Source organism: Sus scrofa, chromosome 15, assembly GCF_000003025.6.
Source record: "Sus scrofa isolate TJ Tabasco breed Duroc chromosome 15, Sscrofa11.1, whole genome shotgun sequence".
NCBI lineage: Eukaryota > Metazoa > Chordata > Mammalia > Artiodactyla > Suidae > Sus > Sus scrofa.
Window position 1 is genome coordinate 77,146,026 of NC_010457.5, and position 288,358 is coordinate 77,434,383.

The following is a 288,358-nucleotide window of genomic DNA, read 5'->3' on the forward strand; positions in this document are numbered from 1 at the left end:
TCTACACCTCAGCTCATGGCAACACCAGATCCTTAACCCACTGAGTGAGGCCAGGGATCAAACCAGCGTCCTCATGATACTAGTCAGGTCATTACTGCTGAGACATGACAGGAACTCCTGGATTTATCCTTTGACCATTATATAATGACCTCTTTGTCTCATAACATTCTTTATTTTAAGGTCTGTTTTGTCTGACATGAGTATTGCTACTCCAGCATTCTTTTGATTTCCATTTGCATGGAATATTTTCTTTCATCTTCTCACTTTCAGTTTGTATGTGTCCTTAGGACTGAAGTGGGTCTCTTGTTACCAGCATATATACCAGTCTTCTTTTTGTATCCATTCAGTCAGTCTATGTCTTTTGGTTGGAACATTTAGTCCATTTACATTAAAGGTTATTATTTATATATAAATTCTTATAGCCATTTTGTAATTGTTTGGGATTTTCTTGTTGGTGGTGGTCTTTTTTCTCCCCTTCTTGTTCTCTTCTCTTGTGGTTTGATGACTATCTCAAGAGTTGTGTTTGGATTGCTCTTTCTTATTTGTGTGTATCTATCACAGGCTTTTGGTTTGCAGTTACCATGAGGTTTTGATATAGGAGTCTATATACATATATACAATATTGTTTTAAGTTACTGGTCTCTTAATTGCAAATGCATCTCTAGTACCATCCGTTTGTACCCTCCTCTTCTCATGATTGCTGGTTTTGATATATTTGTGTGTGGATGATTTCCTACCTTTGCTACATGTTTGCCTTTACTAGTGAACCTTCTCAGTTGTAATTTTCTCACTTCTGGTTGTGGCCTTTTCTTTTCCATCTAGAGAAGTTCCTTTAGTATTAGTTGTAAAGCTAGTTGAGTGGTGCTGGATTCTTATCTGTAAAGCTTTTTTTTAATGCTTTTTTAGGGCCACATCTGGGGCATGTGGAAGTTCCCAGGTTAGGGGTCGGCTTGGTGCCAGAACTGATGGCCTGTGCCACAGCAAAGCAGGATCTAAGCTGAGTCTGCAATCTCCACCACAGCTCATGGCAACACCAGATCACTGACCCACTGAGCAAGGCCAGGGATCAAGCCTATATCCTCAGGGATACTAGTCGTTTTTGTTTCTGCTGTACCAACCAGGAATTCCTAATATGTAAAGCTTTTGATTTCTCCTTCAGATCTGGATGAGAGCCTTGCTGGGTAGAGTATTTTTGGTTGGAGGTTTTTTGCTTTCATCACTTTAAGTATATCATGCCACGCCCTCTGGCCTGCAGGGTTTCTGCTGAAAAATCAGCTGACAACCTTATTTGGAATTCCTTGTATGTTATTTGTTGCTTTTCCCTAGCTCTTTCAGTATTTTCTCTTTGTCTTTAATTTTGGTTAGTTTGATTGATATGTTTCTCAGGGTGTTCCTTCTTGGGTTTATTTTATATGGTATTCTTTGTGCTTCCTAGAGTTGAGTGAGTGATTTTTTTCCCATGTTTTCAGCTCTTATCTCTTCAAATATTTCCTCTGGCCCTTCCTCTCTATCCTCTCCTTCTGGCACTTCTATGGTGCGGATGTTGGTGCATTTAAAATCATCCCATAGTTCTCTTAGACTCTCATTTCTTTTCATTCTTTTTTCTTTATTCTTTTCCACATCAGTGATTTCCATCAGTGTGTCTTCCTCCTTGCTTATTTGTTCTGCCCCCCATAATCTTCTATTGGTTCCTTCTAGTGAATTTTTTATTTTGGTTATTGAATTTTGGATATCTGCTTGGTTAATCTTTAAATCTTCCATTTCTTCAAGCTTTCTTCTGATTCGTCACTCCTTGCCTCTAGTTTTTTTCTCAAGATACTGGATTATCTTTACTATCATTATTCTGAAGTCTTTTTCATAGAGGCTGCTTATCTCCAGTTCACTTAGCTATTTTTCTGGGGTTTTGTCTAGTTCCCTTATCTGGCTTGTATTCCTCTGCCTTTTCATTTTGTGTAGCTCTTCATCTCTTCTCCTTTTCACAGGCTAGAGGGTTGTAGCCTCTCTTGCTTCTGGTGTTTTCCCCTTGTTGAGGACATTGATACAGGGCCTTGTTATAGGCTTCCTACCCACAGATCGGTGAAGTGGAGTCTTGTCTCTCTGGTGGGTGGGGCTTTGTCTCTGAGTGTGATTAGGGGCAGCTTTGTAGCTAGGATGACTTTAGGCAGTCTGTTAGCTGATTGGGAGTGTTGTGTTCTCACCGTTTGTTGTTTGGCCTGGGACTTCTCAGCCCTGATATGAGGTGCTATGTTTTTCTAAATTGGCAGCCTCTAGGGGAACTTGCACCTATGAATATTCCTGGCACCTCTGCCTCAAATACCCTGCCCCCACAGTGAGTCACAGCCATCTGCTTTGTTTCCCTGGGTACCCTCCAAGACCCACAGGTAGATATAACCCAGATTCTTACAGAGTTCCTGCTTCCTCCTGGGACCCAGTGCACATGGAATCTTATGTGTGCTCTTTTTTTTTTCCAGACTTTAAAAAAAATTTTTTATTACTCAAATGAATTTATCACATCTGTAGTTGTCCAATGATCATAACAATCTGATTTCACAGGATTTCCATCCCACAGCCCAGGCACATCCCCCCACCCCCCAAACTGTCTGCTCTGGAGACCATAAGTTTTTCAATGTCTGTGAGTCAGCATCTGTTCTGCAAAGAAGTTCAGCCCATCCTTTTTTCAGATTCCACATGTTAGTGAAAGCATTGGATGTTTGTGTCTCATTGTACGGCTGACTTCACTTAGCATGATAGTTTCTAGGTCCATCCATGTTGCAAAAAATGCCAGTATTTTGTTCATTTTAATGGCTGAGTAATATTCCATTGTGTATATGTACCACATCTTCTTGATTCACTCCTCTGTTGATGGACATTTAGGTTGTTTCCATGTCTTGGCTATTGAAAATAGTGCTGCAATGAACATTGGAGTACATGTGTCTTTGCGAGTTGTGGTTTTCTCTGGATAGATGCCCAGGAATGGGATTACTGGATCAAATGGTAGTTCTATTTTTAGTTTTCTGAGGAATCTCCATACTGCTTTCCACAGTGGTTGCACCAATTTACAATCCCACCAACAGTGTACTAGGCTTCCTTTTTCTCCACACCCTCTCCAGCACTTATTGTTTGTAGACTTTTGGATGATGGCCATTCTGGCTGGTGTAAGGTGGTACCTCAGAGTGGTTTTGATTTGCATGACTCTAATAATGAGTGATGTTGAACATCTTTTCATGTATTTCTTGGCCATCTGTATGTCTTCTTTGGAGAACTGTCTGTTTAGATCTTCTGCCCATTTTTTGATAGGCTTGTTTGTTTTTTTGGTATGGAGGTGTTTGTATATTTTGGAGATTAATCCCTTGTCAGTTGATTCATTTGCAAAGATTTTCTCCCATTCTGTGTGTTGTCTTTTTGAGTTGTTTAGGGTTTCCTTTGCTGTGCAGAAACTTTTAAGTTTGAGTAGGTCCCATTTGTTTATTTTTGCTTTTGTTGTCAATACTCTGATAGGTGGATCTGAGATGTTGCTGTCGTTTATGTCAGAGTGTTTGGCCTATGTTTTCCTCTAGGAGTTTTAAAGTGTCTGGTCTTATATCTAGGTCTTTAATCCATTTGGAGTTTATTTTTGTGTATGGAGTTAGGGAGTGTTCTAATTTCATTCTTGTCCATGTGGCTGTCCAGTTTTCCCAGCACCACTTATTGAACAAGCTGTCCTTTCTCCATTGTATAGTCTTGCTTCCTTTGTCATAGATGGCTGTAAGTGCATGGGTTTAATTCTGGGCTTTCTATCCTGTTCCACTGATCTATATTTCTGTCTTTGTGCCAGTACCATGTGGATTTGATGACTGTTGCTTTGTAGTATAGTCTGAAGTCCGGGAGCCTGATTCCTCCAGCTCCATTTTTCTTTTTCAGGATGTCTTTGGCTATTCTGGTTCTTTTGTGCTTCCAAACAAACTTTAAAATATTTTGTTCGAGTTCTGTGAAAAAAGTCCTTGGTAATTTGATAGGGATTGCCTTAGGTAGTATAGTCATTTTGATAATATTAACTCTTCCAATCCACGAGCATGGTATATCTTTCCATCTATTTGTGTCATCTTTGATTTCTTTCATCAGCATCTTACAGTTTTCAGAGTACAGGTCTTTTATTTCTTTAGGTAGGTTTACTCCTAGGTATTTTATTCTTTTGGATGTGATGGTAAATGGGATTCCTTCCCTAATTTCCTTTGCTGCTCTTTCATTGTTAGTATATAGAAATGACATTGATTTCTGTGTATTGATTTTGTATCCTGAGACTTTGCCAAATTCGTGGATGAGCTGTAACAGTTTATTGGTGAGTCTTTAGGATTCTCTAGGTATAGTATCATGTCATCTGCAAATAGGGATAGTTTTACTTCTTCCTTTCCAATTTGGATTCTTTTATTTCTTTAACTTCTCTGATTGCTGTGGCTAGGACTCCCAAAACGATGTTGAAGAGTAGTGGCGAGAGTGGACATCCTTGTCTTGTTCCTGATCTCAGTGGGAATTCTTTCAGCTTTTCACCATTGAGAATGATGTTAGCTGTGGGTTTTTCGTATATGGCGTTTATCATGTTTGAGGTAGGTTCCCTCTACGCCCACTTTCTGAAGGGTTTTTTATCAGAAATGGGTGTTGGATTTTGTCAAAGGCTTTTTCCGTGTCTATTGAGAGGATCATATGGTTTTTATTCTTCAGTTTGTTAATGTGGTGTATCACACTGATAGATTTGCGGATATTGAAGAACCCTTGCATCCCTGGGATAAATCCCACTTGATCATGATGTACAATCCTTTTAATGTATTGTTGGATGCGGTTTGCTAGTATTTTGTTGAGGATTTTTGCCTCAATGTTCATCAGTGAAATTGGCCTGTAGTTTTGTTTTTTTGTGGTATCTTTGCCTGGTTTTGGTATCAGGGTGATGGCGGCCTCATAGAATGAGATTGGAGTGTCCCTTCCTCTGCAATTTTTTGAAATAGTTTCAGAAGGATAGGTGTTAGCTCTTCTCTAAATGTTTGATAGAATTTGCCTGTGAAACCATCTGGTCCTGGACTTTTGTTTGTTGGAAGTTTTTTAATTAGTTTCAATTTCAGTTCTTGTGATGGGTCCATTCATCTTTTCTATTTCATCTTGGTTTAGTCTAGGAAGATTGTACTTTTTTAAGAATTTGTCCATTTCTTCTAGGTTTTCCATTTTATTGGCATGTAGTTGCATGTAGTAGTCTCTTATGAGCCTTTGTAATTCTGTGATGTCCATTGTTACTTCTCCTTTTTCATTTCTAATTTTATTGATTTCAGTCCTCTCTCTTTTTTGTTTGATAAGTCTGGCTAAGGGTTTATCAATTTTGTTGATCTTTTCAAAGAACCAGCTTTTCCTTTCATTGATCTTTTCTATGGTTTTCTTTGTTTCTATTTCATTGATTTCTGCTCGGATCTTCATGATTTCTTTCCTTCTACTAACTTTAGATCTTGTCTTTTCTTCTCTCTCAAGCTGCTTTAGATGTAAAGTTAGCTTGTTTATTTGAGCTTTTTCTTGTTTCCTGAGGTGGGCTTGTATTGCTATAAACTTTCCTCTTAGAAAGGCTTTTGCTGCATCCCATAGGTTTTGGAGTGTTGTATCTTTGTTGTCATTTGCTTCTAGGTCTTTTTTAATTTCCTCTTTGATTTCTTCAGTGATCCATTTGTTGTTTAGTAGCATGTTGTTTAGTCGCCATGTGTTTGAGGTTTTTTGCAGTTTTTTTCTTGTTGTTGATTTCCAGTCATATAGCGTTGTGGTCGGAAAAGATGCTTGGTATGACTTCAATTTTCTTAAAGCTACTGAGGTTGAATTTGTAGCCCAGGATATGATCAATCTTAGAGAATGTTCCATGTGCACCTGAGAAGAATGTGTATTCTGTTGCTTTTGGATGGAATGTCCTATAAATATCTATTAAGTCCACCTGGTTTAATGCTTCATTCAGGGCCTGTGTTTCCTTATTAATTTTCTTATTGGTTGATCTGTCCATTGCTGTAAGTGGGGTGTTAAAGTTCCCCACTATGATTGTGTTATTGTTGATTTCTCCTTTTAAGGTTGTTAACAGTTGCCTTATGTATTGTGGTGAACCTGTGTTGGGTGCGTGGATATTTAAAATTGTTATATCATCTTCTTGGATTGATCCTTTGATCATTATGTAATGTCCTTCTTTGTCCCTTAAAATATTCTTCATTTTAAAGTCTATTTTGTCTGATATGAGTATTGCTCCTCCAGCTTTCTTTTGATCCCCGTTTGCATGAAATATTTTCTTCCATCCTCTCACTTTCAATTTATATGTGTCCCTAGAAGTGAAGTGGGTCTCTTGAAGACAGCATATATATGGGTCTTGTTTTTGTATCCATTCAGCAAGTCTATGTCTTTTGGTTGGGGCGTTTCGTCCATTAACATTTAAGGTAATTATTGATATGTATGTTCTTATTGCCATTTTATTAATTAGTATGGATTTGCTTTTGCTGCTCTTTTTTCTTTCCTTCTTCCCTTGTTCTTTTCTGCCTATGGAAGTTCTTTAGTATTTGTTGTAAGGCTGGTTTAGTGTTGCTGAATTCTCTCAGCTTTTGCTTATCTGTGAAGGTTTTGATTTCTCCTTCAAATCTGAATGAGACCCTTGCTGGGTAGCGTAATCTTGGTTGGAGGTTTTTTCCTTTCATCAGATTAAGTATATCATGCCACTCCCTTCTGGCCTGCAGAGTTTCTGCTGAAAAATCTGCTGATAACCTTATCGGGATTCCCTTGTTTGTCATTTGTTTCTTTTCCCTAGCTGCTTTCAGTATTTTCTCTTTGTCTTTAATTTGGGTCAGTTTGATTAGTATGTGTCTCGGGGTGTTCCTCCTTGGGTTTATTTTATATGGTACTCGTGCTTCCTGGATTTGAGTGAGTGATTCCTTCCCCATGTTAGGGAAGTTTTTGGCTATTATCTCTTGGAATATTTTTTCTGTCTCCTTCTCTCTCCCTTCTCCTTCTGGCACCCCTATAATACGGATGTTGGTGCTTTTAACGTTGTCCCAGAGTTCTCTGAGACTCTCTTCATTTGTTTTCAATCTTTTTTCTCTTTTCTGTTCTGCATCCGTAATTTCCACTAATGTGTCCTCCACCTTGCTTATTCGTTCTCCTGCCTCCTGTATTCTGCTGTTAGCTGCTTCTAGTGAATTTTTTATTTCCGTTATTGTATTTGCATCTCTTCTTGTTTAAGTTTTATATCTTGTATTTTGTTGCTCAGTGTTTCCTGTAAGGTATCCATCTTTGCCTCCAGTTTATTTCCAATGTCTTGCATCATCTTCAGCATCAACAGTCTAAAACCTTTTTCCTGGAGGCTAAGAATCTCCTCCTCACTTACCTGTTTTTCTGGGGTTTTTCCTTTCTCCCTCATCTGAGCTATAGTCCTCTGTCTTTTCATTTTTATAGGTTTTTGGTGTGGTGACCTTCTTACAGATAATACAGTTGTAGCCTCTCTTACTTCTGATGTCTGCCCCCCTGTGGCTGAAGTTGGTATGGAGGCTTGCTGTAGGCTTCCTGATGGGAAGGGCTGATGCCTGCCCCCTGGTGGGTGGAGCCAATTCTAATCCCTCTGGTGGGTGGCTTAGTCTCTGGATGGGATTAGAGGAAGCTGTGTGCCTGAGGGGTCTTTAGGTAGCCTGTTTACTGAGGGGTGGGGCTGTGATCCCACCTGGGTTGTTGTTTGCCCTGGGGCTTCTCAGCAGCTGACTGATGGGTGGGGCCAGATTTTCCCAAAATAGCCACCTCCAGAGAAAGGCACTGCTGCTGAATATTCCCGAGAGCTTTGCTTTCAATGTCCTTCCCTCACAACAAGCCACGTTCACCCCTATTTTCCCAGGATGTCCTCCAAGAACTGCAGTCAGGTTTGACCCAGATTCCCTTGGAGACTTTGCTTTGCCCTGGGACTCAGTGCAAGTGAAAGTCTGTGTGTGCCTTTTACGAATGGGGCCTCCGTTTTCCCCAGTCCTGTGGAGCTCCTGCACACAAGCCCCACTGGCCTTCAATGCCAGATGCTCCGGGGCTCTTTCTCCCTGTGCCAGATCTCCACACGTGAGAGTTTGATGTGAGGCTCAGAACTCTCACTCCTGTAGGTGAGTCTCTGTGAACCAGTTTCCAGTCTGTGGAGCTTCCCACACAGGAGGTATGGGGTTGTTTATATCAAGAGATTGCCCCTCCTCCCTCTTGATGTGGCCTCCTCTTTTTCTTCTGGAGTAGGGTATCTTTTTTAAGGTTTCCAGTAGATTTGGGTGAAGAGTGCTCAGTCTTTAGTTATGAATTTTGTTGTTTTTAGGAGAGCAGTTGAGCTCCAGTCCTTCTATTCTGCCATCTTAATGCCGTCTCCTCTCTTATGTGTGCTCTTTAAGAGTGGAGTCTCTGTTTCCACCAGTCCTCTAGAGCTCCTGCACATATGCCCTGCTTGCCTTCAATGCCACATGTTCTGGGAGCTCCTCCTCCTTATGCCAGACCCTCAGGCTGGGTAACCTGACATGGCATTCAGAATTCTCATTCCTGTGAGAGAGCCTCTGTGATACAGTTATTTTCCAGGCTGCAGGTTGCCCATCTGGTGGATATTGGATTGCTTATATCACAAAAACACCCCTCTTACAGTCTGGATGTGGCTTCTTTGTCTTTGGGTGTAGGATATGTGTTTTGGTAGTTTCCAGTATTTTATTGATGGCAATTCAGCTGTTAGTTGTAATTTTGGTGTTTTCATGAGCAAGGTGAACTTAAGTCCTTCTACTACACCATCTTGTCATAATCTCTAGTGTTCTTCTTTAGGGGCATTGTTTTAAAATCTATTTTGTCTGACACGAGTATTGCCAACTCCTGCTTTCTTCTCATTTCCATTTGTGTGAAATATCTCTTTCCATCCCCTCACTTTCAATCTATGTGTACCATTTGCTCTAAAGTAGGTCTCTTATAGGCAACATGTTGTAGGCTCATGTTTTTTTATCCAATTGGCCACTCTATGTCTTTTGATTAGAGCATTCAGTCCACTGACATTTAAGGTAATTATTGATACATATATGTTTTTTGCCATTTTAAACCTTGTTTTCCAGTTCATTCTATGTTTCTTCTTTGTTCCTTTTTTCTTTTTGTGGTTTGATGATTTCCTTTTATTTTATACTTGTGTTCTCTTGCTTTGGATTTTTGTGAATCTATTGTATGTTTTTGGTTTGTGGTAGTAGCCCCTTTTAATATCTGCTTTCTTTAGACTGATAGTCATATATCCTTAAACACATTCTAAAAAAGAGTATATTTTCTCACTCACCTTGAATACATTTTATGATTTTTTTTTTTCTGCTTTTTAGGGTGGCACCTGTGGCATATGGAGCTTCCAAGCTAGGGGTCTAATTGGAGCTGTAGCTGCTGGCCTACACCACAGCTACAGCAACACGGGATCTGAGCTGCATCTGTGACCTACACCACAGCTCCCAGCAATGCTGGATCCTTAACCCACTGAGCAAGGTCAGGGATTGAACCTGCAACCTCACAGTTACTAGTTGGGCTCGTTAACCACTGAACCACAATGGGAACTTCTTTTTTTTTTTTCACTTTATGATTTTGATGTCCTTTTTTACACTTTCATGTTTATCCTTTTGCTGTTCCTTGTGTTTATCATTGCTTTCACAAATAGTTTTTTCCCCTTTTTGATCTATATACTGGCTTAAGTGATTACTTTCCATTGTGATTTCTTCTTTCCTATGTCTTCTTGCTTCTTTTTAGAGAGATTTTAATATTTCTTTTAGGTTAGGTTTAGTATTATTGTATCCTTTTAGTTTTTTGCTTGTCTGAGAAATTCTTTATTTCTCTGCCTGTTCTAAATGATAATCTTAATGTGTAGAGTATTTGCAGTTGTAGATTTTTCCCTTTCAGAACTTTGAATATATCTTACCACTCCCTTCTGGCCTGCAGTGTGGAGAAATAATTTTAGATGAACATTTCCAAAACATAATTATTCCTATAGAATTACCAAAAAGCTCTTATCTCAGTTACATTTACTTAAAAGTTTAATCATATCAGGTTATTTTCCTTGTTGACAAATTTTCTAACAAATAATATGCACTTATTGACTTTCAGTAACCATAGGTACACTAAAAGTATTACATTTAATGTTGATGACTTTAAAGATAGGTCCATATTAATTAAACCCACAAGTTAAGCTAGCTTTAACAGCAGATATTAATTCAATACTGAGTATTTCCCAGATCACATGAACCTTAAATGTATTCCTGCAAGTTTCTTTTATATTTCTGAGAATGTATATAAGCATTCAATTTCCTTTAAGCCAGTTAAATATGGCTCATTCTTATGTAAGCACAGATAAAACCAAGATCTCATAGTTTTCGTGCCTGAGTTTCAAAAGTTCTCCCTTTTTTTTCTCTTCAGTCTGGGGCACTACAGGTGGATCATAGTTCCTGAGGGCCCAAGCAGAATAGTTTCATTTTAAAGGCAGGGGAGAGAAATAAAATGTCCTGTTTTTGTTTCCTTCTGTTATTTAAAGTCCTGGAGTTTGCATTTTAGGCTTAAGCAATCCAAGTCTGGAGCAATCCAAGCCAGGAGTTTGCATTTTAGGCTTAAGTGCTCCACTATGCCCACAATGTTGGCAGAGATTTGCAGAAGGGGTTGGACAGAGAAAACTATATAAGATGAAGATCATTTTAAATTCACTAAGACTTGACATATACCAATGACAAAAATTTAAAGACGCAAACAAGTTTTCAGGATAAAGGGCCCAGGAGTGTAGGTATAAGGATAAAGGGAGAGGTAAAGAGAGAGGGGACAAAAAAGACTGAAAAAGACAAAAAGACAGCAAGGTAATAAAGGTGAGCATACTGAACAACTAGGCTTCTAGTCACTACACAATATGAGGTTTGAATCTCTATCACTCTAATAAATCTCCCATCAGGGAGAGCTTGCTGAACAAGATCTGCATGCTGTGAGACAAGCCTCTCCCACCTCTGCTTGTCACCCATCAGGGTGAGCCATTGCCCGCCGTAGAGAGTGTGGTCTCATGAGCTGAGGCGTTTGATGCTATAATTGCCCAGTGTCCATTCTGTCAGAAGGATAGGACAGAGAAGAAGGAGACGATAGAGAAAAGAGAAGTAGAGATATTCAGAGGTGGGGAAAAAGGACAAAGGGGAGGGGGAAATCATCTCCTGAATGAGAGTACTGAAGCTCTCAGGGGCCTTAGGTTTCAGGGGGCCACTTGTCACCCACAGGGAAGCTGCATTCAGTGGTCCAGAGGTGCCCAAATCCTCTCCCTGGAAGGGCACAACAACCCCACACTGGGTGCCACAAAGTCTGCTACCAACCAGGGTTTGTGGCCTTCTTAATCAATAGAAATTGATAAAAGGCAGACAAGAAATTCAGGCAATGCTTTATTGGGGTTCCTACCACAGCAGGAGGGAGCAAAAACAAGCAATAGGTTCCCTTCCTCACTTGCTCACTTACTGAGGGGGATGAGCTGGTTCCCTGTGTAGGGTGACGTTAGGGGTGGATCAGGCTGGAGGAATGGCTCGGGTGGTTTGCCCACCCCTTTGTTGGTATTGTGTGCAGGGAGTGTGTATAGTACCTTGTTATTGTTACAAGCTTCTCAGAGGTGGCATTTGGGTTTTTGGTCTTTTTTGTATCTTGTTGTCCATAATTTGCCCCAACTGTGCATGCACACAGCTATTTTTAGTCCCTTCCAGTTTCTTTGTATTTTATTGCTGGAGGAGATGTTTGTCCAAATGCAAGCACTGCAGCAAATGGCCCCAGGTCCAATCCTGTCTCAGGTGGGGTAGCTCACAGCCTTGTGGAAGACATGCAGATACTGAGGCAGCTGGAGCAATGAGGTAGATAAGTGGGAGTCCTGTGCCTGCTCCTAGGGGGATGCTCTTGGTGTAAACCAGAGCTAACAGTACCCTCATTTTTATCAGAATTTAAAATACCAGTGATTTTGTCAATAGTATAGTCATCAGGACTCTTAATTGTGCCAAGACCCCAACTTGAAGCCTAATCAAACAGCACCATTTAACAGTGGCTCCTACGGGAGCTTCTGCAGATGGAGGAGAGCCTGGACTATTGCTCTCTCTGGGCACTGGCGTCTTTCTGCTTCTGCAGACTGGTGGACAAGGGCATGTGGAGTGGGATAACTTAGCTGAAAAGTAATACAATGTGACATCTGAAGAGGGGACACTGCCCCTTGGGTTACACCCATCTGTTGTCACACTTTGGTGGCAGGGAACGTGTCTGGTTTAACCATCTCTGTAGCACCTAGCACATCCTTGGCTCACAGCAGGCACCTGACATCTGCTGAATGAGCGACCATCAGCGTCTGTCCTCATCTAGCTTGGAGTCTAGCAGAGGGACCCAGGTGAACATGAGTCCATGTATTGCGGGTCACAGCAGGACAGGCAGCAGAGGGCTCCCATCCCATCTGTCCCTCTCCAGGCCAGGGACCCTTAACAAGGATAAAAAGGGGATGGGGGCATGCCTTCCTGGAATTCTGACCCCTTCAGAATGGGGTCTGGGTGGGGAGACCACAATCCTCCCTCCCCCAGGTGGTGAGAGCTGTCAGTGGGTACAAGAGCAGGGTCTGGTGGAGGTGTGCTATGCATATGACATAGGGTGGCAGTCGGGTGAGGGCAGGTCATAGCTGCTCTTCTTCCAACACCCAGGTCATAGGCTCCGTGATCTCTCACCTTCCATCTAATTGGGGGATGGTTAGGGAGTTAAAAAACAATGCAGCTGTTTTGTTTTGTGTTAGGATTAGAGGGTTTAGCTCTTTGCTCAAAAGTAAATAAGTTATGGGTAGGAACTAAATCTAAAGAGTCTGATGAGATTCTAACTTTCAAAAGATGCTGTCAGAAATTTACTCTTTTATAACAGATGAGAATTCATAAAAGTTCTCAACACAGGAAAAATAAAATACTTGAAATATCTTGGGAGAATGGAGTGGTGTCTGGAGAGAACTGCATTTGATAAAATATGGCAAAAGTATCAATAACATAATCATGGGGGAATTTACTTTCCTAACTGTCATAAAAACGACTCAAAGTATTTGAGAACCTTGTTGGAGAATTACCAAGGAAAGATTTTTAGCTTAAGTGATTTCCAGATTTTCAGGGCTAACATTTGTCTAAAAGTTTCTCTTTTGAAGAATCAAGAAAAATGGACTGGATTAAAGTATGTCTTCTACAGATTAGACTTCTCTAAATACCCAAAGTACTGCCAGCTATTGTTGCCAGTATTCTCATCACAGCCTAGGGTATATACTCTGGCACTTCTCATGGTTTGGGAGTTGTGCCTATGTCATATTACTTCATCTCCAAAGTTAGAAGGTTTTTTTTTTGGCCTTTTTAGGGCTGCACCCATGGCATATGGATGTTCCCAGGCTAGGGGTCTAATCAGAGCTGTAGCTGCCGGCCTACACCAGAGCCTAGGAAATGCCAAATCTGAGCCATGTCTGCAACTTACACCACAGCTCATGGCAACACCAGATCCTTAACCCACTGAGTGAGGCCAGGGATCGAACCTGCAACCTCATGGTTCCTAGTCAGATTCGTTTCCGCTGCACCACAATGGGAACTCCAAAGTTAGAAGTTTTTACTGTGACATAATCTTAGTTATTTTATGCCAAAATAGAATAGACCATTGGCTTTTTATTTATTTATTTATCTCTTTTTATTTTTTTCAGTAGCACTTATCATATTATTGTTTAACTGCAACGTAATTTCACTTTTTTGTATGTGTTTCTCTAATTGATGTCTGTCCCCCCTCTTGGATTCCATACTCCAGAATGACACTTTTTGCTCCATTCTCTCTTGTCAGAGCCCAGTGTGTGACATAGAATATATGTTCTTTAAATTCTTATTGGATGAATTGGAAGAATTCCAATTTTAAACCTTGAGGAATTATTAGACTAGGCTAGATAAGAACTCATTTTACAATATCCATGAGTGCATTTTTTCTAAATGCTCACAAAGCATTTGTAAAGGATGGAATTCTCGTTTAGCAGCCTATAGCTTTTAATTATACCTTTTCCCATTTTAGAAATCCTTCTTTGATTTACTTGAATTTATTCATAACTAAAACCACTTATGGAGGTCCCGTCATGGCGCAGCAGAAATGAATCTGACTAGGAACTATGAGGTTGCAGGTTCAATCCCTGGCCTCACTCAGTGGGTTAAGAATCCAGCGTTGCTGTGAGCTGTGGTGTAGCTTGCAGATATGGCTTGGATCCTGCATTGCTGTGGCTCTGGTGTAGGCCAGCAGTTACAGCTCCAATTAGACCCCTAGCCTGGGAACTTCCATATGCCGTGAGTGCGCCACCCCACCCAAACAAACAAACAAACAAAAAACTAAAATCACTTAGATATGTTGACTTCTGACTTTCCAAGCAGTATTTTTATCCTTGAAGAACATGATCTAAGACACTTTTGTCTTTGAAGATGAAGAAATTAGCATAAGGTAATATTCTTTGAGATGTAATTGACATATAACATTAATACAGGTATACAAAATAATGATTCCATATTTGTACCTTGCAAGGTGATCACCACAGTGCCTAGTTAACATCCAACACTGTACATAGAAATTTTTTCCTGTGATGAGAATTTTTAAGATCTACTCTCTCAGCAACTTTCAAATATACAGTCGTACTATTAACTATAGTCATCATGCTGTATATTACATCCCTTTGACTTACTCATTTTATAACTGGAATTGGTATCTTTTGACCTCCTTCACCCATTTCATTCACCCCTTACCCACCTGCTTTGGCAACCACTAGTCCTCTACCCATGAACATGGCTTGTTAGTTTGTTTAGATTCCACACATAAATCGATTCCTCACAAACAGTGAGTCATACAACATTTGCCTTCCTCTGTCTGACTTATTTCATGTCCCATAATCCTTCAAGGTCCATCCCCATTATCTTGAACAGCAAGATGATCTTATTTTTTATAAGTGTTATGGTCAAGACTGTCATCCATTTTGAGTTTAAAATGTTTGTGTGTGATGTAAGAGAGTAGTCTATAGTTTCATTTTTGTGTATGTAGCTGGCCAGTTTTCCCAGTACCATTTATTAAAGAGACCATCCTTCTTCCCCCATTGTATATTCTTGGCTTCTATGTCATAAATTAATTGACCATATATACATGGGTTTGTTTCTGGACTCTAGTCCATTCCATTGATGTGTGTGTGTTTATGCCAATACTGTACTCTTTTGATTACTAAAGCTTTGAAATACAGCTTGAAATCATGGAGCATGAGCCTTCAGCTCTGTCCTTCTCTTTCAAGATGGCTTTGGCTCTTTGGGTCATTTGCGTTTTCATGTGAATTTTAACATTGCTCTATTCCTGTGAAAAATGCCTTTGGAATTTTGCTGGGGATTGCATTGAATTTGTATGACTATTTTAGTAATATTTATTCTTCCAATCAATAAACTTGGAATATCTTTCCATTTATTTGTGTATTCTTCGATTTCTTTCCTCAATGTCGCATAGGTTTCAGTGCATGTCTTTCAGCTCTTTGGTTAAATTTATTCCTAGATATTTTATTCTGTAAATGGGATTGTTTTCTTGATTTCTCTTTCGATAGTTTATTTCCAAATAGAAACTCAACAGATTTGTGTGTATTGTTTTGGTCTCCTGCAAGTTTACTAAATTTGTGATTAGTTCTAACAGATTTTGGGGAATTCTTTAGGTTTTTTTTCCTTTTCTTTTTTGGCTATACCTGTGGCATATGGAAGTTCCCCGGGCCCAGGATTGAACCCAAACCACAGTTGCAGCAACGCCTCGTCCTTAACCCACTGTGGTGGGCTGGGGAATCAAACCTGCACCTCTGTGGGAATGCCTTTAGGGTTTTTTGTACATCATGTCATTTGCAAATAGTGGTATTTTTTTCTTCTTCCTTTCTGATTTAGATGGTTTTATTTCCTTTTTCTTTTTCTTTTCTTTTTGCCTAAATACCCTGGCCAGGCCTTCTAATATTATATTGAATAAAAGTGGTATTAGTGGACATTCTTGTCTTGTTCCTGCCTGATTTTTGTAGGAAAAGCTTTCAGGTTTTCACTGTTGAGTATGATGTTAGCTGTGGGCTTGTATATGGCCTTTATTATATTGAGATATGTTTCTTATATGCCCACTTCATTGAGTTTTTTTTTTTTTTTTAAATCATAAATGGAAGTTGGATTTTTTTTTTTCTTTTTGCCATTTCTTGGGCCACTCCTGTGGCATATGGAGGTCCCCAGGCTAGGGGTCCAATTGAAGCGGTAGTCACCGGCCTACGCCAGAGCCACAGCAATGCCAGATCTGAGCCGTGTCTGTGACCTATACCACAGCTCACGGCAATGACGGATCCTTAACCCATTGAGCAAGGCCAGGGATTGAACCCGCAACCTCATGGTTCCTAGTTGGATTCATTAACCACTGAGCCACGACGGGAACTCCGGAAGTTGGATTTTGTCAAATGATTTTTCTGTATCTATTGAGATGATCATAGGTTTTTATTTTTCATTTTGTTAATGCCATATATTATATTGATTTGTGGATTATTTACTCCATGCATTCCTAGAATAAATCCCACTTAGGGTGTAATAGTGTTTTTGTTGTTTGTTTGTTTGTTTTTTTGACTGTACCCATGGCATACAGACATTCCTGGGCCAGGAATCAAACCTGTGCCACAGCAGTGACCTGAGCCCTAGCTGTAACAATACCTAATCTTTAACCTGCTAGGCCACAAGGGAACTCCCAGTCATGGTGTGTGACTTTTTTAATGCACTGTTGAATTACATTTTGTTGAGGATTTTGCATTTATATACGTCAGGAGTATTTGCTTGTAATTATCTTTTCTTATGCTGTCCTTGTCTGGTTTGGTATCAGGGTAATGTTAGTCTTGTAAAATGAGTTTGGAAGTTTTCTCTCCTTTTTAATATTTTGGAAGAGTCTGAGAAGGATTGGTGTTTTAAATATTTGGTAGAATTGATCAGTGAAGCCATCTTTTCCTGGACTTGGTTTGTTGAGAGGTTTTAGATTACTGATTCAATCACTTTACCTAGTAATTGGTCTGTTCAGATTTTTTCTTCATGATTCAGGCTTTGCAGGTTGTATGTTTCTAGGAATTTATCCCTTTCTCTAGGCTGTCAAATTCGTTAGTGTATAATTGTTATTGTTCATAGACTCTCTTATGATCCTTTCTATATCTCTGGTATCAGTTGTAGTATCTCCTTTCATTTCTTTTCTTTTCTTTCTTTTTTTTTTTTTTTGTCTTTTTAGGGCCACACCTGTGGCACATGGATGTTCCTGGACTAGGGGTCAAATTGGAGCTGCAGATGCTGGCCTACAGCACAGCCATAGCAATGCCATATCTGAGGTGCATCTGCAACCTAAACCACAGCCCATGGCAATGCCAGATTCTCAACTCACTGAATGAGGCCAGGGATCAAACTGGCATCCCCATGAATACCAGTCAGATTCGTTTCCACTGTGCCATGACAGGAACTCTATCCTTCTTTCATTTCTGATTTTATTTATGAGTCCTCTTTTTTCTTGATTAGTCTAGCTAACAGTTTGTCAATTTTGTTTATCTTTTCAAAGAACCAGATCTTTGTTTCATATTTTCTATTTTTTTAATATCTCTATCTTATTTCTACTGATTTTGTAATTTTCTTTCTTCTACTAACTTTGGGCTTTTTTGTTTTTTTTCTAGGTCCTTGAGGTGTATAGTTAGGTTGTGATTTGGAATTTTTCTTGTTTTTTGATATAGGCATTTATCACTATGAACACCTTTTGATCCCATAGGTTTTGCCATGTTGTAGTCCCACTTTTATTTGTCTCAAGGTTTTTTTAGTTTTTGTTTTTGTTTTTACTTATCTTGTGTTATTCTTTGACTCATTGGTTGTCTGTTAGTGTGTTGTTTAATCTCTACTTATTTGGGAATTTTCCAACTTTCTTCTTGTAATTGATTTCTAGTTTCTAGCCATTGTAGTTGGAAAATATGCTTGCTAATTTTAATCTTACATTATTAAGACTATCTTTATGGCCTAATATATGATCCATCCTGGAGAATGGTGCACATGCAACTTGAAAATACATAGTTTGTGCTTTGGGATGGAATATTGTATATACAGTTGACTCTTTTTTTTTTTTTTTTTTTTTTTTTTTGTCTTTTTGCTATTTCTTGGGCCGCTCCCACAGCATATGGAGGTTCCCAGGCTAGGGGTCTAATTGGAGCTGTAGCCACAGGCCTACGCCAGAGCCACAGCAACGCGGGATCCGAGCCGTGTCTGCAACCTACACCACAGCTCACGGCAACGCCGGATCGTTAACCCACTGAGCAAGGGCAGGGACCGAACCCGCAACCTCATGGTTCCTAGTCGGATTTGTTAACCACTGCGCCCCCACGGGAACTCCTTTTTTTTTTTTTTTTTTTTTTTTGTTACAGTTGACTCTTGAACAACACGGGTTTGAGTTGTGTGGGGCCACTTATACACAGATTTTTTTCAATAAATATTCAAAACATTATGTGCAAGTCTTGTATTGAAATGGATAGCCTATTCTTACATAGACATAAGGTGAGATATTTAATATAAAACTAATAAAACAATAACTTGGCTTTCAAAGAATTGCATTACCATACAATATGCCTCTCTCTCTTGTAATTGGAGAAACTGAGAATCAACCTATCATCACAGGTATATAGTTTTTAAAAAATGTGACAATGTTTCCAGTGCTGTATTATGAATGTATTAATGTTTTGTGCCATAAAAATTTCACATTGTTTCAGTAGAGTATAGGCTAGGCTACTGTGAAGCATTCCTATTGATTATGTGAGGCTACCATCAAGCAATCATATTATTGCTTCTTCATTATCAATGCATGAGTTATTATACATAAATACAAATTTCTCACATTTTTCATTTTTGATGTCTAGTATTAATATATATAACATCTACAGTGTTTTGTATAAGACAATATTGATGTAGGTATTGATAGATGATTGAATCTTATAAACAATGTAAACTTAGATACAGGATTGTAAATGTATTTTCTCTTCCTTATTTTCTTAACATTATTTTTCCTCTAGCTTACTTTATTGTAGGAATATAGTATATAACACATATAACATATAAGACATTTTTTAATACATATAACATACTATAATCAATTAACACATTTTGTATTAGTAAGGTTTCTTGTCAATAGTAAGCTATTAGTAGTTTGGGGGAGTTAAAAGTTATATGTAAATTTGCATGGGAGGTCACTGCCCCAGGCCTTGTGCTATTGAAGGATCGACTGTATGACTGTTAAGTCTATCAGATCTAATGTGACACTAAAGCTAGTGTTCCCTTATTTTCTCCTGGATAATCTATCCATTGATGAAGGCAGGTATTAAAGTCCCCTACTGTTGTTTATTATATCACTGTTTCTCCCTTTACATCTATTAATAGTTGCTCTTTTTACTTAGGTGCTTCTGTGTTGGGTGTATATAAATACATCCTTATATAAATACATCCTTTGTTGGATCGATCCCTTTATCATTATGTAATGCCATCTATTTTTTTAAAATGTGTATTATCTATTTTATATTCACATCGATTGATATTTTGTTTTTAGAAGCACAGATTTTTTAAAAATTTTTATTATAGTTGATTTACAATGTTCTGACAATTTCTGCTGTACAGCAAAGTGACCCAGTCTTACATATATATATATATATATAGATACACACATTCTTTTTCTCATATTCTATCATGTTCTGTCACAAGTGATTAGATATAGTTCCCTGTGCTATAGAGCAGGATCTTATTGCTCATCCATTGGAAATGTAATAGTTTGCATCTGCTAGCCCCAAACTCCCCATCCATCCCACTCTCTCCCCCTTACCCTTGGCAACCACTAGTCTGTTCTCCATGTCTATGAGTCTGTGTTCTGTAGACAGGTTCATGTGTGCCATATTTTAGATTCCACATATAAGTGATATGTGGTATTTGGCTTTTTCTGACTTAGTATGAGAAGCTCTAATTCCATCCATGTTGCTGCAAATGGCATTATTTTGTTATATTTTATGGCTGAGTAGTATTCCATTGTATATATATATGTAGTATGTGTGTGTAATACACACACACACACACACATATATATATTCCTTTTTTTTTTCCTCTTTTTGTATTTTTAGGGCTGCACCCATGGCGCATGGAGCTTCCCAGACTAGGGGTCTAATCAGAGCTACACCTGCCGGCCTACACCACAGCCACAGCCATGCCAGATCTGAGCCTCATCTGCTACCTACACCACAGCTCATGGCAATGCCAGAGCCTTAACCCACTGAGCGAGGCCAGGGATCACCTGCAACCTCATGGTTCGCAGTCAGATTCATTTCCACAGAGCCACGATGGGAACTCTGATATATTCCATATCTTTTTGATCCATTCATTTGTTGATGGACATTTAGGTTGTTTCCATGTCTTGGTTATTATGAATAGCACTGCAGTGAACATAGAGGTGCAATTATCTTTTCAAATTTTGTTATTTTTCTGGATGCCCAGGAGTGGGATTGCTGGATCATATAGTAGTTGTATATTTAGTTTACTGAGCAGCCTCCATACTGTTTCCTATAGTGGCTGTACCAATGTACATTCCTACCAACAGTGTAGGAGGGTTCCCTTTTCTCCCCACTCTCTCTAGCAGTTATTTGTAGATTTACTAATGATAGCCATTCTGACTGGTGTGAGGTGGTACCTTACTGTAGTTTTGATTTGCATTTTTCCAATAATTAGTGGTGTTGAGCACTTTTTCATGTGCCTGTTGGCCATCTGTATAACTTCTTTTGGAGAAATGTCTATTTAGGTCTTATGCCCATTTTTCAATTGGGTTGTTTGGTTTTTTGTTGTTGAGATAGCATGGTGAGAACTCTGCTCCAAGACTCCAAAAGCCATGCTTTAGTTCTGCTGTCATTTACTTTTCACGTGGCCTTACCAAGTGACTTCTTTTCTCTAAATTTGTTCCCTGCCTCTGTAAATCTGGGAATGACACCATCTATTCTACCTCAAATGGTGGTTACTAATCAAGGAAAACCCTGGGAAGTATGGTAGAAATGCCTTTGATGAAAGAGCATAAATGGTTAGTTAGGTTGTGATCCTTTTGGCCAGTACCATTTAGACACATTTACTTTTGTTGCTACCCTCCACCACCTTCCTATTTCAGGTAATCACCACCTGAAATTTGTGTTAAGTATTGCAAAACTGTTCCTCAAAAGAAAATAATTTATCACAGGATGCAAAGCAGACTGCATCTTATATATAGTATAAAAGCAACAGAATAATCTTTTGAGTCTTAATAATAGCAGCTTTACATGGTTTTATGACATGCTGGACATGGTTCTAAGTGCTTTATACATGTGAGCTCATTTATTCCTTGCAACCACTCTGTACACTAGGTAATATCCTCCTTTTCAGATAAGAAACCTGAAACACAGGTAGCAAACTGTCATCAGCAAGGAGTCTGGTTCTAAAATGTGTTTTTTTTTTTGGTCTTTTTGCTATTTCTTTGGGCCGCTCCCGCGGCATATGGAAGTTCCCAGGCTAGGGGTCTAATCGGAGCTGTAGCCACTGGCCTACGCCAGAGCCACAGCAACGCAGGATCCGAGCCGCATCTGCAACCTACACCACAGCTCACGGCAACGCCGGATCGTTAACCCACTGAGCAAGGGCAGGGACCGAACCCGCAACCCACTGAGCAAGGGCAGGGACCGAACCCGCAACCCACTGAGCAAGGCCAGGGACCGAACCCGCAACCTCATGGTTCCTAGTCGGATTCGTTAACCACTGCGCCACGACGGGAACTCCTAAAATGTGAGTTCTTAACCGGTATCATTGTTACTGCTTTTCTTAAAACAGTCGTATGTATGTAGGTAATCTACAACCGTAGTAGTTTAAATGAGTGAGGATTTCTAGGTGCATGCATTTTGATCCTAATGAAAAATAATTCTTCTAAATTCTTCTCTGGCTCTATGCAATTTTTTTTGAAGTTGGTTTATGCACATTTACTCAAACCCTTCCAATTCAAAAATCTTAAGAATTCCCAGGGAGAAAAATCCTCAAGCAAAGAAAAGGGGGAGAGAATTAAAGCAATAGAAGGTAAATGGAGATGTGTATATTCTAATTGAAATCAACAGACAAGTTATATAAATTCTAAAGCTGTTATAGAATGCCTGAGATCCAGGAAATAGAATTCTAATAAAGAACTAGCTGCTGAAAAACTTTTTGAAATAGATTAAGCCTTCAGAACCTTGCCATATAGTATATTTGGAGGAAAAATTATCACATAACATGTCAAAATATAAATGGTATTAGAACAAGATGGGCCAATGTGATTTTAAGGATAGAAGAGTAAGGCTCTCTTTCCCACACACAAATCAAATAAATTCTAGAGTTACTTCACCATCTTAAAGGACTGCACAGTCTGCATTACCCCTGCAAACATAGCTAATAACATCTGATGGCAATCGGCATTACGGCATTTAGTAATGATCAACAGCAAAGCACAAAATACTTTTTAAATTTGTTTCACTGCAACTCTACCATTTTGGTTTCATGTAATGAGTTATTTGTAGAAGTATTTGTTAATTTTCTTTTTTTTTAAATACCATTTAAATTGAAAGTTATTTTTTCAGAGAAGGGGATGGTGGCCAATAAGTAAAAAATAGACCTGACAATTTATTTTTGAAAAACCACCAATTTATCTACTCAGCTCCAGACCTACTAGGATGGTTTCTACTCTTGCTTCTTCTCAACATGCACACACTACCACTGATTCGTATCGGAAAAAGATTTAGGAGTTCCTGTTGTGGCACAGTGGGTTAAGAAAATGACATAGTGTCCATGAGGATGAACGTTCGATCTCTGGCCTCACTCAGTGGGTTAAGGATTTGGCATTGCTGCAAGCTGCAGTGTAGGTCGCAGATGTGGCTTGGATCCCACATTGGTGTGGCTGTGGTGAGGGCCAGCAGCTGTAGCTCTGATTCGATCCCTAGCCTAGGAGTTTCCATGTGCAGCAGGTTCGGCCCTGGAAAAAAGATCTAAATGATATGCAAAAACCGTACATTTACCTTGCATCAGTGCTCCTTAAAGGGAGAAGACCTTGACTACTGTCTTAGGGATATAAGAAATCCTTTAATTTGAAAAACAGAATTCAGGAGCCCCCCATCCCCAGCAATTTAAGCTCCAAAAGATAATAGAGCCAAAGATTGCCAAAGCAACTGAAATTACTCAAGTGACAGATACCAATTTCCCAGGTGAAGGTAACATTACTCACTTTGGCTCAAATAAGCTCTCTTGTACCTGCTGAGTTATTACTACCCAAATCTGTATCCTTTCTTTGGGAAATTTTAGGAGGAACTTATGGCCTATACATTTTGGATTCTAAATAGATAATTACCTAAACCCAGACCAGGGAAGCACTTCAATTTTATGGCTTCTTTTCCTCCTTTTCTGCATTTTGACAGTAGTGGTCACTTTCATTCACTTGAAAATAGTTATCGTTAAAGACCAGTGATCGAGGTTTATACACTTCTTCAATCTCACGTTATATGTACACATCCACTTAAATATCTCACCAAAAATTAAACAAAACTGGATATTTTCTTTTAATTCAGGACTTCAAATAAGTTATTAAATGAACACAGTACTTTATGATTCAGAAAGATAAAACTCAAACAACAAGACTGAAAAATTTGTGGCTAAAACCTAAAGCACTCAATTGATGCTAACATTCCATTACCATGTCAGTATTTTTTTAATAGGATTTTTATCATAATCCACAGAGGAACAGGTATTGCCCTAAACCATTCCTGATAGGGCTAAGTGTTACTTACCCAGGATTAGCCTTGATAATGGTTATTAGGTATATACTTTAACAGCTTGAAACACTTCATACTTATCTTGAAGTATAGTTAAAAGAATTTATTCAACTGATTCTTAAGGAGCCAAATCAGTCAATGCCCTAAATCTTGAGAGCTCCCTTCAAATGTAATTTCATAGTCTTTAAATTTTAACTGTCATTGTTTATTACTGTTTTGGCTACATTCTCTACAATTTCAGCAGCATCTTAAAGAGACAATGTGTTTATGTACAATGAAAGAACAAAATGGCTTGCAACATCAGAAATAAGAGCCACAGTTTAACTGTACAATATTAAGGAGAGTCTGTGGTAAGTATAGCCTCCTTTTTGAGCAATATGGACAACTTAACATGTAAGTATCAGCATTATGAATGTGATGGTAAAGAAATATTTCTTAAAGGAGTGAAATACAGCATCCTGAAAAGTAATGGTTCTACCATACAAGGCAGTTAGAAATGTTCACATTTTAACAAATCAATACAAACCACAAGAAATTTGTTTATGGGACCACCATCCCAACTTGCTGTTAAGAACCTTCTAGAAATGTAGAATTACCATGAACAATGTATATAAATCTAGTATGTATGTGCTCCACAGCCCTAGAAACCAAGAAACTGATTTGGAGAACTCTTTATGTCCAACATAGATCATTTTTACATGCCTTGATTGTTAATGAATGCCTGCTTTTAATATCTATGATGTACAGTCAACTTGCACCTTTTAAGGAGGTCATTCAATTTTTAGCAAAGAAGCAACATCATTTAGCAGCAATAAAGCGCCTTCAAGAAGACTTAAAAAAAATACAATATCCAATTAGAAAAGCCATATTTTTAAACATTTGTACAAGAATAAGCTGCTGAAACTTGGTAATTGAAATACGACATCTGTACAACAATATACAATAGAGCTAGAAGGGAATTTATCATTATCCTGCATAGAACTGGTCTGCATTTGGTTACATACTGTCACTTGTTTTAACGAACAAGGCCTGGTAACAAAAATATCTGTTAACAATTCTAACGTGTTGAAAACACCAGAGAGATATTATAATTTAGCGAATTAAACTGATCTCAAAACAAGCAGCTCACTTTGTCAAAGGGGTAAAATATCCAGGAATAACAGCTCTCCCTTTAACATAACCAGTGAAAAAAAACGGACATGTGATTTCGAGGTACAACTTGGTAAAAGCCAGAAGAGGCAAATGACAAAGTCTAACTTTGTCCAAAGATTCTAACTCTCACATTCTATTACTATAAAACACAACTGTCACTGTCATTCAGTTCTTACTTTGGTTTCAGCAGATGAACTGCTGAATGCTGAAGAATGTATCCAGGCACTGTATATAGTTCTTGTGTTAGAAATATGTCTCACATTTTTTCTATGTGTTTTTAAATAATGAAAAACTACCCTTCATATTAGAACTCTCTAGTAACAACCAAATGAATTTAAGCATTATAAACGTTATTTACAGTGTTCCCCAAACAAACAACCATTTTTTCCCTATCTTAACATGGTATTCCTGTTTCTGTGCAACAGGCAGTCACCTGTCACTGCTCAAGGCTACAGTCAGAAGTTTACATTTATTCACTGTCCATGATCCACTCTACAAACGATGCTATGAAGAACTTCAGTTCACAAACAGTTCTCAACCATATCCTCTGTAAAAAAGAAAACAAAAACACTCAAATGCTCTCAAAGTCAAGTGTGCATCTGGAAGCAATTCAAAGACATCATGCCGATTTTTGGAGAAGAGTCAGTAAGTAATTATGCTTGAAGAAGGGGGTGTAGGGGATGCCGTCAGCCCAGCCATGTGTAAGTTTCCTGAAGAATTGGATCTTCTCATGTGAGGGAGAAGGTAGGGGTCATTTGCCAGTTGGTGCACGTCAAATCTATCTTCTTTTCGGTATGCCAAACAGCGTCTTATAAAGGCCTTCAAAAAAAACATCAGCAATTAAAAAATCTTTTCTTTTTCTAAATATCAATCAACCAAAAACTAGATAATGGACACTTCTAAGACAATAAATTTCATTTCACTGGGGATTCAAATTAAAAAAAAAATTTGTAGCAATAAAATTACTGCTCCGAATTCAACTCTCAACTCAGAGCCCCTAGTAGTTCATTTTGTATAGTCTAAATGTAATTGCTACTATTTGAACTTACTGCTAGAAAGCTGTATATTTTTTGAAAAAATTTACATTGTGATTAAAGTGTACACAATGTGAAAATGCTAATTTTTGATCCTTTTGCATATACAATTCAATAACATTAAATATGTTCCCACTGTGGTGCAACATTCAAACCACTGCCCATCTGTAGAACTTTTTCATCATCTGAAATTCTGTACCCACTAGACAATGCTCCCCAGTCCTTGGTAACCACTATGTTCTTTTATGACATGGCTATCCTAGGTACGTTATATGCGTGGAATCATACAATATTTATCTGTTCTTTTTGTGTCTTTCATTTAGTATAATGTTTAAGAGTCATCCATGCTGTAGCATGCATCAGAATTTCATTTTTTTAAGGCTGAAAAATGTTCTATTGCATGTATACACCACATTTAGTTTATCCATTTATCTCTTGGTTGACATTTGGGTTGTTTCTATCTTTTAGCCATTGTGAATAATGCTACTATGAATGCTGGTATATAAATATCTGAGTCTTTGCTTCTACTTTTTTGATATCTACCTAGAAGTAGAAATGCTGGCCCATATGGTAGTTAAAAAAAAAAAAAAAAAGATATAATTGACAGATATTAGTTTCAGGTATACAACATAAGGACTCAATATTTGTATTGTAAAATAATGCTCATAATTGTTCAGTTAACAGCTGTCACTTTATGTAGTGATAAAACTTTTTTTATTGTGATGAGAATTTTTAAGACCTATTCTTGGCAGCTTTCAAATATGCAATACAAAATTATTAGCTATAGTTATATATATTAGCTACATGCTGAATAGTACATCCTCATCTTTTATAACTGGAATTTTTGTTCCTTTGGTGCCCCTTCATCTATTTTGCACACCCTTCACCTACCCACCTCTCTGGCAACCACTAAATCTCTTCTCTGTACCTGCGAGCTTGGGTTTTTTCCTGTTGGCTTTTAAGATTCCACATATAATGGCAAGATTCCCTTTTTTTAATTTTTAATTTTTATTTATTTATTTATTTTTTGTCTTTTTTTGCTATTTCTTGGGCCGCTCCCGCGGCATATGGAGGTTCCCAGGCTAGGTGTTGAATCAGAGCTGCAGCCACCGGCCTACACCAGAGCCATAGCAACGCTGGATCCGAGCCACGTCTGCAACCTACACCACAGCTCACGGCAACGCCAGATCGTTAACTCACTGAGCAAGGGCAGGGACCGAACCCACAACCTCATGGTTCCTAGTCAGATTCATTAACCATTGTGCCACGACGGGAACTCCTCCTCTTTTTTTTAAAATGGCTGAGCAGTATTCCATTTTATGTATATATGTACACATATGCATACACAAACCACATCATCCATTTACCCCATCAATGGACACTTAGGTTGCTTCCATGTCTCAAGCATTATTTATAATGCTGCAGTGAACATGGGGATGCAGTAATATTTTTGTTTTCTTCAAATATTCAAAAGTAGAATTGCTAGGTCATATGGTAGTTCTATTTTTAATTTTTTGAAGGAAAAGCCACACTAATGGTTGCACCAATTTATAATCCCACCAACAGTGCACAAGGGTGTCCTTGTTTCCACATCACCAACGCTTGCTATTTCTTGTCTTTTTGATAATAGTGATTCTATAGGTGTGACGTGATATCTCATTGTGGTTTTGATTTGCTTTTTCCCTGATGTTGAGCACCTTTTCATGCACCACTTGGACCATATGTACATTCTCCTCAGAAAAAAGCCTATTCAGGTTCTCTGCCTGTTTTAATCGGATTGATTTTTTAATATATTTTGGATAGTAAACACTTATCAGATATGATTTCCAACTATTTTTCCCATTTGATAGGTTGCCTTTTCATTTTGTTAATGGTTTCCTTTGCTATGTAGAATCATTTTCATCTGATGTAGTCCCACTTATTTTTACTTTTGTGGCCTTCGCTTTTGGTATTGAACCTAAAAAATCCTCATCAAGACCTACGTTATATATATATTTTTTCTGGTCTTTTTAGGGTCGCACCTGCAGCATAGCTAGGGGTTAAACTGGAGCTGCAGCCACCCTATGCCACAGCCACACCAGATCTGAGCCCCGTCTGTGACCTACACCACAGCTCATGGCAATGCTGGATCCTTAACCCAGTAAGTGAGGCTAGGGATCAAACCTGCATCCTCATGGATCCTAGTCAGATTCATTTCTACTGAGAAAAGACAGGAACTCCCCTATGTCAATTTTCTTGTAGGAGTTCTATGGTTTTAGGTCTTACAGTCATAAATAAATTGACCATGTATATGTAGGTTTATTTCAGGACTCTCTATTCTGTTCCATTAACCTACATGTGTGTTTTTACACCAGTATCATACTGTCTTGATTACTATAGCTTTGAAATAAATAGTCTGAGATCATGAAAAGTGAGGTCTTCACCTTTGTTCTTTTTCAAGAGGGCTTTGGCTATCTGGGCCTTTGGCGTTTCTGTACAAAATGCCCGTGCTGCCACTGAGTTTTGATAGGGATTGCACTGAGTCTGTAGATTGCTTTAAACAGTATGGACATTTTAACAACATTAATTCTTCCAATCCATGAACTTGGAATGGTTTTCCATTTATTCTTCAATTTCTTTGCTCAGTGTCTCATAGTTTTTCACGTACATGTCTTTCATCTCTTTGGTTAAATTTATTCCTAGGTATTTTATTCTTTCTGATGCAACTGAAAATGGCACTGTTTTCATAATTTCTCCCTCTGATAGTTTGTTATTAAGTATATAGAAATACACAGATATTTGTGGCATTGACTTTATATCCCATAACTTTACTGAATTTGTTGATCAGTTATAACTTTTTTGTGGCATCTTAAACATCATTTTATATATAAAAATCCTCATCTGCAAATAGTGACAGTTTCACTTCTTCCTCTCTGATTTGGATGCCTTTTATTTCTTTTTCTTGCCTAACTGTTCTGGCTAGGAATTCCAATATAGCACACCTTGTTTTATTGTGCTTTGTCTTACTACACAGATAGTGCATTTTTTTGCTCACTTTGTCGTCGTCATCAGTGATCTTTACTATTGTAATTGTTTTGAGGATGCCATGAACTGCACACCCATGTAAAACTGCAAACTTAATTGCTAAAATGACAAACTTACTTTATGCACGGTCTGAGGTGACTCCAACTTTGAAAGAAGTTCTATTGCAGGTAATTTGCTATTAAATAGCATTGCATGCTACAACAACCTTGTTCATGAAAGGAAGAGTCTATAGATGTGGCAGACTTCACCGTCTAAATTTTAAGAAATTGCCTCAATCCTGCTTTGTAGCACTGGGACTTATGTCTGGTCACTTATCATGGAGCATAATAATGAGAAAAAAGAATCTATACATGTATGTGTAGCTGGGTTCACCATGCTGTACAGTAGAAAAATGACACAACACTGTACACCAGCTATAATGGAAAAAAATAAAAATCATTATAAAAAAAAGAAAATTGCCTTAGCAACCACCACCACCCTGATGAGTCAGCAGTGATCAACAGCAAGGCAAGACCTTCTGTGAGCAAAAAGTCTACTATTGGCTGAAGGCCCAAGTATTTTTAAATTAAGGTATTTTTATTATAATTAAATTATTATAATTATTATGTTTTTTTTAGACATAATGCTATTGGACATTATAGTGTAAATATAATTTTTATATGCACCAGGAAACCTATTCATGTGACTTGCTTTACTGCAAAATTTGTAGAACCAAACTTGTAGTATCACTGGGCTGTGCTGAATGTTGTATGCTGCATTTCTCCCTACAATATTCTGGAATTTTTCTTCTGTGAAACACTCCTCTCACCGTCATTCTGCTTTACTGTCAATTTAGTTAGGCCAAAGAGTATGATGCCATTTTTTACCATAATATTTTCTTCCTATTGAGCATACAATGTACAGCACAAAGTGCATATATCCATGAAGCCAACTACATCAAGAAAAAGGACTTTGTCAGAACCTCATAAGACTCTTTGTGCCCTCTTCAGGCACTGGCTCTGCCTCCCCAGTTTACCGGGGTAACGGCTATCCTGACTTCTAGAACACCATGGTTGAGTTTTGCTTGTTTTGAACTTTATGTAAATTTTATGTAAATATAATTATAGTCTCCTTTGCCTGGTTTTTAAAAGACTCACAGACCATATTTGGGTCCTTAAAAACTATCACAACCGTGGAGTTCTCGTCATGGCTCAGAGGAAACGAATCTGACTGGCATACATGAGGATGCAGATTTGATCCCTGGCCTTGCTCAGTGGGTTAAGGATCTGGCATTGCCATGAGCTGTGATCTAGGTCACAGACGTGCCTCAGATCCCACATTGCTGTGGCCGGCAGCTACAGCTCCAATTCCACCCCTAGCCTGGGAACTTCCATCCATATGCAGTGGGTGCAGCCCTAAAAAGACCAAAAAAAAAAAGAAACCTATCACAACCAAAGGCCCAGGCAACTCTTCTCCAGAGCAAAACACCAGCCCCTCCTGGGCAGATTTTCCTGTGGATGTAATCCCTTTTACTTTACTTACTGATAAGTATACTTGGTTTTAAGCACAATTTATGAAATCAAATTTATTTCTTGAAACTTATTTATATAAATTTATTACCTTTGCTTCACTGCTTACAACCGGTTTCACAGGGAACTGGACATCCGTGGCTTTTAATATTGTATTTTCTTGGAGAATGTCTTGTTGAGATTGATTGTGACCAAATGGCTTTAAAAAAAAAAATGAACAAAATGTTGAGAAATTTTATGTCGCAAAATATTTAAACAGATATTATCAGTGAATCCTTAAGATACAAATGATTTGTGTTCTAAAAATTCTTGTCTTCAGCTATTTGGAAGTTGGGATGCATTCTCACAGAGTAGAGGTTATGACTGACAGCAGGCTGAGAAAGCCCATCTAATCAATTCTCAATATAGCCAAAACATTGTGAAAAAGCAATAGAAAAAAAAGATAAAAACGAAAAGAAATTTAAAATGTTATTCTGAATGTTTAAAAATAAAAAAACTTAAGTTTGATTAGAGAAGAGATGAAGTAGTGACAATTTCTGTGAAAAATCCAAAAAGTGAAATACCTTGAGCATGACATGCTAACTTAAATGAAAACAGCTTTGGGCTGTTTCACACAAAGTGATTTCTCTTTTCTCACTGATAAAGGGACCAAATGGGATAAGGATTAGATATTCATGGTAGCTTATAGTTCTGATTTCAATATAGAGATTGGAGAAATACTAGGACCAAGTTTGATGGAATTTCCCTGAGGAAGCACAGAGGGAGAATTTGCTCAGGCCAAACTGTGTGTGAGGGGTAGAGACAGGTAGAGGGTGAGGGGCAGAGTTGGGTAAAGGACAATGAAGAGTGTTTTGACTCCATTATTCCTAGTAATAGAAAAAAATTACCACTATTATTCCTAATAATAGGAAAAATTACCACCGTTAACAGGTTACTTCTTTCCCATAAATTAGAGAAAAAAAAAGGTAAAAAGGAAGCCAAAGAGGCCACTGTGACATTAAAATAATTTTGATCCCTGGAAATTTTAGGAAGTGATGATATATTTAAGATTATTTGAAAAATCAAAACAGAGTAACTGGGTGACTGACCATTGTGGATGTTGTTTCAGATTCATTCCTGCATCACAGAAAACGTGAACTTTCTGAATTGTATTAAACCAAAGGACATCAAAGATTTTGCTGTTTGCAAAACCATATATGCTAGCAGTCTCCAGCTGCAATGTTAAGAGTTTCAAAGTTCTCCCCCTTTGCAACTATGCGATCATTTCAAACCCCAACCAATCCTTGCTAACAAGCACCCTTACTTCTTGCCAGCTCCAATCCTAATTCTTGACGATTTACGTAACCTTACTTTCTTGCCTTTGTATAAGCCTCCCCCATTTTGTAGTCCCGTGGAACACAGTTCAAGTGCTTTCTTGGATTTCTGCTTACCGGGCTACTCCTAACACCAAATATATGGTTGTTTGGTTTTTGTTTTTTTTTTCTTTTTTTTAGGGGGGTGGGGTTGCCTCATCCAGGTCTCTATTCCTGGAATTCTTGGGTAACAAAAGAAATAGAGAAAAAGGCTGGCACCCCTTGGAAGGATCTAAATTGACTTCAAGTTAATGAAATTTTAAGAGGGGAAAACTGAACTTATCTCTATATAGTTGAACCTGGTGTACTTTAACTTACCTTTCTACCATAAAGACACTGAAAGAAGATGACTCCTACTGACCACACATCAACCTTGTTGGAAATCTTTGGTGGTTCTTTTCCAACTACAAAACACTCAGGAGGTAAATACCTAGTTTTTGGGGGAGAAAAAAAGGAAAGGACTCTATTACCAATTTATAAGTTAAAACCATCTTAGCACACTCATTTTATCCTTAGGTGATCTTCACTGATGAAAATCCTAGTTTTTAAAGCATTTATATTTCTGCATTATTTGACTCTAGCTCCAAAGCATACAACTTTATGATAAGGTGTGTAATATACAGTTGACCCTTCCTCTTACATGTGGATTCTCTCAAGAGTAAATAGTATGCAATACACAATCTGTAGTTGGTTGAACTGCAGATGTGGAGGAACCATGCATACAAAGGACAACCCTAAGCTATCTCCAGATTTTGACTGTGCAGAGGGGTGGTACCCTTAACCCCTGCATTATTGAAGGGTCCACTATATATGTATACTATCTACAGAAATGACAAATTATCATTAGAAATTACAATGTTCTAATTTGAGTAAGTATCTACTAATAGAAGAAGTCCTTGCCCGTCTCCCTTCACCAATGTTCAAATTGTAGGCAGTAAGTAGTTCTCTTCCTAAAACACGTATCTGATCAGCCAGTTCTTTTGTTTAAAGAACATCAGCAGCACTAACTGCCAAGGAAAGACCTCATTATCTCTTGCTTGTTAACATAAGACCTGTCCTAATCTAGCAGCAACTTAATTTCCAAAATCTTCTGACTCCACCTCTCAACTGGCTAGGCAAAGCCAATTCACTTGTTCCTACCACTGCACTTTCCCCCCATGCTTTTGAATACGACCATCTCTTTATGCCTTCCTTAACCACTCCAGTTCACTGGATGTCCACCCTTTCTTCTTCAAGACCCACCCAATTTAAGCCTTGTTTGCTTCCCTCTAGGCAGATATTCTAGTACCTCTATTATGGCATACATTCATTGTGCAGTTTCTAACTGTAGCACCATTAGAAATACTATTTTTTTCTTTCTTTTCAGCCACATCCGTGGCACATAGAAGTTCCCAAGCCAGGGATCAAATCTGAGCCCCAGCTGCAGCAATGCCAGATCCTTAATCCACTGTGCTGGGCCAGGGACTGAACCCACACTGCTACAGAAACAACGCTGGAGACTTAACCCACGGCACCACAGTGGGAACTCCCCCAAATACCATTTTTTATTTGTAAGTTCATATTTTAGATAAAGGAAAGGTAAAAATAAATTGTCACCTTAGGTTATTAAGTAAAAATCTCCATCAGGATGCAAGCATCTCTCATATCTCAAAATTTTTAAACTAAAAAAATCCTGAAAAGGGATAATACAGCTAAATGAAAATCTACTCTTTTTATATACAGATGGCCAACAAACACGTGAAAAAATGCTCAACATCGCTGGTTATAAGAGAAATGCAAATCAAAACTACCATGAGATATCATCTCACACCAGTCAGAATGGCCATCATTAATAAATCCACAAATAACAAGTGCTGGAGGGGCTGTGGAGAAAAGGGAACCCTCCTGCACTGCTGGTGGGAATGTAAACTGGTACAGCCACTATGGAGAACAGTTTGGAGATACCTTAGAAATCTATACATAGAACTTCCATATGACCCCGCAATCCCACTCTTGGGCATCTATCCGGACAAAACTCTACTTAAAAGAGACACGTGCACCCGCATGTTCATTGCAGCACTATTCACAATAGCCAGGACATGGAAACAACCCAAATGTCCATCGACAGATGATTGGATTCGGAAGAAGTGGTATATATACACAATGGAATACTACTCAGCCATACAAAAGAATGACATCATGCCATTTGCAGCAACATGGATGGAACTAGAGAATCTCATCCTGAGTGAAATGAGCCAGAAAGACAAAGACAAATACCATATGATATCACTTATAACTGGAATCTAATATCCAGCACAAATGAACATCTCCTTAGAAAAGAAAATCATGGACTTGGAGAAGAGACTTGTGGCTGCCTGATGGGAGGGGGAGGGAATGGGAGGGATTGGGAGCTTGGGCTTATCAGACACAACTTAGAATAGATTTACAAGGAGATCCTGCTGAATAGCATTGAGAACTTTGTCTAGATACTCATATTGCAACAGAAGAAAGGGTGGGGGAAAAAATGTAATTGTATACATGTAAGGATAACCTGAGCCCCTTGCTGTACAGTGGGAAAATTAAAAAAAAAAAAAACAAAAAAACAAAAAAAACCTCTTTTTTTGTATGCTAAAATAATTTTTAAGTTTCAACTTTGACAGATCACCAATAACTTGTGATGTAAATCCTTCCCTACCCGCCAAGTAAAAAGCCAGATTTATTTTATGAATTAAAGTGTATACTTTATGTAGGTTTATGTATGTGTAACCCAGACAAGAAGGGCTCTTTAAACACTATGCTATGCCATCCTCAAAGTAAAGGGTGTAAGCAGGGAAAGAAAGTATAGGAATAGATACTAGGAGTTCTCGTCATGGCTCAGTGGTTAACGAACCTGACTAGCATCCATGAGGACATGGGTTCGATCCCTGGCCTTGCTCAGCGGGTTAAGGATCCGGCGTTGCCGTGAGCTGTGGTGTAGGTCGCAGATTCAGCTCGGATCCCGCGTCGCTGTGGTTCTGGTATAGGCCAGCAGCTCCAGCTCCGATTAGACCCCTAGCCTGGGAACCTCCATAGGCCCCAGGAGTGACCCTAGAAAAGGCAAAAAGACAAAAAAAAAAAAAAAAAAAGGAATAGATACTAAAGCTATTCAAGGAAAAGGACCACCAGGACTTAGTGGATGATTGCATTTGAGACCCAAGAGGGAGGGAAAAACTCACTTTCCTCTAAGTGATACTGACAAACAATTTAAGCTTCCAGGGATGAAAGGCAATTTGTAAAAGCATTATACATGTATATTCTAAAAGTTTGTATAGGACATCCAGTTCACCAAATACACAGCTAAAAAAAACACGAGTATGACTAGAAAACAAATCATTCTTTTTTTTTTTCCTCCCTCTTGTCTTTTTTTGTCTTTTTGCCTTTTCTGGGGCCGCTCCCGCGGCATGTGGAGATTCCCAGGCTAGGGGTCTAATCAGAGCTGTAGCCACCGGCCTACGCCACAGCCATAATAACGAGGGATCCGAGCTGCATCTGCAACCTACACCGCACCTCATAGCAACGCTGGATCCTTAACCCACTGAGCAAGGCCAGGGATCGAACCCCCAACCTCATGGTTCCTAGTTGGATCTGTTAACCACTGCGCCACAATGGGAACTCTGAAAACGAATCATTCTTAGGAACACTATTTCTACAAGAAATATAATTCTAGCTTCCTAACATGGAAATGCCACAACTCTATCTTCTTCCTATATAGCCCCTTCAACATAAGCTTCCCTGGCTGATGCTCACTTGTCAGAGGGTCCAGAGTGCAAGGGTAACAGCATGCGGGAGTCTACAGAATAAGGATGATCTATTATTACTTAGAACATGGTTTCAAGCTTCCAAAGAATACAGGGTTCTACCAAGAAGCCTTACGTTTGTTGGTTTTATTTATTAGGGTTCTAAGATTTTGTTGTGAAAAAAGAAGCTTCGTTGCTGAAAGAAAAAAGTCTAAAGACTATTGATTGAGGGTACTGACTTTTATGGAGTTGCTAGTTTGAATGATTTATTTTTTATATTTAATTATCCATAACATTTTCTTATATTTCTAAAAAATGCCACAAGCAGAACTTGAAACTCCAGAATGGCTTTAAAAAAATACACAGACATGACCAATCCCTGATTGGAAAAGTAAAGCCCATACAGACCTATTGCATTTTATAGAACTGGTTGTACTGCTCAGGATAACTGTGTGAAGACTGTTATAGAAACCCTAACGTCACATTTATGTCTGTAGTCACTACCCTGAGCAATGAAGCTGAGTACAATTATCTTTCTGATTAAGGATTTCACTCCTTTTGCTAAAACTAATTGATTCTGAAAACTAAATTTGTTTTGAAATGTTATAGTCTATGCTGTCCACTCCGGCAAATTTGATAGCAAGTTTGAAAATTCACACTGAAGTAATTTTTTTCAACATCAAGATAACTCTGAAGGGAATGACATTCATTTGGACTCCATAAATCTAGACAGAATAATAGATTCACTGATATATCTATAGTATAGTCATTACATGATTTTTAAGCATTAAGTCTGAAGACTAAGATTGTACCAAAATTCTCTTTTTTCCATGTTCAACAAAATATCCACCACAAACAAAAACTGTAACCACAAAACCTTTTCAGAGAGGGCTTAATGCTTATTAGTTATTGCTTTAAATAGCTAAGATGTTATAATATTAAGTATCTTAATTCATGACAAACATCACTCTAACATTAGAGCCAGATTCACGAATTCTTCATGTTAGAAGTTTCTGGCTGGCAGTCACTTGCTGATGTCAAATTTTTCTTCCTTCAGTTTGCTGACATTTACAGTTAAGACCAGATGAGAAAAGGATTAAGGACAGTAGTCTCTCCCTCAACTCAAAAGACGTGTATCAGTACCCCCATCACACCACAGTGATCTCAAAGGTACATGAAAATAAATCCTCGTTAAAAAGAAAACTGGACATGAATCTAGATAATTTCAGTGTTTTAAATAATACATTACCAGTAAGTGCCTGCCCCTTGGGAGGTTAGATCCATTCCATCTACACCATAGCTATCATCATCCATAATCTTGGACAGACCAAAATCAGTGATTTTGATTTCCCCACATGCTGTTCCATCTACCAGAAGGATGTTTCCTAAGAATAAAGTATAAAGTTCTTTCGATGATACAGAAATGAAAAGCATTATCTTTACTACTAAAGCAGACTTTTGGGAGATAAATAATACATTTTAAATATATATGTAAAATTTAACATAAAATATATATTTAAAATATAATTTTAAAATGTAGTGATACAATACAAACACTTCAAAGTCTGCTGGTTTTCCCACTGACTTTTAAAAGCAAAACCAAAAAGCAAGTTTTCAGATAATTCAATATGACTTTTAAAAATTACATTATTTAAAAGCTTAAAGAATTATTTAGACACATTTTATTAATTACCTGGTTTAAGATCATAATGTATAATAGGGGGTTTGATTTCATTAAGATATCTTAGTGCATTTACAATTTGCATTACAATAGACCTAGCTTCTTTCTCTGACATTAACTTATGTTGCTTCAGATAGAAATCCAAGTCATTGCCTTCACAGTATTCCAACACTGTACAAAACCTACAATTGGAGAAGGGGAAAAAATTACACATAAAGTATTATTCAATAATTCAGAATCACAATGGACAAATGAAGAGTATTTATATTATCACTACAAAACAGGGAAAGCAAAAGCCAACATGTCTTTTCTTAAAAACGAAATCCTTTTATATTTACTTACGTATCTGTATCCAAGGAGAAATAATCATAGAGTTTAACTATTCTGGGGTGATCCAGTTCCTTGTGTATTCTATATTCTCTACAGGCATGTCTACAAGAAAGAGTATATGAATTCTCAATGACCATTAAATATTTTCAAAACTGATAAAAATCATAAAGAAATTAGTATTTACTTGTGGTAGTTTTCCTTCTTCTCATCCCTCCAGCTTTTATTAAGCTGATGGATCTTCACAGCAGCATATCGTTGTTCATAAAGGTCAAAAGCCTAGGATTCAAGGAATAGAAGGGTTAAGATCACATATCTAACTGATACTCCATGGTGCTAAATCAGAGAAAATTTTAATATGAATTTCCACATTCAAGTTTTATAAATGCCAGTATACTAAATCAAGATAAAACAAAACAGCTTTTTTCTTATTTTTATTTTTTGGCTGTACCCACAACCTATGAAAGTTCCTGGGCCAGGGATCAAATTTGAGGCGCAGCTACGCCAAAGCTACGGCAATACCAGATTCTTAATCCACTGCACCAGGTCCACTGCACCAAGTTGTAACTCCGAAAGCTATTTGTTTTTGTGCTTTTTTCTTTAGGATTAAATTGGCAGATAAAGGTTCCCACGCTAGCTGCCAGCCTGACCAGAACCACAGCAACATGGGATCCGAGCTGTGTCTGTGACCTACACCACAGCTCACAGCAATGCTGGATCCTTAACTCACTGAGCAAGGCCAGAGACTGAATCCAAATCCTCACAGATCCTAGTTGGGTTCATTACTGCTGAGTCACAATAGGAACTCCCTCTTTGTTTTAAATATGGACCTGCTCCTCTATACTGACAGCAGCAGTAAGCAGCCAAGTGTAATGCTTTTTTGGTGGGTTGGATAAAGAAAAATCTTTTCCTCTTATCTTTTCCAGCAACTCCACTCCCCACCCTGACTTGTTTGAAAATTAACAAGTTCCTAACAATTCTGCAACTGTTTTCAAAAATTCTAAACTTTTATTATAAAATTGTTCAAACATAACCATAACTATTAACCATATATAATTATCATACCTAACTACATCAGTAGTAATTCCTTAATCTTGTCTCAAAAAAAGGTTTTACACTGGTTTGTTTAAATTAGAAGCCTATTTCTTAAATAAAAGAAATCTTTAGAGGTGACTTATAAATGTCTTAAAAAAAACAAACTCTGAATATCATCAGAGAGAGATGTAATAATTTAGGTTCCACCATGACAAATACAAAGGTGCTCCTTTAAGAAAACACTTGAAAGCTTATATATTTACTAGGAAGAAGGTTCCTAGACCCCACTCCCCATATCAATTTAACCTTGAAATAAACAATAGGGTAAACTGCTTGTCACAAAATTATAAAAATAACATAAGATGCAGTAATTAAGAATATTCACTCTGGAGTCTATTAGCTGCATGACTTTGTGCTAATAACCTCTCTCAGCATCAGTCTCATGAAGTTTGCGTTGTTGAGAATGAAATGGGATGAAACATGTAAAGTGTTTAAAATAATATATGACTCATAGTAAATAACCAATAAACATGAGCTAATTACATTATTGAAAGCTGAGTTTTAAGAAAGAAAAAATCAAAAAAAGAAGCTCATGTGAGAGAAAGCAAAAAGCCTTTTATGAAACTCAAAGGCATTCATAAATTCTTAGTACTGGAGTTCCCTTCCTGGCTCAGTGGTTAACGCCTCCGACTAGGAACCATGAGGTTGCGGGTTTGATCCCTGGCCTCACTCAGAGGGTTAAGGATCCGGCATTGCCATGAGCTGTGGTTGTAGGTTGCAGATGCGGCTCGGATCCCACGTTGCTGTGGCTTTGGTATAGGCTGGCGGCTACAGCTCCGATTTGACCCCTAGCCTGGGAACTGCCATATGCCGCAGAGCTGCCCTAAAAAGCAAAAATAAGTAAATAAATCCTTAGTACTAATAAAATTATCATCAGTGCATATTGATTATAATAATTGTATGACACACTTTTCTCCTAAGATTAGGAGAATAAAGTATATCCTCCCATAAAGCTAAGATGGTAATCACTGAACAACTAATTCAACACTTTCCAACTTGGATTGATTTAAAACTGCCGGTTTCCCTCTGGACCTGCCAACCATGAAAGGGCTCTGAAGGGGTTGGAGGGAGCTGTCATTAGTAAATTTAAGTCAGTTCTGAGGGCTTAAATCAGTAGCCTCCCCCACAACCTGCATTTTCTTATTTCTATAAAAGCTTTTTCTTCAAAACAGTGGACATACTATCAGGCGGTGGCAGAAGGCTATCACGAAAGCTATTAGTAAGCTCAGAAGCTAGGCACCTTTTAGGCTGAGCTAGTGCTAGCTAGCTGTACTTTTGGTGATAAACTATTGTGATCTTCTTTTCTACCTTGTGGCCTGGGTAAGACAACTTAAGTGCTTGATGATGAACTCTAATTAGAGTCAAGAAAAAAAGGAACTAGAAGAGAGCTCACAGGTCGCTCTTGATTGGGTGATGCTTAATGCTTGTCCAAGTAAAACCAAAACCAAAACCAAAACCAAACCAAACATAGTTTATGGTTGAGCCAAGATCAGAAGTGAAGTTCTCTGAATCCAAATAACTTAATTTCCTCCAGAGTCAGAATGAGATACAGGTTGTCTCCTTCTAATAATAATCTGGTGAGCTTAACATTTACTCAACACCGATGTTCTATGTGATTTACCTGTGATAGTTTGTTTATCATTACAGTGATCTTATGATGTGGATACTGTTATTACTCCCAGATGAAGACAGGGAGGTAGGTAAAGGACAGTAAGCAATAAGCCCACATTCACATAGGTAATAAATAGTAGAATTAGCCAGGATCCAAACCTAGCCTGCCTGGGTTCAAATCCCAAGGTTTTTTCCTTTTTTGCTATCTATTCATTTATTTCTCAATGAATTTTATTACATTTATAGTTGTACAACAATCATCACAACAAAATTTTATAGCATTTCCATCCCAAACCCTCAGTGCATCCCCCCAACCTGTCTCATTTGGAAACCATAGTTTTTCAGTCTGTGAGTCAGTATCGGTTCTGCAAAGAAGTTTACTGCGTCCTTTTTTTAGATTCCACATGTAAGTGCTAGCTAGCATTTGATGTTGGTACCCAAGGTCTTTTTTCTCTTTTTCTTTTTTTAAAGGCCTCACCATTGGCATATGGAAGTTCCCAGGCCAGGGGACCTGCTGAGACACAACAGGAACTCCGAGAACCCAAGGTCTTAACCACTGACTATACCAATACATAATGAAGCACAAAGTTTACAAGAAGCTTATAAAAGCCAGCTAACAGGGAAGCCCTCTATAGGAATTGGAGTTTAAGGTGAGACTATGACCTTCATTATGACTTCATCCTAACTAAGAGCAAATGGGAAGTTACTGGGGCTTATAAGCAGGGGAGTGAGATGATCAGACTGCATTTTTTAACAAGGCCACTCTAACTGCAGCATGCACAAATGAACTGGAGAAACTCAATGCCCAGAAAGGTGATCAGCTAAGAGTCAGGCAGCAATGCAAACAAGAGACAATGAGGTCATCGACTAAGAGAGAGGAGAAGAGTCATTGCTAGCTTTAGGAGAGCTTAATGTGACATTATGACAGCAGGCATCAGGAACTGGTTAGATGCTGGAAGGGAGTTAAAGGAAAGGTGAAAAGAAGGACGGATGGCTTTTATGCTTTTCAGTTGAGGAAATGGGCAGATAAATGGCAGTGCTGTATATTAAAGTAGGGAGCAGTGTTTGGAGAAAAAGAGGTTTGGAGAAGAAGAAGATAACTTCTATTTCAGACATGGGTTTGCAGTGCTTGTGAAGCGTCCACGTGAGGTGAACAGACTAAATTATGTAAACCAAAGGTATGGGGCTCAGAAGGAAAGTGTGGGGTAGATATCTATGTATCTATATCTGAAATCAAATAGACAATAACTTAGTGAATGGGAGGGGAATACATTTGAAAAGGAGAATACAAATGACAAGAGACCTGGAGGAACTACAACATTTAAAGGTTGGGCAGAAAGATAATATAAAGTAAAAAAAAAAGTATAAAGTATTATACATATGAGTAAAAATTTCTACATCTATACATTTGAGAAACACCAGCCTTAAAATAGGTAGTAATCTGGATAAATTCAGGACATATAAGACTTGTGACTCGTGTTTAAATTAAGAGGTACAACCTTTCCATAAATTTACTAAATTGAATGGCCACCTGCCTAGCTTGAATCTAATGGCTGTTATTATTTGCATCAGACTGGCTAGTGGTAACCAGGTACCAAATATTGGAGGGAGTGCAAAGGAAGATGTAAGGATAGTTCTTAGACTCCTGATAAGACAACATAGGCCACCACAGACTCTTTTTTGTAATGAGAGGACACAAAACCAGTCAAAAAAATCATAAAATCAATAAAAGACATGTACTTCCTAACTACCTACTCCTATATCCTTGCTATATTAATATGAAAAACAGAAAAAAAAATGTACATTACCTTATACACTTCACTAAAGCCACCTCTACCAAGCAGATGAAGTAATAAATATCTTTCATTTAATGTTGGATGATCCTTGAACCTTAAAGGTGGGAAAAAAACACTCAGGCACATGAAAACACACATAAAAAGGTTCCTTCCACAATAAAGTTACACTCTTATTCTATGCCTATTTCTTTTTCAGCTACTCTGCTAATTTTGAATCCCATTCCATACTTCTTTTCTTTCTCTACCTGCATGACTATCACCCATCCTGATGCTTTGGTGTTCAAAGAGCTTAACATTTCTATCTGAATATTCAGATTCAATGTCCAATTATAACACTGTGATAACAACCTGCCAACTACTACATTACTAAGAGTTTTATGAAATCCTGTATCTATTCAACAGGAATTACTTCCCTTGGAAAAATAAACTTTTATTTAGGAAGTTATGGTTAATGAAATTTTACAGCACTGACACATGATTAAAAATATTTATAAACTGGCTTTCATCCACGGTTAAATTAAATTCTACAGTCTGATGTCTATAAATAAAATTTTAATTCTCAACCAAAAAAGAAACACTTTAGGAGTTCCCGTTGTGGCACAGAGGAAATGAATCGGACTAGGAACCATGAGGTTGCAGGTTCAATCCCTGGCCTCGCTCAGTGGGTTAAGGATCCAGTGTTGCCATGAGCTGCAGTGTAGGTCACAGACACAGCTTGAATCCTGCATTGATGTGGCTGTGGCGTAGGCTGGCAGCTGTAGCTCTGATAAGACCCTAACCTGGGAACCTCCACATACCACTAATGCAGCCCTAAAAAGCAAAAAAAAAAAAAAAAAAAAAGACAACAAATTTTTTCTTTTTAGGACTGCACCCATGGCACACAGAAATTCCTGGGGAGTTTCCATCGTGGCTCAGCATTAACAAACCCCACTAGTATACATGAGGATGCAGGTTTGATCCCTGGCCTTGCTCAGTGGGTTAAAGGATCCAGTGTGGCCATGAGCTGTGTGTAGGTTGCAGACATGGCCCAGATCCCATTGTTGCTGTGGCTGTTGTGCAGACCAGGAGCTGCAGCTCCAATTCAACCCCTAGCCTGGTACCCTCCATATACCGCAGAAGCAGCCCTAAAAAAAAAAAAAAAAAAAAAAGTTCCCAGGCTAGGGGTCCAATCAGAGCTGAAGCTGCTGGCCACAGCCACACCCAGAGCAACACCAGATCTGAGCCACATCTGCGACCTACACTAGAGCTCACAAAACACCAGATCCTTAACCCACTGAGCAAGGCCAGGGAATCAAACCTGAATCCTAGTGGATGCTACTCAGGTTCATTACTACTGAGCCACCATGGGAACTCCAGGGAAAGCTTTTAAAAAAATTTTATAAAACAAACATCACAGACAAACATTACTTTAAATAACTATTTAAAGTTTATTGCACCTGCTATACATTAAGCACTCACTACTCTTTGAAGTAGGCCCTGCTACTATTTCTATTTTACAGACTAGGGCACTACTGTACTATTGTCCAAGGTCAATAGCTAATACATGGCAGGGCTTAGCAGAAAAATGTTCCAAAATCTGCACTCTTGAAATTTAAGGCAAACAAACAAACAAACAAAAAAAAGATGATTGTTTTATAACTCCAGATGCAAATATACTTTACTCAAAATAAGAAGACCTTTAATAATTTAAGGCTTTTCTTGAGAATTTGTAAGTAAAAGAGATTTCTGCTTAGTTTTAAAGCAAAATGTAAAGCTGTAACAATTCATTTAATTTTCATCAAGTGGACTAAGTCATATCCACAAACAAGTTTGGATATAACTTTCAAAATAGCCAACTGTAAATTAGTTTTGTCTTATCTGCTTTATTAGAATTGTCATCTGATACAATTAAGAATATTCCATAACTATTATTTTCATTCACATTAGAAGGACTGTGTTCATACAATCATCAGATGACTGTTAATAGGCCTTTTTTTAAGCAAGATATTTATATTTCACAGTAGAAATAGGCCATTTCCAATTCTGATACTCATATTATCAGGTCATGAAGATTTCAATTCCCTAAGTCTTAAAGATAAACAGACATTCTTTCTCCCCTCTACACTGACTTAATTAAGTCCAAGTAGTAGTGCCTTGCTTAATTTCCATCTTCTTCATAAAGCTCCCACCAGTCCACAGCTAATTTCTCTTCTCTTTTTTATTAATGGCTGCACCTGTGGCATATGGACGTTCCCAGGCCAGGGAATGAATCTGACCTGCAGCTCCATCAGCACAGGATCCTTTAACTCACTGCCCTGGGCCAGGGATTGAACCTGTACCCCTACAGTGACCTGAGCTGCTGCAGTCGGATTCTTAACACACTACGCCGTGGTGGAAACTATTTTCTCTTCTTTGAATTCCCTTAGTGTTTATTATCATTTTGATAATTAGGAATCAAGGACAGAGAGTATAACTTAAAACTATTTCTCAATTTTGTCTCCAGTTTTCATGTAATGCTGGAAACACGGCTTACTGAAATCCCTTTAGTTGAAATAATTCCTCCTTCACTACTATAATATTAACTTTTGTGTTTGATCAACAAATATTTATTCTATGCCTATCACGTGCCAGACACTTGTCCAGGTTCTAGGGATATAGCTAGCAACAACAAAACTAAATCCCTGCTCTCAAGTAGCTTACCTTCCAGTGAAAGGAAACATAAAATAACTGAAAAAATATATATAATCCCAGATAGTGATAAATGCTATGAAAAACTAAAGCAGTGTAAGGATACTGAGAGAAGGGATGCAGTAAGGCAAGTACTGCTATTTTAGACAGGGAGGCCTAGGGACAGCCTCTCTAATGACCACCTGGAGTGAAATAAAAAGTAAGCCACTCAGCTACTTTGAGGAACATTTCAGGCAGAGGAAATGGCAAGCACAAAAGCCGTGAGATGGGAACGTGCTGGACATGCTGAAGGGGGGCCAGTGTCTCTAAGACATGTAAGTGAGGGAAAGATGAGAGAGATGGGGTGGTGAGGTGGCCAGAGACCAGATCATGCAAGGCCTTCTGAGCCATGGGAAGGACTTCAGGTCTACAATGAGAATGCCCCTTACCCTCAGCAAGGAAATACAGTGCTTAAGCTTTCCAAGGGGAGAAAAAACTTATGTAAAACTGTGAAATACAAATAACTTACTGTGAATTATCTTCATTATTTATTCTTTTGAGCTCTCGGATGTGAAGATTTCTAACTCTTTCCAAACGTTCAAGTTCTGCCTGGATTTCTGCCTCTTCCTGAAAATGAAGAGAGGGGACTATAACAAGCTCAATTTATTTGCGATATAAAAAGATATTTTTACTCATGTACCAATTTTTTTACAGTGATGGGAAGAATAGTATATTATAAAGTACCACTGAGTTAAAAAGACCAAAAAAGTGCTCTTTTCAATGCCTGAAAAGATGGAAAAAAGGTAAGGCAAAAAGCCTATTTTAAGAAACCATCCTCCACATCAAAATCTATACCTAATGAGATGCTGAGTTTTATTCTGTACAAGAGATCTATTTTTATAATGTCTAAACTGAAAATGACTGCAAAGCAGTCTGAACCTGACCTACACAAAATGAGCTGAAAGTTTTATTTCTGGTACATCCAAATTTTAATTTAAGAGGGAATAATTTACTACTACAAAACAAATGAAATGAAGGTTATTTCACGACAGTTAAAAGAGAAAGAAAGGTAGAAGACAGATCCACTGATTATTCTGAGACCTTACAACATTTGGAATATACAAACACACACACACACCCCCCAATGTGACCACTCGCTTTGGATAAATCCCACTACAATCTTTTTTTTTTTTTTTTTGGTCTTTTTTGTCTTTTTAGGGCCACACCCATGGCACATGGAGGTTCCCAGGCTAGGGGTCCATTCGGAGCTGTAGCTGCCAGCCTTTGCCAGAGCCACAGCAATGCCAGATCCAAGCCGCATCTGCGACCTACACCACAGCTCACGGCAACGCCGGATCCTTAACCCACTGAGCGAGGCCAAGGATCGAACCCAAAACCTCATGGTTCCTAGTCAGATTCGTTTCAGCTGCGCCACGACAGGAACTCCCCACTACGATCTTAGAGAGACGCTAAAACAAAAATTTTAAGAATAGCTATGGCAGATCCTAAACAAATTACTTTAATATCCATTTAATGTGAACATTTTGACAAATATTTTTCATGTCTCAAAATATACAAATTTTAGAACATTAAAAAAATTGGACACCAAAACAAAATTACCTATCACACACACCTCTTTGTTAATAATTTAAATACTACTCAAAAGACAAGAATATACCAAATTTCAGTGGAAAGTTCTAGAAATGCTCAATTTTATATTGTTGAATAAATATTTATTATGTGTGAGCTGAAAGTTTTATTTCTGGTATATCCAGAAATAATTTAAATTGCCTTGGTCTAAATATGTACCACTACCGTTATAAATCTATACCACACAGAATAGAGGGTATTTCTGAATACTGTACTTAAGTATTTCTGGTTTTCATTAACACCATCTCTTAATGATTTATCTTCTGATATTTAAAAAATCCTTTCTCTCAAAAAAATTGATCCTGAAATTTACCTTGAAAATATAATGGCTTAAACTTAGTATCATAATGTATATCATAAGCTAAGTATCATAAAAAAACAAATGTTCACAGATTTAAAAACTAGATCTAAATATGTTGTTTGTATTCCACTTGACACTTAAGATTTTTCAATTATTTTATCTGATTTATTTATTTTTGGCTGCGCTATAGCAGTGACCCAAGCTGCTTACAGTAACAACGCAAGATTCTTAACCTGCTGCACCAAAAGAGAACTCCTTATTTCAATCATTTAAAAATAAAACCCAACCACTACTTGTTGCAGAGATATTTAATATAAATTAGACATCGGATGATACATAGAAACCTTCAAAATAAATTTAAGATAAACCTTTCTAAAAATTTTTGAAGTTTTCTAAAACAGATAAATTCTCTGAAATTTCCTCATTTAATGTATCTTCAGTTACAAATATTCCCAATTTTAATAAAAAAAGAAAAAAGATAAAATAATGCTCCAGGAGACCAAAGAGTTGAAGATTAATTATATGGACAAGAAATAGATTAAGAATTTTGGAATAATAAAGTCAAACCACAGCTTAGTTGTCTCAATTTAATTATACAGAATAGAGTAAGAACCTGGCCATACAAGTGTGCCAGTATGAAAAAATTTATTTACATCACCAATATGAAAAAATTTATACCACAGAATACAGAAAGAGGTACCTTTCTGTCATCAGATTACTAACTTTGCTGCCTTAAAACTTGTCGTTAATTTCTTACGTATGTAGGAAGCTACTAAACACTCAGTAAGCTAGTATAACTTTAAATAACCTGACAAATTGTAAAATGCCTATTAGAATACCAGCTGAAATACTTGTTTCAACTTTTCTTTGAAACTGTGGTATGAAGATCCTACTTGAAAAGTGAATTTAGAGAAATGAAATTAACTCATAAATATATAATTATGATTCAACTAGATTGGTAATCTTCAGATGTTTATACAATGACAGTAATCAATATCACTAAATACCCACTAAAGAAATAAATGTCTGTCAGTTAAGCAAGTTTTTATCCTCTATAAAACATGACAAGTATGTCCCATAAGATCTTACAGTACAAAAGCACAGGCAAACTTCAATCATTTTGAATTGTAAAGTTTACAGGAAAAAACCAAAATGCCAGGAGCACAAAAAAAAAAAAAAAAGCTGGATCCTAGAATACCTGTGAAGTGAAGGAACTATTCAAGTCATATATAAATAGACATAAATCCTCCATAGCCATCAGTGAAATATATTTACATTGTCCATACTATAACATAATATTTATACCACAGTATCTTGGACCTTAAAACAAAAGAGAAACACTTCTAGGGAAAGGATGATTCAGCAGTTCTAAGTAACTTCTCTTAAATCCCACTGAGAAAAAGAATACACACTTTTATGATTGAAGGTTTGTGTTCCTTCCAAATTTTTTGTGTCTAAGTCCTAAACCCCAATGTGATGGTATTTGGAGAAGGGGACTTTATAAGATAATCGTTAGATTAGGTCATGAGAATGGAGCCCTAAAGATGGGATTAGTGGCTTTATGAGGAGGAGGAGAAAGAGACCTCCCAACCCTGCCACCTCTTTGTGGGAGTGCAAGGGAAAAAAACCACGGCAGAACTTGAGAAAGCGGGTGTCTACAAACCAGGAAGAGAGCCTCACCAGAAACTAAACTCTACTCGAACTTGATCTTGGACTTGCAGCCTCTAGAACTACAAGAAATAAATTTGCTTTTTTAAGCCACCTAGTTTATGGTATTTTGTTATGGCAGACTAAGCAGATTAATACACATACTTTTAGGCAAACACTAGGGCAATACTGCCTAGTATCCTCTTCTTAGAGAAAGGGGCAGTTTTGGTCTGGCCCCAGCTTACGACAGTCTAGAATATGGTAGTCTCAGCAACTAATTTATCTTTAGAGCGGATCATTTCCAAAGATCTATATACTGTAGGCCATACTGTCTTTTCCTGAAATTGACATTAACCACAGAATACAGAATACAGAAAGAGGTACCTTTCTGTCATCAGACTACTAACTTAATTAATTATTTTCAGAGGGTTGAAGAGAAGCAAGCTTGACCTGGGCTCACAATTGATCTGGATTATTATGGAATGAAGTCCTCAAATGCAAGGCAAATGCAGGCCAAATTACTACAATAAAAGGCAATCCAGACAGCTAGATGATGTTTATTTAGCAAGAACACTAAGCTTCAATCCTTGAGTCATCCTGGAGCAGAGCAGTTAAAACAGAGAAGGTCTAGAAGAAACAAAGAGCATCTCCAGAAAGGAACTGGTCTCTGTAGGCAATTATGGTGTTGAAGGGACATGAGTAAGAAAAGAATCTATTAACTAGAGAGGTAGGTTTGATAATCACATACAATAAAAGGACATGGCTCTTTTCTGATTAAGCCAAAAAAATACAGCAATGGACCTTAACAGTACACATTACAGCTATTTTAGCAGTAATTTGAAATAAGATCTCATATTCTGAATTACATAAATATACACACATAAAATCCAGGTCATAAATATACAACAGATCTCAATACTGCATCATTTAAGTAACCCGCAAAACACACTACCTTCCAAAATTTTTAACTTTAAAAAATTTATATGGAAGGTAAAACCAGTTTGTCCCTCACCAGGTATTTAGCATAGAAATGCTTTCGATTTAAAATCAATCCTTCAGGCAACTTAATATCCATTTAGCTCAACATTCTAGGCCAAGAGTATGTTACAGCAGGTAGAATCTCTGTAAAATAATGGCAGGTTAAAACTACTAGGCAAATTTGGGGTATTTTTGAGCATTTCTCTTAACGACAGCTTTTTCTTTCTTTTTTTCCCTGTTTTTAGGGCCGTGCCTGGGGCATATGGAAAGTGCCAGGCTGGGGGTTGAATTGGAGCTGCAGTTGCTGACCTAAGTGCGGGATCTGAGCCGCACCTGCGACTACGCCACAGCTTGGGGCAACATGGGATCCTTAACCCACTGAGCAAGGCCAGGGATGGAACACACATCCTCATGGATACCAGCGAGGTTTGTAACCCAATGAGCCACAATGGGAACTCCTAAAAGGGCAATTATTAAAGGAAAAAAAAAAAAAGGTGGGGTGTATAGGCATTAAACTATAAAGCTTAGAATTATAAAATGCATTTTCGCATGTAAAACTGATGTGTTTCCTGAAAAAATTAAACATACTAGTTTAAACTTCTTCAGCAAATCTTTAGTGTATGTTACATGTTAGCCCCACCAAAACCCCCTCTATTTGCAAGTGTTGTCTTTCTATAAAGCCAAGACAAGACAGAAAGTATTTTTCTGATGTATCATTCTCAGCTTGCCTATAATCCCTGAGGGTTGGTGAAAGAAAAGAATTCTGTGTAGTATATTATGAAGATGGTAGAAGCAGAGAAAAGCTTATCATTTTCAACTATCCATTCAATAGCACCATAACAACATTAGCTGGTCTGGGAAAACTAGTTCAGAGTAAGGTTTAACACCAAATTCATTTCCATAGTATCAACAATATGATTTCCTCAAGAGTATCTAAAGGTCCACAAATTAAGTTTTAATTTCGTAAACTGTAAATAACATCATTCTAAAAGTTTATTACCAGGAAAATGAAGGGTTAAATTAACAAAAGACGCTATTAAAAGCCAATAGAAAGGGCAATGAAAAAAAAAGAATTAAGGAGAAAATCATTACCAATTTACTTCAAATTTATCCTTATTATATGTCTCCAGGTTTTTCTCTATTACATTCTTTCATCTGTCTTAAATATAAATGAGTCATGAACCATTGGAAATATGAACCAACAAACAAAAAACCACCTAGACAAAGATTTGACTGTAAAGAGATCAGTTTTGAAACTACTGCCCATTATCCTATTTTTGCTTGAGTATGATTATTTAGATTGAGGAGTAGGGCAGGATAAAGAGAAGGGACAAAAATTAAGAAATTAACAAGGTTTTTTTTCCTTTCCTAACTATATATATGCTCCCTAGACTCCCAGCCTCAATCACTGAGCTGGATGTCACTAATGGGAGCATACTCTATCTCCCTCAGGTGTGTTAAACGGGCTCAGATAATTATCTCAGAACCTTAATGCTTTCTCCCCTCTCTGTACTTCATTTCCTTCTGTGGGGCGGAAGGTGGGGTGGTTGTTAGTTTCTCATCACATGCATAAATATATATATCGAAACCCCTAAATGGGAATAACTGTTAAAATGGACAGGTTTTGATTCTGTCAGTTCCCCGATCCTAAAACAAACCAAATCTGACCTTCCCAGAAGCAAATAAATATAACTGACTGACGAATTTTAAATATTTAGTATACTGCCTGAAAAAGAAATCATAGCTGTTGTACTAGGGGCATGAAATTCCTCGATGTTTCAACACTAACCAAGGTGCTGATGCCAAGCCCTCGTACATACAGGTACAGTGCTTTACTACACTCCCAGTTTTCTACCTCCTTTTGGCCTTTACCAGGACTTTGGTGGACTCATTTTTTTTAAATGTATAAAAATATTTAACTTTTTACATAAAAATGAGAAGTGCCTAATCTTCCAGATTCTCTGTGTGCACATGCATATTAATGGCCTGGAATTATAGTTCTCATGATCAGTGGCAAAGCAATTGTTTTCTCCCTTTTGTGAAATAGTTATTTCCAGACTGAACTTACAAACCTGAATTAATTAAACCCTGCTCTCTAAGATTGTTTCCAAAATTTAAAAAGTTCCATTGCTTGTATACAACTGGATTAATATCAAACCCTACAGAAGTAAAACACAGTTATCTTTAAATTTTTATTTTTGTAAGTGAACATCATCTACCACCAAGTTAAGACGTATAATTATAAATAGGGAAAAAAGAGCCAGGAATATGTTTGTATGTTCACAATGAGAGTAGGAAGTAGAACATAAGCACTGGGAGCTTTCCTATCTAAAACTAGGTACATGTTCTCTCAGCACAGGCAGCTTTCATAGAATGTAGTCACTTCTAAACGGAAGCAGAATTAAGCACAGAATGTCAAGTTTAGAATTCCAACACTCTTCTTGGCACTTTTCTTGCCTACACATGCCAAGAAGTCAGGAACCTCAAAATATTCCTCATGGGCTTAGTGGTGCCTTTTTCTAGTATAATGCATTTTCACTAGACTTTCACTTGAAACTATTCCCTACACAAGGAGCATCTTGTGTTATGTTCTAAAGAAAATATAACATACCATGTGGTTGGCTTTGATTGAGAGAAAAAATTCTGACTCTGTCCAGACATGGCCATGAATATAAAGGCGAACACAGTTTTAGAGATTAAGAAGCCTTCTAGCATTACTTATTTTCATATTTTCATTCAAACCTGAAGTGACAAGAGATGTCACCTATGCAAACTTATTGTGATCACACTAAGGATTTGATGAATCAGATGACAATGGTATTCTAGAAAGAAAGACCAAAGGAGATTGAAACTTCAAGAATATTTGGGGGTTAAATCACCTAAAACCAATTCCCTGTATTCTCCACTGTTCAAAAGGCTTGCAGATAATCCATTGTCTTCCATTTCAACTAGTTGCATGGTCCACTGTGAAGGAATGAGAAAAGAGCTGTGTGCTTGTTCTTGACCTGTAAAGATTTCATCATGGAAGATTAATACTGATGCTGCTGCTGCCTGTTACTGGTTGTTTCTCTTTGCAGGTGCCAATATCGGTCAGAGAACAGGATTTCAGTGGCAGAGTTGTTGCTATACTGTTATCTCTTCAGAACGGAGGCACAAGGAGAGATGAATGCCACATCGCAAGGAGCAAAGGAGAGAGAGAGAAAGAAATGGTGTCAGGTGGCATGTTGGATGCGATTTTTGTTTTAGTAGAGATTGAGATGACTGTAATTGCTTAGCTGATTCCTTCGGTCTGCAAAGTTACATTTGTGTTGGTGCTGATGGTTCTTGACTAATCCTGTTTCAATTACAAGTTGGTTATGTTTTTCCAATAAAAACTTCTGGCACTTATATTCAGGGCTTACAAATCCCTCTCTCTCTCTCTCACACACACACACCCACACCCAAACACAAACTTTAAAGCCAACCCCTACTACACTAACATTCCACACTGAGATGTCACATCTTCTACATGCATTCTCTCCTACTAATCAAATATTTAAAATGTAGAAGACAACGAAACTCAAAGACTAGAAAATAAGGAGCAACATATCCACAGACTGTTTACATCACCAACTTGAGGAAAACCAATGGCAGGACATAGTTCCTGGTCCTAATAACTTTCAAAACTCTTTATTTCCTCTTTATTTTGGAGTATCAATGATTGGTATCTTGTATCTTTTAAATAACATGATTACAGCTATAATCTACTACAAGGAAGACGGTGTTTCAGTGATTAAAAAGTTGTCTTAGTTTAATAGCAATCCTTGGAAAAAGCACATCCATGTAGTTATCTTCAATTCCAGAGTAAAGATGAGAACTACAAATAACAACCTAGCAGAACTCTCCAAATCACAAAGATAAATGACTTTCCCATTAGTAGAATGTATCAAAGACTGGTATGCAAATAGGATCAATCATAAAAGGTAATTGGTATACGGTTTATTAGTTTTCTTAAATCCACAGATCCCCCAGGTGGCATAGGTACATAAAATGGGACTCTATGTATTTTAGTGGCTCTGCCCCAAAGGAACAATTTTTTAAAGATAGTAAATTATTCCCAATGCAACTACAAGCTTTTAATAAGTGATAAGTGAGGAAGTTTGTGCATAATTACTAGTAGCAAAAAAGGTTATTTTTAAATAAATTTTAGGAATAATTTGTATAGTATCCATATATTTTACGATGTATTTCTTTTTTATTCTATTAAATCCTCAGATATATAAAAGGTAAAATTAGGCACATTTTACCCCCCCAAAATGTGCTTTTTCTGTTGACCTTTAAAAATAAATTTAGAGGAGTTCCCATTGTGGCACAGCAGAAACAAATCTGACTAGTATCCTTGAGGATGCAGGTTCAATCCCCGGCCTCGATCAGTGGGTTGTAGATCTGGTATTTCCGTGAGCTGTGGTATATAGGTCATGAACACAGCTCAGATCCCATGTTGCTGGGGCGTTTGCCAGCAGCCATAGCTCCATTTCAACCCCTAGCCTGGGAACTTCCATATGCCGAGGGTGCAGTCCTAAAATAAATAAATAAATTTAGAGTGAAGAACAATGAACCAGATATTAAAAAATATTCTAGTTGACAGAACAGTCACTAACAGACTACCCAAGAAAAGTAATATATGAGAGAGAAGTACATGTGTAAGAAAAACTTAACTACTCTCCTTTACCTGCAATGAAAATGATATAGCATGTTTCTAGAAAAACAAAAAGCTAACATTCCCCACTACTTTGAGATGCAAAGAAAGCTACAAGTAAATTAATTCTTCTAAATACAAAGAATCAATTTGTTTCCATCTGTTAATGGAGAAATGTATAAATAAAAAGTAAATAGGAGTAAGAAAAGGCTCAAATTTGGCTTTACCAGTAATTATTACCATAATAATTTAGATAAGGCAAACAGGGAAGATCTTGGCATTCAAAGTTAGCAATAATGATCACTCTAGAATGGTTAAATTTCAAAGTCTACAAAATGTAATATTATGCAATTCTCCTGCAATGGAAATTTGAATCATGCCTGATTCAGGGAGTGTGGAAATAAATCACTTATAGAATGAGTATGCAATGATTTCATAAACTGATAAATGATAACTAAAACAATAAATATTAAATAATTCTTGATATATTTTTTAAAAAGTGATGCTGCACAAAAATTTTCCTAATCTCAGAAGACAATAAGCCCTTAAGTAAGCTTACATTTACTAACTGGTGGTAACGAGAAATAAGTATTTATTTTAGCCATGGATTTAATGCTTAACTCTCATTTGTTGCTCTATCACACTAACACATTTACAAGATTTGGATTTATTATGTTTCTGACTCTATAGAATAGTACAGAACACCAACTTTACGATTTATTCAATGGCAAATATATATACTCTTTCACATTTCAGCTTACCTATCAATTATTAATAATGATTATCTTTATGAAATACAGTGCACATCATAAACTATTCATCTCAAGAAAAAAATAAATATGCCCTCTAGTCTCTTATGTCCAAATGGCACGGGCTTCATCAATGATGGAAGTTTTTTTCCGTTAGTGCCAACAAATTTAAACTAATAATTCCACTTACCTTCAAGAGTTTTTATTAAAGAAAGAGTGAGAGTCACTTTTGCCAACATAGTAGTATGCCAGGCTCCAAGTCTAAGCCCTAAACTGATGTAGGTTAGTTACATGGTTAATTCCTGTGTAGGTTACAGGGATATCAAATACAGATCAGATCCAGCCTAGAGTAGAAGTTACATAGTTATAGGGTGGGGTATATTTCCTGTTAGCTTAATAACCACAGGAGCACAGGGAGCTAATAACACCTCTTCCCTCAACTGAAGCTTGTTTTCTTTGTGTTACAAGTGTCCAATCTACTTCTGCTTTAGAAAACAGAATGACCTATTTTTAATGACCTACTTTTCAACTGTGCTTTAAAACACCAAATATCTTATTTTTAACGTGTAACTCAATGCTTAGTATTTTTAAATTGTACAACTCAAAAAGTAATACCCCAGTGGTAAGCAGATAACTGCTAGTTCTAAAGTGATACTACTTATTCATTTCTGTTGCCTGTGTGTACTACTAGCAACTTTCTTCATAATGCATTCATTCTTCTCACCCAAAATAGTCTCTCAGAAGAAAATGTGAGATTTCAAGGAATGAAAGTATATTTCAGCATTAATTCACCCAACTCTCCCAAAATATTCCCTGATGGAAGTCAAAGAAAAGTAATGTTGTAAACTGGTTAAGAAGAACATAAAGTCAGAAATTTAAAACTGCTCAGTAAATTTGATAAAAGCTGAAAAAAAGATAAAACAGGAAAAAGATTTTGGAGGGGACAATTATTAGAATGAGTAAATACAAAAAATGGTGAAGTCAAACACCGGGAAAGAAGATAATATGGAGACGAGAAGAGAAGGTATAATAATCTAGACAGCTTATTAACTGTTTTTAATAGTATCAAGACATTCAAGTACATGTACTTCACTTTATGAAATGTGTTTCAAAAAATCAAATATTTTCAATGTACCAGAAAAGCTTTAAAATCAACCAAACACCAACCAATCAAAAAAAAAAAAAAAACCCTCTGAAAGACTTTAAGTATTTTTGTAATACAAATAGCTGATTCTTAATTTAACTGCTTTATAATTGCAGATTTTATATATCATGTTTTCATAAAATAAGACAAAATCTCATTAAAAAGAATAACTTGAAATTCACTATGGTATGGGAAAATAATAGCCCTCCAGTTAAATATATACTTAGTGTCTCACCATCATGAAAATCTGGTTAAAAAATAACTGATAAATCTTTATATGGGACACCAAACATAAGTTTCTATAATTTACAACATAGCTTAGATGGCCAAACAAATACTTGTACTAATTCTAAACTACAAAGTCCCCTCTTCCCTTTTATAGTCCCATTACAACTGCATTGGTTACAAAACAGAATGAAGTTATTTATTTAATCTCAAAGAGCAAGAGAAATAGTCAATAATTAGAACAGAATACAAAAATAAAACAAAACAAAAGAGACCAAAGAAACAATTTTAGAATTTACTGTTGAAATAGTTTTAGGTTGAAACTTTTCTGAGCAGGGGCATAAACATATATGGCATAGTAAAGAACATCAACACAAAATTACACATATATGCGTATAGACACACATATGTATAATTTTTTTTCCTGTTCCCTGTAATTAAATGGCAGGGATTTGAAACATGTTAACAGTACTCCAAAAACAAAAACATCTATAGTCAGGTGGTAGCTGCAACAAGAATGAGGTTCTCTGACCTACCTTACCCTCCCCCAGGGAGATGATTTCATAGATTCTATCTTCTATTAGTTCACTAACTCAAGTTTTAGCTATTATTCAGACTATTTTTAAAAATGTAAGTAATCTGATAAGCAGAAAGCAGAATAAAAAACTGGATCAAAGAAAAAGAATTTTCATCTCTCAGTGACTTCATTTTGAGGGGGAAAATCTATTATTTCTTTGAAATGATTTGAACTAAAAATATGAACTGTAAAAACAATGAATTGATTATAATTTCAGAGTTTACAAACAAGTACAAAGCTATATACATTATAAAAAATTACTAATAACATATAGCAAAGTTTTTCTAAATTATCACTTCATAGGATTACTGATGAGCAAGCTCTGCTAAATTTGCCAGTGTATATATTATAATTGAAACATTTAATCAAGCATTCAATAGCTTTCAAGTTAAGCCAAAGAAACATGCTTGTTACTAATTCATAATTATTTCAACTTATTATGAAATGGACACAAACGATCTGAAATCTTACATTTCATCTTAAAAATAAAGCATTTTCTCACAAAAACATAGTATTTCAACAGAGTAATCTTAAGACCCTGGAGTTCTGGTCAGGAATCATTCCTCCACTACAGGGACATTATCAGCATCTCAAATGTTTGTAAGCTGCCTCGAGATAAAGGAATTTTTTTTTTTTAATTTTACTGAACAGAAAAATGCAACTTCAATGCCCCCCGCCTTCTGCCTAAAGTTTTAAATTTGGGTGCTTTCTCTTTTAAGTTTTGACTTATTCAATACATTTATAACAACTTTTCACAACCTCTGGTAACAAACTAAAAATCCAGCATATACTTCACATACCTTTTTGAGATGTCCTAGTCTAAGTTTGAAAATTTCCTCCTGTTCATGATATTCTGCCAGAGTCAACCTGTCAAAATGAAATTGTAACTCTAGATATTAAGATTAATACTTATTATTTCCTATTAACCAGCACAATAAGAAAAAATCAATCAAATGGAAATACTAAAATGTTGACAACTTCAGCCTAAAATAAATAAGACAAAGTGCTTCCAAGTATTCTTCAGAATACACCTAATTCTTATAGATGGAACAATCGACTGCTTCATAAAATCAACGATTTTTTTAACAAGTACCATGAATCAAGTGATGTTCTATAATTTAGATTCTAAGGATACAATGAAAAAGTTAGTTTTTCTCCTTACAATTTGGTTTGAACTTACACTCTATAGTGGGTGTAAGGAGGCAGAAGAGAAATAACTTAGCAAAGAAATAATCTCAAATTAGGTAAGTATTATGAAGGAAATTAGAAAGGTTGTTGTGATGACTGACTGACTGACTGTATTACACTAATTTACACTGAGTTTCAGGGAGGTGATCCTGATCTAAACATCAAAAAACAACCACAAGAGAACCTAAGGGTGTATGTTCTAGACATGGGTTACAGCAAGTACAAAGATGTTAAGATGGAAACAGGTTGACATGTAAGAAGAGGAAGAAAATGCAAATATCAGGACATAGTCAAAGAGGCTGTCAGCAGGAGAGGTAAACAGGGGAGCAACTAACATGAACTTTTAGACCAAGGAACAAATTTTATTTTACTGTGAATGTACTGGGAAATCACCGCAAATGGAATCAGTCCAATTTGGGCACTGATTTAAAAAAGAAAGAAACTAAGACATTTTTCCCTTCTCTGCTTCCATATGCCAGTGAATAAATTAAGATATAGGGATGCCAAAATATAGTCAAAGCAGCAAATTATTAATAAATGTAAATAGACATAAGACTTGAAAGTACTTTATCATTATTTTATTATCCATTTCAAATATAAATTTGAAAAATAATTACAGTTGACCCTTGAACAACAAGGGTTTGAACTGCACAGGCCCACTTTTTAAAATAAATACATACTATAATACCACATGACCTGCAGTTGGTTGAATCTGTTGGTTGAACCTCAGATACAGGAGGCCAGCTGTGAAGTTACACAGCTGGATTTTCAACTGTGGAAAGGGTTGGAGTCCCAACTCTCATGTTGTTCACAGTTCAAGTGTAGTTTAATGTATGTAGAATCATAACAAGATACATACATACCATAACATTTCCTAAGAAAAAATGATTCTGTATCATTAAAGTGAAAGAAAGAGGAAAAAACCCCACTCAACAACAAAACAACTTCCATTTGATACAAAAATACTAAAAGAATTGCTTTAAGCCCTTGTTTGTTTACTCATGTTTTCTGGGGATATGTGGTTAAGGTCCTAAACCCAAGAATGATTTATTTACATTGGTTCAGGTCCCTCAGCAACACTTACTATAAATGCCACTTACCTTTAGCTAGATGCTAATTAAATTTACTAAATCTGAATAAAGGGTTTCAATGAACCAAAAAAAACCTCCAAGAAATTGTTAGTATTCCATTAGAAATATCTTAAGAGCGAAAAAATAAACATTTAAAATTAAATCTCTCTACCCAGTCTTAGGTTAACACAAGCACTGGATTTTATTATACTGAATAGAGCAACAGTGGATAGCTGCAGCAGTTACTTAAATTTAGAGAGCTAAATGTTGCAGTGTAAATGTGAAACATTCGTGCAGATTGGATGAAAGGAGAAAGGCTATTCTTTTTAAAATGCAGTTTGGGAACTGAAATCAATAATATCTCAATTAGGAGTTCTCATTGTGGCACAGCGCAAACAAATCCGACTAGTAACCATAAGGTTGCAGGTCTCTGGCCTCACTCAGTGGGTTAAGGATCTGGCGTTGCTGTGAACTATGGTGTAGGCTGCAAGCATGGCTTGGATCCTGCATTGCTGTGGCTGTGGTGTAGGCCGGCAGCTGTAGTTCCCATTCGACCCCTAGCCTGAGAACCTCCATATGCCGTGGGTGCAGCCCTAAAAAGAAAAGACTGCTGCTGCTGCTGCTGCTACTACTACTACTACCTCAATTAGCCAAGTAAAGCAAAGCCACGGGAATTTTGGCAAATAGCTTTTGGACAGGCATATATGCCATCAATGGAAATTTAATTACCTATATATAACAATATCATAATTTTTTTATGGTCGTACTCACGGCATATGGAAGTTCTGGGGCCAGGGGATGAATCCAAGCTGCAGCTGCAACCTATGCCACAGCTACAGCAACACCAGATCCTTTAACCCACTGCATCAAGCTGAGGATCAAACCCATGCCTCTACAGTGACCGAAGCTGCTGCAGTCAGATTCTTAACTCACTGTGCCACTGAAGAAACTCCTTATGATTTCTTATTCTTGAAGTATGGTTTTAAGTCCAATGGCAAACCATAGCAGGGGTTCAGAATTAATTTTTTAAAAATATGTAAATATTTTGCTTCTATAAAGGAATAAAATGTAATTCTATACTTTGGTTTTTACGGAGTTACAAAATATAGCTAAAAGTATTCATAAACTAAAATTAGTATGACTAATTTAATTTCCTAAAAAATTTTTTTGTCTTTTTAGGGCTGCCCCTGTGGCATACCGGAGGTTCCCAGGCTAGGGGTTGAATCAGAGCTGCAGTGCCAGCCTATGCCACAGCCACAGCAACAAAGGATCCAAGCCATGTCTTTGACCTACACTACAGCTCAAGGCAATGCTGGATCCTTAACCCACTGAGCAAGGCCAGGGATTGAACCTGTGTCCTCATGTATACTAGGAGGGTTCAATACTGCTGAGCCACAACCAGAACTCCCAATTTCCTAAAATTTTGATACCATTTTCTACTAAGAAGTCTAATAGGCAAAACTGGACACCTACTACACACTGGGAATTTCTGAAATTTGGAGAGAAGATATTTTATTGTCTTGATTTGGTAGTAGTTTTCAATAGTTACTATTCTTGTGAGTTAATAATCAATGTTAATTAGCTCCATGATGACTTAGTTTGCTGAATACTGTTTGGATAATCTTATAGTATAATGGTAACGCACATTTTCTTTTTTTGCCTTTTCTAGGGCCGTTCCTGCGGCCTATGGAGGTTCCCAGGCTAGGTTCTAATTGGAGCTGTAGCCACCAGCCTACGCTAGAGCCACAGCAACGGGGGATCCGAGCTGCGTCTGCGACCTACACCACAGCTCACGGCAACGCCGGATCCTTAACCCACTGAGCAAGGCCAGGGATCAAACCTGCAACCTCATGGTTCCTAGTCAGATTAGTTAACCACTGTGCCACAATGGGAACTCCTGTAATGCATATTTTCTATTTACTAGCATTTAGTTCCAATTGCTACGTTTGTGTTGTGCTTCAAAATATAAATCATCCATATCCCTATAGCTAAAGCAAATGCACACAAATACTCTCTTCCCTAAATTTACTTAGTATTGTGATACTTCACTAACTTCAAAAGCTTTGACCTCAGAGTATTATTTTACAGGTGTAATTCTAATATGAAACAATTCTCACTAAAGATTATTGGTAACTGTCATCAACAGAACACTGCTAATTACTTAATGCTTCTGATTACTACTATAAAGCTTCAAATAAATACCTACACACGCATATACACACACATCTCTCTACGCTTGGTTTTGAAGCATTAATAAAAGCAAATTTTACAGACAGTGCTTCTTACTGGACTACTGATTTTTTGGGGCAGTAATTTTTACTATTTTACAATCATGGATATCTAAAAATAATCTAAATGTATTTGCAAACAACCTCTAGAAAATTTCACACACACATAATTTTGGAGCTCAAAGATGTCAATTTAAGAATTCCTATTCCTGTCTCACCAAATAGAATGCAAATCCCCAAACAGCAAAAGACATTTCTTACATTTCTTTGTGCTGCTCTATCATAAAGTACCTGACATATACTTGCATTTTAGATACCTCTGTTGTCTATTTCCATTAACAAAACTTTTAGATAAAATGTAAACATATTTCAATAAAATTAACTAGGAACAATCTTTTATAAAGAAATAGGATTTTTTAAACATATATGAAAAGACTAAGTTAGGATAATATTAATTTTAATTGCCACATAAATTATTTTTATACCTTTTTTTTGCTTTTTAGTGCCATATCCATGGCATATGGAGGTTCCCAGGCCAGGAGTCGAATCGGAGCTACAGCTGCTGGCCTACGCCACAGCCACAGCTACATGGGATCTAAGCAGCATTTGTGACGGATACCTCAGCTCATGGCAATGCTGGATCCTTAACTCACTGAGCGAGGCCAGGGATCAAACCCACCACCCCATGGTTCCTAGTCAGATTCGTTTCCGCTGCACCACGATGGGAACTCCTACAACGTTTTTAAAGATGCTTAAAAAACATCCACCCTCTTGAGCAAGTCAGTTGGTTAAATTACTTAGCAAATCTTTTGTTCAGAGAGTGCAAAGATAAAGTCCAATCCCTCCCTATAAGAACCATACCTAATATGGCAGACTAAATATTAATATTTTATTACACATATACGTAAATTTATTTAGGAGCATGCTATAACTCTTAAATCTATTCAGGTAACGTAATGTAAAATTATTTAAAAAGCAAGAAATTTAAACCTCAAACTTAACTGCTGATAATCTTCCATAGAGAGTATGAATGACTGAGAATTTAACTTTTAATTTAAAAACTGTTAAACAATAATTTAATAGAAATGTAGGATGTCTGCAATAGAAATAACAGAAAACAGGAAATACACATTTAAAAGAAATTTTTTGTTTTTGGTCTTTTTAGGGCCGAACCTGCAACATATGGAGGTTCCCAGGCTAGGGGTCAAGTCAGAGCTGCAGCTACAGACCTACATCACAACCACACTGGATTCGAGCTGGGTCTGCAACCTACACTGCAGCTCAAGTAACTCTGGATCCATGACCCAATGAGTGGGGCCAGGGATCAAACTTGCGTCATCGATACTAGTCAGGTTTGCTACTGCTGAGCCACAATGGGAACTCCTCAAATAAATTTGATATTCAATTCTTTAAAGATCTTATTAAACAGGAAATAACCTGAAGTCTCAGAGTTAAGGAGAATATAACCTCTGGTAAAGAGACTGTTAGGGGCACCTGCCACACATTAAGGACTAGACTTTTTTTTTTTTAAATGAGGGAGGGGGGAGATGAGACTACTCTGCCTTTGAAGAGCTCTTAAAAAAACTAGGATAGAAGAAAATGTCAACATGATAAAGAGAATTTATTAAAAAAAAAAAAAAGTTTTCCCCACTGCTGTGCAATATTGTACTGGTAGTACTATCAAAGGAGCTAAGTAAGAAAAAGAAATAAAATGCACTGAAATTGGAAAGGAAGTAAAACTATTTCTATTCGCAGATGACCCAACTCTATATGTAGAAAATCTCAAAAGAATGAATGAGAGCTAATAATTTCAGCAAAGTTGCAGTGCAAGAGATCAATACACAAAGATCAGTTGTTTTTATACACCAGCAATGAGCAATCTAAAAAAGATACTAAAAATACAATTCAATGTATAATAGAATCTAAAATAATAAAATACCTAGGAATAAATTTAACTCAGAAAGTAACTTGCACCCTTAAAACTGTAAAACATTGCTAAAGATAAGAAAAAATACTAATTAAAGGACTTCTGTGTTCATAAATTAGTAGACTCACTATTGTTAAGAGGGCAAACCTCCCCAAAGTGATCTTCAGACTCAGTGGAATCCTGATCAAAATATACATCACACGTTCTGCTAAACAGAAAAAGCCGATTCTTTTTTATTTTTTTTTTTGCTTTTCAGAGCTGCACCTGCAGCATATGGAGGCTAGGTGTTGAATCAGAGCTACAGCTGCTGGCCTATGCCACAGCCATAGCCACGTGGAATCCAAGCTGCATTTGTGACCTACACCACAGCTCAGGGCAAAGCTGGATCCTTAACCCACCGAGTGAGGCCAGGGATCGAACCCACAATCTGATAGTTCCTAGTCAGATTAGTTTCCGCTGCGCCATGACTGGAACTCCCAGAAAAAGCTGATTCTTAAATTCGTATGGAACTTCAAGGGTCCTCAAAAAGACAAAACAATACTGAAAAGAAAAAGAGGACTCAAGTTTCTATTTCAAAAACAAACACAAAGTTATGGTCATCAAAACCTGTGTGGTACTACCATAAGCATAGATACACGGCATGAGTCTCTTTTATGAATGCTCCAGAAGAGGCAAACACATATAGGAAGCAGATGATTTGGTACCACAAGGATGTAGAAAGGGAGGAATGGGGACTGACTAATGAAGATTAGGTGTTCTGGGTGAATAAAATGTTTGATACTACAGGGAGGTGATAGTTGTATAACACCATGAAAGCACTAAACACCACTGAACCATATGCTTTTAAATGGCTAATTGCATGTTATGCAAATTTCACCTCAATATTTTAAAAAGTATCACTGGGAAAAAGCAATGGGGGTGTGTAGAAAGGACAAAACTGGTCTGCCTCTGAAGTGCCTAAGGTTCACAATACAATAAAAAAAAAAATTTGAACTGGGAACTAGTGCTACTATGGTGTGCAGAATAATGCCCCCACAAAGATGTCCACAGCCTAATCTTTGGACATATGAATACAGTAAGTTACATAGCAGAAGAGAATTAAAGCAGCTCACTTTAAAACAGGGATTTTTTTCTGCATTACCCTTTGTGGGCTCAATGTAATAAGAAGAGGCCTTAAATGTAGAAGAGAAAGACAGACATGTTGGAATCACAGTGATGTGACCCAAGCAATCACAGTGACGTGACACTGGCTTGCAGATGGAAGGTAATTATGAACCAAGGAATGTGGGCAGTCTCTAGAAGCTGGAAAAGGCAAGGAAATGGATTCTCTTCTAGAGCCACCAGGAGTAACACAAGCCCCATGACATACTGATTTTAGGCCAATAAAACCCATTTCAGATTTGTGATCTCTAAAACTATAAGATAATAAATTTTTGTTGTTTTAACTCACTGAATTTGTGGTAATTTGCTACAGCAGCAATAGAAAACTAAGGCTCTTGGTACCTGGAAGTGGGATGTTCCTTTAACAAACACCTAAAAATGTGTTAGTGACTTTGTAACTGGGCAGTGGGCAAGAGGCTAGGAGAATTTTAAGGAGTGGGCTTTTTAAAAGACCTTAGACTGCCATGAACAGACTCTTAGCAGAAGTACAAATGTTAACAACTCTGCTAGTGAGGATGCAAAAAATTCCACAAGTACAGTACAGAAAACATATATTACCTTAGAGAACACCCAAACTACTATAAAGGACCACTGGGTAGAGAGCAGAGGTGCTGCTGGTGAGAACTCAAAAAGATATGAGGAACATGTTACGGAAAACTGGAAGAATCCTTCTGAAAGAAAGCATAGCAAAACCACAGCATATAGTTATGCAGAAAGCCAAATGTAAGAGATGAACTTAGATGTCCAAATAGAGTGCTGAAGGTGTGGACTGGTTCCTTTCTACTGTTTATATTAAAATGTTAGAAGAGAGTGATACATCAAAGAGAAGAAATGATCAACAACCCCCCCACCCCCAGGATTTAATGGCTTAAGAAACACTCACCAGAGTTCCCTGGTGGCTCAGTGAGTTAAGGATCTGGTGTTGTCACTGCTATGGCAGAGATTAGATCCCTGGCCTGGGAGCGTCTGCTTACCACAGGTGCAGAAAAAAAAAAAAAAAAAAAAAAAAAAGAAAGAAAGAAAAGAAGAAAGTCTCATCTTATTCAGAGTACAAAATACACTAAAATTAAGATTCATGGTCAAAGCTGCTCTTAAAAGAAGGGTGTAGCTGAACAACCTTTTGCTAATATTCCAGAGAAGTCAGAGTACTGAGTCACATAAATGATCTTTAAAAAGATGACATGTGTGACTCACAGATTCCCTCAGCCTTCTCAGCAGAAGCCAAAAATAACAACGAAATTATCCAGAGAAGAATTATGTAGGATCCTCTTGTCTAATGGAGTGAATCCTTGTGTCACATATGAGAGAGCCACAAGATTCTTGATAACTTTTTAACAGCAGAAACACTGCCAGTTTGGATTTTAAGGGACAGAGAGAGTACAAAATGAAACGCTGTCAGACACTCAAAACTCTACAAACACGAAACTGGCTGATAAGGCTACTCACCAACAAACACGATAACCTTCATGAAAAAGAAAGCTGCATGAAAAATAAGCAGAGGACAGAAGCTTGCAGAGCTACAAGCTAAAGAAAAATTATTACCAGACCTTGAAACTGGAGTATGCCTGCATGGATTTCAAAACTGCTTGGGATCAGTGACAACTTCACTATTTTATTGTCTGAACAGAAATGTCTATTACTATCATCACATGTCTATCCTCATCACTGGATTTTAGGAGTGGTAACTTGTTTCCTGAGGTTCAAAGATTAAGAAGAACTGTGTCTCAGGGTGGATTATAGAGTGTCATTCATAACTGATTAGATAATGCTTCAGAAGGCCTGAGTTATGAGATTCTGGATGTGGAGTTACGACTGTAATGAGGCTGAAACTCTGGGGATAGGATGAATGAATTTTGCACATGGGAAAGATGTGAATCTTGGGTCAGAGGGCAGACTGCATAGATAGAATAATGACTTTCCAAAGATGGCACATTCTAATTGGGAGATCTGTGAATATGCTAACATAATTATATACATCTTCTATTACTAAGCAATGTGTATGTTAAAATCTCCCATTATGATTTATGGATCTGTCCACTTTTCCTTAAAGTACTGTCAATTTTTTACTTATCATCAGGGTCATGTTATTATACATACACATTTAGAATTATTTTATGTCCCTGGTGATTTCAAACTTTCATAGCTACAAAATAATCACTTTATTTTTTATAATATTTTTGTTTTAAATTTCACAATATCTGATATAATACAGCTTTCTTTCCTTTGGTATTTGCCAAGAATATTTTTTTTCTTAACTTTCATTTCTAATATATATATATTTTTCCACTTTGGCTACTTTTGAGAATTTTTTTCTCTTTGCCTCAATTTCCTGAAATTTCATTATGATGTGTCTGAGTATTTCTTTTTATTCATCCCACTTGGAATTCTCTGGCCTTCATGAATCATAGCCTGATCTGACTCATTTGTTTTAAAATATTCTCAGTTATCTAGTCTTCAGATCTTGCTTCTGGTCTACTCAAGATTATCTGTCTACTTTCTACAGACTGTCAGCTGACTTGTCAATAGTAATAACTTAAGTCAGAAGACAATAAATAATATCTTAAAATAACTACCACGTAAAATTCTAAACAATATAAATAATTCAAGAATGAAAGGAAAATAGTTATTTTCAAACAAACAAAAACTGAAAGACATCACTACCAAAAGACTCACACTAAAAGGAAATTTCTAAAGGAATGTATTCTCAGGCACGAGATCTTACTAGAGGTAAAGTTACAGATGTAGAATAAATAAAGAGAAAAACAATGATAAATACATGTAGGCCAAGTTTAGATGAACAATGACTACTCAAAACAATGTCTTTAGATAGATGTATTAATATGTGTGTGTGTGTGTATACATCTATAGATATAAACACAAACATACTTCTGATAGATAAAAAGGATCCAACAAACAAAAACTAAGCAATTCAAGAAAAGGTTAAAAAAAAAAAAAGAAAAGAAAAAAAGGACAGAGACTAGGCAGGATAGACAGAAAGCACAAAGAAACATGAGATTTAAACCTAAATAAATAAGTAAATACATGAAATTAAAATGTATTAAAAGTGCCAATGAAAGACATTTTCAGACAGGATTTTAAAAAAAAAATCCACTATACATTTTTCGAAACCCACAGAAAATACAATAGCAAAAGTGAACCTTAATGTAAAATACATGCTGGGTGTTGTGTTATGTCAGTGTAGTTCACTGATGGTAACAAATGTTCCCAGTGGTGCAGGATGTTGATAGTGGGACCGGCTGTGCTTGTGGGGACAGCAGATATATGGGAACTCTCTATACTTTCTGCTCAATTTTGCTGTAAACTAAAACTGCTCTAACAACAAACTTTATTAATTAAAAAGTCAGTTATGTTAATTACCAGAGACAAGTAATCCACCAAATAATAACTTTATGCTATATAAAATATAATCGTGAGTGGAGGATTCCCGTCATGGCTCAGCGGTTAACAAATCTGATTAGCAACCATGAGGACACAGGTTTGATCCCTGGCCTTGCTCAGTGGGTTAAGGATCCAGCAATGCTGTGAGCTGTGGTGTAGTTGCAGACATGTCTCAGATCCCACGCTAATGTGCTGTGGTGTAGCCCATCAGCTACAGCTCTGATTCAAGCCCTAGCCTGGGAACCTCCATGTGCTGCAGGTACAGCCCTAAAAAGCAAAAAAAAAAAAAAAAAAAAAAAAATATATATAAAATCCTAAGTTAAAAATCAAAGCTTTAAATGAGAAAACAGTGACCTCTAAAACTTCATTAATATAAAACATAAGGTAAAATACAGTTTATTTTGCCATTATCCTCTCTGAAGCAAAAAAATATGTAGATAAAAACCAAATAATTCAAAATATATTTAACATGAAATCAAAATCTTGATTAACATGTATTAATAATGTATAATTAAAGCAAGGATCATTTAGACATTATTCATAGATGAATATTATCATTATTCATAGTTATGCAAACTACTTGCTCTGAGTAAGTCTTTGTGACTAAAATGAGAGATCACTACCTAAAAAACTTGACTGAATCTTGCTGGTAGTTAAAAATTACTTAAAACGAGTTTCTGTTGTGGCTCAGCAGGTTAAAAATCCAACCTGTACCCAAGAGGATATGGGTTTGACACCTGGCCTCACTCAGGGTTAAGGATTCAGTGTTGCTGCAGGCTGCAGCGTAGGCTGCAGGTGTGGCTCAGATCTGGCGTTGCTGTGGCTGTGGCGCAGGCCAGCAGTTGAAGCTCTGATTCGACCCCTAGCCTGGAAACTTTCATATGCCATAGGTGCAGCCCTAAAAAGAAGAAAAAAAGAAATTAAAGAGCCAGGAACCATGTAAGTACTTCACAAGAATCACATCATGTCATCCTTTCAACATTATGATGAATACTCTAAGAAATAAAAACAGCTTACCAAAAAAAACCACCCGGAAGAGTTAAGGTTGGATTCCACATCTATCCAACTACAGAGCTTTTAATCCTAACCACCACACAGAAGTCACTTTATTTTCTCAGTTAATTTCTTCTTTCTTCTTGGCCATACCCACACCACAGGGGCAACTAGAGCCACAGTAGCAGAAATGCCATATCCTTAACCCACTGAGACACCAGAGAATTCCTATGTTAATTGCTTGACAGAAAAATAAAAATTCATGACCTCTAATCATCTCATCATTCTACATATTCTGTATACAAAGCAAAGCTTAATTTTCACTAAACAGTGATTCAAAAGCATAAGACAGCTGCAGAGTAAAATCAAAATAATATATATCAATCAAAGTGTTACTGTGGCTTCTTTCCCTATTTAAATCTGCACTGTACAGGGATGTAGTCCAACTGCTATATAGTTATCTCTTCATTTGTGACTCCAAAAACACATAGCAGTGTAAATTCAGGGTTAGTAAGAAGTCAAAAAATGCAATAAAATGAGATAGGAATGAGACAATCTTAGATTAATAAACTACAGTTAGGGCTGTTAGCATCTTGGAAGACAAGTGGGAAGCACAATAACCGTGACAAATTAGAAAAATAGTCTACAGAGGAGAAAATGAAATTCAATCAAATGCTTATGTACTATAATTTAGTATTTATTGACCACTTTCCATATGCCAGGAACTGTACTAGATATTGAGAGTATAGAGATAAAATGGTAAGATAAATGCTATAATATTGATAGACATGTATAAATGGCTATGGGCACCTAACTTGAGGGGAAAGCAGAACAACTGGAAAGAAAAAAGGACAAAGAGGATTTCCTATTGAAATTGGCATTTGAAGCAAACCTTAGAGGAGGAGAAGGAAATGAGAGAGGTAAAGAAAGGCAAGGAACATGATGTACAAAGGCACAGAAACAAAACGGCACAATCCATTTAGAGAACTGAAAGAGTTTAACATAGGATAATAGGGCAGACATTGGAGAGTGAGAGAAATAAGAAGGCTATACAGCATCTTCACGAGAGAGAATTTTACCTTCAGGCCGGTGAATGAGGTTAAACATGAAAGTGACATGATGAGACACGTAAGTAACAGTAATCTAAGTTAAGGGGGGGGTGCAGTCCTACAGCAAGACAGTGGCAATGAAGATGGACAGATACAAAACTGTTGGGAATAGACACAGAGAACACGGAAAAGACAAACATCTAGGACGTTTCTAGCATGATTAACTGAATGAATGATGATGGTGTGACAGAAGACAAAGAAGGCACTATGGCAATACCTCCAAGTGAAAACTAATTCTTATCCTTTGAGGGTCAAAGAAAAACTTTCATGAGGAGGAAATACCTAGTATGGGATTTAAAAGGTGAACAGAAATTAAGACAACGGGTTGGAGTTTAAAAGTTGGTGGCGAGTAGGAGGCACTCACCAGTGCCTTTTATCAGCAATAAAAGATGAGGCTAGAGAGGTCAGAAGCTACCAGATCAAAAATGCTTTATAAGCTTTTTAAGACTTTTGGATTATGTCCTTCAAACGATGGAGAGCTGTGTTACGTTTAAAAGGAAGAAAAATAAAATCACATTTTTATTTGGGAAAAAAGACTCTGCAAGATGAAAATGGATTGGAGGACTAGAATAAAGCTGAAAAATGAGGGGGGTGGTGGGGGTGAGAAGAGATAACCCAAATGAGAGATAACAGTGGACACATTTGAGCTCCTGAAGATTGGGTGTCTGGGGATGGAGTTGAAGCTAACATACAATTTCTTCTATATAACAGCTCATCTATCCATCCAACTTTTTTTTTTTCCTTTTTTACAGCTCAGTTCCTTTTTTTACGGCTGCAGTTGCTGGCCTACCGCAAAGCTTGTAGAAAAGCCGAATCCTTAACCTACTGAGTGAGGCCAGGGATTGAACCCACATCCTCATAGACACTGTGTTGGGCTCTTAACCTGCTGAGCCACAATGGGAACTCCCTCCATCCACCTTTTTAAAGCAATAAATTTACTGATTTATGAAAAGTAACTCATTAAGTTTTTTTAAATCAATAGTGAAATGATTTAATTCTAACTTAAAATAGTCCCCCCTCCCCCCAAAAAAATTTAGGAAAGGCATGAAGAAGTATATTAGTAGATTTTAGTCTTTTCCCCCTTTTTGGTTGTACCAACAGCATGCGGAAGGTCCTAGACCGAGGACTGAAACTAGACTTTAAAATATAAGATTATTACCACCTATTAGTGAAAAAAAAAATGAAAATAGAGTAAGAAAAATAAATGGAATCTGGATCTAAAAAGCTAAGGGTGACAACCAGAATTCTGGCATGAGGAACCGAAAAAATGATAGTACCATTTATTAACAAAGAAAACACAGGAGAAGGCAATGTGGGGGAGGGTATGGAGAGAGACTTAAATAGTTAATAAGTATAGTTTAATTTTCTGTGTTTAGTAAATACACTTTTGAATAGGCTATATTAGAGGCCCTGTGAGGCACTTAAATACCAATATCAACTAAGCAATGAGATGACATTAAAGACTAAAATACAAACAGTTGATACTCAAGAGAGAAAAGAAGGCTGGAAACAGAAATTTGGAGGCAACAGCATAAACAAGGTAACTGAAACCCTAGGAGTAGCTAATACTCAAGGAGAATACATAGAGTAAGAGGTAAGATGGCCTAGGACAAAGTCTTAAAAGCTCTACATTTTACAAACTGCTACAGTAAATGATGTCTATAGAAGAGAATGAAAGGACCGCGCCAGATAAGTTAAAATGAAAATTAGGAAAACAAGCTTATTTCAAAAACTAGGTCTAAAGAGTCTTTTGAGGGAAAAAAAAAGTAAACAATATCCAATGCTGCTAAGGTAAAAACTGGTTATAGTATTTAGATCAAGGATACAATCTTTAAAAGAACAATTTCAGTTAAGAAAAGAGAATGGCAAGTGAAGCAGAAAAGACTGGAAGCACAAGCAAATCTCTCAGGAAATCTAGTTATAAAGATGACAGAATATGGAGACTAGAGAGATTTAAAATTATGTAAGAGATGTTTTGTTTTGTTTCCTAAAAGGAAGGAACAAGTAGAGATCAAAGGGTTCAAGATGTAAGATAAAGGAAGTATCAACAGGAGATCCCTGATGTAGCAGGTGATGGGATTCAAATCATAGATAAAACATTCTCTCTCGACAAAAGAGAAACATGTAAAATACAAGCAGAAGGTGTGGGTATGTATTTTCTATTCATAAACTTACACAAAGTCTTACAGAATGGAAAAATTATATATTTTAGGTTGCATCTGTACAATGAAATTTTTGTTTGTTTGTTTGCTTTTTAGGGCTGCACTTGCGGCACATGGAGGTTCCTGGGCTGGGGTCAAAGTGGAGCTACAGCAGCCGGCCTACACCACAGCCACAGCAATGCTGGATCCAAGCCTCTTCTGCAACCTACACTACAACTCATGGCAACACCGGATCCTTAACCCACTGAGCAAGGCTAGGGATTGAACCCACAACCTCATGGTTTCTGGTTGGATTCGTTTCTGCTGCGCCACAATGGGAACTCCAAAAAATTTTGTTTAGCCATGCTGGTAGCATGCAAAAGTTTCCAAGTCAGGGATCAAACCCGCACCACAGCAGTGACAAAGCTGGATTCTTAACCCATTGAGCCACCAAGGAACTCCTGTACACTTAAATTTTAACAATAGTATTCTCTGTGGGATTGGGTCATAGTCTACACTGTTTTATCATGCTCTTTCATATTTTCCAAACTTTCTACAGTAAGCATATATACTTTTTAAAAATGGCATTGTCTTTTGAATTATAAAGAGTGATTCATTATTAAATCAGATAACCTAGAGAACAAAGGAAAGCAGAAAAGGGAAAAAAGTAATACCTACAACCTCCAAATGTGCTGCTTTCATAGGTTGAGAAAATATGTCAGTTACATTACTCAACATTCTCTTAGAAAAAGGAACATTAATAGGAACACTGAATTGGAATAATCAAAATGGATAACTAGCTCTATCATTCCGACCTGGAATAAAGAGTGGGTTCCAGCCTCCTCTTAGCTACCTAAGATTCCATTTTAAAAGCGGATTAGTAAATTTCCACTTACTAAGGTAGAACACAGGTATTTAGGGCTTATCAGTAATCTAGAGGTAGATCTTTTCAATACTGCCTTCCTTCTTAGCCATAAAATTACTATCCATTACTAACATTCATGCTCACTGGCAATGATTTAAAAAAAAAGAAAATTAAAAAGGCAGGCTTACAATTGTGGTAAATTTGGTCTAACAAAAGGATCATTTTCTGCTCCATTGACTGCTTTATTTTTCCTTTGTTTTGGTTCAGAATTGGTAGAGGGTGCCTGAGAATTATTAGCTGTGGGAGGTTTGCGTTTGGCTAGAAGTTTCCTTTGCCTTTCAATATCTTCCCTTTGCTGATTCACCCATTCTTGTTGCCTGCATAAAAAAATAAATGTAATAACAATATTAACCTTCCATTACTTTTAAAACATGAAAACACATTAGTAAACCTTAAAAATGATATAATACAAATTTGTAACCTTATGGTCTACCTGGTGAACCAACTTGTTCTCATTGTCCAGGTCTCATTTGAAACATTCATTTCTAAATGAGGTCTTCCCTAAACCCCCTGGACTAGGGAAAGATGTGTGGCCATATATAATGTCACGGTACCTTGCAGCTTACCACTATTCTTTTCAGCAAGTATTCCTAGAGACACTTGATCAGAATGTGTCTGGTTAGGCTACACCAATCCATAAAAATAGAGATCACAACTATTTTATACTCATTGTATCCCAAGTGCCCAGCACAGTGACTGGTGCATGCTAGGCATTCAATAAATACTTGCTTTTTGTTTGTTTGCCTTTTTAAGGCCACACCCGTGGCATATGGAAGTTCCCAGGTTAGGGGTCAAATAGGAGCTGTAGGTGCCAGCCAGTCACAGCCAAAGCCAAGCCAGGTCTTCACAGCAATGCCAGATCCTTAAACCACTGAGAGAGGCCAAGGATAGAACCCGTGTCCTCATGGGTACTAGCTGGGTTCTTAACCCACTGAACCACAATGGGAATTCCCAATTTTATTCTTTTTTTTTTGACAGCTTAATGGAGAAATTCTAACTAGCAGAGTTTATACTTAAGATTTATATTTAGAGTTATATTATGTAGTTTTCTCTTTTAAACATTACCAGGACAACTGTAGGTCTGGGTTTTGCAGCTCATAAAACACTCAAAATTTTTAAGTTCCGTCTCAACTGTATCTCCTACTCTCTACTTTTACTATTAATAGTTTAGCTCAAGCCTAACCATCTTTCATTCGGATGCTTCTCCATCTGAACTGTCAACAATTTATTACATTATCCTCACATTACCATCTTTTTAAAGTTATATTTTAAAAAACTCAATTCTGACCTCATTCATTATATACAAAACTTTAACAGTTCCCCATTATCCACATAATTAAAATCCAAAAATTTCTGGAGTTCCTGTTATGGCACAGCAGTAAATGAATCCAGCTAGGAACCATGAGGTTGCAGGTTCAATCCCTGGCCTCGCTTAGTGGGTTAAGGATCTGGCGTTGCCGTGAGCTGTGGTGTAGGCTGAAGATGCAGCTCAGATCCTGTGTTGCTGTGGCTGTGGCGTAGGCTGGCACCTGTGGCTAGATTCGACCCCTACTATGGGAACCTCCATATAATCCAGGTGTGGCCCTAAAGGGCAAAAAAAAAATCCCATTTCCTACCATCACAAAGACACTGTGCTTCATTATAGTATACCCAGTACAGTGTGTGGAACAAAAGCTGAATAAATCAATGGAGATAGAAGGCCATTCTGTGTTAAGGACTGGAGCCCAGGGTTTGAGACAGCAATTTTTTTGTGATACTGTATGAAATAAGCTTTGCCTCCATTTTCCATTTAACTGGACTGACTCTGATAAGGCTGATTTAAATGTTGGTACTACTCTTGCTTTTCAGGTTTCTAAAAGTTTTCCAGCAAAAAAAAAGGGAAGAGCATAGATCCCAGCTCCTTAACACATAAGCAGTCACCCAATTCTTACCTGCCACCATGTATACTCAAGAAAACATGCTAATGATTTCTCCATTTTAAAGTTCACCTCAGAATTTCAAAAGCCGCATGTACATCATACTATACGGTTGAATATGTTACTATATGGATGAATGTTAACCAATCGAAAAGTCTGCTAAAGCTAAAATTATAACATTTCTGTTTTAAGGCACTAAATTCTATGATTTCCAAGAGTAGTTAAGAAGCAGGACATAATTCCAAACCTATAATCTTTAAAAGTAATGAAAACCCAAAGGAATGCTAAATTTTTTGAAATATTTAAGAATGACTAACTTTACGAGATTCTGAAATGCAAAACCATCTGTCCATTGTTCAGTAAATGAAGCACCATGTCTAACTGTTGTAAAATGCCCAAGGCGTAATCGGTCTTGCATACTCTTCTCTCGGCTTGACAATTTTTCTTGTGTACTCTGAAAAAAGGGGGGAAAATCATCATTCAATTTTATTAATTTAAATTTTAAAAGCATACACGGTGAAAGGGACTGGTGAAAGGAAACAGAAATTTTATTAAGCTTTTAACTTACCTTTTCAATAAGCAGTTTCTTGCTCATTGATATACATTTATTTAATCGTTCTTTGTATTTTTCAAGTAATTTTTGTTGTTCATCTATCTGCCGTCTGAGATCACAGTTAGCCTACAAGCAGACAATGAGAAAAGGGCTAGAATTTTTGTATATGAGACACTTATGAATATTTGTACATTTTCAACAAATTACATAAAGAGAAGGATTAATAAGATTAAGTACTTGAGTATGAAACTAAAACAATCTGTTAAAACATCTACTTACCATGGGATAAGACTGTCATATGCTGCTTAATTGTGTAGTGGAAAGTACATGGAATTTGTACCCATACTCCATGGGTTCAAATCCACTCTCCAGTATACAATCTTGGCTGAGTTAAGTAAGTCATCTGAACCTTAGTTTAGTTTTCTTATTTCTAAAAGAGAGCAATACCATCTATCTCAATTAGTTAAAAATAACTAACACATATTAAAAGTGTTCAACACTTAAAAATGAGTTCTCTTCCATCATTTGTAACTAATAAAACTTTTTTCTCCGTTAAACTTGTGGATGACACTGCAGATGCCTATTCAATAGCTAACTATTCTCGTCATCTTTCTCAGCCATATGAATACCGACTTTGTTGGCTTTGTAGGCAGCCATATGCTCAGGGAAGGGGTTTCTCTCTTAGCTCAGAAGTTTGATTAGTCTAGTACAGTTCAGTCCAGAAAATAACCTAGAGAACTAGTTGAAACACAGCTTGCTTGGACCCATTTCCAGAGTCTGAGTTAGGAGGCCTGGAGGAGGGTCTGAAGTTTATTTCTAAAAAGCTGTCCAGTAATGCCGATGCTTCTGATCTGGGGGTCATTCTTTGAAAACCATAGGTCTAGCCCAATCATGCTGGAAGCAAAAAGACAGTGGTATAATAAGCTGAAAATGCTGGGACAAAATACAGCTGCCAACCGAAAAGCATATATTTAATAAAACTTTTTCACAGAAAGGGTAAAATAAAGATGCTTTCAGAGGAACAAAAATGGAATTCAGGAGTTCCCGTCGTGGCGCAGTGGTTAACGAATCCGACTAGGAACCATGAGGTTGCGGGTTCGGTCCCTGCCCCTGCTCAGTGGGTTAACGATCCGGCGTTGCCCTGAGCTGTGGTGTAGGTTGCAGACGCGGCTCGGATCCCGCGTTGCTGTGGCTCTGGCGTAGGCTGGTGGCTACAGCTCCGATTCAACCCCTAGCCTGGGAACCTCCATATGCCGCGGGAGCGGCCCAAGAAATAGCAACAACAACAACAAAAGACAAAAGACAAAAAAAAAAAAAAAAAAAAATGGAATTCAGCAACAGACCCTCATCATTATGTGCAATTCAAACAAAACTCCAACTGTGTTTGTCTGTACACATCCATGACTTGAAAAATGACTTGAACATTTCTCCAAGACTTGTGCAAAGGGCCAAAAATACCCAAAAAGAAGAAGATACTTGTTCAACCACACACCAATATTTAAAAGAAACCTATAGTAATTACAATCACTGAAGTATATTCTCTCTTTCTTCTTTAATAATGGAAAACAATGAGTTCCTTGGTGGCCTAGTGTGTTAAGGATCTGGCATTGTCACTGCTGTGGCATGGATTCAATCTCTGGCCCAGAAACTTCCATATGTTGTGGGTGCAACCAAAAAAGAAAAAAAGGAAAATTTTATATTTTATTCTGGATTAATATGTAAATAACTAAAAGACTGTTTCCCAGGATCCCTTGCAGCTAACACTGGTCAGTGAAATGTAGGCAGAAATTGTTCAATGGAATACCTAAGAAGACTGTACACAGAATTGTTGCACTTGTTATTTCCTTCCTCTTTTTGTTTTCTGCTTATGAACACAGATACCATAATTGTGACTATAATAAATATTTTACCTTGAAATGACCTTCAAGATGAATACCATGTGCTAAGGATGAGGGAGCTGAAAAACTGAAGGAGCCAAGATCCAATGACACTGTGGAGCCAGCACACCTTTCTATTCTTCCCTCAAAAAATAATATTTTATCTCATTTAAAGTACTGTTGTTTATGTTCTCTGTTACTAATAGCCAAAGACAACTGCTAAATGATAAAATGATGCTGTGGTACTAGTATTGGAATACACAAACAGAACATGGAACTTAGCACAGAACACAGAAATAGATCCACTTGTATAAAGAAAATGAGATTATATGATGGAGCAGGTGGTAAAGAGTAGACTGGTAATTACATAGTCTGGGCGACTGGTTATCTCTATAGAAAGAAATTAAAATGAAACTACTTCACAACACACTCAAAAATGAATTCCAGTGAGATTAACAATTCATATTGAAAAATCAGACTATAAAACTATTAAAACATGGAACATCTTTTATGATCTTCAGGAATAAAACATTTAATTCTTTTGGTATACCTTTGATCTGTGGCAAGGATAATGAGCAATAAGATTATTTCTTGCCCATTGCTGGTAGAGTGTAAAATGATCCAACCACCTTGGGAAAAAATTTGCCATTATAAAGTAGAGCTGAGGCAGCAGAAATAAATCTGACTAGCGTCCATGAGGACGCAGGTTCGATACCTGGCCTCGCTCAGTGGGTTAAGGACCTGGTATCACCATGAGCTGTGGTGGAGGTCACACATGCACATGCGGCTCGGATCCTGTGCTGCTGTGGCTGTGATGTAGGCCAGCGGCTACAGCTCCGATTCGACCACTAGCCTGGGAACTTCCATATGCTATGGGTGAGGCCCTAAAAAGACAAAAATAAAATAGATGGAGTTCCCGTCGTGGCGCAGTGGTTAACGAATCCGACTAGGAACATGAGGTTGCAGGTTCGGTCCCTGCCCTTGCTCAGTGGGTTAACGATCCGGCATTGCCGTGAGCTGTGAGCTGTGGTGTAGGTTGCAGACGCGGCTCGGATCCTGCGTTGCTGTGGCTCTGGCGTAGGCCGGTGGCTACAGCTCCGATTAGACCCCTAGGCTGGGAACCTCCATATGCCGCGGAAGCGGCCCAAAGAAATAGCAAAAAGACAAAAAAAATAAAAATAAATAAATAAATAAATAAATAAATAAAATAAAATAAAATAGAGCTGAGGATATGCATGCCTTGTACTCTGGCCACATCTCTCCTAAGCATAGACCGTAGAGAATTTTTTCCACGTCTGCTATAGAAGGCATGTACAAAAATGTTCCTAGCAGAATTGTTCATATTAGCAAAAAGTAGAAATAAAATGTCCACCAAGAGCAGAAAAGATAAATTACAGTACACTCATATAATGTCTTACTATATAGTAGTGAAATGAATACATGACAATTCCACATAGAATGTTTAGTGAAAACAAACAGGGAAAAGAGTACATAGAGTGTTATATAAACTTCAGGGGGATGCGCTGGGGTTGTGGAATGGAAATCCTATAAAACTGGATTGTGATGATCATTGCGTGACCATAAATACAGTAAATTCATTGAGTAATAAAAAAATTTTTTTTTAATTTATATAAAGTTCAAAACCAAAGTGAAATAATGTCATTAAGAATGTATAAGATATATGTAATGTAACTATAAAGAAACACAAAGGCTAAGAAATAAATACAAAACTCAGAAAAGTGGTTAATGGTAAAGGGATGTGAGAGTGTCCTGGGATGGGCTAAGGAAACGCACACTGGATGCTTCAAAGGTACTGTAAGATCACAGATGATGGTTTCACTGAGTTTCTATACCAATGGTTCTCAGTGCTGCCTTAAATTAGAATGATGTGGAGGAGCTTTAAAAACTACCAGTGCCCAAGCCCTGTATCGCATCAATTTAATCAGAATCCTTCTGGGTGGAGTTTAGGCATCAGTACTTGTATGAAGTGCCTCCCACCCTTTCCATCTGATGATTCTAATCAGCAGCAAGGGGTGAGTACTACTGCTTCACCTTTTACTCACATATTAAGTACACCTTTTGCTGTTTCTTTTTATAAAGTTTACATTAAAAAAAATTCACAAGATTGCTGTAGTTACTTCATCTGGTATAATACCAAATGGCAGTCACATTTTATTTACTTATTTTTTGCCTTTTTTTTTTTAGAGCCTCACCTGCGGCATATGGACGTTCCCAGGCTAGGGGTCAAATCTGAGCTACAGATGCCACAACCACAGCAATACAGAACCTGAGCCGCGTCTGCGACCTACACCACAGCTCATGGCAACACCGGATCCTTAACCCACTGAGCTAGGCCAGGGATTGAACCCACAACCTCATGGTTCCTAGTTGGATTCTTTTCCACTGTGCCACAATGGGAACTCCGGCAGTTACATTTTATAACAAAATCGATTAACTTTAAAACTAACATGAAATGGGTATCTGTCTTAGGATAATCAATCAAGTAAAAATAAATTTTACAAATTTCCCTCTATGTCTCCAACTACTTCTCAATTCACATTTAAAGAGCTAATAAGTTTTTCTTTAAAAAGTTCATTATTTTCTTTCTTTCTTTTTTTTTAGGGCCATGTCTATGGCATATGGAAGTTCTCAGGCTAGGGACTGAATTGGAGCTGCAGCTACCAGCCTATACCACAGCCATAAGCAATGTGGAATCCAAGCCGCATCTGCAACCTACACCACAGTTCATGGCAATCCTTAACCCACTGAGCGAGGCCAGGGATCGAACCCACATAATCATGGATACTAGCTGGGTTTGCTATTGCTGAGCCATAATGGGAACCCCAAAAGTTGATCATTTTCAATTACATGTACTTATATTACCAGAAAATGGTTATTTTTTCCCAGCAATTTTTTTTTAACAATGCTAAGTATTTTCTCAGTAATTTTATTACTGCCAAATAACTTACTCAATTTTCTTCCCTCCATGACTTATTACTTACCCTGAGCAAGTCATCTATACGACCTTCCTTCTTTTCCAGGTCCTGGTTTTTATTACTTTCTAATGCTGCTAATTTCAGCATTGTAAGATCAGTCTAAATGAAAGAAAGTATTGTATTATCTCCATTATATATACTGAATACAAACAGAAATTAGATTTTCCTCTGATCCTAAAAAGCAAAGAAAGTACTGGAGTCTGTACACATAAAAGTGTATACCAAAAAGTCTTGGTGCAGTTTTAATATCTTTAGAAATATAAATGCTACAAACTTAAAAAGAAACATTTACAAGGTTAATTACTTAAATTTTTAGAATATTCATATGTTCTTCATTAAAACTCAATAAACCACTATTTTGTACTATCAACTCTAGCTGATTTTTGAATATGACATAAACCTTCACGAGCTGTTCTCTGAATGAGAGCAATGTACTTATAAATCCTGTCTTAAAGGTCATCCAAAGAAAGAATATTTGATGCATGCACAACAGTTTGAATAGAAAAAGTCTAATGGCAATAAATTGTACAACTAAAGAAGCAAGCAAGAAGATACACTTTTTCGATCCCTGGTCAACCAAAAACTATCACATGGATAACGTGAAAATGAGAAACTGTACCTAAAATTCATAAAACTAAGTAACTGTAAAAGACATCTGATTAGGAGTTCCCACTGTGGCGCAATGTGATCATCGGCATCTCTGTAGCACCTGGATGCAGGTTTGATCCAGTTCCAGAACAATGGGTTAAAAGGACCCAGAGTTACTGGCTGCAGCAAAGGTCACAACTGTGGCTTGGATCGAACCCCTAGCCTAGGAACTCCATATGACTCGGTGGCCAAAAAAAGAGATATCTGATTAATTTTCATATGATTTTTAAGTGTGTAGAATATATGAATATAAAAAAGTACAGACACTTAAAACGAATTGCTTTTGGGAGCTGCCTTATGGCTCAGTGGATTAAGGATCAAGTTGCTGCTGTAGTGCAGAGTGAATCCATGGCCTGGGAACTTCACACCAAGGGCAAAGTTAAAAAGAAAATAATAAAAAATAAAATTAAAATAAATAAATAAATAAAAATAAAAAAGTAGTTCCTATCGTGGTGCATCGGAAACAAATCTGACTAGGAATCATGAGGTTGCAGGTTCGATCCCTGACCTTGCTCAGTGGGTTAAGGATCTGGCATTGCTGTGAGCTGTAGTGTACCTTGCAGACACCAACTCAGATGTGATGTTGCTGTGGCTGTGGTGTAGGCCAGCAGCTGTAGCTCCGATTGGACCCCTAGCCTGGGAGCCTCCATATGCCGTGGGAGCGGCCCTAAAAAAGCAAATAAATAAATAAATAAATAAAAACAAAAAGAATCAGTAAACAGAATTGACATGTATAGGTTGTTTTCTGTGTATTTAATTTGCTTAAAACACATATCCATTTAATAGGTGTGTAACAAAGGATAAGCTGATGGTAAACTGGGTGTTTCAATTTCTCACCCCTACAAAATATTTTTTGTTGCTCTTGTTTACTAATTAGCTTTCTTTATATAGAATTTTACTTTCTGACCATATTTAAAACAAAGACATCTTATTTGTGTGTACAGTAAGTTGGTCCCTCGTCTCTTAGAAATGATACAAAGAAATTTTAATGACTATTTACCTGAGTTATTTTAAAGGATAACTGCTTTGGTTGTACAATAGGGTGGTCCCCAAAAGCTAACGCAGTAGGAGAAGGGCTATTCGGTCGAACCTTAATAAAATAGTAAAATTTTTACATTAGCAAGAGAAAAATAGGCTTCTGTTAGCAACAACTAAACATTTAAATTTCTAAAAGGATAATAACTGAATTAAAATATAACTGAGTTTTAAAAACTTTTAATCACCATTTATTCAATAAGAACTCACTGAGTATCCTCTACATACAAGAGCCCAGGGAAAGAGACAACAGCAATATATATATATATATATATATATCTCCTAACCTCAAGGAGCTTACATTCTGGTATCATAAAAGAAAATTTAATGCTTTCAATTTGTTAAAAAGGCCAAAACATTATTTTAAAACAAAAATATTAAAAACAGATTATGATGGTTTAAAAAGTAAAACTGAAAAGTCCTTAACATGGAACTCTTTTAGTACTAGGGACAACAATGCATGCCCATATGTATAGTATAATATCAATTTACTGATGAGTTTAATGGTTTATCTACTCACTAGTTTTTAATACATTCACTGAAAGCAGTAGGTCCACATTATGAATCAATGCTACCACTACAACTCAAAGTTACTGTTGAGTCTTATGCTTCACTCAGTAAATGGCAATACGATGCGCCCCCAAGGCACAAAATGAGTAAGACATAAAACAGCATATATCTACAGACAGGATTAGAGAGGGGAGGGACACCGGAAGTAAAAACAGGATCCTTGAATAATTAAGAGATACTCTGACTTTTAAAAATATTTAATTCATCTTTAAATTACTCAAAAGCAACATTCTGGATAGACAATGAACTTTCACATAATTAAAGTAAAAACAAGTAAAATGATATCCAAAATCCAATATATAAAACAATGCATACAAAGAATTAGGTCTTAAAACATTAAAAACAAACCAAAAAGTTTAAGAAAATTTTTAGATCCAAGATCACTTCTCCTATGGCTTGGATAAACTAAATTATCCAAGGCTCATGGCTGCCTCCTTTCCATAAGGATTCTCAGAAAGGAATTATGCTATCATTTTAGTGGGCAGGAAATTTAATTGATAAGAATGTTAGAAATTTGAAATCGGTAACTGAATATGAATTGATACACAGTATTCATTTTAGTCCCACAGGCTCAAAAGCATTCTTTTATAGAAACATTACTTAAAGACAACAAACATAACAGTATACATAACCTCTGAGACATAAGACTACAGATGTAAAAACTTACAGATGAGGAAGGAGTGGAATGTGAATGTGAACTCTGAGGAGAACGGATTGCAGGAGGTATGCCTCTTACTGGACTTGAGCCATTCCCACCTTGGTACTGAAGGGAAAAGGAAACGGCACTATCAACACAGGTTTAGACAGATGTTATTTTAGACATGACATTATGAATTAATTTAAATATATCTTATTATTACTATTGTGGCAAACTCAAAGATAAATTCCCCCAAAACAAAGAATATATCTTACTTTCTTTCAAATTTTAGCAGAGTCCCTTTACAAATGTTTGTTAAACTAGTATGATCCCTAATCCCAAAACACTTTAACATGTTTACATGTAGATGCTGGTGAACATAACTACCTTAAAACAGAACTGTTATTCCCACTATCTGTTAAATAGCTGAATGTTCATAGCACTATATAAAATAACTATACAGACCAAGTCCCTTCCCTTTAAAAGCACAAAACTAATTTAAAAAAAAATCAATCCTTTCTTACATGCATGACATGCATTACAGCGAATGACTTAACTGCATATGAAGAGAAGCCACCTAATCTGTTCCATAGCTTTCTCAATTCTCATGTTTCTGAACCAAGAATGGGAGGAGAAAATAATTTGCTGTCAACGGCTTCATCTCAGGTTATCAGGTATGAACAGCAGAAATGAGGACTTCCTAGTGTGTTCATTAAACAACTTCCTGCAACCAAGGACTTCGTCTAAATTATTTTTTCTATGGTGCCTAGCCTAATGCTCAGCATTGAGCAGGCGTTCAAGACACGTGAGATGTATTTGAATTGATCCCGTCTTTGGCAAAGATTTTTTTTTTAGGGCCACACCTGCAGCATATGGAAGTTCCCAGGCTAGGGAGTGAATCAGAGCTATAGCTGCCGGCCTACACTATGGCCACAGCAACATGGGATTCAAGCCATGTCTTTGGCCTACACCACAGTTCAAGACAATGCTGGATCCTTAACCCATTGAGTGAGGCCAGGAATTGAACCCTTGTCCTCATGGATAATAGCCAGGTTCATTACTGCTGAGCCACAATGGGAACTCCGGCCAAGACTTTTAATGACATTAACACTGAGGGACTGACCTCAACTAAAGAGCATTATGTGTATCTTACAGTCAGCAATAATTTTACCTCAGATTCTATAAACCCAAGAAAAAAAAAACAAGGGAGGATAAAAAAAATTTTTTTAAATGTAGCCCTTCCCCCAATTAGCTCATTCTGCTCTTTCTCAAGTAAATGTAAGTATTCTTAAACTGAGCAGACTGCATCTGTTTTAATAATCACATGAATAATCTGTAATAAAAATTGTAGCCTGGAGTTCCCGCTGTGGTGCAAAGGGATTCATGTCTTCTAGTGCTGGGACACAGGTCTAATCCCCAGCCCAGCACAGTGGGTTGAGGATTCTGTGTTGCCACTGTAGTGGCTTAGGCCACAACTGCACCTCGGATCTGAGTCCTGACCTGGGAACTCCATATGCTGTAAGGTGGCCAAAAAAAAAAAAAAAAAAAAAGTAGCCTAAAGTGTTTCTGTATAGAGGCAAGGAAACATTCCAGACTGGGTAAGGATTTAAATTTACCACTATTTATTATTTTTAGGGACTCTTAAATTCACATCTTTATCATTATTTAATCTCCATCCACATAGCTGTTGCTCTGGTACAATAAAGCCTGTGTTGATAGTAGAAAGAATTCTGAACTAGAGAATGCTAAACTCAAAGTTCTACTCTTCGCTCTTCCATTTAGAATTTGCCTTTAAGGGAGGCTACTTTACATCTCTGGTCCACTGTTTCCTCATCTGTAAAACAGGAATACTAATATCTACTTTGCCTATCTTCTGGGCTATTATAAGCAAATACATGAGAAAGTACTTTGAAAAATTATGATGTGCCATATCAAAGTGAAAGTAAGTTTTAATGTTCCTAGGTAGACAGGATATCACATAATACTGAAGTTCTGCTTTAATCAAGTAGAAAATAAAATTCTGCCCTTGTGCTTCAAACAAATTATTTCAGCCCATAGCAAAATTATATTAAAAACTAAAGATACTCCTCAATGAACTTACTTCAAAATAGTCGCTAATTTTGTGGCCACGTCCCCCAATACTTTTTCCTAAAATATAAAGTAAAAAATTTTACATAAAGTTAATCATGACTACCACATGGTGTATCAGAAAGAGAATGTGTCAAACTTAATTTCCCTAATACACACCAAAAAATCATCTATTTAATAAAAAGAATATGGCATTTTAGTGGGTAGTGATGGACACCAAAATAATATGAAGAGACCTCAGAGGGTCAGATGCCAGCCTCAAAAATCCAAAAATCAAATGACATTTCAATAGATATATGTCAATTTTTTAAAAGTCCCAATTATGGCAAAATCAAATAAATCTTATTAAAAGATCTCCTGCTTTTAAAAGTATGTTATTCGTATTGCTTAATGGCTACTAATAAATAAATCAATGAATGAAAAAAGAAAAGCAGCACCTACATAACTGACAAAACAATTCATATCTGTAAATAATGATTAAAAAAAAAAAGCTTGGTCAATACAAACCATAACAAACTGATAGTAACATGCTTTAATATGAGTGCTATTTTGTAAAATGTTTTATTTTCTAAAAAGCATTTCCAAAATAGTAAGATGTTTTTGGAAAAACAAACTAAATTAGGTTTTCAATATTGTTCTTAAATGACCATATTGATAAAGCGATCCAAATTACAATAGTTCTTTAGTTCAAAGTTTTGCTTTAAAATAGACTTTTCATAAGTTTTATAAATACTGAACTAAGAAGTTGCTAAGAAATGCAGTGTTTAAAGATACTTTCTTGGATGGGATGCAACCATGCTTCATTGGAATTACAATGAATACATAATTTTTTCAAGTTACAAAAGAAAAACTAATGATACCAAGGAATCGAAAACTTTCAATAATATAGACATATATACTTATCAATTCAATAGTGACATATTCATTCATTCGTTTATTTTATTCAACAGAAGTTACTTTGTGTCAGTCATTACTGAGATGAACAAAACAATACATTTAAGAGTTCAACAACCTCAAATTCCTTCTTGGAACAAGGTAGGAAGATTTTTTTTAAAACTAAAAAGTAATCAGGACTATAAATACTACCTAGAAATTTTGAACAGTAGTTGTGTACTGACATATGCAAAGGTCAGAGAAGATTGTATGTCTTATACTAAAGAAATTTCCCTTTTATAACAACTTTTCTGCAATTTTAAAGAGGTAGTAGCTTTCCATAAAGACAGGGATGTTTTTTGGTTGCCCCCCTAGAAACTATTTTCCCAATTCTTCTTCTCTAATTGAACCCAAATTTTATTCTGTTAACATTCCCTCCCCTACACAGCACATGTAACTCCAGGGAAGGCTGACTCCTATCTGGCCTCCATTCTTAGTTTCCTTTCCCTCCTCCTTTTGATCAGAAATCCAAATCTGTTTAAGCATCATGCCTTCTCCAAAAAACCTATATTCCTAAGGGTCACTTTACCCCACGTTCAATTTCAGAGATCTCTGTCTGATTTAAAGGCAACAATAATACCTCTCTTAGACATAACTGGTTTTGAAATGGACACAGGCCCCAATTCTGGCCAAGAAGAGGATGGGAAAGGTTTGCTATGGACTTAATGAAACTTACTTCAAAGAAACAGGAAACAAAACAAATACCGACAGCCAGCCTCTCTCTAAAGCCAATATGAGTGTGGAAGCCAAAATGAGCAATGTCATTAAAACTGGCCACCATCGTAAAACTCTAAGAGAAAAACACACAGTTCTGTAGATGGCAGACCACAAAGAAAAAGATGTGGCTTCTTAAAGACATGGGTTGGATCAACCAACCCAGCCAGAAGTTCCAGTCAATTTTGGGATCTGCTTTTAAATAAGTTTTAAAATATGAAGTTGAAACTATCATTAATTAATATAACTATATAAATCTCCCAGTCCACTAACCACAACTTAGGGAAACATGCTAAGATCAAAAAAGACCTCAGGGCAGACTGAGATGCAAATTACCACACACACTTAGAGAAAGTGCTAGAGTGACTCAATTCCCTCCTTCCACACAGACAACTGCTCCAAGTATATTTCCTTCTTTTTTTTTTCTTTTTTTTTTTTCTCTTTGGGCCGCTTCTGCGGCATATGGAGGTTCCCAGGCTAGGAGGGGTCGAATCGGAGCTGTTGCCGCCGGCCTACGCCAGAGCCACAGCAATGCGGGATCCAAGCCGAGTCTGCAACCTACACCACAGCTCACGGCAACGCCGGATCGTTAACCCACTGAGCAAGGGCAGGGACCGAACCCGCGACCTCATGGTTCCTAGTCGGATTCGTTAACCACTGCGCCACGATGGGAACTCCCAAGTATATTTCTTGATGCCAGGGCCACATGTAAATACTACTAAGCCAAAGGTTCACTGACTCTAAACTTTGTGGCTAAAGAATGGCTCCCAAACATATAATATATTTATAAAATGACTATTACATACAATCTAAATGCCCAATTTATTGTATTTAATTTTGAACATCCAAATTAAACTATAATACTATGTTATCCATTATAACAAGTTTAGTTTAATGAAAGTAATTTTCTTATTAGCTCATAACGTAAAATTTAAGTATGCAAGAAAGGATGAAGAACAAGTATGGAACAAAAAAGAAAATGCTTTAATGAAGTATCCTCAACATTTTTACATAGTTTTTTATTTTTTCCCTTTTTTAAGGGCTGCACTCTCAGCATATGGAAGTTCCCAGGCTAGGGGTTGAACTGGAGGTGCATCTGCTGGTCTATGTCACAGCCACAGTAACTCAGGATCCAAGACGTATCTGCATCCCACACTGCAGCTTGCAGCAACACCAGATCCTTAACCCACGAAGAGAGGCCAGGGATTGAACCCGGATCCTTAGGTATACTAGTTGGGTTCTTATGAAACTGCTGAGCCACAATGGGAACTTCTAGTCTTTTTTTGTTTTTAAATAAAAGGGATGAATAAGTTTGGGTACTTGTTTCAAAGGGAGATCTAAAGTTCTCACTGAAAAAAAAAAAAAGTCATTTCAATACCATAATTAATAAAAGGAGAAAAATGAAAGGTGATAAAGGTAATGCTTGCCAGGTTTGGACACAACACTTGTACCTCTATTCTCAAATTTTTTAAAAAAGAGAAATGTCAAAAAGGTGAAAAACAGTAACCATAAACTAACTACCTGTGGTATAAAGATTCCAACTTCATATTATTATTTCTTATGCAAAGTACATTCCTAAACTATTATAATGCAGAGACTTCATGGTATCTATGGAAATAACAAAAACACAAGATATATTTTACAATTATTTATTGATTAAAAACCAGAATATTTAATTGTAAATGCCTCATTGGCTTCTGTTTCACTTACCCTGACTACTTTCATTCTGGTTTTCTGCTTTTCTCTTTCTTCCTCTAGATGATTCTGATTGCTTCTTCTCTGGTGTCTATAGAAATCAAGTTAATAGAACTTTATAGTTTCAATAGACAAAATTACTACAAATCAGTATAAAAGTCATTTTTATTTTCAACGTTGAAAATAGTATTCATGCAATGAAAATGTGTAATAACTTACTTACATACAATTTATTTAAAAGATAAAATTTCCTATTGTGTAAATTTTAAAAATTTAAGTGTAGAAGACCTTATTGTACACACTACTTAAAATTTACATTTAGAGAACTGGACTTGAGGTGGATGAAAAATCTGAGAGTAAACATCTTTGAAAAGATGCCCTTCAAATTCTTAACTTGAAAATCAGGGCAACCCCCCCCCCAACCACAAAATAACAACATATTTTTTCCTATTCATTTTCTGCTTTCACATTTAGCCTAAAAGTAAAAAAAACTTGGATGAGGAAAAAAAAAAGAGTAGAGCACAAATTTTAATATATACAATCCCCACTTAAAAGAATCACTCACTTAATGCCTAAAAATTATTATCCAACAACAATCACAGGAATACACAGATTATGCTCTAAATCAGGGGTCCATAAACCATAGCCAGCTGACCAAATCTGTTTGTGTAGGGCCCATAATTTAAGCATAACTTTTATATTTTTAAATGACTGAAAAACATAAAAACCAAAACAAGAAAACCTTTTTTTTCCTTTCTTTTTAGGGCCACACCTGAGGCATATGGAAGTTTCCAGGCTAGGAGTCGAATCGGAGCTGCAGCTGCTGGCCTACACCACAGCCACAGCAAATACCAGATCCGAGCCATGTCTGCAACCTACACTGCAGCTCACGGCAATGCCACATCATTTAACCAACTGAGCGGGGCCAGGGATCAAACCTGCATCCTCATGGATACTAGTCAGTTTCATTACCATTGAGCCACAACAGGAACTCCAAGAATATTTTGTGATATGAAAATTTTAAGAAATTCAAACTTCAGTGTTCATAAATAAGGTTTCACTGGAACACAGCCATACTCATTCATTTATGTACTGTCCATAGCTGCTTTCCCACTACACCAGCAGAGTTAGCAGTTCTAACAGAATCCATATGTATGGCCCATAAAGCCTAAAAATACCTGGCCCCTTAAAAACAAAGTTTGGAGGCCTCTACCCTACATGATGGCTTATTCTTAAATTATAGGTTTGGGATTTCCTTTGTGGTGCACCGGATTAAGGATCCCATGTTGTCACAGCAGCAGCAGTTGCTGCTGTGGTGTGGGTTTGATCCTTGACCTGGGAACTTCCACATTCCATGGGCATGGCCAAAAAAAAAAAAAAAGGTATTTTTTTTAACTAATAGGAAATATTTTCATCAAGCTAAAACAAATAATTTTTGTGGAGTCTCAGAGAATGTTGTACTTAATGAAAAATTAAAACAAAGAAAAAAATGTGCAAAGGGCAATAGCATAGGGCCATCAAAATCTAGAGGCTTGGCAAGTAGGTCTGGTGCCAGAACAATGAGTATCTGAATGAATGAAACATCAAGACAACTTATATCTCTAACGGCAATTTAGTCCTACAATAAGGAAGAGACCTAATCCATGTTTTGATGTCTCTGAGATTAAGCAGTATGACAATGCACAACATAACTCATATCGAACATCTATGGTTCTGTAAACATTACCTTGGGAATTTTAAGTTCTCTCACTACCACTCTGCCACCAAGATAACAGATTCAGAGACCTTTAAGTGAATGTTATTAATCTCTGTATTCTTTTAAGACAGAAGTTATACCTTCTTCCCGCCTCATCCTCCCACCTTGATGCCTCACATATACTTATTATTTGATAAATACATGAATAGTAAATAACTTAATCAAGGTAACCAGGATTCAAATCAACTCAATTCTGTTATTTCCAGGACATAAGTGCTCTTTTTTTCTTTGTGTGTCATGACTATATGTCCTACATCAAGAAGTAACTGAATGAATCAACTATACAAAAATATTTCAAATTTTCCTTACACTCATATATAAAATTCATTATATCCAATAAACTGCTTATCTTTTTATATCATAAACCAGAGATCTTAAGGAAATCCACCTTAGCTAGTAATCTACTTGGAAGGTAGACTGACAAACCAGCAATTTAGGGTAAAACGTTCATTAGTTTAGTTTCATTGTCAAACTGACCAAACTCAGGCTTAAACCATAACCAATCTTCTATTTTCCTTGGAACAAAAATATCACCAAATTAAAAATTCTAAGTTAAGAGTTTTATAAAGAATCCTATAATCTATACTCTACCTCAAAACAAAGGATGATCCCAAATAATTTATTCACATCCTTCCAAATAGATGTAAAAAATATAATTTAAGGTCAAGGAAATATGGTTTTTCAGGACAGTTTAATGTTATACTATTTGGGGGGGGGGCATGCCTGCAGCATGTGGAGGTTCCTGGGCAAGGGACTGAACCCATGCCACAGCAATGACCTGAGCTGCTTTGAGGACAACACTGGATAACCCACTGTGCCACATTGGAACTCCTGTTACACTCCACTAATCTTTAAGCACGGCATGATCCCATTTGATTTCCATTTTAAATCTTGACTAGCTCTTTTAAATTAAACAAACAAAAAAACCACACAGAATAATAAAATTCTGAAAGTTACATTGGAAACATTTTCTATGTAGAAAACTAAAGAATACATAATGTTGTAAATGGTTCCATATCATTTTCTAAAGTATATTCCAGGGAATACCGGATCAGAGATAGAGTGAGAACAAAGTTAGATTTATTTACCAAAAAGCTTCTAAGAACCATTAAAATGCTAGCATTCATTGGCTAACTCCAAAAGGGGGATGGGATGGAAAGATTCAGTATATGTAGGAATTCTCAAACTTATTTGGGATGACATTCATTAAATACTTCATTGGACATAAACTTAAGATATTTAAGCCCCCCGCCCTTTAAAGACATATAGGTTACTTAGTAAAAACTTTTTCTCCAAGGCAGAATTTCCCTAAATTAAAAATTTTCTGGAATGGGGAAGTGGGATAGTCTTTTGGGGGGGGAGGGAATGTCATTTTGCTTAAAACAAACAAACCCCTAAATGCATGACTACAGTGAAGAAAAAAAAGGCAACAGGCTTCCCTCCTTTAAACCAGAGAAGAATCTGAGGAGAGGATGAAAAGAAAAAGGAGGATAAAGGGAAAAAAAATGATGACAGGACTAAAATTAATTTTAATGTGGGTTAAGAAGATGGAAACAGCTAATGAAAACTGAAAAGTCAAACAAAGCAAAAAATGAGAAAGGGAAACTTACATACACCTAAATCAGTCTATAAAGTAAACACAGGCATTACAATCACACCATTCTGTCTTTCCATAAACTTCACTCCTTTTTCACCTGGGTCCTGGCGCTGATCTTCGACTTCATGCTCATCTCAAAGATTATTTTAAAGGGTTGTTCTGTTAGCTCTAATGGACTACAATTTCCTAAAAAAAAAAGTATTATGGGTCTGAAAAAAACAGACTAAGACTCCAACTCTGAGTCCACTATTTACTATAACTTTGGGCATGTTACTTAACCCAAGACTGAATTTTCTCATCAATTTTAAATGTGACGATACAGGCATAAAAGGATTTTGGGGATTAAATGAGAAATATACCAGAAACATACCTCATATTGCTTTAGGAACAGTGTATATTCTGTATATTCTATATCAGTAAGTACCCAATTAATTCTCTTGCCTGAATAGCTATCCTTCTATTACTCCAAATGTCAGTGAACTTTTGTTTTCAAAATTTTAATCATACGCCACTTGTTAAATGCCTAGCAGCTTCTGCCCTAATAGCTTACAAATAATTTGTAGGGCTTGCAAAATAAGCAATGTTTCCTATTTAAGGTCTCATTCAATTCTGATCTGACTACAAGCCACAGAACTTACAGTATAGGCCCAACGTATGACATCATCAACCCTCAGGCAAATGTGCTTTAAAGTTTTTCTTTTAACTTTTTAATTTAAATAATCTGAGCAACACCTATGTTAAAAAAAAACAAAAACTCTGAATGAAGCCTATTCCTGCCAATTCTCCAAAGTCTTTTTTGATGTATTTGGAGATTTAAAAACATGAGGATTTAGGATAGGCAGAAACCAAATGTTTAACCTTTAAAATGGCCTGTCTCTGAAAAAAAGTTCAGAATACTACCTGTGACTTTAAAATTGTACCCCAGGAGTTCCCGTCGTGGTGCAGTAGTTAACGAATCCGACTAGGAACCATGAGGTTGCGGGTTTGATCCTGGCCTTGCTCAGCGGGTTAAGGATCCGGCGTTGCCGTGAGCTGTGGCGTAGGTTGCAGACTCGGCTTGGATCCCGCGTTGCTGTGGCTCTGTCGTAGGCTGGCAGCTACAGCTCCAATTCGACCCCTAGCCTGGGAACCTCCATATGCCCCGAAAAGGCAAAAAGACAAAAAAAAAAAAAAAAAAAAAAAAAGTACTCCAGAGAACCTTAAGGGAGAGGAGGTCGCGTCTCAAAAGTTACAAAAGGGAAGGAAGGAGTCGCTGGCTGAGCTAATTAAGGTTCTAGCCACCAAAGACAGACCCTAACGCCACTTCCACATCATTCCTGCAAGCACAGCATGTCTTAATTATTTAAAAAAAGTATAGTTGATTTACAACGTTGTGATAGCATGTCCTATAGTACTGAGATTTCTATATTAGATTTACTTCAAGAGAAAGAGTTTTGATGGCTTTCAAAAGGTTTGAAAAACCCCTGATCCTAACCAATAATTTGCTAGAAAATCAAAGAGACATCAACCAGGCTACCTTTGTATTTTTGTAAGGTGTAAAAGTTATACATATTGAGCATTTTAGAGAATATTTTCAAGCTTATTACTGCTCTTGCTAATGCTGTCGTTATTTTCTCTATTTTTTCTCAATTATTGCACTATAACTGACCACAGTAATGATGTTTTAGAAAGCAAAATAATATAATTTGGCTTTAAAGTAGAGCTGGAAAGACTACAGTTATTATAAAAAGTCAAAGAATTCCAACATACAGTGGAAAGGTGGCTAGGAGAAAATGAGGAAAGGAAGAGATCAGTATTCTTCAAATCAATTTAGCTTTGTAAATACTACTTTTTAATCATATCAAAACCTGAATGATTACTCTGGCATTTAAATGTTCCAAGATTAGTGTGAATTTACATAGCATTTCTAGTAGTTAAAAGTAAGTTCAAAAAAAACAAAGACAAATCTAAAGGACTCAAGAGGTGATGGTGATATACCTAAACTAATGCTCTGATTTCATTTGGAATTTAAGTCAATGATTATTAAACAAGGCTTTCATATCTAGTCACATAGCCTCTTGGTTTATCTTACAACAAAAATAAATCTGTCCTCAAGGCAAATAAAACCAAATATAGGAAAATAAGAGTCTTACTGCTGTCACAGAATGAGAGAGAGATGAGCAACAAGGATCGTTCCATGAAAACAGATAACTACCTCTACAAGCCTCCAACTAGAGAGATATTTTAAATTACTGGCAAAGATGTATTTTAGAAAACTGTAACAGTATGTGAAAAGGTATAATTATAACATCAACAAAGAGAACTGGATATTAAAATTTATTCTTCACGTCTACCTCAGGTAGAGTCCACTAACCTTGACTGAACAGGAAACAAAAAGTCAGAAAGCATCACTTGTAATAAAATTACTACAGTAACAGATACATTTAATTTCTGTTAAATGAGAAGTACTTTTAAATAGAAAGAAAAGTTAATCTAATATTAAATAATATCTTTAACAAAATACTCAATCCTCAAATTTGTCAGAATATTTTTTTTCTGATTGATTCATTTAGCTAAAGATTAGTTTCAAATATACAACTCATTGGCTATTTCAATGATTCATACATAGTTATTCAGGGATCATGTTGAAGGTCACTATACTTTGAACAAATGGCAGATAAACCTTTTTGCCCACAGCTAGTAACAACATTGTTTTAACCATATTTCCAGGCAAAATTTGTTGAACTAGATGTAAGACAGGAAAATTCGGGAGAAATCTTTGTTACTTTAATGGCACTTACCAAAAGAGCACTGAACTAAAAAGGAAAATCTGGGGCCTTATAAAAATAATCATTGTAAAATAGATGTTCAAGAACATCAAATGTTTTAAGAAACGATTTCTTCCAACCTTTTGCCATAAAAATTAGGTCAGAATAGTGCACTGTAAGAAAACTAAAATTCTGTAGTGAAAATTTCCTTGAGCTTTGTATCCAATTTACGATTAGATAAAACCTATCATAAAATATCCTAATTCCAGGATGATTTTGAGCTGATATGACCTGAAATTTACCGTCTTTGTGCTTGAGAGTCAAATCATTTTATTTTTTGTATATTTAGGGCCACGTCTGTGGCACATGGAAGTTCCCAGGCTAGGGGTCGAATCAGAGCTGCAGCCACCAGCTCACACCACAGCCACAGGAACAAACCGCATGTGAGACCCACATCACAGCTCTCAGCAACACCAGATCCCCAACCAATGAGTAAGGCCAGGGAGTGAACCCACGTCCTCATGAATGCCAGACAGGTTTGTTACCACTAAGCCACAATGGAACTCCCAAGAGTGAATTTTTTTTTTTTTTTTTTGGTCTTTTTAGGGCCACACCCTCCGCATATGGAGGTTCCCAGCCTAGGAGTTGAATTGGAGTTGTAGCTGCCAGTCTACACCACATCCAGAGCAACAAGGAATCCAAGCTGAGTCTGCAACCTACACCACAGCTAAAGGCAATGCCAGATCCTTAGCCCACTGAGCAAGGCCAGAGATCGAACCTGCATCCTCATGGATGCTAGTCAGATTCATTAACCACCAAGCCACCACGGGAACTCCCAAGAGTCAAATTTTAATACCAAAAACAATTATATAAATATTTGCTTGAAGCTTTGACACCTAAAAGAAGATCTGTTATACTGCTGATTTCAAACTTAGTATAAAAAGTTTATGTTTGCAACATTTTGGGATGCTACTACCCAATAAGAGCATTTCCTGCTGTTTAAAGTAAATCCAATCAACATATCAGCAATTTTGAGTGTAGCTTATTTTCTGCTACATTGCTTTTATCACTTAATAACATATAACAGCAAAGATAGTAGAGAGACAAAGATGAAATTAGATAATTCTCAACTAAAATGTATGCTGCCTTATAGGTAACTTAAAGTGTGGCAGCTCACAACATTTTCAAAAGCCTAAGGGATTTTCAGTCCCTTCACAAATATACAGGAGCCACAGCCACATCAGTACCTAAAGGAAATATAATACTAAGTCAATCTTATTCTCGATTAAAAAAACCTACCTTACTTGCCATCCTCATTAACTGTAATTCTTAAGCTCCTATTACCTGGTCCCATTTATTTATTTATTTTATTTTTTAATTTTTTTATTTTTGTCTTTTTCATCTTTTCCTAGGGCAGCACCCATGGCATATAGAGGTTTCCAGGCTAGGGGTTTAATCGGAGCTGTAGCTGCTGGCTTACGCCAGATCCACAGCAACACAGGACCCAAAGCTGCGTCTGCAACCTACGCCACAGCTCATGGCAACACTGGATCCTTAACCCACTAAGCAAGGCCAGGGATCGAACCCTCAACCTCATGGTTCCTGGTTGGATTCATTAACCACTGTGCCACGACAGGAACTCCCATGTGGTCCCATTTAAATTTACATTCACATATGCTTAAAAGGAGCAAACTAACTCTTCAATATTGACAAAGTGCAGTTTTGTCGGCCATTTTCCTATCATTTGCATAGTACAACTTTCTCGGCATTGTTCCCTTCTCTGACTTTCTCTTTCACTTAAGGCTTTATTTGTTAAAAAGTATAAACCATAAAATTAGAGTAAAGTCAGGCTTTCTCCTCTGTTCATATGATCTTGTAAGTAGTTTTCAAACATATAATCAGAATAAAATAGACACAGAGAATAGCTGCTGTGGGGGGAACGAGGCGGCACATTTCAAGATAACTTAGTCTGGAAATGTTGGCATTTTCAGAGTACTATAATAGTAAAATTTAGAAGGTGATTTCACAACTTTCCTCCTATTGTGACACCCATGATGAGGTAACATATGCCTGTATCATATCCCTATAGACACCGGCTGAACATGAATCCCTAGGTCCTTATACAATCACATCTTTGGGACAGACACTTTTAAGTGCAAATGGTGTGTCACAGAATATGCACATTTAAAAATTTAAAGATATTGCCAAATTGTACTATCAAAGGCACTATTACTCTTTACACACATTAACACTGTATGAGAATGCCCATCAATCCTTTAAGATGTGTCCACCTGATGTGTTTTAAAAAGTGGTATTTAATTATTACTGTTTTCTATAGTAATACCGCACTTATATAACTAGAAAAAAGGGATTTTTTAAAAAATTGTTCTACCTTGTATCTATTAGCACCGATTCTCAATGTTGACCATATATCATGATCACAAAGCTTTTATTATAGCTCATATTGGAGTCCCCATTCCAAATTTAAACATCTCTGCAGGGAGACCAAAGGAATCCATATTTTTAAAATGCTCCAAAAGTGATGCTGATATATCATCTAGATTAGCAAGACTCAATCTAATATACAATAATATAGCAAGTATTTCCTGCACATTCCACTTTGGACAATATCCAAAATTACTAAGTTATTCTTCTATTAAAGAATTACAGACCAAAATTGTGATGTGGAGCAGAAAACTCATTAGGATATGAGAAGTCCAATGCATTGTCATCATTACTCAAGTTATCTTAGAAAATGAGAATGAATCTTAGAGAAAATTAGTAAAATAATCACTATGTTCTACTGACAAAAATGATCTAATATTTTAAAAACTCTATGGTACAAGCATACCTCATTTTATTGAGCTTTTGCTTTATTGTGCTTTTCAGATATTGCATTTTTTACAAATTGAAGGCTTGTGGCCACCCTGATCTAGTAAGTTTTTTTGGTGCCATTTTCCCAACAGCATGTGCTTATATCCTATCATTTTGATAATTCTTACAATATTTCAAACTTTTTAAATCACTGTATTTGTTATGGTGATCTGCAATCAATGATCTTTGATATTACTACTGTCAATTGTGTTGGGTCATCACAAGCTGCAACTGTATGACAGCAAACTTAATCGATAAATGTTGTGTGTGTTCAGGCTGCTCCACTAACCAGCCATTCTCTCTCTTCAGGCCTCCCTATTCGCTAAGACACAACATTAATTGAAATTAGGCCAATTGATAACCCTACCATTGCCTCTAAGTGTTCAAGTGAAAGCAAAAGTTGCACACGTCTTACTTTAAATCAAAAGCTAGAAATGTTTAAGCTTAGTAAGGAAGGCACTACAAAAGCCAAGACAGGCCAAAAGCTAGGCCCCTTGTGCCAAAGAATTAGCCAGGTTGTGAATGCAAAGGAAAAGTTCTTCAAGGAAATTAAAAATACTACTCCAGTGAATAAATGATAAGAAAGTAAAACAGCCTTAGTGTGGATATGGAGAAAGTCTTAGTGGTCTGGATAGAAGATCAAAGCATCCACAACACCCCCTTAAAACAAAGCCTTATCCAGAGCAAGGCTCTAACACTCTTCATTCCTATGAAGGCTAAGAAAGGTGAGAAAGGATAGATGAAAAGTGTGAAGAAGCAGAGGTTGGATCATGAAGTTTAAGAAACCATCTCCATAATACGAAAGTGCAAGGTGAAGCAGCAAGTGCTGATGTAGAAGCTGCAGTAAGTTATCCAGAAGATCTAGCTAAGCTAATTAATGAAAATCATCACATCAGATTTTCAATGTAGACAAAACAACCTTCTATTGGAAGATGCCATCAAGGACTTTAAGTTAACTATATATCACTAAATTCATTTTTCAAGTTTTCTTCTTTCTCACAAGGTGCTCAGGCTAAGACATTAAAGAAAACATTAAAAATTTCTTTAAGACATTAAAGGTTGTAACACACACACACACATATATACATATACACACATATACAAGTCAAACTAGAATAAATTTTCTTTTTTATCTTTTTAGGGCAGAACCTGTGGCATATGGAAGTTCCCAGGCTAGGGGTCAAATCGGAGCTACAGCTGCCAGCCTACGCCATAGCCACACGGGATTGAAGCTGCATCTGAGACCTACACCACACTCATAGCAACGCAAGATCCCTGACCCACTGAGCAAGGCCAGGGATTGAATCCACATCCTCATGGATACTAGTTGGAATCATCTCCACTGTGCCACAATGGGAATTCCTGTTCAATTTTGATTCAGTTTATATAAAAGTATCATAAAAGATGAATATTAAAAATTAAATTTAGGCAAAAAAAAATTGACATGTATGTCTCCTTTACAAACATTACTATGTAGAATACTATATATAAAGACACATGTGTAAATAGACTTAAATATACTTCAATGAGATTTATACTCAGTTTTGTATTTGTTCATAAATATCCGAACCTCAGTAAGAAATAAAGTAAAGCAGAAAAACATATTTTAGGACATCCAAAACGAAAAATAGGAGGAGGAATGGTTATGCTATTAATATTCATTATAAATTCCAAATGGGCTACAAGATACATAATTTACCTCAGCATCTTGGGGTAAGGTAAGTGGGGACAGCAACTGTATAGAATCCAGAGAAAATGGAGGTCTTTGTGTGTGTTTAGAAAAGGAAGGGTCCTGGCAAGGAGAACCGCCAAAGGGTGGATAAAGGCAGGTTCTAAAACTTAGAAAACATTGATAAAAAGAAACATAACCTCCTTCAATAATCCTCATAAAATAATATGGACTTTCAGCCAGTAGATAAGGCATATGGACCATGATTCTAACTCCTTGAGGCATTTTAAAACATTTGAATAAGAAGAGAGTCCTCTCCCCTGTAAACTCCTCCCCTGTCTCTCCCATAACATTTTTATCATTCTTCTCACACCTATAATCCACTCATGATTCTTTCCTTCAGCTGAAAACCTCTATTTCCACTGTGAAGTAAGAGGTTATTGAGTTTGAAGTTCATCCACTAGGAAAGGATAGTGCTAGCTGGTCCTGTCCTCAACTAACTCTGTCCATCCAGGGTCTAGATCTCACCACTCATACCACCTCCAGTTAAAGATGCTTAGAGTTTATTCTATCTTCTCCTCTCTTCAGCACTTTCCTTCTCCCATCACAGCTCTGCTATGACACTTTCCCTAGCACAAAATATGTCAAGCGTATCAGACTCTGGATAGTGCCTCTATTCCTTCACAGCCAAAATTGTACCAAGAGTAGTCAATATTTGCTCATCTTCCAATTGCTCCTTAATCAACTACTATCTGGCATGTTGCTTCTGTTAGTCTACTAACTCACCCTTAAGTAATAAATTCTTAAGTCACTTTTTAGTCATTATTTTAATGGACTTCTATAATATTTAATTCTACTCATTAGTCTCCTCCTCTTTCTCCTCTTTAATCCACCTTCTTACCAGGCTATTACTCTTTCTCTAGCACACCCTTCTCGCCTGTTCACATTTCCTAGCATTACACATACTATCAGGATAAGTTCATCTGCAAAAGCAATTTACAAACTTTTGAGTCTCAAAACCCTCTACAAGCTCTTAAAAACTGTTGAAGACTCAAAGAGCCTTTATTTATGTTAGATATAACTACTGATATTTACCATTTTAGGATTTAAAACTAAAAAAAGTTGAAAAACAGCAGAATACACAAGTACACAATCCATAAATCATCAGAGTAATGATATCATCACATTATGTCACCACATGATGTCTTAACAGCCTTTGGAAATTTTCACTGTAAACTCATGATAAAATTAAAGTTAAAAAGCCACATATGTCTTAGCATTATTGTAAAAAAGTCAAATAATACCTAGCACCGCTACAAAAATTATTTTGACCTTGTGTACCTCCTGAAAGAATCTCAGGGACCCCCAGGAATCGTCAAACCACTCAAGTATTTATTTAACGTGTATGCTAAAAACTAAGTCATCATCTTTAGCCTGACCTCTTTCATAAGCTCCAAACAGTTCCTCAGCGTACACTTAGTCATCTCACAGGTATTACAATAACTCCAATATCAGTATTGGGAGTTCCTGCTGCAGCACAGGTTTGATTTGGAATTGCTGCAGCAGTGGTGCAATGGGTCAAAAGATCCAGCATTGCTGAAATAGCAGTATAGGTCGTAGCTGTGACTTGGATTCAATCCCTGTCTTAAGGACTTCCACATGCCAGGGTGAAGCCAAAACAAGAAAAGAAATGTAATAGCCCACCCCAGACTCAGAGACAAAAGTACCCTTGGTAATTCACTTGTACATTTAAGTTTGACGGAGTTCTTGTTGTGGCTCAGTGGTAACGAATCCGACTAGGAACCACAAGGTTGTGGGTTCCATCTCTGGCCTTGCTCAGTGGGTTAAGGATCCGGTGTTGCCGTGAGCTGTGGTGTAAGTTGCAGACGCAGCTTAGGTCCCGCATTGCTGTGGCTCTGGTGTAGGTTGGAGGCTACAGCTCCAATTAAACCCCTAGCCTGGGAACCTCCATATGCCACGGGAACGGCCCTAGAAAAGAAAGAAAAAAAAAAAATAAAGTTTGAGAAGCATGGGCCTGGGTGGTGAGAGCATCAATAGCTGGAGAATCTGAGGAAGGCAGAGCCACAAAGGCAAACTTGAGAACACTATAATTAGAACCCACCCACTTGAAGCTTTTCCTCCTGTTAAACCTTAGAGTTTGGGAAAGGCAGTAGCATCACTTAACTAAATCATCTTCCCGACTTAAGTTTCACTTCCCTCCCATCCTAACCTCTACATTGCTCTCTGAGGAGCCTTCTTCATCTCTACTTGTCTTGCTTCCTCTGCTTCAATGGCTCTCCATTTCCTAGAAAGAACTCCAAAGTCCTCATTATGAAATAAAAGGGCATTCAAGCCCTGACCCCTGCCTTTCACCATTCTTGTATATCATCTCTATACCAGAAGTATGCAAACCAAGTATATCACCTAGGCAGGTTGGTATTATTTTTAAGCTCCTCAGGTGAGCTAAAGGGCAGTTAGGACTGAGAATCACTGCCCTACATCTTGAACAAAACTACGTGCTGTGCTTCACCCAAAGGCAAGAGCACAACCTAGTCCTTCTGCCTGCCTTCTTGACTTTGCCCTTGTCCTCTGAGATGGATCCACAGGCTTTTCTAACAACTCAACTATCATCTTTTCTTTGAGAGAAGACCTCTCTTTCTCTACCTTCCCCACTTCTTTCCTGTAAGTAGATGGAATTAGGAGTTTCTTGCTCTTTGTTCCTACAGTGTCTTGTGCTTACATTTTTATAGCACGGCCCACGCTTTTTATGGAACAGTTTGCCTAGCCTCCTAGACACTGATCTCACGTAAAAGCAGGTCTTGTAGCCTACTCATTTCAATATTCCTTGAGCTTAGGCAGAGAGGTCACAAGATAAGAGATATGTAATAAAGGCTTACTGAAAATAGAGAGCCTTTGGAGCCTACTGAATAGACCTAGAGTGATGCAAAATAAAGCAAAACAAGACCAAGATCTTCCTCTCTACCAGACATTTTTGTTATCAAAAGAAAACTGTTTTTGTTTTACAATTCTACATTTAGAAATAAAAGGCAAGTTCACATATGACTAATTCATATATATAAATTGTAACAAAAATTTTCAGTTCAAGTAGATTTATCAACTCAGATGCCTTTCGGTTTTAATAGTAAAGGGAGAGATGAAAATAAGAGCGTTTTGGATGGCTGAGAACAGTTTGGGAGGAGGATAGAAAGCAGAGAAGTGATACTAGTAGGTTAAAATCTTCATAAACCCTAAGAGGGAGTCAGGAGATAATGTCCAATTGATGAACCAAAATAGTAAGATATGCATATTACTTATGTTAAAATGTGGCAATAAATACCAGGAAGAAAAGCTAAAAGAATAGAGAGCAGGATAAGGAAGGGATGGGTGGGAGAAAACTGCTATTTTAAAAAAAAGATAAATAAATCTTTTAGCACTATTTGTCCATTAAAAAAAAAAAAAAGTAATGGTTCAGGGGATAGAACGCCCAAGAAAAAAAATGACATCAGCAGACAATGGAATACTACATAAACTTTACTGTTAGGTGTGCTCGGGGAAAAAGTACTTCTATCCTACAACTGTTTACTTCCAGTAACTTTACTTCATGGCCTATGAATACTTGCATCTTGAGGTATATGAAATTTCACCCCAAGGGAATTCATTCATTAGGGCATCCAACATAGAAATAAAAGGTGGGAATCACTTTCCAGACAATTTACTTCTTAAATGGAAAGATAGCCCCCACCCCCACCCTGGTCAAAAATATTCCTTCTTCAGAATTTTAAGGAAAACATATAATCTATAGTCATTTTTAAATGTGCCACTTGACTTAACCATTAGTTTGTAAAAATTCCAGATACAGAATACAAAAGAGCAAAAGCCAAAAAATTTAAGATTTTCTATTGTGGCTGCAAAAGTCAAAATTCCTATGCAAATAAAGTTAAATATATCCAGTGGTTAACCAAATTGTATTTTATTGCAAATACAATTATGGTCTTAAAAAAATTTTTTTAAACCTAAAAATGTAGCCAAAAGTGATCCAGTAATCCTTAGATTTCTTTTAAAGGAAGTGGTATTGGCGGGGGTGGGTATGCCCATGGCATGTGTAAGTTCTGAAGCCAAGGATCAAACTTGCACCACAGCAGTGACAATGCCACATCCTTAACCACTAGGCCACCAGGGAGTTTATTATAGAAATTTTCTTACAGATTGATTCTTTTCAAAGAATTCAAATACTGCAACTGTAACTTACATTGGGAGTATGGGTACCTATAAAGAACATTGAAATATATAACCACTATGAGTGATCTAACTTTTACTATGTTTTTCTACTTAAAAAAATCTATCAAAATACTAGACTTGTGAATAGAAAAGAAAAATATCTAAAATTATTTTATTGCCCTTCATAACAAAAGCCTATGAAAGAGGAGGAATATGAAATTATTATACAGACCCAAATCTGTGGAAATATCAAGAAATGTTCCAAAATCCAGAAAATATAAAATGAAAACATTCTTGATATGTTTTTTTCTGAAAATGCACTTTGAAAAGATCTAAACCTACAATTTTTAAGGACTTAGTGTGTATTAATTTGAAAAAAACTAAACTGCGATAATCTGATGCTACAGGGACTACTAACGCTTACCTCAAGGGAACCTACTGCAGATAAAGTCCCGTCACTTGCACAGTCCTTTCAGCTGCCTGCCAGTTGTCTCTGCGGAAGGGAAAGCCTGATGAGTGAAAGCCCTATGCACACTCCTTTGGAGTGTCAGGGTGCCTGCACAGAACTGCAGAAAACTGTCTACCTAGAGATTCGTAGATGGTTTCAGTAACAGAGGGCTTAAAAATATGCCACCTTGGATAGTCCCCTTCCACTGAACACTAAAACCAAATAGCCGAGTTACTGGGTGCTAATGACCTACTGGTATTATTATCAAGGTGATATATCCACACTAACCCAAGCAGAAAAAAGACTAAAATGGATCAAGTAGAAGTAAGTTAACATTGACAGGGAAAATAAACATACACACACAATGTTGAAAAGTAAGTGACAGAACTCTACAAACTGAGAAGAGGAAATATTATAGACTGTATCCACAAAAAGTAAAGCTGCAGCATCAACAAATGAATGCTAACACTCAAAAGAATTTCCTGTCTAAACATTTTTTTTAAAAAATGCCATCAAGAATATCATGTTTAATATGAACAAACCATGGATCCAAGGACCTACTTATAAAATTTCATATATTTTCTTGGTGGGTAAAGTAAGTGAGTGGGAGGGAAGGGGATTTTTCAGGTATTTTACGTATATATAAGTTGAAAACCAACAGTATGAAATCCCACAAGAAATTTCAAAGAGAGAAAATGTATATATATATATATATATGTCTCAGAAGGTAAACAAACTCTTACTCAGGACCCAACTAAGAGGGAAATATAACAAGTAATAACAGAAGACTGTGATGGTGAAACGCAACGTACTGTGAAAACCATGTTCATTTCCTAGAGTTATGAATGGCTAGTAAGTTAAGAACATTTACACCATTAATATACAAGCTGAGCTACATAACCAAATAAACTGTATTTTCTTTTTAATGTCAAATACAGTCTTCAGCCTGAATGCTGTACTTCATATGACAGAATAAAGCGCTCCTACAAAAAACTTTTAAAGGATTAATCTTTAGCACAAGTTTTAAAGGAAAAAATTTATTTAAAAAAAAAAAAGGGTGAATCCAGCTTTTACTTTAATAGGATAATACTTAAAATGAAGTTACTTACCTCTGATTCTTTGTCACTTAAAGATCCCAAGCTTCCAAAACTGTGATTAGAGCTTTCATTATTTGTTGAGGCCTGTTGAACATTTTTAAAAAGGTAAAAATTAGGAGTATTTTAAAATGGAATACATTACAGAGTAAATAATCATTTCTTCATATTAAAAATGATTCCATTATGCAAGAAGACAAATGAAGTAAAAATAAGAAATACCAACTTTTTTTTTTTTAGGGCCGCACCCATGGCCTATGGAAGTTCCCAGGCTAGGGGCTGAATTAGAGCTATAGCTGCTGGTCTTATGCTACAGCCACGTCAGATCCAAGCCACATCTGCGACCTACACTGCCGCTCATGGCAATGCCAGATCCTTTTCCCACTGAGCAGGGCCAGGGATCAAACCCGCATCCTCATGGATACTGGTCGGGTTCATTACCACTTAGCTACAAGGGGAACTCCACCAACTTAAACACTATAAATTTCTTGGAAAGTTTTATCAAATCAATAAAGTTCTGCTATTTCAGGAACTGACTAATACAGCTGGTTTTTTAGACCAAATTCAGGAAAAAAGTGGGCTATTGCTAGGATAAAAAAGTTCCTAAAATTACTACCCAATGTATAAAACTAATGCTTCCTTTAACCAAAAATATCATGTGTTCCTTAATTTCCATTACAATCTGATCAAGTTCCAACATTGACACTCAAGAGGCAAGGGCCTGTTCATATTCACAAACTGGTCAATCTTTGGTTTCTGTTTGTTTGGACTCAGTCTTTTAAGAAAATCTTTCACTAACTTGACTATTTCAACTGCTTAACTCAAGAGTTTCTAAATTTCCTTTACAATATTTTTCAACTATGACAAATAGAAATGAGCTACACCTCTGTGGGATGACATTTTCTATGTTTACATATGTTTTCCATAATGCTTATTATTTTGTGGACTTTTCTGCACCATCAGTACATTAGGTCAATGTCTTCCAGGAATGTTTAGACCAGATGGTGACAGGCTACAGCAATATATGTCAAAGATGACTTAAGAATCAACTTTATGTATAGGCAGGCCAGGTGATATCTCTGTTTCCCTTCAATTTGTAAGAGTAGCTTCTAATACTACTATTATAAGGTTTCAAGATGCCTATAATTACCTTTAGCCTGACTAATTTCCAAATTGAAAACTCTGGGCCATTGCTATGCTGGATACCGTAAAGGCTATTTTCAACACAAAATAGTATTTGAACTGAGATTCAAGCACTACTTAGAGGAAGTTACAAGCTAATTAGGGTAAGATCATCAAACTTAAAGCAGAGAACACCATAAACAGCAATCAAGAAGTGATAGATTAGAAAGATATATGGACAACAGAGGCAGTGACATTTCTGATTACGCCTAAATCTCCAAACCTACAGACAACATTTACAAGAAAACTGTGTGACAAGAAATCTACATGAATCTCATTAAATGAGCAAATGGGGACAAATCACTATCAAGCATAGGACCTATATAGTATTAGAGGAAGCAGAAGGAAACAGTGTCTGACAGATCGAAGAACAGAGACTCCCAAAACAGCTGTAAGTGGAAGGGTTTCTGTACTTTCCAGTAGTGACTAAGTAAGTGTAAGGGGTCCATGGTGAAGTCTAAAGTTGGAGCAGCTAGCCTCTAACTGCTTAAAACTGATCCCCTTCACTAATGATGTCACAATGAGGATAAACTATTGGGCATGGAATCAAAATTGAGCATGTTAGGTACAATGAAGATAAACAGAACAGTGTGGAAGGGTGCAAAGCCTTAGAAATCTCAGAAAGCAAATGCCACACTACAAAGAGTGCCCTAAAACAAGAGCAGAGCAAGATCCACAGGAAAAACCATCTTAAACCACAAAAAAGAAACAAAATGATGGAGAATTTCATGAAGCTATAGGGAATAAAAAAAAAAAAGAATACAAAATTACATCCTGATAAAGAAGTATACCAGGAATATATTGTGGAATGTCCACAATATAGGTAAAAAATTATAACCTATTTAAAAATGAACTAAAAGTCACTACAAAAATGGCTCTAATTAGAGTTCCCATTGTGGCTAAGTGGAAACGAACCTCACTAGTATCCATGAGGATGTGGGTTTGATTCCCAGCCCTGCTCAGTGGGTTAAGAACCTGGCAGTGCCAAGAGCTGCAGTGTAGGTGGCAGACTTAACTCGGATCTGGCATTCCTGTGGCTGTGGCATAGGCAGGCAGCTGTAGCTCCTATTCGACCCCTACCCTGGGATCTTCCAGATGCTATAGGTGCAGCCCTAAAAAAGAAAAAAAACTCAATACATGAAAGAACAACATAAATCAGATTTCAAAAAACTCAGAAATAAGGTAATAGAACATAGGAAAGCATCAGAAATTGAAAAAAAAATTTCAGAAATGATGGTTAGGCCTGAATGAACCCAAAAGAAAATACATCCAATAGATAATGCTTTAAAAGAACAAGAAAGTAAAAAGGAGAAATAGTTTTTAAACTTAAAAAAAAAAAAAAAAGTGAGGAGATAAAAAGCAAGAGAGAAAGCAACAACTTAATAAGATAACAAAAATCCAACATTCAGGTAACAGAAGTCTTTAAAGAACACTACCATAGAGAATAAATACTAAAACTATAATTCAAGAAAATTTGCTTGAAACTTGAAAGAGCAAAAAGCTACTGACTGAAGGAACAACATATACACTTAAGAATTCAGCCCAGGAGCCCCTGTTGTGGCTCAACGGTAATGAACATGACTAGGATCTGTGAAGACGCAGGTTTAATTCCTGGTGGGATCCGGCACTGCCATAACCTGTGGTGTAGGTTGCAGATGTGGCTCGGATATGACATTGCTGTGGCTGTGGTGTAGGCCAGGAGCTGCTCCTCAAATTCAACCCCTGGGCTAGGAATTTCCATATGCTGTAGGTACACCCCTAAAAAGACAAAAAAAAAAAAGCAGAATTCAGCCCAGGTCAACATCAGATTTTTCAAAGCAAATGGAGTAACATATTTCAGATATTTGAGAAAAGTAAATATGAATCAAGTGTCTTTTATTCAGTAAAATTACTTTTTAGTACATAGAAGACACAGGTAAACCATAACCAAAATGCCAAAAACTGAGAGATATTGCTCTCATGAGCCCTTCCAAAAGAATCTAGTAAAAGGTTTTAAACAACTAAAATGAATGAAGTTTTAACATAAGAACTGATGGCAAGCAATATTATTTACTTGTTGATGAAGATTAAACAAGAAATACAAGGAAGAGAGTATAAAATTTAATGACTAAATGAATGCAAAGTTGTTAATACAAAATTTTAGGAAACTGTGGTATGGGAATTTATGGAAAGCACAAAAAGAATTTTTCTTTTTCTTTGTAGGGCCACACCTGTGGCACATGGAAATTCCGTCTAGGGGTCAAATGTGAGCTGCAGCTGCTGGCCTACACCAGAGCCACGGCAATGCAAGATCTGAGCCACATCTGCAACCTACACTGCAGCTTGTGGCAATTCAGATCTTTAACCCATTGAGCAAGGCCAGAGATTGAACCCGCATCCTCACAGACACTGTGTTGGGGTCGTAACCCACTGAGCCACCCCCCCCGCCCCCAATTTTTACCTATGTTCAGTATTCACTTTGGTCATTGTGATAGTACACACATTGTTATTTTGAGACTACTGTGTGAGATGTAAAAAGGAATAGATAAATATTTTATATTCTAATCCTGTCTCACCTGCTTTATGTCCCTCAGAAATACAATTTTTTTTTTTTTTTAGGTATTTATAATTCTGCACTCTTCTTCTTCTTTTTTTTTTTTTTTTTTTTTTTATTTTCCCACTGTACAGCAAGGGGTCAGGTTATCCTTACATGTATACATTACAGTTTTTCCCCCACCCTTTCTTCTGTTGCAACATGAGTATCTAGACATAGTTCTCAATGCTATTCAGCGGGATCTCCTTGTAAATCTATTCTAGGTTGTGTCTGATAAGCCCAAGCTCCCGATCCCTCCCACTCCCTCCCCCTCCCATCAGGCAACCACAAGTCTCTTCTCCAAGTCTATGATTTTTTTTCTGGGGAGATGTTCATTTGTGCTGGATATTAGATTCCAGTTATAAGTGATACCATATGGTATTTGCCTTTGTCTTTCTGGCTCATTTCACTCAGTATGAGATTCTCTAGTTCCATCCATGTTGCTGCAAATGGCATGATGTCATTCTTTTTTATGGCTGAGTAGTATTCCATTGTGTATATATACCACTTCTTCCGAATCCAATCATCTGTCGATGGACATTTGGATTGTTTCCATATCCTGGCTATTGTGAATAGTGCTGTAATGAACATGTGGGTGCACGTGTCTCTTTTAAGTAGAGCTTTGTCCGGATAGATGCCCAAGAGTGGGATTGCAGGGTCATATGGAAGTTCTATGTATAGATTTCTAAGGTATCTCCAAACTGTTCTCCATAGTGGCTGTACCAGTTTACATTCCCACCAGCAGTGCAGGAGGGTTCCCTTTTCTCCACAGCCCCTCCAGCACTTGTTATTGTGGATTTCTTAATGATGGCCATTCTGACTGGTGTGAGGTGATATCTCATGGTAGTTTTGATTTGCATTTCTTTTATAATCAGCGATGTTGAGCATTTTTTCATGTGTTTGTTGGCCATCTGTATATCTTCTTTGGAGAAATGTCTATTCAGGTCTTTTGCCCATTTTTCCATTGGTTGATTGGTTTTTTTGCTGTTGAGTTGTATAAGTTGCTTATATATTCTAGAGATTAAGCCCTTGTCAGTTGCATCATTTGAAACTATTTTCTCCCATTCTGAAAGCTGTCTTTTTGTTTTCTTTTTGGTTTCCTTTGCTGTGCAAAAGCTTTTCAGTTTGATGAGGTCCCATTGGTTTATTTTTGCTCTAATTTCTATTGCTTTGGGAGACTGACCTGAGAAAATATTCATGATGTTGATGTCAGAGAGTGTTTTGCCTATGTTTTCTTCTAGGAGTTTGATGGTGTCCTGTCGTATATTTAAGTCTTTCAGCCATTTGGAGTTTATTTTTGTGCATGGTGTGAGGGTGTGTTCTCGTTTCATTGCTTTGCATGCAGCTGGCCAGGTTTCCCAGCAATGCTTGCTGAATAGACATTCCTTTTCCCATTTGATGTTCTTGCCTCCCTTGTCAGAGATTAATTGACCATAGGTGTCAGGGTTTATTTCCGGATTCTCTATTCTGTTCCATTGGTTTGTCTGTCTGTTTTGATACCAGTACCACACTGTTTTGATGACTGTGGCTTTGTAGTATTTCTTGAAGTCTGGGAGAGTTATGCCTCCTGCTTGGTTTTTGTTTCTCAGGATTGCTTTGGCCATTCTGGGTCTTTTGTTGTTCCATATAAATGTTTGGATTGTTTGTTCTAGTTCTGTGAAAAATGTCATGGGTAATTTGATAGGGATTGCACTGAATCTGTAGATTGCTTTGGGTAGTATGGCCATTTTCACAATATTGATTTTTCCAATCCAGGAACATGGAATATCTTTCCATTTCTTTACATCTTCTTTGATTTCTTTGATTAAAGTTTTATAGCTCTCGGCATATAGGTCCTTTATCTCTTTGGTCAGGTGTATTCCGAGGTATTTGATTTTGTGAGGTACAATTTTAAAAGGTATCGTATTTTTGTATTCCTTTTCTAATGTTTCATTGCTGGTATACAGAAATGCAACTGACTTCTGAATGTTAATCTTATATCCTGCCACTTTGCTGAATTTATTGATCAGTTCAAGGAGTTTTGGGGTTGAGACCTTAGGGTTTTCTAGGTATAGTATCATGTCATCTGCATACAGTGACAGTTTGATCTCTTCTCTTCCTTTATGGATGCCTTTTATTTCTTTTGTTTGTCTAATTGCTGTGGCTAAGACTTCCAAAATAATGTTGAAGAGCAGTGGTGAGAGTGGGCATCCCTGTCTTGTTCCAGATTTGAGTGAGAAGGCCTTCAGTTTTTCCCCATTGAGGATTATATTTGCTGTGGGTTTATCATAAATGGCTTTGATTATATTCAGGAATGTTCCCTCTATACCCACTTTGGCGAGGGTCTTGATCATGTATGGATGTTGAACTTTGTCAAATGCTTTTTCTGCGTCTATTGAGATGATCATATGATTTTTGACTTTTTTTTTGTTAATGTGGTGTATGATGCTGATTGATTTGCGTATGTTGAACCATCCTTGTGAACCTGGGATGAACCCAACCTGGTCATGGTGTATAATTTTTTTGGTATGTTGTTGGATTCGGTTGGCTAAGATTTTGTTGAGAATTTTTGCATCTATATTCATCAATGATATTGGCCGATAGTTTTCTTTTTTGGTGGTATCTCTGTCTGGTTTTGGAATGAGGGTGATGGTGGCCTCATAGAATGTCTTTGGGAGTATTCCTTCTTCTTCAACCTTTTGAAAGAGTTTAAGGAGGATGGGCACCAATTCCTCTTTATATGTTTGATAGAATTCACCTGTGAAGCCATCTGGTCCTGGACTTTTATTTGTAGGGAGTGATTTTATGACCTCTTCAATTTCATTTCTAGTGATTGGTCTGTTCAGTTGGTCTGTTTCTGCTTGATTCAGTTTTGGCAGGCTGTAAGATTCTAGAAAATTGTCCATTTCATCCAGATTGTCAAACTTGTTGCCATACAGTTGTTCATAGTATTCTCTTATGGTTTTTTGTATTTCTGCTGTATCCGTTGTGATTTCTCCTTTTTCATTTATAATTTTGGTTATTTGGGTTCTTTCTCTCCTCTTTTGAGTTAGTCTGGCCAGGGGTTTGTCAATTTTGTTCACCTTTTCAAAGAACCAGCTCTTGGTTTTATTAATTTTCTCTATTGTTTTTTGAGTCTCTATTTTATTGATTTCTTCTTTGATCTTTATAATTTCCTTCCTTCTGCTGACTTTAGGACTTTTTTGTTCTTCTTTTTCTAATTCATTTAGGTGGAGGGTTAAGTTGTCAATGTGGGCTCTTTCTTCTTTTTTGAGAAAGGCCTGGATTGCTATAAATTTCCCTCTGAGCACTGCTTTCGCAGCATCCCATAGATTTTGAGAGGTTGTGTCTTCATTATCATTTGTTTCAAGGTAGTTTTTAATTTCCTTCTTGATTTCCTCATTGACCCACTGGTTTTTTAGTAGCATGTTGTTTAGTCTCCATGGAGTAGGTTTTTTCTCTTTCCTTTTCCCATGGTTGATTTCTAATTTCATGGCATTGTGGTCAGAGAAGATACTTGAGATAATTTCTACGCTCCTAAATTTATTGAGATTCGCTTTGTGTCCTAATATGTGGCCGATTCTTGAGAATGTTCCATGAGCATTTGAGAAGAATGTGTATTCTGCTTCTTTTGGATGTAGTGTCCTGAAGATATCAATTAAGTCTAACTTTTCTATTGTTTCCTTTAGGATCTCTGTTGCTTTATTGGTTTTCTGTCTAGAGGATCTGTCCATTGATGTGAGGGGGGTATTTAGGTCTCCTACTATGATTGTATTCTCATCAATATCTCCCTTTATGTCTGTTAATATTTGTTGTATGTATCTGGGTGCTCCTATATTTGGGGCATATATGTTGATGATAGTAACATCCTCTCCTTGGATGGATCCCTTAATCATTAAATAGTGTCCTTCTTTGTCTTTCTTTATGTCTTTTGTTTTAAAGTCTATTTTGTCTGATATGAGCGTTGCGACTCCTGCTTTTCTGTCATGTCTATTGGCGTGAAATATTTTTCCCCACCCTTTCACTTTCAATCTATATGTATCTTTTGTCCTAAGGTGAGTTTCTTGTAGGCAGCATATTGAAGGTTTTTGCCTTTTTATCCACTCAGCCACTCTGTGTCTTTTGATTGGGGCATTCAGTCCATTGACATTTAAGGTGATAATTGATAGATGATTATTTATTGCCATTTGAATCTCGTGTTCCAGTTGATTCTATGGTTCTCCATTCTTCCTTTCTTTTTTTTTTTTTTTTTTGGGTTGGATGGTCTCCTGTTATTATCTGCTTGACTGTATTTTTTTTTTCATTTTTTGCAAATGCAATATTTGGTTTTGGCTTGTGGTTGCCCTGTTTTTTAAGTATGCTAACCCCTTCCCATAATTGTGTGTTTTAGCCTGATGGTCCTGTAAGTTCAAACACTTCATTACTATATTAAAATTAAGAAGAGAGACATACATATAAACAAAAAGGGTTATTTACCTCCTGACATCCCTTGCCCACATTTTATGGTTTTGATGACTCTTTTTTATTTTTTTCTTTTTAATTTTATTTTGTTTGAAGCATGTTCATGATTAAATCTGTATGCTGGCTTATTTGAGTGACTGCTCTCTGATTGCGGTTTCCTCAGTCCTAGTTCTTCCTCTTCTCCTTCTTTTTTTTTTTTTTTTTTCTTTTTTTTTTTCTTCCCTTTCCTTCCTTTCTTTTTGGTTTAGAGAAGCCCTTTCAATATTTCCTTTAACCTGGGTTTTGTGTTGCTGTATTCTTTAAGTTTTTGTTTGTTGGGAAAAATTTTTATTTCCCCTTCTATTTTAAATGATATTCTTGCTGGATAGAGTATTCTAGGTTGCATATTTTTTCCTTTGAGCACTTTAAATATCTCTTGCCATTCCCTCCTGGCCTGTAGTGTTTCTGTAGAGAAATCAGCTGATATTCTTATGGGGGTTCCCTTGTAGGTAACATTCTGTTTTCCTCTTGCTGCCTTTAGGATCCTCTCTTTATCACTAACTTTTGCCATTTTTATTATGATGTGTCTTGGTGTGGGTCTGTTTGGGTTCAGTTTGTTTGGGGCCCTCTGTGCTTCTTGTATCTTGAATCCAGTATCCTTTAGATTTGGGAAGTTTCCAGTGATAATTTCTTCAAATATATTTTCCATTCCCTTATCTTTTTCTACTCCTTCTAGAATTCCTATTATGCGTAGATTGGCCCGCTTTATATTATCCCATAGGTCTCTTATATTGCTTTCCAGTTTTTTGATTCGGTTCTCTGTCTGTTGACCAGATTGAGTGATTTCCATTAAGAAATACAATTCTTGATGGAGTTCCTTGGTGGCCTAGCAGTTAAGGATTTGGCATTGCCACTGCTGTGGCTCAGGTTTGGGTTCAATCGGTAGCCTGGTAACTTTCACATGACACAGGCATGGCAAAAATAAAGATTTTACAGAAAAGAAACAAAACACAATTCTTGGTATAAAAGAAAGAAGATATAAATAAAACAGTTCTAATTTGAAATGGAAATGTTAATAATATATACATGAAATATTTTTACCTTTAAAAACAAACAATAAAGAAAGTGTAGATCCTGACATGAATAACAGAATACCTCTTATGGAGATCAAGTTTATCACAGATAATAATAAATTCTGGAAAAATAAAATAAAAGCAACTATGTGAAGGCACTTGAGCAACCCAAAATAGGCTAATCTGGATAGGAAACAACATTTGAAAGGAGCTATCAGAGCTAGGTGGGTTTCCCCTTTCTACAGGTTTTGCCTAAGGGAAGGCCCCTAGTTACACAGAGCAGGTAAAATGTGAATCAAAATACCTAGTCTTACTAGTTTGAAAAAGTCTGGAGCTACCACAGAACCTGAAAAGTGAGAAGTCATACATTGGAAAATAGAGAGCCACAAAGAACTCTACGCATATCTCTGGCTGGTCATTGATCTATGTAAGAGTGGATCAGGCTATAAGCAGTCCAGGTAAGGCTAAACTAATTGAACAGAGACATCAGTTGCCATCCTAGGGGAGACATAGTTTACATTTCAGCAGAGTCAGGTTAACTGCTTGCTAATAATATAAATAATAACCAAAAATATTAACACTCTCCAGAAAACACCCTAAGCACTAGAGTCACTATCCTATATCATTCATAGTATGCAGGATATAACAGAAAATGTCTAAGCATGTGAAGAAACAAGAAAATGTGACCCATACTCAGGACAAAAAGCAATAAAGACCACATGGTAACTGAGATATTGGAATAGCACACAAAAATCTTAAAGCAGCTACTAGTGAGTATGCTCCAGACAACAAGGTAAAATAAACTTGTAAATTTCAGCAGAGAAATAAAAATATAAAAAAAGAGCCACATGGAAATACCAAAGCTGAAAAACACACTTTCTAAAATAAAAAGCCCCCTATGGGGGCTTAACAGCAGAATGGAGAAAGTACTAAAGATAGATCAAAAAAAAAAAATTATTCCAACTAAAAAATATAGAAAAATAGTTGTCTATGGACTCGATTAAGTAGTCTAACATCCATGTATTTGTAGTCATGAAAGGAGAGAAAAAACAGCACCAAAAATACTGGAAGAAACAACAGGCAGAAAATTCAAAATGACAGTAAAAGTTTATAGGCTGAAGTAAATAGATCACTGATTTCCAAAGCAGGAAAAGTACAAAGAAAATCATACTTTGGAACATCATAATCAAGCTGCTGAAAATCAAAGATAAAGGAAAAAATCTTATCACAATGAGGTATCAACTCTTACAGGTTAGAGTGGCTACTACATCAAAAAGACAAGAAATAACAAATGTTAGCAAGGATGTAGAGACAAGGGCATGATTGTGCACTGTTAGTGGAATTGTACACTGGTACAACCACTATGGAAAACAGTAGTGGAGATTCCTCAAAAAAATTAAAAATAGAATCACTCCATGATTCAGCAATTCCATTTCTGATTATTTATCTAAGAAAACAAAAATAACTCAAAATGATATCTGTACCCAACTCTTCATGGCAGCATTATTTACAATGGAAGCAATTTAAATGTCCATCAATGGATGAATGAATAAAGAAAATGTGTATATATATATCAGAATACTATTTAGGCACTAAAAAAAGGGAAATTTGGGGGAAATGGGATTAAGATGGTAGAATAGAAGGACTGGAGTTCAACTTCTCTCCTAAAAACAACAAAATTACAACCAAATGCTGAGCAACCTTCAACCAAACTGACAGGAAACTGTCAAAAAGATTCCAAAAGACTCCAGAAGACAAAGAGGAGGCCACATCAAGAGGTGGAAGGAGTGATTACTCGATATAAGCAACCCCATAGCTCCCAGGTGGGAAGCCCCACAGACTGGAAACTAACTGGTTCACAGAGACTCACCTACAGGGGTGAGAGTTCTGAACCCCATATCAAACCCCCACATGTGGGAAACTGGCACTGGGAGAAAGAGCCCCTGGAGCATCTGGCATTGAAGGCCAGTGGGGCTTGTGCACAGGAGCTCTGTGGGACTGGGGGAAACGAAGACCCCATTCTTGAAAGGTGCACACAGACCTTTATGTGCACTGGGTCCCAGAGCAAAGCAAGGGCTCCATAGGAATCTGGGTTGGACCTGACTGCAGTTTTTCGAGGATCTTCTGGGAAAACTGGGGTGAATGTGGCTTGTTGTGTGGGAAGGCATTGGAGGCAAGGCTCTTGAGAATATTCATCAGGGGGGGTTTCTCTGAAGGTGGCCATTTTGGGAAAATCTGGCCCCACCCATCAGCACTGAGAAGCCCCAGGGCAAACAACAATCCAGGTGGGATCACAGCCCTGCCCATCAATAAACAGGCTGCCTAAAGACCCCTCAGACACACAGCCTCCTCTAATCTCACCTAGAGACAAAGCCCCACCCACCAGAGGAATAGGAACCAGGCCCACCTACCAGTGGGCAGGCACCAGTCCCTCCCATCAAGAAGCCTGTAGCAAGCCCCCATACCAACTTCAGCCACAAGGGGGCCAGACACCAGAAGTAAGAGAGGCTACAACCCTATTGTCTACAAAAAGGTCACCACCCCAAAAACCTATAAAAATGAAGACAGAGAACTATAACTCAGACGAGGGAGAAGGAAAAAAACGCAGAAAACTAAGTGATCAGGAGATTTTCAACCTCTGGGAAAAAGACTTTAGACTGCTGATGCTGAAGATGATGCAAGACACTGGAAATTAACTGGAGGCAAATATGGATAATTTACAGGAAACACTAAGCAACAAAATACAATATATAAAACTTAAGCAAGAAGAGATGCAAAATACAGTAACGGAAATAAAAAATTCATTAGAAGCAACCAAAAGCAGGATACAAGAGGCAGAAGAACAAATAAGCGAGGTGGAGGACAGATTAGTGGAAATTACGGATGTGGAACAGAAAAGAGAAAAAAGACTGAAAACAAATGAAGAGAGTCTCAGAGATGTCTGGGACAATGTTAAACGCACCAACATCTGTAAAGGGGTGCCAGAAGGAGAAGAGAGAAAGGGACAGGAAAAATATTCAAGACATAATAGCCAAAAACTTCTCTAACATGGGAAAGGAACCACTCACTCAAATCCAGGAAGCGCAACAAGTACCATATAAAATAAACCCAAGGAGGAACACCTCAAGACACATATTGATCAAACTGACCAAAATTAAGGACAAAGAGAAAATACTGAAAGCAGCTAGGGAAAAGAAACAAATGACAAACAAGGGAATCCCGATAAGGTTATCAGCAGATTTTTCAGCAGAAACTCTGCAGGCCAGAGGGGAGTGGCATGATATACTTAATCTGATGAAAGGAAAAAACCTCCAACCAAGATTACTCTACCCAGCAAGGGTCTCATTCAGATTTGAAGGAGAAATCAAAAGCTTTACGGATAAGCAAAAGCTAAGAGAATTCAGCACCACTAAACCAGCCTTACAACAAATACTAAAGGAACTTATCTAGGCAGAAAAAAAAAAAGGCCACAACCAGCAACAACGATACCACAAATGACAAGGCTCACCAGTAAAGATACATACATAGTAAAGACACAAAATCATCCACGCACAATTATGCTACCAAAATCAGAAATCATGAGAAAAGGAAGGTACAAATGCAGGACATTGGAGATGCACCTGCAATTAAGAGACCAACAACTTAAAACAATCTCATATATATACAGAATCTTATATCAAAACCTCAGAGTAACTACAAACCAAAAATCTACAACTGATACACAAACAAGTAAGAAAAATCAACTCAAATACAACACTAAAGATAATCATCAAACCACAAGAGGAGAGAACAAGAGAAGACGGGAAGGAAAAAAGAGCAACAAAAACAAATCCAAAACAATTAATAAAATGGCAATAAGAACATATATATCAATAATTACCTTAAATGTTAATGGACTAACTGCCCCAACCAAAAGACACAGACTGGCTGAATGGATACAAAAACAAGACCCATATATATGCTGTCTTCAAGGGACCTGCTTCACTTTTAGGGACGCATACAAATTGAAAGAGAGAATGAAAAAATATATTCCATGCCAACAGGAATCAAAAGAAAGCTGGAGTAGCAATACTCTTATCAGACAAAATAAACTTTAAAATGAAGAAAATGTTAAGAGACAAGGAAGGACACTATAAAATGATTAAAGGATCAATCCAAGAAGAAGATATAACAGTTTTAAATATGCACGCAACATAGGATCACCACAATATATAAGGCAACTGCTAACAACCTTAAAAGAAGAAATCAACAATAACACAATCATGGTGGGGGACTTTAACAGCCCACTTACAGCAATGGACTGATCAACCAGTAAGAAAATCAGTAAAGAATCACAGGCACTAAATGAAGCATTAAACCAGGTGGACTTAATAGATATTTATAGGACATTCCATCCAAAAGCAACAGAATACACATTCTTCTCAGGTGCACATGGAACAATCTCTAAGACTGATCACATCCTAGGCTACAAATCAAACTTTGGTAACTTTAAGAAAACTGAAATCATATCAAGCATCTTTTCCGACCACAACACTATACAACTGGAAATCAACAGCAAGAAAAAAATTGCAAAAAACAAAACAAAACAAAACAAAACAAAAAAAAAACCCATGTGGAGATTAAACAACATGCTACTAACCAACCAATGGATCACTGAAGAAGTCAACGAGGAAATTAAAAAATACATAGAAACAAGTGATACGACACTCCAAAACCTATGAGATGAAGCCGTTCTAAGAGGAAAGTTTATAGCAATACAAGCCCACCTCAGGAAACAAGAAAAAGCTCAAATAAACAAGCTAACTTTACATCTAAAGCAGCTCGAGAGAGAACAGACAAGACCTAAAGTTAGTAGAAGAAAAGAAATCATCAAGATCAGAGCAGAAATCAATGAAATAGAAACAAAGCAAGCCATAGAAAAGATCAATCAAACAAAAAGCTGGTTCTTTGAAAAGATAAACAAAATTGATAAACCCTTAGCTAGACTTATCAAGAAAAAAAGAGAAGACTCAAATCAATAAAATTAGAAATGAAAATGGACATCACAGAAATACAAAGGATCACGAGACTACTATATGCCATATGTGCCAATAAAACGGAAAACCCAGAAGAAATGGACAAATCCTTAGAAAAGTACTATCTTCCAAGAGTAAAACAAGATGAAATAGAAAAGATGAATGGACCCATCACAAGAACTGAAATTGAAACTGTGATTAAAAAATTTCCAACAAAGAAAAATCCAGGACCAGATGGTTTCACAGGCAAATTCTATCAAACATTTAGAGAAGAGCTAACACCTATCCTTCTGAAACTATTTCAAAAAATTGCAGGAGTTCCCGTCATGGCGCAGTGGTTAATGAATCCGACTAGGAACCATGAGGTTGCAGGTTCGGTCCCTGCCCTTGCTCAGTGGGTTAACGATCCGGCGTTGCCGTGAGCTGTGGTGTAGGTTGCAGACACGGCTCGGATCCTGCGTTGCTGTGGCTCTGGCGTAGGCCGGTGGCTACAGCTCCAATTCAACCCCTAGCCTGGGAACCTCCATATGCCCCGGGAGCAGCCCAAGAAATAGCTTAAAAAAAAAAAAAAGTGCAGATTTTGGGAGTTCCCATCGTGGCACAGTGGTTAACGAATCCGACTAGGAACCATGAGGTTGCGGGTTCGGTCCCTGCCCTTGCTCAGTGGGTTAACGGTCCGGCATTGCCGTGAGCTGTGGTGTAGGTTGCAGACGCGGCTCGGATCCTGCGTTGCTGTGGCTCTGGCGTAGGCCGGTGGCTACAGCTCCGATTCAACCCCTAGCCTGGGAACCTCCATATGCCGCGGGAGCGGACGAAGAAGTAGCAACAACAACAACAAAAAAGACAAAAAGACAAAAAAAAAAAAATTGCAGAGGAAGGGACACTCCCAAACTCATTCTATGAGGCCACCATCATCCTGATTCCAAAACCGGACAAAGATGCCACCAAAAAAGAAAACTAAAGGCCAATTTCACTGATGAACATCAAGGCAAAAATCTTCAATGAAATACTAGCAAACCGCATCCAACTATACAATAAAAGGAGTGTACATCATGATCAAGTGGGATTTATCCCAGGGATGCAAGGGTTCTTCAATATCTGCAAATCCATCAGTGTGATACACCACATTAACAAACTGAAGAATAAAAACCATATGATCCTCTCAATAGATGCGGAAAAAGCCTTTGACAAAATCCAACACCCATTTCTGATAAAAACCCATCAGAAAGTGGGCATAGAGGGAACCTACCTCAACATAATAAAGGCCATATATGACAAACCCACAGCTAACACCATTCTCAATGGTGAAAAGGTGAAAGAATTCCCACTGAGATGAAGAACAAGACTTTCAACATAGTTTTGGGAGTCCTAGCCACAGCAATCAGAGAAGTTAAAGAAATAAAAGGAATCCAAATTGGAAAGGAAGAGCTAAAACTATCACTATTTGCAGATGACAAAACACTATACCTAGAGAATCCTAAAGACTCTACCAGTAAACTGTTACAGCTCATCCATGAATGTGGCGAAGTCACAGTATACAAAATCAATACACAGAAATCAGTAGCATTTCTATATACTAACAATGAAAGAGCAGAAAGAGTAATTAAGCAAGCAATCCCATTTACCATTGCATCAAAAAGAGTAAAATACTTAGGAATAAACCTACCTAGAGAGACAAAAGACCTGTACTCTGAAAACTATAAGATGCTGATGAAAGAAATCAAAGATAACACAAACAGATGGAAAGACATACCATGTTCTTGGACTGGAAGCGTCAATATTGTTAAAATGACTATACTACCTAAGGCAATCCCTATCAAATTACCAAGGACATTTTTCACAGAGCTCGAACAAAATATTTTAAAGTTTATTTGGAAGCACAAAAGACCCAGAATAGCCAAAGACATCCTGAAAAAGAAAAATGGAGCTGGAGGAATCAGGCTCCCGGACTTCAGACTATACTACAAAGCAACAGTCATCAAAAACCACATGGTACTGGCACAAAGACAGAAATATAGATCAGTGGAACAGGATAGAAAGTCCAGAATTAAACCCACGCACCTACAGCCAACTAATCTATGACAAAGGAAGCAAGACTATACAATGGAGAAAGGACAGCTTGTTCAATAAGTGGTGCTGGGAAAACTGGACAGCCACATGTGAAAGAATGAAATTAGAACACTCCCTAACTCCATACACAAAAATAAACTCCAAATGGATTAAAGACCTAGATATAAGACCAGACACTATCAAACTCTTAGAGGAAAACAAACCTAGGCCAAACACTCTCTGACATAAACGACAGCAAAATCTTCTCAGATCCACCTCTTAGAGTACTGACAATAAACAAAAATAAACAAATGGGACTTAATTAAATTTAAAAGTTTCTGCACAGCAAAGGAAACCCTAAACAAAACGAAAAGACAACCCACAGAATGGGAGAAAATCTTTGCAAATGAATCAACTGACAAGGGATTAATCTCCAAAATCTACAAACACCTCCTACAGCTCAATACCAAAAAAAACAAACAACCCCATCAAAAAATGAGCAGAAGATCTAAACAGACAGTTCTCCAAAGAAGACATACGGATTGCAAAAAAAACACATGAAAAGATGTTCAACATCACTCATTATTAGAAAAATGCAAATCAAACCCACTCTAAGGTACCACTTTACACCAGCCAGAATGGCCATCATCAAAAAAGTCTACAAACAATAAGTGCTGGAGAGGGTGCGGAGAAAAAGGAACCCTATGACACTGTTACTGGAAATGTAAATTGGTGCAACCACTGTGGAAAACAGTACAGAGATTCCTCAGAAAACAAAAAATAGAATCCATGTGATCCACCAATCCCACTCCTGGGCATCTATCCAGAGAAAACCATGACTTGAAAAGATACATGTACTCCAATGTTCACTGCAGCACTCTTCAATATCCAAGACATGGAAACAACCTAAATGTCCATTGACAGAGGAGTGGATCAAAAGATGTGGTACATATACACGATGGAATATTACTCAGCCATTAAAAGGAAAGAAATAGTGGAATTTTGGCAACACGGTTGGACCTAGAAACTATCATGCTAAGTGAAGTCAGTCAGACAATGAGACACCAATATCAAATGCTATCGCTGACATGTGGATTCTAAATAAAGGAGACAATGAACTTCTTTGCAGAATAGTGACTCACAGACTTGCAAAACTTATGGCTGGGGGGATGCACTGAGGGTTTGGGAAGGAAATGCTATAAAATTTGGTTGTGATGATTGTTGTATACCTATAAATGTAATAAAATTCATTAAGTATTTAACAAAAACCCACAAAAGCTGAACAATTATGATGGAACATGATAATGTCAGAAAAAGAATGTATGTATGTATGACTGGGTCACTTTGCTGTATAGCAGAAAATTGACAGAACGCTGTAAGCCACCTATAATGGAAAAAATAAAAATCATTTAAACAAATAAAAATAATAAAAACTAAGAAATAAAAATTAAAAAAGGGATATTTTGCCATCTGCGACAACATGGATATAGACCTTGAGGGATTATGAAATAAGTCTGACAGAGAAAAACCAATACCTTCTGATCTGTGGAATCTTAAAAAACAGTAAACAGAAAAAAAAACTAAGTTCATGGATACAAAGAAGAGACTGTTAGTTACCAAGAGGCAGGTGGGTAGGAGGGTGGGAGAAATGGGTAAAAGGTATCAAAATGTACAAGCTTCCAATTATAAAATAAGTAAATCATGGGGATGTAATGTATAACATGGCAACTACGGTTAATAAATACTGTATTTTCATAATTGAAAATCACTGAAAGAATAAATCTTAAAAGTCCTCATCCTAAGGAAAAAAATTACAGCCATATATTGTGATGGACGTCGACTAGATCACTGTGGTGACCATTTTGCAATACAGACATGGAATCATCATGTTGTACCCCTGAAACTAATGTAATCTTAAATGTCATTTATACCTCAAAAAAAAAAAAAAAAAAGTTTTTAAAGGAAAAAAAACCTTGAAAGCAGCCAGAGAAAGGTAACACATTACATTCATGAGAACAAAAAAGGATATGATGGACTACTAGTTTGTCATTATAGATATTGGAGGTCAGGTTCCATCTCTGGAAATGTTGAACCAGAGGAACTCTAGACTGAGACACATAAGCAACACTGAGGAAACAGAAGGTATTCAGTGCATTCTACACATTCAATTAAGAGACTCTTAGCATCTTCCTGTGCTCAAGTCAAAAAGTTAGCACCCAAACTTAAACTTTATAGGCAGGAGATCAATCATAGAATTTCTCTCTAGGAAGACAGATCATCTCAAGGGACAAGACTTACAGATACCAAATACCAAAAAACTCTGAGAAATGACCCAGTCAAGTCAATCTACTATATTAAGTCCTGCTTACTCACACAAAGCTTCTAGTTTTTCAGTGCCTAATAAGCAAAGTCCAATATTACCAGACATCTGAAGAAAAACAAAAAATTAAAAAGAAATCTCTAAGAAATAAACAATCCAAGGGGCAGAAAAAAACTACACACAAAAGTAAAATTACTACTAATATCCCAATAACAGCAAACTAAAACAATGAAACATTTGGGAGTTCCGGTTGTGGCTCAGTGGGTTAAGAACCCAACTAGTATCCATGAGGATATGGATTCAATCCCTGGCCTCACTTAGCAGGTTAAAGATCTAGCATTGCTACAACCTGCAGTGTAGGTCACAGATCTGGTGTTGCTGTGGCTATGGTGTAGGCCACCAGCTGCAGCTTTTACTGGACCCCTAGCCTGGAGGCTTCCATATGCTGCAGGTGCAGCTCTGGAAAAAAAAAAAGAAAAAGAGAAACATTTGGAGAACTCAAAAAAACTCCTGGGAATTAAAAATATGACAGCTGAAATACACAGGAAAAAAAAAAAAAGATGAATTCAAAGATAAAGTTGAAGAAATCTCCACAGGAAGAGACCAAAAAAATTAGAAGAAATCTAAAGAATCAGACCAAGAGGTCCTGCTCTGAATGAGTTTCAGTAAAAAAAAAAAAAAAAAGAGGGAGTTCTCCTCATGGTTCAGCAGTTAACAAACCCAACTAGCATCCATGAGGATGCAACCCCCCTGGCCTCACTCAGTGGGTTGAGGATCCAGCATTGCCATGAACTGTGGTGTAGGTTGCAGAGGTGGCTCAGATCCTGCGTTGCTATGGCTGTGGTGTAGGCCAGCAGCTACAGCTCCAATTCGACCCCTAGTCCAGGAACCTCCATATGCTGTGGGGTGCAGCCCTAAAGAGACAAAAAGACACATAGACACACACACAAAAAAAAAAAAAGAAAGAAAAGAAAAGAAAGAAATTAAGGAGGTGAAATTATCAAAAAGGTAATTCAAGAAACTTTTCAAGAAATGGAAAACATGAGGCTCTGGATTGGAAGGACACACTTGTGAACCAAGCACACTGGTTCAAGCAAGATCCATACCAAGGCACATTACAGTAAACAAATTTAAATGCCAGGGACTTGAAGCTTCCAGGAAAAATAAACAGGACACTCACAAAGGATCAGGAATTAGAATGGATCAGGAGTAACATTGGAAACTAGAAGGCAATGGAACAATGCTTCAAAACTCTGTTAAAATGATTTCCAACCTAGAATTTTATACCCAACAAACTAATAACCAATTGGGAAGAGGGGAATATGCAAAGTCTCAAAACACTGACTACCCATTTACCTTTTCTTAGGAAGTGACTAGAGAAGCTATGGTACCAAAACAAAAGAATATACCAAGAAAGAAGAAAATATGGCATACAGGAAAGAGGGGCTCAAACACAGATACAAAAAGAATTTCCATGATGATAATGAACAAAGATTCCAGGACAACAAGGTACCCTAGAGAAAAAGTAACTAACTAGCCTAGATAAGAACCGAAGAATGGAAGATTTTAGGAGGTAGATCTAAAGAAAAAAAAAGAAAATAATTTATATTTGAAAACAAGAGATTCACACAACTCTGCAAGAGATTATATGGATGCTTACACTGAATACTAAAAAACTAAAATACTAAGAAATAAACTGAAAAATAAAAAGTTGTACAGAAGAACATAATCACAGAATCTCACAGCTGTGAACAAAATTTACAAAGTCGAAACAATGAAATGATCTAACCAAAAACGAAAAATATATCTAAATCAGGATGGGATCAGGAAGTGTGCTATTTCTATAGGGATAGAGGGCTGGATCATTTAAGAGTTAACCTTTCATCCTCTAAAATAATAAGTCAATAAATATCAAAAACTGAAAAAGAATTAGATATAATAATGTTATTTAGAAATGAAACAAAACATATATAATAAAAAGCCATCAGGAAGGACTGCCTTGGTGAAGAATTGAGTGTAGGGTTAAAAGAACGGGACATAAATTCTACTAATTTTTATTAGTAAGCCTGGTAGGACAATTTGACTTTTAAAACTCTGACGATGGAATGTCAGATCTTTCCCTTCTCGATTTGTTGGAATTCTCTGTATATTCTAGGTGTGAATCTTCTTTGAACTTTGAGGCTTTAGTGACCTATTTATGAAATCTATCGTTATTCTTATTAAAGCTTTATTGTTTTTTCATATTTAGATCTACGAGTCACTTGGAATTGATTTTTGTATGATGCTAAGATGTGAGGGTCAAGAGTCATTTCTTTTTCCCACGTGGACACCCAACTGACCCAACACCATCTATTATAAGACCACCCTTTCCCCACTGCACTGCAGTGTCACCTCTGTCATACATCAAGATAAAATATATGGATGGTTCTGTTGCTGGACCCCATTCTGTTCCACCAGTTCCTTTTTCTTTCCTATGTCAATATCACAGTGACTTAATTTCACTCCTTGGTATATATCTAAAAGAACTGTAAACATGTCTACACAAAAACTTTTTTTTTTTAGGGCCACACTTGTGGCATATGGAAGGAAGTTCCTGGGCTAGGGGTCAAATTGGAGCTGCAGCTGCCAGCCTACACCACAGCCACACCAGATCCAAGCAGCATCTGCGACCCATGCCATAGCACTGCAGCAACACCAGATCCATAACCAAGTGAGGGAGGCTAAGGATAGAACCGATATCCTCACTGATACTAGTCAGGTTCTTAACACACTGAACAACAATGGGAACTCCTCTTCACAAAAACTTGTATCAGAATGTTCATAGCAGCATTATTCATGTCAAAAATGAAAACAACCCAAATGTCCACCAACTGATAAATGGATATACAAAACGTGATACACAGCAATACAATAAAATATGTGGTCATAAAGAGGAATGAAGTACCAATATACTACAACATTCACGAACTGTGGAAACATTAGACTAGGTGAAAAAAGCCAGACACAAAATGTCATGTACTGTATGACTCCATTTATATGAAATGTTCAGAAGAAGCAAATCCATACAGACAGAAAGAAGATCAGCGGTTGCCAGAGGCTGAAGTGTAGGGTATGAGAACAAGGGGATAGGGAGCTGCTATGTATGTTTACATGGCTTCTTTTCGGGGTGATAAAAATATTCTAGAATTAGACATTGGCAATGGCTGCACAACTTTGGGATATTCTAAAAGTCACTGAAAAGTACACTTTAGAAGGGTCAATTTTATGGTATGTGAATTATATCTCAACAAAAAAAGTTTCAAATTGAGAAAAAGGGGGCTTGACAAAATGTAGTATATCATCATTCATTAACTGAGATATTCAGTATGTGCACACACAAGCACACACTCAGAGACATTCGAAGGCTTCAAAGCAAAGATTTTTTTTCATTTGCAACTACTCATGCATTTTGTAAAACATAAGAGCAACAGGAGTTCCGTGGGGGCGCAGTGGTTAACAAATCCGACTAGGAACCATGAGGATGCAGGTTCGATCCCTAGCCTTGCTCAGTGGGTCAAGGATCCCCGGCGTTGCCATGAGCTGTGGTGTAGGTTGCAGACTCGGCTCAGATACTGTGTTGCTGTGGCTCTGGCATAGGCCAGCGGCTACAGCTCCGATTAGACCCCTAGCCTGGGAACCTCCATATGCCATGGGAGTGGCCCAAAGAAATAGCAAAAAGACAAAAACAAACAAACAAACAAAAAACCAACAACAAACATAAGAGCAACACAGGCACATGCAAAAAATTTCATTACAGAAATTTTCCCACCCATATCAGGCCCACTATTCAGAGGCAACAACTTTAGAAAAAAAAAAATATTAAACTTTAGAATAGGCAATACAAACAAGCTACTTCAGTTCATTTCTAATTATCTTTCTAGAGGCTATATGTCTATGCTAACAATTAAATATACATTGTTTGTTTAGGTTTGGGTTTTTTGTTTTTTTTTTGTTTTTTTGCTTTGCCATGTCCACAGCACATGGAAATTCTTGGCCAAGGATCGAACCTACACCACAGCAGTGACCCAAGCTACTGCAGGGACCATACTGGATCCTTAACCCACTGCACCAGGAGAGAACTCCTAATATTCATTCTTTGGTTCCTCCCTTACACAAAATATTATGCAGACTGTCCTATATTGTTTTCTAATCTCTTAATATACATTGGAAAAAATCCAAATCAACACATAGCTTCTCCATCCCCCTTTTCCTTTCTTTCAAACAGGTGCTAAGTATTCCACTGTATGTGCTACATTTCAGTTAGTTCTTTATTGACCTTGCCATGATAGATGAAGAATTTAATTCACTGGCGTCACAGTTTCCCCTTCTTCCTCACACATTTTTATTTTTAATTCTTCAAAGTTACTTTAGCTTTAAATACTAAACTTTTTTTTTTTTTATTCTTTAAGTCTAAACTGTGTGTGACTCTTTTCTACATACAATATGAAAATAAATCTTTTCCTCTGGTTCCTTCTCCCAACATAATAGCTACACAATAACTTTTTATTAGTACAATTTATAACGTTTGCCTTTATTTTCTATGTGTAATCCTGCAACAGAGCCACAAATACATGCCACAAGGATCTGTGGCAAGTAAAATAGGTGAAGCAGGCTTGGGGTAAGATAAAAGAAATGGTATTTGATAGAATATAAGTTCTCTTTCTCACCCCAATTTTTGTTATCAGTTATATGGAATAGTCAAATGATAAATCCTCACTGCTAAGGCAAATAGAGGGTTAGGTTCCTGTGAGCTCCTCATCACATTTTCATCAACTGAACAATACATAATTTATTTTATATAAAATTTTTAAGACATTTAACATATACTGCTGATTCATGAACACTGAATTCATGGCCAATGCGTTATTCACACCTGAATGAAACTAATCTAACAGGCATATTCTCTCCCTAAGGAACATCACAATCTTCCTATGCTTAGAACACCAGACAACACAGGGGCTATTTTAATATTTTAATTATTAAAATAAATATTTTAATAGGGGTTACCAATAAAAAGTACAAAAAAGTAAAAAACATAGCATTAAGTAAACTAAGAATACTTGTGTACAGTATGAGAGCTGAAAACATAGGCAGAGTGTCACTTTGTTCAGCCTCAGGCAACTCGAAATTTTCATCACTCTGCATATGCACAGGCCCTTGAATGACCAACAAAAGCAATGCAAGTATTGGTCTTGATATTACAAAAAAGTTTTAATAAGTAGGCAAATTTGCAATTACATAATCCTCCAACAAAGAATACTGATTGTGAGTGTATATATATCTACCAAATCAAGCATGCAGAACACATTGTACAATTCTGTATACTAACCTTGCTCTTTTACAAATGAACAGTCAAAATCCAAAAAGAATTATATTAAAATTCATCACCATAACTTACTATATTTTAATAACTTCACTATGTATTTTTAGAACTGTTTGATATATAGAAAGTTTATGACTGTCACATCTTCTTTAAGGATTCTTAGTCCTTAAAAAATATCTACCTTTGTTCCAACCAGACTTTTGGTAATGAAGACTGTTTTATTTGATCCTCATTCATGCATTCAAAAATATTTACTGAAGGCAATACTAGTGAAAATCCGAGGGATATAGCAATGAAAAAAAAAAAAGACAAGTCCAAGTGCTCATAAAGTTTACATTACAAGAAGGGAAAAAGACAATAAACAAACATATAAATATTTAGTAATATATAAAGAAGCAACATGTACTTTAATAAAAAAAATAAACAGCAAAAGAAAGAGTGATACAGGGTATCATCTTACATAGAATGGTCAAAAGAATGCCTCTCTAAAGAGGTGACATTTGAGCAAAAACTTGAATAAGGTCAGAGAGAAGTATGTTTGAGGCAACTGGCAAATAAACCAGTCTGAGTGTAGTAGTGGGACAGGTATTAGTTGAACAGCATAGTTCACCTAGAAGGTGAAGGTGTAGTTAGGGCATAGTGAATACATTGAATTTTATTTCAAATGTGATGGGAAGTCCTGGAAGGGATCTGAAGTTGGGAAGAAACTTATCTCAAATTTATATTTAATTTACTTTCTTTTTATTATTATCTGAAATATTTTCTTTCCAGTTACTTCCAGACTTTGTTTTTCTTCTTTTTTTTTGGCTTTTTAGGGCTGCACTCGCAGCATATAGAGGTTCCCAGCTTAGGGGTCGAATCGGAGCTATAACTGCTGGCCTACACCACAGCCAGACCATGCAGGATCTGAGCTGCGTCTGTGACCTACACCACAGCTCACAGCAATGCCAGATCCTTAACCCACTGAGTGAGACCAGGGATCGAATCTGTAACCTCATGGTTCCTAATCGGATTTGTTTCCGATGCGCCACGATGGGGACTACCCACCAGTCTTTGTCATTTTGGAGGGATGTTGCTTCTCAACAGCCTATAGATGGATTCTTATTTATTATGATAATATTTACTTGCTTTATTTCTTCCACATTCTACAAATAGCAGGTAAAAATAGAATATTTTTGTTTACTTTTTTTCGCTTTTATTATTTTCTTTTTATTCCTCCTCCTACACTGCATTACAGTAATTTAAAAGTTCTATATATAGTATCTCTGTTGCTTTTGCTTATTACTTTATTTTTAGCAAACATGTAACTCTATTTTTCTCTATAGACAAATCAATTCTTACTGAATTATTGGTACCCCTAGATGATTTTCTTACCTTTCTCCCCTGTTCCTCCTCCCCAGACCAAGATCACTATCAGAAATTTGATCCTAAAAAGAAAAAAAAAACAAAAACAAAAAAAAACAAAGAAGGAGGAGTTCCCGTCATGGCGCAGTGGTTAACGAATCCGACTAGGAACCATGAGGTTGCGGGTTCGGTCCCTGCCCTTGCTCAGTGGGTTAACGATCCGGCGTTGCCGTGAGCTGTGGTGTAGGTTGCAGACGCGGCTCGGATCCCGCGTTGCTGTGGCTCTGGTGTAGGCCGGCGGCAACAGCTCCAATTCGACCCCTAGCTTGGGAACCTCCATATGCTGCAGAAGTGGCCCTAGAAAAGGCAAAAAGACAAAAAGAAGAAAAAAAAAAAAAAAAAGAAATTTGATCCTTTCAATGTTTTTATTTCCACATTATAAACTCTTGGTGTTACTATTATTAAAATTTGCCTACCCACTAATACTGCATTTCACAGGCACATTAGCATCATCAATTTAAATTTTAAAAACTGTAAGTGTTGTTGCTCACCACTATCCTACATTTTGAAACTTTACCTTCATTTATTTTTAAAGTTAAATGACTATTTTTAAAATACAAGCTTACCCCCAAAGAAAAGTAAAACCAACATTAATTCAGTCCCACTTTCCAACATAATAATCCATACTCAAATTTCCCCTGTTGTCTCAAAAGTGTTCCTTAAAAACGGTTTTTCTCCCAATCCAGGAGCAAATCAGGATTTACAGATGCACACAGTGCATTTGGCTGCTGTGTCTCTTTTGTCTCTCCAACCCAGAACAGTCCTTCTGCCTCCCTTTGTTCTTCATGGCACTGAATATTTAAAGAGTCCAGACCAGCAGGATGTCCCAGGAGTATTTCCTCATGATTAAATTCAAATCAAACATTTCTAGCATGAAAACTACAGGTGATGAGTGTTCCTCCTATTGCATCACCCTCAGGATGCACATAATGTCAGGCTCTCTGTGACACTGCCAAAGCAAAGTTTCTCCTTGTTTATTATGGTGGTGACTAACAAGTCTCTACATTTTAAAAGCATATTTTCTCTTTTATAATTAATAACTAATCTATAGGGTAAAACTTTGAGACCTCGTACAATATTGTTCTCCGAAACATTTTGCTATAGGATTTTAGCACCCACTGATGATTCTTAATCAATAATTATACCGGGGAATAGTAAATGTTGATTTTCTGATTCCACATTCCTTCTACATTAGCTGACATTCTTCAAAGAAACCAGCACATAACAAAACAACTAGATTGGTTCCTAAGTACCATTTCCCACTAAAATGAAGCAGAGCTCCTTGAAAAGGTCTATTTACATTCATCACAGAGACTACAGTGATACTAGAGAGAGATGGTAGAGATGTGTATGCATACACAAGCACAAAACTGGCAAAAATACTTACATTTCTTAAATCTAGATAAAGAGTATGCAAAAATTCTTTGTAAAATACTTGCAACTTTTCTATTGGTATAACACTCTTTTCAAAGTAAAAAGCCGTGTGTGGGGGGGAGACCCTGAAGGAACACATAAATACCAGTTTGAGAGAACAGAAATAAATAAATGAGTAAAGAATGTCATAACACTAAAAACAGAATCTGTAATTTTAAAATATCAAGAAAAAAAACCCTCTACTTTGTCTAATGGAAAGCAAGGAGTAGAAGCAAATAAAAGTAAGCATTCCCTGGTGGCCTAGCAGTTAAGGATCCAGTGCTGCTACTGCTGTGGCTCACATCACTGCTGTGGCTCAAGTTTCACCCATGGCCTGGGAACTTCCACATGCCAACTGTTTGTTCCAGTTCTGTGAAAAAAATGTCATGGGTAATTTGATAGGGAGTCCACTGAATCTGCAGGTTGCTTTGGGTAGTATGGTCATTTTAACAACATTAATTATACCAATCCTGAAGCAGGGAATATCTTTCATTTCTTTGAATCGTCTTTAATTCCTTGATTAATGTTTTATAGTTCTCAGCATATAGGTCTTTCACCTTCTTGGTCAGGTTTATTCCTAGGTATTTATAATTTTTTGGAGTACAGTTTTAAAGGCACTATATTTGTGTATTGTTTTTCTGATATTGCATTGTTAGTATAGAGAAATGCAACCAATTTCTGAATGATAATCTTGTGTCCTGCTACTTTGCTGAATTCGTTAATCAGTTCAGGTAGTTCTTGTGTGGAAAACTTCTTAACCAACCAGGAACAGAAAAGCTCTTCTGTAATTTGGGCATGGTTATATACACAAAACACATGGTTATATATAGCAAATCTTATACTTATCAGAAAATCTTTAAATGATTCCTCTTGAACAAGACAGAGTACTGAAGGTCATGACCAATATAAGAAAAATATAAATATGAGGTATAAGAAAAAAGACCCTGTAATTTTGGGAAGATAATTATTTCTCTTAAAGAAACCTAGAGAACAAGCAAAGTAGTACAACCAAAAATAGCGACCAATAGCAAGACTGCTAACATACACGATCAGTCTATAAAAATCAAAAGCCTCCTAAGTCAGCAATAACCAACCAGAATATATATAACAAAAAAGAACTTTAGGAGCTCCCGCTGTGGTACACCAGGATTAGCAGCATCTTGGTAGCACTGGGATGTGGGTTTCAATCCCTGGCCTGGCACAGTGGGTTAAGGATCCGGAGTTGCCACAGCTGCAGCTCAGATCTGATACCTGGCCAGGGAGCTCCATATGCCACAGCGCAGCCGAAAAACAAAAAAACAAAACAAAACAAAAAAACACCCTTAGCCACAAATACTTTAAAGTATCTAAGAATTAGCCCCCCAAATTCATAAAAACTAGCCAAAAATTTTAAGAACTCTACAAAGAGAACTGAACAAATAGAGAGAAATTTTGTGTACTTGCATGGAACAACCTAAGCTTAGAAAGATTCAGGACTACCAAAATTAATTTATTGATTCAACACATTAATAAACATTCCATCTGTATCTTTTAACAAAAAAAATAAGTTATTATCAAAAAATAATCCCCAAATGCTAACATGCAAATGAAGAGATGCTCAAACATTATAAAAGGGAATAATGATCCATAAATAATTAAGTTAACCTTACAAAAGAAGATTAAAGGAGAGACTTACTCTACCATATACTGAAGACATATCAAAATACAACAGTATTTTTTTTTTTTTGGCTGTGCCTATGGCATGCAGAAATTCCTGGGCCAATGATCAAACCCACACCAAAGCAATTACAATGTCAGATCCCTAATAGTATTCTTTTTTAATGTGATACTGGCATAAGAATACAGAGAGACCACTGGATCATAAGAGAAATTTCAGAGACAGATCAGTATAGATACATGATAATATGATACAGGTAGCATCAGAAATCAGTGGGAAAACACAGATGATTTAAGAAGCATTGTGGAGAAAAATGGTTCCCTATATTGAGAAAAATAAAACTGGATTTCTATCAATACTAGAGCCAATATGGAGCCTAGATGGATAAAAGCATAAATATAAAATTGTAAAATTAATAGAATGAACTATAGAATATCTTGGTGACTCAGAGGTAGGGAAAAAGTATTCAACTTTTAGAGTACAATTAGAATTCTGCCAGATCCAATTTTAGTCTCTTTGCTTCTCTTTTAGGTAATTCTGTTTGTAACAATTAATATTTCAGGACTTTTATTTCTTAGAGATCATCCAGGGAGTTCCCGTCGTGGCGCAGTGGTTAACGAATCCGACTAGGAACCATGAGGTTGCAGGTTCGGTCCCTGCCCTTGCTCAGTGGGTTAATGATCCAGCGTTGCCATGAGCTGTGGTGTAGGTTGTAGATGCGGCTCGGATCCCACATTGCTGTGGCTCTGGATAAGGTCGGTGGCTACAGCTCCGATTAGACCCCTAGCCTGGGAACCTCCATATGCCGCGGGAGCGGCCCAAGAAATAGCAAAAAAAAAAAAGACAAAGAGATCATCCAAAGAATAAAATTAAATTTTATTTTTAATAGAAATAAAATATATTCTTACTTCGTAATTTAATTACCAGATGTCTACTTGACCGTTCCCAAAATCTAATACACAATATGAAATCTTACTCTTATTTCTCTTATGGTATTATATCATCTTAGGAACTCATCATTATTCATCATTACTCATCAACTATCCTAAAACAAATAAATACCACTAAAATAAAAAGTGGAAGAATGATGGTATGACAGGCAGAATATTGACCCCCAATGATGCCCATGCCCTACCCAGAACCTATGAATGCTGTTTTATACAGCAAAAGGGACTTTGCAGATGTGATTAAGGGAAGCATTTTGAATTGGGGAAATAATACCACATTATCCAGACAGCGCAGACCCCACCTAATTACATCAGTATTTAAAAGTGAAGAATCCTTCTAGGCTATGGTCCAAGAGAAGCAACTTCCAAAAAGTAAGAGAGATGCAACAATAATGGCTTTGAGGATGGAGGAAGAAGACCACCAGCCAAGGTATGCAGGCAGCCTCTCAGATGGAAAAGGCAAGGCAAAAGATCCTGCCCAAGAGCCCTCAGAAAGGAATGCAGTTTTGCAGACACTTTGTTTTTAGCCAAAGGAAACCAGTGTCAGACTTCTGAACCTACGTAAGTGAAAGACAATAATTTTGTACTCCTTTGAGTAATGTGGTGATGGTTTATTATAGTAGAAATAGAAAAAACAATAGATTAAATGACCTAACGGATGATGCAATAGTGAAATAAATTATAATCTTTCAGTTATCTACTTGCCTTGCCCAAAGTACTGCATCATCTTTCAAAAATGCATAAATGACTAAGAAACCATCTTTGTAGTCTGATTTTAGCTTTCAAAGACTCTAGCTGAGAATTAAGAAATTTTAATTTTCACTCAGGATGGTCAAAAGAAGAAAATGCAGAGTAAGTCAACTTATAATTATTAGATAAATCGGAAAAGTAAATACGAAGAGATAACGGCACCTAAAACTGATGATGGTGACATTGACTATATAAGTAAAATCTCAGAGTCTTCAAACGACATTATCATAGATGAATTTTCTTAAATTCAAGATCAAGGAGGAGTTCCCATCGAGCTCAGTGGTAACAAATCTGATTAGTATCCGTGAGGATGTGGGTTTGATCCCTGGCCCTGCTCAATGGGTTAAGGATCTGGCATTGACATGAGCTATACTGTAGGTCAGACACGGTCCAGATCTAGCATTGCTGTGGCTATGGCATAGGCCAGCAGCTGTAGCTCCAATTCAACCCCTAGCCTGGGAACTTCCATATGCCATGGGTGTGGCCCTAAAAAGCAAAATGAAAAAAAAAAAAAAAAAAAAAAAAATCAATGAACTGGAAAATACATCTCTAAGGGGAAAAAAAAAAGAAATCATTCAACTGAAGGACTTCCATCATATAATATTCTGCAACAAGAACCTGGACAATTTCATTATGCTTGAAGGATGCATGACGTTGTCCTTCACCTTTTACAATGTTCATGCACCAAGATTTACTTGATACAAAGAGATTTTTAGTATATTTAAATTCATTTGGAGCTCCTATCATGGATCAGTGGTTAAGGAATCTGACCAGGAACCATGAGGTTGTGGGTTTGATCCCTGGCCTTGCTCAGTGGGTTAAGGATCCAGCGTTGCCGTGAGCTGTGGCGCAGGTCGCAGACGTGGCTTAGATCCTGCATTGCTGTGGCTCTGGCACAGCTCTGATTTGACCCCTAGCCTGGGAACCTCCATGTGCCGCGGGAGCAGCCCTAGAAAAGACAAAAAGTCCCCCCCAAAAAAAATTAATTAAAATTTCTTTTTTCATTTACTTTTATTCCCAACTGCTATAAACTAGTAAAATAAAATATAACAAAAAGATCCACTGGACCCAAACAGTTAATGGTGATGACTGTTTTTCTTAGTACACCAAGAGTTAGTCAAAATTTCAGAGGTACAGACCATAAAGCAAAAAAAACTGGTGAGTGTGAATACAACAAAATTAAATAATTCTGTACAATGATGGATACCATGAACAAAATTAACAGATATGACAAAATGGGAAAATTTATTTCATCTGTATAAAATCAACATGGAATTGATATGCAGAATATACAACAAATACAGGAAAATCAGTTTGAGAAAAACAGTGATTCTGACAGAAAAACAGGCAAAGAATGGAGCAATTTATAAGAGACTCCCTCAAAGCTAATAGGCACATGAAGGAATGCTCAAAATAACTGGAAGTATGAGTAAGACAATTATGTATTATTTTAAACCTACTGGACTATAAAAAATGAGGAATCTGAATGGTGTCAAGAGTTTCCGGACTACGGAGATAGATTTACACACTCTGCTGAAAGTGCAGATTAGTTTTTTATTAACCTGAATAACTGTTCTGAATAGCAATCCTGCACTATTTATTCAATTTAAATCTATACACACCCTATGCCCTAGCAAGTCTGCTCTTGGAAATATATCCTGAATAAATGCTCGCAAAGTTCCATAAGAAACAATTACAAGAAATTCATTGCAGTGTGAGGTAGTGGGGATTTGGAGACAACTTGTCATCTATTACTAGAAGGCCTAACAAATAACACAATTAATTTTATGCAGCAGTAAGAAGCAGTGGATTACTATATAGAGAAGAACAGATAGGAAAATGGATGACAGGGGTAAGGAAGAAACAAAGAACAGGAAAGGTAAAAATTACGTAATAGGAGAAAGGCAGTATAATCTACCAAATTTCTTTTTACCCCTGAAATTTAATATATTATATATTATGCTGTATTACAACATACTGCACCTGAAATATATATGCTATGTTAGAAATCAGGTATATAAACACTGAATTTTTTCCTACATGTTACAAAAGTTAGAGTAAGTGATAACTTGCTGTTAAGCACATATGTAGAGATCCTTTACAGAATATATTTTGTATCATTTAATACAAGGAAAAAATTTCAAATAAAAATTACAATTTTACTTACTTTAGCTCCAACACTGCAACTGCCCGTGCTCCCTGTGCTCCCACTTGCAACTCCTGTAAATCTAGCTTCCAATAATTCTTGCCTTCTTGGATCCAGACTATGAAGTTCATCCATTGCACCTATTAAGACAAAAAAAAAAAAAAAAAAAAAAAAAAAAAAAACCAAAAAACCAAACACATACATATGTGTATCTTTATATACAAATATCTCAAAATACATATACGTAATTGGTTGAGATGTAAATATAAACTTAATGAATAAATTCCCAAAAAAGACAAAAGTAAGGACTTAAGTTCTACAAATACTTTTAACATATGCAGTACATCCCCATATTTTCTAGTCTAGTCTAACCTATTAAAAAAGAAAAACAAGAGCTCCCGTCGTGACGCAGTGGTTAACGAATCCAACTAGGAACCATGAGGTTGCGGGTTGCGGGTTCGGTCCCTGCCCTTGCTCAGTGGGTTGACAATCCGGCGTTGCCAGGAGCTGTGGTGTAGGTTGCAGACGTGGCTCGGATCCCACGTGGCTGTGGCTCTGGCGTAGGCCAGTGGCTACAGCTCCGATTCGACCCCTAGCCTGGGAACCTCCATATGTCGCAGGAGCGGCCCAAGAAATAGCAAAAAGACAAAAAAAAAAAAAAAAACCACACACACAGAGTTCTCATTGTAACCACAGCGGAAATGAATCCAACTAGTATCCATGAGGATGTGGGTCTCGCTCAGTGGGCTGGGGATCCAGCATTGATGTGGGCTGTGGTATAGGTTACAGATGAGGCTTGGATCCTGCATTGCTATGGCTGTGGTGTAGGCCAGCAGCTGCAGCTCCAATTCAAGCCCTAGTCTGGGAACCTCCATACGCCACGGGTATGGTCCTAAAAAGCAAAAAAGAAAAACACTTGTTGTGATCTATTAAACAGATTTTGTGAGCCATTAATGAATCCAGACCCATAGTTTGAAAAATACTACTTCTCATAGTGTAATCTCCCTATTCTAAGCTTACAAAGAATTTTGGTACTAAGTGATATTAACTTAAGTATTTTGCTTATCTATATCTTATCTGATTAACTATATTTTAAACTGGGAATGATTGTTTTTTGGGTTTTTTTTTTTTTTAAATAAACTTCATTGGTGTATAGGTGACCTACAAGGTTGTGTTAGCTTCAGGTGTAGGGCGAAGTGAAATCAGTCATGCATCTACATATATATCCATTATTTTTCACATTCTATCTCCATATAGGCTATCGCAGAGTACTGAATAGATTTCCCTGATCTATACAGTAGGTCCTTGTTTCCAGGAAGGATTGTTTTATTACTGCCACATCCCAAATATTTTTCTGTTCATCAGGTAGATGGAAAACACACATATTTAACAACCAGATCACTGAGGTAATATCTATTATTGAACAATAACCAAGAGAATTAAGGGAGAAAAATTAGCACCCTCGTGTAACTGATACCATGTAGACTAAAGCACCACAAATTCTAGTTACAGAATTAAAATTTCTATTATCCATGTCAGTTATTTCTCTACTGACAAAACCTTAGGGGAGCAGAGAAGATGTTACCAGAATCCAGAATCACACATGGAACACTTTCAAAATACACTAGACCCCTTGTGCACACTCTAACACTCCTCTCCTAAAGATTACGAGTTACTCCTATAGTCCTTATCCTTTCAAGTTCCCTTCATTATCTTCTGTCCTGATCTTGATAGAGGACTAGATGGATAATGCCCAAGCTTCCATATTTATTAGCAATACTGTACCTGCATATATCTTCCCTGTCCATTCTATCCTTCTTCCTTCCATTGTAGAAAAAAAGCTAAAGGCTTGCTTTTGATCTCACTCCTTGACATTCAAGGGATCTTGCATTTGCATGTATTGCCACTGTCTTGCATCTTTTCCCTCCCTGCCTCCTTCTGCCTCACTTACATGTCTTTAAAACACAGTTTGCTTTTAATATTTCATGTTTTTAATATTATCACTTCTTTCCTTAAACTGGTGATTTATAGCCCTATCTCCCTTAGGTCCCCGGAGTATGGTTTCTACAAGTATACTCCTGAGGAGTTCTTGCTGTGGCGCAAAGGACTGGCAGCACCCTGGGAGTGCTGGGACACAGGTTTGATCGCCAGCCTAGTACAGTGGATTAAGGATCCAGTATTGCTGCAGTGGCTTGAATCCGATCCCTGGCCTGGGAACTCTGTATGCTGTGGGGGTGGCTAAAACAAAAAACAAAAAAAAAGCACACTCTTAACAATGTGCTTTCAAGTATCACCAACATTCCTTTTTTTTTCTGATCCTGTTATTACATCAGAAACAGTCATTGTCAGATGACTGATAGATAAATGAAACACTTTCTCTAAGCATCATTTTTCCCCCATTTTCTTTACAGTGTTTTGACAAGCAGAAATGTTTAATTCTGGTGAAGTGGAAATTATCTAATTTTTATATTTATGGTTATTTTTCTATTCAAGAAAACGTTGCATGCCTTAAAGTAAAAAATAATCTTTATGAGTTTTATGTTTTTCTGCTCAGGTCCACAATTTATCCTAAATTAACATTTATATATATTATGAGGTCAAGGATTTTTTCCCCATGTTTTTCCTGTTTTATTAACCACCATCACTGAAAAACAAAAAAAGCAAAATTTGCATCCACCAATGAATAGCCTTGGTGGCTTCATCAAAATTAAAAGAAAAAAGGAAGTTCCCATTGTGGCTCAGCAGGTTAAGAAACGAATCTTAAAAAAAAAAAAAAAAGAAACGAATCTGACTAGTATCCACAAGGTTGCGGGTTTGCTCCCTGGCCTCGCTCAGTGCGTTAAGGATCTGGCAATGCTGAGAGCTATGGTGTAGGTTGCACATGAGGCTCAGATCTGGCATTTCTGTGGCTGTGCGTAGGCCAGCAGCTACAGCAGTTCCCAGCCTGGGAACCCCCAAATGCCAAAGGTGTGGCCCTAAAAAAAAAGTGAATGGGAAAAAAAAATATCTGCAAGTCATGTCTCATAACAGATTGATATCCAGAACATATAAAGAAACCACTCACCACCACCGATCCAATTTATTTATTTATTTATTTTGCTTTTTAGGGCCACACCCACAGGCATATGGAGGTTCCCAGGCTAGGGGTCTAATCAGAGCTACAGCTGCCAGCCTGCGCCACAGCCACAGAAACGCCAGATCCAAGCCACATCTGCGACCTACACCACAGCTCACGGCAATGCTGGATCCTTAACCTGTTGAATGAGGCCAGGGATAGAACCCGCAACCTTATGGTTCCTAGTCAGATTTGTTTTCGCTGCACCAAGACAGGAACTCCCAAAAATCCAATTTAAAACATGGGCAGGGAGTTCCCGTCGTGGCGCAGTGGTTAACGAATCCGACTAGGAACCATGAGGTCGCGGGTTCGGTCCCTGCCCTTGCTCAGTGGGTTAACGATCCGGCGTTGCCGTGAGCTGTGGTGTAGGTTGTAGATGCGGCTCGGATCCCACGTTGCTGTGGCTCTGGCGTAGGCGGTGGCTACAGCTCCGATTCAACCCCTAGCCTGGGAACCTCCATATGCCGCGGAAGCGGCCCAAGAGATAGCAACAACAACAACAACAACAAAAGACCAAAAAAAAAAAAAAAAAAAAAAACATGGGCAAAGCCGTTTCTCTAAAGAAGATATACACTTGACCAGTAAGTACATGAAAGAGGATCAATATCATTAATCATTAGGGAAATGCACATCCAAACTACAACACCCATTAGGATGGCTACTATAAAAAAGGAAAAAAAATAACAAGTGTTAGCAAGGATGTGAAGAAGTTTGAACTCTTACATATTGCTGGTGGGAATGTAAACTGCTAATGAAAAGAATGGAGTTGGTGGGAAGGGGTTAAGACATTCTACTTAATTTGAGTTTCCTATCGTCAAAATATACTGCAAATACTCATCTGATAATGATGATCAGATTTTATGCACTTATCTTTGAAAATGTCTCTTCTGACGGATAGGTACTGCCAAATGCTGATATCAATGCAGAAGCATATGATTTTAATTGAGCATATTCATTATTTCAAAGGCAGTTTTGGAAGTCTATTACTCTTTGGCTATTTGCCTTCAGCATATCATTACAGCGCAAATTAATTACTTCCTATTGAAGGCTAGGTAGAGGCCCCTCAAGTGCACAATTAAATACATTGTGAATTATGGAAACGTCCTTTGCACTCGCATCTATGTCTCAAAAATGCTGCTGCAGAGTTCCCATTGTGGCTCAGCAGAAACAAACCCGAGTAGTATCCATGAGGATGTGGGTTCAACTCCTGGCCTTGCTCAGTGGATTAAGGACCCAGCGTTGCCACACATTGTGGTACAAGTCACAGACATGGCTCGGATCCCCCACTGCTGTAGCTGTGGTGTAGCCTGTCAGCTGCAGCTCTGATTTGACCTCTAACTTGGGAACTTCCATATGTTGCACCGACAGCCCTAAAAAGAAAAAGAAAAAAAAAAAAATGCTGCTGAAACTGTTGTTTGAGGTTAGAAAATGTATTCATGCAAATTCATGGGGGAATAAAGATCTCACCTTAACTGGATGAGAAGTGTATAAAGCAACTTGACATCACTTGTAATTCAAACTATCAGTTACCACTCAAATGACTTTGGCTAAATTTCACATGAATGTCATTTTCCCTTGTAATATTTCAGGTTAAACTCAATTAAAAACATTTTCAAGTCTGTAGAAAAGTTAATTTCCAAAGTCAATCAGTATTTGGTAATAGTAGCTGAGAGCTACTATTGTTCAGAAAAACTTCAATCTCAGTCCTAAAATCAAAAACTGCAATAAGGGAGTTCCTGTTGTGGCACAGCAGAAATGAATCTAACCAGTATCCATGAGGATGCGGGTTCAATCCCTGGCCTCACTCAGAGGGTCGGGGATCCAGCATTGCTGTGAGCTGTGGTGTAGGTCGCAGACGCAGCTCAGATCCTACATTGCTGTAGCTGGAGCATAGGCCAGCAGCTGCAGGTCCAATTTGACCCCTACCTAGCCTGGGAACTTCAATATGCTATGGGTGCAGCCCTAAAAAAAAAAACTGCAATAAAATATTACCACTGCTAAGCCCGTCAGGATACTTAGTTTCTATTTCTAATCAAAATTTTTGCAGCTGATGCTAATTAAGTACATGAGCACAAATGGAGTTCACCATTGACAATACTGATTTAATAACATATGATAAATTCACATATTTTCTGCAAAGTACCTACTGAAAAACCGTAGGCTTTGAACATCTCACATTTTTACAAGATTTATAAATGTGTTCAACTAAGCATTTTTCTGTTTTCCACATTTTTTACCACCATGAGCTATATAGCACATCTTAGCAGATTCCACTTCAGATTCTATTTCGTGTTTCCTCAACTTTGAAAATAATCTTGCCTGTAGTTGTTCTACATAGACCATTCAGAGGCTAATTTTCCTGCCACTTCAAACTTGGCACTGATGTCTCAAATAAACATCAACTGTGTAGTATCAATAAAATCTGTGAACTCATTAAGAGCCAAGAAAACCACTTTAAATCTTTTGCCTTGTTTTTAAATTGACTATTGATGTTATTTTAAATGTCCTCAACTTTTAAATCAATTGTTCTTGCAAAAAAGTTAATAATCTAAAACAAGTTTATTTTCTCTGGACACATTTCTTTGCTGCAATCAAACACAATTTAATTAACTCACCACCAGTAAGTGGCTTCCTTTGCTTGGCTAACAAATCAATAACTCAAACTTATTTTGATAATAGCCTCATTTTCAGTTTTTATTTTAATGAAGATGTTATGCTATGATGAGCTATTCCATTTTAAATGGACTATTACTTTAAAAAATTGAGAATTGAGAATACTATGGTATATGCTTAATCCTGAAATGTCAACATATTCTGTATTCTTCTATTACAGTTACAATGTCGCTGCAAAATAAGAACAATGTTTTGCTATCTAATTCAATAATAAAATAATACACACTCCATTGTGCCTTAAAAGGCATGCATTCTGGAGTTCCCACTGGGGTGCAACAGGATGGGCAGTGTCTTGGGAGCGGTGGGATGAGGGTTCAATCCCTGGCCGGGCACAGTGGGTTAAAGATCTGGCCTTGCTGCAGCTGTGACTTAGTTCAAGACTGTGGCTCGGATCTAATCCCTGGCCCAGGAGCTCCATATGCCACAAGGCAGCCAAAAAAAAGCATGCCCTTCAGAGTCCATTTTTCTCTTGTTTTGACATGACAGATATGCGCTGGTATAAAAAAATAAAATAAATATTGCAGACTGGCAATACACATGGCACTCAAAATACTATCAAGTCAGCTATCTGCAGCCCTGAAATGTGTAGTACACCAAAGCAGTACAAAATAACAAGAATGTGATATTGGGTCTTTGTCACAACTATTCAGCTCTGCCTTACAATGGCAGCTGTATTCCAATGAAACTTTATTTACGGGTACTAAAATTTAAATCTCACACGTCACAAGGTATTAGTCTTGTAGCATTTTTTTTTAACCATACAAAAATAGTTTGCTGACTCCTATTATAACTCACATATTTCAAAGGTTTTAATCTTTTATGGAATCAAACTGTCATTTCTGATCCATCCAAAATTTTGGCCTCAATTACAAGAGGTGAGATTTTTCTGAAGAATATGTAATTTTACCATGATCCATTAAATTCTTCACTATACAATAAGTGTTTATACTTTTGAAAAATTATAAAAGCCACTATAAAGGCCATACCATTCTTAAAAAATACCCCATCTGAAAATACAACCACTCATCTTCTAATTATATTACTATTCTTATTAAACTGCTCCAGCAAATCTATCATAAACCCAAAACCTCACATAAAACATAACAAGAGATGTAACTATTCAAATCAGAGATCAGTCACAGAGATCAGTATGTATTATAACAAACAATTTTAGGAAACCAACATAAATGAAATCACAATCTGATCCATCAGAGGAGTGGTCATGGCCCCCCTGATAAACTTTTTTCTTCTCTTGCTCCCTCTCTCTCTCACACTCTCACACACACACACACACACACACTCTCTCTCTCTCTCTCTCTCTCTCTCACTCTCTCTCTCTCCCCCCCCTCACAAACTCACTCAGTAAATGCTAATTATTATAAAAATATGGACTCCCAAGGTGGTCAGTCTAAAACAGGATATATGTATTTGGACATACTAATAGTGCTGGTTGATCAACCTTATTTTATAGTTAATACCACCTTTTTTATGACAATGAATCAATTTTTCATTATACCATTTTAAAATTATCTTAAGCCTTCATCTTCCTTAGCAGACAGTCAAAACAAAATAAGAATATCTAGAAAAGGGTGTTTTCAAAAGGTTAATATCAAAATATCAATTACCAAAAAAGTAAAAGAAATGAGTTTGCTTAAGAAAACCTTTTAATATGAGATTCAACTGCTATTCAGCCATCTCTTTACATTTTTAATTTTAAAACTTCCTTTAGTCTAAAAATACTTTAATTCATTCAGATTTTAATTGTTACTTTTCAAATTATACATCTGATAAGCTGATTTATACAGAATACTTAAGGTTTTTCTTTAATTAATACTTTTCACATTATGCCTGATAAGGCAGAGAACTCTGATTAAAAACAGAAATACCATGATGAAGTTAGAACTTATTTTGACAAGATAAAATATTTCATTTAAATCACTCCTTTTCATTAGCTTTTTTATGTCTTTCAAACTATAGGAAACAAAGAATTCAAGAAGTTTACATTGTTTGACATTGCAGAATTACTTCTGACTCGTCTTTAAATTTTCACTCTGACATGGTTAATAAACAGAACATATCTATTTTAATAAACAGTATCTTGTATCACATATTTAGTAAACATACTCAATTTTTTTTACTACATCCCATCATTTATTCCACAGTTTCATTTCCTATTTAAAACCAAACATTCTAATTTTTTGACAATTAAATGAACTTGTTAAATGAGCTATCACAAAAGCAGCCCAATTTCTTTCTTTTCTAATAAACTTTCACCCCCAGGAATCTAATAAAAATATCTGACATTTTTTCTAATGATTTAAAATATTAACATTTGGAAATGTAATCCATTTAGAAGGTAAGTGTTTATATCTAGAATTTTCCAAGAGAAATACCATACAATTTCTCACAAATTCAACCTTTCTCCATTGATCTGAAATACCTCTCTGATCACCTACCACATTCCCAAATAAACATGGATGTTTCTGTACTTAATAGTTTCACTAAACTATTTCTGAACCATATATATCTCCATTTATCCATCTACACAGACAAATATAAATATTATACACATACTTTATACATATTAAAATATGTGTATAAAATATATACACATGTATCAGGTGATGTACCTAGAATGACTAAAAGTAGTAAACATAAAAATCCAGGTTCCTGAACCTATTCTACACATTCAGTTACGTTAAGTCTCTGGTAAAGAGAAGACAGGACTGATTTAGAATCACTCCAAGTCAAATTAATACCTCACCTTATCTTTAAGATAAGTCATTTTAAAAATTGGAGCTGGAACTCTTATGACAAAAGATTCAGATGATCCGAGACCAAATTTCATTCTTAAAAATAAAAAAACTGTCTGACAGCTAATTTTTCTTTCATCAAAAATAGACACACATGAAATAAAAGTGTCCAGCTTAAGAAAGTAATTTATTACAATGAAAAAATATATATAAATACGCACGGAATTCCCACTGTGGCACAGTGAGTTAATGATCTGGCTCGTCTCTGTGGAAGCACCGGTTTGATCCCTGGCCTCACACAGTGGGCTAAGGATCTGGCACTGCTTGCTGCAGCTGTGGCATATGTTCACAGTTCCAGTTTGTATTCAATCCCTGGCCCAGGAACTGCCATAAGTCATGGGAACGGCCAAAAAAGAAAAATAAATAAAATATATAAACATGCACACAGTTAAGTTGTGTAAGCATGGCCAAGTTCCTTAACCCCTCCATGTTTCAGCTTTCATATGTATAAAACAGAGATAATAACAGTACTTCTGGTTGTTAAAGTAAGATAAGTTCATATAAAGAGTTGTGCACTAAACCTACCACTTGGTAGTCAATAATGTGAGCATATATGTATGCTAAAATACAAGCACTCAATAAATACTGGCATATATAATAATATATATTAATATAAGCTCCCTTATAGCTTTTTCCCTGAGGTTAAAAGTTCTTGGTAGGTAGAATGGCATATACTTCAATGCCTCATTTCTTTAATGTATTAATAACATTAACTCCTCTTCCTCTAGCTTTAGGCTTATAATAATGTATTTAATGTATATACACACAGACACAATATCTTAATACAAGACAATTATTTCTATTTTAACATATAGATCTCATTTTAAAGATAAGGAAATTTAGACAATGAGATTAAAGGTTATCAGTAGACAGAGCAGGTCAACTTAGTTTCAATTTCTCTAGCCTAAGCCTTCAAATTAGAGGAAAAAAAAATAGTTTCTTAACAGATCTACAAAATTTCCAAGAAAACAGGCTATCCTGCTTAGGAACCCTACCTGCTCTAAACGCCTACCTCTTTAAACATGCTTAACACAAATTTACTGCTTTATGAAAATAAAAACTCTTTAACCACCACTCCCAACTCGACTGCTGTAAAACTCCAAGAGTGCCAAAAGTTTAGGGTCCAGATACATAAATTAGCACACAGTCCCACTGAGATCATAATGTTGATCTAGAAAAACACATTTCCCAATGATAAAACCATCCCCCAAGACAAAACAAAAAAATTTTAAATGGCTGCACCTGCAGCATTAGCCAAGTTCCTGGGCCAGGGACTGAATCCAAGCCGTAACTGCACCAATGCTGGATCCTTTAACCCACTGCAGTGGGCCAGGAATTGAACCCATGCCTCCCCAGTGACCCAAGCCGATATAGCTGGATTCTTAACCCAATGTGCCACAGGGGGACTCAAAAAAAAAAATTTTTTTTTTTGGTCTTTTTCAGGGCCTCACCCACAGCATATGGAAGTTCCCAGGCTAAGGGCCAAATTGGAGCTGTAGCTGCCGGTCTACACCACAGCCACAGCAACTTAGGACCCAAGCCAGGTCTGTGATCTACACCACAGCTCACGGCAACACCGGATTCTTAACCCACTGAGCAAGGCCAGAGATCGAACCTGCAACCTCATGGTTCCTAGTTAGATTCGTTTCAGCTGAGCCATGACGGGAACTCCATATATATGTGTTTATCTGAATTACTTAGCTGTACACTAGAAACTAACACAACACTGTAAATCAACTATAGTTCAACTAAAAGAAAGACTACAGTCTATAAACCAGGAAGTAGGCTCTCAGCAGATGTCAAATCTTTCAGTGCCTTGATTGTGGGCTTCCCAGCCTTCAGAACTGTGAGAAATAAAACTGTTTAAGCTGCCCTGTCTACAGTAGTTTGTTACAGCAGTCTAACACTGAACAAAGTCAACTATGAGCAACAAACCATAACTTTGTTCTATCATAATGAACTCCAGCAAGCTCAAAAATCTCTATCTACCATCAACCTCTCTTCTAGGGTGGCTCCACGTATTTTGTACATATCCTTCTTAGAATTTATTTCAATGCACTTCCATTATCACTCTGTAGATTATGAGCTCCTTTAGGGTGGGTGGCTGTTTTTTCGGGGTTTTTTTTTTTTATCATTATTTCTCAAGCACCTAGTGTAAAGGGAAAACTGAAATGTTAGCAGATGTCTGAATAAAGATGAATCAATTTCTGACACACACACACACAAAATGATGTTTCCATATTTACAATTTCAACCATTTGCAAAAAACCGTGAAAGCTGATTACATAAAAACTGCTGAAGTGCTATGAAATGAAAGAAACTTAGATAACCTCTATCCATCCAATTCTCATTTGGGTTTGTTTTTCCTTGTCCGTAATCATGTACCTGGAACTCTCACAGTGACCCCAACCCCCAACAAAAAACATTTGTTCAAGGAAAACAGTCCCCTCAAATAAATCAAATTAAAAATATTAATGATAAAAATGACAGTGACAGTTCTTTGCCATAAAAAACAAGCTTCAGATGAATTATAAACTTATGTATTTATATGTTCATTTCATGTTAATGCTACTTTTTTTTTTTTTTTTGTCTTTTTGCCTTTTCTAAGGCTGCTCCCACGGCATATGGAGGTTCCCAGGCTAGGGGTCTAATCAGAGCTGTAGACGCCTGCCTACCCCAGAGCCACAGCAACGAGGGATCCGAGCCACGTCTGCAACCTATACCACAGCTCACACGGCCGGATCCTTAACCCACTGAGCAAGGTCAGGGATCGAACCTGCAACCTCTTGGTTCCTAGTCAAACTCGTTAACCACTGCACCACAACGGGAACTCCTACTATTCTAATAATATAATGCAGCTCATGTTCTAATAAAATTTATTTAAATTTTTCTATAAACAACTTCTGTGTTAAAGTTGATCAGTGCTGAAGCTGTGCAATGGGTACATTACGGTTCACTGCAATATTCACTCTATTTCAATGGGTTAATTTTTTTCTGTAATAAAAGGTTAACTTCTTATATTTTTCCATATTTCTGTGAGGAAATTTGTGTCTTAAGGGCATTCACAAATATTAGAACTAAGAAAGTTGTTTGGCATCCATCACTACTGTCAAGATCCTATACTATTGCTTCCTATCCTATGTTTCTTCATTGTACAAAAGCTATTTTCCACATTGTTTTCATGAACATTATTTTCACTACATAACATTCCATTAAATAGGTGTACATTAACATATTGAATTATTCCCCAACCACTGATAATTCAGGTGGTTTCTAACTTCTCGCTATTAAAAAACAAACAAGGAATTCCCATCTTGGCGCAGTGGTTAACGAATGTGACTAGGAACCGTGAGGTTGCAGGTTCGATCCCTGGCCTTGCTCGGTGGATTAAGGATCTGGCATTGCTGTGAGCTGTGGTGTAGGTTGCAGACTCGGCTCGGATCCCGCATTGCTGTGGCTCTGGCATAGGCCAGCGGCTACAGGTCCGATTAGACCCCTAGCCTGGGAACTTCCATATGCCGCAGGAGTTGCCCTAGAAAAGGCAAAAAGACAAAAATATATATATAAATAAAAATAAAATAAAATAAAAAACAAACAAAAAACCACTGTGATATAACAAACACTGTTCTACCCAAAATGCTTTATTTGCATTTAGAATTATTTCCTTAGAACGACGACTCACAAAGCATGATAAGAAAGACGACTTTAAGTATTAATTATATCCCCCAGACCCACCCCAGCAATCTCCATCCAGAGTCAATAGGTAACTGTGCAGAAAAGGGTTAACACAGTAGGCCTGAGGATGCTATCTCTAGAATGGCCTGCCAGCAAAGAAATCCCCACCTTTCCCTAAATGATAAGGGTGGCTTGCAGTTCCTGGAGTACTTGTACAATGTGGTATAGCTAGAAAGAAGGTGCCCCCAATGAAAACCTGGAGTGCGGAGTCTCTAGTGGATTCCCCTGGACAAACACACTGCACACGTGTTGCTGCAATTTCACTGCTGGGGGAAGTGTGTGCGCTCCCTGTGCCCCCTCTTGTGAGGGAAAGAACATAAGGAAGCCTATATATGGATCCCTCCAGGCTCAGCCTACGCTTTCTTCCGTTATGATCTGGCTGTTCATCTGTACTATGCTACTGTAATATATCCCAACCATGAAATCAACTATATGCTGAACCCACTAATCTTTCTAGCAAATCTGACACGATACAGCAAGCTCACAGATCACTCTAAGACAGGCTGAAGGATCACCTGGTCACTAGTGAGGCACCATGTTCATAGCTCTAGGCAAGAACTGGTGCTTACACCCTGCTTTTTGAGGTTATGGAGAATCCCCTATGGATATCTCCTTCCCCTGCCAAGACAGGTAAAATGCTTCTTGGTTCTGAAACTCCTTGCCAGACACAGTCATTCCGAGTCTGCAAGCCTATCTCCTCCTCTCACAAGAATGTAAACTCCAAAAATACAGGAATTTGGGGGAGAGGGGAAGGAAGGTTGTTCACTGAAATAGACAAGTGCCAAAAAAAAATACCCAACACACAGAGGACTCAATAAATATCTGTTGAATGAATTAAACGGATATTCTCCAGCATCCCCAAATTCTCAAATTAAAGAAATCTCATCTAAAAACATAACTAAATCTGTATCTCGGTTCCACTGCCTAGTAACCCTTAACTGGTTCCCTTGTTCATAAAATGAAAACAGCCATCTAACATACTAGGTATGAAGATGAATGCAATACTATGGGTAAACTCCTAGCATATAACAGACACTCAATAACATGACAGATTTTATTTAGAAAACCAAAGAACTATAATTTCCTATAGCCTAATGTTTAACCTACATAATAATTTTTTTAAGAAACAAGCTAAGCTACTTTAAGTAGAATATTTAAATACTGTTACTTGCTAAGTATGTATTATAGCTTCTACATTTATGCCTAATTATAGATTCCAGAATGGACTCATGGACACCAGACAGGCAGCTACTATAGTAATCCAAGTAAGAAAGGACAACAGTTTGGACTAGAGCAGGAGCAGAAAAATCTATCTAAGAAAAAAAAAAAAAACTCAAAAGAGGACTTGATAACAGACTGAATTTGAAAAGTAAGGGAAAGGCAAGTGTCTCTAGATACACATGTATAGCTGATAGTAACAGCTATTAAAAAAGGACATGGTGTGGGGAAATATCATGAGTCCCCCGTTTTGAAGACAATAAATTTGATGTGTTTTAGGGACCAGAGTAAGTTTCCTCCTCAGGCTTCACCTATCTTTTTCACCTAGCAGCAAAGACTAAGGTTCAATGAAAGAACTATTGTTTGGATGGTGGTTCAATTATCATTAGCAAAGAGCATGAGGTATCAAAAAGGAAGAACAGGTACAAGGTAAGCCCAGCTCAATATACAGAAAACAAAAGTAAAAAGATGAGAAGAAACTTTTCATTAACCATCTAGATATCAAAAAATTCATCTATACTATTTATATGATCACTGGTCCTAAATGACAAGACAGTGCTGGAAGAGGTGCTATGAATAAGGAAAAAGACCAAAAAAAGTAACAAAAAGACTTGAAATTATTTTGGCTGGGTACATTAGAACCAATTTTATGAACTACTCACCATATAAGCCTAAACACCACAGAGCATAATAACAACTCTCAAAGCCTACCTACTATTTGACTACAAAATATAGCCAAGGTTTGATTAAATAATTCTATACCACACATAAAAAGAAATCATATTTCTTTTTTAATAAAAATCATATTTTTGTTACATTATATATACTTTATCTTCCCAAGTTGCTGTTCCTGTACTTTAAAAACAATTACAGAAAGTTTAGCTTCAATATTAGACTTACTTTCAGCAAATCAGAACTTCCACTGATTCTTGCAAGATGTTATCCTTATGAGTAAGGGTAAATTATGTCAATTTACTTATTTGTACTTGCAGACACACTGCAAGAGAGGAAAGAAATTGTATGCTTAAAAATAATACATTGGCTAACAAATAATCTGATTGTAAAGTGGCAAAGGATTTGAATAAACATTTCTCCAGAGATGATATATGGTCAACATGCATATAAAAAGGATGCTCAGGAGTTCCCGTCGTGGCGCAGTGGTTAACGAATTCGACTCTGAACCATGAGGTTGCAGGTTCGATCCCTGGCCTTTCTCAGTGGGTTAAGGATCCAGCATTGCCGTGAGCTGTGGTGCAGGCTGCAGACGCGGCTTAGATCCCGCATTGCTGTGGCTCTGGCATAGACCCCTAGCCTGGGAATCCCCATATGCCGTGGGAGCGGCCCTGGAAAAGACAAAAAGACAAATATAAAATAAAATTAAAAAGGATGCTCAATAGCACTAATTAAGGAAATGCAAATAAGAGCCACAATGAGATACTGCCACAATTAGTATGGCCACAATTTAAAAAAAAAAAAAAAAAAGAAAAGAAGTATTGGCAATAATGTGGGAAAACTGCACTGTTGGTAGGACTGTAAAGTGGTACAATGCTAAGGAAAATGGAATAGCAGTTCCTTAAGAAACTAAAATTACCCTGATCCAGAATCCCACTTCTGGGTATATACCCACAAGAACTGATCGCAGGATCTCAAAGAGCTATCTGCAAACCCACGTTTACTGCAGAATTATTCACAAGAGCCAAGATACGGAAGCAAGCAAAGTGTCCATCAGTGGATAAGTGGATAAACAAAATGTAGTACATACATAAAATGGAGTAGGATTTACCCTTACAAAGCAAATTCTGACATGCTACAATATGGATGAATCCTGAGAATATTTGCTATGTGAATTAAGCCAGTCACCAAAAGTAACATCTAGACTGCACCTACATGATGCACCTAGAGCAGTAAAATTAACAGAGATAAAGAATTACATGGTGGTTTTCCAGGGGTTGCTGGCAGAGGGGAATATGAAACTGTTTCATTTTCCAAGATTAAACAGTTCTGGAGATTGGTTATACAACACCACCACTGAACATTTAGAAATGCTTAAAATGATAAATTTTATATGTCTTTCACTACAATTAAAACTTTTTTAAAAAGCTAATCTTTTTCACTAAAATGCAGAGCTAACAACTTTTCTCATTCTATTAAAAGAAGAGAAACAGCTGCTATTTAACTTCAAACTTGACAAAACTACTTGGATAAATGGTTTACTTGAAGGGTTTAGCTTTCTCAGGGAAAAGTTACTCTATCTCAGGGGTGGGTAGCATCACCTGTTTTTGTACTACCCGCAAACTTAGTTTTACATTTTTTAAATAACAGGGGGCAACGAGAGTCACAAGAGGAGTATATCATAACATAGAGAAATCATATGATATGCAAAATTCAGGGTCCATAATAAATAGGGTTGTTTGTTTGTTTGTTTGTTTGTTTGTTTTTTCCTAACACACCAACCCCCTCAACACAGCATATGGACTTCCCCGGCCAGGGATCAGATACAAGCAGCAGTTGCAACCTATGCCACAGCTACAGCAACATTGGATCCTTAACCCACTGTTAAGGGTCGAACCTGCACCCCAGCACTTCAGAGACACCACTGATCCCGTTGTGCAACAGCAGGAACTCCCATAAACAAAGTTTTACTGAAACACAGTCATGTGTCCATTCATTTGCATACTGTTAGGGCTGCAATTACACTACATAAGAGCAGAGAGTAACTGCAACCCAAAGCCTATTTACTAATGTGCCCTCTACAAAAATTTTGCCAACTCATGCTCTATACCCAATTCCAGAATAAGGAATTAGGTGCAAAGCAGAAATAAAATGAAGTAAATAAAAATAATAAGCATATATTACTTAAATGTTACTCAGTGATTTTTTTAAAAGTAAAAAAAAAAAAAGTCTTTTGCATGGCTTCTTTTTCTACCACCAAGACATCCACACAAACACAGAGAAACACTGACACATGCACACATGCTTTATTTTTAATACCTATAGTATCTAGAGCAAGCCTCAATCTTGGGACAAACTTTCATTAGTTGTTAAATGTTTTGGGTACTCTTAATAAATACTGCTTAATTACACAGCTTTATTTTCTCTAATAACTTATTTCTACTTCACACAATTTAGAAAGGCACCCTTAAATAATAGTTACAATATGTAAAAAAACTGCTGGGAGCTCATGTTAACTAATTAAAAGTTTGCATCACTTTTATCATTTTCTTGTTATAAGCAAGTTCGATGGGACAAGGGTAATAAGGGTTTTAATTAATCATGTTAGCTTTTAAAGATAACTGAAAGGCTTCAAACATCAAGTTTTTGATAGTGTTCTAACAACTCATGTAGCTATGTTTTAATCAGCAGCTTATTAATAGAAAATTTAAGAAATGAACAACATTTGTTAAAACTTAAGATACTGGAATTCCCATTGTGGCTCAGCAGCAACAAACCATGAAGATGTGGGTTCAATCCCTGGCCTTGCTCAGTGGGTTAAAGGATCTGGCATTGCCCTGAGCATCTGCTGGTTGGCAGCTGCAGCTCCAATCAGATCCCTAGCCTGGGAACTTACATATGTCGCAGATGTGTTCTAAAAAGCAAAGCAAAACAAAACAAAACCCCACAAAAAAACAAACAAAAAACCCCCTTAAGACACTTAAAGCAACACATTTAACATATTTATCTTGTTGCAGCAAGAGTAAATGACTACTACAAATTTACTGCAGCAAAGAAACTACTATACCACAGTACACTGACCTGAGAAATCTCTATTTAAGTTTCCAAATCTCAGATACCAATATTATGGGAACAAAGTGTAATAATTTACACCCACTTAAAAGTCCTGACCATTTTTTAACTCTGCTGTTCCCTAAATAAGTAAATCAGGTAGTACAAATAAATGCAAGTAATTGTAACAAGAATTATCATACTCCTTGTAATCAGTACATTTTGTAGTAAAAGGAAGCCTTAGCAGTTTAAAAAGATATAATGGGTCCACGGTAACAAAAACATGACCTCAGTTAATTAACATTGCTCCCTCCTAAAAAAATACTTACCTAAATAACTTTATGACCAAGCAATTCAAAATGTTATCCTTTTCAATAAATTTTAAGACATGAGCAAATCTTAAAACAAATCACTAAAAGAAAACATGAAACCTGGAATATCATACCCACTTAAGATGCCAAACACTTTGAAAACATACCACCACTACAGCAATGATGTTTCCATTAAATGGGTCCACTATTTGTGTGGACAACGGTACTGCAAATAGGTACAACTCTTACAATAAGCAACATCCAGAAAGAAATTAATATTAAGTTAATATTTTTGACTAAATAATTAAAACTGAAACAGTAAGTACAATGTATCAGGCCTGAAATTATCCAAGGCATACGAAGTGTTATATTGTATTTAACAACCCTAAAAGTCTGTTTCTAAGGCTAAAATGGTTTATAGTAAGCTATTGCTCAAAAAACAGTAATTATTTTTATTAAAGTACGGTTGGATTTACAATGTTGTGCCAATTTCTCCTGTACAGCAATGTGACCCAGTCATACATACATATATATATATATACACACATTCCCTTTCTTATATTATCTTCCATCTGGTCTATCCCAAGAGCCTGAATATAGTTTCCTGTGCTATAGATATAGAGTAGGACCTCACTGCTTATCCAATCTAAATGTAATAGTTCGCATCTACTAACCTCAAAACTCCCAGTCCATCCCACTCCCTCCTCCTCCCCCTTGGCAACCTCCTCCTCCCCCTTGGCAACCATAAGTCTGTACTATACATGAAAATAATTTAAAAGAAGCAAAGTAATAAAGATGTGTGTCACATTTATACCTATACTGGAAAAAACTGAGAACGGAGAACTGAAAAAAATATCCAACCTTAAAGGAACATCAACAAACTGGATCCCAGCTACTGAACTATGAAAGAAAGGGGAAAATATCAACTAAGTCCTCTGAACAAAACACAACTCCACTATGAAGTGTAACTCATTAGAAAACAGCCTTTTCCAGAATCAAAGAGCTTATGTGGAAGGACTGTGTGTTACATATGTTACTTGAGAATTTTATCAGTATCTTGTCCCTTACTAATAACAGAAAAAAGTAGTCTCAGATATTATTTACTCAACTATACATTCATTATCACTCTTTGATGATTAACAAATTTAGTCAATACTATAATGCCTGAAAATTTTCCAAAAGCCAAAGCGGCTCAGGCTGTTTCTGGGATTAAACAGAGTTGTTCATTAAATTATTTCAGCCAGAAATATTACAAACATATGTAAAGTTACAAATTCTTAATAAATAACAGAAATTATTATTTGTTATAGTTTAGTGTCAAATTCACTGTAATCAGCTTTATATCTATTTCATGAAGGAAGAAAACAGCTGATTTTAAAAAAAAAACCTATAATGCTCTAAAGATTTTATTTGAATCCAAATGTAACTTGTACCAGTACTATTTAGTTGCTCCAAAAAAATGCTTTAAAAATTACAGTAACCTTGAAGGCATTAAAGGCAAAGATATTTCCACTTCAACTTAAAACTCCAGATGGCTAACTGCTCCACAAGTTAAACTCTGTACATAACCAACAGATAATTTAAACAAAAGAAAGTAATGAAGGGAGAGAGGCAAAGAGTAGAGAGAGTAGGAAAAAAGATTCAAATTTACCCAAAATTCCCAAACCAACTAAAGTATTAAAATAAATGCAGCAAAAACTTTCTACTTCTGGTAATGATAATTAGGTATATCACACCAGTCTTCTCGCTGAAGAAAACTGAAAAGTTAGACTACATTTTTTAAAAAGTCTGCTTATAGATATCAGGCAGTCTACAGAAAATGGGGCCAAAATTCAGAAAAATAAAACACTCCAGAGGGGTGAATCTAATATATAGGCAAGCTGATTCCAGACCTAGCAACTACTGATTCCACAACTAGTGATTTGTAATATGAGGACATGACTGAGAGACTGAGAATCTAAGCAAAACTTTGCCAGCATCACTAGGCTATCTAGACAAAAAATGAAATCCAGAGCCTCACCCAAACTTTGGATTGGGACCCCAATCTCAGACAACAATGGCTAGGACTAAGAGTTCTCACTGTAGTCCAGCAGGTTAAGAATCTGGTGTTACTGCAGCTGGGGCATAGGTTGCAGCTGCAGCTCATTTTCGATCCCTGGCCTGGGAACTTCCATGTGCTGCAATGCAGCTCGAAGGAAGGAAGGGAATGACTAAGACTAAATTAAGTCCAGCTTCTAATCCCAATCCTTAAAAACAGAAGATAATCTAAGAACCACAGTACCCCTAAATTTGTGCCAAAAATTAAATGTTAATACCCTATCATAAGAATTCCTCATTCTAGGCCTTAAATTATTTCTATAATTCACAATTAAAAAGCAAAACAAGGAGTTCCCGTCATGGCTCAGTGGTTAACGAATCTGACTAGGAACCATGAGGTTGAGGGTTCGATCCATGGCCTTGCTCAGCGGGTTAAGGATCCAGCGTTGCCGTGAGCTGCAGTGTAGGTTGCAGACGTGGCTCGGATCCCGCATTGCTGTGGCTCTGGCATAGGCCAGTGGCTAGGGCTCTGATTCGACCCCTAGCCTGGGAACCTCCATATGCTGCAGGAGCGGCCCAAGAAATGACAAAAAGACAAAAAAAAAAAAAAAGCAAAACAAAAAAAACCAGAAACCCAAGAAAATAACACATCACTTAAAATCAAATGAAGCATCTAGAAAATTATCAGACACAGGCTTTAGCAGAACCTAAATTAACTTAGTAGATGAATGTAATGCATATTGGACATAGCTTAAGAGAGAATGAAACAGGAGTTCCCGTGTGGCAAAGTGGTTAATGAATCCGACTAGGAACCATGAGGTTACGGGTTCGATCCCTGCCCTTGCTCAGTGGGTTAAGGATCTGGCATTGCCGTGAGCTGTGGTGTAGGTTGCAGACGCGGCTCGGATCCCGCGTTGCTGTGGCTCTGGCATAGGCCAGTTCGACCCCTAGCCTGGAAACCTCCATATGCCGTGAGAGTGGCCCAAGAAATGCCAAAAAGACAAAAAAAAAAAAAAAAAAAAAAGAGAGAGAGAATGAAATAACTCAGGAAAACATATGTTCAAAAACACACAGAGGAGGAGTTCCCATCGTGGCTCAGCAGAAACGAATCTGACCAGCATCCATGAGGACGCAGGTTCGACCCCTGGCCCTGCTCAGTGGGTTAAGGATCTGGCATCACCATGAGCTGTGGTATAGGTCGCAGATGCGGCTTGGATCTGGCATTGCCATGGCTATGGTGTAGGCCAGTGGCTACAGCTCTGATTCAACCCCCTAGCCTGGGAACTTCCATTTGCCACACGTGCGGCCATAAAAAGACAAAATATATGTGTATGTATACACACACACACACACAAGTATGTATACACACACACACAGAGGAGTAAAAAGATGAAAATATAGAAAAGAACATAAGAAACAGAGGCTATATGGTAAGAAGGTCTTAACACATGTACAATGGAATCCCAGGAGAGAAGGCAACCAGAAAGCAACAGTATTTGAAGTGATATGGGTTGAGGATTTTCCAAAATCTGAAGAAAGCCCTCAACAGTTCTGTCCAACAACACTTTCAACAATGATGAAAATGCTTTCCATCTGCCAATAAGGCACCAATAACTACATCTGGCTACTGAGAACGTGAAATATGAGAAAGCGAATTTTTTAACTTTTTACATAATAACTAAGTTAAATAGCCACACACAGCTAGTGACACTGGAGTCACAGATCTAATATGTCCTACAAATACTAAGTAGAACAAAAGTGTACCTTGATACATCATAGTAAAACTGCTTGAAAACCAAAAGTGACACCCCCTCCAAAATAGAAAGGCAACCAGAAGCTACAAGCTAGACTACCATCAAAGCAGCAACAATACGACTGATAGTTGATTTCAGAACAGAAACAATGGAAACCAGGTCTCAATGGAGTTACATGCAAAACTACCTACTTAGATTCCAATGTTCCACCAAAAAAACCTTTCAAGAAGATGAAAAAGACATCATCAGTCAAGCAGTAACAATTCCTCACCAGAAAGCCCCCAAAATATTAAAAAAATTCTATAAGCAGACAAAAAAAAAATCAACTCAGCTTTAAATATATATATACACACACACACACACACACATATATATAAATACAACTTAACTATATAAAACTCTAACAGTATCTTGTGTGTGGTTAAAAAGCACATACAGAACTAAACTATGCAGTAACAAAGAGCATATAATTCAGGAGAGGAAGATGTACAGTTAACATTTTCTCAGGTTGCTATGCTAGCAAAGAAGAAAAGGTATTGACACATATTTTAACAAATCATGGAGGCATATTTTAATTTCTACGAAAGCCACTAAAAAACAAAACAAACAAAAAACACAAAATAAGATATAACCATTAGGCCAATAATTTTGAGAGATTTGAAATAAGAAATAATAATCCAAAAGGCAGAAAAGGAAAATATAGTTCAAACAGGGTAACTAGAAATCATTTATTACAAACATCAATTTAAACTCAAATATATTAAGTATAATAATGTAAATTTATTAAATGTTCAATTAAAACATAAACATGGTCAGACCAGTTTTTGAAAAAGAACATAAGCTTCTTCCAAGAGACTTAAAACTTTTTTAAGTAAAAGTTGAAAGTAAAAGAATGGAAAAAGATATACCATGCAAACATTCAGCATCTGAAAGCTAGTGTAATTTGTTTTAACACTAGATAAAGCACACCATAAAGCAAAATGCAATACTGAAGGACATTTCATAGTATTAAAAGTTGGATTTACCAAGTAGAAACAAAAAGTCTTAATCTGTAAGTATCTATAATGTATTTGAAATACATACAACAAAAAATGAGAAACTATGTAAAAAAACAGACAAACCTACAATTGCTTTGGACATTTTAACAAACCTTTCTCTGAATAAGAGCAAATTAAGACGACCAAAAAAAAAAAAAGGAGTTCCCATTGTGGCACAGCGGAAACGAATGTTACTAGGAACAATGAGGTTGTAGGTTCGATCCCTGGCCTTATTCAGTGGGTTAAGGATCTGGAGTAGCTGTGAGCTGTGGTGTAGGTCACAGATGCAGCTTGGATCTGGTGTGGCTGTGGCTGTGGCATGGGCCAGAAGCTACAGCTCCAATTCAACCCCCAGCCTGGGAACCCCGTATGCCACGGGCGTGGCCCTAAAAATCCCCCCCCCAAAGAAAAAGTAATGATAACAATTTTTAAAAGAAACAAACCTGATATAACTGATACACATGTTACACCACAACTACCAAATGTTGCCAACAAAAAAAATTTTGTCCTATACAATGACTACTTCCCAAGACAGACTGAATGTTGGGTCATAAAGCAAGTACCATATTTAAAGAACTGAAATCTTAAAGATTTAGTTCTTATTACAGTGGTGCTAAGTTACAAATCAGTACCAAAAAGCCATTTAGGAGTTCCCGTTGTGGCTGTGCAATAACAAACCCAAACAGTATCCATTAGGATGTCGGTTTAATCCCTGGCCTCACTCAGTGGCATAAGGATCCATCATTGCCATAAGCTGTGGCGTAGGTCGCAGACATGGCTCAGATCCTGCATTGCTATGGCTGCAGTATAGGCGGGCAGCTGTAGCTGTGATTCAACCCCTAGCCTGGGAACTTCCATATGCCAGGTGTGGCCCTAAAAAGAAAAAAAAAAAAAGAAAAAAAAGTTAAGCAATGTATATCTGAATAATCCACAGCTCAAAAAAAAATCATGGAAATTATAAAATGTTTTGAGCTAAATGAAATACACATGTACACACAAACCTATAGATATATGGACATACACACAAATATTAAAACATTGGGGAGTGAATTACACACTTTAAAATGACTGATTTATGTCATATGAATTTCACCTCAAATCTTTTTGAAAAGCAGAAGAATTTGATAAAGAAAGCCAAAATCATGCTTACAGAATGTTGTAACTTCAAATGCATGTATGGGGAGGAAAGGGGTTCTGAAAGTCCAAGAGCTAAAAAGTACATGTCACAAATGTCTAGAAAAAGAACAAAAATTTAACCCAATTAAAAAATAAAAATAAAAACAAAAATCAACCAAATAGAAAACAAATATAAATAGAAAGAATGAACAAAGCTAAAAGTTGGTTCCATGAAAAGACTTTTAAGCTGGTAAGACAGGTCAAGAAAAGCCACAAGACATAGATAGTGACTATTTGGAATGAAAAAGAGGACATCACTACAAATCCCAGACATTGAAAGATAGCAAAAGGAATACCATTTACAATTTTACACAGATACATTTGATATTTTCAATAAAATGGAGGAATTATAGAAAATACAATTTACCAAAACCGAAAAGAAAATTAAAACTCCAAAGAGTATTATAATATTATAGAAACTGAAGCAATTACTTAAAATTTCTCCACAGAGAAAACTCCAGACCTAGAACGCTTTTTCAGTGAATTCTACCAAGTATTATTTAAAGATGCTGTAACACCCTTCTTAAGTTGAGACAATAGCACACAAAAAAAGTACTTCCCAACTCATGAAGAGTTGAAAAAAAAAACTTTTTCAGAAATGAAGATAAAGCTTGAATGAACCCAAGAGAAAATAAATAATACAATAATGTTTTAAGAGAATGAGTCAATAAAACGGAGGAACAGTTTTGAAATTTTAAAAATGAAGCAATTAAGAGTTCCCATCGTGGAGCAGCAGAAGCAAATCTGACTAGGAACAATGAGGTTGCGGGTTTGATCCCTGGCCTTGCTCAGTGAGTTGAGGATCCAGTGTTGCTGTAAGCGGTGGTGTAGTTCGGAGAAGCGGCTCAGATCTAGCGTTGCTGTGGCTCTGGCATAGGCCGGCAGCGACAGCTCCGATTAGACCCCTAGCCTGGGAACCTCCATATGCCGCAGGTGTGGCCCTCAAAAGGCAAAAAGACCCAAAAAAAAAAAAAAAAAAAAAAATTACAGAAGTCTTTAAAGAGCACTACCGTAGAGGCCAAACTGTAATTCAAGAAAACTTTCCTGAAAATGAAAGAAAAAAAAAAAAAAAAAAGAATTGAAACTAGTGACGGAAGGATCATCACATACAATTAAGAATTCAGTCCAGAAGGACAACATCAAATTTTTCAAAGGCAATGCTTTATTTATGCCAGAAAAAAACAGAGTAATGTCCTTCAAATATATAAGAAAATATTAATAAAACGTCATATTCAGTAAAATTGACTTTTAGCACACAGAAGACAGACAAATGGCTATCAAAATACCAAAAACTGGGAAATTCCACTCCCATGGGCCCTCCCCCAAAAACCTAGAGAAAAAGCTCATGAGAAAGTTACATTATAGACCTATGTCATTCATGAACATAGGTGTAAAAATACTATGGTCAGTTGTAAAAAAACAAAAGCTCAGTAATTTGTATAAAAAAGAACAGCCCAAAATTAAATTGGGTTTAGTCCAGGAATACAAAGTTGGGTTTAATGTTCAAAGAGCAATAAAATAAATTACCATATTTTAAAAATCTGGAGATAAGTCAAATGATTGTTCTAATAGATGCAGAAAAAGCATCTAATAAAATTCAGTATCCATTTGTGATTTAAACAAAAAAAAAAGGAAAAAATAAAGACAAAAGAACTAGTAATAGAAAGGAGTTTCCTTGACCCAAGAAAGTACAGATCCAAAGTACCTGTATACTAAATTGTGAAATAGTGAAAAATTCTCCCTCCTACTTCTAAAATTGGTAAAAACACAAGGATTCCCACTATACCCAATCTATTCAATATCACACTAGAGGTCACACTCACTACTATAAAGCTAGAAAAATAAAAAGCATAAGGATTAGAACAAAATGAAATGATTATTCACAGACCATATGTTTATAAAAAATGAACCTAGTTGAGATAAATGATCAGAATTATAATCAAGGTTGCTGGTTACCAAGTCAATATGCAAAAATTAACTGAATTTCTACATATGAACAACAAATAGAAAAATAATAAAAGTAAAAACAAATTAACAATAATATCCAAATTTGCAATAATAACTATTGTAAATCCCATTTACAATAATATCACTAGAAATGAAATTGAATAGGCCAAAAAAACACTCCCTACAAACAAAAGTCAGGACCAGATGACTTCACAAGTAAATTCTACCAAACATTCAAAGAAGAAATTATATCCACCCTTCTTAAACTTTTCCAAAAGGCTGAAGACAGAACACTCCCAAAGCCATTCAATAAAGCCACCATCACCCCAGTACCAAAACCAAAGGTACTACAAAAAAAGAAAATTATAGGCCATTATCTTTGATGAACATAGACACAAAAATTCTCAGCAAAATTTTAGCCAACTGAATCCAACAACACATAACAAAGATCATACACCACAACCAAGAGGGATTCGTTCCAATTCACAAGGATGGTTCAATATACACAAAATCAATGTAACAAACCACATTAACAAAAGAAAAGTCAAAAACCACATGATCATCTCAATAGATGCAGAAAAAGCATTTGACAAAATCCAACATTCATTCATGATAAAAACTCTAAGTGGGTCTAGAGAGAACATACCTTAACATAAAAGCCATTTATATGACAAACTCACAGCCAATATCATACTCAACAGAAAAAGCTGAAAGCCTTCCCACTAAAATCTGCAATAAGACAAGGATGCCCACTCTCACCACTGTTATTCGACATATTACTGGAAGTCTCAGCCACAGCAATCAGACAAACAAAAGAAATAAAAGGTATCCAGATTGGAAGAGAAGAGGTAAAATTGTCACTGTATGTGGATGACATGTAACTATGTATAGAAAATCCTAAGGACTCAACTGAAAAACTACTCGAACTCATCAACAAATTCAGCAAAGTAGCAGAATATAAGATTAACATTCAGAGATCAGTCACATTTCTGAATGCTAACAATGAAATACTAGAAAAGGAATACAAAAATACAATACCTTTTAAAATTGCACCCCAAAAAATCAAATACCTGGGAATAAACATGACCAAGGAGGTGAAAGACTTATATGCTGAGAACTACAAAACATCAATCAAGGAAATTAAAGAGGATTCCAAGAAATGGAAAGATATTCCACGCTCCTGGGTTGGAAAAATTACTATTGTAAAAATGGCCATACCACCCAAAGCAATCTACAGATTCAATGTGATCCCTATTAAATTACCCATGACATTTTTCACAGAACTAGAGCAATCCAAAAAATTATATGGAACCACCAAAGACCCAGAATTGACAAAGCAATACCAAGGAACAAAAACCAAATGGGAGGCATAACTCTCCCAGACTTCAGGCAATATTCCTTCAGGCAAAAAGCCACAGTCATCAAGACAGTGTGGCACTGGTATCAAAACAGACATACAGACCAATGGAACAGAATAGAGAACCCAGAAATAAAGCCAGACACCTATGGTCAATTAATCTTTGACAAAGGAGGCAAGAATTGAAAAATGGGAAAAAGACAGTCTTTTCAGCAAATGGTGCTGGGAACACAGGACAACCACATGTAATTCAATGAAACTGGAATACACACTCACACCATGCACAAAAATAAACTCCAAATGGCTGAAAGACTTAAATGTAAGACAAGACACCATCCAACTCCTGGAAGAGAACATAGGCAAAACATTCTTTGATATCAACCTTACAAATATTTTCTCAGGTCAGTCTCCCAAAGCAACAGAAATAAAAGCAAAAATAAACCAATGGGACCTCATCAAACTGACAAGCTTTTGCACAGCAAAGGAAACCATAAAAAAAAAAAAAAGACAACTTACAGAATGGGAGAAAATAGCTTCAAATGATACAACTGACAAGGGCTTAATCTCTAAAATATACAAACAAATTATACAACTCAGCAGCAAGAAAGCCAACAACCCAATTGAAAAATGGGCAAAAGACCTGAATAGACATTTCTCCAAAGAAGATATACACATGGCCAACAGTCATGTGGAAAAAATGCTCAACATTATCAGAGAAATGCAAATCAAAATTACTATGAGGTTCCACCTCACACCAGTCAGAATGGCCATCATCAGTAAGTCCACAAATAACAAATGCTGCAGAGGGTGTGGAGAAACGGGAACCTCCTGCATTGTTGGTGGGAATGGAAACTTGTACAACCACTATGGAAAACAGTATGGAGGTACCTTAGAAATCTATACATAGAACTACCATATGACCCAGCAATCCCATTCTTGGGCATATATCCAGACAAAACTTTCCTTGAAAAAAAACACATGCACCCGTATGTTCATTGCAGCACTATTCACAACAGCCAAGACATGGAAACAACTCAAATGTCCATTGACAGATGAATGGATTAAGAAGATGTGGTGTATATACACAATGGAACACTACTCAGCCATAAAAAAAGAATAAAAGAATGCCATCTGCAGCAACATGGATGGAACTAAAGACTCTCATACTAAGTGAAGTCAGAAAGAGAAAGACAAATACCATATGACATCACTTATATCTGGAATCTATTATACAGCACAAATGAACCTTTCCACAGAAATGAAAATCATGGACTTGGAGAATAGACTTGTGGTTGCCAAAGGGGAGGGAGTGGGATGGACTGGGAATTTGGGGTTAACAGAGGCAAACTATTGCCTTTGGAATGGATAAGCAATGAGATCCTACTGTATAGCACTGGGAACTATACCTAGTCACTTATGATGGAGCATGATAATGTAAGAAAAAAGAATGTATATATGTATGTGTGACTGGGTCACCCTGCTGTACAGTAGCAAATTGACAGAAAACTTAAGCCAGATATAATGGAAAAAACAAACATCATTATTAAAAAAAAAAAAAGATAATCTATGGAATGGGAGTACATAGTTTCAAACAATGCAACCAACAAGGGCTTTATCTCCAAAATATACAAACACTTCATATAACTCAATAGCCAAAAAAAAAACAAACACCCCTACTGAAAAATGACAGAAGACCTGAACAGAAGATATACACATGGCCAACAGTCATGTGGAAAAAATGCTCAACATCACTAATTATTAGAAAAATGCAAATCAAAACTACAATGAGGTACCACTTCACAAGGTCAGAATGGCCATCATTAGTAAGTCTACAACAAATGCTGGAGAGGATGTGGAGAAAAGGGAACCCTCCTACACTGTTGGTGGGAATGTAAAGTGCTATAACCACTATGGAAAACAGTATGGAGGTACCACAGAAAACTAAATATAGAACTACCTTATGATCCAGAATCCCACTCCTAGGCATATATCCATCAAAACTTTCACTGAAAAAGATACACGCACCCTTATGTTCACTGCAGCACTATTTACAATAGCCAAGACATGGAAACAACCTAAATGTCCAACAACAAAAGAATGGATTAAGAAAATGTGATACATGTACACAATGGAATACTACTCAGCCATAAAAAAGAACAAAATAATGCCATTTGCAGCAACGTGGATGGAACTAGAGACTCTCATACTAAGTGAAGTAAGTCAGAAAGAAAAAAACAAATATCACATATCTGGAATCTAATATACAGCACAAATGAACCTACCTACAGAACAGAAACAAACTCACAGACGTGGAGAACAGACTTGTGGTTGCCAGGGTCGGGGAGTGGGTCAGACTGGGAGTCTGGGGTTAGTAGATACAAACGATTGCATTTGGAGTGAAAAAGCAATGAGATCCTGCTATATATATATATCTATCTCTCACAGGAAACTATATCTAATCACTTGTGATGGAACACGATGGAGGATAATGTGAGAAAAAGAATATATACATATGTATAACTGGGTCACTACTGTATAGCAGAAATTGATAGAACATTGTAAATCAACTATAATAAAAAATTATTTTGAATTATGCTCTGAGATGTTGGTGAAAACAAAAGGGCAGTCAGTTAGCAGCTGGTGGAGAATGACAGCTGGATATGATAGCAATAGATGTGAACCAGCCAAAAGCTTAATTGGGAGATCAGGGAAAGAGGCAAAGAGAACAAGGTCAAAACTACAGTCATCTCTGGTGGTCAGGAAAATTACACATAATTTTAAAGGCCCAGATGTTGTATTCAGCAGAGAAAGAGTTCAAAGCAGCTATTGTAAATATGTTCAAAGAACTAAAGGAAAACATGTTTAAAGAATTAAAGGAGTATTATGACAAGATCTCATCAACTACAGAATATCAATGAAAAGACAGGAATTATACAAAACAATCAAATGAGAAAACATGAGTAACAGTAAAGAAAATATAACTACATTATTTCTTCTCCTTTCTTAACTGATTCAAAAAGCAACTACGCATATAACATGTATATAACTACTGCTGGCCTTATAAAAATGTAACATATTTGACAACCGTACAGAGGAAGCAGGTAGAGACAAACTTTAATGGAATAAGGCAATGACATCAGATGGTAAATCAAATCTACAGAAGGAAATGAACAAGAAATAATAAGGTTAATACAAAAGCTATAAACATGTTTCCCTTTCTTACCTCAGTTTCTTTTAAAAGACTTTACATTATATAAATTAATATTTATAACAATATATTCTGGGGTAACAAACATACAGCAATATGTATAACCAACAAGGGATGAATGGAGAAGAGCTATATTGGAGTAAAGTTTCTCTATATATCACTGAAACTAAGTAAGTGTAAATCTAAAGTAGATTCTGATAAGATATACAACATAAAACCCTAAAGTAATCACTAATAACTCAAAAGACGGTTTAAAAATCACAAACGGAATTTAAATGTTACACTAGAAAATGCTCAATTAATGCAAAAGAAAACAGTAAAGGCTGTAGGCAACAAAAAGATATGAGACATACAGAAAACAAAAGGCAAAGTGGCAGACATAAATCCAACTGTATCAATAAGATTAAACATCAATGGGTTAAACAATACAATCAAGGGGCAGAGGCTACAGAAATTGATTAAAAAAGAACAAGATCAATTTAAATGCTGTCTATGGAAGACACACTGTAGACTCAAACACAAAAATAAGCTAAAAGTAGATGGATGGGAAAAGACACCATGCAAATGGCAACCATAGAAGAACTGAAGTGGATATACTAATATCAAGCAGCTTCTCAAATTTTTTAGAAGAAATTCCCTGATGGCCTACCAGGTTAAGGATTGGGCCTTATTACTGCTGTGGCTTGGGTCTGATCTTGGGCCTGGGAATTTCTGCGTGCTGTAGGGGTAGCCCAAAAAATTTTTTTAGAGATGAAGAGGAACATTTTATAACAATTAAACGGTCAATCCATCAATAAGATATAAAAATTATAAACATATACGCACTTTATATAACAGAGCAAAACCGACAGAATCGAAGGAAGAAAAAGACAATCCAACACTAGTTGGAAGATTTCAATATTCCATTTTCAATAACAAAGTAGAAGATTTAACAAGGAAAGAGGAAACAAACACAATAAAACAACTAGACCTAATAGCCATCTACAGAATGCTCCACCCAACAAAAGAATACTGGTTCTCCTAAAGCACATGTGGAACACTCTCCAAGAGAGATCATATGCTAGGCTATAAAACAAGCACCAACAACTTAAAAAGGATTGAAAGCACACAAAGTATGTGCTCTGACCACAATGGAATTAAATTATAAATCAATTACAGAAATTCAGACAAATTCATAAACATGAAATTAACATACTCCTAAATCACCAACAGGTCAAAAGAAGAAATCAAAAGGAAAGTTAGAAAACACTTGAGATAAATAAAGACAAAAACACAACATATCAAAACTTATGAGATGAACCAATTGAGTGCTCAAATGGAAATTTACAGTTGTAAATGCCTGTATCAGGAAAAAGAGTTTATGAACTTGAGATACTTCTTAAATACCACAGAGGAGAAAAAAAACAGGCCACAAAAGGGAAACGGGGGGAAATGTTTATAATAAAAAAAACAAGGAGTACTAATCCAAAATATGAAAAGAATTTTTCTATTAATTTTTACTTTTATAAAGACAAAGAACTCAAAGGAAAACTGACCAAAAAATTTGAACAGGCACTTCACAAGAGATATCCAAAAGTTAATGAACTTATGAAAAAGTGGTAAACCTCTTAACTCATCAGGGAAATGAAAATTAAAACCACATATATCACAGTCATATCCATTAGAATATCAAAAATAAATAATACAAACAATTGCAATTGTTGGTGAAGATGAGAACACTGTTCATGAGAATGTAAACTGCTACAACCACTTTGGTAAACAGGCAGTATGCAACTAAAGGCAAACACACATAACCTATAACTCAGTAACTTATAGAAATTAATAGTACATGAAGAGACAAGTATAAACATTCATACAGCATTATTAGTAATAGTCAAGAATTGGAAACAACCCAAACATCTATCAACAGATTCTACAAATAAACTGTGCTATATACATACGAAGTAATATTATAGAGCAATGAAAGTGAATTACAGTTACGGGAATTAACCTGGATGAAACTCAGAAACATTATGCAGAATGAAAGTAGCTAGAAACAAAATATATACTGTGTGAGTTCACTTATATAAAGTTCACAAACAGGCACAATTAGGTCAGAATAGTGATTGCTTTTGAGGGGAAGGAAGAGGTGACTGATGAGTGCAGGAAGAGGGTTCTGAAATTTGGGCAATGTTCTTTTTCTTGATCCTGGTTTATAATAATTCACTGAGCATTAATTTATTTGTGTGTACTTTCTGCATGTATTATGCTTCAATACTGAAAGGTAAGGCACTACATAACATTAAAAATAAAATTCAACTGAATCACAGTAAAATTAAAGCACTTGAACTTCAGAGGGTAATAACTTCTAAATACTGGGCTTTTGTGACAATTATTAACTTCAATCTCATTAGCGATCAAGACACACCAACTGAAACCAGATAATACCATTTAACAGTTAAGCTGGATGAAAACTAATTCCTGTCTCTAGGGAGCCCTCTGTTTATACCTTGTAGCAGAAATACAATTTCCTCCCTTCCCACTTTTCCCTTTTAAAAACTTTCCTTCATAGAACTAGAAAGGGACAGTTCTATGATCCACGGGAGAACAGAACCACAGTGCTACTGCGGTTCCTGAATTTCCAGTTTCTAGTTCAGTCCCCTTGAGGCCTAACTGGGTTCTAAGAGGATACTCAGCCCAGTATCTTTCTACGAATAAATTTGTTTTGCTTAAGTTTGTTTCTAGCTACCAACTGACCAATGACTATAACACCCTGCTACAATACATGCTACAACTATATTATAGTTGTTTATATCACAAGTTGAAAACTGGTAACTCACAGATTGTTTTATCTCACCCAAAAGTGTTGGGGTTTTTTTTTTTTTTTTAAGTATAAATTACAAGCTATAGATTATAGTCCTCCTCACTAGACTGTGGCCAAGCTCCTAGGAGACAAGGACTATATCTTAACCTATCTTTGTTTTCCCAGTGCTAGGCTCCAGGTCCAAATACACTTGCTGAATGAATAAACAAACTATGCCAATAAGATTTCTATAAAACTCTGAAGTTCTGGCAGTTGATTCATTTCTGAGAAGCAATAATGGATTTTAAAATCCTAGTTATCGCATAGGGAAACAAAAATGAAAATACGTATTAAACGACAAAAATATTTATCCCCTTTTGCCCAGATCCTTAAAATGTAAAATAAAGAAATAATTCAAAGGAAGAAAAATCATTCGTATAATACCACAACACTATATAGTGAAAAGAAATGAGACTAACAATTACAATTAAGTGTTGGTATATATACCAAATGAGTTAGTATAATTCATTTAGAAGATAATTATGATAACTGTGCAAATTATGGAAACATGTACAGAGGAGGGAACACGGCCTAAAAGTTACCTTTCAAGGACTCTTAATATGAACTTTTGGTCTCTGCCTTTCTTCACAAAAGAAAAAAAAAAAAAATTCACCAATGCATGAACACACACTAAACTGTAACAATAGTTAGCAAGTAGCTTGCCCAAAATCATACATCTCAGAAGTGACTGAAAGATGCAAATCCACATCTATCTACAGTAAACCCACAATCCTAACCCCTAAGGTTACATCACTTATACACCCACTACTCACTTATCCACTACATATTATAAGCACCTAGTGTACATAGAGCATTCTCCTTGTTATAAATAAGAATACACAAAAACACAATGCAAGCTTCTTTTACAATTTTCAATGCAATGCTTTAAATATTTTAAAGTATATTTTTACTTATCAAAGATTAAAACAAACCTAAGTACTGCTAATGCAAATCTAGTTTTTGATGCTTATTTAAATGTTATAAGCATATCTCATAAATTTGATCAATTCTCAAGACAAAGAAAATTCCAAGAAATAAAATGATTAAAGCAGCAATTTATTACATCATTTGATATCTGCCTGTCATATAACCCTGCCAGAATTCTTCAACAAGGAGACAATCTATGTATGTCAGTTGTGCTCTGGCCACAAGGATCTTTATCCAGATCTACTTGTTCCCTATTCTTGCCATTAAAACAAAGAAAAAAATTAAATTAATCATCCTTATATCCACTGACTGGTTAAATGCCACAAATTTCTAATTCTCACAACCTTATCATATAGTTACTATTTCTTATCCCATCCTACAATCAAGAATATTTATAGATGAGACACTGAGAGGTCAAGTAACTTAACTACATTACATGGCAAAACTAACCTGAAACAGGTCTAACAAACATGCTTGTAATTACTGCTACATAAAAATGCTTCTAATATAAACTATTAATATCCAAAAAACTGAAGTGTGATGCTGTTAATTGGATCAGAGAAGAAGGAGACAATGGAAAGAAAGAGGAGTCAAGAGCTTGCAGGGACTGCCATTTATTAGCCTTTAGGTTTTATTGTTGTTTAAAACTTCATACAAAATAAAAATTTAAAAAGTCAAAGTGAGAAATGCCCAGAGAAGACATAATAAAGCATTTGATAAATTGGATTAGATACATGTTCAGTGTCAGAGTTGCAACCCTTCAGTTAAGTGAAAGGCACAGTGTTAACAATATTTAAACCCAGGAATTCCTAGGATGAGCTGAACCTTACCTTATGCATTGCTGGTGTATGAGATGAATTCTTCAAATAACAATTTGGCAATAGTTATCAAAATACATGCCCATCTTATGCACTGCTGGTGTATGAGCTGAATTCTTCAAATAACAATTTGGCAATAGTTATCAAAAGCCCTTAATTATTTTTATACTTTTTGCCCTGATAATTTCATCACTGGGAATCATCTTGGGGATGAAAAGGAGGAGCTTTTACTCAGAGACATTACAGCGTTATCTATTACAGCCAAAAAGTAAAATTAAAAAGAAAAGGAAAAAAACCTAAATAACTAAATATAGTAGTTAAGATGTTTTTGTTCACCAGTCATGATCTCTTCTTCAGGAAAACTACCACTCACCTAATCTGTGTGATCTTAATTCTGTGGTTTCCTCAACTCACCCTAGCCATAGTGGCTACGTTGTACTTGTCTGCAAGGTCCCAATGACTGGTTAAGGAACTGATGATCAGAATACATCAGCCTCTGTGGTGAAGGTCAGTAGCGAGAGCTCGGATTTGACCCCAAGCCTGGGAACCTACAGGTTCAGCCCTAAAAAGAACCAAAAAAAAAAAAACAAAAAACAAAAAAAAAAAACAAAAAAAAAAGAATATATCAGCCTCAACCCAGAACTGAGATATGGACATCAGGAAAAAGCTTTCTTCCAAAGGTGGTTGCTAAGCCAAAAGGTATGAGGCTAGGAGAACTCAGAAATGGAGTCAACAAGGCTTACTGACATTATTTGAGATCTTGGATGGAAGCTGTTTCCAAAGCCCATTCCATCTTACTCCACACACAATTCCAAGTCATGTGAACCAGTAAATTCCTTTTTTAACTTATCAAAGCTTGTGTTAAGTTTTTATAATAGGTAAGTAAAAGAATCATGATTAACACATCACCAAAAGAAGGACGGTTAACTAAGCAAATGAGCACATCCGTTCAATATCCTTACAGTTAAAATTCAATGAAATAATGTTGACAGAATAGTGTAACTGTTAAGAGCATGCACTCAAGAGCCTAGTTTGAATTCTGACTCTACTACATATTCTCTATGTGCCCTTGAGTAGTTAACCTCTCTGTCCCTCAATTTCTTCATCTGTAAAACAAGGATACAATAATACTTATTTCATATGATTGTTAAAAGTAAATGAGTTACTGTTTATGACAAACTGCAGAAAACAAGTTCCTACCATAAATAAGTATACGTATCTTTTAAAAAAATGGGACAAACAAGCTTAAAAAAGTAATATACATTGCAGCACTATTTGCAATAGCCAAGACATGGAAACAACCTAAATGTCCATCAACAGAAAAGTGGATCAAGAAAATGTAGTACCTATACACAATGGAATGTTACTCAGCCATTAAAAGGAATGGAATACTGGCATTTTTAGCAACATGGACAGACCTAGAAATTATCATGCTAAGTGAAGTCAGGCAGACAATGAAACACCAACATCAAATGCTATCACTGACATGTGGAATCTGAAAAAAAGGACACAATGAATTTCTTTGCAGAACAGATACTGACTCACAGACTTTGAAAAACTTATGGTTTTCCAAAGGAGGCAGTTTGGGAGGTGGGGGGATGTGCTGGGGGTGTGGGATAGAACTCCTATAAAACTGGATTGTAATGATCATTGTACGACTATAAATGTAATAAATTCATTGAGAAAAAAATATGAAATTAACTAAACCATGTAATTATACTGATGTCTTTTAAATCTGTGCACAGAACAAGAAAAAACTACATTTTTTTTTAAAAGCAAGCAGACTGTCCAAAAAAAAAAAAAAAAAAAGAATGAAATACACCTCAGGTCTCATGAAAGACAGGATAAATCTGATTGGCTTCACAAAAATCCTCCTGACCTTCTCCAGAAGCACCATATTCATTATCAGATAGGAAACACACACATAGCATCAAGTGTAGAATCATGAAATCACAATGTATAATATTTAACAGTACATTTAACGAGTACCAAGTTATAGCTTAATTTAAACCCGGAAGAATGTCATTTTCCAACTAAACTAGTTTCCAAGGCAAGACACAAATTTATGAGTACAACCAACTCTTAATCCATATAAATGACGAAGAACAAATATTAAGTCATCTTCCCAAACCACTCACATTTGGCTGTGTAATGTAGAATAAAAGCATTTTCACTTAAATACAAGTATAACTTGTCTTCTTGAAATTCACAAAATTTCAAATCTACCAATGAAGACACATTGAGATTTGTTTCACTACCTACCTCTGTTTCAGCTCTGCACATCTTTCTACACCAAGCTTTTTGTCTGTTTGCTTTCTAGGGCTGCACCCTCGGCATATGGAAGTTCCCAGGCTAGGGGTCAAATTGGATTTGTAGCTGCCTGCCTACACTTACAGCCACAGCAACGCCAGATCTGAGCCACATCTGCAACCTGCATCACAGCTCAGGGCAATGCACTTTAAAGACTTTAACGCTCACTTTAACCCACTGATCAAGGCCAGGGATCGAACCTGCATCCTCATGGATACTAGTCAGGCTCATTACCACTGAGTCACAATGGAAACTTCCCCAAGCTTTGACGTCCTATCATTCCAATTTTCCGTCTCTCGTTAGATTTACTAAATAATACATGTTACCAAGAGATTTGTTTTATATGCAGTAAAGTGATTAAAACTATTTAAAAATGACTTCTTTTAGTTCCCGTTGTGGCTCTGTGGTCTCGAACCTGACTAGTATTCATGAGGATGCAGGTTCAATCCCTGGCTTCACTCAGTGCGTTAAGGATCCAGTGTTGCTATAAGCTGTGTTGTAGGGTGGCAGCAATAGCTCTAATTCGACTCCTAACCTGGGAACTTGTAGCCATAAAAAGAAAAAAAAAAAAAAAAAAAACAACAACAAAACCTACTTGTATAAAATGAGCCAGATTAGGCTCCAAACCTCTTTTCTCTGCCATAATGAATACTAGTAAAACTCAACATCAGCCAGTAAAGAATCTCAATTTTGTTCAGAGGCTCATGCACCAAGTTAAAAGCCTACACAATAAGGGAACTACTCCTATATGGACAGTATAAAATTCTTCATACAAATTCTAATGTTTATTTGTTATTACTGTGGGGAGCTTATGAGGCCAAAATCTTAAGGTAAATGGCACTCCAATTTAGATTATTAAACATGAAAGTAAGATTTTCCATTAGTACACTTCTAATATTTTCCATGAAATGTTAAGATTTACACAGCTGGTACAGTTTTCTAAGTTGGTTTTGGATTTTTCAGTTTTTTTCTATCCTCACACATGTAAAACTCATGCAAAAAACCAACAAAAGTTTAGCAGTAAACTGAGCCTAAAAGATTGATTAGGAAATTAGAATTTGTTAAGAAAAAACTAAGAAATTATCCAAAACCAAACTTCCATATCTTAGGCAATACACTGCACTGTTAAAACAGATTTAGTTCAAAACTCAGCCCCATACACACTACTATATATAAAGTAGGTACGGAGTTCCCGCTATGGCTCACCAGTAACAAATCCGATCAGTATCCAAAAGGATGTCAGTTTGATCCCTGGCCCCGCTCAGTGGGTTAAGGATCCCGAATTGCTTCGAGCTGCTGTGTAGGTCGCAGATGTGGCTCAGAACCGGTGTTGCTATGGCGTAGGCCAGCACCTGCAGATTAGACCCCTAGCCTGGGAACTACCATATGCAGTGGGTGTGGCCCTAAAAAAAGGGACAGTAAATAAATAAGTAAAGTAGGCAGACAACAAGGACCTACTACATAGCAAGGGAACTATATTTAATATCTTATAATAGCCTTTAAAGAAAAAGAATCTGAAAAAAATACATATATGTAAGTATATGTAAGTATACGTGTTTGTGTGTGTATATATACCTGAATTACTTTGCTGTATATTTGAAATTAACACAGCACTGTAAATTAACTATACTTCAATTTTTTTAATTGTAAAAAAAAAAAAAAAAAAAAAAAACCCTCAGAAGTTCCCATAGTGGCTCAGCGGAAACTAATCTGACTAGTATCCATGAAGACACAGGTTCAATCCCTGGCCTCGCTCAGTGGGTTAAGGATCCAGAGTTCCTGTGAGCTGTGGTATATAGGTCGCAGGTGCAGCTCAGATCCCAAGTCGCTGTGGCTGTGGCGTAGACTGGCAGCTGTAGCTCCGATTCAATGCCTAGCCTGGGAACCTCCACATGCCGCACACACATGCAGCCCTAAAAAAAAACAAAAACAAAACAAAACAAAACCCTCAGCTCTAACATTTACTACTCTGTGTTACACTGGGAAAGTTTACTTCTCAGTGCTTTGGTTTCCTCACCTGTAAAATGAGAATGATAATTATACATACCTTACAGAACTATGAGAATTGACCTAACATGTACAAACAATAAAATCTAGTTATTATTGTTACTGTTATCCACTATCGCTCTCTAAAATATAACTTGCCTATGAATTACTAAAATAATTCTTCCTGGGTCTGAAATATGTGCATATTGAGTATCTAATCTTTTTTTTTTAGGGCTGCACCCACAGAATATGGAGGTTCCCAGGCTAGGGGTCTAACTGGAGCTGGAGCTCCCAGCCTACACCACAGCCATAGCAACGCCAGATCTGAGCTTCATCTGCAACCTATACCACAGCTCACAGCAACACTGGATCCTTAACCCACTGAGCGAGGCCAGGGATCAAACCCACTACCTCATGTTCCTAGTCAGATTCTTCCTGCTGCGCCACAACGGGAACTCCATATTCACTTTTTTTTTTAAACTTTAACAGTCCTTCAATAAAACTTTTTGTTGGGTGCCAACTATATAAAGGACATCCTACTAGGCACTGAGAATGTGGAAATGAACAGTCTCAATTCAAGACCTTTCTGTCAGGTAGGCAACATAAGTAAAATCATATAATAAAAGGTGTTATGACAGAGGTGCTATGAAATAGGCAATACTATAGGACATTAAGGAAAAGACGCACCTAAATTGGGGTGGCAAACACCCCAGAAATAATTTCTGAAGAAGAATCACCTAGTTACTTCACTTCAGAGCTCCACACTGCTATTTATAACATAAATATAACAGTGTTTTAGAATGTAGAAAGACAAGATCACCCAGCACACTATTTACCATGCTCATAAACCTAAAAATCTGTTGGTAATAATGAAGATGACTGTCTTCTCAAACTATAACATAACCTTGAAAAGGTCACTTTGCTTTTTCAAGAGACATTTATTTCATCAATAAATAAAAGCTACAAACCTTCCTCCAATAAGTTATAATAGGACTAATGTCAAAAGGATAATATTTTTGAGCTATTAGAGACTTTTGAGAGCTTCTAATTCAACCCCCTCATTTTGCAGATTAAAAGGAGCCACAGAGTATAGTGGGAAAAGCACTAAGTTGAGAGTCGAAAAACTGAATCTTGGTTCCAACTCTCTTACAGTAAAAGCCTAGGCAAATTATCTAAGTTTCCTCATGAGAGGAGAGGAATTCAATTGCTTCCAAATTCCCTTTCAGCTCTGTATTTCTACTTGTATGAAACTCAGAGAGAGAAGCAAGTTCCCAAGGTCACCCAGCTGGTATACGGCAAAATAGGGACACCTGGATTCCAATTACAAGCAATTCTCTTCTATTCCATTCCATAATGCTTCTACTTTGTAACACCATTCTTATAAGTTATTCTAAGATTTTTGGAAATTATAAACACCAGGAAGGATTTGCTATGCTCTGACGTTAAATGACATATTCCCAGGCTCTTCTATAGAAAATGAGCTAAAAATCCAAATTTAACAAATGCATGAAGTCTCAAGCTGTAGGTAATACATTTAAGTTGCCCTCAAGAAGGTAATGGGAGTTTATCCTTAACTTCCCAGCACCTAAAATGTAAACTTTCAATCCAACTCACCGAAGAGATCCTATTCCATGTTAAACTAAAATATAAATTATTATAGGTAATGATAAATATTGTATGCATAATTCTCTGAACAAGAAGAGAATTAAAATTCTTCATTTTATTTTTGTCCCGGTTATATTTAACATGCATTTTTAAATCCAAGAAAGATCAATTTAAATATTTTCCTTCATGCTTCCTCTTTGCACACTCTCTAGCTTTAAAACCACTAGAACAGATTAAGCACATTACTTCTGAAATCACATAAACAATTACAAATAAGACTATACAGACTGTTGATAGTTTCTCTTTCAAAACTGAAAATCAGCCCCCCACAGTATTCTAAAATTCTGTGCCCAAATATATTATAACTCTACAAAACTGCATGTATCATAAGCAGCATATGATTCCCTAAAATGTCTTCAAAGTTTATTATATTTTACAGGGAATTTATCAAGATTTCAAGAAGACTGACAGCGCTGATTTCAGAAAATAAAGGAAAATCCTCAGAGGAAAAGCACAATAAAAATGCAAAATAGTAATAAAGTCAACAATAGTTTCACACTACTGACTTAAGAGAATATTCAAAAACATTCATGGATCTCTAAGTACAGTTTAACCATACACACTCAGATTTTCAAAGAATCACACATTGTTTTGCATTTTTTTAAATTGAATGGGACCTTAAGTCCCTGAATCCAACAGCACAGAAAATAAGAATCTGCAGCATAAATCTCCACCTCCCCCCCAAATTTCCCTGTAGTCTGCTTTAAATTCTTACAGCTAAACACTTGAGGAGGCATTTCTTTCCATTGCTGGCCAAGTCTAACTGTTATACAACAACGTTCTTGTCAAAAAACTATACTGAATTCATTCTATGCCTTACTAACTTTCACCTGCTGGTCTACCTTCTAAAATAACAGGATGAATCTGTTCTGTTTTTGAAATATCTGAAAACAGCTATTCTTTTCCCCTTTAACTAGTTGCTACTTTAGTCTAAACATATGGTCCACAGATTTTTTGTGGGTCCTCAAGACACATCTGGAATACAATGTAATTCCACACTGCAAGTAATCTTAAAAAAAAAAAAAAAAAAAAAAAGCCACTTGTCAAATTTTGGTGTAATATCAAAGAATAACTTCAAAAATACTACTGAAACACTTTTTCCCCAGCTAATCTATTTGAAGTTGGATTTTCTTTACACACCTCAATCAAATATATCTTGACAGAATGAAAGAAGCAAAAGTTGTCTTCTGGTAAGCCAGAAATTCAAGTGATTTACAAAATTATAAAACAATGCCACTAGTTTCACTAAAGTTTTTGTTTTAGGATAGTCTTCATTTTAAAATTTGTTAACATGTAATCGGATTATTTCTAGATAAATATTTTGAAGTTATTTCATTTCAAATATCAATCAATATACATAACCCACTTCAGCAAAATCTCTTTGGAGTACCCAGTAATTTTTAAAGGAGCTATGGGGTCCTGACACCAGAAAGGGTAAAGCATGGCCTGTTTCTCAGGGGCAGATTCCCAGACCTCTTACTACTCTGGATTTCTCTCGTCTCTCTCCTGTAATAAGTAAACATGCCTTTATAAAGGTGGCACCTATCACACATCTATGTATTCATGAGCTAGACTACTTAAACATACAACCTCTGGTCCAGCAGGAAATTAAAGGGCCATGTGGTACACTTAATTTTTAACATCTCCCTACAGGTATTAATCATCTGGAATCAAATACTGTAATTCTTCCATTTAAAGGCTGCAGTCTGTAAATATGGAAACAGAGAGCAACAGTTTATACCGTGATATTATCTTTTTTGACCAAACTACTTTCACTGTTTATGTAAAATTAGGTAAATTATTCATATATGGCAAGATGGAACAGAAAAGAAAAGGCAAGTCTTTTGCATAATCATTTGACTCTTAACCCATTCAAAAGCACCCATGTACTGATATGCCACCAAAAAAAACCCCAAAAATAAACAAAAAAACCCTGCTCATCTAGCCAGGTTCCTAGGCCTCAACAAACAAAACTGAACTTTATTTGTATTTGAAATTTAGTTAATTTCTTAACTTCCTACACCTTGTTCACAGAATTATTAGAAGGTAAATGGAATAGAAAATTTAGCCACAGGTTTAAAAGATCCAATGGGAAATCTAGAGCTACACATGATGAGCACCTTTCAGAGAATGTTAAGATTGAAAGAGGGAAAGCTTTGGGGACTCCAAGGGAAAAAAGTTGTCTACATTATACCATATAACTTCCTAAATTCTAATTAAACCCTAAACCTCCTAATTTAGGCTTATGAATAAGACACTTACGGCACATTTTTAAAAACTGCCCATATCCAAAGTTTGTTGAGTTCATCACATATAACTTTGTATATGTACATACACATATATGTATCTCTTTTACGTTTAAAATTTTCTATTCTACATTACATTGGCTCAAGTTTTCAAGAAACAAACTTTGTTCTCTCCTTGATACATACATTCAAGTTCCATTAACAGTAATTAATGTTCTTAATATCAAGCACAGGAATCAAAGCTCTCAATTTACATCAATTTATCCAACATACTAACATGTATATCTGGAAAAGATGCTAAGCACTTGTTAAAATAAAAACTGGGACCCTGCTCAATACAAAATATTTCCATCTTGATACCTGGGGCTTCACATACGCAATTCCTACTAGCATTAGTGAAGTGTGAAACTATAGCTTCAAGATGAATATATAACCCTAGGGAGAATTAACAGTTTTAACGTACTTCCTGGTTGGTCAAAAAAATAAATATACCTCTGTGACCATACAGGTACTTGAACATGAAGTGTAATGTCCACAGACCATGCTTTGTTATTTCATTAATAGAGGCTCACTGTCTAGGTCACATAAAAACCTATTTGTAATCCAAATTACTAGAAACTACTTCTGGTTATTTGGAAGGTCACATGAAATAATTCCAATCCCTCAAAATTTTCAAACATTAGGAAAACCGTAGAATAGTATAGAAGTTTTTAACTAGGGCTGAAGTCACCTTGGAAACTCAAGCTAGATTGTGCAGCTCTAAAATTACTAATACTGACAATAGACGTCACAGATGAAAAATTCAACGCTGTGTCCTCAGTATCTAGTACAGCGCCTGGCTCACAGAAAATGGCTCAATAATTATTCAAGAAACGAATCAATGAAAAAAGATACATAGTCTTTTTAAAAAAAGTCTCTCCAAGACTATTATTTAGTATCACTCATTACACCACCACTCATAATAACACTATCATTAAGATTCTTAATGAAAGTACAGACAAAAATAAAAGCTTGCTTAAAGAACCAAGTGCTGTTTACAAAACAGATTTTAAAATTCATTTACAAATTTTCAAGGGCAGAAAGAAAAATCACTTAGGGGTACTAAATTTGAGTTAGTCAATAAATAAACTTTTATCTTCTAATATTCAGAACTCAAGGTTGGGGGTGACATGGAAAGGGGAAATGTCTGTCAATGTATTCAGCAGGCTTAATGGATGCCATAAATCAAGGCTTCCCATGAATTTTCTAGAGGAAATTCATGCCAATCTTTGAGCCTATTGTCACTTTCACACATGCTCACAGGAACAAAATGACAAAGAATGCTACGCCTGAACCACTGGATTCAAGGCACAAAACACTTGATTAACAAATGTCAAGGCTCTGAGTTGTAAATACTGACAGATATTTTCAAATAAATTAATCCCACTGACTCCAACATAAATTAAAGCCCCTGGTATCTTTAAAGATTCACCGGACTACGGACTTCCAAACGCTTTTTTGAAAATGTGGCTACAATCTCCCTGTGTGACACTAAGGGAGCGAACATCTCATTTACCAATTGCTGATAAATACCGCTAAGCGTTTTACAAACAAAAAAGCGTTAAATGCGATTCCACGCACATTTATTTTTCCGTCATAAATGTTTGTGCTCTTTCACATTTCATTTTATGTGGTATACTTAAAGTTAAATACAGCAAGTTGACATTTTAGTCAAAAGCACTCTGCTGTCTTACTAGCTGTGTAACTGCTACATCTGGTGGCGGCACACTGGCATGCAAGAAGCCAGAAAACTTAGAAAACAATTGTAACCGATCTGGTGCGTGTTTGCAATAACCTTTACGCAGATATTTCCCACAAACCCCCCGATCCTGTCAGAGAAGAACAGTAGCCTACTCGCTGGAGAAATAATGCACAAACACGCAGGAGGTGATGGCGAAGGAGAGAAAGTTGCAACCATCTGGAGGAGTGGGTTTAAAAGCCTGCCCACGAATCAGTCTGTCGTTTAAACTGCTCTCGGGGGCCAGGCAGGGGATCAAAGTCGGCTCTAATAATTTCAGCGCCTCTCCCCGAAAGGCAGAGACCTTGCAAGCAAGGGGCATCCTCCAGGTCCCGGGCAGCTAAGCTCGCAGAGCGGGGACCGCCTCTAGGGGAGGAGTGCGGGAGGGAAGGGGAGGGGGCTCGAGGATGAATGCTTCACCCAGAGGGAAAACCCACCAGAGACCGGAGGCCAGGAGGTTAAGAGTACTGAGTGTGCGAGCAAATGGAGCAGAAAGGGGCTCGCGTCCGGGGGGAGACCGCCCACCCCAGCAGGACGGGCTCTTAAGGAACCCAGGCGAATCTGCGCGCCTCGCCTCGCCCCGTCCCCACCAGCGCGCACCCCCTACGTCCGTTTCCTCCGCCGCCCGCGAACCACCACCCACAGCCGGAGCACTATCTCCCCGAAGCCTGGCGGCCCCGCGTACACCTCGCCCCCATCCCCCACCCCAGGGTCGGGGAAAGGAGAACTGAGGGCGCGGGGGCCGGGAGCGGGAGGGGAGACCCGCGAGCGGGCGCGGGCGCGACGGCACTTACCTTCCCTGGGCCTCCCGGATGGCGGCGTGTGATTCAGCAGGGACCTGGCCGCCGCCGCCGAGCCCGGGGTTGGAGACGTGGAGAGCTGGGACCAAGATGGCGGCCCCTCCAAACTTCCACTGCTACTTTGGACACTCATCAAGCTACTTTCTGGGAACCCGACTCCCCCCCTGCGACGGCAGCAGCGGCAGCACACCGGCACCCGCCTCCGTCATGGCGGGGGCCGCGCAGAGGGCGAGCGAGAGAGCGAGGGCAGGGAGGGGAGAGTCAAGGGGATGGGGGGGAGGAAACCGAGAAGGAAGAAGGTGGGGAGGGTAGAGGTGAGGGGAGGAGAGGGGACGGGGAGGAGGAAAAGGGGGAGAAGAGAGGGAGCCGGCGGGCGCGCTGGGGAAGAGGCGGAGAGAACGAGCGCGGCGGCAGAGGCGGCGGAGGCGTCGAGGGGGCGCCCGCCTGGGCCGGGGTCGGAGCGCGGGCGGAGCGCCGGCTGCGCCGGCCGAGACTTCCGCGGGCGGAACCTGCCGGCACCTCTGCAGTGCGTCGGCCCCGGCGTCGCCCGGGTGGCGGCGGCAGCGGCGGCGGCGGGCGATGGGTGGCGGCTGAGACGGCAGGGTAACCTCTGCATCAGTTACAGGCGGCGGCGGCGTCACGCGCCGCCTGTGCAAACACTATCGCGAGGCTCCCGCGCCTCCGGTAGCGGCGGCGGCGGCGGCGGCCGCGGGAGCAGGCTTGGGGGAGGGACCTGCCAGGGGTTGGGGGCGGGGGGAGTGGGGAGGGAACGAGCTAGCGAGGGAGGAGACGCGGGCGACGGGTGCCCCTGGCGCACCCGCGGATCACTACGAGGCGCGGGAGCCGGGGGCTGGCGGACTGTCGTGCGCCGAGGCCGCTTCCCCGCGCCCGCCGGGAGAAGGCGCGCCCCGCACGCGCCCCCGCCGCGCTGCACCGGCTACCGTTCCCGCGCCCGCTCCGCTGCCACCTGACTGCCCCTCTCTCCCGCGGAAGCGCGCCTGGCTCCAGACCCACACCCAGCCTGGGGAGAAATGCTTCAGCTCTCTCTAGGCTGTCGTTTCGCAGGAGTTCGATGTGATCATTTCTCAAAATGGAACTGAAAAGTTGAGAGTTGCTTCTTTCTTGTCTCTCTGTACCGTGCAAACAAAAAAAAAAAAACCAAAAACTTGTGTGCGTTTCCCTGTCTGCAGAATGGGAGTGATTACTGAATGAAAGAGCTAAGAAAATAAGTTAGGGTGGGGATGGAAGTAAAACTTTATGAATGTTTTCCAAAAAGAATCTTTATCCGCATTGTGCATTGTATGTGTGGTCTAGCAGTTCTTTGTTTAAAAACAGTAGGTGGAAAATCTACATAGAAAATTTTGATCACTGAATTCACATATTTAGGGAAACCATCCAGGGTTCATCTTCTGAAAGGTTATGTTTTCTAGAAAGTTCCAGTGCCGCTGCAAATTCCCGAAGCAAATTAGAGCATTTGCTAAAATTTATAGAGTGTAACTTTCTATAGACCCACACAGAGATTGGGCATCTTATACAGAAAAGAGCAGTCTAATGGTTCAGGAAAAATACAGCAAGGTTATTGGTCTCTTTAAAAATACCAAGTTGAGTAGAACACTAAAAAGATTATGATATAAAGCAACTGTATGAGCATGAGGAAATGGCATGATTACCAGGGGGACAAAAATGTCATTTCTATTTTTTATTTTTATGACTTTGCATTTCTCCTAGTAATGTTTTGTTCAGATAAACTATCATACTAGAATAGAACCATGGTTGTCAGTTATCTCCAGAAGTAATTTTAGTTTTCTTATGCTTCAGGTTCTTCAGTGAGTTTTTAGTCATGTACTGTTTTTCAAAGTTAAGAAGTACATCTCACAAATTAAGCAACTTTAGTGAGGTATAAGTAACATACAATAAACTGCACATATTTTAAGTCTACAACTAGCTAAGTTTTGGTGTGTACACAACCCTGAAACCATTTCTACAATCAAGATAGTGAATATATCCATCAACCTCCAAAATTTTCTCTACTCCTTTATGGTTCCTCTTCCACTCCACTTCTCCCCAAGTCATCACAGATCTGCTTTCTATCACTTAGTTTGCATTTTCCAGAATTTTAAATAAATGGAATTGTATGGTTTGTACTCTTCTGGCTTCTTTTTACTCAATATAATTGGCTTCTTTTTACTCAATATAATTATTTTGAGATTCATCAACATTGTTGTATTTATCAATAGTTCATTTCTTTTTATTGCTGAGTATTCCATTGTATGATATACTCTATTTCGTTCACCTGTTGATGGACATCTGTTATGAATAATACTAAGGATGGACATTTGTGTACAAGTCTTTGTGTTGACATAGGCTTTCTTTTCTCTTGGATGCATACCTAGGACCTTACCATTAGATTTTTATATGAAAGCATATGCACCATAAGGCAAGAGTTCCTATGTATTAGGTAACTGTATGCTCTTTTTGTATTTTAAAAGAATATGTTTAGGGAGTTCTTGCTGTGGCATAGGTCACAGCTACAGCTTGGGATTCGATCCCTGGCTCGGGAACTTCCATGTGCTGCAGGTATAGCCAAAAAAGAAAAAAAAAAGAGTAAGTTTAGTCAACTGATTGTAGGAAAAAGAGCACAGGACAGGAAGGAAATCGGGAGACCTGGGTACTAGTCCCAGCAGGTAACAATCTTTTCTTGATTCCATTTTCTCATCTATGAGAAAGAGGTTAGAGTCACCAGGTGATCTCTAAAGCGCCTACCAATTCCAAGACATTATACCAAGCATGGCTCCTCTCAAGAGTAGTAAACAAAACCCAACCAAAGAGATTTGATAGTAAGTTATCTTCCAATCCTCTCCAAAGTATCAGGTCACCTTTATACGGACCCTGGTTACATTTTATATGAACTGATCCCTTTTATTTTAAATGGTAGGTAGAAGATCACAGCAGATACATAATCCAATTACTTTAGATTTATTTTTGTTACATGTGCTGCCTGGGAAAGAATTAAATGATCAATTCTTGCTTTCTTGCAGTTTTTGATAAAGACAGTCAACACTGACTTACAAAGAAGCAATTATCAGCAATAGGGTGCTGTTTAAATAAACCATGGCTTAGCCTGAAAATGGAATGTGATGTGGCACTTAAAATCATATCTTTGGGGAGTTCCTGCTGGGATGCAGTGAGTTAAGAATCCAACTGTAGCGGCTTGGGGCGATGTGGAGGTGAGGGTTTGGTCCCTGGCCCAGCACAATGGGTTAAAGAATCTGGGGCATAGGTCGCATCTATGGCTGGGACTCAGTCCCTGTCCCGGGGAACTACCATATACTGCAGGTGTAGCTATTAAAAAAAAAAAAAAAAATCATGTCTTTGAAGAATACTGAAAAGGATGATAAATTTTTCATGTATATTGTATATGAAAAAGTGAATATGATCCCTATTTGCTTGTAAATATGCAAAACAAATGACTGCAAGGATGCACCCAAAAAAATGCATGGTTAACTTTGGGTTGTGAGATTACATAATTCTTTTTTCCTTTCTGCTGTTCCAAATTTTATACAATGAATCATATTTCTTAAGCAAATCAAGCATAAAAAGGGCCTGGACACAAATTGTGCAAATACATAATTTTATTAAATCATTGTGATAAATGAAAGCTTTTAAATGGTAAGTAGAGGCTCCCCTACACCTTGCGCATCAGCTAGTCCAGAGGCATTCAAATATTTGATAGATGAGGTGGCTGGAAAGGTACAAAAAAAGCTAGGAGAGTCCAGATTCAGCCACTGTGGGGACAGAGAGATTGCAAGAAAAGATCATTGGAAATGGGTTAGAGACAAGATTTCTTGGGGAAATATTCCCAAAGGGAAAACCAGTATGAAAACAAAGGAGTGAACTGAGCAAGTAAGAGAAGGATGCAGTAAACCTGCCTACAATGAATTGGGGAGAATGCTCTTTCTCTGAATGGAGCGCTGCATGAGGACAGGGACTCAAGCCCATAGCACGGAGTCAAAGACTCTGTCAATGTCTGTGGAATGATGATGGGGATCAATGAGCTAGGATACAGGTGACAAGCAGCGCAGGATAAGAGGTCTGCAAAGGTCTCCTGATTGAAGATCATATACAAAATAGAAGATCTAAGCCCTATCTATAGGCTAGTCATAATTTACAACTATGTTTGACTCTTTTTTTAAAAAAATACAGCACAACAATATTTTAATACACAACCAAAATACAAAACACCGCAGTAAACTGATGGCATGAATACGTGGTATATCATTTGCAATGCATGACAAATGGTTAACATCCTTAGTCATAAATGAATATTTAGAAACCAGTAACACAGACATTCCAAGGGAAATGAAAAAAAAAAAAAGGAAAATGAAATAACACAAGTGACCAGGAAAGATTAAGGGCACATAAAGATGACTGAGTTGAACAATAATAGAGAAAAGCAATTTCTTTGTGATCTCATATTGCCAAAGATTAAAAATTTAATATTTGTACAGTTTTAGGAAATAAACCCTCATAAACAAACACTGGGGAACAACACTGATGAGGACCCATCTATACAGTTGGGGGAAATCTGTAGATTGGACTCAAAATAGAAATTTTGGATACCCTTAGAACTAGTAGTTCTACTTCATTGGAACTATTTCAGCAAATCAGTTGGGCAAATTATAATAATTTATAAATAAATCATATTTACTGCAAAGAAAAATCTGTAGTTAGTATATGGACCCCCAAATGACTTGCATATTAAGTTATCAATACACTCAAAAGGATGTGCAGAATTAGGAAAATAAAAGGCAAAGTAAAAACATATTTCACATTGGAGTTCCCGTCGTGGCTCAGTGGTTAACGAATCCGACTAGGAACCATGAGGTTGCGGGTTCAATCCCTGGCCTCGCTCAGTGGGTTAAGGATCCGGCATTGCCGCGAGCTGTGGTGTAGGTCACAGACGAGGAGAGGATCTGGCATTGCTGTGGCTCTGGCGTGGGCCAGCGTCTATGGCTCTGATTAGACCCTTAGCCTGGGAACCTCCATATGCCGTGGATGTGGCCCTAGAAAAGACAAAAAAAGACACACACGAAAAAACATACTTCACAAATTTCCATGTTCTTTGAAATCTTGAAAAAGATGGTTTTTTTATGAATCATTGACTTTTGTCTATTTAGGTCTACTTACATACCATAGTAAAATATTTACAAAGCATCCAATATTATAATAAATGCTTTTTATGCCTCTTAACATTTGATTCCTTCTAAATTTGAGGAAATAATAACTAAGCCCCCTTTTTCCCAAACCAATCAGAAATAAGCCCAGGGACTGGATAAAGTGTCCTTTCTTAGCTCTCCCCATACAGTGTGCTGCTGGCGCCATTCATACAGCCTGGGAATCAGATTGTACAAGTCTCTTCCCAACTCAGAGTTCAATGACATCATATTGGTAGCTTGAAATTGGCCATAGTAAGAGTATTTACAACTCCAAAGTCATCAAAAGCTACAAATCAGGGCTTCCTTACCAGCACACCACACACAGTACATAGATCATTGCCTTATTGTCCTTCATTTCCCACCTTGGCTAAAGCCTAGGGAAGGCAAGGACCTTGTCTGTCACATTTACAGCAATAATCCCAACATCTAGCACCTGCCTAGTATATAGCTGGTGCCAATACATATTTGTTCATCCAATCAATTACCCCCATAGATGGTGAGCAAGCACTTGAGCCCCCTGATCAAATCTGCTGGTAAACCACTGGGTTGGCCATGCTAGCACAGGAAAAAGAGGTCAAACACTCCCCCACCCCCTCACACTTCCACTTCAATGGCCAATGTTTGTGATTTGGTTACATTTACTGACTTTGTTGGGGTTGCCAGTTGAAATATAAATTTTGCATGGGCCATACTTATACTAAAAAGCATTTGTTGTTTATGTAAAATACATATTTGACTGAGCATCCTATGTTTTTATGTGTTAAATCTGGCAACCCTAGCCTTCTTGAACTAAACAAACAAACAAACAAAATAGTTAATAAAGTATTACCTAATAAAGTTGCCAATACTATAACCTGGCAATTCCATTCCGAAGAATATATCCTAGAGGAATTCTTGCTCATGTGCACTAGAAGAAAGAACATGAATTTCCATAACTCTACTGTTTATAGCAGCCAAAAACTGGAAACCACCCAAATGTCCATCACAAGAGAATGGATAAATACAGTTATGTATATTCACACAATAAGATACTATACTACAACTTGCTCACAGGCATAATGCTGATTTAAAACAAAAAACTAAAGAAGGATGAAGTCAGTTTGATACATTTATAAAACACTCAAAACTAAACAATGTAGTGTTTAGGAATATGTATACGTATATATGTGGCAAAACTGGAAAGAAGAAAGAAAAGGGGACAAGAAGTCAAAATCAGAGTAGTTACTTCTGTCAGGGAAAAGGGGGGAATGTGATTGATTGTGGAGGACCTGTAAGGGCTTTAAAATCATCAATAAATGCATTGCTGTTAAGCTGGGTGGGAGTGTGGAAGTATGTTTGTCTTACCCTTTTTGTTTAAACTACACATACACACATCAGATCTGCTCTCGTACGTACAAAATATCACATTACAAATATTTGAGAAATGGGGTGCTCTGAGCCTTCTTATTAAAGTGAACTGAGATGCCCAGCCTATCTCCTCCTGCCTGGACTCGACCCCAGATTTGACTTCCTTCTTTGTCTCTATGTATGCACACTGAACGGAACTCTCAAGATAGCCAACATGCCGCCTCAGCCGTCTTTTTGATAGATATTTAGACAGATGACTCTGTTGCATTGGGTTATGAAGAATTCTCCTTTCACTGGGTGTGTTCTACCCGCCCTGCACACGATTCACAAAGCCTCTGCTTGAAGATTATGGTTTCCAAACCCATGCAGAGATAGTTTCAGGGTTTTGTGCATAACTGGCTAGGTTAAACTTCCTCTGCTCTCTCTAGCAGTGGAAGTGGTTTCCTTCAAGTTTGTCAACTCATGGCAGGGTGGGGCAGCTTGGTCTACACATAACAAAAACTGGAATTACTATATTCTCAAAACTGATTTTCCTGAGGTTAAAAAATTATAATATCAGGGGGTTCCCTCTGTGGTGCAGTGGGTTAAAAATCTGACTGCCGCAGCTCGGGTCGCTGCAGATGTGCAAATTCAATTCGAAGTGAGTTAAGACTGGCATTCCCTTGCCACAGCTGCAGCATAGGTCACTGCAGCAGCTAGGAGTTAATCCCTGGCCCAGGAACTTCCACATGCCTCAGGTGTAGCCATAAAAGTTTTTAAAAATGTTAATTGGCTTCAGAACGATATTACCTCCCCCAAAGTGCACTAGAGGCTGTCCTCCAAGGACATGAGTATTATGAAATGTTTACAAAAACAAAGTACAACTAGCAAACTGTGCTCATAGCAGATTTTAAATCAACAATGTACCTCTTAACAAAGCACTCTACTTAGAAAAGCGATTAAGAAAACATATAAAACCAATTGTAATTTAGTGTTCCACTTCCCTCAACCTAAGTTTTACTGATTGAACTAAAATATAAATTCATCACATTAGGGGGAAGAACGAAGATTCCCAAGGCCTTACTTATGCTGGATTTTTGTTCTACAGTGTGAATTTTTTTGTAGGCAAATATATTGATGTTCCTTTTCATAAAGATTGTCAAATATCCTTGATTTTTTTTTCTTTTCTTTTTTTTTTTTTTTTTTTTTTTTGACTGCCCCAACCACATATATAAGTTCCTGGGCCAGGGATCCAGATCAAATCCCTGCCGCTGCAGTGGCAATGCTGGATCCTTACCCCACTGAGCCACACAGGAACTCCCAAATATCCTTGATTTTTGACCATATCTTTCCAACTGTATGGTTTAAAGACTTTCAAAATCACTTACTGCTTTCCTAGCAAATAAAAAATGCTAAATCTTTCTTAACAACAAAAATAATGTAAGATGTATATAACCTCATATAGATCTAGAAACTCTGAAACAATACCAAAATATCAAATATTGATGAGAATTTCTTTCCCTTCCCTTCCCCCCACCCCCCACCAAAAGTTACCAGGAAGCAAAAGGTAGGTTTATAAGATGCAAGTGATATTCTGTTCCTTAATCCAGGTAATGGTAAGAAGTGAGGGTCTAGTTTGTAAAAAATTCATCCAGCTGCATATTTACAATAAAATGTTAGAAAGAAAAAAATTTCTAGAAAAAATAACCTAGTGTTTGTGATTCTAAGTATTTATACACACAAATGCAAACACACACATGGACACATTCTAAAGGGAAAAATCTGCCATTTAATGAGAAAATGAAAGGTTTTTTTTAAAAAAAAGGAAAACATTAATATGAGGAAAACGAATGGTGATTCTTTACAGGGAGAAGTGGAAAAAAACAGTATCTTAAAATCAATAAACAAAATGAAATTTCCAAAACTGCCACCATGAGAAAGTCCTCAAGTAAATATTTATCTACTTAACTACTGCTCACTTTGAGCACTTAATAAAGTTGTTTGGGAATGGTTTATAAACTTTATATCCATTGGTTTTGAAAACAGTAATGGGCAGATAAGCATTCGTTTCAGGAGTTCCTTGTTGAGCCCCATCCTGGGCAAAGCAATTTGCCAGGTGCTATGGGAGTGCAGTGATAAGTCCCACATGGAACTTAGAGGTGATGATCAAAGAATGGTCCAGCAAATGACTACTATCCAAAGTAGAAAATGATACATTTTCTAGAAAAATGGGATCATTTGGAGACAGGCGAGATCACATTTGAGGCTTCCTAAATGAGGAGCAATTTTAGCTGGGCCTTGAAGTGCATCAAAGTAATCTAAATTATTATTTCCTTTTCACGATTCAAAACTCAGCCATCAGAGTCTGAATCTATTCCATACACCAACTTAAGACTCCTAATTCTATTTTTTATTCTATCTTCAGTTTCAGATAGCCTTGAGCACCTAGTTCAATCCTCACTTTTTTCCCGCTTTTTTCTCTCTTTAGGGGCTTCACCACACTTTTCCAGTCCCTCCTAAAACTGCAGCTTGCAATCTACCATAGGCTTTTCCTTGCTCAATGGGTTGGGAAAGACCAGGACACTACTACCAAAAAGAAATTTTGGAGAGTTCCTGTTGTGGCATAGTGGGTTAAATGATCTGGCTTGTCACTGTGGAGGTGCCAGTTTGATCCCTGGCCCAGCGCACACCTCTGGCTCAGATGCCAAACCTGGCCCAGGAAGTTCCATACGCTACAAGTGTAGCTGAAAAAGAAAAAAAAAAAGTGATTTTCCTCAGTCAAAGTCATCGGCTATGAAAGATGCAGAAAAGAAACCTAATTAAGTCAAATAAAGCATTGACTTTATTGGTAACAAACAAAAAAGCATATCAGGAACATTCTCCCATGAATTTTATACAGTTTGATAAATCATAAAATTATGAATCACTGAATCATAAAAAGAAGTCATGAATTGGAAAAGAGGGGTTGGAAAGAGATGGTAGAGACGTGCAAAATAAACTTTAGCTATAGTGTAAGCTAATATAAACACCAATAATGAGAGATGAATTAATGTTATGTCTGAAATGCTAAAAGGACTATAGTGACAATAGTTATACTGAGATTTTATTTATCATGATGTGATTTCTTTTGAAAAGTAATTTAGCAATACCAATAAAAAGTCCCTTAAGGGTGGGGGAAAAAACTGTAACTGCAATGTATACATCTAAGGATGACCTGACCCCCTTGCTGTACAGTGGGAAAATAATAAAAAAAAAAAAAAAAAAAAAAGTCCCTTAAAAAATGTATTCCTTTTTTTTCTTTATTTTTTGGCCACACCCACAGCATATGGAAGTTACCAGGCCAGGGATCAAATCTGAGCTCCAGCTGTGACCTACACCACAGTGCAGCAACACTGGATCTGTTTAACCTCTGACTTTGGGCCTGGGATGGAACTGGTGCTATCACAGAGACAACACTGGATCCTTAACACATTGCACCACAGTGGAAATGCCAAAAATGTATTCCTTTTGACCTACCAATTTCATTCTGAGAATCTGTCTTAATGAAATAATCTGAAATTAAGGGAGAAAAAAATAGGAGTCCCCATTGTGGCACAGTGGGTTAAGAACCTGACTGCAATGGCTCAGGTCACTGCAGAGGCACAGGTTCTATCCCCAGGCCGTGAAGTGGGTTAAAGGATCCAGCATTGCCACAGCTACAGTATAGGTCACATCTGCGGCTTGGATTCAGTCTCTGGCCCAGGAAATTTCACATGCCCTGGTTGCGGCCAAAAAAGGTGTTTTTTTCCCCTTTTTGCATAAAGATAATTCTATTCTAATCAACATTATTTATGATAATTAAAAGTTGAAAATAACCTAAATGTATAATAATAAGGATATGGTAATAACTTATGGTTCATCTAATACGATACAGTCATTATAATGATTGCGAAGATTTTATATAACCAAGACAACTGGTTTGCTTATAAAAGCATTTCAGTGAATAAAACAGCTTATGAAATTTATGTATACAATATAATCTCTATTATATAAAATAGATAGAGTAAAAAGATTGAAAGGAAATATATAAACATATTAACAATGGTTATCTTGTTGTGGTAAAATGATGGCAGATTTTTGTTGCTGGCCTTTGTACTTTTGGGTATTGTCCAAATGTTTTATAGGAATAGCAATTACTTTATGAGAAAAAAACTATTTTTTCAAACGACTGGGTTTACTATCCCAGATTAGATTGAGGAAGACAAACAAACGGAAGGATTATAGGGGTTAGGGATAGAAAAAATCTTTGGTGCCTCCTTTTCCATATTTTCCAAAGGTTATTGTTTGGTTTTTTATTGGTGCAATTAAAGAAAATGTAGATTTTTAAAGTATTTGTGGAAGGCTCTCAGGAACCCACTAGCAGAATCAGAGGAATGTCCGCCTTCAAAAATCACAATAGAAAATAAGAGCAAACAAAACCAAGTCTGCAGAGCAAATGACAAGACTGAACAGAAACAGCATGCACATATAAAAACAAAGGCACGAAAACATGGCAGTAGTGAGACTAAGCATGATCAGTTTAGTTATTAAATTGAGATTCCCTATTAATAGAGAAAGCCTCTCAGATTGTGTTAAAAATTAAAATCCAATACTTGGCTGCTTATTAAAAAAAATGCGTTGAAATAAAATAGCACAAAAAGACTGGAAAGAAAAGGATGGGTAAAAATGTAGTAAGCAAGCTGGTAATAAATGAGAAAAACATTAAGTCAAAAGAGAAGTCAAGGCAAGAAATCTTAAAGTTTATTTTAATTTAATATAAACACTAGATACCCCCAAAAGATAACTGGCAATAGACACAAACAATGCAAACAGTGGAAAATACGATTAGATAATTAAGGGAATGTGGTAGAATCACTACCTGTCTAGTTATCTGTTTTCCTTCTCCACCCTGGGCACATGGGAAAACTATGCTTCCCAGATTCCCTTTGGTGAGGTGGGCCCTTGTTATTAGATTACAGAAAACAGTACAGGAGCTGAAATTGGGTGTGTCCCATCCAGGCCAAGAATTGAAAGGAGTGCCACCATTGCACTCTCTCTATCTTTTAGCTGGGATTAAAGAGACCACATCATAATATGAAATCACATGAGGAAAGTGACCTGGATCTCCCAGTCACTGCAGGGAGACCAGCTGCCTTATAAAGTGGCCCACTGGCACTGCACTTTGCAATGAGGAAAAATAGACCCATGTTATTTTAAGCCTCTGAAATTTGGTGCTTTATTTGCAACTGCAGTGTAGTCTGTCCTGTCTTAATTAAATACAATAGAGAAGTGGCAAACTGCCCAAGTAATCAAGAAATGTGAGTTAAACAATGAGGTTCCACTTTCCATGTGTTAAAGTGAATAAAAAAAAAAAAACCTTAAAATATTGATATCAGTGCAGTGGAGGAAAGGATAATCTTTCCAATAAATCAGGCTGTGTCAAATGGATATCCACAGAGAAACATATGCATCTTGGCCCCCTACCTTACACCAAATACAAAAATATACTCCAGATGGATTGCAGCTCTAAATATGAGAATAAAAAATAAAGCATTTGAAAGAAAGCATAGGAAAATATCTTCATGACTTACAGGTGGACAAAGATTTCTTATACAGAACACAATATGTGCTAACCATCAGGAACAAATTTGACAGATTGAACTAAATTAAGATTAAGAATTTCTGGAGTTCCTATTGTGGCTCAGCTGTTAACAAACCTGACCAACTAGCATCCATGAGGATGCCGCTTCGATCCCTGGTTTCACTAAGTGGGTTAAGGATCCGGTGTTGCTATGAGCTGTGGTGTAGGTCACAGATGCGGCTTGGATCCCACATTGCTGTGGCTGTGGTGTAGGCAGGCAACACAGCTCTGATTGGACCCCCCAGCCCGGAAACCTCCGTAGGTGCAGCTCTAAAAAGACCAAAAAAAAAAAAAAAGAATTTCTCATCACTGAAACACGTTAAGAGAGTGAAAGCAAACAAAGTGGGAAGATATTTGCAATACATATACCTGGTAAAGGACTCATATTCAGAATATGTAAAACAACAACAACTGCCTACAAATCAATAAGGAAAAAAGACAAACAATAAGATAGAAAAGTGAACAAAACATTTGAACAGTTACTTTAAAAAGAGACTCTCCAAATGGCCAGAGAACATATGAAAAGATGCTAAACCTCTGTAGTTGACAAGGAAATGCAAATTAAAGCCAAATAAGATGCCACTCAGCAGAAGACTACAATGAAAAAGACAAAATGTCAGCAAGCATGCGGAGCACCAGAAACTCCCATACACTGGTGGGAATAAAAAATGTACGCTTGGAAAACAAGGCAGTAACTACCAAAGCTGAAAATATACAAATCTTATGACCTCATCAGTTTCATTCCCAAGTATATTCCCAACAGAAATACATACAGATATTCATCAAAGGACTTGTATAAGAATGTTCAGAAAGCAGCACTGTTCATAATAGCCCCAAACCAGAAACTACCCAAATATCTACCAGAACAAATCCACTGTAGAACATTCACACAATGGAATATCATACAGAATGAGAATTAATGAGAATCACGGCTACACACAGTGACAAGATGAATTGTACGAATATAATGTCAAACAAAAGAAGGCAGACACGAAAGATTGCATACTATGTGATTCCATTTATATAAAGTTCAAAAACAGGTAAAACTATCCTGCAGTATTAAAAGTCAAGACAGTGGTTACCTTTGGGGTATATGATGGAGACTTATGAGATGCTAGAAGTGTTCTGTTCCTTGATTTAGGTTCAGATTACACAGCGTGTTCACTTTGAAAAGTCATCAAGATGTACACGTAGATTTATGCACTTTGGTGCATGTATGTAAATGCTTCAATAAAATGTGAAATGTGTATAATAAAAATATATGTTCCACAAATACATAATACCAATTTATGGCTAGTGTCTAATTAAACTTCTATTCTCATACATTGTTGATCAAGGAGAAATTGGTAAAACCATTTTGGAAAGTAATTTGGATGTATGTGTGCAGCATACATCAACTGTATAATACAAATATAGTCCCATTTCTGAGAATCTTTCCTAGGAAAAATCCAAAATATAGGGGAAAAACTATGAACAAAAATTTTTATCACAGAGCTAAAGTCATAACTATAGCATATTCTCTTGGTACTTTTTCATTCAGCTACAGTTTTTACTTCTCTGAAAACTCTAGTGCAATACGACAAAAGCTTTTGGTATAATATGAGGTGAAAAAAGGAAATTCCATATACTCAATTATTATAATTTATTAAAGATACAACTTGGAATAAAATGACTAGAAATGAAAACACACACCTGACATATATAAAACATCCCTGCCCAGTCTCAACCACACCATGAGTCAATTAGGTAATGATGCCTCTTAAATCTGTATCTCCAGCCTACATATCTCTTTTCAAACTGGTCACTACACATATTTCCTTGGATGTTTCATAGGTCCTTCAATTTCTTCCTTCTATATTTTTTATCTTGGATAGAAACTTGGCCAAGAATAAGAATAGGGATAGTTATCCACACTTGAGATCCGAGAGTCATTCTTGGTTCCCTTCACTCCACATTTCCCATACTCCTCCATCCATTACCATTCCCTAAGTCCTCACCGTCTCCTAAAGAGCCCTTTGAATTCACCTCTATCCATCCATCCATCCATCCATCCATCCATCCATCCATCCATCCTTCTGTCATTGCCATTACCATTTCCCACCTAGACTATTGCAAGATCTTTCTACCTAGTCTTCCTGCTTACAGTCCATTTCAGTTTGGCTGCTGTGGTTATAAATGTAATATCAAATCTGAGTGTGCTTTTCCACTTAAAAATTCATCTGTGGCTACTCATAAGTGACTGGATAAAGTTCAAACTCTCAGGCACAGCCTATGTGATTCTTTCTTATCTTGTTATCACCTGCCTGTCTTTCCAGTTTTATGCCTGGTTACTCCCTCATGGGAATCCCACACTCCTGCAACACCGAAGTTATTACAGTGACCAAACAGGTTATAGACTCTGTTTCACTTCCCTTGCCTTCTTCCAGTTCAGAATTCTCTTCCTTCTCCCCCCATGTCCCAACCTTATTTACCTGGCTCATTTTCTAAGACTCAGTTCCAGACATTCTTTTACTAGGAAAACTTCAGGGATCGTATTTTTATATGGTGGCAATCATAGAACACACCCAATTTTCCATCTTGTTTCTATCGCTAACATTAAAACATGAGCAGCTTTCTAGTTTGCCAAGGTGCTCTTCCTAATTATCATTTAACATGCATTAAGTTCTCTATCTTCTCTGCTCCCACCTTATACTGCATATGACCTTTATTACATCACTTACCATTTGTTTTGTAGTTATTTTTTTCTATTTCTTTTTTTCGTAGTCACTTTTTTCATGTGTTCATCTCCCCCACTAGGCCCTGAATTACTTGAGGAGAGAGATTTTTGTTGTTTTTATTTCTCTGTCCTTAGCATAGGGTCTTCTGCAGAGTAGGAATTCACTATATAGAAGTGAATGAGGAGTTCCTATCATGGCTCAGTGGTTAACGAATCCAACCAGGAACCATGAGATTGCATGTTCGATCCCTGGCCTTTGCTCAGTGGGTTAAGGATCTGGCGTTGTGGTGCAGGTTGCAGACGCAGCTCGGATCCCACATTGCTGTGGCTGTGGTGTAGGCCGGCAGCTACATCTCTGATTAGACCCCTAGCCTGGGAACCTCCATATGCCACCACAGTTGCGGCCCTAGAAAATACAAATAATAATAATAATAACTTTTAAAAAAGTGAATGAATGATTAAATAATGGTTGTGTTAACACAAAAGAATATGGTAGTATTTTTTCCTTTTCTCAATTGCCCAAACTTTCTATGGCTACTTATTTATTTAGACTTGCTGTGTTTTTAAAAAGGGGGGGGGATTTAAAACACAATTTTCAGTGATATTATAATACCTTTACCATTTTACATTATTTTTGATTTATCAAACATATTACAACTCCCCATTATTTTTTCTTTTTTTCAATTGCACCTGTGGCATATGAAGTTCCCAGGCAAGGGGTTGAATAGGAGCTGCAGCTGCTGGCCTTTGCTACAGTCACAGCAATGCCAGATCCGAGACGTGTCTGGGACCTACACTGCAGCTTGTGGCAATGCCGAATCCTTAACCCACAGCCTCATGGAGACTATGTTGGGTTCTTAACCCTCTGAGCCACAACAGGAACTTCCCAATTTTTCCTAATATGTATGTATACAATGAAGAAAGACCAGAAGAGCATTTGTTACCTTCAGCTCTATTTGTAACAACTTCAATGTGCCTAATTAACAGTAAGCCTTCAGACCTTATCTTAATAGTGCTTCTAGTAGCATTTGACTCGGCTGGTTTCTCCATCCTCCTTGAATCTCTGTCTTTCTTTGATTTCTGGGACAGTATCCTGGCTTCCCTCCTACCTTGATGCCTTCTTTTGACCAGTCCTATTGCTGGACCCTCTGCTGCTTCTCTCATCTACTAAATATTGGAACCCACCAAGGATCAATCCATAATTTCCTTCTCTCCTCTCCTACAATCAGCTACCTCACTCCCCTTGGTCCTAGTTCTCAGGCCTGGCTACACATTAAAATCACCTGAGAAGCTTATAGAACGAAATGCCAAATCCATGTCCATTTTTAAAATCAGAACCTCTGGGGGAAGAGGCAAGATTTCATAGGTTTAAAGCACCCTAAGTGATTCTAGGGGGACCAGTGTTGAGATTCATACTGAGTGGGTTTAATAACATCGCTATGCGGATTACTTGAAAATATATGTCCCCAGCCCCGACCTCTCTTTGAGCTTCAACTTCATATATCCATCTGGTCCTTAAGAACGACTCTTGGCCTGGCTAATAACTACCACATCCCAAACTAAACTCTTGATTTTTGCCCCCAAACCTATACTAATGTGGTCTTCCCATCTCTGCAAATAAATGGTCCCATCATTTAGTAGTTGCTTCCACCAAAATCCTAGGAATCACCTTTGAATCTACACTCCTCTCACTTCCCACATCCACATAATTCAGTCCTGATCTGTTGTACACTGAAGGTACTTTCCAAATCTTACCATTTCCCCTCTCTTCCAGGGCTGCCACCCCAGTCAAGTCCATCATCATCTCTTACAGAGCCAAAGCTCTCCCTGCTTCCACTCCTGCATTCCTACCCTCCATTCTTTTTCCCTTGGGACGAGAACTTTCAGGATCTACTCTTAGTAGCCCTCATATATACTATACAGCAGTGTTAAGATCACCACGTTGTGTATTACATCCCCAGTACTTATTTATCTTATAATTTGAAGTTTGTACATTTTGACCCCCTTCATCCAACAACCCCAACCCCCATCAAAATCAGTGTATTATTATTATTATTATTATTATAGTTGCCTTTTAGGGCACACCTGAAGCATGTGGAAATTTCCAGGCTAGGGGTCGAATCAGAGCCACAGAAACGTGGGATCTGAGCCGGGTCTGAGACCTGCACCACAGCTCATGGCAATGCCAGATCTTTAACCCAGTGAGGCTAGGGATTGAACATGAATCCTCGTGGATATTAGTCAGGTTCTTCACCCACTGAGCCACAATGGGAATTCCTAGTTTTAAGGTAAGTCTTTTTTAATACTTACCTTAAGCCAGGTACGGCATGAAGTGTTTACATGCATAATCTAGTTTGATTCTAATAATAAACGCTATGAGACAGGTACTATTATTATCCTCATTTTGCAGATGAGAAAGCTGAGGCATGGAGGGATTAGGGAGCTTGTCCAAAGTCATGCAGGTATTAAGGGAAGAAACCAGAATTGAAACCCAGGTCTGCTTGAAGCCAAACTCCATACTCTCAATGGCTCTGGACACTGCCTTTTATATATTTCCATCCCCAAAGACTATGCTTCTTAATTTCTGGATGGAATGTCATGGAACTTTCAATCATAGACTGGAGCCTAAAGCAAGTGTGCTTTTCAGCTTTTCACCCTTTTCTACTCTCTGGCCATTTTTTTTTTTCTTCCTTGAAGAAGAAATAAGATAAACAGGCTTCGGTGTAGACATTGTGATAACAGGGGTAACAAAAACTTTAGAGCAGGCAAAACAACAGTGGAGGGATAACTCTAAGCTTGGCAATCGAAGTAGCCAAGACATAGTTAAGTATTAGCTGAAATGGATTGAGAATCAGTCAGCCTTATAAGGAAAACTACAGAGAAGCTTAAGCTCTTGCTTCCTAAATAAATACAAATGAAGCTGCTATAATATATATTGCTTTTATTCTTTTTGTTAGACATTTATAGACTTATTAAACAGAAGAAATATAAGTGTGAGTTAGGCTTTGTACCACTTTTCTGGCTTGGGGTATCAATTTAACTTAACAGTATCAAAATAGTCTTAGTATTCAAGTATTATAGCCTTTTACACTGATGACTATTAAATGTTATACATACTTTTTATTGTATTGGATAATTCAGTGTATTTTCAGTGCTGTAAATTTGAATGACTCTTTCCAAGGTTCTGAGGTAGCTTGCACCTGCTCTAGTTACAGCTTTTTATAGCCTCATTTAATGATGGATTTGAAGACTATTCTAATATTTATTGTTACACCAGAATAGGTCTTATACACCCTATAAGAAGGCATGGAGTAGTAATTACCAATTGTATAAAGAAACTGGCAATGCTGCTGTGAAGACAAGCACAGTTGTAGTGGTGTGACCAATTTATTCATTTCCTTAATAACCTTCAGAGTTATAATGAGTCATCCCTGTCTCTTATTCTAAATTATAGGGCACCCTTTTATTCCCAAATCAAATGAGCATACATGATGACATTTTTTTTTCTCTCTCGATTTCATTTCAAAGACCTAATTTTTCATAATAGGCAGTTAAGAGCATCAGAGGGACATGAGCTGGAATCCTGGTTAAGAGAAGGAAAGGTTAGAGAAGGCGTGGATTCCTCCACTGCCCCCAACTTGTCCTGTAGATGTCTTTCAGAGGCTTTGAAACATGGCCAGGCTCTTTGTTGCTGTGAGACTGACATCCAAGCTGCTAGCCCCTTCTATTTCTTTTATGAAGAAGGAAGGAGGAAGAGGAGGAAAGGAGGAAGTTGTTTGGGTTTGACAATTAAGCAGACAGTATTTGCTGTCTACATCTTTTTCATTGTTCACAAATAAGGAATTTTAAAGGAGTCATTAAAGGCGAGTCATCAGAGAAGGCAGGGGAACACATCCGCCTTCCAGGTCCCGCCCAGTGGCCCCGTGTGTTCGTAGGTGGTGTTTGTCAGAAGAATACAGATGCTGAGCCGATGATAAAAGCCTCAGCAAGCTCCTAGCTGTTTTATCAATATTGTATTTTTTCCTCTGGAATCTGGATAATTGAAGTCACAAATCAGCAACATAGTAGTGATGCAAACTAAGGAGACCAATTGTTTTCTCTTGTGATTCCTGGAAACAGGCTGTCTGAGCAGAGAAGATTGCAACATGTTTTAACTTTTGCTTCAGCAGCACACAAGGCTTTTCTACATGGGCTTAAAACTGAATGACTGTTATTTGGACAAAGATTAGAAACCACATTTCAGTCACGTAAATTCTGCGAATGAGTCACTTGACATGTTAGAAGGAGTATACGGGCACAAAAACAATGGTAAGAGGAAATATTTTTCACTTTAATATGAAGTTCAAAGTTAGAGAAGATCTCACTCATGAGATATAAAACTACAGCCCTAATGACAATGTTGAAAAGTTCAGAGATGATTAACTCTGATGATGATGATTGAGGGTTTATTCAAATGGAGGAAAAGATTCATTCTGTAAGAAACCTTGAACACGAGAAAGTTTCTTCTTGGATTATGAACACCAACAACAAAGGTCTGCCATTTGTTCTGCTCTTTCAGCAGAAGATGAACAATTCATGTCTCATTAAGGAAACTAGTAGCCAAAACAAAATATGGTGTTTCTTTTAGGAAATGGAAGCAAAGCATCAAAGTTGGTGGTATAAAATGCTAATAGCACCAAGATCCCCAAATTGTCAGACTCACAAGTGAAGGCAATATTGATTTTTTTCTTGACTTCCAACAGTGTGGATTGTTCCGTGTGCTTAAGCCGTGATGTATACATATAAAGACTGAAGCATTAGTGTGAGCCTTTGAGAAATCCAAAGTAAAAAGCCAGGCCAACGCTTGAACTCAAGTGCTCGGAATGCCTTGTATGTCTCCAGGGCTGCCCTGGTATCAGCGTAGTAACAATTCAGGCAAGAGGCATCAAAGGATGCTAATACCAAAGTGTGGAAGTGGAACAAGGAACATTCCAGGTATTCCTGGAATTCCTTCAGTTCCTGGGATTCCTTAAAATACCTATTAACTACAAAAACGTAGATGATGAGTAATTTTTCAGTTGAGAAATCTGACAGATAACATCTTAAGCAACTGATCAAATTAATGCCACTAGAAATGGAATAATCTGATGCCATAGGCTACACATTGGGATTCAATAAAAAGACTCCAGCTTCACTTCTATGGTGTTCCAGGATGATCTGGGTCAAATCGATAGGCCTGGGTAGACACAGATATTTTTAGAAGTCCCAGTAAAAGACCACAGATAATGAGGGAATCTTAGGGGACATGGGGAGATTGCTGTACGTAAATAAATTGCTCAAAAAAGCCATCAGAACAAAGCAGGTTTGCTTCATTAGAGGAGCCTTGAGAATTGCCTCAGGTTGTTGGGTGGGAGATGGAATTAGGCCTGCATTCATATTCAGAGCAAGGGCAAGAGTTTGAGGACCACCCTTCTGTGGATTTGAATACACACCTTAGGGATATAAAGGAAGAGCTAGTACTCCCAGAAAGGAAGAGGCCATCTTTTTCAACCCCCACTCCCCTTGGAGGATAAAAACTGTAGCCCACCAGATCCTCAGGGCAGAGCTTCCATACCTGCCTGCTTGCATCTCTCACAAGCATCCTATCCTAATAAATCTATTTCTTGCCTATCACCTTGTCTCTCGCTGAATTCCTTCTGCACAGAGACATGAAGAACCTGAACCTCAGTGAGTCCAGACACAGGGAGAGTGATTCTAATTTAAAACCTTGGGTTCAAGTCCCAATCTGGGTTTAGGCTGGATTCCAGTCCCAGCACATGGTTCAAATCCCAATCTGGGTTTAGGCTAGGTTTGAGTCCTGGCACGTGGGTTCAAGTCCCAATCTGTGTTCTGGCTAGGTTAGGTCGTTGATACTGTCAGTTTCAAAATCATAAGGAAACTTCAAATAAACCTAACTTGAGAGACATTCTACAAAATTTTTGGCTTGGAGTCTTCAAAAATGTCAAGGTCATAGAAGTCAAGGAAAGACTAAAGAACTCTTTTGTGGTGAAGGAGACTAGAGAAATGTGACAACTGAATTAGGTACCATAATATGTGTTTTTGTAGCATCACCAAGCAGTTAACTCATTGCTGACACCATCTACCTAAAGATAGCATCAGGGTAAAGGCTAGTCCAATAGACTTCCTCTCCCACTTGAGGTGCCAGTCACAAATCCAAGTTGTGACTCGAGCTTCTGACCAATGGGCTGTAAATCAGAAGCCCCCACAACCCTCTCCTCAGGTTCAATTAATTCACTAGAACAGCTCACAGAACTCAGAGAAACATTTACTTAATATAAAAGGATATAACAGCAAGAGCAAAATGGAAGAGAGGCAGAGGGAAAGGTGTGTGGTAAGGGGTTCAGAGCTTCCCTACTCTCTAAGTGTGCCACTCTCCCATCGCCATGTCTTCACCAACTGAGCTCTGTCCTCTTGACTTGTCTTAGAGGCTTCATTAGGTAATCATGGTTAATTACATTACTGATCATTGGGGACTGATTAAACCTACAGCCCCTGCCCACCTAGAGGTCAGGGGGGTGGGACTGAAATTTCTTACCTTCTATCACGGTCGTTGGTTCCCCTAGCTACCATCTCCCACCCTTCTGGGCTTTCCAACTCACTTTATTAACAAACTCAGGTACTGTTGAAAGGGGTTTATTATGGATATCAAGACATTGTTATGGCTTAGAAAATTCCAAAGGTTTTAGGACCTTTGTGCCAAAAATGGGATTAAGACCAAATACATTTTTCTTACTATAAATCACAATATCACAAACACATAAACCTGGATTGAATCCTTTTGCTATAAAGAATGTTATTGGGACAACTGCCAAATTTGAATAGGGCCTCAGGACAAAGTATGTGGGGATTCTTCGCACAATTCTTGCAAATTTCTCTAAGTTTTTAATTGTTTCAAATAAGTTGTTTCAAAATAAAAAGCAAAAAACAAAACCTGTTTTTCCATTTTTAAAATTATGGATCATAGAGTAGCTATATAGCACAGGGAACTATATGATGGAGGACAATGTGAGAAAAAGAATGTATGTATATGCATAACTGGGTCACTTTACTGTACAGCAGAAATTGATAGAACATTGTAAATCAACTATAATAAATTTAAAAAATCATAGATCATTGGATACATACACAAAAAATTATAATGTCTATGTAAGTTATGACATTTAAAAATAAAAACAAATTCCTATGAATTTACCACTTAACTTGAGACTTAAATTACATATTTATCAATAATGTTAAAGTTTCCTCTCCACTCAAGGAAACATTATCCTGAATATGTTTTATCATTCCTTTGCTTTTCTTTAATGATTTGCCACATATGTAGAAATTCCTAAATAGTATTTTCTAACTAACGATGTTTTAGCTTTCCCCCATCTTTGTTTATTGGTTACTCTGATTTCTTCTTTAAATCGTCTTTTTACCTTTGCCTGTTTTTCTATCTGGTTTGTTTTTTTCCTTATAGGTTTGTAAATACTCTTTATATACTACAGATATTATCTTTGTTTGTTATATATGTGGCAAATATTTTTCCTTAGCCTGATGCATGTTTTTTAACTTTGTAATTGGGGTGCTTTTCATTTTACAGATGATTTGAATATTTATTGGGTCTAGTCTGTTGACAGTTTTATTTATAACCTCTGTATTTCTTATCCTGTCTTTCTTATTTAAAGATATCCTTGTATGGTTTCTTCTAATACTTTGGTAGCTTTGTTGGTTTTTATGTTCAGATCTTTAATCCATAGGTAATTTATTCTTTGTTTATAGTGTGAGGTAAAGATGTAAATTCACATTTTTTTTACCTGGGATAGACAGAATAATGGCCCATAAAAGAGATCTATACCCTAATTTACAACATTACCTGACATGGCAAAAGAGATTTTATGGATGTAATTAAGATTATGGTATTTGAAATGAGGAGCTTATCCTGGATTATACAGGGGAGTCCAATCTAATCCCTATGAGTCCTTACAAGGAGAACTCTTCCTGGTTATGGTCAGAAGGAAATGTGACTATAGGAGAATGGTTAGAGAAATGTACTGTTTCTGGCTTTGGAGATGGAAGGGAGGCCAAGATCCAAGGAACGAGGGTAGCTTCTACAAATGAAAAAGGCAAAAAAAAAAAAAAAAAAAAAAAAAAAAAAATTCTCACTTACAACCTCCAGGAAGGAATGCAATCTTGCTAACACCTTGATTTTTGCCTACTCAGCACCATTCAGATTTCTGACTTACGTAACTATGAGATAATGAATTTGGAGTGTTTAAGCCACCAGATTTTTGGTAATTTGTTAACTGGAAAATTAATATACCCCTCTGACCAACACCTTTTTGTTAACTATTCTATCCTGTTCCTACTAAATTAAAATGCCATCTTTATATAATTCTCACAACACGTGCTGGTTTCTGAACTCTCTATTCCAGTCCATTGATCAGAATGGATCTCTTTACCTGATCCATAACCATATTGTTTACTTAATGCTTCCTTTATAATGTTTTTTTAATGTCCTAAATTCTTCCTCTCCTTTTAATCCCCACTGCTGCCTCTCTACTTGGGACTTCGTATGTCTCTCATCTTTCCTGACATCTCAGTCACTCTCTGTCTCTGGTTTCCCCTTCCTCCAGTTCATTTTCCACTCCATTGCTAGAATGATTTGAATGCAAGTATCTTCAGACTTCTGCCCTTTAAGTCCTTTATGACCATCCTTCACCTGAAATTCAAAGTCCAAATTCCTTATTATGGTACATAAAAGTGTTAAGACAATTGATGATGCCTACCTCATCAGTGTCATCTCCTGCCCCTTCCTAACAGACACCAAAGAACTTGAAGCTTACAGAGTGCACCACACTTTCAATCCTTTGTATCTTGGATATGTTACTGCTTCTGCCTAGAGTATCTTCCATTTCTCCTTCAAGCCAACAAGAACTGTACATTCAAAACTCAGATAAAACATCAGCTTCCCTCAGCAAACTTTCCACATTCCCCTCTGTGAGAGTGAGCTAGTGCCCTTCCTTTGCATGTCCTTAGCTGCATAAGTACACCCCTTCTAGCACGCACATAAATATTTTTATTGCAATTGTTGGTTCACTTGTTTCTCTCCCTCACTAGATAGTGAACCCCTCAAAGGCAGGGATTGCCTTTCATTTCTGTACCTACAGCACTTAAAACAGAGTGCTAACAACTATTTTAATAACGAGAATATGAAAACCACGAAATAAGGGGTACCTGTTATTGAAACCCCGGCTAAGGGCTTTTCATAATTCAATAACTGCAAAGCTGGTTATTTTGTGTTCTGTGAAACTGTTTTTAACTAAAAATAATATTGTCCAGCTTGTTCACTCATCTTATTCGCAAGGCTTGGCTACAAGGGACGTTGGGATGTTTCCAAAGAAAGAAAGTTTCCTATGTTGAACAAATTCAAAAGAACATGACTCAGGCTCTAAAAGTAATCCAGAAGAGAATTTCTAAAATATTTGAGTAGGAATGGAATTATTGGATTGTTTTGATAGGAACCTTAAATGCCTTAGACCTTAAACGCCTGTGAGAACCACAAGATTCAGTTGGGTGCCCCTCCTTTGTGCTCCCACAGTGATGAATACAAACATCGAGTCTGGCGCATATCTGTGGAAGAGATGTACAGTCATCCATCCCTTGGTATCTCTCAGTATTGCTTACAGGACCCCTGTGGCTACCAAAATCTGCAGATAATCATGTCTAATATAAAATTGCATAGCACTGTCAGCCTGCTGTATCCCAGGTTCCACATCTGCACATTCAACCTTGAATCACTTTCCAACTATCAGTGGTCTTTAGTCAGGAGGATAATACAGCTCCCTTCCCCTGTAGGGGTCCTTAGGGAAATTTTTGATTGTCCTAATGATGTGGCATAGGGGGTGCCCCTGTCATTTAGTAGCTAGGAGCCAGAGATGCCAACTGTCCTACAATGTGCAAGACAGTCCTGCGCAACAAAGAATTATCCTGCCCGTGCTCACTAAACTTATTGTGGGGATCATTTCATTATGTATATAAAATAAATCATTATGTACCTCTTAAATGTATACAGTGCTGTATGTCAATTATATCTCAATAAAATTGGAAGAAAAAATTATCCTGTCCAAAATGCCCATAGTGACCTCATTAAGAAGATGACTTTTTTTTTTAAATCTTTGACTTCACCTTGACTTGAAGAAAACATTCTGGGAGTTCCCATTGTGGCTCAGTGATTAATGAACCCAACTAGCATCCATGAGGATGTGGGTTACATCCCTGGCCCTGCTCAGTGGGTCAAGGATCTGGTGTTGCCGTGAGTTGTGGTGTAGGTTGCAGATGTGGCTTGGATCCTGCATTTCTGTGGCTCTGGCATAGGCTGGCAGCTACAGCTCTGATTGGACTCCTTGCCTTGGAACGTCCATGTGCCATGGGTGTGGCCCCAATAAAAGACAAAAAGACCAAAAAAAAAAAAAATAGTCACTCTGAACTGAAACTGCAAAAAGTTGGGGGCAGGGATTCCTAGCTATCATTTGGAGGTTGTGTCAGCTTAAATAATTAGCCCCTTACTTTGTGATCACCTTTTATAGTTACTTCAATATTTCTCTCTTATAACTAATAAAAGATGAATGACTAGAGAATAAAGTCATTAAATTCAGCTATGTCTTTTTGGTTTTTGGTTGGTCTGGGTAAGTTTAATTCTAATGGAAATAGCAGGGGAAAAAAAGTTCATCTTTAGTACTTTCTTCCATCAATCCACCCATCCTTAGGAAAATCCTTCACATTTTGGCATCCACCTCCAAGAACCTCCCCAGTTTGGTGCCACTCTAAGAAACAGACATCACCTTGGCCTGGAATATGAACTCCGTGATAATGCCATTCCTTCAGGGTCCAAGGTCTTAGTCATTTGACCTGTTCATCCAGGTAGTTCCCAGATATAGGGTTCTACATTATATCTAAATTCTCTTCCAGTTTGAACATTCAGTGATTCAATACCATTAAAAGTATACAATGTCTTCCCAAGTCCTTCCTAAACTTATTCATGACACTAAGTTATATATAAGCATTAACAATTTTTAGGGGTTCCCATGGTGGCTCAGCAGTAACAAACTAACTCATATCCATGAGGATGAGGTTTCAATCCTGGCCTTGCTCAGTGGGTTAAGGATATGGCATTGCCATGAGCTGTGGCATACGTTGACTTGGATCTGGCATTGCTGTGGCTGTGGTATAGGCCAGCTGCTACAGCTCTGATTAGACCCCTAGCCTTGGAACTTCCATATGCCACAGATGTGGCCCTTAAAAATCAAAAAACAAAAAACAAAAAACAATTTTTACAAGAACAGTGCCAGTGCAAAAGAGAATTTAAGGAGAAGGAAACACAAGACCATTTCAGCCAAATGGGAGATACCTTTTGAACTGCTGGATTCTGGGTTCCTCTAATGACGGCTCTTTTTTTCAGGGCCACACCCATGGCATAAGGAAGTTCCCAGGCCAGGGGTCAAATCAGAGCTGCAGCTGCCAGCCACAGCCACAGCAACTCAGGATCCAAGCCGTGTCTGTGACCTACACCACAGCTCATGGCAACCCGGATGGCCGACCCACTCAGCGAGGCTAGGGATGGAACCCACATCCTCATGGATACTAGTCTGATTCATTTTCCACTGCACCACAATGGGAGGTCCCTAATCATAATTTTCAGGAAGCCGACTTGCCACCATTCCCTAGTCCATTCATAGCTTTATTTTATTTTATTTTATTTTTTGCTTGGATCCGAGCCATGTCTGCGACCTACACCACAGCTCACGGCAATGCTGGATCCTTAACCCACTGAGCAAGTCCAGGGATCGAACCTGCAACCTCATGGTTCCCAGTCAGATTTGTTTCTGCTGCACCAGGACAGGAACTCCCCATTCCTAGCTTTAAAACATTGCTTATTGCTATTTCTGCTAGAACATCAACTTCATGAGAGTAAGAAACTTGTCGGCTTTATTTGTACCACATCCCCAGCACCTAGAACTGCATCTGTTCTATAGCGGCACGCGATGAATATATGTTGAACGAATAAGTAATTTACTATAAGTTGAGATTTCATCATTTACCAATCAAAGAACACTGATATTCTACAACAAAAGGAAACTTCATGTTGAGAGGAGATTATATGATATACTCTGTACTGAATTGCAAAGTTCTGGGAGGGTAGAGGAGCAGGAATCATCCATATGCATGACATGAAATATAAAAACAGATATCACTGAATTATAAGGCTCACTTAAGCCTGGTGCAAAGGTCAAGTGAAACTCTTTTATCCCTATTTCTGATTTAGGTGAAAAATATCACCTGGGAGGCTCATAGCAAAAATAAGATCAATTTTAATGTATTGCCATGGAAAGTCCAAAGTCCATTAGCTGAAGCAGTAATTCTGGACACAGTTAAAATATTATTTTATAAGATCCTAATATGCACGTTAAGACCCAAGCAAAACCCCCCATAGACGTAATGTTTAATACTTTACTGAGGACATACAAAGAAATTACAACAAACTCATTTATACCATTCATGCTTAGTAGGAACCAGCAATTATTTCCACCATATGAAACGACAAACCAAAGATAAATGACATATAAGTCAACAATGAAAATCATCTTGAATCAATACCACAGCCTAAGTGAAATTTCCATGCAACCAAGACAATAGTGAGGGAATTTAAATAAAATTGAAAAATCAACTCAAACATTCATAGTGTAATTTTAAAACTTCAAATAGTTCTTGACTTTAAAATGTCAATGAGAAGTGTAAGAAAGACTTGTGAAAGCAATGTGCATTTTTCATTGCATAGGCAACCAGTTTTTAAAATGTTCCATGTCCCACAGAGGGTTGCAAAGAAATTCTCCTGGATCCTTAATTTAAAATCAGTATCAAAGTAAGCATTTTAATTTGTGGCTGTATTGGACAGAAAATAGCAGAAAACACGACCAATATTTTTCATGTAACAAGTTTGAAGGTAGCTAGAAGGCCAGGAGCCTTCTATCTTTCTGTACCTCCATCTTAGCACATAGCTTTTGCCTTCATGTGTTTTATTTTTGGTCTCGAGATAGCTGCTCTACCTCCAGCATTGCACATGAGTTCCAAGTAGGGAGAAAATGACAAAGGGCAAAAAGCATGTGCCAGCTAGAACTCAAAAGGAGATTTGTCACAATCCTCCATGCAGTGACTTTTCGATAAGGTCTCATTGACCAGAACTTGTCTTACATGGTCACCCCAAGCAGCAAGGAAATCTATGAAATGTGCTGTTTTGCTAGCATGTTGCTGCATTCTTGATTTCTATAGGATTTATGTGGAGGAAGATGATCCAAGTTAGTGCAGTATTGACTATCCAACTGGGAGGTACTGAGTGAGAAAGAGTACGAAAGTCAGAGGCAAATTTACCCTGATGCCTCCAAAGCTTCCCTCACTTATATGGACCCCTCCAAGACCCTGGGAGAAGTTTTGGAAATATGTTCAAAAATCATACATTTTTGTAAAATTTGCACAGTTAAAATTGCAATTAATTAATACTAATGCTCTTTTCCACTCTAACTTTCCTACCCTTAGAAACAGACTCACGGACATGGAGAATGGACTTGTGGTTGCCCAGGGGGAGGGGGTTGAGGGAGAAATGGAATGGGAGGTTGGGGTTGGCAGATTTCAGGTATTTTACACGGAGGGGATAAACAATAAGGTCCTACTGCATAGCACAGGGAACTATATTCAATGTCTTATGATAAACCATAACGAAAAAGAATATTTGAAAAAAAGAGTGTACATATAGGTATAATAATCATTTTGGTGTACAGCAGAAAATAACATAACATTGTAAATCAACTATATTTCAGTTAAAAAAATTGAAACATGAAGAGGCTAAAAACAAGCAAGTAGCAAAAAATATTTCAAAAATATGTGTAAAAAATAAAAAATAAATTATTAAAAATATAAAAATAAAATAAAACATATGGAGTTCCTGCTGTGGTGCAGTGGGCTAATAATCCAGCTTGTCTCTATGGAGGCACTGGTTTGTTCTTGACCCAGAGTAGTGGGTAAAGGATCCAGCATTGCTGCAGCTGTGGTATAGACTGAACATCTGGGCTGAGAAAAAAAAATAGAGGTGTGTCAGGCAGTTAATGAAATTTGTGCTATCTTTCTGGGTTTTGTGATATACATGGTATTTGCCAATTTTTTTTTTTTTTTTTTTTTGGCCACACCTGCAGCATGTGGAAGTTCCACAGCCAGGGTTGGAACCTGTGCCTCAGCAGCAACCCAAGCTACAGCAATGATGATGCCTGATCCTTAACCTTCTGAGCCACCAGGGAGCTCCACATATTTGCCAGTTCTAAGACTATAATTTGATCTCTTTCCTCATTTTAAATGGTCACTTTTGTTTCCAATTTTGTATTCTTTCTCTTACCAAGTTTCCCCACCCTCCAAATTGGGTAATTTTCAAACCCCATAGAACCTGGTTCTGCCCTTGGGCCTTGGGACCCTTAATAAGAAGCACTTCCTAAGGCCTTAGAAATTTACTGCCACGTCTGTCACAGGAAGAGAGTGTAAGTCAGAACTGGAGCTGGCCAGAGGTTCATATTTAAAGGGCATTTTCCCTTGAGCTGCAGCCAGAATTCACTTAGCCTTGTTAAATAAAGGTCACTGTCATGCATCCTATAGCAACCAGGAGAGGCCACAAGAAAAAGCAAAAGAGAAATTAGTTTGGGTGAGTTTCCACTGTGGCTCGGCAATAACAAATCCAACTAGTATCCATGAGGACTCAGGTTTGATCTCTGGCCTCGCTCAGTGGGTTAAGGGTCTGGTGTCACCGTGAGCTGTGGTGTAGGCCGGCAGCTGCAGCTCCGACTGGACCTCTATCCTGGGAACCTCCATATGCAGCAGGTGCAGCCCCCCCACCCCCAAAAAAGAAATGAGTTTCAGGGTTTTTTTTTTTTGGCTGTGCCCATGGCATATGGAAATTCCCGGGCCAGAGATCAAGCCCACCACACAGCAGCTACCCAAGCCACTGCAGTGACAATGCTGGATTCTTAACCTGATGAACTACAAGAGAACTCCAACTGTTTTTTGTTTTTTTAAATGAGTTTTAAATTCTCTTACTCCTCCCACCAAAAACTTTGTCCCACTTAAGAACTCCATTTTGTCATTGACCCCTATTAGCAGTGTTTCTACCTCGATGTAGGAAGGGTTCATCCAGCGTGGCCAACACATTTCCCTGAGGGGGTCTCACAAATCTCAGCTCCTTTGGTATTATAAATGTGAGGACTGCTGACTGTATTATAAATGTGAGGACTGCTGTTCGATCCCTGGCCTCATTTGGTGGTTAAGAATCCGGTGCTGCTGTGAGCTGTGGTGTAGGTTGCAGACGTGGCTCAGATCCCCAGTTGCTGTGGCTGTGGCGTAGGCCGGCAGCTATAGCTCCGATTGGATCAGAATCTCCTCCAAAGATCCCCAATGTACATTAGCATCTTCAAAGCTTTCAGAAGCACATAAATGAGTTGATTTTGATTCCCCATTTCCCAATCTAATCTGTCCAAGGGATCCTTTTTACCCCAGAATACATCTTGAGAATTCTTGCTCTAAGTACATGTACAAACATTTATTATTATTATTATTATTATTATTATTATTATTTTCATTGCACAAGTGGCAATCCTCCAAAGGGCATTTTGACTCTGAAGAGCTCTTGGTAACAAAAGAAATCAGTAACACTGGACTTGAAGGACTCATGGCCCAAGGTTAGAGAGAGTTTGAGATAATATTAAGGGACACATTTCAATTTCCAACATCTTGATGGCTGCTGTTCTAGCCATTCATAGGATGGGTCTTGAGCTTGTTCACAAAAGAGAGGATTATAATGCAGGATGTCATTTGTTACTTGATTATGTTTCCATGCTGTTATTCTCATTTTTGGAATTAGTTGCTTAATGGATCAATATGCTTTAACACATGCACTTTTAATTTTATTTATTTATTTATTGCTTTTTTTAGCGCCACACCCTATGGAAGTTCCCAGGCTAGGGGTCCAATCAGAGCTATAGATGCCGGCCACACCCTATGGAAGTTCCCAGGCTAGGGGTCCAATCGGAGCTATAGATGCCGGCCTACGCCACAGCCACAGCAACACGGATCCGAGCCATGTCTGCAACCTACACCACAGCTCACAGCAGCACCAGATCCTTAACCCACTGAGTGAGGCCAGGGATCGAACCTGCGTCCTCGTGGTTCCTAGTCGGATTCATTTCCACTGCACCACAATGGGAACTCCACTTTTTAGTTTTTAGTTACAGAATTTCTGGAATGATTAAGATGTAAAGTCTGCCAATTTTCCTTGGTTAATAGTAAAGCCAATTAAAATCGCTACGAGAAATCTTGTTTAAATTTGCTCTTTAACACATTCTGCTCAGGTATAAACTTGTACAGTATTGGTAACCGCACATTTGATAAAAGAAAGAAATCTGTGAGCTCAACCATATGCTAAGATAAACCAAGTACATGAGACCAGTAGCCATGTTTAGAAATACCAATGTGAGAAGAAAATGAAAGGCTGACTTTAGGAGGAGTGGACTCAATACCACAAGGACTTTATAAACCTAACCAAAACCTCATGTCTTCTATGACATCAAATATATCTCCATGATATATATATATATTTTTTTGTTTGGTTTTATTATTTATTTATTGCTTTAATAATGCAATTGGAAGTTCCCATCATGGTGCAGCAAAAACAAATCTCACTAGGAACCATGAGGTTGCGGGTTCCATCCCTGGCCTCGATCCATGGGTTAAGGTTCTGGCGTTGCCGTGAGCTGTGGTGTAGGTCGGCAGCTGTAGCTCCGATTTGACCCCTAGCCTGGAACCTCCATATGCCATGGGTGCGGCCCTAAAAAGAAAAAAAAAAAAGCAATTGCCGGGTCATGGCATGTCTGGATCTTTTTTCTCTCTTGTGCTAAAAGCAAATGGTTTAATTGCCAGTATATGGTAGGCATGGTTGGGGCTCTCCACTGATGAAATGTATTTCTTTCATTTCTATCAATGTTAATCTGCAAATACAATGCTCAGAAAGTATAAGAAAATGAGCCTCTTCTATTAGGGCTGCCACATACAGTTGTAGAGGTTGTGGACTGTACAATCTGCAGTCTTCCATACTTGTAGAAACAAGCTGAATGAAGAAAAGTGGATATGAAGGGATCTCATGAAACCCTGTGATTTTTTTTTCCCACGCATATGAAGCAGTTTATTATTCATTATGCAATTTTAAGTTCCACATTCTTTACTGTGAAATAAACTAAATTTTTGTGGTTAACAGTGGAATAAAATCTGAATAAAAATTAGAAGTGAAAGACATTGTAGTTATTTTCTATTAGGAGAAAAAAAGTTTTTTTTAATATTAGAAAAAAGAAGGAGGATTGAAGGGCAAAGTTCCTGGCAACCACTATGTGAATCATTATTCTGCTCATTCTTTGCTCTTTTTCTAACCCACCCTTTCCTCAATCAGTTCAAAATGCATAATGTCTATGGCTGGCAAGTGGAGTCAGCAGCAAATTTCTCTGAGATGCATTTTTATATATTTGCAGTCAGTAGAGACAGAACTAGTAAAATTCTTCCAGCCCTCAACGATAAAGACATGAAACACTCTTCATAATGCCAACACCCTTTTCCCAACAAGATAATGTCTGACACTAAGAGGAAAACAGTACCTAAGCAAGAGCTGTAGTTAAAGATATACCATTTTCAGGAGACAATAATTAACTATATCCTCATACTTTGCTCCTGAAATTAAATATATTGTTCCTGAATAATCAACAGTTTTTATTTATTTATTTTTATGGTTGCATCCATTAAAATTTGGACGTTCCTGGGCCAGGGATCAAATCTGAGCCACAGCTATGACCTACTCCACAATGCCAGATCCTTTGACCCACTGTGCCAGGCCAGGGATTGAACCTGTGCCTCTGCGGCCAGTAGAGATGCTGCAGTTGGATTCTTAACCCACTGCACCACAGTGGGAAGTCCTCACAACTGTTTATTTCATAAGCTATTGTCTTCTTAAATCTTGTTTTGTTTGAGCATATGGATAAACACCTAAAAATGATTGTTCTTGTAAGAGTTTCCTCTGAGATCCCAATTAGCTCAAAGACAGTGTAGCTGCTTTAAGTGAGACATGGTGGGGCAATTTAATTTTATTTAAATGTAAAGTGGACAGTTGTCTCCTTATAAGAAAACATCAAATCCAGGAGGATTTTTTAAAATGGTCTCAAAAATTGACATATATATGCCAGTATTACATATGTAATCATATATACACTATATGGGAGCCAACTAACTGTCAATTTATATGCATATGTATATATGTATATGTACCTTCTCAGATGCATAGATAGAGGTTGTAGAAAGGAAGGTGAGGGGAGTGGATTTCCTCTCTGAGGGGTGAGCCAGGGCATCCCTTTAATCAGCTCTAAAAGACAAGCAGCTGGCAGCTGAAATACAAAAAAAGGTGTGAAAGGAAGGCAGTAGTCTGGAGATCATTATCAGGCTGGTTTTAAGAGAGACTTCACCACAGTTGGAATAGAAAGTTTTAAGACTGGGATTGGGGTTAAGGGTGGGGGAAATCTGCCTCATCAAACTACAGCATTAGCAGGAAAAAAAAAAATACGAAGCTCTACCTGTGCGAATAGGGCTCTAAAAACTTACTTGGTGAGATTATTTAATGTTGTGCTTTGTTCGAGCTTGTTTTTATAGACTCTTTCAAAGTAGAGGGCATATGGCTAGAATCTGCATCTCAAATCATAATTTGGGTCTTTAGTTGGACTAGAAAAACAAAATGTTCTTTTCCTCCTGGAAGCAGGAGACCCTACTTGCAAAAAAAAGAAAAAAAAAATCTATGAAGAAAAAAAGAGTAGTAAATTTTGAAATCTGAACTTTTACAAAATAACATTGTTGTAATAGTGTTATAAGGTGTTAATTTTATGGCTTAAGGGGGGAAGGGGAAGGGACAATGCATGACAAATATACTCATACTTTAAATCTTATTATGCTTAACTTTTTTTTTTTTTTGTCTTTTTGCCTTTTCTAGTACTTTAAATCTTTTCTAGTACTTTTTTTTTTGTCTTTTTGCCTTTTCTAGGGCCGCTCCCAAGGCATATGGAGGTTCCCAGGCTAGGGGTCGAATCAGAGCTGTAGCCACTGGCCTATGTAAGAGCCACAGCGACGCGGGATCCGAGCCGCGTCTGCGACCTACACCACAGCTCACGGCAACGCTGGATCGTTAACCCACTAAGCAAGGCCAGGGATCGAACCTGCAACCTCATGGCTCCTAGTCAGATTCGTTAACTACTGAGCCACGACGGGAACTCCAGTTCTTGGCTATGATAAGATTTTATAGTTAAACATGACAGAGAGGAGTTTCTGCTTTGGTGCAATGGGATCAATAGCATCTCTAAATACCAGTACACAGGTTTGATCCCCAGCCAAGCACAGGGGGTTAAAGGATCTGGTGTTGCCCCAAATGGCATAGGTTGAAACCATGGTTTGAATCTGATCCCTGGCTCGGGAACTCCATATGCTGCAGGGCAGCCAAAAAAAAAAGGAAAAAAAAATGAGAGGGAAAACATTTATGAAAAGAGAACTGGTTAAATAACACTTTCCTTTAAATAGTATTAAAAAAACAACTTCATGATAAAGAGTCCAGCAGCACAGGCCCAAATATTAAATATTCAATAGGATTTAATGTGCTGTCCTAAAAGTTTTACCAGTGGACTACCTGCACGGGAATCACAGGGAAGGTTTATTAAAACGCAGATTCCTAGGCCCCCAAAACTTTTAAGGGAGATGAGAACTCCAGAATCCGCATTTCAATTAACACCCTCACATGACTCCTAAGAACCCTAAGCCATGAGAGCCATAGCGACAAAGTTTCTTGTGGCTAGAATAGATGTAATGTACCCATTTTTGTATCCTCAAGCATGCCTAGCCTGGAGCAGTTCAATACATGTTTACATAAGCAACTTGTATAGGGGAGATAGTCTTTCTTCTCTTAATTGTAGCTTAAGTCCAGGCATTTACCTAAAGAAAGTATTTATCAATATTCTATAGTGGCCAGGGGAAAACAAGTACAGAAGAAAAAAAAAAATGAAATGCAAAGGACGTGGGCTGCCCAACTGGAAATACATTATAAATGTATTTGACGTGCATATTTAATGTGTGATATAAATGCATAAGCTCAATTAATGTGCTATTAATGTGTCAGCTCAATTAATTAAAGCATGAAATTTTTCTGCTCAGAGGCACCATTTAAGAAATACCAATGGATCAACATAGCCCCAACATTTCAACTGCAAAAAAAAATGTGTAAACTACTGGCATCTTATGATGAGTAAGATGATTTTCATATAAAAATTAGCACATTTGAGACAGCAATGAAAAAAATCCTAGAATGAATGTACCAAAGTAGAGGGCTGGAGTGGGTTTGGAGAGGATATAAAAAAAGGCCATTATAACTATTCAATTAGCAGGTTGTGAGACAGCTGGGCTGGATAGAGTCGGTGGTCAGATTGGCAGTGATGGGAATGGGAAGTTAGACCATTATCCAAGGATGCACCAGAAATAGGTCTGATTGACTAAAGGATGGAAATGAGAAATGATTACAAATGGCCTTTAAAACCCTGCATGATCAGAAAAATCTGACCCTAATAAATTTATTCTCCAATCTACAAAAAGATATGTTTGCTTATTTTATATCTTTACTGATTACAACTTAAAAGTCTTTTCTATTTACCTCTCAATCAATTTTAAAGAACATATACAGCACGTTTCTGTGGTTAAAGATTTTATTTAATAGATTAAAATGAACAAAGCATGGCTCTGCTAGCATCACAATCAAGCTTTTTTGGAAATCTGTAATGTGAATTATTAAAAAAAAAAAAAAAGTCCTGTCTATTCCAGAAAGTTCCTCAGAAAAGAGTCATGTACTCAAATTCATTTTTTGAAATGAAAGAACTGGTTTTTAAAAAGGACATCTGTGATAACTTGTTCCCTACTCAGAAGTATTTCTCTTAGAGGTAGTGTTATACTAATCATGGGCATGTATACATTTTAGATTAGTTTCTAGGCTAGCCCACAAAATCATGCCAGGGTCACTTTGAATGCAAACACCTCCAGGAGTAGTGAGTCTTTCTGAGCTTTGAGATCTGAAACCCAGAGTCCTTCTGAAGTTGGAAGGATCCCTCAGCCAGTGGGTCTTCCTGTATGTTTGTGTTGGGGGTGGGGCAAAGCCCTAGATCCATTGGTCCTCTTTGCTGGGCAAAAAGTTTTCAATCACAGGGAAGGGTCATCTTGCAAATTCAAATTCTGGAAATTTCAGAGCCTAATCTCTTGGAAAGGTTCTGCAAGGTGGAAAGCATGGAATAAGGAGTTTCTTGGTTTTGTGTCTTCATTGTACTAGTATCAGTGAACAAATAACCTGAGATTTTGTTGATAATATTATTTTTGTCCACGCCTTCAGCATGTAGATGTTACCAGGCCAGGGATCAAACCCATACCACAGCAGCAACCTGAGTTGCCACAGTGACAACGCTGGATCCTTACCCTGCTGAGCCATCAGGGAACTCCTACTATTTAAACAGAGCAAGTCTAAAAAAAAAAAACCAAAAAACAAACAAACAAAAACCCCAAACAAACAAATTAAAAAAAAAAAAAAAGAAAGAAAGAAATAGAGCATGTCTAAAGTGGAACAAAAGCTATCCCACAATGTGTAATTACCAGCTTCTGAGTAGATAGCACACCTTTGACGCAGCTTGCAATAAGGGCTCATGGACTCCCTTTTCCTCCACTAGTATTAAAGTGTGAGACTAGAAAGAGAAGCCAATGTGGCAAGAGCTTTTTCCCCTCATTAAATAAGAACTAATATGAGTAGAAAGTAAAGCCCTATTATGTACAAATAAGCATATTGCTTCTTTGAAAAACATGACGGAAATAGACATTGCGGGGGTTTTCATTTTCCCTTCCCATCAAAGATGCTATTTCTCAGCATCCCTCATTTATATTACATGATTTAAAGTGTCAGTGAATCTCTCAGGTGTTTCTTTTGCCATCCCATATCCTGGGTTGTTGCATTTCAGTTGAGTGATACCTTCATACATAAGAGTTTTATGCAATGATGCAGCGTAAGCGATGATTTAAGTTTACCTTTATCATAAGACTGTCAGGAAGCCATGGTTCTTTTCTTTGCACACTATTAGGATGACTTACGTAGCCCACATTTTATAGTCTCAGTGTGATGTATTGGGATCCATAAAGATAGTCTTAAGCGTAGGAATTTTAAAATTCAGGCAAGCTAAGTTGCACAAAATCAAAATTATTTGGGAGAGTTATATCCGGTCCAGAGTCACATAAGAAATACCCTAGGATCAATCAGTTTCAATTTGTATTACTTTTGTATTTCTCTAAATCATTAAAAAATTTCTCCCAAGTCAAACTAGGCACTTGGCTGAGACCCCATCTTACTTCCTCACCCTAATTTCATCACAAAAGCCTGTATATTTACAGAGTAAGTCTGTAATTAATTTTAAATTCAATTTACTAATGAGGCTTAATTAATTCAGATTTAATTGCCATCTCACTGTTTAGAGATACATGCAATATTTCATCATCAGTTATTTTCAATCATTCTTTGAAATCGCTGGATAGAGAGGCACTATTGGGTAAGAGCCACAATATCAACACTAATCCTGCCTGACCTCACTTCTGGGCATTTGAGAAGACAACTGGGCCATATATACAATCGTTCAATTTAGAAATCACCTCTATGACACATTTAATAGGAGTCATTCAGACTCAGTTGGCAAGAAACTCACCACTCTTTAGGCTTTAGCTTACTGGATCTATAAACTGCTCTAACCCTTGAAAATTTTCCTCATCGTGGCCTAACAGCTGCTTTTTTTTTTTTTTCCTTAACAGCTGCTTCTAAGTTATTCTTCTACCTTGGTTCTAATGTCACTTTGGTACAAGTCTCAAGAAATCTAAGTGAGGAGTTCCCTCTGTGGTGGAGTGGGATAAGGATCTGGCATTTCCGCAGCCGTGACCTATGCCATGGCTGTGTCTCAGAGTCTATCTCTGGCCCAGGAACTTCCATATGACGTGGGTGTGGCCATTAATAAAAAAAGAAATCTAAGTGATTCTTTCACTTAGTCTTCTGTTCTTCAACAGGAGCTGTTCCAGGAGTTCTCTTGTGGCATGTCGTGTTAAGATCCAGCATTGTCACTGCAGCAGCTTGGGTTGCTGCTGTGGCGCAGGTTCCATATCTGGCTAGAGAACGTCCAAATGCCAATGGCGTGGCCATAAAAAAATAAAGGAAGCTGTTCCATCACTCTAAGTTATATCTCCTCATGTTCAAATCTCTTCAATCCTTACTGCAGCTTAATCAGACCACAGCGGAGAGAAGTGAGATCTTCAGCTTCCTTGGTCTGGAATTAGCCTTTTTTTTTTGGCTGCAGAAGTTCCTGGGCCAGGGATTGAATCTTTGACACAGTTATAATCAGAGCCACAGCACTGACACTGCCAGATCCTTAAACTGCTGAGCCATGAGTGAGCTCCCACTATTAATTTAGCATAAAATTACTTTCTCTCCATCTGCCTATTTATCTATCTGTCTATCTAAACAACTTGCCTCACACTGGGGAGCTCATATATCATGTAGAAGCTGGAGTTTGGGACTGTTAATGGGTTTTATTAATATTTATTGAGTTCCTACTATGCCTAAGACATAGGGTTGTCAGATAAAATGCAGGCTATTTAGGGGAAAATATAGGACATTCAGTTAAATTTGAGTTTCAGCTAAACAATGAATATCCTTTAGTATAAGTATTTCCCCATATTGCATGGGTATACTAAAAATTATTCATTGTTTTTCTAAAATTTATATTTAACTATGTGTCATAGTTTTATTTGCTAAATCTGGCAAACTTATTAAGAAATTAACTTATTTTATCTTCATAATGACATGGTGAAATCTGGTATAATTATGCTCCCATTTTATAGATGAACAATCTGATGCTAACAGAGTCCACAGCTAGTGAGCATGAGAGTGGGGATTTAAATTTAGGCTGTCTAAAAGCACAATACTTTCTTTTTTTAAGGCTGCACCTACAGCATATGGTGGTTTCCAGGCTAGGGGTTGAATCAGAGCTATAGCTGCTGGCCTACACCACAGCCACAGCAACACTGGATCAGAGCCTCATCTGCAACCTACACTGCAGCTCACAGCGATGCCAGATCCTTAGCCCACTGAGCAGGGCAAGGGATCTAACTGGTATCCTCATGGATACTAGTCTGATTCATAACCTGCTGAGCTACAACGGGAACTCCCCAAACCACAATACTTAACCCCAGCCAAGGGTTAGAAACACTGTTGGAAGTTCCCATGTAGTGCACTGGGTTAAGGGTCTGGTATTGCCACAGTAGTGGCGCAAGTTCGATCCCTGGCCTTAAGGATTTCCACCTGCCATGAGTGTGACCAAAAAAAAAAAAAAAAAAAAAAAAAAAAGCTTAAAAAAAAGAAACACCTGTTGAAATGTAAGAAAAATACAGACAGCAGGGCCAACTATAGACCTACTGGATTAGAATCTTCAGTGGAGGAGCCCAGGCATCTATTTGTATATCTGCGTAGAGATGCAGATAGTTCAGGTGACCAGCTAAGGTTGAGAAGCTTTCTCCTACTGCTCCCAGATGCAAGCCCACAAAGTGCTATTAAGGAGAGTTCAACTTGAGAAGTTAATTTTTTGAATATAAAAGCCAAATTTTATATTTACTGGTAAATCGTTAGAGTTTCCCTATATCGATAGCATTTTAGGTTATTTTCAAATTGTAATTCTGGTACTTTTGAGATCCTTTTTTTTTTTTTTTCTTTTTAGGGCCACACCCACAGCATATGGAAGTTCCCAGGCTAGGGGTCTAATTGGAGCAATAGCTGCTGGCCTATGCTACAGCCACAGCAACGCAAGATCTAATGGAGTCAGTGACCTACACCACAGCTCATGGCAACAGAGGATCCTTAACCCACTGAACAAGGCCAGGGATTGAACCCGCATTCTCATGGATCCTAGTCAGGTTCGTTACCGCTGAGCCATGATGGGAATTCCCTGAAGATTTTCATTTCTGTGGAATGATAGTTTTTATTTTCTTTTAGGGTCACATAGATTTTTGGGAATTTAATGTAAGCTATAGATTTTCTCTCCAGAGAAGGAAAAAAAAAATCACAAACACCCAGGCAATTTTGCATACAGTCTTTGGATTCTGCAACCCATTGATAGATCTAAAATCCGTGGATCTCCAGGCTAATAGCCCATTCTTAGAGGACATTTTTACTCTCCATTGCAAAATTTACTAAAATAACTACTTTATATAATGTTAAGTATTGTTACTTCTTCCAGGAAACTTTGTTAAACTTTGAAAAATAAAGCTAGTGTTTTTTCTTTCCACTGTAAAAGTAATTTTAGGAGAAATAGGTACTCTCATACCCTACTGTTGAAAGTGCAAATTTTAAAAACATCTTATTTGTGGTAAGGTGCACCTAACATAAAATTTACTACCTCAACTATTTTTAAGTGTGTGGTTCTTTAGTGTTAAGTGCATTCACATTGCTGTGTAACCCATCTCCACAACACTTTTTATTTTGCAAAAATATAACCTTATATCCATTAAAGAACAACTCTTCATTTCCCCCATCCCTGGCCCCTGGTAACCACCATTCTACTTTCTAGTTTTATGAATTTGACTAATTCAGGTAACTCATACCAGTGGAATCATACAGTACTTGTCTTTTTGTGACTACCTAATTTCACTTAGCATTATGTCCTCAAAATTCAGCTATGCTATAATATGTGTCAGAATTTCCTTCCTTTAAAGCTTGAATAATATATAATTTCATGGGAGTTCCTGTCGTGGTGCATCGGAAACGAATCCGACTAGGAAACATGAGGCTGTGGGTTTGACCCCTGTCCTCGCTCAGTGGGTTAAGGATCCAGCGTTACTGTGAGCTATGGTGTAGGTCACAGACTCAGCTTGGATCTGTCGTTGTTGTGGCTGTGGTGTAGGCTGGCAGCTGTAGCTCCAATTTGACCCCCTAACCTGGGAACCTCCATATGACATGGGTGCAGCCCTAAATAGACCAAATATATGTGTGTGTGTGTGTGTGTGTGTGTGTATAATTTCATGTATATACCACATTTTGTTTATTCATTCATGTGTCAACAGACACTGGGTTTGATTTCTCCTTTTGTTTATTGTGAATAATATCGCTATGAGCATGAATGTGAAGGGTGAAAGTTCATATAAAATTTATTAGAAGAAACTTAGTGTTAATAAAGCTTCTATGGATCAGTGATTGATGTGTTAAAGTAAAGATTATAAAAGAGGGTGACAAAAGTATGGTTAAGTGAGTGGTTAAACATTTAAGTAGGTACGTTGTATAGAAAAATTAAAATATGTGTATTAGATAAGAATTTTGAGAGATTTAGAGTTAGATTGAAATAATAGTTAAAGTGAATATTATTGCAAACTGAAGGTTTTCTAGAAAAATACTAAACAAGCTATAATGGAGAAAAAATCATTAAATAAAAAAGAAAGGAAAATACCTTTTTCAGATTTTCATCAAGGTGGCCTAGCAGAGTTATCATCCTGGCTACACCAGGATGACATCAAATGATCTAATTTGTAGCCTGAGTGTGTGTCCAGATTTTGGTCTTCAATTCTAGTGACCATTACAAGTAACAAATTCCATGTCCTACAATAGTGAGAAAAATCAAAATAGACTTAGTATATCTTAATGTTTTCAGATAGCAAGGATGTTTTTTAATAGTCAGGGTTAATGTTGAAAGGACAGTGGAATCAGCTTAAAGTTTGTCCTGGTTAATTTGTGCCAATTTGAACTTAAAAAAAGATCATTATAGCTAATTGAAATAAAAATTCATGAGGCTGTAATGGCACTTTAAAAAGAAAAAATGTACATACATTGCATAAAAGGAAATCAAGACCTAAATATGCAAATACTAAAGAATATGCTTAATTTTTAAAATGTATTATTATTATTTTTTTGGCCATGCCTGGGACATGTGAAAGTTGCTGGGCCAGGGACTGAACCTGTGTTGATAGCATTGACCCAAGCTATAGCAGTGACAATGCCAAATCCTTAATTACTAGGCCACCAGGGAACTCTAAATGTATTTTTAATAAACAGGGAAATATTGACATTTGTGGATATCCTACTCTTTGTATTAAATGTATGACAGTTAATAACTATATAAATATTTATTGATTCTAATTTTTTTTTTTCCCATTTTATCATCTCTAAAATTGGGCTTCTACAATGGATGGCTTTTATTGATGAAGACCTGTGTGTTCATACTTGATCAGAGCTGTTTATAATGTTTTCACTTGAGTTGTGTAAAGTGCACTGCACTGCTGGAATTTTACAGGTTGAATTTAACCACTATTTGAAATGTCTTTAAAAAGTTTCTACTGTAATTTTGTCATTGAAATGAGGTGTTGTGTACACAGAAAGGCAGTGAAACAGAGCAGTGGAATGTGCCTTTGTTATTAGCAAAGGCTTCATCTTCAGAGGAATGGCAACATATTTTCCATATTTACTTTCAATGTACTAACCAAGTGCTTTATGGAAACTGAGAAAGAGAGATATCCACTTTCAGACGAAACTATGTTATACTCTGTTACTAAGATACATACAAAAAATTCTTATTACTCAACAAGAAATACAACCGAAGAAAGGAAAAATTGCCAAATCCCTTGTAATAATTTCAGAGTAATGAGAAGCTAGTTTAGCTGATTCCTAAGTCATGCAAGACTATTTTTAAGGCATTGTGCCACAGTTTAAATAGTTTTTTTCTTCTTATATAAAGGAGGGTATATAAAGGTATATAAAATAATGGAACAGCTGACAATAGCACCTTACGATTGATAAAATACAGTATGTATTTTTCTCTATTTGATTAAGAAGGGAAAAGAAGTCATAGAACTGTAAGCCAGCCAAATAAAAAGTAGGAACTCTACAAGGATAGGAAGAACTAGGAAAGAGATTCCAAGAGAGAGTAGAAATATGGTGGATTAGCCACGTGTTCCAAAGAGGCAGGCAGCAGAGGAAAAGAGAAGATGGCAGAGTAGAAGGACCTTGAGTTCACCTTTTCCCATGAGAACACAAAAATCACAACTACTGATGAACAATCATTGATTAAAAAAGATTGGAAACTACCAAAAAATATATTCTACATCCAAAGACAAAAGAAGCCACAATGAGATGGTAGGAGGGGTGCACTCCAGATAAAATTGAATCCCATATCCCCATAAACTGTGGAACAATTATATTGCATTGCAGAAGTTCTGTCATAGGAGTGAGAGTTCTGAGCCCCATGTCAGCCTCCTCAGCATGGGGGTCTGGAATTGGGAAGAGGAATCCCCAGAGAATTTGGCTATGAAAGCCAGTGGCTTGATCACAGGATCTCCACAGGACTGGAGGGAACAGAGGCTCCACTCTTGGAGGGTGCACACCAGGTCTCATGTGCACTTGGACCTAGCACAAAAGCAGTGACTTCATAGGAGCCTGGGCCAGACCTACCTGCTGATCTCAGAAGGTCTCCTGGGAAGGCAGGTGGCAGCTATGGGTCTCTGGGGTCATAAAAGCTGGTGGTAGAAATATCAAAACTGTTCACCTACATGAATTCTTGTTGGGAGCAGGCATCTTGCTTGAGAAATTAGTACAAAAACCTGGCCCCACCCAACTGTCTGTAGGCTTCAGTGCTGGAACTCCTTAGGCCACACAACAAACAAGGTGGGAACACAGCCTCACCCATCAGCAGACAGGCTGCCTAAACACTTTCTGAACCCATAGCTACCTCTAGATGTGCCTCTTGACATGGCCCTGCCCACCAGAGGTCAAGACCCAGCTCCATCCACCAGTGGGTAGGCACAAGTCCCTCCCACCAGGAAGTATGAACAAGCCCATAGACCAGCCTCACCCACAAGGGGGCAGATACCAGAAACAAGAAATCTACAGTTCCACAGTCTGCAGAACTGAGTCTGAAAAACACAGATTTAGACAAAATGGACAGCAAAAGAAATATGTTCCAGATGAAGGAACAAGATAAAAGCCCAGAAGAACAACTAAGTGATGAGGGAAGAGGCAATCTACCCAAGAAAGAATTCAGAGTAATGATCATAAAGATGATCCAAGAACTCAGGAAAAGAATGTATACATAGAGGGAGAAGTTTTTAAAAAGAGTTAGAAAACATAAATAACCCAACAGAGTTGAGGAATGCAATAATTGAAATTAAAAATTCACTAGAAGGAATTGTAGCAGAATAAATGAGGCAGAAGAATGGATAAGTGAGTTGGAAGACAGAGTGGTGGAAATCACTGTCACAGAACAGAATAAAGAAACAAGAATGAAAAAAAACAAGGACAGTTTAAGACACCTTTGGGACAATGTCAGATGCACCAACATTCACATAATAGACCCCCCCCGCCCCAAGGAGAGGTGCGAGAAAAAGTGTCTGAGGAAATATTTGAAGAGATAATAGCTGAAAACTTCCCTAACATGGGAAACAGTCATCCAAGTCCAGGAAGTAGAGTCCCATACAGAATTAACTGAAGGAGGAACTTGCCAAGGTATATAGTAATCAAACTGACAAAAATTAAAGATAAAGAGAAAATATTAAAACCAACAAGGGGGAGTACCCTTCATGGCGCAGTGGTTAACGAATCCGACCAGGAACCATGAGGTTGCGGGTTTGATCCCTGGTCTTGCTCAGTGGGTTAAGGACTCGGCTTTGCCATCAGCTGTGGTTTAGGTCGTGGGTGCAGCTCGGATCCTGAGTTGCTGTGGCTGTGGTGTTGGCCGGTGGCTACAGCTCTAATTGGACCCCTAGCCTGGGAACCTCCATATGCCACGAAAGCAGCCCTAAAAAAAGGCAAAAAGACCAAAAAAAAAAAAAAAAACCCAACAAGGGAAGACCAAAAAGCAGGCAATGGTACAGTCTCTATCCCTTGTCTCCATAGTAATGAAACTTTAAAGGACCTATTACAGGACTAGTCAGGTAATATCTAGTGCCGAAGACCAGGACTTAATCCTTAACAGAGACAGAACTCTAGTTTACATAATGCTGACCAAGCTAACCAAAATGAAGACAGCTTACCCTTGAACAATACGAGTTTGAACTGCACAGGTCTACTTATACACATATTTTTTTTCAATAGTAAATACCACAGTAAGACACCAGTCACATTAGGTTGAATCTGAGGATGTGCAATCACAGATATGGAGGAACCTCAGATAGAGAGAGCTATCTGTTAGTTACACCCGAATTTTCAACTACACAGAGGACTAGTGCCCCAACTCCTATATTAGTCAATGGTCAAACGCATGTTATTTCAGGAAAAGATCATTTTGCAAGAAACTAAAATCTTCATGAAAGTGTAGACCATGAAAATTCCCCTTGATATGAGTAAAACCTAAGTATGTAAGGGTACTTACCTTGCCCAAGAAGACATATAGATGGCAAGTAATCATATGAAAAGATATTCAAGGGGTATGTCATTAGGGAATTGCGAATTAAAACATCAATGAGATATATTATACACCTGTTAGAATGGCCAAAATCCAAAACACTGGCACTACAAAATACTGGCAAGGAACAGCAAGAATTCTCATTCACTGCTGGTGGCAATGCAAAGTGGTGCAGCCACTTTGGAAGAGAACTGCAGTTTTATACAAAATTAAACATACTCTTACATGTGATCCAGCAATTACATTCCTTGATATTTATCCAAATGACTTGAAAATATGTATCCATACATACAAAATCTGCACAGATGTTATAGCAGCTTTATTTATAATTGCCAAATCTTGGAAGCAACTAGATGTCTTTCAGGAGGGAATGGTTAAATAAATTGTGGTACACACAGACAATGGAATATTATTCATTGCTAAAAAGAAATGAGCTATCAAGCCATAAAAGACATGAAGGAATCTTAAATGCATATCACCAAGTCAAAGAAGCCAGTCTTAAAATGCTCTATACTGTGTGATTCCAACTTCATGACATTCTGGAATCAGCAAGACTATAGACAATAAAAAAGATCAGTGGTTACCAGAGGTTAGGTGGGAAAGAGGGATGAATAAGCCCAGTAAAATCACTCATGTGACATTATAAAGGTGGCTACATGACGTTATAAATTTGTCCAAACCCATAGAACATACAACACCAGGAGTAAACCCTAAGGTAAACTATGGACTTAGGGTGATAAAAATGTGTCAAAGAAGGTTCATCAGTTGTGACAGATGTACCATATCTGGTGGGGACATGGAAAGTGTGTGTGTGTGTGTGTGTGTGTGTGTGCCGCACATTATGTGTGCATGCACGTACATGTGTGGGGACAGGGAGTGTGTGGGAATTACTGCACTTTCCACTCAATTTTGCATTGCACTTAAAACTGCTGCAAAATAGAAAGTCAGCTGAAAAAAAGGATGGTAAAGGGAGGAAGGTATTATGATGACAGATGATTTAGGTTTGAATCACCTTAGAAGATACAATTACAAGTCAAATAAATTGACAACTCAGGCTCTCTAACCTGGTCTAAAGCAGTCTCTTTTCTTTTTTTACTTTTGGTTCTCATAAAATTGCCAGAAAAGTATAATCTTGGATAAGTATAGAAATTAGGATTATTGCAAACTTAGGAAGGTGTAAGAACAAATATAGAGAATTTTTTTCAAGACTTGAACTCATGGTATTGCTATAACTTTTGTCATCACTGCTCTTTAAGTAAGTATGACTTTTATCATTACTGCTTTTAAGGCATGTGAAATATTCTAGATAATCCTTCATGTTATATTAAATTATGTAATTAAATTTTAAACTGTTGAAGGGATTTTATCTAATTAAGTTTGGGATCAGTTTTAAATGCTTAAGGAACACTGATCTACTAAGTTTTGTTTATTAGTTATATAAACTTAGAGCATTCAATATATGGCAGGAGTAGAAAGTGTGCCTGTTCCTGCTTAAAAGCTCATTAAGACTTCAAGAATACCCAAAATAGTTTGCACAGATCAAAAGCCCTAGAAATGCAGACATTTCTGGAACATAATCAACTTTGAGAAATTTATTTTAAGGAAGTAATTAAAGTATGAGCAGAGTTATAGTTATAAGGTTATTCATCTTAGTATTGTCAAATGTAGCAGAAGTGGAAAGAGCGTAAATGCTCAAAAGTGAAGTATTTGATAGTGGTAAACATTTAAAAGTTACTACGGAGGCTGTGAAGAATTAATCACTGTCTACTGCCAATGGGACTGCAAAATGGTACAGCCCCTATGCAGGGCAACTTGGCAGTGTCTATAAAAATTACAAATGTGATATGACTCAGCAATCCCACTCCTAGAGATTTATCTTAGCAATACACCTGTACTTAATAGGAAATGACATATGTGTAAGCTTATTCTTTGCCCTTCTGTTGTAATAAAAAAAAAAGATGAGAAATAACCTTCAATAGAGGACACTGGTTAAACTATGGTTCATCCACATAATCACGTATTTTGTGGCTGTAGGAAAGAATGAGGAGGCTCTTGCAGTACTGACAATGGAGAAGCTCTAGAAATATGTTAAGTGAAAAAAAAAGTAAGATGAAGAGCAGTGTAAATAGTGTATTCCCCTTTGTGTAAGAAAGCAGGGGTAATAAGAATGTATATTTGCATTTTCTTTTATTTGCATAAGAAAATACTGGCAGGATACACAGGAAACTAATAAAAGGAGTTAGTTATGAAGAAAGGGGGGTGGGATGAGAAGGTGACTTTTCAGGGTTTACTTTTTATACTGTTTTGATTTTTCAATGGTATGAATATATTTCTTATTCAAACATTAAATTAAAAATAGGAAAATTGTAAAATAAATTATGATGCATCTCATGATAGATACTATATAGTGATTAAAAGTGGTGTAGGTATTTAAATACATAGAGAAATGTTCAAAAGCATAATGGGTAAGAAAAGCATTTTGAAGGATGATATTTACTTCTTTAGTATAGCTTCCTAAAGGGAGAATAACTCAGTAAAGTGTCCTTTTTATTTTTTATTTTTTTGCTTTTTTACAGCCCCACCTGTGGCATTGGAGGTTCCCAGGTTAGGGGTCAAATTGGAGCTGTAGCTGCCGGCCTACGCCACAGCCACAGCAACACTGGATCTGAGCTGCATCTGCAGCCTACACCACAGCACATGGCAATGCAGGATCCTTAACCCAATGAGCAAGGATGGGGATTGAACCCACAACCTCATGGTTCCTAGTCGGATTGGTTTCCGCTGCACCATGATGGGAACTCCTATTTTTTATTTTTGTAATTTTCTGGCTGTATCCTCAGCATATGAAAGGTCCTGGGCCAGGGATTGAATCCGAACTGCAGCTGCAACCTACACCACAGCTGTGGCATCACCAGATCTTTAATCCACTGTGTGGGGCCAGAGATCAAACCCACACCTCTGCAGCAACCCAAACTGCTGCAGTTGGATTCTTAACCCACCGCACCACAGCAGGAACTTCAAGTCTCCTTTTTCCTATCTATTTAAATGCTAATCCCCAGTAACCTCAGAATATGACTGTATTTGAAGATTTGAAGATAGGTATTTAAAGAGGTAATTAAGTAAAAAATGAGGTCACTAGAGTGATCTCTAATCCAATATGACTGGATATTATAATAGGAGGAAATTCAGATACAGTTATGTCCAAAAGGAAGATCATGTGAAGACACATAAAGACAGAAAGAAGATGGTCATCTACATGCCAAGGAGAGAGACTTCAGAAGACACTAACCTGCCTATACCTTGATCTTGGACTTCTAGCCTCCAGAACTGTGAGACAATTGCCTTCTGTTGTTTAAGCCACCCAGGAGTTCCTGTCATGACTCAGTGGAAACAAATCTGACTAGTATCCATGAGGACGGGGGTTCAATCCCTGGCCACCCTCAGTGGGTTAAGGATCCAGAGTTGCTGTGAGCTGTGGTGTAGGTACAGACTCGGTCTGGATCCCACGTTGCTATGGCTCTGGCGTAGGCCAGCAGCTACAGCTCCGATTTGACCCCTAGCCTGGAACCTCCATAGGCAGTGGGTGTGACCCTAAAAAGACAAAAAAAAAAAAAAACAAGGTCACCCAGTCTGTGGCAGTTTGTTATAGTAGTCCTAGCAAATGACTATACTACTGATCTGTCCTCTCAAAATTTCAGGAACTTGTACCACCAGGGATGTATAAGAATAAGGCCTGTTTCATACCTTCTTCAATTTAGCCAAAATATAGTATCATATCCTAATTTGCATTTCCCTTATGTTAAACATTTGTATAGTTTTTCTGAATTTGGATGTCATTACACTGCCATGATCAGTGAACCAAAGGATTATTCTTAGATGAATAAAGCTGAGCTAGACTGTGGTGACCAAGGTGTGTATTCATAGTGCTCCCCTAAAGGAGGAAGCAGTTTTTGTGCCACCCACAACTTCATGGTCAATATCACTGCCCCTGTGTGTGACAGTCCTGGCTAGGGCTGCTCCCGATCATCCTTCCTCTCACCACCCGTTCAGGCCTCACTGGGACTACTGTTTTTTCAGCTTTAACATCAGTTCTCCCAGAGATCACTTGTCCTTAGGCAAGTATGTGGGACAGGCAAGTATTTCAACCCCAGAATTAATCAGAAACATCTCCACAATGAGCACATCTAACAGGATGAGCATCATAGTAAACAAAGACAACTTCCCTGCACAAATCCAAAGCAAAACAGAACAAACATACAAATAACTCAAAGCCCCAGTCTTAAAGCTCAGGGATACTTTGGACTCTGAAGGTATTGGGGGGAGGGTGTCAGTGGATTTTTTGTTTTTTGTTTTTTTGTTTTGTTTTGTTTTGCTTTTTAGGCCTGCACCCCCAGCATATGGAATTTCCCAAGCTAGGAGTTGAATCCAAGCTGCAGCTGCTGGCCTCCACCACAGCCATAGCAACACCAGATCCAGCCGCCTCTGTGACCTACACCACAGCTCATGGAAACGCCAGATCCTTAACCCACTGAGCGAGGCCAGGAATCAAACCCACATCCTCATGAATATTAATCAGATTTATTTCCGCTGAGCCACAACAGGAACTCTTGTTTGGTTTTTTTTGTTTTGTTTCTGTTTTTTGTTTGTTTGTTTTGGCCGCCCCTGTGGCATTTGGAAATTCCCGGGCCAGGGATCCAATCTGAGCTGCAGTTGTGATCTATGCCACAGTCGCCACAACACTGGATCCCTAACCCACTGTATCACAATGGGAACTCATAGGTTCTGAAGTTCTTTGCATTTTTTTGCAATATTCTTACATCTGAACCACCTAGTGACTAAACTAGAAAGCTTTGCAAGGGAGAACTTGCTGGCTAATTGAATTAGGGCAAGGTTAATTCATTGAAAATGCCATGAAATGTAAAAAAGGGAAGCTAGGAACCAACAGGCAATAGGTTTCTCTGACTGTTGCCAGCAGGAGAAGGGAAAGTGCATTTGATCCTGAATATATCCCAGAGGCTGAGAGTAAGTTCACCCAGCAGGTGTATACAGCTGGGTGGACCAGGGAGAGCAGCTTTGAGAGGCAGGCAGCCCAGAAGGCACTTCTAAAGATACATCTGCTTATCTCAGAAGATCTTTGTGGCAATCTCCTTCAGGCACATGAAAACCTTACTTCTGGTTGATTTCTCTACTTCCTGCCCCATGTTACGTTCTTAGAAACTGAAAAGCACTCTGAAGACAGATGCTCGACCTCTCAGAGAATTCAAAAATCCACAATTGCGATTGCCCGCAACAGTACATATTGCTGTAGAAACTTTCATGCAATCACATTGAAAAATATCACTTTATTACTTACCTGGCTCACTTTCTATAACAGATTTTGGTGGAAGGAACTCTTTTGGTTCTCACCATGAGTTATTTCAGACCGTTTGCCATGGTAAATTCACTTCCTCTTCCTTTTCTTGCATAAACTCACCTAAGATGGGCCACAGTGTGGTTAGCCCACATTTTAATACACCAGAAATACAAACATAATACTTCATTGATGTGTACACCAAAGTTTAATTTGTCAATGCTCTTTTCCCACTGAGCACTTTCAGTCTAGTATCCTACAGCATAAACATATCTGGTGATGTCTGAGCTAAGCAGATGCTCCTTCTCCCTTCCCTCTCAGTTTAAAGCCTGTCTAACAAGCCTTGCCAACAATTTTGGAACTCCAGAAATTGATTAGTATCTGCCTAAGGGCAGCCTGGCCACTCCAACAGTTGTGTTTTATCATAGAAAAACCTCCCTGACTCCCTCCCCCCAATCTCCACTCCTCCTTAGGCTGACTTTTTGCCACTTGAACCTAACCTCTCCAAATTCCCTGAGATTTCTTGGGCTGATGCTATCTTTATATATCCTGATGTTTGATTCCATCATCTCTTTCTTGCTTGGGTAAGTTAATGTGTTCCCTCAAGCAAATAAGAGACATCTTATTCCACTTCTTCCTTTATCAACGTCAGTGTGGTCTAAGGGAGAAGGATTCTGAACCAGGAGATAGAAGATTTCAGTTCCAGCAGCAGCTCTTTTTATAACTGGGTATGTGACCTTGGAAAAGCAATTTAAGTCCTCTGTACTTCTAGCATGTAGTTTCCCAACTGTAATAAATATTATAAATCCATTCTGTTCTCATCATTTTTATCCTCCAAGTGCATTTATCAAATGCCTGTTTGGTGGTGGCATCTTGCAGGGTGAGGCAGGCAGTTGGTGCCCCTGTTGGTCAGGGGTCTAAAGCAGAGACTTTGAGCCTCATAGGAGTATTTGATCACAAAATTTTACTGTTCTTTGGGGAAATAAGAGGAAAATACACAGTAAAAACGTTTTTAACAAAGCTAAATGTATTTAACATTTTAAAAAAAACCTGTCCTTTATCTAAAGACTATATATATCTAATATAGTTGGGGTATAAAAATGTCATTTCTTTTATGAAATTATGGTCATGGTTATTTTCTAAAACTGTCCTTTCCAGAATAAAAATGTTTTCTTTTTAAAAAAATTTATCTCCCAAAGGTTATGCTAATGGGTGAATTTCAAGTCTGAGATCTGGCTGTGCATATTTCCCTTGAGAAAGGGTTTCCATCCCATCCCTAGCAACCATCTTTCCCTTCAGACTCTGTGGTGTATAGTTTTAGAACATTCTAAGTTGGTAGTCTCTGGGCGAGCAGGGACCTGGTATCCATACTGCCTTTTAGTGTCCATGTGGTGTGGGTAAGCCCTTTAGCCCCTCTGCACCTCAGGTTCCTCATCTGCAGGATGGGGTTGAGAGAAGTCACCTTTTATCCTAATGGGTAGCAAAGACTCTCTGCTTGACTTCACTCTAGTCTGGCTCCTCTAAATCCTCAAGGCCCTGACCTCGGGCTCTGTCCTTGAGCCGTTAGTCCAGCTTTAGCCAAGAATCCTGTTGGGTCAGTTTAGTGTTGCACCCTCAACATCTAACCAAATTCCTCAACCCCCACCCTCAAAGTCTTATCACCCTGGCCTGCCTTCAGCAAGAATCCTGTTGAGTCAGTCTAGCAACAATTCCATTAGCCTTAAAATTTTATCGCAGTCATTTTCCATACTCTGACCCCATCTTGCTCTTTGGCTATAAATCTCCACGTGTCCCTGCTGTGTTAGGAGTTGAGCCAGTTTCTCTCTGCCCTCCTTCAAAGCCCACCACAGTAGTCCCTTGGGATAGTCTTCCTTTTTAAAAGTGTCACAAACAACTTTTTTTTTAACATGGGACACCTGAGAATGACATGTGTATGCTCCTAGCTCTCTGGGTCCCATTTCCTGGGTTCTACAACTTCACTCCTTTCACTCTATTGATAAAGCCCACCTGAATGCCAAGTGAGTTAAATTAATTCTATTGTAATAGTGGTTCTCAAACTGGAGCAGATGTCAGAATAACCTCTAGTGCTGGTTATCACAGGCTGCCGGGCCCCACCCACCCTAGAGTTCCTGCTGCTGGAACCACACTTTGAAAACCATTGTAAGATAAGAATTTTCCAATCCAATCAATCAATCATCAGTTAGTCACAAACTACACTCTTACTGCTTATAATACATTACTTTCTACACATTGGCTCAGCTGCTGAATTAGGGACCCCTCAAGGGCATTCCGCATAAAGAATTCTATGTTTTTTGTTTTTTGTGTTTTTGGTTTTTTTTTTTTTTTTTTTTTTTTGGCTTTTTAGGGCTGCACCTGGGGCTTATGGAGGTTCCCAGACTAGGGGCTGAACTGAAGCTATAGCTGCTGGCCTACACCACAGCCACAGCAATGCCAGTTCCTTCACCCGCTGAGCAAGGCCAGGGATCAAACCCGCATCCTCATGGTTCCTAGTCAGATTCATTTCCACTGCACCACAATGGGAACTGCTAAAGAATTCTATGATGTTTAAGTGAGGCAAGACAATGGGTCTTAATTCAGTTGAAGCCTGATCCCCTCTGCAATCATATCCTTTTTCCATTCATTCCAATCTCCCATCCACTCCACCTACCTGAGGACTCTAACGTTCATTGTCACAGGGACCAAGGATGGCATGCAGGGTCTTGGTTTCCTGCATCAATACACAATGGGGTGCTCTTCTCCAGGTCTTGTCAGTTGTAATGAGAATCTTCTGTTTTCCTTAGGGATCTCTCTAAGGGGATCAAGTCTACACTCTGGCTCTCCTGAGGCTGGAGAGAGGTCATTTCAGGCTCAGCAAATGCTGCAATTTGCTTTTAAGAATGTCCAAGACAGTCACTATGGTGGTGAAATATTGCTCTTTTTCTGATAAGGCTTACAGGTCATTTTAAGTTGAAATCCAAAAGGAATCAAAGAAAAATTTAACTATAAATATATAGTCCTAATAGTGATTAATTTTCTGTGAAAATATTTCAATCAATTGTTCTTTAGAGGCTGATGGTCTACAGGAAAGAAGAAATACTTCTCTGAGAATTTTGGGGGTCTGTTGGCTTTATGGTCTGCCAGGAGGCAGAAAAGACAGCTTAGCAGAGCAGAAAGTGAGAAGTACACTGGGCACCTGCCCCTTCAGGTCCAGTTTCTCTTGGAAGGAGGCTCTGATGGGCATGCTCACACAATGGAACACTTCTTTCCCTCAGGCTTTTTTTTACAAAAAACCCACCACCATGCCTTTCTAATGGGAATTAATTTATAAGAATAGTCAACTCATGCAACTCATGGTTACTCTTTTTTCTTTTCCTTCTTTTTTTTTTTTTTTTTTTTTTGGTTGCGCCGATAGCATTCGGAGTTCCTGGGCCAGACACTGAACCCGTGCTGCAGCTGTCACCAGAGCCACAGCAGTGACAGTGTTGGATTCTTAACCCACTGAGCCCCCAGGGAACTCCCATGGTTACTCATTTTTAATTAAAAGAGCTAACATGGATCCCCTGGTGGCCTAGTGGTTAAGAATCTGGCATTGTCATTGCTCTGGCCCGGTGGATCCCTGGCCCGGGAACTTTTGCGTGCCACAGGTACAGCCAAAAAATACATGAAAATGAAAATGAAAAACAAAGATAAAAAAGCTACATGTATCAGGGTTCTCTGTGTGGCAGGCGTTATTATAAGGCTTTTCCTGATATTAATGCATTTAATCTCTATGATAGTCCTATACTATTACTATCTCCATTTTATAGACAAGGAAACTGAAGCACAAAGAATTAATTATTTGCCCAAGGTCACACCAGTGAGTAAGAGGTAAAGGTAGGATTCAAACACACTTGGCCCCAGAGTTGTATTTTATGCTGCCTTTCTTTTTTTTTTTTTTTTTTCCTTTTTTTTTGCTTTTTAGGGCCACATCCGTGGCATATGGAGGTTCCCAGGCTAAGGGGTCCAAATCAGAGCCGCAGATGCTGGCCTACACCACAGCCACAGCAATGTAGGATCCAGCGAGTCTGTGACCATACCACAGCTCACGGCAAGTCTGGATCCTTAACCAACCAATCCAACCTGGATCCTTGGATTTGGTTCCTCTGTGCCATAAAGCAGGGAGCTCCTGCCTTTATTTCTTTTAACGGAGACCATAACTTTCTGGATTAATTAAATCTATGATTCAAATGTTCTATTGAATTTAGCAATCCAAATCTGTCATAGGTTGAAATGTGTCCATTTTCCTCTTTCTTCTGCCACTGTGAATGTCTTGAAGTCCTAACCCACAGTACTCCAGAATATGACTTTTATTTCTTTATTTATTTTTTGCTTTTTAGGGCCACATGTGCAGCATATGGAAGTTCCCAGGCTAGGGGCTGAATCAGAACTACAGTTGCTGGCCTATGCCGCAGCCGCAGCAACATGGGATCCAAGCCATGTCTGCAACCTACACCACAGCGCACGGCAACAACAGATCCTTAACCCACTCAGCGAGGCCAGGATTGTACCCACATCTCATGGATACTAGTTGGGTTCGTGACCACAGCCATAAAGGAAACTCTCAGAATGTGACCTTTAGATGTAGGGTCATTACAGATGTAATTAGTTAAGATGAGGGCATACTGGAGTAGGCTGGGCTCTTTATCCAATATTACTGATGTGCTTATAAGAAGATAGCATGTGGACAGAGACACATAGAGATAATGCAATGTGACTATGAAATAGATACTGGAGTTATGCAGCTGCGTGCCAAGGAATACCAGAGATAGCCAGCAAACCATTGGAAGCTAGGAAGAGACAAGAAAAGATTCTTGTCCAGGTTTTAGAGGGAACGTGGCTGGGCCAGCTAACACCTTGATTTCAGACATCTGACTGCCAGAATTATGGAGACATTAAACTCTTGTTATTTTAAGCTACCACTTTATGGCACTTTGTCATGGCAGCCCTGGGCAACTAATATAAGACTGATGCATTTATTCTGCATTTTTCTCACTTCTCTCTCCTAACTTCCAGTGGCAATGCTACAGAAGAGCAGCAGGTCTACTTGTTAGGACAAAAAGGAAAAACCTGAGCTGTTCATTCATTCAGAGGTTGGCATGATTCCAAGTACATGGTAGATGCTTAATAAATACTGATGGATTGAATGAATTCTTCTAGCATTTGCTAAGGGACGACACTTGGTCAGGATTACATAAAAATGAGGCAAGTCTTAAAAATCAAGAGTAGACAGTAATATTCCACCTCTCAAATTTACAGATGACTTGATAAATATTAGCCACCAAAGTGCCTTCTAGAATCTCTAACACAAGTAAAAGCGACTGTGTTAAGATCTACTCTCTGCATTCTCGTGTTCCACCAATCTCTCTATTTTCCAGTAATGTGTTACCTCTTTTCCAGTTTCTTGCCCCCCTCTGGTGGAGGTGCTAAAGAATGGAGAAAGGTATGAAAAGCAGATGGCAGGAGGGAGAAGTACAAGCTCCACACTTGGTCACGAGAGCTTGCACACCACTGTCACACTGTAGAAAAAACACTCTGAACATGTTTCAGACATTACTATTCATGAAAGCTTATCAAGGTATTATTAAAAAAAAGTTTGCCCAAAGACAAAGAATAAAATGATTATTCTGAGTATATTTATGGAAAGAGTAAAGTATATGCAATGTAGTCTCATTGTTCTAAAACAATGACAAAAATTCCTGTATTTATATGTGTGTGTAAAACTGTTTATGTACATTTAAGATTGTATGAACATGGAGAAAGAGGCGGAAGTATACTGTATTAGTTTCCTACAGTTGCTATAACAAATTGCCACAAATCTGGTGCCTGAAAACAACAGAGAGTAGTTAAATTCCTACAGAGAGAAAGTAGAATGATGTTTTCCAGGTGTTGGGGAGAAAGGGGGAGGTGTGGCTGAGTGGGTAGAGATCCTCAGGTTGCAGGATGAAAAGAGTTCTGGGGATTTGTCGCCCCACTATGTAAATGTACCTAACATCAAATGTATTCTTAAAAATAGTTAAGATGATAAATTTTACATTCTGTATATCTTGCCATAATTTTAAAAAAAGCTTTAACTCTTGAGATAAGTATTCTTTTTAATCCTATTTCAGAGGCAGTGAGGCACTGGAACTTGCCCAAGATCACAATCACGGTAAATGGCAGAGCTGGGATTCAAACCTAGGACAATCTGACCCTGAAGACCTTCCTCCTAATCACTGCATTACATGAAAGATAAAATAAATACTCTCTAATTATTAAAAAGAAAAGAAGGAGTTCCGGTCGTGCGCAGTGGTTAACGAATCCGACTAGGAACCATGAAGTTGCAGGTTCGGTCCCTGCCCTTGCTCAGTGGGTTAACGATCCGGCGTTGCCATGAGCTGTGGTGTAGGTCGCAGACGTGGCTCGGATCCCGCCTTGCTGTGGCTCTGGCGTAGGCTGGCGGCTACAGCTCCGATTCGACCCCTAGCCTGGGAAGCTCCATATGTTGCGGGAGCGGCCCAAGAAATAGCAAAAAAAAAAAAAAAGAAAAGAAAAAAGTCACTTCCCCCAAAGAAAATTATTCTCTTGTAGTTCTGAAGCCTAGAACTATGACATTGGAGCCAAAACTAAGGTATGGGGAGGGCTGTATGCCCTCTGGAATCTCTAGGGTAGAATCTGTGTCTTAACTCTTCCAGATTCTGGTGGTTTGCTGGTGTTCCCTGACTTGTGGTTGCAGCACTGCAATCTCTGCCTCTTTGGTCATATTTCTTTCTCCTCTTCTCTGCCTGTCAAATCTCCCTCTGTTTCTCTCTTATAAGGACATCGTGATTGTATTTAGGGAAGTCCTGGATAATCTTCTGTTTCAATATTCTTAATCACATTTGCAAAGATCTTTGTCTAAATAAGATGACACATGTTCTATATATACGTATGACTGGGTTACTTCATTGTATGATAGAAATTGACAGAACATTGTAAATCAACTATAATAAAAAAATCTTTAAAAAATAAAAATAAAAACAAGGGTTTTTAAAAAGGAAAAAAAAAAGATGACATGGTTTCTAGAAATTAGCATCTGCTATCTTTGGGGAGCCATTCTTCATCCCACCACAGATATGTGGGGTGGGGTAGCATGGTAGCAACCTTCAAAGTGAGCCACAATGATCTTTGCCTCTTGATATTTGTGCCTTTGTGTTGCTGTTTTTTTTTTTTTTTTTTTTTTTTGGCTTTTTAGGGCCACACCCGTGGCATATGGAGGTTCCCAGGCTAGGGGTTGAATCAGAGCTGTAGCTGCTGGCCTATGCCACAGTCACAGCAATGCCAGATCCTAGCCTTGTCTGCAGCCTACACCACAGCTCACAGCAACACCAGATCCTTAACCCACTGAGCGAGGCCAGGAATCAAACCTGCATCTTCATGGATACTAGTCAGATTCATTTCTACTGAGCCATGACGGGAACTCCTGTGCCGTTTTGTAATCTCTCCCCACCTTGAATGAGGGCTATGTGTCCAAGGTCACGTGGCAGAGTGACAGTATGGGATTTCCAGGCTAAGTCACAAAGGGTGTGGTAGTTTCTGCTTTGCTCTCTTGGGTAGGATGCTCTGAGGGAAACCAGCCATCATATGAGGACACTCAAGCAATGCTTTGGAGAGGCCCATAAGCAGAGGAACTGGGGCCTCTCATCATCAACAAGCACCAAGCTGCCAATCATATGAGTGTACCACCTTGGAAGCAGATCCTTGATCCTCAGACAAGTCTTGAATAATGACTGCATTCTTAGAACTGCCTAAATGCACAGCCAAGCTTTTCCTGACCCACAAAAATGTTCGGGAAGCAATAATGCTTATTGTTGTTTCAGTCATTAAATTGTGGAATAATTTGTAGCATAATAGTGATATGGGAGAAGGAGAAACCAAGCCAAAAAAACCAAATAAACAAAACCATACTGAAAAAAAAAATCCTCTTTTTAACCATGCATTTAAATAAAAGTGTGTATTAAAAATTTTTTTACATAGAATATTTTGGGTTCATATGATATTAACCTTTAAGAATAAGAAATGAATTTGAGCAATACACAGCATTCTACATTCTCAGGAGCAGAGAAGAAAGAACCATCATTTTGTTGTAGTTATCCTGCATCTTCTTACATCAAGGAGCATAATTAGTATCTGTTGTTATGGCTTACTATTCATTATCTGTTCTCTTTTCTTCTAGTAATAGGGCCCCACTTTTCCTCGAGGGAACTATTCTGGAAGGACGTAAATGAGTAAGAGAATGAAAAAAGAGCCTATTAGAAGGCCAGAACTGATTGAAAGATAAACAAATAAATGAAGCCTCTGGATGCTCTCCTTATAACTTCAATAATCTGCATGACTCAAATATTTAAAGGAGTACCTAGTTGTTTTTTGCTTTTTTTTTTTTTTTTTTTTACAGCTGCACCTGTGGCATGTGGAAGTTCCTGGGCTAGGGAGTCAAACTGGAACTGCAACTGCCAGCCTACACCACAGACACAGCAACACTGGATCTGAGCCACATCTGCGACCTGTACTTCAGCTGGATCCTTAACCCACTGAGTGAGGCCAGGGATTGAACCTGCCTTCTCAAGAACACTGTGCTGGGTCTTAACCCGCTGAGTCACAATGGGAACTCCCAAAGAGTATCTAGTTATGTGTGCGTCTGTGAGATGCCAATCTACTCCTCTCTTAAACCTCATAAACCCCTTGGAGGGGAAAAAAAAGATGATGTATTGCTGCACAAGCTGTTAAAAAAAATCAAAAGCTTTCCACTGCTTAGCAGTTAAGTAGAGATTAGTTTAAAGCATTCTGCGATATGATCCTTTTTTTTTTTTTTTTCCCCTAGTCTTCTCTCTCTCCGTATGGGCTAAAATATTGTATTAGTCAGCTGGGGCTACTGTAGTCAGATGCTATACTGGGTGGCTTAAACAATAGGCATTTATTTTCTCACAGTGTGGAAGATGGAAGTCCAAGATCTGGATGCCAGCAGGGTTGGTGTCTGGTGAGACCTCTTTTCCTGGCTTGTAGACAACTGCCTTTTCACTGTGTCCTCACATGGCCTTTTCTCTGTGCAGATGGAGAGAGAGACAGAGAGACACACAGAGAGAGATCTGGTGTCTCTTCCTCTTCTTAGAAGGATACCAGTCCTATTGGGCTGGGTCCCCACTTTTATGATCTCATTTAACCTTAATTACCTCCCATCTCCAATACAGTCACATTGGGAGTTAGGGCTTCAACATATGAATGCGGGTGGGGACACAATTCAGCCCATAACAGACATTTACTGCTCACTGAATATTCATGTGCTCCCTAACATTCCTAGGCCCCTTACAGTCAGTCATGGTCATGTGACTAGTGGTGGCCAACTGGGTGCAGCAAAAGACACTTAAATTTTTTTTAATGGAAGTATAGTTGATTTATAATGTGTTAATTTCTACTGTACAGCAAAGTGATTCTGTTTTATACATATATATATTCTTTTTCATATTCTTCTCTATTATGTTTATCACAGTGTATTGAATATAGTTCCCTGTGCTATACAGTAGGACCTTGTTGTTTATATCCTATATATATGAATAGACTGCATCTGTTAATCCCAAACTGCTGATCCATCCCTCCCTCATGCCCCTCCCCCGTGAGGACCCCAAGTCTGTTCTCTATGTGAGTTTGTTTCAGCTTTGTAGATAAGTTCATCTGTATCATTTTTAGATTTCACATGTAAGTGATATCATATGGTATTTTTCACAGACACTTCTGAATGAAGATTTTAGAGGCTGGTACATCTTCTTCAGTTCTCTCAACTTTCTTTTTGATGACCAGAAGCCTATAAGATGATATAGCCTCCATTAGCCTGGGTCCTTTTTTTTTTTTCCTTTTTTGGCTCTGTGCCACAGCCAAAGAGCATATGGAGTTCCCGGGCAATGGATCAGATCTGATACCTGCAGCTGCAATGCTGAGTCCTTAACCCACTGTACCAGGGCCAGGGCTTGAACCTGAATCCAGTACTCCTAAGACACTGCTGATCCCATCGAACCACAGCAGGAACTCCTAGCCTGGGTCTTTAAATGACTATGTTGGAGTAAAACCCCCCGTCATCTCACTGGACATGTATCATGAATTAGAAATAAATCTTTGTGGTGTTAAGCCTTTGCAATTTCAGGGTAAATTTGTAATTAAGCAAAACCTTGCATTTCCTTATTAATTCCTAAAACTTATCCTTCAACCATAGTGAACTATTAAATTAATGGAAAGATAGTCCATGTTCCTGGATCTGGAGTCATAGTATTGTTAAGATGGTAATACTCCCCAATTAATCTATTCAACACAATCCCTATTAAAATCTCACTTTTTAAAAACAGAATTTGACAAGCTAATCCTAAATTCATACAGAGGTGGAAGGGACCCAGAACAGCCAAAACAATCTTCAAAAAAAAAAAAAAAAGAACAGAATTAGAAGATTCACATTTCTCAATTTTAAAACCTACTACAAAGCCAAGTAATACCAAGTGGTACCAGCATAAGGATAGACACTTATATAAACAGGATAGGACTTTTCAGTTTAATTTCTAATCCAGAATTAAACATATATAATCAACTGATTTTCAACAAGGTTTCCAAACAACTAGGTAAGGAAAGAATAGTCTTTTCAACAAATGATTCTGGGATGACTAAATATTCACATGTGAAAAATTGGATTTGAACTTTTACTTCCACCATATACAAAAGTCACTCAAAATGAATCAAAGGCCTAAATGTAAGCACTAAATATGATGCCAGAAGCACAAGCAACAAAAGAAAAAAATAGATATATTGGACATCAATAAATGAAAAACTTTTGTGCATCAAGGGACACCATTATGAAAGTGAGAAGCACTCATAGATTGGGAGAAAATATTTACAAATCACATATGTAATAAGGGTCTTGTATGCAGAATATATAAAGAACTCTTACAACTCAGCAATGAAAAGAAAAATAACCCAAATTAAAAGTGGGAAAAGGATCTGAACAGACATTTCTCCAAAGAAAAGATCCAAATGGCCAGTTAGCACATTAAACATGCTTAACATCATTAGCCACCAGGGAAATGCAAGCTAAAACCACAATGAGATAACACTTCACACCCACTAGGTTGGCTATAAGAAAAAAAAAAAAAGGAAAAATGTTGGAGAGGATGTAGAGAAATTGTAACTTTGGTACCTTGCTAGTGGGAATGTAAAATGGTAGAGCTGCTTTGGAAAATTGTTGAGCATTTCCTAAAATAGTTAAACATAGAGTTGCTATGATCAAGACTTTCCACTTCTAGGTTTATGCCCAAGAAAACTGAAAACATATATCAACAAAAAATACATGGATGGTCATACATTATTATTGATAATAGCCAAAATGTGGAAACAATCCAAATGTCCATCAACTATCACGTGGATACACATGTGCTCTTAATGCCTCCTACTTTCTCGGCTAATCTTTACCTGACCCAAACCTATAGGCAGCCATTTTTCCAAGGGGTTGTGATTTCTTTCATCATTAATGAATGGAATTTAGAACCCAAGATCTGAGTACTAAGTATACTTACTCCTTGCTACTGGGTTATGGTTGCTTCTCAACACTATCAATGGACAAAGCTGGGTTTCCCGGCATTAGTTTTAAAAAACAAAGCACTCTAATTTATAAACTTATAAGATATTCATCCACCCACCCCTTAGAGTCTTCTATATTTATCAATTTCTCTTGATGGAATCCCGCATACTAGAGCCCCAAGGAAACAAATTGTGTGGTAATCCATGGAAAATGATGGAACTTGTGTTAAGAATGAGAAATAAGCTTTTGTTATTATAGGCTGCTGAAATTTTGGGTCATTTGTTAGAATCACATAATCTAGCTTAATCTGTTATAATAATTATGCACAAATCACTGGGCTACATAAAAATAGTCATTTTTAAAAAGCAGCAAGAAATATTAAGAATTTAAAGTCTTGTTTGCTTTCACATATATCAGCAAGGCATCAACAGAGCAGAAGACCCATTAGAAACTTCAAACTGGACATATTTCCTCAAAAGCAGCTGGTACTCAATGCTGACATAATAAGGGCCAGCCCCGATATAACAAAGATTAAAACTCCAAGAGAAACAGGGCAACAAGGGCTATGTTTCCATATAAAAATCAACTTCCCTAGAATATGAGGACTCCATGTCACTGTACAGATTTATGAAGAAAACAGAATTCTTAATAGAGCCTCTGGCATCTGCTCCTCTCATGGAGGGAAAGCACTCCCAGAAGCAAGGAGACAACATTTGCCTAGAACCTGCTATTATTACACTCTGTGCATATGGTCGCTAAAAACTCATTAGTTCTATAATTCTGGCTGAAGTTGGCAAGCCACCTCCAGAAATATTCCATACAAGCAAAGTGACAGAAGGCAATTTCCTTTGTTACAGGATGAGCTGGTTAGGGTAGTGGTCACATACACAAAAATCATCCAGAAAACAGTGAAACTACTCTTAGGGAATTTATTTGCAGCTTCTGATAAGTCAGTCTTCATGTCCTTGGCCTCATTATTGTCACCCAAGAATACTTCATTAGTCAGACTTACATAATTTTTTCAGGTAGGATCAGAAAATATATTTCAGTGGCCACCATGAGGTAGATATGTATTTATTTTGTAGCAACAAAAAAACTAGGGTGTAGTCACCTTAACTTCCCTCTCACAGCTGCAGTTCCTTCTGTAGGAATTGTTTATTTCCCCCTCCAGCATTACAATTCCCATCCTCTTCCCTTTAGTAAAAACATCCCAGTAATACTTTGAGTCTTCCTACCACTCCTCCTCAGGAGAGCTGACCCCTACTCTCATCCCCAGGCTCTGGTAATGAATACTGGACCCAAACAAGGCCAATCAGCATTCTGGTATGTTCTGCCCTCATGATTGGTTCAAAGATGGGCATGTGACCCAACTTGGGCCAATGAGAATTTCCCTCTGGTTTTGTGTTAGAACTATATAAGAAAGAGAGACTTTTTCTCCAATGGATAGACTGCCAGTCTGGAGTTGCTTTTGGAATCTTTGCTACCACTTCAGGGGAGCCTGTTAGACAAGGCAGATGTGCAGAGGAAAGCAGAACTAAGAGATTCCTGATTTATCTTCTGTGTACCTGGATCCAAATAATCTGGAAGTCACCAACCCTGGACTTTTTTCATTCACATGAGCCAGTAAATACCCTTTTCTCATTTAAGCCAGTTGGACTTCTTTCATTTGCAACCAAAAAGATTTGGACTAATGCCCTCACAATTATAGGACAAATAGCCAGAAAAAATATTATCGTCCTCCCTGGTCTTATCTCTATGACAAGTCATTGAACCAGAAACACAACACAAATAAAATCTCTTCTCAGTATAGTACATTTTCCCACAGAATCCCCAAGCATTTACAACCTCAGAAAACAATACCCTGGGATATAAGAGCTATATAACACCTAACTCTTAATAGAGTTGAAAATAACATTGATCTTTTACTGAGAGTAGGCTATGTGCCAAGAACTCTACAGGGCAATTTATACCTTTACCTTATAGAATATTCACAGCTGATTTGTTAGGTTGGTACTATCATGCCCACTTTACAGCTGGGAAGATGAAGCTCAGAGGGATTAGTTTTCCTGAGGTGATTCAGCTCCTCAGTGACCTCTCCAGCATTTAAATTCATAGTCTGCTCAGTGTTATTTTCTTGAGCTGAAAAGTCATATATGTTACCTGTAAGACGCACTTTTCCCATTGAAGGAACGTATGGTCTTATAGCTTTCAATCTTCCAATAACTTCCAAGTTCTCACATGTACTTTCCCAGGATCTCTCCTGTGAGGACTTCCACCTGAATTGTCCAAGATTCTCAGGGGCTTGCTTGCTTTTTTCTTTCCCTTCTTCTTTCTTTCTTGTCTTTTTAGGGTGGCACCCGTGGCATATGGAGTTTCCCAGGCTAGGGGTCCAATTAACTGCTGACCTACAGCAGAGCCACAGCAACTCGGGATCTGACATGTGTCTGCAACCTACACCACAGCTCACAGCAATGCCAGGTCCTTAACCCACTGAGCAAGGCCAGGATCGAACCTGCATCCTCATGGATGCTAGTCAGGTTGCTAACCACTGAGCCGCCACAGGAACTCCTCTCAGGGGCTTTCTTGGTGCAAAAGGCTCCATCTTGGTTGACCCTGATAGGTTGCTGGACTTCAATTCTGAGAAAAAATGGGTAGAAGTTCTCTGTTCTTCTGTCCCAGGAAGTCCTTTCCTTAAGAAAAAGGTACTAATGACCCTTATATTTGCATAATTAAGTGAGGGCTTTCAAAGGATTCTCTCATTAACAATGAAACTTAGCTCCTGGTTTAGTCATTGTGTCTACCTAAGAACCCAGACACAGCCAAAACAATTTCTAAAATTACCTCACCAGGTATCCTGTGCTATCTTGAGTCAGAGGCATGATGAGTTAGTAGAGGAAACTGAGGGATGAGAGAGAGCCTTTCTGACTTGGCATAAAGCTCCAGTTCTGTATTACTCGGCCATTAAAAAGAATGAAATAATGCTATTTGCAGCAACATGGATGGACCTAGAGACTCTCATACTAAGTGAAGTAAGTCAGACAGAGAAGGACAAATATCATGTGATATCCCTTTCATGTGGAATCTAAAATATGATAGAAGTGAACTTGCAAATCACTAACAGACTCCCAGACTTAGAAAACAAACCAAAGGGGAAAAGGGGGGGGGGAGGTGATAAATTAGGAGTTTGGGATTAGCAGTTACATGCTACTGTACATAAAACAGATAAAACAACAAGGATATACTGCATAACACAGGGATCTATATTCATTATCTTGTTATACCCTATCGTGGAAAAGAATCTGAAAAAGAGTATATATGTATCTTCGTCACTTTGCTGTAAACCAGGAACTCACACAACACTGCACATCAACTGTACTTCGATTAAAAAAAATTTTTTTTTTTAAAAAAAGCTCCAATTCTGGGGAGTTCCTATCATTGTTCAGAGGAAACAAATCTGACTAGCATCCATGAGGACACAGGTTCGATCCCTGGCCTCACTGAGAAGGTTAAGGATCTGACATTGAATTCTGGTGCACAAGGCCTGGCTGTTCTTGCTCTTCCTTGGGCTCCATCCATGTCGGTAAGGGGCCACCTCTGTTTAGGAGCTCCTATTGCAGGTCAAGTTTATATTCTAGGAGTTCCCATCGTGGCGCAGTGGTTAACGAATCCGACTAGGAACCATGAGGTTGCGGGTTCGGTCCCTGCCCTCGCTCAGTGGGTTAACGATCCAGCGTTGCCGTGAGCTGTGGTGTAGGTCGCAGACGTGGCTTGGATCCCGCGTTGCTGTGGCTCTGGCGTAGGCCGGTGGCTGCAGCTCCAATTTGACCCCTAGCCTGGGAACCTCCTTATGCCGCGGGAGCGGCCCAAGAAATAGCAAAAAAAAAAAAAAAAAAAAAAAAAAAGAGCAAAAAAAAAGTTTATATTCTAGGAGAAGCCAACTTAAGAGTACAAAAGACTAATGAAAGGTAATTATTTCCATGATGAATGATATGAAAAACTAACATACATTTCTGGAAGCCCACCATCCAATTCTTTTTTTTTTTTTTTTTTTTTTTTTGCTTATTAGGGCCACATCCATGGCATATGGAGTTCCCAGGCTAGGGGTCAAATTGGAGTTGTAGTTACTGGCCTACACCACAGCCACAAGCACCGTGGGATCCGAGCCACATCTGCGACCTACACCACAGCTCACGGCAACACCAGATCCTTAACCCACCGAGCCAGTCCAGGGATCAAACCCGCAGCTTCATGGTTCCTAGTCGGATTCATTTCTGCTGCACCACGATGGGAACTCCTCCAATTCTTCATCCATGAACTGTGACAAACACATTAAGCAACATGCCAACATCTTGCATAAATAATAAATAACTTTGTCTAATCAACTTGAAAATCGTGATGTGCTTGATACAGGAATTTTTTAATGTTTTATGGAGGACACCCAAAGCATGAACTGTAAAAACTTTTTTGGTGAAATGGCCAGAGTTAGGCAAAGGAGAAATAGAGCAGCTAGGAGACACAAAGGAATATTTTATTTAGGTTTGATGATACATACATATATATATACATATATATATGCACACACACTGTGAATATATATATATATAAAACATATATATGCTTTTAAATTATGAGGTATTTGAAATACATATAAAATGCATAGAATAGTACCCATAAACCTCCCAGATTTGACATATTTTCACTTTTTGCACTATTACATTAGTTTCCTGGAGCTGCCGTGCCAAATTACCACAAACTTCATGGCTTAAAACAACAAAAAATTATTATATCATAGTTCTAGATTCTAGAAGTCCAAAATCAAGATGTCAGAAGGTTTGGTTCCTTCAGGAGGCTCAGGGGGAGAATCTTTCCATCCTGCTCCCCTGCATTTTTTTTTTTTTTTTGACCATGCCCAGGGCACAAGGAAGTACCCAGGCCAGGTATCAAACCTATGCCATAGCAATGACAATGCCAGATCCTTAATCTGCTGAGCCACCAGGGAACTCCTTAGGCATTTAATATGACTCTGTCCTGCATTTTAAATCTTAAAAAAATGTTGACATCTGTTATTGTCAATGACCATTGGCCCTCAGAGTAACACTTAAATAACTGGGACACATGTAATGAATCCAATTTTACAGTTTAGGAAACTGAGGCTCAGAAAGCCGGAGTGCTCTGCCCAAGTAACCAAGTCCACTTTATGGCAAAATGGAGAATGTTGAAACCCAGTCCTAGATCTTCTCTTTTTTCTTTACTAAATCTTTATTGTGAGATCAAAAATATTCAGAAAAAAATTCTAGAAAGTTTCAAAAAGCAAAATTTTGATTTGCCGCACACCTGCAACTATATACATAGGATTTACATTGTAGTTACAACTATTTACATATAATTTACATTGTATCTGGCATTATAAGTAATCTAGAGATGATTTAAAATATACAAGAGGAGAGAATGTGTGTAGGTTATATGCAAATACTACACCATTTTATATAAAGGACTTGAGCATCACTGAATTTGGGTGTCCGCTGCAGTTTGGGAACCAGTCCTCTGCAGACACCAAGCGATGACTGCCTTATCATTGCATTTAGGGCCCACCTTAATTCAGGACATTCTCATCAAGCTCCTTAAATTCATTTCCTCTGTAAAGACTCTTTTTCCAAATAGGGTCATATTGGTGTTCCCGTCATGGCTCAGTGGAAATCAATCTGACTAGTATCTATGAGTTCGATCCCTGGCCTTGCTCAGTGGGTTAAGGATCTGGCACTGCCATGAGCTGTGGTGTAAGTCGCAGACAGGGTTTGGATCCTGCGTTGCTCTGGCTGTGGTGGAGGCTGGCAGCTGCAGCTCTGATTCAACTCCTAGCCTGGGAACTGCCATATGCCACGGGTGTGGCCCTAAAAAATAATAACAATAATAAAAAAAGACAAATGGGATCATAGTCACAGGTTTTGGGGCCACCTTTCAACCCGCTACAACTATTTACTTTAACCCTTACAAATAAAATGACACAGGTATCATTAAAATTCCTTCCTCAACCTTCTTCTCTTTCATTTTATCCCCACTTGTAAAAACTATCCTAAATGTTGTGGCCATGGGTGTTTTAATAATTTTACCACATTTATATCCGCAAAGAATTTGCAGTTGTCTATATACAGATACTACCTTTATAAGACTAAAAGATTTATATAAGTGGTATCCTGTACATTTTCTTTGCAACTTGAACATTAATAGTTTTTAAGATTTACATACTCTGAAACATGTAGCTCTGATTTACTTATTTTGACTGTAGCATAAATATTCACAATGTATCCATTCCTCTGCTGAAAAGATATCCTTGAAGTGGAACCAATAGTTGTCCTCCCCCACCCCCATTTTTCTAATCTATAGAAGGGAACATGTAGACGTTAACTGATGCTTCTTGAAGGTTTGCTGACACTAGGTTATAAACTGTCTGGGCCACATTCTTTGGGGATGGATTTTTTCACTGCAACTTAATTTTTAAAATAACTATAAGTATATTAAATCTTTAAAATTTCCTTTTTAGTTAATTTTTTTGGCCTTTTTTGGAGGGAAAGGGGGCTGCACCTGCCTGGAAGTTCCCAGACTAGGAGTTGAATCAGAGCTGCAACTGCTGGCCTACACCACAGCCACAGCAACATAGGATCTGTGCTGCATCTGTGACCTACACCACAGCTCCCAGCAATGCTGGATCCTTAACCCACTGAGTGAGGTCAGGGATTGAACCCACGTCCTCATGGATACTAGTTGGTTCATTAACCACTGAGCCACAGAAGGAACTCCCCTTTTTAGTTACTTTTGGTCATTTACATTTGCCTGGAAAATTATCTACTTTACATTATAAAGTGTTTGAGTTTATGATTATTCATAATAATATGAGATTGTGGTTTTATAAAGTCAAAAGCTGGAATATTGACAAAGCCAATAATTTCTTGTGGCTTTACATTTTCTCTTTATCTGTTAATTATGAGCCACTTTCATTTCTAATATCACTTGGACCGTCTGCATATTTTTAGTTTATCACCAAACATCTTTCTATTATTTTAAGTTTTCAAAATGTAATATTATGTCTGCTATTTCTTCATTTTTTCATTTCATGAATTTCTAGTCTTGTTTTTATTTCCCGTATTTTTTTTTTTTTTTTTTTTTTGGCAACATGTGGAAGTTCCCAAGCTATGCATTAAACCTGTGCCACAGCAGTGACAACACTGGATCCTTAACCTGCTGCACCACCAGGGAACTCCTCTCTTAGCACTTTTAAGACATAAATTCCTTTTGCCCCAGCCCTCTATTTCGTGGTCTATCTAATTCTTGATCCAGTGTAGGAAATCTGTCTTCCTTGCTGTTTTTGTTTTTTTTTTTAAGATTTTCCCCCCTTTGTCCTTAATGTCCTGCTATTTCATTTTGATGCTTCTAGGTAGATTACCCTACTTGGAAATCTTAGAGTCCTCAGACTGTAAGGTGTTGCCACTCAAATCCATTCCCCTAGAGCCAATATCCTGGTTTGGTCTTATCCCAAGCTACAGCCACCTTCTGGATCTTACGCCTCTGGTTTTGAGTTTTGCTTTTATTTCCAGAATTCATTGTTTTGTTTCTTTTTCTTTTTTCCTTATTCATTTTTTTCCCATTAAAAATGATTTAGTAATATTTTACTCAGCATTTCTTTGTGACTATAGTGGGAAGAGGTTCTTTGTCAGCTCTCTTGTCAATATTGATAAAGCAGAGGGGTCTGAAATCATCTTTACTCCTCTGTGAGATCTTGAGAGAAAAAGAGTCACCTGCTTTCCACTGAGAGCCTAGCATTGAGAATCAAGGAATAATATTCCCTTCCATCCAAAATCCCTGTCTGACTAAAGATCGGTGTAATTTTAAAACGTGATGACCTACAGATTAAAATGTTATGTAAAAGTGAGTTGTGCCATTGCAAAAGGAATGTTACTATTTACATTTTATAGGGGAGGAAATGAGGCTCAGAAACTAAGGAACTTGCCCAAAGTTACCCAGGAGAATCAAGATTTTAAGCTGTGATTCTAAGACCACGGCCCACATACATTTTCCCTACAATGTTACCTCCTACGACACTATAATCGTTATAACAAGAGGAGACATTTTTTAAAGGGTAAAAATTAGAGAATCAGAATATATTTAAGGGCTAAACTGTGTAGTACAAAGAAAATGATCAAAGGAAGATATCAATGTGGGATATATATATATCCCTTCATTCCTGTTGAGAGAAACCAAATAGCTGCATGTCAGTTGAATGCGTTCCTCACAGATAGAATTACCTGTCGAGCACAGTTTTGGAAGAGCTCAGCAGATGGCATTTCAAATGAGAGATGCCCACATGGGCTGTGAAGGCTATAATGGATTTCAAACATCTATGTCTGTCTCTCTGGCAAATGACATTACTTGGAAAAGGTTGATTTTTTTTTCTTTGTCTTTTGAAGGCTGTATCCACTTGTAAGGAGAGGCACATTGGCCTTATATGGATTGGATCTAAATTTGTATGGATATCAGAGTGTGTGTGGGAGCTGACACTATGATACTGGGTGATTCTGAGGTGAGAGCTACTCTAGCTGATGCTATTACCCCTAAAAGTCCCCCCCCTTTTTTTTTTTTTTGTCTTTTTGCCATTTCTTGGGCTGCTCCTGCAGCATAAGGAGGTTCCCAGGCTAGGGGTCTAACCAGAGCTGTAGCTGCCAGCCTACTCCAGAGCCACAGCAATGCGGGATCCGAGCTGCGTCTACAGCCTACACCACAGCTCACGGCAACGCTGGATCCTTAACCCACTGAGCAAGGGCAGGGATCGAACCCGCAACCTCATGATTCCTAGTCGGATTTGCTAACCACTGAGCCAGGATGGGAACTCCCATTGTTATTTCTTCAAAAGATAAAGGGATCTGATTTCCCAAGCAAACAGTCTATGTCCTGATGTAAAGCTGATGATAAGTAACATACTAGGTTTTAATTTCTGATGCTTTTGGTCGTGTATAACAGAAAACCCAACTGAAAATGGCTAAACAGTAAGAAGTTAATTTTTCCACATAAAACTTCTGGAGATAGAGTGATTTCCAGGTTGGTTAATTTATGAGCGCAAGCGTATCATCAGAGACTCTGGCTCTTTCCTTGCTTTCTTGCTCCCATCCCCAGTGTGTTGGGTTTTGTCCCCCTTGGTTGTCTCATCACAGTTCTAAGATGACAGCCTCATCTTTGAGCAACTTCCCCTCACACAGTAATGTAGAGACATCAAAAAAGAGAAGTTTTTTCCTCACAACTAGAGGAAAAATTCTCCCAGAAGCTGCCACTCACCCCAGAAAAGTCGCTTTCACATCCCGATTGCCAGCCATGCCTCACACACCAATTCCTAAATAATCAATGGCAAGATAAATAGAATTTCCTCCATGGATTTTGCTAATTCTTTAAGGCCGGAAAGGGCCTCCTTCACTGAGCACATGGCCATGTTAACGTTGCACCAAATCATGGAAGGGACTGGATGATGATAGGCAACCAAAAATACTTGTTATTTTTTTATTTATTTTATTTTTTGGCTTTTTTTTCCAGGGCCGCACCTGCGGCTGCGCCATGAAGGGAACTCCCTACTTGTTATATTTAAGTCTTCTTGGACAGAGGAAATGTGCTAACAATTATTACCTTAGTCAGCTGGTTGAAGAAAGTGACTATTATTATTTAACCACCAAAGTGCTATGAATGACATTTTGTTTTTAACCAGAAATATTTTCTCTTTTTTGGTTCATGATGTTTGAGCCTGCATCTTTAAAAATTACATTCTTCTTCTTATTATTTTTTAATAGTTATTTCCCCAATACAATTTCTTTCTACTGTACAGCATGGTGACCCAGTTATACATACATGTACACATTCTATTTTCTCACATTATCATGCTCCATCATAAGTGACCAGACATAGTTCCCAGTGCTACACAGCAGGATCTCATTGCTAATCCATTCCAAAGGCAATAGTTTGTATCTATTATTCCCAAGCTCCCCAACCACCCCCACTCCTTCCCCCTCCCTCTTGGCAACCACAAGTCTATTCTCCAAGTCCATAAGTTTCTTTTCTGTGGAAAGGTTCATTTGTGCCCTATATTAGATTCCAGATATAAGTGATATTATATGATATTTGTCTTTCTCTTTCTGACTCCTTTCACTCAGTATGAGAGTCTCTAGTTCCATCCATGTTGCTGCAAATGGCATTATTTTGTTCTTTTTTATGGCTGAGTAGTATTCCATTGTATATATATACCACATCTTCCTAATCCAGTCATATGTTGATGAACATTTGGGTTGTTTCCATGTCTTGGCTGTTGTGAACAGAGCTTCAATGAATATGTGGGTGCATCTGTCTTTTTTAAGGAAAGCTTAGTCCAGATATATGCCCAAGAGTGGGATTGCTGGGTCATATGGTTGTTCTATGTATAGATTTCTAAGGTAGCTCCATACTGATCTCCATAGTGGTTGTACCAGCTTACATTCCCACCAATACTGAAGGGGGATTCCCTTTTCTACACACCCTTTGCAGCATTTGTTATTTGTGGGCTTCTTAATGATGGCCATTCTGACTGGTGTGAGGTGGTATCTCGTGGTAGTTTTGATTTGCATTTCTCTAATAATCAGGGATGTTGAGCATTTTTTCATGTGCTTATTGGCCATCTGCACATCATTTTTGGAAAAATGTCTATTCGGGTCTTTTGCCCATTCTCTATAATATAAAAATTACATTTATGTCTTCTCAAAATAGCATCCCTTTTTTTTTCTATACACGCTTTTTAATTTTTTTTAATTATTATTATTATTTGCTTTTTAGGGCCACACCCGCGGCATATGGAGGTTCCCAGGCTAGGGGTCGAATAGGAGCTACAGCTGCCAACTGGTGCCATAGCCACAGCAACACAGGATCTGAGTCACATCTGCGACCTACACCAGCATTCCTTTTCTTTTTAACAACAACAATAAAAAAAAAAATCAAAAATGTCACCACTCCAAACAAGTGAATCTTTTGGCCATTGCTAATCACTATACCTACTTCTGTGGTCGCAGAGCTGAGCAGGTTATCCAGAATGGGCCGAATATATTTAATCTCTCTAGCCACAGTGATTGGTCTACAGTGGGCACACAGCCCAGGCCGGGTCAAGTATCTTTCTCAAAATTTTTCTAACTGGAAATGAAAGAAAGTGATCACTTTTTTAAGGTTAGGGTGGGAGTCACATACAGGATATAAAGCCTGGACTCAAATGCAGCCGATCTAAATGATAGCTATAGCTGTCCTGAAACAAGGAGGGCATATGCAGGGGAAAAAAAAAAAAAAGAAAGAAAGAAAGATAAGTGGTAGAAGGGAGAGAGAAAGAATGAAGAAACCCTCCAACATTGTCAGTGGGAATGTAAATTGGTGTAGCCACTCTAGAGAATGGTATGGCGGTTCCTTCAAAACTAAAAATAGAACCAAAAAGCTCCAAAAAACTAAAAATACAGTTTAGTATTTAGATCATATGGTCGAGAAATCCCACTCCTGGGCATATATCCAGAGAAAACTCTAATTCAAAAAGATACATGCACCCCATGGAGTTCCCGTTGTGGCTCAGTGGTTAATGAATCTGACTAGGAACGATGAGGTTGCGGGTTCGATCCCTGCCCTCACTCAGTGGGTTAAGGAAGTGGCGTTGCCGAGAGCTGTGGTGTAGGTCACAGACATGGCTTGGATCCCGAGTTGCTGTGGCTCTGGCGTAGGCCGGTGGCTACAGCTCCAATTAGACCCCTAGCCTGGGAGCCTCCACATGCCGCAGGAGAGGCCCAAGAAATGGCAAAAAGAGAAGGAAAAAAAAAAAAGATATGTGCACCCCAATGTTCATTGCAGCACTATTTGCAATAGCCAAGGCATGGAAGCAACCTAAATGTCCATCGACAGATGAATGGACAAAAAAGATGTGGTATTCATACAATGGAATACTACTCATCTTTAAAAAAAGAATGAAATAATGCCATCTGCAGCAACATGAATGAACCTAGACGTTATCATACCAAGTGAAGTAAGTTAGACTCAGAAAGACAAATATGATATCTTTTACATGTGGAATCTAAAAAAAGTGATACAAATGAACTTATTTACAGAACAGAAACAGACTTACAGACATAGAAAAACAAATTTATGATTACCAAAAGGGGTAGCAGGATGGGAGCAGGAGATAAATTAGGAATTTGGGATTAACATATACATACCAGTATATATAAAGTATGGAGTACTATACTCAATATGTTATAATAACCTATAATGGAAAGGAATCTGAAGAACAGAAATTGACACAATATTGTAACTCAACTATACTTCAATTTTAAAATAATACACACACACACACATATATATATCCATATAGGCATAAATGAAACTCTTTGCTGTACACTGAAAACTAACACAACATTGTGAACTAACTATACTTCAAGGAGTAAAGAAAGAAATGAAGGAAGGAAGGGAGGGAGGAGAGAAGGAAGGAGACAGAGACAGGGTAGTGTTTGACTCTCTTGCTTTTTTTTTTTTTTCCTTGCCTTTTAGGGCTGCACCCACGGCATATGGAGGTTCCCAGGCTAAGGGTCAAATCGAAGCTACAACTGCTGGCATATGCCACAGCCACAGTAATGCAGGATCTGAGCCGTGTCTGTGACTTACACCACAGCTCACAGTAATGCTGGATCATTAACCCACTGAGCGAGGCCAGGGATCAAACCCGCAACCTCATGGTTACTAGTCAAATTTGTTTCTACTGCTTGTTTGACTCTCTCAATCCCTCATTTCTGCCTTTTTTGAGGTTTGGTGTTTTGAACCAATAAACCCTTTTCTTTCTTTTGTGGCTGTGCTCTGGCATGTGGAAATTCTCAGGCCAGGAACTGCAGCTGCACCACAGCAGCAACATGGGCTGCTTCAGTGACAACATCGGATCCTTAACCCACTGAGCCACATGGAAACTCCCTGTCATTTGAGACTTTTTTTTTTTTTTTTTTTTGACTGCGATCACATCATGCATAAGTTCCTGGGCCAGAGAGCAAACCTGCACCTTAGCAGTGACAATACCAGACCCTTAAACTGCTGCACCACCAGGGGAACACAGTAAGTTCTTTTTCATTAAAGCTAATTTGAATTAGATTACTCTTAATTGTGATAAGAAGAGTCCTGACTAAACAGAATCTTTTAGTTATCTAAACAATATGGTTGAGGAGGATCAACATTCAAATAGAGGCCCTGTATCCATCAAGGTCCAATCAGGTGGGAGGATGGAAGTAGCCTATACACACTACTGTATAAAAAAGATGATTAACAAGAACCTACTGTATAGCATAGCAAAATCTACTCAGTAGTTTGTAATAACCTACATGAGAAAGGAAATGGATATATTTACGTGTGTGACCGATTCACTTTGTACACCTGAAACTAATACAACATTGTGAATCAACTATACTCCAATAAGATAAAGTTAAAAAAAAAAACAAAACAAAAATAAAAGGTCCAATCAGGAAGCAGAGATCACACAGTAATTTGAATAGATGAAGTTTAATACAAGGATTATGAACCATAATAGAGGATCAGAGTGAGGGAATGGGTAATAAGAAATAAAGAGAATTCTAACTAGTAGAGGAAGAACAGATATAATGGAGCAGCCACTACCCCTATGGCTGAGTTAGGATGATTATGAGAGTCTTCCAGCCCTGTTAGACTGAGAACCAGACCTAGTTGGAATGGACAGGGATGTATGACTCACTGAATGGCAGAGATGTCTCTGTGGTCCCATGTTGGTGCAACTCGCTGGAAATACATCATGTCCAGAAAAGTTTTTAAAGGGGAGGTGACTTGCTGGGGGCATTCCAGTACAAAACTGCCTGATTGGAGGGCCAAGGGAAACTGCTGGCTGCTGGGTGCTGCTGACCACTACCCATTGCAGTAGCCCAGTTTGGAGAAATCTCAGGTATTCCTGGTTGCCAGAGAAACCGCCCACAGGGCTGGAGCCTGCTGTAAGACACAAGGCAAGCCAGGAAGGAAAACAACCTCTTCCAGAAATGTCTCTCTAACAGCCCCTACTGACAAAGCTTAGTGTTTCGTCAATTGGCAAAGGAAAAATATTTAAAGGGCTCCACTCCATTTTTGCCAAGCAGGCAATGAAGAGTGAATTTGGAGTGAGAGGAAATAAGTTGAGAAATGGCAGAGCTATTTTACTGGAATGTCTTGAGAATTTCATAATGTTTGAGTCAAGGGTCTGAGAAAAAAGATTGCCTTACTTGACTTTAAAGAAACACATAACTCTACTAGGAGTGTTTCAGGATAACTGTTCCTTAAGCAATTTCTTTCAGCAATTAAAAAAAATGAGACTCGGGGCCATTCAGCTTGCTTTATGATTGTGTCATAAACAAACTGAACTCCAACAGAAGACTCTGTCATAAGAAAGCTTTTGTTGGATAGCATATCTCCTGCCCTGAAAAGCTGTACAGCTTGTCACAATCATTTGGTAACTCTGTTAGCCTGGACTTAGAAAAAACATTCTCCTTTAAGGACAGAAGATACTATGTGATGGACAAAGTGCAGGTCCTGGAGTTGGACAGCCTGAGTTTGAAGCTTCATTTGACCCTCTACTAGCTATGCAACCTTGTGCAGGATACTTACCCATTCCCTTCCCTATCTCTTTCCTCTATGAACTGATTTTAATAATAGCCTTTCCCCTGGGGGTTGCTTTGAGGATTGAACGAGTTAATATGCTCAATTGCTTAGAACAATTCCATTCCTCACAATAAGTGGTTGATAAATGGTAGCTATTATTACTAAAATCAAACCCTGGAAGATACAACCACCAGAGGGCTATAAAAGAAGACAAGGTTAAACTATTTGCAAACCCAAACTCCCATGTGCTCTGTCTAATTCTCGATGCTTTTTTCTACCAAAAGATCTCTTCTAAGTGGGTAAAATAGAGAGGAAGAGAAAGCCTATGGGCCCCATTCACCCACTGATTTTTCAGTCTCACATGCTTCTGATTAGGCTCTACTTGACTGAAGAACCCAACATTCTCTTATCTCTATAGCCAAGTCTCGGTCAGTGGCAAGAGGAGTCTTTAGCCTCTTAAACTGACACTTTCTCAGAGGAGAGAGCAGCTCCGTTCTGATTTTATTATGGAGCAGATGATGGATCAAGTGAAGAGCCACTGTGTCAGTTTAAAATATGCCCTCTATCCTGACCCTCCACAAAAAATTGCAAAAGATCTTCTCTTCAAATCTATGCTCAGAAGTACTCTCCCCATGAGGCTTTTCCTTCTATTCATGGTGCCCAAAATGCAGCCATGGGACTGGAGAGGAAAGAGCCCGGGAAAAGGAAGGCCTCTGGCAGCAGGGACAGGGTCACTTGTTGACTTGAAATAAGGAAGTAGCTGACTGTGGGAATTCCAGGTGGCAGAACAAAGACCCAAGAGGAGGAGAGAGGGGCAGATTTTGGCTGAATGGAAGGTAACATTTCCTAATGGAGCCACGCTAAAGCAAGATGGGCCACTGTACTATGGAGTAATTTCTCCACAGGAGACACGTTCAGTGCAAGTGATGGCTGCGGTAGAGCAGATTCCTGCCTTAGTCGGGAGAATGAATGAGGTGACCTCTAGAATTTCTGCAATTTCATGGTACTTGATGGGACAAAGGAATAGCTTTGCTCTGACCATCCCTCTTACAGAGAACTGCTTGATGATGGTTACTTGTTCAAAGGCTTGGGCATAAACCAAGTCTTATTTGGACATCCGGACTCATCAGACATTGTCAAGGTCTTCATTACTTAATTCTGTCAGCAAGCCAGTATTTATTATTATTTCACTTTTACAAAGGGAGAAACTGAGGCTCAGAGAATTTAGGTTGCCGGTCTTAAGGCAGTCTCATCTGTCTTCGAAGATTGTGTGGGTTTTTTTTAATGTTTCTTTATTTTGTATTTTTTAATTTTTTAATAGTTATTTCCCCAATACAATTTTTTTTTCTACTGCACAGCATGGTGACCCAGTTACACATACATATACACATTCTTTTTTCTCACATTATCATGCTCCATCATAAGTGACTAGACATAGTTCCCAGTGCTCCACAGCAGGATCTCATTGCTAATCCATTCTGGATTGTGTTCTTAAACAGTCTGCTAAACTGAAATGCTGGTTACAAATGTGTAAACGTATTTTAGATGTATATACAATCAAGCAGACTTTAAAGCTAGTCAAACAAGTTTTGATACATTTTGTTACGATATCATTAACAGCTAGTCCTCAATAAAATCTTGATTTTTCTTATTTACTTTTCAGAAAACCCTTTCCTCCTCTCAGTTTTAGAGCTTTCAGGCAGGCCCATGACATGCCATGAATAAATCACTCTTTAAGCCATCACAATGTTTCTCTTTTTGTATATGTTAATTCAGGATTTCGAATAGTATGACTTCTGTGTCTTTCATTGCATCAATTCTTCTCTGTATCTCCTTTCCATCCTCTCCTTTCTATTGAGAAAAAAAAAATCATGTTCTTATGGGGAAGACATTTTTTCCTTTCTACCTTCTAGGTTCTGTGGCTGGTCTAAGAATTAAATTGACATAAAACAGATTAACAGGAGGAAAAAAATTTTTTATAATTATGGGCACAGGAGCCTCACAAAGGTATGAGACACAAAAGGCAGCTTTATATATGTATACACACACACACACACACAGATACATATATACACATATATATTCTGAATCACTTTGCTGTACATGTGAAACTAACACATTATAAATCAACTATACTTCAATCTAAAAATTTAATTTTTTCTTTATTGTTTTAGGGTTGCACCCACAACATATAAAAGTTCCACTGAAAAATTTTACTTTTTAAATTTTTAATTAATTAATTTTTAGGGCAACACCTGTAGGATATGGAAGTTCTCGGGCTAGGGTTGAATCAGAGCTGCAGCTGCTGGCCTACACCACAGCCACAGCCACGCAGGATCTGAGCCATGTCTGCAACCTAGACAGCAGCTCACAGCAACACCAGATCCTTAACCCACTGAGCAATGCCAGGAATCAAACCCGCATCCTCATGGATACTAGTTGGATTCTTAACCTGCTGTGACACAGCGGGAACTCCTATCCTTCAATTTTTAAAAAGGCAGCCAGGCAATTAAGACACATACCATCCTGAGTTAAGGAAAGAGATAGGGGCTTGGGGCTTCTAGGTGGTGGTGGTGGTGACGAGGCAACATCTGGGAAGGTGAGAGGAGGAAGTCGGTGGTAAATACTGTACACCTTGTTACACAGATAAGCCTCTCAGGTGAAAAGTTATTCCTGGTAATAATTATCTTCCTGGTCCAGTTACCCTTTCTAGTGGAAATTTCTCTTATAAATGCAGATTTTTTCTTCCACAAATGGGGAAATTTATATCTACTTTTAAGCAGTTAAGCAGGGGCGGGGGCAGTTTAAAAGCTTTTCCTGAGATTGCTGGGCCTTCAGCTAAAAATAATCCACATGCCAAACTGACATCTTTTGGGGGAGTATGTTCTGAACCCCTTCATTTTCCTGGGCTGTCCAAAGCCTGTGTCTAGCCACTTAGTTTCCTTTCAACCAGGAAACATTTACCCTAGTAACCAAGTTACTAATTCACTCAATTAACTTCCTCCTTTATCACTTCTCAATCGGCTTAAGTGACTTCATTGCTGAAACTTGCAGTTTTATAATCTGCTCTGGCCAACCTGCCTCTTAAAAGAGACTTTTTAGTTTAATCAAAACACTTTAAATACTTCTTAACAGAATAGAAGCATTTAAAATTAAGTTATCCTATGATGAAGCTATAGACATAGCTAGTCCATACACCTCATTTGATTTATATTCTCAAAAACCGGGTTCTATCAATAAAATTGATGTAAGTTGAATCTGATTTTCCCCCTGAAAGCCGTAGGAAGAAGATGAAGCATCTGACCAAAGGTCTGAAGCCCATGATTTAATGAATGCTTGGAACTCATTAAAATGAAACAAATGAGAAACTGGTAGAAAACTTAAAAACCAACCAGAGACTCCATTTCTTCTATTTTACAAATATGAAGTAGCAAGATCATATTTCAGAGTCAATAAATTATATATTTAATGCTGAATAGTGTATAGTTTTCAAAAATATGTGTAGTCCAAACAGTAATTCATCATATAGAACTTCAGTTTTCATGATAACAACACAAAAAACATACTATAAAAAGTCTTTTTAATATTCTTCATCATTTGTTCCCAATTTTTACTGTAGCAAAGCCCAAACTGAAGGATCATTACACCTTGAGTGAAATAATTTCTAAAGGAGATTTTGAGAAAGCTTCCTGGGAAAGCAACTACGAGGGATATTTTGAGGAGAGTTTTTGGGTACATGGCTCAGGAAAGTTTGTTTCATTGTCTAACTTCCTAGCTTTATAAATCAAAGTAATGGCGCTGGATTGAGGTATAATAAAAATACATGTCTGGACTTTGCCCCCACTTCTTGGCACAAAGCTCCTAAAATGCTGGGAAATTTCCTGAGTGATGGAAGTGTCTTTTGTTACAATTCATAAGGAGCTGCTTTCAAATATATCAGAGTTTATATTAATGAGATGACTAAGGGTGAGGCCCCTAGATAGTTTCAGAAAGACTAAACACATGATTAGAGGATTGGAACTTTTAACAAATCCTCCCCTCCAGGGAGGGAGAGGGGCTGGAGATTGAGTTCAATCACTAATGACTGATGATTTAATTAATCTTGCCTACTTAATGAAACTTCAGTAAAAACCCTTGAACACTGAGATTCAGAAATTCTGGGGTTTTGACCTCAATGTGCTGAGAAGGCAGGCAAGAAAACTCTGCACCAATTCCATGCTCACCTCCAATACCTTTCCCTAAACATCTCTCATGTTTGGCTGTTCCTGAGTTGTATCTCTTACAACAAATCAGTAAATAAAAATAAAGATTTTTTCCTAAGCTCTGTGAATTGCTCTAGCAAATTATCATACCTGAGGGAGAGTAATGGCAACCCTTGAATTTGGAGCCAGGTTGGACGTAAGTGCAGGTAGCCTGGGGACCAGGGACTTGCCACTGGCATCTGAAGTGGAGGGTGGTCTTGTGTGACTGAGCCTTTAACTTGGGTCTGCGCTAACCCTGGATAGTTAGTGTTAGAATTGAGTGGGATTGCAGGACACTTGGTTTGGGAGAACTGAAGAATTTGCGTTGGGATAACATACTTGTTGTTGGAAAGAAACCATGCATTTGTTGTTAGAAAAAAAAAAAAAAATTGTGGATGCATGCAAGGTTAAGATCTATATGTAGATTAAATGTTAGTGTCCCCTCAAAATTCATATGTTGACATTCATTTCCCAAATGTCGTGGTATTTAAAGATGAGGCCTTTGGGGACTAATTACATCACGAGGGTGCTTCCCTTATGAATAGTGTTAGCAACCTTATAAGAGGATGAACGGACCAGAGCTCTCTCTTTCTGCCATGTGAGATTACAGTGAGAAGTCACCAGTGTGCAGTTCATAGTGGGTTCTTATCAGAACTTGACCGTGCTGATACCCTGATCTCAGACTTCTAGCTACCAGAATTAAATAAGAGAGAAATACATTTCTGTTCTTCATAAACCACCCAGTCTACCATACTTTGTTACAGAACCGACTAAGATGAGGATCCATTTTCCCCCAACTGACCAGATGATGTCTCATTGGAGCTCTTGTATCACTATGATGAACTTCTTGTTTTCTTGTCTATCTGACCAACTAGACTGTGAGCACTTGGAAGACTGAATTGGACCTTAATGCATCTGCATTCCCAAAGCCACTTGTCAGAGGCAAATCTAAGCTCCCTGGGCCTAAAGCTTATATAATTGGGGGAAGAGAGGGGTCTTCAAAGGAATACAAAATTAGATGGGAAGAAATCACAGACAATTAAAAATATAAAAAGTTGATAAAAACCACCAGATCTGTAAAAATGAAAACTTTTTACACATTTTATATATTTTCTATTTTTTCCTACTTTTTTGACTTGTACACTTTGATTGCCTCTTTCTTGTGATGATTTATAAGTTCATTTTTTATAGTGATTGGAAAAATAGTTTATGCTTTTCTCTAGCATGGTTGACTAACATGTTTTCTATCACTGATCATTTTAAAAAGCTTCTTTCAGTTTCCCAACTCATCCTTGGTAAGTCATAAGCACATTTTTAGGAGCGTTGTCTAATTTGGGAAAACCTCTACCAAGTTTCTTTCATATGTGGGCTGTAATATTTCAGGGCATTTCAAGTTATGTTGTTCAGTGACTAATCTTAAATATTCTTTGAATTGACCACATTTATATTAACCAGTGTCTCATCAATGGCTCTGTACCTTCAGGCCACAGCAATAGGTGAGTTGGCACAATGAAGGGTAGGAAGATTCCTAGTAGCCGTTGCTAAGCTGGGACAGCCAGCAATAACCTAACTATTCACAGAAATGACTGCCAATCACATCAACGTATCCTACTAAACCCAAACAAAATATGTTCCTAACTTCCGCTAGTTGAGTCCCGAAATGACCAGACACTCTCCAAGGCCATCAGACACAAGGAAAACTTATGATAGAAGAGATGTCAGATTGGAAAGAGATTACAGTGGTAAAATATTTTACTTTTGCAAATTTTGCAAAAACACATGACCCACAGATATATTGCTAATGTCCTCCTGAGAGAGGTCCATGAAATTGTGAATCCATGAAGATCAAGCTTTTTTGGCTTTCTATCAAATTCTCCACTCCCTAGCACAGTGCCAAGCACAAAATAGAGATCTAACAAGTGCAGGAAGAGTGCATGAATGAATGAGAGTCAATCTGCATACAGCCTGTCGAAGAGCAGTAATGATAAGAGGCAAAGGGAAGGGCTTTGAGTTAATTATAAGTAACGATAAGAGGCAAAGTAAGAGCTTTGAGTTAATTATAAGTCAGAGATTGTCTGATCTTTCCTTTTAAACAATTGTTCCAATGTAGTAAAAGAAATAAAACTTTCCTCCTGTTAAAAACAGTGATTAAATCCTAACATCTCTGAAAATAACTTTTTGCAGCACATACCTCACTCATAGTCTCTTCTTGCTGCATAAAAGCAGAGGGGTCTGGAGTTCCCATCATGGCGCAGTGGAAACAAATCTGCCTAGGAACCATGAGGTTGCAGGTTCGATCCCTGGCCTTGCTCAGTGGGTTAAGGATCTGGTGTTGCTGTGGCTGTGGTATAGGCCAGCAGCTACAGCTCTGATTAGACCCCTAGCCTGGGAACCTCCACATGTCTTGGGTGCAGCCCTAAAAAGACAACAACAACAAAAAAGCAGAGGGGGCTGGCAAATTCCCCTGGCAGCGAGGGGTGGTGAGAGGTTGGGGGGGAATGACTTCCAGTTTCCTGCTGCCCTGATTCTGAACATTCCCCTGGTCACTGAGTGCCTTATCACCCTGGTGAGTATCCCTATAACTGGGAGCATTCTTTAAAAACTTTGATATAAGTTCTTTCTCATCTTCAGATCAGGGTAGTTTTATATTCATCATGGAATGGATAAGCAATGAGATCCTGCTGTGTAGCACTGGGAACTATATCTAGTCACTTATGATAGGACATGATAATGTGAGAAAAAGGAATGTATATATGTATGTGTGACTGGGTCACCTTGCTGTGCAATAGAAAATTGACAGAACACTGGAAACCAGCTATAATGGAAAAAATATTAAAGAAAAAGTTTTATATTCATCAAATAAAAAATGTGAAAAGAAGCTTTAAAAAACTTAATTGGCACTCAGAGACACCACTAGAAGAATGCCTTTACAAACTGTTTAGGGAACATTTCTGATCATGAAAATCACCAACATTTTAAAGTTTGAAAGAATAACGTTAAGAGTTGGTAAAAAAGGACCTCATCCTAATAATTTGTGCCACTTATACCCCAGCTGAAAAATAAGCTATCTGCTAATATTATGGAGTAGGGTAGAGGTATCTATTACTATGTTGCTTATTTTTTCTCTTACAGCTTTAATTCTGGGTTGTGCCCCAAGTTGTGACTTTTGGGGACAAGTGCTTGTGAGTCAGTGGGCTTCAGAAGTGGGTTTTGGAGTTGGCTAGCAAGACCAGGCCCAAAGTTTGAGAAAACTAAAGCTAATAAAAATAGGCTATTTAATAAGAGGTCACAGATAGGAACAATGGGAACATACCCAGGTTAAAGGCCAGTTTTGTTGGATGTGTATTTGTAGTTTCTCCAATATCAGGTAGCCAATCATCCTCCCCTTAACAACTCCACATATTTTTAAGGTTTAAAATGTACGACAGGAGTTCCCGTCGTGGCGCAGTGGTTAACGAATCCGACTAGGAACCATGAGGTTGTGGGTTCGGTCCCTGGCCTTGCTCAGTGGGTTAAGGGTCCGGCGTTGCCGTGAGCTGTGGTGTAGGTCGCAGACGTGGCTCGGATCCCGCGTTGCTGTGGCTGTGGTGTAGGCTGGCGGCTACAGCTCCGATTCAACCCCTAGCCTGGGAACCTCCATATGCCGCGGGAGCAGCCCAAGAAATAGCAAAAAGACAAAAAAAAAAAAAAAAAAAAAAAAAGTAGGACAGAATCACATTTAAATATTTAAGTATTGAAATATACTTGATAACACCACATAGGAGCTATTCGTTATTGTTGGGGTATTTCTCAGCGTGTGAAATTCCTTCCTATGTTTGAAGAGTGTTACTCTATAAATCTCAATGGGAAACAGTGCCTACTACTCAATCCTAGAGGCAGAAAATGCCAGATGCTCATTTCCCAGCTTCCTTCTATTTATTTATTTATTTATTTATTTAGTCTTTTTCCCTTTTCTAGGGCCGCTCCCATGGCATATGGAGGTTCCCAGGCTAGGGATCTAATCAGAGCTGTAGCCACCAGCCTACACCACAGCCACAGCAACGCTGGATCCTTAACCCACTGAGCAAGGCCAGGGATGGAACCTCAACCTCATGGTTCCCAGTCGGATTCGTTAACTACTGAGCCACGATGGGAACTCCCCCAGCTTCCTTTATTGGAACATTGTGCCCAGTGTGGTTCAAGCCTTGGAGTTCCCCTTGTGGCTCAGCGGCAACAAACCCAACTAGGAACTATGAGGTTGCAGGTTCCATCCCTGGCCTCACTCAGTGGGTTAACGATCCGGCGTTGCCGTGAGCTGTGGTGTAGGTCGAAGAAGCAGCTTGGATCCTGAGTTGCTATGGCTGTGGCCTAGGCCTGCGGCTACAGCTCTGATTCAATCCCTAGCCTGGGAACTTCCATATGCTGCAGGTGCCGCCCTGAAAAGCAAAAAAATTAATTAATTAAAAGAAAAAAAGAAACACCTGCCTCAGACTTTGAATCAGTGACCCTTTTTACATATTGCAGGGGGTAGTGGCATCAGCAACATCAAGTAGGGGGCAGTTTTTGGTGACATGGTTTTGGCCATGGTCCTGGCTGCTTTCTGCCTCCCTAATTCTTACCCATTTTTCAAGCCTGGTAATCATGGTAACCAATATTGTTTCAAAAAATTTCTTTCTTGGAGTTCCCGTCGTGGCGCAGTGGTTAACGAATCCGACTAGGAACCATGAGGCTGTGGGTTCGATCCCTGGCCTTGCTCAGTAGGTTAAGGATCTGGCATTGCGATGAGCTGTAGTGTAGGTTGCAGATGAAGCTCGGATCCCGCGTTGCTGTGGCTCCGGCGTAGGCCGGTGGCTGCAGCTCCGATTCACCCCTAGCCTGGGAACCTCCATGTGCTGTGGGAGGGGCCCAAGAAGTGGCAAAAAGACAAAAAAAAAAAATTCTTTCTCACAAGCACACCCTCTCTCTCTGTTTATTTGTTTTTTGGTTTTGATTTTTTGGTGTTTTTTTGGCCTTGCTCTTGGCTTGTGGAAGTTCCTGGACCAGGAATCAAACCCTGGCAACAGCAGCAACCCGAGCCGCTGCAGTGACAGTGCTAGATCCTTAACCCATTGCACCATAAGGCAACTCCCAAAACCTCTCTTAAAAATTTTCTTTTTCTTAAACAGCCAGAATTAGTTTTGTTGTGTGAAACCCATGATCAAATTGTAGTTCTGACACCTCAGTCACATGTTAATTGCTATCTATAGGGCTTAAAGGATACTTTGAAATTTTCAGTAGTTCTCTTAAATATTCGGTGTTTTTTGGGGGTTGCACCCATGGCATGCAGAAGTTCTGAGCTCAAACTCACACTACCACAGCAGTGACAATGTCAGATCCTTAACCTGCTGAGTCACCAGGGAACTCGAGTATTTAAATATGACACTGTCTTGCATTTTAAACCTTTAAAAATGCTGACATCTCTTATGACCAGGGACCCTCAAATAACACTTAAATAATTGGAGCCCATACAATGAATCCAATTTTACAGCTTAGGAAACTGAGGCCCAGAAAGCCAGAGTGCTCTCCCCGTGTAGCCAAGTCCACTTCATGGCAAAACTGAGAATGTTGAAACCCAGTCCCAGATCTTTCTTTTTTCTTTACTAAATCTTTATTGTGAAAGCAGAAGAAAAGCGGAAAGACGGGTCCATTATCAGAACTCAATTCTTCTAAGGAGCAGAAATATAAAGACCAGCATCAAAATGACACGAGGCACCTGCTTCTGTCATGGCAGCCCATCCACTCAAAACAGGACCTGGAGGCAGCAGAAAGGGCTTTAGGGTCCCTTACTTGTTTTGCTGCTAAAAAGACATAGCAAGAGATTCCTCTTTTTTTATGGCCAGCTTAGACTGTGACCAATTGTGAAGGGCAGTGACAAGATAATCAATCAATTCTCCCTGTTTAAAAATGACCTCTGTAAGGTTATCTTAAGGGGAGCTATTACTGCTAAAAACAGCCATGGAGTAGTAATCAGAAAGGCTTTCTCTCAAACAATTCCCAAAGGAGATATTTGTACTGAATAACATACTTAAAACAAACCAACTTGGCAGAATATATTTCAGTTTCCTCCTAATGCTTCTTCTTTATGGAAAACTCAACTCTGTAAAGAGTCACTTGAACAATCATAGCTCCTAGAATATCAACCCCCAAACAGTCGTGTGCATTTAATGAGAACTTCAAGGAACGTTCCTCAATTTGGAAAAGGTGCTGTCTTTACGCAATGATTATACTTATTGCCAGCAACTACTGAGAGTTCAGCTGTTGTGTTAAAAAAAAAAGAGGTCGGATTCCATCTTGGAGTTTCTCACAGATTATGTTCTATTCACACTGACAAATAATAAAATGCTTTGGAAAGTTATTTTTTGGGGTGTATATCTTTTTAATTCTGGTTTTTGTCTAAATTGGTTAAAAATATGTATGGCTGATCAATTATAGCCTCTATTACCCAGCTGCAGATAATAAACTGCAGATTGAGCACAGTGTAGATACAAATGCTATCTCTGGCCTTCTGCAGAAGTTGGGGAATAGGTCTAATAAAAAGGAAAGTCTTTTGTTTCTTTCTTTCTTCCTTCCCTCCTTCTTTTTTTTTTTTTTTTTTTTGGACTGTGCTTGTGGTATCCAAAATTCCCAGGTCAGGGATCAAATCCATACCACAATAGTAACGAGAGCCACAGCAGTGACAACACCAGATAGCTTAACCTACTGAGCCAACAGGGAACTCCTACTTTTTTCTTTTTAATAAAGCTTTATATTTTAAAAGGCTTGTGGTGTTTTCGTTAAAGATTGTAGTTGATTTGTAATGTTCTGTTAATTTCTGCCTTATAGCAAAATGATCCAGTCATACATATATATATATATACATTCTTTTTCTCATATTATTTTTCCTCATATTCTATCACAAGTGGTTGGATCTAGTTCCCTGTGCTATACAGTAGGACCTCATGACTTATCCATTCTAAATGTGATAGTTTGCATCTACTAACCCCAAATTTCCAGTCCATCCCACTTCCTCCCCTCCCCCCCCCCCTTGGCGACCACACGTCTGTTTTCCATGTCTGTGAGTCAGCTTTACATTTTAAAACAGTTCCAGGTTTGCAGAATTAGGAGTTCCCGTCGAGGTTCAGTGGTTAACAAATCCAACTAGGAACCATGAGGTTGCAGGTTTGATCCCTGGCCTTGCTCAGTAGGTTGAGGATCCGGCGTTGCTGTGAGCTGTGATGTAGGTCACAGATGAGGCTCGGATCCCACGTTGCTGTGGCTGTGGTGTAGGCCAGCAGCTACAATTCTGATTCGACCCCTAGCCTGGAACCTCCACATTCCGTGGGTGCAGCCCTAGAAAAGAAAAGAAAAAAAAAAAAGGTTTGCAGAATTACTGCGAAGATAGTACAGAGTTTCCATATACCTCACGCCCAGTTGCCCCTATTGTTAGCATCCCACATGGGATTTGTTATAATCAATGAATCAATACTGATATATTATCATAAACCTAAGTCCATAGTTTATCCTGATTTCTTCAGTTTCCCCCGAATGCCCTTTTTCTGTTCCAAGGTCCTGCCCAGGACATTACATGATATTGTCATGCCTCCTTAGGTTCTTCCTGGCTCTGACATTCCCCAGGCTTTCTTTGTTTTTGATGACCTGAGGAATACTGGCCAGGCATTTAGTAGAATGTTCCTCCAATAAGACTTGCTTGATGTTTTTCTCACGCTTAGCCTGGGGTTCTGGGTTCGAGGGAGGGAAAACACAGAGGGCAAGTCCTGCCCTAATCACATCCTATCAAGGGCATAGACGATCCACACGGCCTGTCACTGCCGATGTTTGGAGAGTCCACTTGTTCTCTTAGGTCCCTTCTTCCAGGTCCCCAATAACACTCAGCTGCCTTATTTTTCTGATTCCATAATCATTCTAATTTCAAAAGCAAAATTGAAGATCTAATATTCAAAGGTAGAGCGAGTCCCTAAGGTAGGCAGGAATTCTATAAATTCCAAACCGGTAACAGAGGAGAAGGAAGAGAGAGAAGCCTTCTTGTCTGAGCCTCTGCCTTCTTGTTCCCCTGACAAACCAAATCACCTCACACTGAGGCGGCTCTTCAACATCAGCACATCCACCAGGTGATACTGTCAGAAAAGGACGAGAGGAATTGCCAACCGTGTCCATCATATCGTCCGGTGTGTTTTTATACAGCTTTCATTCGGCTAAATATACTTGTAGTCCATTTCTGTTGCTAAGCATCGTATTTTTATTAGGCGAGGTACTGTTTGAAAATGCAAACAGAGTCTGTGTCTTGTAGTGAAGCATCAGGAGAAAAGGGGACAGGCTCTAAACGCCAGTGACTTGTTCAGGTTGAGCTTCTGGATGAGTGCGGTACAGTTTCCTGAATCCACCATACAAATGAGTTTGGGGAGTGATCTGCTTTCATCTTGCAGCCTTCTTGATTTTATTGCCATCCCTGTGTGTCTTATTTCACATATCTTTCCTGTCAGCTGTAGAGAGGCTGAGCTACAGCTATGGCTGCTGAGCTGTGTCTCTCCACAGTCATGTGGTTCAGGTGACAAATCAAACAAACAGCTCACTCAGAGGAGCAAGGGCTCCCGGAGCAGGGAGGGAGACACAAAAAACTGTTTAAAATCCTTCCTTGTGAAGAGACTCTGGGAATGCATTAGTGCAAGGAGTCTATGGGTTTCTAAAAATTGCAGCAGGTGACCCACGGAGGTTTATGTAGCAAATTCTTCTCTGGCAGATGAAAAAGAGCAGAATGGGTGTTTGTCTATCTCAGCAGCTTAAGCTTCTCTTGAACCGGGCGTAGGCTAAATATATCAGTCCGGGTTCTTGGTTGCAAATCAGAAACCAACAGTAGGTCCTTTAAAACACAAAAGGAAAGTTTTTGGAGAGGTCAGCAAATGTGACCTGCCACTTATCTTTTTATGGCTCAGAAAGCCAAGGGTAATTGTTACATTTTTAAATAGTTAGACAAAAAACGTTTTTGAAAGAGTGACATTCCCTGACCTGTGAAAATTATATGAAATTTAAATTTCAGTGTATGTAAATAAAATGTTATTGGAGCCCAGTCACATTCATTTGTTTACATATTGTCTATAGCTGCTTTCATGCTGCTTTCAGTGGAAGAATTGAGTAATTGTGACAAAGACTATATGGCCCACAAATCCTAAAATATTTATGGATGTCTTGGCCAAGTCAGGCTGCCACAACCAAATAACATAGAATGAGTGTCTTAACAGAAATTTATCTTCTCATAGTCCTAGAACTAGAAGTCCATGATCAAGGTAACGACACTGGTTGATTTCTGGAGAGAGGTCTCTCCTTGGGCTGCAGACTGCCGCCTTCCTGCTGTGTCCTCCCATAGAGGAGACAGAAAGGTAGCAAGCTCTTTGCTGTCTCTTTTTATAGGACACTAAACCCATCATGAGGGCCCTAGTCTCATGACCTTATCTAAGACCAACTCCTTTCCAAAACCCTATCTCCAAATAGCATCACATTGGTGGGGGTGGGGGGTGGGGTGGGACTTCAACATATGAATTTTTGGAGGACATAATTCAATCCATAGTAACTAACAATTCCCTTACAGAAAATGTTTGCTAATCTCTGTGTTAACGGATATTAGGACACATACAGCCTGTCCCAAAGCACCAAAGAACCATGCTGCAAACTATGCTGGAGAGAACACAGGAAATTCACAAAAAACATCGTAAACTGATCCATCTCTACCACCCCAAGTTTCTGCTAATACTCCCAGCACCAGGTCCGACAGGACAGCCAGGAGCCTTGACACTGCTGCCTCTCTAGAGTGTTGCTCTTTGCACCTCACCAGAATGCATTCAGCCAGTGTCTGCTACTTGGACACAAGTTTTTGAGTCAAAATCTAGTGTGGGTGAATCTGAGATCACATGACTGAGTTACCTACAGCGGCAAGGGATGCTGAAATGATGAGTTTCTGCAGGGATAGAGTGGGGAACACATAAGGTGGCAAATTCCCTAAAGGTACTACCTAATAGCAAGTCACAATGTAAAAATGACTTGTTCCTACATTGTTTGTCCTCCACCACTTCCCCTGAGAAATGAACCCTCGTCTCCTTGGGAAATATCCCCATGTGGCATCTCAATATTTGACAAGACTTCTTGGATCCTGGATTGTTTATGACAAATGGGAAGTGGGAAAAAGTGGGGTTCAGTGGTGAGGAACCTCTCTGCAGTGGCATGAAATGCTGTTTTTCTCCCTTCTTCCTTTCTTAAGTTCTCTGCACCAGAGTTAAGTTGCTATCAGTGTTTCTCACTTTGAAATTAGGATTTGCCTCATCTATCTGAGCCAATATTTAGTTTAATTCTTTCTGACCATAGCAACATGGCAACTTTGGGAGAACTGGAAAGAAAAATATCAAAGAGTTTCATATTCCCCCTTATTCTCTTTAAAATTCCACATCAGAGGAAATTTCATTTTTAGCCAAGATGAGATAACGGGGACCAGATTTGCCTTCCCACCTAGAACAGCTAGATTTTCCCCTTTCCACCAACCCCCTGCCCCCACCAAACCTACAAAAAACCCAATCCAAAATATATAAAACAATGCGTTTCTAAGCACCAGACATCAAGCATTGAAAGATACAGGATGAGCCCTATGGTTGACCTTGAGAGTTTCTAGATAATAGCACAGGGAAGAGGAACCCAGAAGGAGTATGGCAGACTCTCTGAGTTGAGAAGAACAAGCTGAGAGTCCTAGGTGATCAAGAAGGCTGGAGTTCAAGGGAAGAAACTGCTCTGCAGAAAGAAAACTCTGGAAATCTGCAGAGATTTCCACTTGAGCATTCATCAGAATATTCACCAACCATATAAGCAAGGCAACCTCTCAGGCTGGAGAAAAAGCAGTCTTAGGATTTGAAAGAACAATGTTCACTAGTAACACAAGACCAGGAATACTGCCTGTTCCCATTGGCTAGACTGGTAAGCCTCAAAATTCACAGGGCATTTAGGAAAGTATTAAGTAAGATCTTAGAGGGGACTTGGTCTCACCTAACAAATCTTAAAAGCAAGATGCAAAATGTTCAATCTGTTTCCAAATAATTTAATTGCACTCCAGAACAAAACTCAAGAATACTTATAAGAACACAAAAGTATCCAGCACCCTATAGAGCAAAATTCACCATATTGGCATCTAGTAAAACCTTACAAGGCATACAAAGAAGCAGGAAAATGTAACTCAGAGTGAGGAGAAAAAACAACCAAATGAAACTGACATGAAACAGACACAGATATAGGGATTAGTGGCAAGGAAATTAAAATGGTCATTATTGTAATCTAGACATTCAAAAAAATTAAACACATGGGGAAAAATAAAATTTCTAAAGATAAAATCTATAATATCTGAAATGAAAATTACACTGATGAGCTAATGAAAGAAGAAAAGCTTAAGGAACTTGAATATATAGCAATAGAAATGATCCAAAAATGAAACAAAGAGAAAAAAGGATTTAAAAATAAGAAGGGAAGGAGTTCCTGTCTTGGCGCAGTGGTTAATGAATCCGACTAGGAACCATGAGGTTGCATGTTCGGTCCCTGCCCTTGCTCAGTGGGTTAATGATCCAGCGTTGCCGTGAGCTGTGGTGTAGGTCGCAGACTCGGCTTGGATCCAGCGTTGCTGTGGCTCTGGCGTAGGTGAGTGGCTATAGCTCCGATTCGACCCCTAGCCTGGGAACCTCCATATGCCGTGGGAGCGGCTCAAGAAAAGGCAAAAAGACAAAAAATAAAATAAAATAAAAAAATAAGAAGGGAAAGAGTATCAGTGAGCTGTGGTACAACTTCAAGTATTCTAAAATAAATGTAATTGTGTCTCCAAGCTGGAGGAGGGACAGAAAAACTATGAAGAAATGATAGCTGAAAGTATTCCAATTTTGGTGAAAACTATAAACCCACAGATCCAAGAAGTTCAATGAATTCCAAGTGCAAGAAACATGAAGAAAACTACACTAAAGCATATTAGAAGCAAATTGTTCAAAATCAATGACAAAGTCTTAAAAGCGACTTCAGAAAAAAAAAGGATATTATGTACAGAAAATCAAAGATAAAAATGATAGAAAATTCCTCACAGGAAACAATGCAAAGATAAGACAATGGAGCAACATCTTTAAATTACTAAAGGAAAAGCAAAGTGTCACCTATAAATTTATACCCAGCGAAAAATCTTTCAAAGAAGAGGTTAGAACCAAGACTTTATCAGACATACAAAAGCTGAAAGAATTCCTCGCTAATGGACCTGCGCTATAGGAAATGTTAAAGGAAATCTTTCAGGCAGCAGGAAAATAACACCAGATGAAAATACAAGTATATCTTGAAGATATTGTGGGTCCAGTTCCAGACCACTGAAATAAAGTGAATATCACAATAAAGTGAGTCACACAAATTTTTTGATTTCCCAGTGCATATGAAAGTTATGGTTATACTGTATTATAGTCTATTAAGTTTGTGACAGCAATATGTCTAAGAAAAAATATGTATACCTTTTTGGGAAAATGATGCTGACAGACTTGGTAGATGCAGAGTTGCACAAACCTTCAATTTGTAAAACAAACAAACCAAACCCCTGAAATATTGGAGTTCTCTTTTGGCACAGCAGGTTAAGGATCAGGTGTTGTTATATTCGGTAGCTTGGGTTGCTGCTGTGATGCTGGATTGATTCCTGCTCCAGGAACCTCTGCATACTGAAGATGTGGCAAACAAACAAACAAACAAACAAACAAACAAACAAAAACCACCAAAAAGCAAAAAACAAAAAACCTTAAAATATCTGCAAAGCACAATAAAGTGAAACACAATAAAGGGGGTTATATACAGGAATAAAGAGCAGCAAAGATGATACCTATGTATCCAAATATGCAAAATTTGTTTTTCTTGTAATTTGAATCTTATAAAGGATAATCGATTTTAAATAACAATAATATATTGTGGAAATTATAACATAAGCATAAGTAAAACATAGGAAAACAATAGCATAGGCATGAGGGAGACATGGAAGTACACCACTATAAAACCATATGTTATGTGTGAAATGGTATCATATCATGTGAATATAGACTGCAATAAATCAAACACATAGTAACAACCTTAAAACAGCCACTAAAATAACAAAATAAAAAGTTATAGCTAATAAATCAAGAAAGGAGATAAAATGGAATCATAAAAAATACTTAATTCAAAAGAAACAAAAAAGAAAAGGACAATCAAGAATATACAGGTTGGAGTTCCCGTCATGGTGCAGTGGTTAACGAATCCGACTAGGAACCATGAGGTTGCGGGTTTGATCCCTGGCCTTGCTCAGTGGGTTGATGATCCGGCATTGCCATGAGCTGTGGTGTAGGTCACAGATGCGGCTCGGATCCCGCGTTGCTGTGGCTGTGGTGTAGGCTGGCGGCTACAGCTCCAATTCGACCCCTAGCCTGGGAACCTCCATATGCAGCAGGAGTAGCCCAAGAAATGGCAAAAAGACAAAATAATAAAATAAAATAAATAAAAAGGTGTATGTAATATCTCAATAACTTTAATAATTGAATATATTTTCTCTGACTACCATGGAATTATATTAGATATCAATATTTGGAAGTTAAATGACATATTTCTAAGGTCAGAAAAAAATGAATCAAAAGAAACTTAGAAAGCATTTTGGCTTAAATGAAAATACAACACATTAAAATCTGTACAATGCAGCTAAAGAACTACTCAAAATATTATTTATGGCTCTAAATGCCTATGTAGAAGAAAGTAAAAGACCCAACTTAATGACTCTACTTTCCACCTTAAGACACTAGGAAAAAGAAGAGCAGTGAAACTCAAAGTAGGCGGAAAAAAAAAGAGGGAAATAGATCAGAATGGAAACAAATGAAATCGAAAAACAAAATCAATAGAACAAATTGACAAAACTAAAATTCGTTGATTATCCTTACTTGGAAATCAAGACTTTTGCAAATGAGATTCACAAAGCTTACATCTAATAAGGGACTTGCATCCAGAATATATTAAAAAACTCTCAAAACTCAAAAATAAGAAAACAAGCAACCCAATTTTTTAAAATGGGTAAGATACTTGAACAGATATGGATGACAAAAGAGCATATGGAAGCATATGAAAAGATGTTCAGCATCATTAGCCATTAGGAAAATGCAAATTAAAACCACAATGAAATACCACTATATACATACTGAGGGCTAAAATTAAAATGACTGATCATAACACATGTAGGCAAGAAGACAGAAAAACTTGAACACATGTATACTGCTGTGGGATTATAAAATGGCACAACCACTTCTGAAAACAGTCCATTGGTTTCTTAGAAAGTTAACACACACTTACCATGTGATCCAGATGTTCATTCTCAGGTATTTACCCAAGAGAAAAGAAATACATTTATACAGACTTGTACATAAATGGTCATAGCAGCTACATTTGTAATAGCCCCAAACTGGAAACAACCCAAATATCCATATACAGGTGAAGTGTAAACAAACTGTGGTAAATGCACCTAGTATAATACTACCCAGCAGTAAAAAAAGAATCAACTATTGACATATTCAACAACATGAATGAATCACCAAATCATTATACTGAGCAAAAGAAGCCAGACCAAAAAAAGAGTATATACTGTATGAGTTAATTTATATAACATTCTGCTAATAATACATAGTGATAAAAAAAATAGATTAGTAGTTTCCCAGCAGATGAAGAGACAGAGAGGTACAGAGGAAGAGATCACAAAAGGACACAAGGACATTTTGAGGAGTGATGGATATTTTCACTGTCTTGAGGGTGGTGATGATTTCATGGGTGTATACATACATCAAAACTTACCAAATTGCACATTTCAACCATATGTTATTTATTATATGTCAATTATACCTTAAAAAAAAATAAATGTCCGTTCTTTTTAAAGAATCAAAGTTGAGTATTACCTGTACTATGTCCATACTGAGTCATCATAATGGTAGTTCTTTTGTGGAGTTTGGCCTGTTCTCTTACAGCCAAGTCTGTGAGCCGTCCAAGGTGATAGAGAGGGACAGGACCCACAGTGCTGAGCTTTTGTATTTTGCTTTTTCCTTCTTTTTTTTTTTTTTTTTTTTTTTTTTTTTTTTTTTTTTTTTGCACCTGCAGCATATGGAAGTTACCAGGCTAGGGATTAAATTGAAGCTGCAGCTGCAAGCGTATGCCCCAGTCACGGCAACTCAGGATCCAACTTACACCACGGCTTGTGGCAATGCCAGATCCTTAACACACTGAGCACGGCCAAGGATTGAACTTGCATCCTCATGGATACTATGTTGGGTTCTTAACCTGCTGAGCCACCATGGGAACTCCTTCTTTCTTCAAAGTAGTAATCAAAGGTCCTTGGAGTTTTCCAATAAAAATTCTTTCATTACATTTGAGTCACTGGTGGGTAGTCACTGGTTTTATTTTATAGAAACATAAAGAATGAGCACGATTCCTAAACAATGTAGGATATTAGCAGATGGTCTTGTTCTTTGATATAGACATAAAACCTATCTTCTGAGAAAGGACAGAGATTCATATACGCCTTGCTTAAGAGAAAACTAAGTTGCTGCCTGTTTATTACATCTGCTTCCAATGGGAAGCAAGAATTTTTAAAATGAGGTATCAGAGGGTTGTCTGGTTCCATGGAGGGGATTTTCCTGAGGGGACCCCATAAAAAACTTCTCATGTATTTAAGCCAACATGCTCCACCTCCTAGAGTAGTATGCCTTACCTCTAACGTGGAATAAAAGGCTTTTATTTATTTATTTGTTTATTTCTTATTTGTTATTTCCCCAATGCAATTTTTTTCTCTCCTGTACCGCATGGTGACCCAGTTGCACATACATGTATACATACTTTTTTCTCACATTATCATGCTCCATCATAAGTGACCAGACATAGTTCCCAGTGGTACACAGCAAGATCTCATTGCTAATCCATTCCAAAGGCAATAGTTTGCGTCTATTAACCCCAAGCTCCCAATACACCCGCACTCCCTCCCCTTCCCACTTGACAACTACAGGTCTGTTCTCCAAGTCCATGATTTTCTTTTCTGTGGAAAGGTTCATTTGTGCCCTATATTAGATTCCAGATACAAGTGATATCATATGGTATTTGTCTTTCTCTTTCTGACTTACTCCACTCAGTATGAGAGTCTCTAGCTCCACCCATGTTGCTGCAAATGGCATTATTTCATTCTTTTTATGGCCGAGTAGTATTCCAATGTGTATACATTCCATATCTTCCTAATCCAATCATCTGTTGATGGAAATTTGGGTTGTTTCCATGTGAATAGTGCTGCTTGGCCAACAGGCACATGAAAAAATGCTCAACATCCCTGATTATTAGAGAAATGCAAATCAAAACTACCATGAGGTACCACCTCACACCAGTCAGAATGGCCATCATTAATAAGTCCACAAATAACAAATGCAGGAGGGGGTGTGGAGAAAAGGGAACCCTCCTGCACTTTTGGTGGGAATATAAGTTGGTACAACCACTATGGATAACAGTATGGAGGTACATAAGAAATCTATACATAGAACTACCATATGATCCAGCAATCCCACTCTTGGGCATATATCCAGGCTTTGTTTTATCAAAAGAATTTGAGGCATGAGAAGGGTGGAAAGTATTTGGTTGGTGAGGGGTGAAGTCACACGGTTGCATACTTCTCTGGCCATGATGAAATGATTTGTGTGGGGAAGAAACATCCAAAATAAAGTATGGTCAGCTACCATGTTCCAGAAATCGTTAGCTATCCAGAGGCACTTGGTGACTAGAGCAGATAACCCCCTGGCAAAAATGCTAAGGACCAAAACACAGCAAACAAACTCAACTTTGAAGTCTGTATTTTTCCTTCTTTCTTTTCTGGGTTTGTTGGCATATGTCTACAAAGCAAGAGTGCCCCGTTTCCTCCCATCTCTAGCGGAACTTCTCAGACCTCAGCTGCCTCCCTGGCTCCAGGGCTTTTGCTCGGCAAGGTGAGGCATGTGTGTTCAAAGGGCTCCCACTCAACAAATTTCCTTTCCTTTATGGTGATTCTAGCCATCTTTCTAGGCCTCTGAGTGTGTGAGGGGAATCCTCACAGGGGAGTTACTCATGTGAAAATGAAAAAGGAAACCTCATATATATTGGAGTCAAGAAGGGAAGAAGGGAAGTTCTCATGCCCTACTCAGTGATGGACCCCAAGTAGGAACAGATCACCTTGCATCACTTTGCATCTCCAACAGGAATAAGGGTGCTACCTTACTACCCAGAAGGAAAAAGGAAGATTTTCTCCTTGCTCGACAACTTCCCAGCCAATGAGAGACTGTCACAACTCAGCTTCGGTTTTGTTTGTTTGTTTGTTTGTTTTTTGTCTTTTTGCCTTTTCTAGGGCTGCTTCCTGCGGCATATAGAGGTTCCCAGTCTAGGGGTCTAATCAGAGCTGTAGCTGCTGGCCTACACCAGAGCCACAGCAACACGGGATCCAAGCCACATCTGGGACCTACACCACAGCTCACGGCAACGACGGATCCTTAACCCACTGAGCAAGGCCAGGGATCAAACCCGCAAACTCATGGTTCCTAGTCGGATTCATTAATCACTGTGCCACGACAGGAACTCCAACAACTCAGCTAACTTTGAACTCCCAGTTTCCTCTAATGGACTCTTTCTTTATAATAGCCAAACTCCCCATTTTTCTATATGAAAGAATGTTCTCCTCTGTTTCTCCAGACTTGCCCATAGTTTTTGCTACAGCATGCTTACCTGAAGGACAATTTTCTGCCATTCCTGGATGAACTCATTTTGCTGATAAAATAATTGGCTCTTTAAGTTAGGAAGTCAACACTTCCCTACAGGCAAGTTTCTCTGCCAGGGGATGGGACTTTGGCCTCAGCTGGATGGGGCTGGAATGTATTTTGCATATATAGGTTCCCAGGTTATGCGTTCCTGCTTCATGAAAGGATAAACTGGGGGTCAGATGTATGAACGGGGAGATGTGTGAAGGAGTTCCCGTCATGGCGCAGTGGTTAACGAATCCGACTAGGAACCATGAGATTGCGGATTCAATCCCTGCCCTTGCTCAGTGGGTTAAGGATCCAGCATTGCCATGAGCTGTGGTGTAGGTTGTAGATGCGGCTCGGATCCCACATTGCTGTGGCTCTGGATAAGGTCGGCGGCTACAGCTCCGATTAGACTCCTAGCCTGGGAACCTCCATATGCCGTGGGAGCGGCCCAAGAAATGGCAAAAAGACAAAAAGACAAAAAAAAAAAAAAAATAGTGTCGGCATTTCACATTATGCCTGAAACTTACTATGGAAATCTAGGGCTAGCCTCAAAAGTGCATTAAAATAAAAATAGTCCTCTAGTAATATAATCTCTCCTCCTAAGACCTCAGGGAATATTTTCTAACAAAGGTAAGATCTAAATAAAGTGAAAAGTGTTATAATTATCCCCATTACTTGATGGGCAATATAAGGCTACTCTATTCTTCATGGACTGACTGACCACTGGTCCCAGAAACCTTTTGACTAAAGGGACATGTGTGATGGACTCAGAACATTAAACCATAGCGACTAACCCAGAACGCAATCAAACTCAATGCTTTGTCTTCCCTCAAAAAGTACCTAGTGAGGAGTTCCTATCGTGGATCAATGGTTAATGAACTGGACTAGTATCCATGAGGACTAAGGTTCGATCCCTGGCCTCGCTCAGTGGGTTAAGTATCCGGCCTTGCTGTGAGCTGCGGTGTAGGTCACAGATGCAGCTCCAATTCTGCGTTGCTGTGGCTGTGACATAGGCAGGAGGCTACAGCTTCCAATTCCACCCCCAGCCTGGAACCCTCCATATGCCATGGGTGTGGCCCTAAAAAGACAAAAAAAAAAAAAATTTTTTTTTTAAAGTACCTAGTGAATTACTTTGAACAAAAATGAAACCAAAATTTAATTAAAAAAATAAATATACAAAAATGAAAAATATTCAACAATAAAAAGGAGAATACAATGAAAATAATTCCTCATTTAATCTGTCTCTTTTCCCTCTCCATGGAGCATTAGTAACAATTACTTAATCCAGGACTAATCTATATACAGTATCAACAAATACATTATCCATATTCACATACACGTAGAGATTGATAAAATAGATATTGGTATCATGTATTCTTTTTCTGATTGTGCACTTCTTCATGTATACAAAAGATTATAATGGATATGTGATGGACTAAGATTATGAGTAACACGAACACTACTGTATCAGTCATGGTTCTAGAAACAGATGGCATGCTCAAACTGGGAAACTGAGGAGAGTTGAATAATCAGTTACCAAGTTGCAGGCAGGTTTAGGGGAACCAAAAAAGGATAATGCCATACTCAACACTTCCTCCAGGTTTTATGGAATTCTAAAGCACATGCAATTTTTAAAACTGTCTTTAAGAAAAAGAATGCAGGGAGTTCCCATTGTGGCACAGCGGAAACAAATCTGACTAGGAACCATGTGGTTGCAGGTTCGATCCCTGGCCTCGCTCAGTGGGTCAAGGATCCGGCATTGCCGTGAGCTGTGGTATAGGTCACAGACGTGACTTGGATCTGGCATTGCTGTGGCTGTGGCTGTGACTGGCAGCTGTAGCTCCGATTCGACCCCTAGCCTGGGAACCTCCATATGCCACAGGTGCAGCCCTAAAAAACAAACAAACAAAAAAACCCATAAAAAAACAGGCCCTCATGGAACACCTATGCCTGTGGGAGAAAGAAACAAAAAGGAAGAAAGGAAGAAAGGAAGGAAGGAAGGAAGAAAGAAAGAGAGAGAAAGAAAAAGAATGCAAAATCATTGATGCAAAAGTAGGTATAAGAATGAATTTAGAATGAGAAAGAAAACGTATCAAATCACAAATTGATAAAACTTCAAATATCACCATCATATTACTATTAAATGTGTCACATCTCTTTAATACTTTCTCTTTTTTTCTTTTTCTTTTTTGCTACATGCTCTTTGATCTTTACATGACACTGATGTCACTCTCTACAGAAGGAACAGAAAGTTAACTCAGTCTTTCCCATAGCATAGTCTCTTTCTGGGTTCCCTATTGTGTTCAATTGGTCTGTGAGTTTCTCCCTATAAGAGAATGAGAATAGTCCAACATCACATTTAGAAAAACAAATGATAGCATGTGTCCTGCTGAGTGCCGGACAGAGGTACCATTTTTTTTAAGAGTAAAGGTCAGGGCATTTTACAAAGCTAAGGAAACTCTCAGTCTATCTTCCATGCATAAGAGTGGTTTTGTCACTGCCTATGCAAACTACTTCTTCCTCGGTTCTTTACCCCTCCAGGGCAAAGTCTAAACTTCCCCACATGACAAATGAGCCTCTTCTCTCCTCTATTCCTTCTTACCGGGCTGGCCTCTGGTACCACCTTCCTTCAACCACCTCTTCCTGTTGCACACAGGTTACACTCCAGGAACTCTCTCAGTTACCTACAGTTCCAGAACATTCTATGCTCAATCCCATTCCTGAGAGGCTTTGCACACAATAGTCTCTCTGCTTGGAATACTCTTCCCAGCTTGCCCACTGGGCAAACACACTCTGGGCCTTTAAGTTGCAGAGGAAATGCTGGTTCCACTGCAAAGCCTTCTTTGACTCCCTTAGACCCACTTCGGGTTTTGTTCTCCTCTGTCACAATCCCACTGACGCAATGATCTCATACTAATGCAACTGTTTGCAAGTTTATCTCCCTCACTAGCCTGTAACTTTCTGGAGATCACAGACTGAGACTGCCCATCTTTGAATCTTGGGCATCCAGCACAGGGCCTGGCCCACAGGAGGCACTCAATAAGTGTGTTTTCAATGAATGAGCATTGAGCAAACTTTTGGATGCCTGGCGCTGTGCTAAAATGTGATCTCATTTTGTGGTTGTAACAACCCTATGAAGAAATATTCTCATCCTTACTTTACAGACAAAGAAACTGAAGTTCAGTGAGTTTAAATAATTTTCCCACAGCTCTTTTAACCCAGGTCTGATGCCAAACGTTCATGCTGTTTACTATGGTACACTGTCCCTCGAAGCAGGTACATTGTGTTCTTTTAGGAGCTTAAGCTAGCAGCCTATAGCATGGCTGATCCAACTTTTTCTGAAACAACATATACCGTTTTTTATTCTCTCAGAGATCAAAATCCCTATTATGTTTCTGCCCCAACCACTCCCACTGAAATTGCTCTTTTTCAAGGTCACAAGTGATCTCGCTGCTGCCGAATCTCACAACCATTTTTTCTCTTATCTTTTTTGACTCTGGATGGTTTTCTACAAAGTTGACTGCTCCCTTTGTTCTGAGACTAATTTTCTCTCTCAGCTTTTGTGACAAACCATTCTCTCAGTTTTTTTCCATGCCTCACTGGGCACTTTGTATCAATTCCCCTTTCTGGCTCATCCTCCTCTTTCCTACTCTAAATATGGACTTCCTCCAAGGGCCTGAACTAGCACCTCTTCTCTACCCATTTCTGCCATAGGTGAACCCACCTGGTCTCGTGGAATTAAATAGGATCCAAAGACCTGTTTGCCAAAGGCATATCTCTCGCTGCTTACATTCATACATCCAACTCACTCCTTGATCTCTCTACTCGATTGTTTCACTGGAATGTCCTCAACTTTCACTGGCATCTCCTAATTTCTCACCTCTCCCAGTGTTCCAGTTACTACTATAGCTATGGGACAAACCACTTTAAATCTTTTTATTATTATTATTGAAGTATAGCTGATTTACAAATTTGCATAATTTCAGGTAGTTACAGCAAAATAATTCAATTATACATACATTATGTATATATGTATCTATCTCATGCTATTTTTTAGATTTTCTTCCTTTATAGGTTATTATGAGGTATTGAAGATAGTTTCCTGCTACACGGAAGGTCTTTATTGGTTATATATTTTATGCATAGTAGTGTGTATCTGTTAATCTCAAATTCCCAATTTATTCTCCCCCCCTCCCATTTGGGAGCCGTAAGTTCTTTTCAATGTCTGTGAGTTTATTTCTGTTTGGTAAATAAGTTCACTTGTATAATTTTTTTTAGATTCCACATATAAGTGATATCATGTCTTTGTCTTTCTGAGTTACTTCACTTAGTATGATAACCTCTAGGTCCATTCACGTTGCTGCACATGACATTATTTCATTGTTTTCTGTGGGTCACTTCATATCTTAATAGGCCAGGAATTCGATGATAAAGAGACAGAGAGACAGACAGATATATAGAATTCATCTAATGGCAAAAAAAGGAGAGCTATTTCTTCCTGAGTGCTTCTTCAGCCAGGAAGAAAAAATGATTCCCTTAAAAAGTCTCCCCCCCCCCCGCCCCCCGCCCCCGCCACCATGAGAGCCAAGATCCAATTCCCAGCCTTCTTGAGATTCTGACCATTAGGTCCAGGTCCTAGAGTAGACCTGGCATCTTGGGTCATACTCTGTCTCTGGAGGAGTCCTACTTGTTACATGATCAATGTATCATCTATATCTCTTAGAGGAGTTGACATCATTAAGCCACATTGGTGTCTGGAGCTCAGAGAAGTCCGTGCTGGGTTTCCTAGGATCCCTGTTTTCCTCTAGGCCATCATCTGCAGCCAGGCCTGACCATCCACTTTTAGATCATCTCTGCAAATATTGTGCAATTCCAAATGTTCAAAGACACAGATGCAATGGTTTCCAAACACTTTGGATTCGTTACAACACTATATTTATGCTTTTTAATCCCTACTCACCTAAGAGCTATATTTATTTGATTTTCCTGAACTAAAAAGAATCGAAGTGATTTTGAAAACTTTTTTGAGACATTTGCCAGTTTCTCTAAGCTTGGTAAACAGCTTCAGGTGTCAAAAGACCAGGACTCCAAATCACCCATGTAAAGGCCTCTTGACAATCTCATTAGTACTGAAGGTTGGTTCACCATTTCATTTGGCCTTTTCTAGATGTTATTTTTTCCCTTCTATTCACACCAAATCTTCAGCCAAGAAAATGTACTCCCAGCTTCCCTTCAAGGAAGATTTTGCTTTTATTGTTTTCACTGCACATCTTTTCTTAATTTTTTTTCTTACTTTATGATCGCTTGCCATTTTCCCTCTATCTCTTATTCTTAAGAGATGGTATTTAAGCCCTTTGCAACATGCTACCTTTATTGATAACACAATGGAAGCTTATTTCTTTCTCTTCTCTTTGAAACTTAGGATTTTTCAAGTGTGACGTTAAAAAACAAACAAACAAACAAAAAAACCCAAAAACCAACGACAACAAAAAAAAACCTGTTTCTGTTGGGCAATGGACATGGCTACATTTGTGATGCACCTTTTCCCTGGGACTGAAAGTTTTTTGGTCTAATTCACTAGCTGCTGTAACATGTTCTCTTACACTGTTTCATCCAATGGTTGGGTAGCAAGTCTGTGTAATGAATGAGTCATGGGAATTGGACATCAGAGTTAATACCTGGAGCCGCCTACGCTCTCCCTCAACCCTGTACAGGCCACCTCACCTCCTTTCTCTGTTGCTAAGGGCCAGGTAACTTACTCTAATACCTATTCATCTGTCTACAAGCTGAGATTGTAGAAACCTTAGTGAATACAAAACAGGGCTGCCATGTCTAAGATTTTCACAGCTATGCCCTTCCCTGTGGAGAGTTTGCACTGTTTACAATGTACATTTTCTGATATCTAAGGGATCATTTTTTAATTAGGAAAATGAAAGTGAATGTTAAGGAGCAACATTTTTATCAATTCTCTTCAACTTTACCCAAATCACTCAACTATCTTATTGCTAAGAAGGATTCTAAGAACGCTTTTCAGATGCAAATCCTTTGGGCTGGTGCCTTATAGACCAACTTTGAGAACAATTTAGTGACTGGACTTTTATTGTTTCAGTTCCTTGAAAGAAAGGCAAATATTTACTACATCTGATACTTTGTCTTTAGTCAAGTGATGTTTCAAAAAGACAAGGTCTCTCTGAGTACCTTATTTTCTTCTAAGTACTAGGAAAAGTATTCTGTTCTGCAGTGCTCTTCATAATGTTCCATCTGTTCTGATTTTTCAGAGGATTTTTTTTTTTAATCTCCTCAGAAAATTCAATGAAAAAAGGTAAAGGCTTGACTGC

General features: G+C 37.9%; 1 protein-coding gene and 1 long non-coding RNA gene across 4 annotated transcripts in view; both read right to left on the reverse strand.

Moving 5' to 3' along the window:
• Positions 23,636-183,523, reverse strand: TLK1 (tousled like kinase 1). 3 transcript variants are annotated; one of them, XM_001927890.6, is made up of 21 exons: positions 182,787-183,523; positions 137,339-137,457; positions 105,024-105,095; positions 88,621-88,696; positions 85,277-85,323; positions 83,206-83,301; positions 81,934-82,023; positions 80,292-80,384; positions 75,428-75,538; positions 75,177-75,313; positions 73,072-73,260; positions 57,603-57,669; positions 45,383-45,480; positions 42,220-42,301; positions 37,893-37,984; positions 37,721-37,810; positions 37,391-37,560; positions 36,947-37,082; positions 32,261-32,372; positions 30,682-30,789; positions 23,636-25,843 (listed from the first exon to the last, which is right to left on the reverse strand). In XM_001927890.6, exons 1-21 carry the CDS (start codon positions 182,923-182,925, stop codon positions 25,667-25,669), a joined length of 2,301 nt encoding a protein of 766 aa, XP_001927925.1. In that variant the 5' UTR covers positions 182,926-183,523; the 3' UTR covers positions 23,636-25,666. The 3 variants fall into 3 exon arrangements, with proteins under 3 accessions (XP_001927925.1, XP_020930952.1, XP_020930951.1); XM_021075293.1 differs by lacking the exon at positions 182,787-183,523 and adding an exon at positions 151,772-152,097; XM_021075292.1 differs by lacking the exon at positions 80,292-80,384 and having other exon boundaries at positions 182,787-183,504.
• LOC110257043 overlaps positions 271,520-288,358 on the reverse strand; it is a 22,336-nt gene continuing 5,497 nt past the window's right edge. Inside the window, exons 2-3 of the long non-coding RNA XR_002339205.1 lie at positions 276,729-276,929; positions 271,520-273,079 (exon numbers count right to left, since the gene is read on the reverse strand). This is a non-coding gene — a long non-coding RNA (uncharacterized LOC110257043). The remainder of the gene's footprint in view (positions 273,080-276,728; positions 276,930-288,358) is intronic.

Bases quoted from the DNA above. Each gene is read 5' to 3' on its own strand.
- TLK1 (XM_001927890.6), bottom strand. From the start codon at position 182,925: ATGAGTGTCCAAAGTAGCAGTGGAAGTTTGGAGGGGCCGCCATCTTGG. The intron at 85,324-88,620 runs GTAAGTGAAACA...TTTATATTTTAG, and splicing joins CCAGAATGAAAGTAGTCAGG to GAAAAAGTATTGGGGGACGT. The intron at 45,481-57,602 runs GTATGTGAAGTA...CTTCATTTTCAG, and splicing joins GACTAGGACATCTCAAAAAG to GAAGAGGCAGAAATCCAGGC.